General features: G+C 44.1%; 1 protein-coding gene and 1 non-coding gene across 3 annotated transcripts; both read left to right on the forward strand.

Moving 5' to 3' along the window:
• The first annotated feature begins 118,694 nt into the window (after positions 1-118,694).
• Positions 118,695-243,146, forward strand: SPRED2 (sprouty related EVH1 domain containing 2). 2 transcript variants are annotated; one of them, XR_003794906.1, is made up of 7 exons: positions 118,695-119,385; positions 206,224-206,401; positions 214,043-214,211; positions 216,755-216,819; positions 235,645-235,794; positions 238,253-239,387; positions 243,121-243,146. XR_003794906.1 is itself a non-coding variant. In XM_029231963.1 (6 exons), exons 1-6 carry the CDS (start codon positions 119,360-119,362, stop codon positions 238,916-238,918), a joined length of 1,254 nt encoding a protein of 417 aa, XP_029087796.1. In that variant the 5' UTR covers positions 118,695-119,359; the 3' UTR covers positions 238,919-241,463. The 2 variants fall into 2 exon arrangements, 1 of the variants encoding a protein (XP_029087796.1); XM_029231963.1 differs by lacking the exon at positions 243,121-243,146 and having other exon boundaries at positions 238,253-241,463.
• Positions 225,966-226,038, forward strand: TRNAG-GCC. The gene has a single exon. It is a non-coding gene; the product is annotated as a tRNA-Gly (tRNA).
• Positions 243,147-259,534: the final 16,388 nt, after the last annotated feature.

Below are 259,534 nucleotides of genomic sequence, written 5' to 3' on the forward strand. Positions count from 1 at the left end.
CATCTCTGTTTCCTGCCATGTTGTGAGAATCCCCGACCTGGGTGACCCTGCTCCTGACTAGCTCCCATCTTTTTCCTCCCCACTGGAGTCCTTGATCCCCCACCTGCAGGGCTAGTCCTGTCCCAGTATCCCAGTCAAAGCCTAAACTCAGACACAAGAAACTCAAGAGTCCAACATGGGGGACCCTCACCAGCACTCCTATTGCAGCTCTGACCTTGAACCTCAGCTCCTGGCCTATATTTTGTTTGCTCCTGCACCCTCTCTTAGTGATGTGAATTCTCCCTAGAATGAGGCCTTACCCAGATTTTTCCAGCCCAATGACTAGAATCCTGCTTTGAAACTCAGCCCAGCAACTAGAGGTTCTGGAGCATGCCAAACAGGCTCCAAAACTGATGACAGCACACAACAGACATCTGCCTGGACTCCCAGGTGCACTCCTCTGCTACATTTTATCCACCCGTCAAGACCCCCATGCTGTTTATTGTAAGTCACCATGAGGCCATGAGTTTTGCCTAAGGACACTTCTCACAAACAAGTATATTCAAGGTCAAACATCCTCAAGTCAAATCGGCAGCAAGAGTGATCAACTTTTAAGCCTACATTTCCTTCACTCCTCCCTGCTTTTTGTTTTAATAAATCATCAGGAACTTCAGATGTTATGATAAATTCAAAAAGATGCAAGTCAACATAACTCACCATTGATGAGTTATCTGCTATCAAAGAATGGGAGAATGCCCAGACCATTCCTGTTCCTAACATAAATTACATTGCGTTCTTAGGTCTGATGGGAAAGAAATAGGAGACAGGAGGGGAAAGGAGGGGAGGGGAAAGGAAGGGAGGGGACAGGAAGAGAGGAGAGGAAGGAGAGGAATAGGGTGCTGACTGGAGTTGGTGCAGATCAGCTGACATTGGGATGGGGTCAATATTTGCAAAATAAACACCATTCCTCACAAGAGTCATTTAACCGCATGTTAAACATCTCCTGGTCACTCAACAGTCAACACTGATTTAACACAGTCAGATGGTTCTGTTGATATTTGGCAGGGAGGAATAAAGAAATTTATTTCTTTGGGATGAATGATTACACATGGCTATTCTTTCCTTTCCATTCTCATTGCCACTAGCCTGGTCCAGACCCTTAACACTACCCACTCAAGGAGGGTTACAGCAGCCCCTAGATGGTGTCCTGGCTGTGTTCTCTCTCATTCTAACCCACCGTCCTCTCTCCTAGGACAATCTTCTAAAAGACAGCTGGGATTGAGTTACTGCTCTGCCAATAACCATCTGAGGCTCCAGTTCAAGGCCCTCAACAATAAGTTTCCAGGAGAAACAGTACGCAGGGGCTTCCGGGAAGATGGCAGAAGACGCGGAGATCACCTTGCTCCCCACAGATACACCAGAAACACATCTACACGTGGAACAACTCCTACAGAACACCTACTGAACGCTGGCAGAAGACCTCAGACCTCCCAAAAGGCAAGAAACCCCCCTCCACGTACCTGGGTAGGGCAAAAGAAAAAAGAATAAACAGAGACAAAAGGATAGGGACGGGGCCTGCACCAGTGGGAGGGAGCTGTGAAGGAGGAAACGTTTCCACACACTAGGAAGCCCCTTCGCGGGCGGAGACTGCGGGTGGCGGAGGGGGAAAGCTTCGGAGCCACGGAGGAGAGCACAGCAATAGGGGTGCGGAGGGCAAAGCGAAGAGATTCCCGCACAGAGGATCAGGGCCGACCGGCACTCACCAGCCCGAGAGGCTTGTCTGCTCAGCCGCCGGGGCGGGCGGGGCTGGGAGCTGAGACTCGGGCTTCAGTCAGAGCGCAGGGAGAGGACTGGGGTTGGCGGTGTGAACACAGCCTGCAGGGGGTTAGTGCACCATGGCTAGCCAGGAGGGAGTCCGGGAAAAGTCTGGACCTGCCGAAGAGGCAAGAGACTTTTTGTTTCCTGGTGCGCGAGGAGAGGGGATAAGAGCGCTGCTTAAAGGAGCTCCAGAGACGGGTGCGAGCCGCGGCTAACATGGCGGCATGAGACGCTAAGGCTGCTGCTGCCGCCACCAAGAAGCCTGTGTGCGAGCACAGGTCACTATCCACACCCACCTTCCAGGGAGCCTGTGCAGCCCGCCACTGCCAGGGTCCCGGGATCCAGGGACAACTCCCCCCGGGGAAACACACGGCGCGCCTCAGGCTGATGCAACGTCACGCCGGCCTCTGCCGCCGCAGGCCCACCCCGCACTCCGTGCCCCTCCCTCTCCCCGGACTGAGTGCGCCAGAGCCTCCGAATCAGCGGCTCCTTTAACCCCGTCCTGTCTGAGCAAAGAACAGACGCCCTCAGCGACCTACACGCAGAGGCGGGGCCAAATCCAAAGCTGAGCCCCTGGGAGCTGTGAGAACAAAGAAGAGAAAGGGAAATCTCTCCCAGCAGCCTCAGAAGCAGCGGATTAAATCTCCACAATCAACTTGATGGACCCTGCATCTGTGGAATACATGAATAAACAACGAATCATCCCAAATTGAGGAGGTGGACTTTGAGAGCAAGATTTATGATTTTTTCCCCTTTTCCTCTTTTTGTGAGTGTGTATGTGTATGCTTCTGTGTGAGATTTTGTCTGTATAGCTTTGCTTCCACCATTTGTCCCAGGGTTCTATCTGTCCGTTTTTTTTGTTGTTGTTTTTTTCAATTTTTTTCTCTTAATAATTTTTTTATTTTAATAACTTTATATTTTATTTTATTTTACTTTATCTTCTTTCTTTCTTTTTTTCCTTCCTTCCTTCCCTCCTTCCTTCCTCCCTCCCTCCCTTCCTCCTTTCTTTCTTTCTACTTCTACTAATTCTTTCTTTCTACTTTTTCTTCCTTTTATTCTGAGCCGTGTGGATGAAAGGCTCTTTGTGCTCCAGCCAGGAGTCAGTGCTGTGCCTCTGAGGTGGGAGAGCCAACTTCAGGACACTGGTCCACAAGAGACCTCCCAGCTCCACATAATATCAAACGGCGAAAATCTCCCAGAGGTCTCCATCTCAACACCAGCACCCAGCTTCACTCAACGACCAGCAAGCTACAGTGCTGGACACCCTATGCCAAACAACTAGCAAGACAGGAACACAACCCCACCCATTAGCAGAGAGGCTGCCTAAAATCATAATAAATCCACAGACACCCCAAAACACACCACCAGACGTGGACCTGCCCACCAGAAAGACAAGATCCAGCCTCATCCACCAGAGCACGGGCACTAGTCCCCTCCACCAGGAAGCCTACAGAACCCACTGAACCAACCTTAGCCACTGGTGACAGACACCAAAAACAACAGGAACTACGAACCTGCAGCCTGCAAAAAGGAGACCCCAAACACAGTAAGATAAGCAAAATGAGAAGACAGAAAAACACACAGCAGATGAAGGAGCAAGATAAAAACCCACCAGACCTAACAAATGAAGAGGAAATAGGCAGTCTACCTGAAAAAGAATTCAGAATAATGATAGTAAAGATGATCCAAAATCTTGGAAATAGAATAGACAAAATGCAAGAAACATTTAACAAGGACCTAGAAGAACTAAAGATGAAACAAACAACGATGAACAACACAATAAATGAAATTACAAATACTCTAGATGGGATCAATAGCAGAATAACTGAGGCAGAAGAACGGATAAGTGACCTGGAAGATAAAATAGTGGAAATAACTACTGCAGAGCAGAATAAAGAAAAAACAATGAAAAGAACTGAGGACAGTCTCAGAGACTTCTGGGACAACATTAAACGCACCAACATTCGAATTATAGGGGTTCCAGAAGAAGAAGAGAAAAAGAAAGGGACTGAGAAAATATTTGAAGAGATTATAGTTGAAAACTTCCCTAATATGGGGAAGGAAATAGTTAATCAAGTCCAGGAAGCACAGAGAGTCCCATACAGGATAAATCCAAGGAGAAATATGCCAAGACACATATTAATCACACTGTCAAAAATTAAATACAAAGAAAACGTATTAAAAGCAGCAAGGGAAAAACAACAAATAACACACAAGGGAAACCCCATAAGGTTAACAGCTGATCTTTCAGCAGAAACTCTGCAAGCCAGAAGGGACTGGCAGGACATATTTAAAGTGATGAAGGAGAAAAACCTGCAACCAAGATTACTGTACCCAGCAAGGATCTCATTCAGATCTGATGGAGAAATTAAAACCTTTACAGACAAGCAAAAGCTGAGAGAGTTCAGCACCACCAAACCAGCTTTACAACTGCTAAAGGAACTTCTCTAGGCAAGAAACACAAGAGAAGGAAAAGACCTACAATAACAAACCCAAAACAATTAAGAAAATGGGAATAGGAACATACATATCGATAATTACCTTAAATGTAAATGGAGTAAATGCTCCCACCAAAAGACACAGATTGGCTGAATTGATACAAAAACAAGACCCATATATATGCTGTCTACAAGAGACCCACTTCAGACCTAGAGACACATACAGACTGAAAGTGAGGGGATGGAAAAAGGTATTTCATGCAAATGGAAACCAAAAGAAAGCTGGAGTAGCAATTCTCATATCAGACAAAATAGACTTTAAAAGACTATTAGAAGAGACAAAGAAGGACACTACATAATGATCAAGGGATTGATCCAAGAAGAAGATATAACAATTGTAAATATTTATGCACCCAACATAGGAGCACCTCAATACATAAGGCAAATACTAACAGCCATAAAAGGGGAAATCGACACTAACACATTCATAGTAGGGGACTTTAACACCCCACTTTCACCAATGGACAGATCATCCAAAATGAAAATAAATAAGGAAACACAAGCTTTAAATGACATATTAAACAAGATGGACTTAATTGATATTTATAGGACATTCCATCCAAGAACAACGGAATACACATTTTTCTCAAGTGCTCATGGAATATTCTCCAGGATAGATCATATCTTGGGTCACAAATCAAGGCTTGGTAAATTTAAGAAAATTGAAATTGTATCAAGTATCTTTTCTGACCACAACGCTATGAGACTAGATACCAATTACAGGAAAAGATCTGTAAAAAATACAAACACATGGAGTATGTAAACAATACACTACTTAATAACGAAGTGATCACTGAAGAAATCAAAGAGGAAATAAAAAATACCTAGAAACAAATGACAACGGAGACACGATGACCCAAAGTCTATGGGATGCAGCAAAAACAGTTCTAAGAGGGAAGTTTATAGCAATACAATCCTACCATAAGAAACAGGAAACATCTCGAATAAACAACCTAAACTTGCACCTAAAGCAATTAGAGAAAGAAGAACAGAAAAAAACCAAAATTAGCAGAAGGAAAATCATAAAAATCAGATCAGAAATAAATGAAAAAGAAATGAAGGAAACGATAGCAAAGATCAATAAAACTAAAAGCTGGTTCTTTGAGAAGATAAACAAAATTGATAAACCATCAGCCAGACTCATCAAGAAAAAAAGGGAGAAGACTCAAATCAATAGAATTAGAAATGAAAAAGGAGAAGTAACAACTGACACTGCAGAAATACAAAATATCATGAGAGATTACTACAAGCAACTCTATGCCAATAAAATGGACAACCTGGAAGAAATGGACAAATTCTTAGAAATGCACAACCTGCCAAGACTGAATCAGGAAGAAATACAAAATATGAACAGACCAATCACAAGCACTGAAATTGAAACTGTGATTAAAAATCTTCCAACAAACAAAAGCCCAGGACCAGATGGCTTCACAGGCGAATTCTATCAAACATTTAGAGAAAAGCTAACACCTATCCTTCTCAGACTCTTCCAAAATATAGCAGAGGGAGGAATACTCCCAAACTCATTCTACAGGGCCACCATCGCCCTGATACCAAAACCAGACAAGGATGTCACAAAGAAAGAAAACTACAGGCCAATATCACTGATGAACATAGATGCAAAAATCCTCAACAAAATACTAGCAAACAGAATCCAACAGCACATTAAACAGATCATACACCATGATCAAGTGGGGTTTATTCCAGGAATGCAAGGATTCTTCAATATACACAAATCAATCAACGTGATACACCATATTAACAAACTGAAGGAGAAAAACCATATGATCATCTCAATAGATGCAGAGAAAGCTTTTGACAAAATTCAACACCCATTTATGATAAAAACCCTCCAGAAAGTAGGCATAGAGGGAACTTTCCTCAACATAATAAAGGCCACATATGACAAAGCCACAGCCAACATCATCCTCAATGGTGAAAAACTGAAAGCATTTCCACTAAGATCAGGAACAAGACAAGGTTGCCCACTCTCACCACTCTTATTCAACATAGTTTTGGAAGTTTTAGCCACAGCAATCAGAGAAGAAAAGGAAATAAAAGGAATCCAAAACGGAAAAGAAGAAGTAAAGCTGTCACTGTTTGCAGATGACATGATACTATACATAGAGAATCCTAAAGATGCTACCAGAAAACTACTAGTGCTAATCAAAGAATTTGGTAAAGTAGCAGGATACAAAATTAATGCACAGAAATCTCTGGCATTCCTATACTCTAATGATGAAAAATCTGAAAGTGAAATCAAGAAAACACTCCCATTTACCATTGCAACAAAAAGAACAAAATATCTAGCAATAAACCTACCTAAGGAGACAAAAGACCTGTATGCAGAAAATTATAAGACACTGATGAAAGAAATTAAAGATGATACAAATAGATGGAGAGATATACCATGTTCTTGGATTGGAAGAGTCAACATTGTGAAAATGACTCTACTACCCAAAGCAATCTACAGATTCAATGCAATCCGTATCAAACTACCACTGGCATTTTTCACAGAACTAAAACAAAACTTTCACAATTTGTATGGAAACACAAAAGACCCCGGATAGCCAAAACAATCTTGAGAACAAAAAACGGAGGTGGGGGAATCACGCTCCCTGACTTCACACTATACTACAAAGCTACAGTAATCAAGACAGTATGGCACTGGCACAAAAACAGAAAGATAGATCAATGGAACAGGATAGAATGCCCAGAGATAAACCCACGCACATATGGTCACCTTATCTTTGATAAAGGAGGCAGGAATGTACAGTGGAGAAAGAACAGCCTCTTCAATAAGTGGTGCTGGGAAAACTGGACAGGTACATGTAAAAGTATGAGATTAGATCACTCCCTAACACCATACACAAAAATAAGCTCAAAATGGATTAAAGACCTAAATGTAAGGCCAGAAACTATCAAACACTTAGAGGAAAACATAGGCAGAACACTCTATGACATAAATCACAGCAAGATCCTTTTTGACCCACCTCCTAGAGAAATGGAAATAAAAACAAATGGGACCTAATGAAACTTCAAAGCTTTTGCACAGCAAAGGAAACCATAAACAAGACGAAAAGACAACCCTCAGAATGGGAGAAAATATTTGCAAATGAAGCAACAGACAAAGGATTAATCTCCAAAATTTATAAGCAGCTCATGCAGCTCAATAACAAAAAAACAAACAACCCAATCCAAAAATGGGCAGAAGACCTAAATAGACATTTCTCCAAAGAAGATATACAGACTGCCAAAAAACACATGAAAGAATGCTCAACATCACTAATCATTAGAGAAATGCAAATCAAAACTACAATGAAATATCATCTCTCACCAGTCAGAATGGCCATCATCAAAAAATCTAGAAACAATAAATGCTGGAGAGGGTGTGGAGAAAAGGGAACCCTCTTGCACTGTTGATGGGAATGTAAATTGAGACAGCCACTGTGGAGAACAGTATAGAGGTTCCTTAAAAAACTAAAAATAGAACTACCATATGACCCAGCAATCCCACTACCTGGCATATACCCTGAGAAAACCATAATTCAAAAAGAGTCATGTACCAAAATGTTCATTGCAGCACTATTTACAATAGCCCGGAGATGGAAACAAGCTAAGTGTCATCATCGGATGAATGGATAAAGAAGATGTGGCACATATATACAATGGAATATTACTCAGCCATAAAAAGAAACAAAATTGAGCTATTTGTAATGAGGTGGATAGACCTAGAGTCTGTCATACAGAGTGAAGTAAGTCAGAAAGGGAAAGACAGATATCACATGCTAACACATATATATGAATTTAAGAAAAAAAAATGTCATGAAGAATCTAGGGGTAAGACAGGAATAAAGACACAGACCTACTAGAGAAGGGACTTGAGGATATGGGGAGGGGGAAGGGTAAGCTGTGACAAAGCGAGGGAGAGGCATAGACATATATACACCACCAAACGTAGGGTAGATAGCTAGTGGGAAGCAGCCGCATGGTACGGGGAGATCAGCTCGGTGCTATGTGACCACCTGAAGGGGTGGGATAGGGAGGGTGGGAGGGAGGGAGACGCAAGAGGGAAGAGATATGGGAACATATGTATAACTGATTCACTTTGTTATAAAGCAGAAACTAACACACCAGTGTAAGGCAATTATACTCCAATAAAGATTAAAAAAAAAAAAGATAGGATTCCAACCCATCTCACCCCGAACTACTCTCCTCCTCCAGCAACACCCAGCTCCCGCCACCTGGCTCTTTGCTCCTCAGGGGTCAGATCTGCACTATGCCTGATGGCTCTCCCAACCTCCTCCACCCCCCTCCCCATTTCACCCCACAAGCATTTTCTCCAATACATCTCATGAATGTCTAATCCCATCTTGGTGTCTGCTTTTCAGACAGTCGGAACTAATACAAATAGAGAGTGAGAAACAGAACAAAAACTTTCTGGACAAGTTTGTAAATCCATCCTAGACTGTGAAGAGTTTGTAAATTCATCTAGACTGTGAAAGCATAGTCCCAAATGAAATTCTTCCACAAGGCACTCCAAGATTCTCAATTTGCCCAGAATCTATCTAATTTTTCCCACTGATCACAACATTTCCCCAATTTACAGATGGGAATACTGAGCCTCAATACTGAGACAACTTAAATAAATTGTCTGAAGGTCATACGGATGTCAAGTGATGAAATCAGAGCTCTTGATTCAAAGTCCTAGTGGTCTTCCAACTACACTTTAGTTGAAATTCAGTGAAATTGAAATAAGTCATAAGTGTTTTATAAATGGTATATCACCATCTCATGGAAGGTGTTATAAATCATCACCATCATCATCACCCTCATTTCTCCAAGGATCTTTGCAATAAAGCAAAAGGTGGAGAAAATCTGTCACACTGAATGTGGAAGACAGCATAACGGTCCCCAAAGATGACCACATCCTAATCCCTGTAATTGTGTTAGAACCTATGCTTATGTAACCTTACATAGCAAGAGACTTTGCAGATGTGATAGTTAAGGGTCTGGATTATCTGGGTGGGCTCGGTGTAGTCACAAGGATCTTTATAAGAGGAAAGCAGGAGTATCAGAGTCAGAGAAGATGTGATGACAGAAGCAGAGGTCTGAGAATCAGAGAGCTTTGAAGATGCTATTCTGCCAGCTTTGAAGATGGAGGGAGGCTACAAGCCAATTCATGCTTGAATTCATGCCAATTCATTTCAAGCTTCTAGAAGCATGAAAAGGCTAGGAAACAGCTTCTTCCCTAGATCCTCCAGAAGGAACACAGCCCAGCTGACATCTTGATTTTAAAGTTCTGATCTCCAGAACTGTCAAAAGCTTGATTTTAGGACTTCTGACTTCCATAACCATAAGAGAAGAAATTTGTGTAGTGCTAAGCCACTAAGTTTGAGGTCATTTGCTACAGCAGCAATAGGAACCTAATACACTGAATACTGTAGACATCCACCACTGTAACACTCACCCAACACACACACACACACACACACACACACACACACACACACACACACATACACACACCACTGCAGACTGTACATATCATCACCTCCCCAAGCCCCAGGTCTTACTATAGCCTCTACCTGGATTTGGAGCCTCATGGTCCTTACAGGTGTCCACTCCATCCCCTCCCCCCAGAGCTGCCCAAGATAACCCTGAAGATCCCTTTCCAGTCCTCAGTTGTGTGGCTCTGATGCACTTATCAGTGGAGCTGTGCTGTTTATTAAGCAATTAAGAGAAAAAGTCCAGATTTCCAGTCAAGCCTGGAAATGCCACAGAGGGCTCTTGATATGTAAGATGTAAAGTGCATTATATCAAGACCTGGAAATAGAACAACTTCCTTAAAAGTAAGTATAAAAGTAAATGTGAACTTCCTCCAAGGAAGCTTGCAAGAAAGGCTTCTATAAAAGTAGACTACCCACGGGATCTTTCTGAGATGGCTATTTGGAAACCCCCGAAAGAAAATAAAGAAACGCATCCCTGGCCTCTTTTGAAACCACACCCCTGCCTTTGAGGAACCTGGGGACTTCAGGTACACCAAGACATGTCTGGTGGCATCTCTGGAACTTGATGAGGAGGGCAGAGACATCCCCACAGGATATCCTTTTACAATAACCATCTTTGAAAACTGTAGACATAATAGAAACTAAAGGACAGTGAAAAACTCCCAAGGATATTTCATAGGATCCAGTTCAAAGGCCTCAATGACAATATAGTAACTAATTTACAGGATCACTGGAGTTAATCGAAATAGTTGTGAGAAAATATTAGCCTCAGCAAAGTGTCCACTGTCCTCTTTCCAGTGCCCGGTTCCCACTGATCTCTGTGTGGGAAGTGCTGATAATTGTTAGCAAAAGGAGAAAATAGCTTCATGATAGCCCCGGCAATTTCTAGCTTGGGATCTGAACCCATAATTCTCCCCCCTGAGCAGGGGTCAGAGAATCTGTTGCTTTATGCAGTTTAACGAATGAATTTATAAACTGCCTGAGTGTAGGGTGCTTGACTTAATACCTTATTGGAAAATTAATGTTTCAACTCCTTATTACATCCTCAGTTGATGATCAGTTTTAAATCAGGAATATAGAGAACTGAGAGGGAGAATTGTGCAAACAGTGTTTATGCAGTCAGTGCTAACTGACAGTGCTAACTTGTAGATTTCAAGGATGCTTTCCTAAAGGAAAACAAAAATGTTTATGAAAGCTCTGGAAGAGAAATTATTTGATGGGCAAAGGTACAAGGTATTCAGACAAAGCATACTGCCCCATATTTAGAGCTTCATAGAGATTTGATATCCTCTTTTAAAAAAACTATAGGGAATTCCCCTTCAGTCCAGTGGTTAGGACTCTAGGACTCCGCACTCTCACTGCCGAGGGCCTGGGTTCAATCCCTGGTCAGGGAACTAAAGTCCCACAAGCTGTGTGGCTTGGCCAAAAAAATTAAAATTAATAAAAAACTTTTAAATAAAAAAATTAATTTAAAAACTATAGACCCCACAGACACAATATCAAAGATGAGAATTATAAAGGAGAAGACTTCTAGGCCATATGCAAGTTCATTTTAAGGTCAAAGATATTAAATAAAATTCAAATATACACCACAAGTGTATACTTGTATATACTTGCAACATATTTGACAAGCAATAGGTTAATGTCCTTAACATACATAGACCTGTTTACTCAATAAGAAAAAGAGGGACTTCCTGGTGGTGCAGTGGTTAAGAATCCCCCTGCCAGTGCAGGGGACATGGGTTTGAGCCCTGGTCCAGGAAGATCCCACATGCCGCAGAGCAACTAAGCCCGTGCACCACAACTACTGAGCCTGCGCTCTAGAGCCCACGCGCTGAAAAACTACTGAGCCCACATGCTGCAACCACTGAAGCCCATGAGCCTAGAGCCTGTGTTCCACAACAAGAGAAGCCACTGCAATGAGAGCCCTAGAGCCCGCGCACTGCAACGAAGAGTAGCACCCACTCGTCACAACTAGAGTAAGCCCGCGTGCAGCAACGAAGACCCAATGCAGCCAAAAAAAAATTTTTGTTTAAAGAAACAGCACCATAAAAGTAAAAGAGACAAAAGCAGGAAAATGAATGATAAATATATGAATACGTAAATAATAGTCAACTTTATTAATCAAGAAGTGCAAATTAAAGCAATAAGTTTTTCCTATCAGATAAGATTTTTTTAAATGGGCAGAGATTTTCTCACATATTACTGGTAAAAATATAATTTAACACAATGTTTCTGCAAAGAAATTCAGGAAGTACATTAAAACCCTTAAAATATGCATTTCTTTTGACTCAATAATCACTTCAAAAATTAGTAATCTCATAATTGTATGAGATATATTCATATATGAATATATTCTAAGGAAATCATCAGGGATGTAATCAAAGACATGGACATAATTTTTAATGGTGAAAATTTGGAAAGTGTCTAAATATTCAAAATTGGAAATTATTTAATAAATTATGATAAATCAAACAATGGAATACCAGGTAGCTACTTAAAGAAATGTGACAATTACTCTACTGATATAGAGTAATATTCATGACATATTGTTAGAGGAGAAAAGGAAGTACAAATAGGATAAACAGTATGAGTCCATTTTTGTGAGATAGATAGATATATAGATAGATGAATGAGGGGGTGGGTGGATGGATGGATAGATGAATGGAGGAGTGGATGGGTAAATGGATGGATGGAGGGTGGGTGGATGAGGGTGGGTGGAGGGGTGGGTGGGGGTGGATAGATGAACAGGTGAGCGGATGGATGAGGGAGTGGGTGGATGGATGGATGGATGGATGGAAGGTGGGTGGATGTGAGCTGGGTGGATGGGGCGGTAGAGGAATGAGGAAGTGGGTGGATAAATGGATGAATGGGGGTGGGGTGGATGGATGGATGGATGGTGTATGAATGAAGGACTGGGTGGATGGATGGATAGATGGGTGGGTGGATGGATGGATGAGTGGATGGGTGGACGGGTAGATGGGTAGATGGATGAATGGATGAGTGGATGGGTAAACAGGTGGATGGGTGGATGGATGGATGGATGGATGGGTAGAAATAACCAGGAGATGCTACATCTCTGTTAGGAGAGAATACCTCTTCTCCACTGCAGGTTTCCTTGAGGAGGGACTATCAGTAAAATCTCCTGGTCTCTCTCCATTCCCTTTAACTCATTCCATCTCCAGGGAAGAGGAGTGATTTATCAGGTTGGTAAGTCTGAGAAGAATAACAGAGGTCTACTTGGCCTGCTCTCCCTTCTTACTCCTGGGAGTGATCTGGCTGCAGTGAGCACACAGTCTCCACTGCCTGCTGAGCCAGGAGTCTCACCCAGTCCACTGCCATCTATACCTGGTTGGCTACATCTGTCCAATTCTGGGGTTCAGTTTGTAGCCCCATGTGGCTCTCACACTAAATTACATCTCCAACTTTTCATTTATCTGCAATAAATAAGACGTCCTGGTCTCTGTTTATACTCTTGGCCATATTTCTGACTGTTCTGGACCCAGGGGGGGAGGTAGAGTGGAATGTATTGGGTGTCCTCAGAACCCTGACATCACTCAGTCAGGGCTCTGGGTGAAAAGCAGTAAAACCTTATCCGATGAACTGAGGCAAAGAGGACTTTATTAAAAGAATAGGGCTTCCCTGGTGGCGCAGTGGTTGAGAGTCTGACTGCCAATGCAGGGGACGCGGGTTCAAGCCCTGGTCTGGGAGGATCCCACATGCCGCGGAGCAACTGGGCCCGTGAGCCACAACTACTGAGCCTGCGCGTCTGGAGCCTGTGCCCCGCAACAAGAGAGGCCGCGACAGTGAAAGGCCCGCGCACCGCAATGAAGAGTGGCCCCCGCTTGCTGCAACTAAGAGAAAGCCATCGCACAGAAACAAAGACCCAACACAGCCAAAAATAAATTAATTATTTTTTTAAAATGTCTTACTATAAATAAATAAATAAGTAAGTAAGTAAGTAAGTATCAGGGAGGGAGGAGAGGATTGTCTCTAGATTAGACAGAAGACCAGAGAACCAGGCTTAGGGGAGGTCAGAAGGTAGGCCGTTCAACAAGGGAGTCCCAGGAGGGAGTCTGGGCCAGCACACCACCTCTTCAATGACCATTCCAACTGTTCCTTCCACTCATGCATGGTCTGCTCAAAATTGAAAGTCTGAGGAAAGAATGTCCAAATGGTCAAAGGGTGCCTACCCAGCATCCATCCCCCACTTCTCCTTCCTAACCAAGCCCAGATTATCAAGGATCCGTTGCTTCTCTGCTCATTATTTAGGGAAAGTGGGTCCCACTCCAACCTTGACTCATCCCATTCCCCTCATCACAGTTCACGAGTAAGCAGGCCACCTGGGCTGGGCCAATCAGCAGACAACTTGGAATGCTAGGTGGAAACCCTTCTATCTCTGTCCCCCCGACATGGGCGGGAAAGCACATGGCTTTGGGGGTTGTTGGCTGACCTGAAACGCAGCGGACACCACAGAAGGCTAAACAGAGAGACAGACAGAGAATCACTCAATCCAACCCACCTGAAGCCAGATCAGATGCTAGGCAAGCCCAAGTGATCAGCATGCACTGATTATAAAGGCGGAAAATGAGTGGGACCAGATTTAGACAGCTCGGGCTTGGATCCTAGATCTGCCACTTTTTTTTTTTTTTTTTTTTTTTTTTTTTGCGGTACGCGGGCCTCTCACTGTTGTGGCCTCTCCCCGTTGCGGAGCACAGGCTCCGGACGCACAGGCTCAGCGCCCATGGCTCACGGGCCCAGCCGCTCCGCGGCATGCAGGATCCTCCCGGACCGGGGCACGAACCCACGTCCACCACATCGGCAGGCGGACTCTCAACCACTGCGCCACCAGGGAAGCCCTCTGCCACTTTTTAACTGGTCATCTGAGCAAACTTAGCCTTTCTGAACCTCAACTTTCTAACCTCTAAAGTCAGGATAATAACAGGACTTCCTCCCAGGGTTACAGGAGGATGAAATTAGATTATCTGTGTAAAACACTTGGCACTGCACCTGACTCAGAGTAACTGCTGGATACCTAAAGGAAATGGTAGGTATACCAGATGCCTCTTGTGTGCCACTTCAGATTTTCTTGGTCTCATCTGTCTCTTGGTCCACTCAGACCAGTCCCTACAGCACCAAACTCAGGTCCTCCTTCTCTGTTTTTGCACTGATGCTCTCACTCAGTGTTCATGCACGCATGACCCAGAAGTACAGGCAAGGTGATTTGCCCATAGAGCAAATGTCCCAACAGTGGGAGACGAAAGCCAGCAGATAAGTGCCTCCCCTCCCTTCTCCCAGACAAACGTCCCAGTATGGACTTCCTACACCCCAGTCCTCTCGAGCAGTCGGAGTGGCTCAAGCTCCCAGGTGCCCTTAGCAGTGGCCAGAGGCAACGCGCCTCCTTCTCTTGGCTGTCCCTACCCTGCTTCGGTCCCCAGTCCCTGGCTCCTGCTTCCTCTCAGGCTCTTGCTCTTGGCAGACCAGGCTGATCTTGGAATATCTCTGGGTGGCACATTTTTATGGTTGGTGTTTATTTTTCTCCCTCTCCCTTATCTCTATTTCCTAACTATTCTTACAATGAACACTTCCTACTCTCATGATTTTTTAAGTTCCTTTTTTCCCCCTAAGCTTATAGTCACATCTTCAAGGATAATTTTCCTTGGTTTTAAAAGTAATATGAAATTAGAGTCAGGAGGAAAGTGTGGGGATGTGACATTAAACATTGCCTGAAAAAAAAAAACATACCTAACACAGGGTCCTCCCAGGAAGCAGGGAGCAGAGAGCAGGAGAAAGGGGGCGTGGTTAGTCTTCCTAGATATTGCACAGCCAGCTCTGAGATGGGTTTGTCAGAAAAGGGGAGAATCCTGCAGAGAGAGAAGGGAGACAGGGCAGGGAGGGCATCAGCCTCCTTTGTTCTCCAGCATGGCTCCTAAGACCTTGCCTTCTGTCCTGCAAAGGCGCTAACTGGCTGGCAGGCCCAGGGAAGAGGCAGACTCAGAGGGGAGCCAGAGAAGGCGGGAGGGGTGAGAAACTAGGGGTGAGGGCACCTTGCAGAGCTGGAGAGAGCCATTTGCCTGTGGCTCAGGTGGGCATTGACAGAAGGCACTGAGTGACACAGCTCTGTATAAAGGGACAGGAACACAACTCAGGAGTCTCATAATTAAAAAGCAGGAGGCTCTGCAGAAGAATGCAGAAAACCCACCGCGACCATTTACACCACTAAGTGGAACCTTGGTTCCTGCTGTTTCACGGTCTGCCTGCTGCCTAAGGACCAAAGCCCTGGATCCCAGGCTGTGATCTGGGCTCTGGGCATCTACCCTTCCTTCCATGTCAGCCTGCGAGAAGCAGGACAGGGCCAGCCAAGTGCCATGCTGGGCTGGAGGTTCAGACAGCATGCGGGACCCGATGGGGAGTCTCAGAATTTGATAACAAGGTTACCTTCTGAGACAAGTAGGTAAGAGTCTCATAAATCAGCACAAAACAATGAAAGAGAGAAGCCACCTGAGCCCTGCCTCCTAAATCCAGTTAAGTCTCGGAAGTTGTAACCCACATGGACAATTTTTTTTAACTCCCACTAATTACCTTTTTCTTTATTGTGTTAAAAATACAGAACATAGGGCTTCCCTGGTGGCGCAGTGGTTGAGAGTCCGCCTGCCGATGCAGGGGACACGGGTTCGTGCCCCGGTCCGGGAGGATCCCACATGCCGCGGAGCGGCTGGGCCCGTGAGCCATGGCCGCTGAGCCTGCGCGTCCAGAGCCTGTGCTCCGCAACGGGAGAGGCCGCAACAGTGAGAGGCCCGCGTACCGCAAAAAATACAGAACATAAAATGTACCATCTTAGCCATTTTTAAGTGTGCAGTGCATTAGTGTTCACTATCTATACATAATGTCCTCGATAATCTATGTTGTAGCATGTGACAGAATTTCCTTCTTTTTAAGGCTGAATAATATTCCACTGTATATATAATGGGTGATTTTGCTGCAGCATTTTACTGGTGAGTGGTGAAAAGGAATGGAGTTGTGAAAATAAACCTGTATTGATACAACTCCTGCCTGGGAGAAAGAGACACTGCCTCTGGCTGGCTCAAATATCTGAGTGGGGTCTTTCATTTGCTCATTGATTTATTTATATATCAAGTATGTACCAAGACCTACCACATCCCAGGGTACTGAATGTGTGAGAGAACATCAAAATATTGAATGCCTACTAGCAGAGCCACCTTATGTATCCTTACAGTAAATTATCTTTTCTATTTAAGCTGGTTTGAGGAGGGTTCTATTATTTGCAACCAACAAAAAGGCTCTAATTAAGACGCAGCATTTTAATGGGGAGCATTTTAAGAGGGAGCCCTAAGAATCAAGAAAACCCTCAAATCAGTCATAGTGCAATCAGTATATTGAACAAGCAAGATGCCTGGATTACAGCAATAAAAACAACATCATTGTTGTCTCCCACCATCCCTTCAAGTTTTACTTAGAAAGGTATCACCCCCTTTCTCAGAGGAAAATGCCACCAGTATTTTTGCCCACTCATAGGTCAAAGACAATCCTAAGTCACTATAAATCCCAAATAAAGTCTCAACTCCGAAACAAGTATGCGGTCATTGTACTATTTGGGAAATACTTAAACTAAAAAAGTATTCATTTTTTCTCTGAAATTCAAATGTAACTGGGCATCCTGTATTTTATCTGACAGCCCAACCACAGGGCTGACTGAGCGTCTGCACAATATGGCAGCTGGCTTCCCCCAGAGCCAGTGACCCTAGAGAGAGAGCAAGGAGGAAGCCACAACTCCTTTTATGACCTAGTCTTGGAGGCCTCACACTTTTACTTCCACCATATTCTATACTCACTAGAAGCAAGTCACTAAGTCCAGCCCACACTCAAGCAGAGGGGAATTAAGCATCATCTCTCAGAGGGAGAAGCAGTGAAACATTTGTGAATGAGTTTTAAACCACAACAAGCCCACCTCTTCTTTCCTTTCCAGCCAGCCCCCTATCTAGTCCTTGAGACACACTCACACATCCTGTGCCCTATACAACCTTGGGGTATGGGGACAAATAGCCTCCCCTGGCCCCTTAGGTTTCCAGGTAGGTGTCCACACTCTACCTTGAGTTGGCACTGATCCTCTGTGTCTCCTCCATGGGAAGCACTTTTCAAAGTTCTCCCAGTGTCTCACATTGGGGGTTAGAAGGAAGCACCTCCCCCTCTTCCCAAAGAGGGAGCCTGGGGGCCCAGAACACAGTAACAGTCCTCTCCAAAGAAATCTCTTCACACAGTCTTGTTCTTTTCTTTCTCTCCTTTCTGACTGTTTTGTAAGGACATCCAATGGTCAAGAAGCAGGTTCCCAAGGACTTCCTTTAAAGACAATGCAGATTTATCTCCCACTCACTTTACCAGGAAAAGCCTCAATCTAACATCTTTCACATTAGTATATAAAAGGACTAATCCAGGATAAAGGAAGCATCCCAAATCAGGAAAAGGGATGGTGTATTCACAAATCACGTGGGCAAGATTAGCTCTTGGATTTAAGAAAATCTTTATATATTCACTCTGAATCATATGCAAAAAATTAATTTCAGATATGTTAAGCCAATAAAAAAGAAACAATTTAAAAACTAGAAAACCTTTAAATAAACATTTAACTGCTTTTGAAATAACAGAGAACCTTCTAAGCCTAAAGGCAATGGGAGGGGGGCACAGAGGAAAAGACAATAGTTTTAACAGTTCTTTTTAACTAAAACACTTAGTAGACAATGAGAACTTGCCACGAAATTGAACCTCAGAAAATCCTTTCCTAGTATCAGAGGTGGAAAAGACTCCAAGAAATCAATCTATGTGTTATATGACAGACCAAGAGATGTCTTCCTATAATATTCCATTCCATTCACTTTGAACTGAACCCAATATAACATGTTCTAAACTCTGAAGTGAGACTGCTGTTTTCCATCACATGAGTATCATATTTAAAATCGACACAGCCAGAGATCAGGCTATATTTTTGTTCCTTCATTTCACAAGAGCTATTATGAGCCCAGACTCTGCCTAGCACTGTTGCAGACCTACGGGACCCAACGATGAACCAGACCATGGTGCCCCCCATCCCTTGTATAGTTTACCTTCTTTGGAGGCAGAGGAACAATATATAAGTACATAAATTAACAAACATTTTCATATTGTGAGAAATTACATCATGATATGAGCTCATATTTTTACTACCCAGAATTATTTTCATTGAACTGTGTTCTCACCACTTAGCAGGGGAACCCACTGAAAGCTCTGGTTCTCAACCTTGGCTGCACTTTGGATTAATGTGGGAAGCTTTAAAAAATACTGCTGCCTGGGTCCCACTCCCAGAGATTCTGGTATAATTTGTGGTGCCACCTGGACATTGGGATTTTTTAAATCTCCCCAGGTGATTCCTATGTGCAGCCAGACTGAGAACCACGGAAAGGGGTATATAAAAGAAAGGACCACTAGATGTCACTGTACCCAAAGGTTTGAAGAGAAACAGCCCTCAAGTAGTCAATGACTACACTTTTCTGCCAGGTTTCAGGCCCAAGTAAGAGCCCAGTAAAAATTATTCTTCAATTTCTCTTTGGCCTGAATAAAACAAGTCACATAAAACCCAAGTATATTAGCTTCCTAGGGCTGTCATAATGAAATATCACAGACTGGGTGGCTGAAATAACAGAAATTTATTTTCTCACAATTCTGGAAGCTACAAGTCCAAGATCAAGGATTGGCAGGATTGGTTTCTTCTGAGGTGTCTCTCCTTGACTGACAGATGGCCACCTTCTTGCTGTTTCCTCACGTGGTCATCCTGTCTGTGTTGTCTATGTCCTAACCTCCTCTGCTTATAAGGACACCAGTCATATTCAATTAGGGCCTACCCATATGACCTCATTTTACTTTAATTACCTTTTTAAAAGCCCTATCTCCACATACACTCACATTCTGAGGTACAAGGGCTTAGGGCTTCGACATACAGATTTTGAGGGGACACAATTCAACCAATAACGGCAAGAAATCAAAACCAATCCAGTTGATAAGCAGCAAGGTCCTACTGTACAGCACAGGGAACTATATTCAATTTCTTGTAATAACCTATAATGGAAAAGAATATGAAAAAGAATATATATATGTATATATACATATATATATGTATAACTGAATCACTCTGCCGTACATCTGAAACTAACCCAACATTGTAAATCAACTATACGTCAATTAAAAAAAAAAAAAGGAATGGAATCCTAACAGAATAATAGGACACATGTTACATAGAAGAAGTATACATCTGAAGTAAATGGTAACCTCTGGACATTTATGTACACCAAATAACAGACAAAAACTTGTACATCAGTAATAACAGGGATTGAATAAACCACCAATGGAAACTTTGTGAGAATTAATGTAAAACTGATGTAAGTTTTTATCAAGAATTCTCAACGGTAATAAAGCTTATTTGCATTGGAAAAAAATAATCCAGTTGATTAACTGCAAAAGAATAGTTTCCCAGATATCCACAGTTCATAGATCTATCACATAGTAACTACGAAGAGAGAGTTGCATTCTTTTTGTCTCCTTTCCAAATGCCATGCCTATTATTCAATTTTAATTTAAAGTTTTCTAAATAGCCCATATACACTTAGCATTCAAGTATTCATTTGGTTATTTAACCCTATTTCTTGAACCAGGAACAAAGTTCTGTTGTGATCACTGTGGTAGTAAATCATGTTCCCATTATTATTTTTACAACGCAAGTGATGCCTGTTCACTGAAGAAACATCAGGAAATACAATACAAAAAAATTACTTAAAATCATCCAAACTCCCACTAAACAAAGCAGCACTTAGACCCTATCCATCAAGACTTTCCTTATTGCGTATATGTGTGTCCTCCAAAAATATGGTTTTGTGACCTGCTTTTCTTCACATAACAAAATATCCCAAGCACTTTTCCATGCCAATATTAATGCCATGAAGGCTTGAGACAAGGGGCTCTATCATCATTTTATGTACTTATTTAGATAAAAGTTATGCATGTACACAACGGAAATTTCAAACCAGAACGGAGGGTATAATGGAAAGGAAAACTTCCTTTCTCCCCTCCATTCCCACCCCCATCCCCCAAACTCTTCTTTCTAAGACAAGAGAGTAAACTAGGCCTGTTCTGGAACAGTATGATTTGCGGCTGTGGGAGAGCTGGCTGCAGAAGACAGGTGGTGTCAGGGTATCCAAAAGTCCTCCCACACACACACACACAGAGGAAGTAAAAAAACACCACAGCTGTATGTCAGGATGTTTGAAAACCTCACCACCAAGGTCACCCTTTACGAGCCTTCTGGAGACTCTGTTGGGCTGTTATGACGCTCACCCTGAAGTCATGATTCATCGGACAGTTAGCACGCCCCGCACACACGCTTTTCTGTCTGTGAAATCACTCCTGTCCATTGAACGCCCCCCAAGAGGAGGTTCGGAGGCTCGGAGGCCCTCCAATACGGGAGCCACGAGATGCATGTGGCTATTTACATTTAAATTAGTTAAAATGAGAAAGTCAGCAAAACCGTGAAGTCTGGCGCCCCCTTTCCTGTGCCCCCTCGGTGTCACTGAGCAGGACGTAACTCCAAGGCACAGAGGATAGGCCTAGCCATCCAGGGGCTCGGGGGAAAGAGCTGCAGAAGCCCAGGTCCCATCACAGAGCCTGCAGTCAGTTCAGCCAATCTGCCACATGTGCATTCGCTTTTGTGTGGAAGACGGACCATTTAGGAATCCAGAGCAGGTGAGCGAGGCTACCAAGAAGGGGCACCTGGGGCAGGAACGTCCACCTCCAAATCCCAAACCCGCTTCTCCTCCAAATCCTGACCCTCACACAGCTTTCAAGGACCTGATCACTGACCCCAACAAGCTCAGGACTTGCTTCCCCTCAGTCCCAAACCCTAGCTGGAGTCACATGCCCAGCCCAGGACTCAACAAGCCAGCCTGTCCGTGGAACTTCCATGGGCCCTAAAACCCCTAGGCACAAGCAGCCCAGGGAGGAAGCTGGCTTTATCAGGGAAGTCACACTGAAACCAAACTAAAATAGCTTCAGGTCACTCCACCACTACCATCACCACCAGCAAAACAGAAATTCACCCAAGTTTCTCCTGGCAGGAACGTGTTTAAATGTGCTGTCCCAAAATCCCGTGACAGTGATCCCCTCGCTGTTTCCGAAGCACCAACGCCGCGGCGAGCTCACTTGAACTTCATGCTGCCACATGCTGTAAGGAGCACATGGAGAAAACAAGTACCTTTCACAAAACCAAAAACAACTCAACACCTCCTCCCAGCAGCTCACACGCACATACGCACATGCACACGCTCCACGGAGCGTTTTCGCGGCAGGTGAAACTCACCCTGGGAAAAGTTCCACCGAGAAATTTTCTTCGGAGCTTCAGCACAAGCCAAGCGGGTTTCAGAGAAGCTGAGGAATCACAGAAGCAGGTTTTTGCCGTTTTCTGCTCTTCTGAGACAGGAAAGAAGGGGGCAGAGCACAACCATTAATTGAGAAGAACAGGATACGACAAAAACTGGTTAGAACCTACTAGGCCCAAGATAATGGAAGATTCGACTTCCTGTAGACCTTGAGCCTCATTATAGGCTCATTGTAATACATTAGCTAAACAACACGCCCACCAGCGCCATGACAGTTCCGAGGCTGACCATATAAGGTCGAAAAGTGGGCGGTGGCCCACTTCCTGGAAATCCCCTCCCCTTACCCAAGATGTTAGAATATTCCTCCTGCTTATTAGCATATGAAATTACCCAGCCCATAAAAACTAACAATCTGGTATTTCGGGACCACTCTCACTTTCTTTTTTTTTTTTTTGCGGTACGCGGGCCTCTCACTGTTGTGGCCTCTCCCGTTGCGGAGCACAGGCTCCGGATGCGCAGGCTCAGCGGCCATGGCTCACGGGCCCAGCCGCTCCGCGGCAAGTGGGATCTTCCCGTACCGGGGCACGAACCCATGTCCCCTGCATCAGCAGGCGGACTCTCAACCACTGTGCCACCAGGAAAGCCTGCTCTTCTTATTCTTGAAGACACATCCCAGAAGCTCTATGGTATGGGAAGCCTTCCCTGACACCCCTCATAGTGTACCAGGCAGGGCGCTAGGCCCTGGGGACGCAGAGAGGAGTAACGCACAGTTGCCGCCAGAGTCAGGGAGCCTGATGGTGGCGGCAGCCGACTAAACTGGCCAAGTACAGAGTGATCAGCTCAATAATCTGGGTGCGGCCAGTGGGCTGGGGGGTCACATGAGAGAATCACCTCCCCCTGCCTTGGGGGACTTCAAGGACGGCTTCCTGGAATAAACGGGCCCTGTAATAAGACCAGGAAGGCAGGCCAGATTTGGCCAGATAAAGACGGGTGCCACTAGCAGGGACTTCTTCAGTGTCCTCCTAGTCAGGTGTGTTCAGATGTTGCTGTCTCTCCACCATGCAAATCAAGGACCGCATGGCACGGCCATAGAAGCAGAACATGCCAAACACTTGGTGCATCTCACGCACAACAGGCTATATCAGACATGCTCATCCTGCCCATTCTGCCCCCACCCTTTTCCCAGGAAGGAGCCCCTCCCACGGGCCCTGTCCTCTGCACCCGCATTTCTAGTAGGAAGAAGGGGGAGGCATGAAGGGTCAACGTGTGGACCAGGGAGTGACCGGGCCAGGCTGAGCGTCCTCGAGGGCAGGCTGACGGCAGTCAGGAGAAACCACCGGCAGGAAGGACACCAGAGATGCAGTGTCCTGTGCCGACGCCCAGGCAGCCCCTGGACCCCGTGAGGCTGCCCCGGCATGCCTGCGTTCAAATCCCTGCCAGGAGCAGGAAGCTTCACCATGGCACCCCTCTGGATCGTTCTGCTCCTCTTCCCACCATGAGAAGAGAAAGAGATCCTCAGACAGTTTGTTCCTAGTAAATTGCCCCCCGTGGAAAGGCAAGCACTGAAACCATCGGCCAAAATTTGGTATTTTAATTATCCGCACTTTCCAGTTATTTATCCTCCACCCCCAGTGGTTTCCAAATCCGTTCTGCAATACACAGCAAAATACAACTCCGTCTCAGCATATTTTGCAGATCAGGTTTCTTGGGGCCCTTTCAATACAACAGCATTTGCCAATACATAGAGCAACTTTTCTTCCCGCGTATTTTCTCCCTGCTCTCCACCAGAGGGGGCCAGCAGGTCCTGTTTGGACAAGACTCTCCGCTCACCCTCATCCAAGCAGAGTAAAGGTGAAATTACAGACCTGGGACTGGTAAACTAAGCCGGCAGTTCCTGAACTTTCTGGCGCACAGCACTCTGTAGAGCACTAGGATTGGGGGCAACTTAATTCAAGGAATAAGTGGTGACCACTTGTTCTTGAAAAAAATGAGACCTGGGGAAAATAAAAAAAAGCTTTCTGTTCATTGCAGTCCATAATTCCATTGCACATATTTATTGAACATTTTTATTCTGAAAGGTACGATAAAATAATAAAACAATTCTACATGGTAATTATAAATTATGGTATTTTATCTTATTTTTTTTGCTGTACCACACACCATGCGAGATCTTAATTCCCCGACCAGGGATCAAACCCATGCCCCATGCAATGGGAGTGCGGAGTTTTAACCCATGGACCGCCAGGGAAGTCCCTAAACTATGGTATTTTAATGGGACATGGCAATCTTATTGTTTAAGTTATTTTTAAAATATTACGGAGTGTAAATGATAAGGTGACATTTTGTGTCACACAGGTGGTTCTTAATGCCACCCTGTGAGGCATTGTGAACACCCGGTTCAGGAGACCAGAAGGCCTAAGTATTTTTAGGCCAAGGAATTGTATAGACCAGTAGGAAGATTTACTTGGTGGCAGAGTGCTAAATAATCTGGAATAGGGCCTCGGAGACAGACCAGGTGGTGAAATCTTGCATCTTGCATCTTGCAGTGGTGGAGTTAAGAAAGGCAGACTTTGGTGACAACTGTGGGGAAGGAAGGACACATAGGTGAGATTTATGAAGGAGTCATTGACCAGATCCAGTTCCTGATTGAAGAGGTGGAAATGGGAAGGGATGGGAGCGAGCTAGGAGACAGACTGAAAACTGCTTAATGGTTTGAGACAGGAGTGGCAGGGGAATAACAATTCACTCTGAATTCAGCACCTCGATTAATCCCCATAGTTTAATCACAGCCTCAGTTACACACATTTGAAAAAGAGTAGAACATTCGTGTGTGAAATATTATATATCTGATCTACATCAAGGCTTGTTGCACGAGTCACAGACCCCTCGCAATAACTCTACAGCATCTTCTGGGCTCTTTGGCACAGAATATGAAGAATATAAAGTGTGATGGTAAAGAGACATCAGCAAAGGAATTGCCCCAGCGATCTTGTCCCATTGGAGCAGAAACAGGAACCTATCCCTAGGTGGTCTGGGGTGCAGTTGGGCTGGCACAGGTAGCCTTCAGATCCTGTGTCTTGGGTAGAGTTCATATCTTCTGACTTTTCCATCTCCCTCAAGTCCGAATTCCTTATGTGAAACAAACACTCCCACTCCACTGAGCTCTTGTGGCTCTACGTGCAATCAAGGGGGGTTAGAATGACGGGACTGTGAGCCAGCCATACGACTTTCCTCCTTCTCCAAAGCTGCCTGGCCGGGACACACTGACATAAGAACTCCCCTCTGAACAGGGCTTCCTGAGGCCGGCTGTGGGGACTTTTCTGAAGAAATCTGCAGTCAGCCATGAATAATCGCGATTGAGCAACAGGGTGAGCTCCAGACTCAGTCACATCTGAGTCCATCTCAGTTACTAAAACAAGTCTGCCTTTTGGCGTGGGAAGCTGCACCTGTGAGAAACCAGGAGGCCTTTGGGACAGCAACCTAGGCCAACAGAAGTCTCGGGATGAATCACAGCACAGGCCCCGAAGCGGAAGTACGCCTCGTCTGTCCCCACTCCCAAATGGATATGAGTGTATGTTAAGAACATAGATCATTAGGCACCGTAGCGGGTGCTGTGAAAGTCTGAGAGATGCACGCTCTCGGTGAGAGCTTTCATCTAGGAGAGGAGAGATGTGAGCCCAACCATCCTGTTGTCTCTCTAATTGTCTTATTCATCCTTTGACCTCTCACTTAGCCAACCACTGTGTGTGGCACACAGATGATGCTCCCAAAATGTTTGGTGATTATTACATGTAAAATGCAAGAGGCAGTTATGCAATTGCCATGCTTTGAGATCCATTTCCAACAGGGTTTCTCAACAGTGGTTCTATTGACCTGTTGGACCAGATCATTGCTTATTGTGACTGTCTATGCACTGGAGGCTCCTTAGATCTCATGACATGCCAGTGGTACCTCCCCTCTCAGCTGTGACAACTAAAAGTGTCTGCAGCCATTGCCAAATGTTGCCCCCAGTTGGGAATCCCACTACCCCATCGTTCTTCCAGGGCCCTGTGTTCTGGGATTTCTCTCCCCTGTTTCTATGAAAACTATGCTTCCTGAAATCTATCAGCTCAGCACTTTATTCTCTGTTTTTCAAAATACTGATCAATTAATATGACTGAATTCAAATTTAAATTGTTAATGAAAATAGATGTCAGTGGCTTCCTCACCCACACTCACCCCCACCGTCCTTCATTTGTCACTGGAACATCTCAATAGGAACCACTTGGAATCAGTCATATGACACATTGAGCATCTTACAACATAAATACCCAAGATGGCACAAGGAGACCACAACAAGGGGCCCCTGTAAAAAAGCTGCTACAATAAGCTCCTGAGCCCTTGAACTTCAGCTCCCCCAACCAGCCTGCTCCCACCTGCCAGAAACACAGAGCCCAGCACAATGTCCCAGACCACCTCGGAGAGATTCCCCTACTCCTCCCAAGACCTCAGAGCCATGACTTAAAATGGTGAGAATTTTAGCCTACGTCCAAATCTGGCCCTGAAGCCACTTTCCAGATTTTTGTGTGTCCCACGCCCCACCTCCTGTGGCAAGGGCCATCCTAGCAAGCGAATGGGGGGGTATGTGATCTCAAAGCCCAAAACCCTGATTTTCAGTCATTTCCATTGAGATCCATTTGATGACCCAGTGAGGATTACTGCAACATAACCCTATTCTTCTTCTAAAGGGATAGAGGAAAGGAGTGGAGAGGAAAACGAGTGACCCGGGTCTGCAGAAATGACACTCAGGAAAGCCAGTGGGCAGGTTCCCATCAAGCATTCTCTGCTTTTCTCCTCTCCCCGGAGTTGACTGTGACACGAAGACATCCCTCAGACCCTGCCCCAGTTACCGACAGTGAGTCAGCTCAGCCCAGTGACTCTAATTCAATGCTTCTTCACAAATTATAATTTTAGTACAATAGGGCACAGCTTTAAATAAGAGTTATGAGAAAGCCACCCACCTATGACACGCCAAAAGGCTTCTCATCTCCCAACTTTGGATGGACATTCTGTTAGTCATAGAGAGCCATCTGGGCCCAGTTCACTTGTCTCCCCACTTTTTGTATCTCTAGACATTTTACCAAACACACACTGAGTCAGAATAAGTGGGTTTAGCAATTAAAATCTGTGTGGAGGCCCCCTCGAGAAGCATTTGGTGGATTTGGAAATAAATATTCCTCCCTGGAAAATCAAACATTCATTGTAAAACCCTGAATGTAATATATGCATGAAGACAAGCCTGAGCTGAGATCTCACAACATCGTCTTTTTCTCCTTCAGCCAAGAACATAAAGGACTTCCATTCACCTGGAGGGAAAGCTGAGTGGCTTAGAGTAGAATTGTCTCTAAGTACAAGGATACTGCCAAAGGAAGCATCCATCTGCTTCTGAATAAACGCATTTCCATCAGGAAGCTTGTTCAGCCAAGGAGCAACCCCAGACACCGTCCCATCCCAATGAACCCAGGGTGTTAAAACAAAACAGGGAGTCAGTCAGTCTTAACACACCTGATTGCCAGTGGACGCACATGTTCAGTCTCTGAGGAGAACTCAGGGGTGGGATGTTTCTGTATTCTGAATGCCCCTGCAAGGCCAGAGGCAGGAAGAGGGAAGCTCTCTGCAGAACCTCCTCCCAGCACGAGATGCGGAAAAAAGCACCACCACCTACGAGCCTGCCATCATGCCTGGAAGATGTTCCTCCAGGACAGGTCACCTTTGTTGCGACAAGTAGGGAGCTCCTGTAGCTGCAGGATTGCTTTAAAAGGAGGTGGTTAGAGCCCTGCAAATAAGACCAAGGCTTCTCTGCCATTTACATGAGAATCCCGGGAGATGTCTCTTTTATAAAGTTCCTGGATTACAGACTGCACCTCCCACCCCCAGCAGCTGGTGCCAACATCCACCACCCGGGATCCGGGCAGATGCATCCACACACGCGTCCAGACGCATCGTTCCAGAGGCTGCCACAGCCTCCTAGAGGCCTTATAGCTCCTGTCTGAGTGTGAGGACTGACAGTCTTGGGTAGAACAGGGCCTGTAGCAAGGGCCTCTGCCACCACAAAGCCACATCACTTCACACACCAGTCTTGATGAGGGATCTCATTCTTCCATCTAGAGAAGAATGCCTGCTGCGCTGCTGGCTGGCGGTGGGTCAGGGCTGGGACTGGTTCCAGCTCTCAGCACTGTTTCCGTCAGGCCCTAGGAGATCAAAGTAACACTTATGTTCCCGTATGTCCCAGGTTGGTAAGACTCCAAGGCAGTGGTTCTTAACATTTTTAAGATCATAGACCCTTCTGACAAGCTAAAAAAAAGCCAAGGCCTCTTTCCCCAGAAAAATACACTTTTGCACAAAATTGACCAATACGGTTTCAGAGGGTTCAGAGAACTCCTGAACCACTAAAAACTTCTTCCATGGTCACTGAATTTAAAGCAAGAGGGCCTTCCCTGCTCATGACTAAGCACCTCACACCTGCCCAACTCCAGGTAGCCTCCATGAAACCATCACTTGCGTTGGGGTAAAGCAGCAGTATTGGCCAAGGGTTAGGCCTGCGTGGGGCAGGAACATTCTGGCTCGCTTACTTCCAGGTGTCCACAGTGGCTTATACCCGTGAGCAGCTGTGTATTTGCTGGTTTCTACATGCTAGGCCCCGAGCATGCTCTAAAGCATTTCATCCTTCAGCCTGTACAACAACCCTATAACGCAGGGTCATTGTTTCTGTTTTATAGGTGAGGACACTAAGGCTCAGAGGGGGAAAGTACCCTTCCCAGCAATATCCACCTGCTGCCAGGCAGGACTGCCAACACGCCTAGCACCCATGCAATAGCCCTAGGCACAGTCAGCCCGAGCAAATGCCTTTCTAGAAACTAGTAGGAACAGACTAAAAGCCCAAAGCACTTGGTGAAGGAGTTGCTACAAATGTTGGTTCCCTTTGTTTGCTTCGTTTTCATGTGCCTTTTTATTTCCTGTTTGAAGATGAAAATAAGCATGTAACTTTCAGGAGGTGTATGGCTATTAGCATAACTGACGCCATCGTGGGCCCATTCAGTTCCTCCTGTCCTTCTACTGACCCCACCTAGGGCTGTACTGTGTAGTAAATCTCTTCTCTGTCATCTAGGGCTTTGTAGTTAATAGATACTGTTTAATGATCATTAGGTCCAGGTGGCCTTTGTACTCTATTAGTCTCCAAACAATGGTGAAAACTTTTGCCGAGCTATTCCCAGCACCCACGAGACTAGTTACCCGTTCATAAATCTTGACTTAGGGATACACATCCCGTTTCCAAGCACACACCCCCATCCCCTAGGTTAACTATAACATTGTCCCCATGGCCCCTCGGAGGTGGAGAATGCAGCTGCGAACTCTTCTGGATCATTGTCAGCCCAACCCCACCCTGTAAGTCACCCTGTAATAAACTGATCCATTGGTTATATGGAGCTGCCTGCCTTGTTGTTCAGTCTCAAGATGCCTTCTCAGTTCACTGGGCACTTTTCATTCCCTCTGTCCTCCAACAGCAGACCCAGTCTGAATTTGTGATGGAACTACAGAAAACACCAACTTCAGGGAGCACACCTCCATCTCCTGATACAGATAAGATGTGGATCTGATGAACAACAACAAGAATTTAGATCGATATGGAAGTTGATCACTGATAGGCTATTACCTTGGCTATAGATAGTTAGAACCTAACATCTGCGGGATTTTTTAAATTGAAGTGTAGTTGATTTACAATATTATGTTAGTTTCAGGTGTACAGCAAAGTGATTCAGATATATATATATATTATATATATATACATTATATATATTACATATATACATTATATATATTATATATATATATATATATATATAATATATATAATGTTAAAATATCACTTACCAAGCAAGCTTGGTGAGGTTATTAAAGGAACAAACATTCAAGGAGTGACTCCTCTGTGCCTGGCCTTGTGCAAAGCCCTGGAGAGACAGAGATGAATAAGCCAAGTTCTGGTCCACACTGAACTCATCACCTGGCAGGGGAGGAGGGGAAGGCATAGGATTAACTGGAATAGCACCGTGATAACTGCTTTACCAGAGAAAGGATGGAAGTGCCAAGGGCCAAAGAGCAGGAAGTGAGTGATGCTGGGGAAAGGTGAGGCAAGGTCTCCAGGGTGCAGAGGGGCTACGTCAGGGCATCCTGGGCAGGGGCACAGGGCAAACTGAGACCCAGAGGGTGACCTGCTGGGAGCAAGGACTGGCTGCTGGGCAGGAATACCTGCAGGTTGTAAGCCAGAAAAGGAAGGCAGGGGCCAGATTATGAAGGTTTTTGTCATCTATGAGAGGTCATTAAGAGATTCTTTTTCGTGGAGGAAGAACTCCATCACATTTGCATTGTAGGAAGATGGCTGCTGCAGGAGCAACATGAAAGGTAGAATCTGCCTGGGAGGATCAGGAAGCAGAAAATGGGATAGAAAATTGCTGTGATCATTGAGTCAAGGATGAGGAGGTTGTATTTCAGTTCTAGATGGCCCTCACAAATGAACATTCATACAGAAAACCAGCAGGGTCTGATGACATTTTGGATGTTGATGGGTGAGGCAGAGAGCAGAAAAAAAAATGTCTCTGAGGTTTCTAAGTTGAGCAATTGGTAGATGGTGATTCTGTTCAGAGAGAAAGGAAACAGGAGAGGAAGAACTGGTTCTGGTGAGGAGACAGGAGGGTGAGTTACGTTTTAGACAGGTTGGTTTGAAAGTGACCAAGGAAGGGTTAGAGCAGGTAAACCGTCTGCAGGTCATAGCCTTAGAGGGTTGTAAGCATGAAGCATGAACAAAAAGAGACAAGAACTGAGGAGAGCTGGAACCTCAGGAATATGAATATTTAAAAGGAGTTCAAAGGAAGAAGAGCCAGCAAAGGAGACTTGAGTATTGAACAGCTAACTGCAGGTTGTGGACAAGACACCTTCCAAGAAGGAGAGTCAAGTATTGAAAGCTTCAAAGAGGAGAAGGATAAGACCTGAAAGGAAGTCCTTGGATCAGGCAGCTGGACGTTCCTGACTACTCCTCCATTACAGCAGAACCTCATGGGATTGGGAGTGAAGGCAGAACGTTTATACTATTCTTGAAAGAATGTTGGCCAAGGAGGGAAGGAAGGAGAGGTCACCCACAAAATAAAGCTTTTGCTTTTCTCTGGTGTGTGATCTAGTACACGGCAGGTCCTATGATGCCACCAAACTCACAGTTAACACGTGTTTGAGCAAGGTGGGAGAACGGGGCACATACACGGCTGGGCTGACGTCCAGAACTGAGGCTGGACGTCCAGCTGGGGTTGATGCTGATTGCTAGCACTGCCAAGTATTAGTAGTTAAAGACTTCAGTGGTCTGAAATGTGGGGTGAAGCTTAAATGGTAAATAGGAAGAGAAGCCCCATCAGCTAAGAAACAGGAAAACAAGAGTGAAAGTGGCAAAGGTACGATTATTGTTAATTTTGATAAGACCTAGTAGGAGGTTCTAGGAAGCAGGCATTTTCAGACACTACTGATCAGAATTTAAACTGGCACAATCTTATCAACAAGTAACCAAATAAACAAAAAACCTTAAAAGCTTATGTGATATTGTGAGCAGAAGCAAGAAGAACAACAATACTGCAGCCTGTGGAAAGAAAACCACATTCACAGAAAGATAGACAAAATGAAAAGACAGAGGACTATGTACCAGATGAAGGAACAAGATAAAACCCCAGAAAAACAACTAAATGAAGTGTGGATAGGCAACCTTCCAGAAAAAGAATGCAGAATAATGATAGTAAAGATGAACCAGGACCTTGGAAAAAGAATGGAGGCAAAGATTGAGAAGATGCAAGAAATGTTTAACAAAGACCTAGAAGAATTAAAGAACAAACACCTAGAAAAATTAAAGAACAAACAAACAGAGATGAGCAATAAAATAACTGAAATTAAAAATACACTAGAAGGGATCAATAGCAGAATAACTGAGGCAGAAGAACAGATAAGTGACCTGGAAGACAGTATGGTGGAATTCATTGCTGTGGAACAGACTAAAGAAAAAAGAATTGAAGACAACCTAGGAGAACTCTGGGACAACATTAAACACACCAACATTTGCATTATAAGGGTCCCAGAAGCAGAAGAGAGAGAGAAAGGACCCGAGAAAATATTTGAAGAGATTATGGTCGAAAACTTCCCGAACATGGGAAAGGAAATAGCCACGCAAGTCCAGGAAGCACAGAGAGTCCCAGGCAGGATAAACCCAGGGAGAAACACACCAAGACACATAGTAATCAAATTGACCAAAATTAAAGACAAAGGGACTTCCCCGGTGGTGCAGAGATTAAGAATCCGCCTACCAATGCAGGGGACACAGGTTCGAGCCCTGGTCTCAGAAGATCCCACATGCTGCAGAGCAACTAAGCCCATGTGCCACAATTACTGAGCCTGCACTCTAGAGCCCACGAGCCACAACTACTGAGCCCACGTGTCACAACTACTGAAGCCCACATGGCTAGAGCCAGTGCTCCGCAACAAGAGAAGCCACCACAATAAGAAGACTACGCACCACAACAAAGCCTGCACACCTGCTCGCTGCAACTAGAGAAAGCCCAGCACAGTAATGAAGACCTACCACAGCCAAAAATAAATTATTTAATTAATTAAATTTAAAAAATTAAAGACAAAGAAAAATTATTAAAAGCAACAAGGGAAAATGACAAATAACATACAAGGGAAATCCCATAAGGTTAACAGCTGATTTCTCAGCAGAAACTCTACAGGCCAGAAGGGAATGTCATGATGTATTTAAAGTGATGAAAAGGAAGAACCTACAACCAAGATTACTCTAGCTGGCAAAGATTTCATTCAGATTCGATGGAGGTATCAAAAGCTTTACAGACAAGCAAAAGCTAAGAGAATTCAGCACCATCAAACAAGCTCTACAACAAATGCTAAAGGAACTTCTCTAAGTGAGAAACACAAGAGAAGGAAAAGGACCTACAAAAAACCCCAAACAATTCAGAAAATGGTAATAGAAACATACATATTGATAATTTACTTAAATGTGAACGGATTAATGCTCCAACCAAAAGACATGAGCTGGCTGAATGGATACAAAAACAAGATCCATATATATGCTGTCTACTTCAGACCTAGGGACACATACAGACTGAAAGTGAGGGGATGGAAAAAGATATTCCATGCAAATGGAAATCAGAAGAAAGCTGGAGAAGCAATACTCATATCAGATAAAATAGACTTTAAAATAAAGAATGTTACAAGAGACAAGAAAGGATACTACATAATGATCAAGGGATCAATCCAAGAAGAAGATATAACAATTATAAATATATATGCACACAACATAGGAGTACCTCAATACATAAGGCAAATCCTAACAGCTATAAAAGAGGAAATTGAGAGTAACACAATAATAGTGGGGGACTTACACCAATGGACAGATGATACAGACAAAAAATTAGTAAGGAAACACAAGCTTTAAATGACACAATAGACCAGATAGATTTAATTGATATTATAGGACATTCCATCCAAAAAAAGCAGATTACACTTTCTTCTCAAGTGCACACAGAACATTCTCCAGGATAGATCACATCTTGGGTCACAAATCAAGCCTCAGTTAATTTAAGAAAATTAAAATCATATCAAGCATGTTTTCCAACCACAATGCTGAGATTAGAAATAAATTACAGAGAAAAAAAAGTAAAAAACACAACCACATGGAGGCTAAACAATACATTACTAAATAACTAAGAGATCACTGAAGAAATCAAAGAGGAAATTTAAAAATACCTAGAGAGAAATGACAACGAAAACACGATGATCCAAACCCTATGGGAGGCAGCAAAAGCAGTTCTAAGAGGGAAGTTTACAGCAATACGATCCTACCTCAAGAAACAAGAAAAATCTCACATAAACAATCTAACCTTATACCTAAAGGAACTAGAGAAAGAAGAACAAACAAAACCCAAAGTTAGTAGAAGGAAAGAAATCATAAAGATCTGAGCAGAAATAAATGAAATAGAAACAAAGAAAACAATAGCAAAGATCAATAAAACTAAAAGCTGGTTCTTTGAGAAGATAAACAAAATTGATAAACCATTAGCCAGACTCATCAAGAAAAGAGGGAGAGCGCTCAAATCAATAAAATTAGAAATGAAAAAGGAGAAGTTGCAACAGACACCACAGAAAAACAAAGCATCCTAAGAGACTACTACAAGAAACTCTACACCAATAAAATGGACAACCTGGAAGAAATGGATGAATTCTTAGAAAGGTATAAACTTCCAAGACTGAACAAGGAAGAAATAGAAAATATGCACAGACCAATCACAAGTAATGAAATTGAAACTGTGATTAAAAATCTTCCAACAAACAAAAGTCCAGGACCAGATCACTTCACAGGTGAATTCTCCCAAACATTTAGAGAAGAGTTAACACCCATCCTTCTCAAACTCTTCCAAAAAATTGCAGAGGAAGGAACACTGCCAAACTCATTCTACGAGGCCACCATCACCCTCATACCAAAACCAAACAGAGATACTACAAAAAAAGAAAATGACAGACCAATATCACTGATGAATATAGATACAAAATACTAGCAAACAGAATCCAACAACACATTAAAAGGATCATACACCATGATCAAGTGGGATTTGTCCCAGGGATGTAAGGAGTTTTCAATATACACAAATCAATTGATGTGGTACACCATATTAACAAATTGAAGAATAAAAACCATACAATCATCTCAATAGATGCAGAAAAAGCTTTGGACAAATTTCAATACCCGTTTATGATAAAAACTCTCCAGAAAGTGGGCATAGAGGGAACCTACCTCAATATAATAAAGGCCATATATGACAAACCCACAGCAACATCATTCTCAATGGTGAAAAACTGAAAGCATTTCCTCTAAGATCAGGAAGGATGTCCACTCTCGCCACTATTATTCAACACAGTTTTGGAAGTCCTAGCCATGGCAATCAGAGAAGAAAAAGAAATAAAAGGAATCCAAATCAGAAAGGAAGAAGTAAAACTGTCACTGTTTGCAGATGACATGATACTATACCTAGATAATCCTAAAGATGCCACCAGAAAACTACTAGAGCTAATCAATGAATTTGGTAAAGTTTCAAGATACAAAATTAATGCACAGAAATCTCTTGCATTCCTATACACTAACAACAAAAGATCAGAAAGAGAAATTAAGGAAACAATTCCATTCACCATTGCAACAAAAAGAATAAAATACCTAGGAATAAGCCTACCTAAGGAGGTAAAAGACCTGTATGCAGAAAACTATAAGACACTGATGAAAGACATCAAAGATGACACAAACAGATAGAGATATATACCATGTTTTTGGATTGGAAGAATCAATATTGTGAAAATGACTATACTACCCAAAGCAATCTACAGATTCAATGCAATCCCTATCACATTACCAATGGCATTTTTTACAGAACTAGAACAAAAAATCTTAAAATTTGTATGGAGACACAATAAACCCCGAATAGCCAAAGCAGTCTTGAGGGGAAAAAAAAGGAGCTGGAGGAATCCGACTCCCTGACTTCAGACTATACTACAAAGCTACAGTAATCAAGACAATATGGTACTGGCACAAAAACAGAGATATAGATCAGTGGAACAGGGTAGAAAGCCCAGAGATAAACCCACACACCTATGGTCAACTAATCTATGACAAAGGAGGCAAGGATATACAATGGAGAAAAGACAGTCTCTTCAATAAGTGGTGTTGGGAAAACTGGACAACTACATGTAAAAGAATGAAATTAGAACACTCCCTAGCACCATACACAAAAATAAACTCAAAATGGATTAGAGACGTAAGTGTAAGACCAGACACTATAAAACTCTTAGAGGAAAACATAGGAAGAACACTCTGACATAAATCACAGCAAGATCTTTTTTGATCCACCTCCTAGAGTAATGGAAATAAAAACAAAAATAAACAAATGGGACCTACTGAAACGTAAAAGCTTTTGCAAAGCAAAGGAAACTACAAACAAGATGAAAAGACTACCCTCACAGTGGGAGAAAATATTTGCCAATGAATCAATGGACAAAGGATTAATCTCTAAAATATATAAACAGCTCATGCAGCTCAATATTAAAAAAACAAACAACCCAATCCAAGAATGGGCAGAAGACCTAAATAGACATTTCTCCAAAGAAGACATACAGATGGCCAAGAAGCACATGGAAAGCTGCTCAACATCACTAATTATTAGAGAAATGCAAATCAAAGCTACAATGAGGTATCACCTCACACCAGTTAGAATGGGCATCATCAGAAAATCTACAGACAACAAATGCTGGAGAGGGTGTGGAGAAAAGGGAACCCTCTTGCACTGTTGGTGGGAATGTAAATTGATACAGCCACTATGGAGAACAGTATGGAGATTCCTTAAGAAACTTAAAGTAGAATTACCATATGACCCAGCAATCCCACTACTGGGCATATACCCAGAGAAAACCATAATTCAAAAAGACACATGCACCCCAATGTTCATTGCAGCACTATTTACAATAGCCAGGACATGGAACCAACCTAAATGGCCATTGACAAGCAAATGGATAAAGAAGAGGTGGTACATATATACAATGGATTATTACTCAGCCATAAAAAGGAACAGGGCTTTCCCTGGTGACACAGTGGTTAAGAATCAGCCTGCCAATGCAGCGGACACAGGTTCAAGCCCTGGTCCGGGAAGATTCCACATGCCGCAGAGCAGCTAAGCCTGTGTGCCTCAACTACTGAGCGTGCACTCTAGAGCCTGCAAGCTACAACTACTGAAGCCCACGCGCCAGAACCCGTGCTCCGCAACAAGAGAAGCCACCACAATGAGAAGCCTGTGCACCACCACGAAGAGTAGCCCCCTCTCGCCGGAGCTAGAGAAAGTCCGTGTGCAGCAACAAAGACCCAACGCAGCCAAAAATAAATTTTAAAAATAAATAAATTTATTTTTTTAAAAAAAGGAACGAAACTGGTTCATTTGTAGCGACGTGGATGAAACTAGAGACTGTCATACAGAGTGAAGTAAGTCAGAAAGAGAAAAACAAATATCATATATTAACGCATGCATGTGGAATCTAGAAAAATGGTACAGGTGAACCGGTTTGCAGGGCAGAAATAGAGACACAGATGTAGAGAATAAACGTATGGAAACCAAGGGGGAAAGGGAAGGGTGGGAGGGTGGGGTTGGGGGAGGGATGATTTGGGAGATTGGGATTGACATGTATACACTAATATGTATAAAATAGATAACCAGTAAGAACCTGCTGTATAAAAAATAAATAAATAAAATAAAATTTATAAAAGAATAAATAATTTAGAAATTGAGTTTTTTGTTAATAAAAATGTTTAAATGTGTAACATGTTTATTGAAGAGCTGGAATCTATCTTAGAATAGAATAAAAGAATTTTGTTCTTTTCCATCACTACCTTTAAATAAGTTCTATCAGCTTTTTCTTTTCATCATTACCACTAAACATTGCTTTTGTTCTGGGCACTGTGTCAGACATTTTATTCCCTATATTTCATTACATCCTGAAACATATGCTGTACTGGTTTTCTTTTCTTCGTTTTACAAATTAGGAATTATAAGATTCATAGTTACTAATCAATTTCATGAAGTTTTCTCAGCTAATAACTGTTGGGGTAGGGAGGGGAAAAAAAAGCTTATTTGATATTGTGATTTATAATAAAATGTATATATTTGGTCCTCGGTCAGTTCCTGGCACAGAGCTGCTAAAATCCTTGTAATTTCCTAAGTACTGAGACAGATCATGATGTCTTTTGTTATGTTAATGAGGTGACTTTTGGAAAGCCTCTAGGTTATCTAAGGACCCAGGCTGGTTACCTGGGGAACCAACCCTGTGATGAGAGGATTGGAGCTTTCAGTCCCACATTCTGACCTTCTGAGAGGGGAGAGAGGCTGGAGATTGAGTTCAATCACCAATGGCCAATGATCTAATCAGTCTTGACTAGGTAATGAGTCCTCCATAAAAACCCAAAAGGACAGGGTTCAGACCTTCTGAGTTGGTCATCTCCAAGGTATTGGGAGAGCATGGAAGCTCCAAGACCTTGCTCTATGCGTCTCTTCAATCTGGTTGTTCCTGAGTTATATCCTTTTATAATAAACTGGTAACCTAGTAAGTAAAATGTTTCTCTGAGTTCTGTGAATCACTCTAGCAAGTTAATTGAACCAAGGGAGGTGTTCATGGGAACCTGTGATTTACAGCCTGTAAATCAGAAGCACAGGTGACAACCTGGACTTGAGATTGGCATGTGAAGTGGGACCAGTCTTGTAACCTGTGAGATCTGAGTATCTCTGGGTAGATAGCGTCAGAATTGAGTTGAATTGTAGGACGCCCAGCTGGTGTTAGAGGATTGCTTGATGCTGGCAAAAATTCACACTTCTGAATCAGATTGGAGTGAGAATCATAGTTCTTGCACACACTTTCATCCAGCAATTCAACTTATCCTATAAAAGTCATAATGGAGATCTGCAAAGATTTATCTACAATAATGTTCACCATAGCTCTGTTTACAAAAAACTGGAAGTAATGTAAATTTCGTACAACAGGGAATTGGTAAAACACATCATCATATATCTCTCTATAGGATACAACATTATGCAACCATTTAAAATGTTGGGTAGATGACTATTTAACAACCCAGGAAAATGTTCCCAATATAATTAAATTTTAAAAAATAATTTACAAAAGGTAATGAGTACATTAAATGTGTGTGTGTATACACACATATACACTCACATGCACTCATATACACTCAGACAAAAGTCTAGAAGATTGTAACAAATTCAGACAAATGACTGCAGTATATGCACCAAAATAAGAACAGTAACAAAATTGCTGGCTGGTATAATTATGGGTAATTTTAATTTACTTTTTGCCTCTGTATTCTCTAGAATGTTTAAAATAAATATGTATACATATATGTGAATACATATGTAATTTACATATGTAAATTACATATGTATATGTAATTACTTTTGTAATTAAAAATACCCATTTATGTTTAATGTCATGAAAATACTTTAAAATAGCTTAATATAGCAAAATAGTCTTTTTAAGAATAAAAGTAATAGAATCAGACCATTAAAAATTCAAAAAGTATTAAAGCATATTAAGGAAACAATTAAGTGTTCCATTTCCCTAATTCCTCCAAATCCAATTCCCCACAGGAAATCGCAAATAACTTTGTTGTATCATTGTAGACTTTTTCTATCTAAATATACTTTTTAAAGTAATTGAAAACTTTTTTTTTATTGTAGCTAAAGTGGAAGACTAGGTCAGGGGTCAGCAAACATTTTTTGTAAAGGGCCGGGTAGTAAATATTTTCAGCTTTGTGAACCATCTCTGTTGCAACTATTCAGCTCCGTCACTGTAGTGTAAATAAAGCACTACAGCAGTAAATAATATAAAGCCGTAAACCAATAAGCATGGTTATTTTCTAATAAAACTTCATTTACAAACAAACAGTGGGCCAGACTTGGCTTATGGGCCGTAGTCTTCACACCCCTGGACTTAGGTGAACAAATAAACAAACCGAAAAATGTCAACTTCTTGAGCATGCTGGCCAAAGAATACAGCTTATTTGGTTCCTGTTTCCTCATTAATTCCAATGTCCGTGTTTCTGGGTTGCTATGTGGTACTTCTTCTTGTTCAATATCAGTAATAATCATGACCTTTTATACATTGCGTTACCTGCCTTCAACCTAGGGTCCACATGACAGGTTCCACCCCACCCGCTGCTCACATCCAGGCTACTGGGATAAGGGACCCACACCAACCTACTGGCATCAGCCACCTTGGTAACATTCACTGAGCACCTACCGTGTGCAGGGCACTGTGCTGCTATTGCAACCTCATAGTACCTGTCTTGTTCACCTTTATATTTGTAGTTCCTGGCACATACTGATCACTAAATTAGAGTTGAATAAATGAATGATGTATAAGCAAAGTTAAGTGTTCAACCCTCAAGTACTGTGGCTTGGAAGTGAAAAACCTACTGGCACATAGTAGGTACTCAATAGATATACATCTCCTTAGCATCTGTGTTTAACAAATTCTATAACAACAACCGCTAGTGCCACAGTCACAAGTGCTTTAGACACGTGTTCCTCAAAGTCCTATGTGAATCTGAATCAGTTGGGCTTTGTATTAAAATGCAGACTTTGATTCCAGGGGTCTGGGATGAGGCCCCAGACTCAGCCTCTCTAGCAAGCTCCCAGGGATCCCGATTCTACTGGTCCAAGTAGCAAGGTTACTTAAATAGGGGTTCATAAATAGGGGTTATTGGTCCAGGGAGTGAGACCATATGTAAAAAAGTATAGATAATGCAGATATAATAGGGGAATAACGGGGTTTTGTCCAAAGCCTGGAGTTCAGAGCAGTGCAAATGATGCCACTCAGAGAATTGAGTCAGGGATAGAGTCACGGGAAACGCGGCAACTTTGGGGTTGAAACTGGAAAGATAAATATCGCATTCACCAATTCTAAAACCGCATTTTTTCACATTGTAACATCACTAAATCAGTATGTGTCATACTTTCGCTGGTGGCCAGGTAGGTGGGTAATCATACCACAGTTTCACTTCCTGACACCACCAGGCACAATTAGGAAAGTGTCAGCATCAAAACTTGCAGATTAGGTGTCAGTAGCTTGGGAGAAAATTCCAGAGACAAGAGTGGAGCCCTCTTCAGACATGTGACATCTCGAAGGCACCTGATGGCAGAGAGGATGTTGCTGTGTGGAAAACCAGAATTAAAAAGTGGTCAGAGATTAAAATATTCTGCAATTAGATAGTGGCGATGGCGGCACAGCCTTGTGAGTACACTAAAAGCCACTGAAGTGTTCACTTGAAAAGGGGTGAATTTTACAGTGTGTGAATTAGAGCTCAATTTTTTTTTAAGTGGGGAAAAAGTTTGCAAAGATTGGAAATATTCTGGAGATGGATAGTGGTGATGGTGGCACAACAATACGAATGTACTTAATGTCACTGAATTGCACACTTATAAATGGTTTAAATGGTAAATTTTATGTTATATATATTACCACAATAAATTAAAAAGTGGAGGGAAAAAAATCCCACTGTATGGGCTTCCCTGGTGGCGCAGTGGTTGAGAGTCCGCCTGCCGATGCAGGGGACACGGGTTCGTGCCCCGGTCCGGGAAGGTCCCACATGCCGCGGAGCGGCTGGGCCCGTGAGTCATGGCCGCTGAGCCTGCGCGTCCGGAGCCTGTGCTCCGCAACGGAGAGGCCGCAACAGTGAGAGGCCCGCGTACCGCAAAAAAAAAAAAAAAAAATCCCACTGTAAGCCTCTTCCCCATCTACACACAAAACCATGTAATGACTCAACCTTCAATCAAGAGTTCTGTGCACACAGTCTGTGTGTGAGGATCCTTTTAATTACACGTGATTTAAGATTGAAAGGAGAAAGTTGTAAAATTAATAAAATATAAGATAATCATTACTAACCTCCCAAGATAGCAACTGGAGGGGTAGAGGTGGATGCCAATTTTCTGTTGTGGTGAAACTCTAAAATTCTGGGTTGACCACAGTTGCATGGACCAATAGAGCCCCTACCTGATACAGCGCCCCGAACTGGTGCTGGAGGCAGAGCATCCGGCCCTCAGAAGACTCCTTTTACCTCATCCCGAATGACCACAGCAGGGCTGCACACCAGAGCCTAAAGGCCGGGAGGACAGGGCAGTAAGTGTGACAGGGACAAAAAGCAGCCTTGCTGGGGCTTCCCTGGTGGCTCAGTGGTTAAGAATCCACCAGCCAATGCAGGAGACACGGGTTTGAGCCCTGGCCTGGGAAGATCCTACATGCCGCGGAGCAACTAAGCCCATGCGCCACAACTACTGAGCCTGCACTCTAGAGCCCGCGAGCCACAAGTACTGAGCCCACGTGCTACAACTACTGAAGCCCTCGCACCTACAGCCCGTGCTCTGTAACAAGAGAAGGAACTGCAATGAGAAGCCCGTGCACCACAATGAAGAGTAGCCCCCGCTCTCTGCAACTAGAGAGAGCCTGTGCACAACAAAGACCTGACGCAGCCAAAAGTAAGTAAGTAAGTAAATAAATAAATATATATATATATAAATATATAAATCAGGCTTGCAAAGGACTGGTCCCAGGTCTTCCTTCCAGAAGCAGAGGACCGACTCCCCATCTTTCCCTCTTCAAAGGGTCCTCACAGCCTGCCTCTGGAATGTCCTTACAGCCAAGTGGAGATGGGCTTCCCCTCCCCAGCATTAAAACAGCAGACTTCCCTGGTTCCAGCTTGTACATCCACCCACGGTGAGCTCCCTACCAAACTAAGAGCGAAGGTGAGAATGCACGATGCTTGCCAAGGAGACCGAGTCACTCAGCTCCCCAACACACCTGAAGATAAAAGCTTTTTTAATAAGTAACTTAACTTAGATGAGAGCTATCTGTTTGAAGTTATCTGTGGGTGATAAATCTTCTCTGGGGACTTTATATAGCTTGATGCTTTAAAACATGCTAAGTAGTAGGAAGGAGTGTTGCCAGGCCCCAGGGTCCACAAACAGCAGGTTAGCCTCTGCTTCGTAAGCTGCAAAAAGTTAATCTCCCAGGCATCAACCATGGGTTGAACTGCTAGCACCTCTCCAAGGAAAATCTTTCCAGGGAAGCTGCCGCAGAAATTCCTCTCAGTTGCGTAGATGACCAAGTTCAGGCCCTCCTGACTAGGTGGCATTTACAATTTTCATTTCTTATGTCCACTTATCTGGCTATACTTTGTTTGTTGATGCCGGACTGAGGTAGCCAGGCCTGTCAATTTGCCTGTCCTAACCATCATCTCCTTCTCAGAGGGTCGGTGTGATGCTCACTCCCCAAAATATGAGATTTTGACACAAAAACCCCAGAGAGTCACTGTTTCAAGTTTTATGTTTTTTCTTGTTGAATTTTTATTTCAGTTTAGGCTCATCATTCTCGTTTAGTAATTTTCAATATCTACTATATCAGCCCTCCCTCCCAGCTTTATGTCATCCAGATAATTGATCAACATACCTCTCCGTCCATGTCACCAATAAAAATGTTGACTGTCGTGGTTAACAAAGAAAAAGAAAGTTATAAAGAAGAGGCAAAAAAAAAAAAAAAAAAAGAAGAGGCAGACTGAATGCAAACAAGTTTTAGGAATACTTCAATCAATTTATTACACCTATACGATTCTTATGAATGTATGAGTTATCTATGATTTTTAAAAGGATGTCTAAGAGAGTTCTTCTAATAAGCATTAAAAAATCCTAAGTGGGGCTTTCCTGGTGGCGCAGTGGTTGAGAGTCCGCCTGCCGATGCAGGGGACATGGGTTCGTGCTCCAGTCCGGGAAGATCCCACATGCTGCGGAACGGCTGGGCCCGTGAGCCATGGCCGCTAAGCCTGCACGTCCGGAGCCTGTGCTCCGCAATGGGAGAGGCCACAACAGTGAGAGGCCCGCGTACCGCAAAAAAAAAAAAAAAAGCCTAAGTGATTTAAAAAAATGAGATCACTTAATTAGTATCTTTTTTTTCTTTTTATTGGTACAAAATAGTGGTGTGTCTTGTATTCAATTATGTCTTAGATTCAGTGAAATTCAGTAGGAGTTTGCCAGGCAGGATCACTGGGGAGAAGCACTAGAAGTAGAGAAGGAAGAAGTGCAAAGGCGTGGACCTAAAAGAATGACCTATCCAGGGAGCTGCAATCTGATGCAGAGGCAGCATGGTGGGAAGAGGTAGATGAGAGTGGAAATATAGGAGAGAATTTTAAAAGGCAGTAGATCCCATACCATGAAATGAGGACTTTATTCAGTAATGAAAAGGGAATTGGAAATTTTTGTGTAGGAGAGTAATGAGTTAAAATAGATATTTTCAAAAGATCACTAGGCTTCTGTGTGGGCAATGCTCAAATCTGCATGTAGACTATTACAGTGGTCCAGGACCTGGACTCCAGATGGAATGTGACTGGGATCCAAGTCCAGGCAGTGACAATGGAGACAGCAGCTCATTAGAATTGCCAGGAATAGGTGGTCAGTTAAAAGTAGGAAGTGAGAGCCAGACAGTCCTAGATGACCGAAGGTTTCCAGTTAAAGTTTAGAAACTGGATGCAGCCTTTAGCCAAGAGGGCATCCTGATTGGAAGTCAGTGAAGTCTCCCTCTTGAAACTGGACTTGGTCCTCTCTTGTCCTAAGACTTGAGAACCCACATTTACTTGGGGCCTGGGGGCAGCTGTGCGCTGATCACACCAGGTTGGGGTCACGATTAAAGACCTCAGTCAACTCTCTGAAGCTTCATTAACACTCTAAAAATTGTCCCAGTGGAAGGAGGGGTGTGAGCACCTTGTTTTTGCCCCTTAAACACAGCATGCTGGGTTTCTTAGAAATCTGCATTCAGGGTTGACTGACAGGTTGGAATTTGAGTCAAATATTTTAATGATCACTTGTTGCCTTTTTGCCATTCAGCCCTAAAGATTCTTTTCAGGTCAAATTTCCACCACTTCAAGATGAGCACCATCTTTCTTCAGGTCCAAAAGCAGCGCTCAGACTCACTGTGCTGACTCCGGAAGATGAACTGCGAGAGAGCAAAGGGTGTGGCTGCTTGCTGACACCCCCATTCCATCTTCCAGAAGAAGGCTCCTCTCACTCCCAAACCAAGCAATGGTGAGTTTAGAAGGTTCGAGAGGATTAGAGACAGAATGGCAGAGTCTGGATTTTGGAGTCTAAGAGACTAAGTCTCTGTTCTGCCATTTAACACCTGTGTGCCCTTGGGCCATCAATTTAATCTCTGAGCTTCAGTTTGTAAAATGAGGATAGGAATAATACGCATCCTACAAGGGTTCTTGTGAAGGCTAAACAAGATCACGCACAGAAACTGCTCAGCACAATGCCTGACAAGTCATAAACACAAAACAATGTGTAGTAAGATTACCATATCATTGAAAGTGGGCAGAGTTTGACAAGTTTCCCCATCTCTCCAACATCAAGTGCACCAGAAAGATATGAATTAAGCAGTGTTTTTTCAAACATTGGAGACAATCCCCCTACTTTTCTTTTGCAACCCTGATCACACAAACAGATATAGGACTGAAATAAAACAAGTTTTACCGAAAAATAATTACCTTTACTCCGTGCAACATGGCATGTACTCTGAGACTTTCACTTCTTCATTAGTCTATTTTGTTTCATTTATTTACTTGTGAAAGTTTTCAAACCTACAGAAAGTTGAAAACACTCCACGTTAAGCAGGGTTTCTTAACCTCAGCAAAAATGACAGTTGGGGTCAGATAATTCTTTGGGGTAGGGGGCTGTTCTGTGCATTGTAGGATGTTTAACAACATCCCTGGCCTCTAAACACTAGATACCATTAGCATCCCCTACACACACTCCCAGTTGTAACAACCAGAATTGTCTCCAGACATTGCCAAATGTCCCCTGGGGGGCAAAATCACTCCCATTGAGAATCAATGACCCAGACCTACCAACAGTTACCATTTTGCCATATTACATTATCTTTCTCTCAATACACGTTCATGCACACACAAACATATTTTTTGGTTGAACTCTTTGAAAGTAAATTACAGACATCATGACACTTAACACCTAAATAGTCAAGCATGCATCTCCTAAGAGTAAAGGCACGCCCTCACACATCCACAATCCCATACGGCACCTAAAAAAGTAACATTAACTTAATAATATCTTTTCTTTTCTCCTTCTTCTTCTATGTTGTTTGTAATCCACTAGATTGATTCCACGCTCCACTGATGGGTCATGACCTACAGTCTGAAGATTAAAGAAGAAGGATTAGAGAAGCAAATATATCTCCTCCCAAAGATCTTTAAAAACAGAAGCCCATCCTTGCCAGCAGGAGAGGCACCCCTTTAGTCACAGAGCTAAGCGCGTATTTACAGGGGTTTTACAAACACACTGCTGCTTTTCCTTCCCTGGCTGCTTCCACCTCGCAGAGCACACCCCCCATGGTGGCACTGGGAGCAGAGACCCAGCCAGCCCCACCCTGAAGGGGACCCAGGAGCTCTCCCAGGCGCCGGCGGTGTGTGCCTTGGGCTGTCGGCCCAGTGTTGGTAGGGCCTGCCAAGCTGGGCACACAGCAGCCTGACCACATCACAGGTCCGGGCTCCAGCTTAGGCTCAGGCAGGCTGCCTCCCGCCCCTTCCCTGTTTGCTAAGCTCCTTTCCTTTACCTGCACTGGCTCCAGGAAAGTGGTTACAAGTTGGTCCAGAGACTGCCAACTGGCAAGGGCTGAGACACATGAAAGTGTAAGTCACTGGTCCTCTTTGATTCCCCTGACCTTATAAATCTGGGCTTTGAATCTAGCATCAGGATCCAAAGAGCTGCAAAACTTAAAAACTAACACTACCAAATGCAGACGGAGAACTCGCCACAAGAGGCCTCTGCATAATTCCCCAGGAGGTCTGGAAAGATCAGTGAGGGGCAGGAGTGAAGGAAGGATTCTCACACAGGCCCCGGGTAGCACCTTCCACTATCCTGGCAAGGAGCCCCTTTGTGTTTGCTCTTGCTTGTATTTTTTTTATAAAGACTTGAAACCTGTGGGGGCCAGACTTCCTTGAAAGTCAGGAGTTTCTCCTTCTTGAAGATTAGAAGTGGGGATATTAGATCAGCTCTGGTATTGGAGGAGAAAGAAGAATTGACTGCAGCCTGAAAAGTCAGGGAGATGCTTTTACAGGAACTGACTGTTAAGTCTTAAAAGCAGTTGCTATGACAATAACCCATCACCCTTAATGAGACTCCAGAATATAGGTTATACATCCCCAAGCCAGGAGGGAGGTACTACTGGATGGGGAAAAAGATACACTTGGGGAAGTTCAATGATGGGACCACAAAGAAATGAATTAACCCAGAAACGAAGGCATTCCACCTCTGTGGCATCCCCTATGCTGCTCCAGTGAATCAGTACAAAAGTAAAGAAGACATTCCCAAAGCTGGGAACACAGCAAAGACAGTGATCAGAAGCAGCTATGGGTGGGAGTGCCACAAATACTCACTGATTGCAAACTGCTTTCACTGACTCTGATGCCCACAGTGTCTTCTGGGAGGCTATCACAATCCAAAATTATCTCTTTTTTTTCTTTTCTTTTTTTTTTTTTTTGCGATACCCAGGCCTCTCACTGTTGTGACCTCTCCCGTTGCGGAGCACAGGCTCCGGACGCGCAGGCTCAGCGGCCATGGCTCACGGGCCCAGCCGCTCCGCGGCATGTGGGATCCTCCCGGACCGGGGCACAAACCCGTGTCCCCTGCATCGGCAGGCGGACTCTCAACCACTGCGCCACCAGGGAAGCCCCAAAATTATCTCATTTTTTAGTTAGTTTTCTGTCTGTCTTCCCCACTAGATTATAGGAATGTGAGAGCCTTGTCTATTTCAGTCACCATCATATCCTCATTTCTGAGAATGATGCCCAGACATAATAACCAGTGCTCAAAAGATATTTGGTGAGTGAGTGAGTGAACACAGGCTCTCCTCAACTACAGCAAGTCAAGTACAATTCGCCCCATTTAACAGAGGAAGAAAGTAAAGCACAGAAATGTCGAGTTCACCCAGCTAATCAGTCTGGGCCATAAAACCAGAATTTCTGATTCCAATTCCCACACTGCCTAAAACCAATAGGGACATAAAAATCATGTTTATCACTTGCTCCTCTCATCCCCTTGGGTCCTACAGTTTGGCAGCACTCTCAGGACAGTCCCAGGGATGATGCTTTCATCAGCTTGAGTCTAAAATCCACAGGACACTTTCTCGAACTGTGGGGAAATTTCCTGAAGATGCCCATCCAGAAGCTTCCAGGTTGGCAACAATCTTTTACATTCAGAATAGTGGGGTTGCCTGCTGCTGGAGGAGATTAATTAGATAGGTACATAATTTTAAGAGGCCCAGAGGGATAAAGTGACTCAAACAAGGTTACAAGCAAGTTGGCCAGGGTGAACCACCTGGATGTGTAGTTAAGGCAAAAAAAAAACCAGGAAGGAAGGAAGGAAGGAGGGAAAGAAGGTAGGGAGGGAGAGAGGGAGGGAGGAAGGAGAGAAAGGATGGACCCCAAACAGAAGAAAAAACTACCCTGTGGTGTTTCAGGTATTTCAGATTAGTATAAGAGAAGAAGCAGTTAGGGACATTTAGGGACATGGGGACCTTCCCAGAGCTTCTCTCACTATTGGCCCAAGTGATCATTCCCCTACCTTCCCCCATCAGCTATGACTTCTTGTCAATGAATCCCACTCCATATCTCTTAAAAGCACTAAGGACTGTGCCGATTTATCATCACAGAACCCAAGTCTCAAATAGCACGAGGATGTTGTACGAGAGCAAGTGAAAACCAGAACTCAAGTCTGTTCCTTCCCTCAAAATCCCTAAATTGTGGCCAACACACACACGTGCACAAACGCACACTTTGCTCCCCCAGCTCTATTCCTACCACCACCACCAGCAACTCCCACAGCCCAGCCTAGAGCGTCACCCGCAGATGGGGCTCCCTGGGGATTAAACACAACCCAAGCTGAGTGGTTGAAACTTGCGTGGCTCTGGACACCCCCATCAGACAGAGAGGTGAAGAGGGCATCCTCTGTTGACGCCTTCTGTCCCCGGCCCTGGCTAGCAATTTACAAACAATATTTAATCTTCCCAACAATTCTGTAAAAATACCCTTTTAACAGATGATGAAATTAAGTCTCAGAAAGACAAAGTACTTTATTGAGAACGCAGCTAAAAATCTGATTGCTCTTTTCATTAAACCAAACTCCCAACTCATCATTCTCATTTATTTCAAACTGGAAATACATAGCTTTCTATTCTCCAAAATAAAACTATTTACTTTAGACTAGAAAGTGAAAACTTTTTACAGAGCAAATCACAGGTAATATTAAAATTGCAAATTAGGGTAAAAAGCTAAGGGCAAATGCTAAAATTTTTATCTCAATGTAAAGGGGACACAGACAAAAGACTGAGTACTTCAGCATACCCTCAGAAGGAGCCAGAATGTTATTCTTCATCAAATCTGGCACTGTCCCTGGCCCTCAGCAGAGGAAGAGCAGGCCAGTGTAGAATTAGGTCCTTCAAAGTTTATTAACTACAGCCTCCCCACTCTGGGCTGTGAGTCCACTGGGACAAAGCATGGCAGAAGGAATATGTGCTTTGCAAAGACTGACCCTTTTCATTACAAACTAGAGAGGATTAGGATTTTCCTCTGTACGAAAAGCATTCTTACCTTCTCATATGCTATTCTGAGTGGAAAAAGAACGAGGGCACAGGATAAGGACCAGCGTGCTAGAGTTGGATACAACTCAGGGAACATGCATGGGGTGGACTTGACCATCAAATGTTTCACTCATTAGGAGTAAAAAGTTACTGACCCATCACTTTGCTATACACCTGAAACTAATACAATATTGTAAATCAACTATAGCTCAATTAAAAAAAAAGTTACTGGCCATTGGTCCAAGCGCTCCCTAGTACATAAGGACAGGACCACAAAGAAGATTTTTCATCTATTAAAGAGACTTACTAAAAAAAAAAAAAAAAAAAGAGACTTACTGAGGGGTCAGCTGGGCTGAAAGATGGTCTCATCCTACTGAAATGCACCCAAACCTAATGCAGACACCAGAATGCATATATATAGTTATTACACATGGGCCCAGATCACCCATGTCAGCATGATCTCCATTATTCACTCTCTATGCTAACTATTTGGGAAGCCAGATCCTAACCTGCAGCTCCTTTTTTAATTTGCCGTGAGCCATCCACGTCACAAAGACCAGAAACACTGAAAATCTCTATGATCAGCGCCTTCTTTGTAGGAGATCCAGGTGTGAAACCAAATTGCAGGAGAAGATGACTTCGTGAACAAGCATCAGAGCAAAGGTGATGTGATGAATCAAAAGTTTAATGGCTCAGCCCGAGAAAAGCCTGATGTGGTTTGCTCGCTCACTCAGCACCGTCTTGCCATGGAGACTGGCAGTCCCTTTCCCTTCCATTCCTGCAGTGTTGTGAGGTCAGAAATACTCTAAGAGAGCTTAGCCAAATTTCTCTCCCCTGTTCAAAGCAAGGATGAGACACCACTGGCATTTCTCTTCCATGGCTGACCAGCCCTGCTTTGAGGACTACCCTTTCTTGAGATGCATCAGTTCATTTGATCAGGCTATAGGCAAGTCCTGTAGTTCTAGTAGCTTGTTTATCTTGCTCTCATCCAACATCCGTGGCTCCCACAGAAAGAGTTTAACTTCCTAAATTCAGGCTTCAGTTTAGCCCCCCAAGTACTGATAAGAATCTGAAGCAACTTTTGAAAAATGTCTCTGTGGCTTGATCTGTCCAGATAATCAAAGCAAAATTTCTGTAATTTACCCCCTTGACTAGGAAGTTTCAGTGCTGTATTAATTATGATACAAGCTTGGCGGCTTCAAAAGAGACTGAAAACAGTCATAGTTTAAACAAAACAGAATGTAATTTCCCTTTTACGTAACAGTCTGAACGTAAACAATCTAGGGCTAGCAACACAGCACCAAGGTTTGGGACCCAGGCTCCTTTTATTGGGTTGCTCTCCATCCAGAGACATACTCTTTATCTCCAAGTCTAGGATGTCTCATGGTAATGTCCATGCTTCTATCACTAGTGGCAGGATAGAGGCTGGGGAAGTTCAAGGTAAGCTCCCTCCCTTTAAAGGCATGACCAGGAAGGTGGACACGTCACTTCTGCTCACCCCGTGCACAGAACCTAGTCTGCATCCCAGCCGCAGGACAAATGGTACTGTAGTAGTCTTTAGCGGGGCAGGATTACACTCAGCTGAGAATTCCATTTCTATGTAAAAATGAGAGGATAGATATTATCTCTGCCCAGCTACCATCATTCCTCTTTCCTTTTGAAGTCAGATTATTCCACAGCTCTTTAATGAGAACAGTTGTAGATTTGTGTATAAAATTAGATTAGAAATATGCTGACTTATTGAGAGTATATATGTCACATGTATTCAAACATATTAACAAATCAAAACGTAACATTTGCATGATATCATTCTAAAGTTCAAGATCAGCAGTATTCCTCAGCTAATACATAGATGTGGGGAGCAAGTCTGCTTGAGAAATAACTTTATGTGGGAAAAAAGCTGTAAATAGGGTTGAAAAAGGAGTTTGAGTTTCCACTGGGGAGGGCCAAATGGAGAGACTAAGAAGAGAATGTTTTTCTCTCTTTTTGCTGGGTTTTAATTTTTATCTACATGTTCAGGTTGATAGAACTTAATTGTGTTTCTCTATAAATAACTAAGGGGTACATAGCATTGGGTTTTCTTAGACAAAATCTTCAGATAGTTTTGAGGGTTGGTTTTATGCTCAGCTGTCATGGACCAAAGCCTATATCCTGATTGCCCACTAACAAGGCAACTCTATTATACTTCCCTCCACTCTCCCCCTATTATCAATGAAATATCCTGTCCTGTTTTTAGCTGAAAGGAAAATCTCTGAGCTCTTGAAAAATAAAAGAAATGAAAATGAGATATAATTATGTATGGTTGCACCCATAACCATAGGGTTGGTGGGTATAAATGTTACAATATTTTATTGTTCAGCTTCTGATCCACCATATGAAACATTTTTTAAAAACTTTTAAGCACTTCTCCCCATCTCCATGGACTACATAATCATTCTAACCATTGTTTCCAATGGACAAGAGGATTTTTTTAAACAGCATCCAGAGAGAAGAGAGGGGTTTAATTAACACATGGTTGACTTTTCTTGGAGAAGAAGGGGCATTTATAGTGCCTACTTTAATATAAGCTCCAGCTCCTTATTCTTGCCTAGAACACCTCACTTAATAATTAGCTCAACTCTCTCTGTGGCTTCATACATGAATGCTCCACCTTTCGAAGTACATGAAACAGGGGTAGTAAAGTGTCTATGCAGTTTGAGGAAATTCAACTCCCCAATTTTATTCCCTGGGTCCAACTGGATTCCAGTAGCCTGAGATGTTCTTTCAACAAAAAATACTTGTCCCTCCCCCATGTAAAATCCATCCAATAAAAATGTTTAACCAAAGAACAGAGAAAACTGCTGCAGAAGGAAGGAAGGAAGGGAAGAAGGAAGGAAGGAAGGGAGGGAGGGAGGGAAGGAGGGAGGGAGGAAGGAAGGAACAAGGGAGGGAAGGAGGGAGGGAGGAGGGGGGAGGGAGGGAGGGGGGAGGGAGGAAGGGAGAGGGGAGGGGGGAGGGAGAAAATAAATGAGGTTTCCCATAAAAACCCAGATTGAAGGCTCTCCATGGGAGTACAAAGGTTACCCTCCCTCTCATAGTAGCTTCTGAAAATATGCTCCTCTCTTACAAATGGAAACTGTGTAGCCTTTCTTTCAAAAATTACCCCTCCATGAAATAGCACATGTGCCTGAAGTTGATCAACAAAAAAGATCATTTCTGGTTGGTCAGCCCATGTTTGAAGAAGCTGCAGACTGGAAAGACCCTGGAGGCTAAGGGGGGAACTTCTGTCTCCAAGGAAAAATGGAATTCAAGCCAGCGATTCTTGGCTCCATTTTAATAGCACATAGAAGCCTCAGAGTGTTGGGAGGGAAAAGAAAACAAACAGCTGAAAAATCAACTCTTTCTTTCTCCTTCCTTAGACTTTTTTAAGTTAAAAAAGAGAAAAAAATTCCCATGTTTTACAAAGTCTTTAGGTCTCCAAATATACCAATTAATAATTTTATAAGCAAATCAACTTGCTCGTCATAGAGTAATATATTCTTAAACTAATAATGACATTTTGGGAGCTGTAAAGATATATTTTTTTATGTCGTACACATTCAGATTTTCCCAAATTTTGCACATCTAGCAATACTGCACATTGTTTCTAGTTATGCAATATTCATTCAGTAAAAGTGTATTATTACATCTGAATCATAAATCAACTATACTTCAATTTAAAAATGTATTATTGCGTTTCTCCTATGTGCCAGGCACCATGCTAGAGTCTGAGGATAAAACAGTAATTAAATAAAGACACAGCCTCTACCCTCATAATGCTTGCAGTCAAACAGAAGAGATGGGTTTTAAGTAATAATTATACAAAGAATTCATTTTTTCTCCCATTGATCTTAAACCCCAAATCAATTTCAATCTACCTTCATGCAAACATGTCAGTGCCATGTAATGCTTTTATTATGGAAGTGGTGCCTCACATAGGCATGCAGACAGGGGAAGGTGTCATGAGTGTGCTCTAGCAGAAGCTGTCAATGTTGCTCTTATTTCCCCTCTCCCTTCATTCCAAGGCAACTGGCCAACTTCCAGCTGCAACCTGCATCTCTTTGTCTCAGGGCTTCTTCTGTCTGCTGGAGACTGCTCTACCAGTTCCTTAACACCCACCACCAGCAGCAGCCCTCAACTAACTACTGACAGGAGTTGGCGTATAAATACCCCAGCTCCCTCACCTCTTGAATAGCATATATAGGAGGTGTGTTTTCTACACTGGCCTCTAAAGTTCCTGAATGCAATTTAACTCCATTACACATTCTGCTAACTTGCTTGATAAAGTGCCCTCTCTTGGCTGCCTTCCCTTCCCATTTTACTTCCTCACTTTCCTATAGTTGTTTCCTAGAATCATCTCCTAAATAATTTACTTGCACTCAAATCCTTCCTTCAGGGTCTGACTCAAAGCCATTTCATAGAGTCTGCCCGATGTGTGCTCCATTATTAAACCAATCATCATTTAACAGCACCTACTGAGCCTCAATTATTTTTTTCTTATTTAATTTATTAATTTTCTATCTCTTTAAAGGAAGAAATATAGGAGAGTCTCCTATGTAGAGTGAGTTTTTTAAGTTCTCAAGGGCACTAAAGTACATAGCCTTCTTCCTCTGAGCCACCATGTTATAAAATTTGCTGTCATAGCCAAACAAAATCTCTTCTCTTTCCACTTACACCTATTTTCTGTTGTTTTGTACCCTGTTGACAGAGGCAGGGTCCCCCATATAAGGGAGAGAAGAATGGGAAAGGGGTGAAATAGGCCTTTGGGGTATCCCTTCCACAATAGAAAGAGGAAACTAAGTTCAAAAATACCATTTTAGGGCTTCCCTGGTGGCGCAGTGGTTGAGAGTCCGCCTGCCGATGCAGGGGACGCGGGTTCGTGCCCTGGTCCGGGAAGATCCCACATGCTGCGGAGCGGCTGGGCCCGTGAGCCATGGCCGCTGAGCCTGCACGTCCGGAGCCTGTGCTCTGCAACGGGAGAGGCCACACAGTTAGAGGCCTGCGTACCGCAAAAAAAAAAAAAACATTTTAGAAGGATACAGGAGCATACTACTTTTCATGAAGACCATGTGGAATCAGTGTTATTCATTCCTCTTTGGAACTCACAAGATCTAACCACACTTCTGTTGTTTGCCTCTACAAAGGGATATCTATCAAGAAGTCATCAAAGCTCTCAGTTGTTTAATTTAGGACGTTTAATTTAGCAAGGGTCAGAAACAATTCAATCAATTTAAGTCAAAGAGGGGGACGTGGGAAGGATGCAGGGGAATCTCACAGGACAACAAACCTGTGGAAGAACAGGGATACGGTTGGGACTTGGGGATGATAGAAACCAGCACCTTGGCTCCCTTGCAATGGATTCTGCTCCCTTTTCCTGCTCTCTGTAAACTGACTTTATGCTTCTCTCTCATTAAAGACTGGTTTTCTCCACATCAGGGCTCTCGGTTTTAGGCAACAAATGTCGTAAGGAGAAAGGGACTTTTGAAAGGGCATTGGTTGTTCTCAGGTTGATATTCATCCATGTGCACCTGCAGTCTTACTGGCCGCTCACAGCGACTTGCATTCTGACTGGTCACACCATCCGTTCAGGTGAGTCAGTGCCCCGCTGTACCACTTGTTAGGTATGTTGCAAACCCCTCCAGCTAAACTCACAAAATCACTGTGAGGGTGGAGAAACGGGCTTTAGGCTGAGCTTCCTAGAGCAACGCCCAGAACCCAGCTAAAGAACTGACCTGATAAGGGAGCCACCTCCAACTCCAGAGCCTCACTGCCTCTCTTACCCTCCCAGCCCCACCCATGCTAGCAAGATGGCAGCCACCCAGCCAAGCTGATTCCTCAATACATTTATCAAAACTCATCAAATTCTGCCCTTCAGAAATAGGGACACAGATGTAGAGAACAAACGCACAGACACCAAGGGGCGAAAGCGTGGGGGGTGTGTGTGGGATGAATTGGGAGATTGGGATTGACATGTATACACTGATATGTGTAAAATGGATGACTAATAAGAACCTGCTATATAAAAAAATAAATAAAATTTAAAAATTTTTTTTAAAAATTGTGCCCTTGACACTGGTGAATTTTGTGTTATGTAAACTCTACCTCAATAAAACTGACAAAAATAAAGAAAAACAAGGAAACAAAAGAATCCTGCTCACTTTTTCCTGCCCTTTCTGAAACCCTCCTGTTCCTGCCTGTGCCTTGTATGAAGTGTGGGGTATCCTTTTTTGAGTTGTGTTTTTTTTCTTCCAACTGTTGTTCCAATTGTTAATTTTTCTAGCTAAAACTACAAATTCTCTGAAGGGAGGGAGTTATTGAAAACTGACCTACGCCTGTTTGGTTCTTCTTGGTGAAAACAGTAGCCACTGAAGAAGTTGGAGGTGGGTGAGGATTAGCTACTTCCCCACACCCTCCCAGCCCTGTTACATTGATGGGAAACCTCAAGCCAAATGTGCCACATATGCAAACGTTTACTAAAAAACAGCTTATTAACAAGCAAACACAAAGCTGTTTATAAAGGCTGTTCTATAAGCCGCATGCAGTGTAAGCTCTCTACCCTTTGAAGTGCTTTGACCGCCACCTCATATGAAAGATTTATCTGAGACTCAGGACAACATTCCAGAAACAAGATTCTGTCCACACAGGTAGCATTCTCCTAAACCAGTGGCTGGATATGGGATCATTTAGGGATCCAGTGTCTGTTGCCTGCCCTAAGAGTGCAGGCTACAGGCCTTGCTAGATTCTTCTACCCTGTTTATCCAAGTGGCTTTGAAACATTTCAGCCCATCCGCACATCTCGAATATATTCAGTTTCATCAGACTGGGAGACCACTTTCATTATGCAAGCACTAACAACTATTTTCACCAATAAAACCCCTTTCTGACATTCACTGTGCTTACTAGCGAAGCATAAGGTATTGATCAAGATTGAATAGCGTTAGTGCTTGTAGCAGCTGCCTGAACTTCCTGAACAGAATGAAGCTGGTCCTGGACTGTGTGTTCTTGCTTAGAGCTGCTACCCGTGGAGATGGAGCTTAAACCAAATAGCACAAACTCAAGTTCCTCTGTCTATGCTGAACTTTTTGAAAGTAAATTATAGACATCTTTCCGAAAACATCCTGTCTTCTTTTAAACCCTTCATAAAATTTTTGACTTCTAATATATGTTTAGTAACTCTTAATAAGTATAAGCCAAACAAATTAAGAATGGAGGGTTTTTAAGATGGAAGGAAGGAAGGAAGGAAGAGAGGTAGGGAGGGAGGGAGGGAGGGAGGAAGGAAGGGTAGAGGGAGAGAGGAAGGAAAAAAGAATGGAGGAAGGCTTCTAGCCTCCAGACCCTCCTTGTCTTTGAAGGTGTAGACACTCATTCCTGGGCTATGCCTCAGCTCCCAGTGCCGCGGAGGCTTTGGGGACTGGCGGGGTTTTTTTTAAAACAGATCTAAAAATAAGGAAATGATGTGGTCTGTGAAAAGGTTAAGTCACCCTGTATAAATAAAACTGGGAAATTTCTGGGGTGAAAAATAATTCCCAAAGGTTAATCAGCGGCCTAAAATTAGTCAGATTAGCCCACGGAAGCAAGGCTTCTCTAGGTCGCTGAGTTTGCCGTCTCAAGGAAGCTCCAATGCCCCGCCCACTGCAGTCACCCTTTAAGGCCTTTCTTCGACAAGACCATTCCTAGTGGTCATGGTGTTGGAGCCACTCAGGGCCAAGCTCAAAGGCAGGAAGGAGAAGTGATTGGACAGGGAGCCAGGCAAATACCACCCTCCACCTGCCATTCTAAACATATCCAGAGTGTCTTTATGGCAGCATGGCACAGCTTTGGAATCCAAATCCTTGTCTGCCACTCCCTACGTCTACTGTTTTGGGCAAATTACTCAGTCTCTATGAACCTCAGATTCCTCATGTGTGAAAACAAAAGCAACAATAAAGAATAAGCAAACAGGGCTTCCCTGGTGACGCAGTGGTTGAGAGTCCGCCTGCCGATGCAGGGGACACGGGTTCGTGCCCCGGTCCGGGAAGATCCCACATGCCGCGGAGCGGCTGGGCCCGTGAGCCATGGCCGCTGAGCCTGCGCGTCCGGAGCCTGTGCTCCGCGACGGGAGGGGCCACGGCAGTGAGAGGCCCGCGTACGGCAAAAAAAAAAAAAAAAAAAAGAAAAGAAAAATACCGTGGACTCTGAATCATAATGCCTGATTTAAATTGTGACTCTGTGACTTATTAGTTGTGGGAACTTGGGTAGTTATTTAATATCTCTGTTTCAGTTTTCTTACTAATACATGGGATAATAATAGCAACTTCATAAGGCTATTGTGAGGATTGTATATAAGTGAATATACATAAAACACTTATCACAGTGCCTGGCACCCTGGCACATTAAAAATGCTATATTGGTGTTAGCTATCATAATCTCATAATCATATTGTATATTAATTATATAATAATGGCAACTGTTACTATTAATGTTGTTATTTTCATGTCACAGATTTATAGGATTTGGTGGCATATAGGCAATGAATTTGAGTAAAATTAAGAATTGTTCTGGTTAGTCTTCACAAAGGAAAGAGACTTAAATTTCATTCAGCCCAACCTAAGGCCCAGATAGCCTTATTGTCTTTTTTGCTAGACTGATTAGACTGGTAGAGCAGGGTCATGCTATAGAAGTATTTAGGATATGTCTTAATAAAAGACAGAATTTTGTCAAGACCCTGATGATGTCTATATAGGTAAGATTAAGAATTCTGGGTCAAGTTAGGCAAGCATATTGACTAACAAAGCCTCCACAAGAAGGTGAGATTTGAGCATGATTTGGAGGAGTAGTAAGCATTAGTCTTGAAAGTGTCTATAGGAAGAGTATCCTGGGGACAGGGAACAGCCAGTGAAAAGGTCCTGCCAGGCATTTTGGAAGAACAGCTGGATTAGAGTGAGGGAGGGTGATTACCGTGGGAGATGCAGACAGCGAGGCAAACGGGGCCAGCTCATGTGGGAGCCCATATGCGCCAGGGTGAAGACTTCAATTTTTACCCTGTGTGAGACGGGGACCCAAAGCAGAGTTTGGGGCAAAGGAGCGACATCTGACTTTGGGTTTGAAAGATCAGCCCAGTTCCTCTATTCCAAGTAGACTGTCGGTGCACACAAGGGTAGAGCAGGGAGACAAGTCAGGAAGCTGGTTCATATCCAGGTGAGAGATGATGCTCCTCTGAGCACGTTGGCTTCACATACTCAGACCAGTTTTCCCCCGATGACAGCTTCAAGTCTCACAGTTTACCGCCAGAGAGCAAAGGCCTCCTTCCCTTTAATTCTCCTTAATTCCCTTAAAAACACATAAGCAAAGCCCAGAGAAAGGTATACACCACTCTACACTCCACTTGCCATCCTTCCCCAGGCCCGGCACACACTTGGCACTCACTGAATGCATTCTGGAAAATAAATGAGTAGCACATAAACGTGCAAATCTGCTACTTGACTGATTTTGTGAGATGGGTCGTAAGGCACCGTTTGCACCCTCTTGCCTTGGCTACTTTATGACCAATGATCATATGTGCAAAGTGACCAGATGACTTTCATAAGGATGGCCAATGGCTATGAGAAGCATGTGGTCATACCCAAAGAACTGAATTCCAGCTTCGTTAACATCTCCTCTCACTGAGTTATTCTTTCCTAGACAAGTTTGAATCTTAGGCAATGTTATGACACCAACGAAAGTAGGAAGCCACTGTCAAATATCTTATCAACATCATTACTCAAAATAATAAGTGCAAAACCATCAAGTAAAGCATAGCAGAGAACAAGAGGGACATGGAGAAACGTGGAGCATTTAAATCAGACCTCGAAAACCAGCAGCCTAAGAATCTGACCTGACAACATGTATTGTTTGGCCTGCACAATAGTGACCCATGACTTGATTTTAATTTTTTAAATTAGTGGCTGATATGTAAAAGTTGAGATATTTCATATGAACTCAGATCTCCAATTTTTCATTAAAATGTTATACTGTGTGGCAATGTCGAGTAACATTTCCTTCGAGGCCCTGGCTTCCCTTTAGCAGGAGTTCCATCGCTCTCAGCACATGTTCTGCTTCTGAAATGTACAGTATCTCTCTAGTCTCTATTTTAAAAAATTGAACTTGCAATTTCTAATTTTAAGTGTATTTTCTGAGACACCATACAAAGCAAAATCCAGAATAGTGTTCTAGAACTAACATGGTAAAAAATCTCAAACCATGGAAATGCAAAACTTATGAGTAAGAACAGAGAAGTTTTAAATTTTAGAGCAAGGATGAAATAGCTAATGTGTTAATTTTGGCACATCTTTCACAAGTGGAACCTTCAGCCATGCTAAATCACAGAGATAAATTTAGAATCATTCAAAGCCAATAGGATTATTAGCTCCTACATAAGAAAAGCAGGACTAATAACCTCCTGCCTATGTAGAAATCGGTTCTCTGGCCTATGTCTGCTATTCTAAACTGTAGTTGCAAAATTCCTACTGTGGATACATCATAACTAGGAACTGGAGGTGGCCCAAACTATGAACCAAAAATTGGAAGAGATCACGCTAATTTGTGAAACCCCATACTGAACCGAAACCAAACATTATTTTTTCTAAATCGTGGACTCACCCAAAAAGATTTCTATGAAAACCAATAAAATCTTATTAAACTCATATGAACTATAATTGAACAAATGTTTTCTAAAACGATTGAACCAGAACTTTAGAATATTATCTAAACCAAACCAGCATTTTTTTCTGTTTGCGTCTCTTCTGATAACTATCTTTAAAGGCCTTCCTATTTTTTTCTGGTTATTGTGCATATCAAAAGCACAGGAAACATATTTCAATCAACTATTAACTCTTTTCAGTTCTGACAGGCACTGCTAGTTGCCAACCAAATATCCATTCCATCCTACTTCTCTAACAAAACCTTGATTTAGTCAAGAAGACAATATTCCAACTTCCTTTTCCTAGCTTCCCTTGGAACTAAGTGTGGCCACCTGTCTAAGTTTCAAACTATGAGATTTAAGCAGAATTTGAGTGGAACTTCCAGGAAACTTTTTTGCCATGGACCAATTCTATATTCTACCATCTTGAAATTCAAGTGTATGGCTAGAGCTCTAGTACCTTAAGACAAATTTTAGGATGGGAGCTATGCACTAAGGATGACAAAACAGAAATCAGGAGATAGAGCTATTGTTGATACCCTAAAGGTGCATCCCAGCTCCAGATTTCTTTCACATGAGAGCTCCATAAACTTTTGAGTATGAGTCATTGTTTTGAGGATTTACTGTTATATGTAGCTAGCTAAACCTTATCCTAACTTATAAAGAAATTATGCTAACATTACAGAAAACAACTCAGTACATCATTTTATTCAACAAACATTCACTGAATATCTACTCTGCATCAAGCATTGCATTAAGGATACTGATTTATATTTCCTGCTGTCATGGAACACAGAAGAAAGAAAACTTGGCTAGGCAACTACATCCCAGACCTAGCCCTACCATTGACTAATGAAGTCTTTGAACTTGGAGAAGCCACTTCACTTCTCTGAGCACCAGGGCCTTCATATGTAATATGATGAGGCCTGACTGTCTTTTCTAAGGTCATTTCCAGCTCTTCCATCACATGATTCAGTGGATGTCCATAGAAAACTGATTTTTTTCCTCACCATCCATAGAGCCCTACCCCACCCTTAGTCCCCAGAGGCCAGTAATATGGTCCTAACTGACCCTCTCCAACCACAGTTGATAAGACCAAATATAGACAATCAGATTATCCCTTCTTGGACTCTGAAAACCAGCAGCCTGTGTGAGCCAATGTTTGGGGAGTAGAGACACATGAGAAGTAGGGAAAGTTGCCTGCATAATGGAGCAAAAATACACAAAGGAGGAAAATCTAACAGTACCAAACTGGCAGCTCAATAGGGTGGAGATAGTCCGTAGTTGGATTTTCATTTGAACCACAACATTTAAAAATTTTGGATCATTTGTCAAGATTTTTAAAAGAAGAAATTTTGCATAAAGTTTTAAATTTCCAGCATCTCTGAATTGGTGAAAGATCTGACGACACTAGACTTTCTTTTTTGCATAGCCATGGGAGACTGGAGCAGGGTTGTCTAAACAAAATGAGTTATGTCAGTGCCCACCCCTCCCCATTATCTAGCACCAGTGCTCTGTATTCATTTCCCCTCCCTATAGGGCTCTTGTTGGTATTTGAGTTTGAGGCCCTACCCCAGGCAGTGTAGACACATGAGAAAGTGACAGGCTCAGCCATGATCGTCTAATTTCAGTGTCCCCTGTATAGTCCCAGCTCTGCTTTAGTAACTATCCTAGAATAGTTGTTAGATTCCAGAGTCAGTGGTGAGGAAAGCCAAGAAACAGCACGACTGACATCTTAGAACACCCAAAGGCTCAAGAATTGTCAGAATCAGGTACCTCTAGAAGTGGAAGGTTAAGGTAAGACTAATAAGAATACAGATTAAAAGCAGTTGAAGGAGACTTCCACTTAGGCCAAGATGGGGCAGCAGGGACCAGTTTTACTCCCTAACCAGACACAATTTATAAAATAGACAAAATATATGAAACAATTGTTCTCAAGACATTGGATATTAGGCAACAAAGTACAGCCATCCCTGAGAGACAGAAAATAAACATGAGCTCCATGATTGCCCCAGCTTACTATCTTGAGATAGTTTTTATTTCCACTCACAAATTTGCCAGAACACACATTTTTCTTTCATGCACACAGATCATTTACCAAAATAGTCCCTATTCCGGGCCATAAAACAAGTCTCAATAAATTTAAAAGGACTCAAGTCATACAAAGTATGTTCTGAGACCAAAAGGAAATTACAACAGAAATCAATAAGGAAAATATATCTCAAAACTCCCAAATGTTTGAAAACAAAATAACACACTTCTTAACTCATGAGTCAAGGAAGAAATCAAAAGAGTAATTAGAAAGTATTTGAACTGAAAGAAAATGAAAACACAATATATCAAAATTTGTGGGTACAGCTAAAGCAGAACTTAGGGGGAAATCTATAGCACTAAACACTTAAGTTAGGAAAAATAAAAAAGAAGAAAGTCTCAAATCAATGACCTCAGCTTCCTTCCAACTTAAGAAATCAGAAAAAGAAGAGCAAATGAAACCGAAAGTAGAGATAAAAGGAAATAAAACTAATAATACCAAAAACTTAAGGAAATAATACTAATTCTATACAGACTCTTCCAGAAAATTAAAGAGGAGGTAAGGAGTCCTATGAGGGCAGTATTCAATGATACCAAACCAGACAAAGGTATTGCATGAAAAGAAAACTACACATCAATACACCTCATGAACATAAATGCAAATTTCTGTTTTTTAAATTGAGGTATAACTGACATACGATATTATATTAGTTTCAGGTGTAAACATAGTGATTAGACATTTGTAGATGTAAATTTCTTAAAACAAATAACCAAGTAGGTATTATCCCAGGATTATAAGGTTGATTTAACATTTGAAAATCAATAAATTTAATTCACTATGTCAACAAATTAAAAAAGAAAAACCATGTGACATCTCAATAGATACAAAAAAGCATTTAAAAAAATCTAACTTTCCTAATAAAAACCTTCAACAAAGTAAGAACATTTGGGAACTTCTGTAACCTGATAAAGAATATCTAGGAAAACCTACAGCCAACATCATACTTAGTGGTGAAAGATTGATTGCTTTCCCCTTAACATCAGAATGAGGAAAGGATGTCTGCTCTCATCACATATATCCAATATTGAGCTGAAGGCTCTAGCCACTGCAATAGGCAAGACAAAGAAACAAAGGCATCCAGGTTGGAAAAGAAGAAGTAAAAGTGTCTTTATTCAGAGATGATGTGATTATCTATGTAGAAAATCCTATGCAACCTACAAAAAAAACTACTAGAATTAATAAATGAGTTTTGTAAAGTTTCAGTATATGAGTAATAATGTAAAAAAATCAAAGTACATTACTATATACCAGCAACAAATTATAGGAAATAGAATTTAAAATATTCAATACCACTTAAAAATATGAAATACTTAAGGATAAATCTGACAAAAGATATGTAAATCTTGTATAATGAAAACTAAAAAACACTGCAGAGAGAAATAAACAATATTTAAATATATATATAATAAAAGTACTGTTTTCTTGGGTTGGAATGCTCAATGTTGCTAAAATGTAAACTTTCCGCAATTTGATCTATAGATACAATACAACTTCAGCCAAAATCCCAGTGAGCTTTTTACATTATACATTATATTGTTAATTTTCACATTGACAAGCTGATTCTAGAATCCATTTGGAAATGAAAAGGACCTAAAATAGTCAATTCAACTTTGAAAAAGAAGAATAAAAGTAGAGGACTTACACTACCCAACTTCAAGACTTATTATAAAGCTACAATAATCAAGACAATGTGGTACTGAATTCAAGATAAACAAATAGAATAACGGGTTAGAATGGAGAATACAGAAATAAATCCTTGCAAAAGTGCAAAGGCAATTTGATGGGAAAGCATAGTCTTTTTGACAAATGGTGCTGCAATGATTGGATATCCATATACAAAAACAGAAGTTTGATCCATACCTCACACCATATTTGAAAAATTAACTCAAAATGGATCACAGACCTAAATTTAAAACCTAAAAGTATAAAACTTCTAGAAGAAAACAGGAGAAGGTCTTTATGACCTTAGATTAAGCAAAGATTTCTTAGGTACAACATCAAAAGATCAATGAATAAAAGAAAAAAATAGATAAATTGGATTTCATCAAAATTAAGAACATTTGTGGGCTTCCCTGGTGGCGCAGTGGTTGAGAGTCCGCCTGCCGATGCAGCGGACACGGGTTCGTGCCCCGGTCCGGGAAGATCCCATATGCCGCGGAGCGGCTGGGCCTGTGAGCCATGGCCGCTGAGCCTGAGCGTCCGGAGCCTGTGCTCCATGACGGGAGAGGCCACAACAGTGAGAGGCCCGCGTACCGCAAAAAAAAAAAAAAGAAAAACATTGTTAAGAGAATGAAAAGACAAGTTACAGACTGGGAATATATATATATATATGCAAGTCACATATTTGATAAAGGATTTGCATCCAAACTACGTAAAGAAATCTTAAACGGGCAAGAGATTTGAACAGACAGTTCACCCAAGAGGATATACACATGGCAAATAAGCATATGCAAAGGTGCTCAGCATCATTAGCCATTCAGAAATGCAAATTAAAACCAGAGTGAGATACCAGTACACACTTACTACAATGTCTAAAATTTAAATGACCAAATCATGTGTTGACAAGGATGTTGAGCGACTGGAATGTAACAGATACAGCCACTTTGGGAAACACTCCTAGGTGTCAACCCAAGAAAAATGAAAAACTATGTATACACAGCAACTTGCCTATGAATGTTCATAACAACTTTATTTGTAATAACCAAAACCTAGAAACAATCCAAATGTCCATCAACAAGTGAATGAACTGTGACCTATTGATACAATGAGATACCAGTTAGCAATAAAAGAAATGAACTATAGATACTCTCAACGACATGGATGAATCTCAGAATAATCATACTGAGTGGGAAAAAAAAGCCAGAACCTTTCCCCCAAAAGAGCACATAATGTATGATTACCTTGATATAAAATTTTAGAAAATGCAAACTGATCTATAGTGACAGACAGCAAATCAGTAGTTGCCTAGGGATAGAGAGGAAACTGTGGTGGTAGTTAACATGCTCATTATCTTGACTGTGGTGATGATTTCACAGGTGTGTACATTCATAGGTATATACATATTTATTAAATTGTACATTGTAGGGAATCCCTGACGGTCCAGTGGTTAGGACTCCTTTCTTTCACCACAGAGGGTGCAGGTTCAATTCCTGGTCGGGAAACTATGATCCCACTGAGCCACGCAGTGAGGCCAGAAACAAAAACAAAAGCAAAAACAAACAAACAAAAACCCAAATTGTACATTATAACTAAGTGCTATTTTTGTTACATCTATTATACCTCAATAAAGCTGTTTAAATATATATATATAATAGTTTGATCCTTAGGTTCCTTCCCCAACTCTGTACAGCTGGGCAACTGCTCTTCCATAATCCTGCCATTAGACTCGGGTTATTTTCTGGAGGAAGATAACAGAGGGTTTGTGGACTGGAGGACAGCAGGCACAGTTGATGGCAAGGGAATTAGGACAAAAACATGAAAGTCTACATACTGAATACTGAGACTCACAGCCCTCTAGCCCCACTTGGCTCCTGGAACCCTGGCAGTCGGGCCTATCTCCTCCAGGCAGAAGACTGGAAAACTCTTCTCTGGGCAATCTTATTGGCCCAAGAAGAAAGATTTAAACATTCTGACACTGGGGATTCCCTAAAGAAACAGCATAGCCAGATAACACTACCGTGAAGTCGGCAATCAACAAGTCCCACTCACGAGATAAGAGCTTCTAATTGGCTTTATAATATCTCACTCTTTAACATTAGCAGACAACTCGGATTAGAATTTAACTAGTATGAGAACATAAAGGGATAGAAAAGGTGCTTGAACAGGGAGCTGGGGAGCATTATTGGGAAAATAGCAAAATGATCATGTTCTTTAGGGAGGACTCCTTAGAAAATGTCCCAAATTTAAATTGCTCAAGAAGTAGCAATATAAGCCTATTATTAGGTTATGCAAAGATAAATATTAAAAGAACCAGCTGAAAAAATTGGAAGTGGTTGCCTCTTGGGAAGAGAAAATGGGGAGGGATGAAAAAATTGCAGTAGCAACAAGTCTAGGAGAATCAGGTGAGTCTTTAAATTATGTGCCCCTGTAACTTTTATAAAAACTGGGGGGTGGGGAGTGAAAGAAATTCAGTTAAAGCTGAGTAAAGCTCTTGGAAAGTCAATGGACAGGATGGCCACATGTCCCTGTTTGCAAAGACATGCAAGGTTTTCAGCTATTAAGAGGACTATCTCTTACCCTCCAAATATCTCAGTGTCTCTAATTTGATAATGGACGTGTTGGGCTGACACCTCCTGAACCCACTGATAGACATTAGCATCACCTTAACACGAGACAGGGTGGCTTCCTCCTGTGATGCCACAGGAAGTGCACAGCACCACCTGTGAAATATCCTTGCCTCCCCCCTAAAAAAGAAAAAGAACTCGAATCTAATCAAGTCTCAGATTTCTCAAAATTCACATTTGGGGACACATAATTCTTTCTTGTGTGTATAGGATGTTTAGCAGTTTCCCTAGCCTCTACCCACTCGATGCAAATAGCACTACCACAGAGTTGTGACAATCAATATGTCTCTACACACTAACAAATGGGGGTGGGAAGGTACAGCGATCTCCCCCAGGTGGGAACCACTGATCTACATCTAAGCACCAACTTCCAGGAAATGGGATGGAGAAATATGTTAAAGGGCACCAGCAGGATACAATCCGAATGCAGAATGTGGGAAATTCGAAAGGAGAGATGACCCAGTTTTTTCAACAAACATAAGGCCTGGGGAAAGTATGGAAGGGGAGACTGTTACAGTTCAAAAGCCCTTTTTAAAAAAATCAACAAATGCAATGTGTGGACCCTGTTTGGATCCTGATTTAAACAAGCTGCAAATAGACCTTTATGACACAATTGGAGAATACTGAATTCGGGCTACACATTTTGACGCTGAGATGTTCATTTTGCGGGTGTGATAATGGTACTGTGGTTATGTTATTTTTTAAAAGCTTTCTGTTACAGATACACACGGCTGTATTAATGGATCAAATGACATGATGTCTGGTTGCAAAGGGGGATGTAATGGATCAGATCAAACAAGAACATCAGACCATGAATGGTTACTGCAACTCACTGATGGGTACCTGGGCATTCATTATACTTGCCTCTCTACTTTTGTGTGTGTTTGAAACTTTCCATAATAAAAACTTAAATGAAAGAAAGTCCAAGAAATTAATAAAGCATGGCTTACTATAAGCACATGGACTGGGAGTCCAGAGCTTGGGGGGTTTTTTTGGTATTTTTCTTTTTGCGGTACACGGGCCTCTCACTGTTGTGGCCTCTCCCGTTGCGGAGTACAGGCTCCGGACGCGCAGGCTCAGCGGCCATGGCTCACGGTCCCAGCTGCTCCACAGCATGTGGGTTCTTCCCAAACTGGGGCATGAACCCACGTCCCCTGCATCGGCAGGCGGACTCTCAACCACTGCGCCACCAGGGAAGCCCCCAGAGCTTGGGGTTTTATTTCTGCTCCTCCACTAACCAATCTGGTCATTTTAGCAGGGGAGTCACTTCTCTGGCCTGTAGAGTCAGGGTCTTGAGTTTTAATACATTTGTGAGGTTTTCAATGATTCCACAACATGCCTTGAAAAGTTAGTTGAACAGTGTCCCTGAGGACCAGCAATTTCAAGTCTGAATTTGTGGTGGAGACGCTGGTGGTGTTCTGGCCCAGGGCTCCCAGATTCCCTCCATGGCCCCTCAACTAGTTTAGAAGTAGCAAGATCAGCTGTGCTAGAACATTCTGAATTAGAAAGTGCCTGCCGAAAAAAGCTTGCGTCAAATCCCTCTTTGAGAGGGCTGTGGCTGCAGTTTGAGTAACTTGTCAGGAAAGTGTGAATTACAAGTCAGTATTACAAAAGTGTTTATTTTCAGCCTTTCCAAAAAACAGTGAGAAAGAGAGAAGCATGCATAATAAAGCAGCCGGGCATCTGAGGCGAAAGTTTGCTTTTTCTTATCCTCTCCCTCCCAACCTCACCTCTCACCAAAGTCTACAGGTATCCCTTTCCTGTGATCCTGAATGCAGCGAACAGGAAGAGGGCAAGTGGAGAGAGGCAGGGAGGAAGGAGGTACCACCACTCACCGCCCGGGGCGGCGGGGGGCGGGGGTTGCAAAGGAACAACTCATGTCCTGTTTTCCCATCCCCCTGCCGAGCCCTCCTGCCACGAACGCAATGATTAATGTAGGACTGACTGCCAAACGCCACAAAGGAAACCCTTAGAGAGAGCTCCCTGAATTCAACACCCCTGAATACAGCATCCAAAACATCTCTACCCTTGCTTTGAAGAAGGCAGAAAACATGCCTTGCCACCATATGTAGAGCATCGCCCACGATGAAAGAAAGGAGGGAACTCACACCGGTTTCCTCCCCTGCACCCCTTCCCTGGGCCCCAACTGAAACCTCAGCTCCTTTCCCTCAACCTATCAGAAGGGCCCACCAATAGTTTTCGGCCTCCAGAGTGACCTTCCACCAACGCAAACCTGCCCAAGCCACTCATGCTCCTCTTTAAGATGTTTTCACATAGCTCATCTCTGTGGGCTTAAAATCCAGTAGAGGCAGTGAGTGCTAGTGATTTAAAAGCTCCCTCAGGGGCTTCCCTGGTGGCGCAGTGGTTGAGAGTCCGCCTGCCGATGCAGGGGACACGGGTTCGTGCCCCGGTCCGGGAAGATCCCACAAACCGCGGAGCGGCTGGGCCCGTGAGTCACGGCCGCTGAGCCTGCGCGTCCTGAGCCTGTGCTCCGCAACGGGAGAGGCCACAGCAGTGAGAGGCGCACGTACCGCAAAAAAATAATAATAATAATAAATAAAATAAAATAAAAGCTCCCTCAAATCGAAGGAGCCACAGGACTTCCCTGGATAAATCAGAGTGAGCTTCTTTATAATAGTCATATGCCAGGCCCAGGTGTAGAACAAAGGAATCTCGCCCAGATATGCGGCTCTTGGCTTTAAGCCTGGATTTAATGGCCTCTCCCTCTCTGTACGTTTCCAGTCTCCCCAGATGTCTTTGGTTACCACAGGGCAGCCTCCCTGCCCTGCAGAGAGTCCTGTGGGAAGGGAAGCCCCAGAGTGGGGGATGCAGCGGATGGAGCGGCTTCAGGAGGGATAGAGGGTTTATTCCAAAAGGCTTGTCCACCTGTATCATCAATCAAAGCAGCCCAGAGGCAGAGGCAAAGGAGGACCCTGAAGGGTAGAGAGAGCCCCAGGGAGCCAGCAGAAGATGAACCAGATCCATTCTGGAGGTGAAGCATGAGCACCTGAGGGAGTTTCACAAACACATGTTTAATTACACCAGTAGTACAGGAATAAATTCTCCTGAGAAAATACTTAAGCTATTTCAGATTAAGCTACTGCATTGGTTAGGATGTATTTAATTGTATCAGAATGCCTGCCTAACAGTGATTTAAGCAATAAAGACATTTAAATATCTCAGGTCACAAGAAGTTTGAAGAAGAATAACTGCTTGGAACAGTGAGACGTCAGGATGCTGGACTGAACTCTACCATTCTCCTGGCCTCTCCCTCATGGTCATAAGATGGTTGCCATAGCTCCGTGCATCACAATTTCAAACATCACCCTAAGACAGAAAGGAGGTGCAGAGGCAGAGCTCTTCATCCACTATACTCTCCTTGTTATTAGAGCAAGAAAAATACTTCTAGAAGAAAACAGTGGACTAGGTCGCATGGTTACTCCTAAAAAACATCACAGGCAAAGACAACCAGTCTAAGTGTACTTGGCTTAGATCAGCCATGCCTGGACCTACCTTCCCTGAGTACAGTGCTGCCCTTTGATACTTGAACAAAATTTGAATTGTTAGTGTGAAAGAATGGAAGAGGGTGGGAAATGGCTGCTATCAGGCAACCGCCGGTGTCTACCACAGCTAAAGTCCCCTTTGACTCTCACCCCCTTTGACTGCCTCCTCCCAACTCCCCAAAGCAAACCACTATTATCATTCCAGACCTTACACACATGTACATATACACATACACCACACACCATAATAGACAGTAGACTTGGAGCATTTAACAGACTTACAGCAGCGTGTGTGTGTGTGCGCGTGTGTGTGTACAAACACGCCATCCTACTCTAGGCATCTTTCTGCAATCTGCTTCATCATTCAACAATACGTCTCAGTGATCCATCCACGCCAATACTTATTAATCTCTTCCGTCCTTGCAACCGCTACATTGTGTTCCCTAGAGTGGACGTGTCACTGTTCACTTAGATACTTCCCTGTTGAGAGTCTCTTGGTTATTTTTAGAGCAGCTTCTACTTGCTTCTGTGCATACAGGCACTGGGTGTTCTCTATGTGGCCCTCCAGCTCCTTTCTCTGCTCTGTGTTCAAATTGCTGACTGCTATAAATACATAAGCTGGCTCTCTGGCATCTGGTTGGGGGAAACCTATGTGAGTGGCCCAAAATCAGAGGGTGCAAAAGAGAGGAGTGGGGTGTTTATTCCCCTCGGTCACTTCCTGCCAAGCTGCAGGTTGGCAGGGGCTATGTTCCTCTACCCGAGGCCACAGCTCCTGTCAAGGGACATGTCCTACAACTAAAGTTCTCAGGGGTCCCGGTGTCCGCTCTTGTCCCCTTGCTGCTTCTGGCCCCAGGTGGTAGCATTTCTCCCTTCTGTGAACCATCCCTCTCCAGGGGCTGTCTGTTTCCTGGATTCTGACTGATAGAGATCATTACATTCACTAAAAAGAGCAAAAACAATGAAGACCAGAACCTTTCAATACAAGGTCCATTTGACCCCAGTCTGCCTCACTGTTTCTCCCAACATCTCCCCTTTCCAGCTCCTGCTTTCATCTCCTCTCCATCACTGGGTCCAGCCCAGAAGACCCCCAGCCCTAGATCCGCCTGGCCCCTGGATGCCTACTCGGGATGCCACTCTCTTAGCACACTGGCTCCGCATCCTGACTGACCTGTCCTTCCTTGTGTGGGAACCCACGGAGGTCTTTAATTGGTTGTTGCCAAATGAGAGAAAATACTCTCGGTTCTCACAGCGCAGGACCAGGAAAATGCATGCAATGCCCAAGGGTGGGAACATCCCCTCCCCCTGCTGCCCCCTCCCCCGACTGCCCCCAGCCAGCCCCAGGGCCATGACAAGAAACCAAAGTCTCCCTCTCAGGGCTCTGGGCTCTCCAGTACTTCACCTCTTGCCTCCTCTTTTTTTTTCTTTACATCTTTATTGGAGTATAATTGCTTTACAATGGTGTGTTAGTTTCTGCTTTATAACAAAGTGAATCAGTTATACATATACATATGTTCCCATATCTCTTCCCTCTTGCGTCTCCCTCCCTCCCACCCTCCCTTAAATGCAACACCAAGTTCTCTACTTCAAACCCTAAGATGAATTTAACAACCAGTTAACAAGTTTCAACACAGCAGTTAAGAATATGGGCTGTGAAGGTAGATAAATCAATGTTCAAATTCCAACTCCACCACTCAACAGCTGAGAGGCCGCATGACAGTTCTTTAACTGCTCTGTGCCTGTTTTCTCACTGTAAAATTGAAATAACCATATTACTTACCTCGTAGGGTTGTTTTAAAGATCACATACGATCTATCTAAAAATATATCTGAAAGACCTCAACACAGAGCCTAGTCCAGAGAGAGCCCTCCATGCATGGAAATAGCTATGACTCCTCAACACTATATATGTTTGCTGTAGGAGGGAAAATAAGCCATGACCGTACCTTCAAGGAGCCTGCAATCTACTTGGGAAGACACAAAGAACATTCTCGTAATCATGAACAACACAGATGACTCTCTGTTCAAATGGCAAATCATCCGGTATAAGTTCCAGTGCAACAGTAGTCGGGTGATCCTTTCACATATCTGACTTTTCATATTGCCTGACAGATTCTTGAGGTTAAATGCCAAGCATTATTGTCCTTGGTATGCCCAGTGGTCGCACACAGTAGTCATTCAAACACAATTTGTCTAAATACCCAAGGAATACTTGGATAGCAGGTCAGAACAAGCACTTCTTTCTTTCTAAAGCGCTTTGAAAGTGAAGCATCATTTAATTCTCATAAACAACTTTGTGAGATTGTTACTATTATGATCACCTGCATTTTCCAAAATAAGGAAAGGAGGGCTCAAAAAAAGCTTAGCATCTTGTTCAAGTCACAAAGTGAGTTTATGCTGGAGCTGGTCTGGGACCCAAGGCCTTTGACCATAAACGTAGATCCTCTTCCTATAAGGACCACAGAAGTCCGTCATCTGAAGAGCTCTATCTTCTGTCAAGTGTCTTTTTCTGGCCTCTAGTGTGCTCTCTTTTTAAACTTTCTCTTTGTTCTCTCTAGCTGAGACAGCTGTCTCCAGTTTTTTCTTTTAGCTAAAGGGAATCCAATTCATTAGGATTTATTTTCAGGGAGGCAGAGAGTCTCCTGCTTATCCAAGCTTCTATCAGACATATAAATGTATAATATGTCATTAAACTCTGAAATATATGACATAGTCATAACCACACACAAGCTATTATAAAGTTCGTTACCTCCAGTGGGAGATATTCACCATGCTTACTGCTCTCTCTTTTTTGCAAGGCCAGAGAGAGTAAGCTCTCTGGTTAGGGGAAATCTTTTAGTTTGCCTAGGAATCCTCCTCAAAGCAGTTGTATTACTGATAAATTCTAGTTTATTTGCAATGCATTGAAAGGCAATGTTTAAAAAAAAAAAAAGAAACTTTTTTATCACAAAGAGCACTGCCTGCCCTTTGAGAAAAAAAAATCAAACAATACTGAAATGTGTAAAGTAAGAAGTGAAAATTCTCAAGAGAATGGGAACGTAAGCCACGGACTGAGAGAAAATATTTGCAAAAGCCCTCTAACAGAGGGCTGAAATCCAAAATATACAAAGAACTCTTACAACTCAACAATAAAAAAATGAGCAACCTGATTAAACACTGGGCCAAAGACCTGAACAGACACCTCGCCAAAGATTTATAGATGGAAAATAAGCATATGAAAGGATGCTCAATATCACATGTCATTAGAGAATCGCAGATTAAAACAGCGATGAGATATCACTACGTACCTGTTAGAATGGCCAAGTCCAAAATGCTAACAGCATCCAGGGATCTGAAGTAACCGTCATTCGTTGCTGGTGGGAATGCAAGATGGTACAGCCACTTCAGAAGACAGTTCAGCAGTTTCTCACAAAGTTATAGTCTTACCGTACAATCCTGCAGTTTCGCATTCCTTGGTATTTATCCAGATGAGTTGAAAACTTATGTCCACACAAAACCCTGTACACAGACGTTTATAGCAGTTTTATTCATAATTGCCACAATTGGAAGCAACCAAGATGTCCTTCAGCAGGTGAATGGATAAACTGTGGTACATCCAGACAATGGAATATTACTCAGTAATAAAAGGAAAGGAGCCATCAAGCCATGAAAAGACGTGGAGGAATTTAAATGCAAATTACTAAGTGAAAGAAGCCAATCGAAAAGGCTACATACTATGATTCCAACTATATGACATTCTGGAAAAGGCAAAACTATGGAGGTGGTAAAAAGATCAGTGGTTGCCAGGGGTTGTGGAGAGGGAAGGATGAGTAGAGAGAGCACAGAGGATTTTCAGTGCCGTGAAGATACTCTGTGTGATACTGTAATGCTGGATATATGTCATTATACACTTGTCAAAACCCATAGAATGTGCAACATTAAGAGTGAACCCTAACGTCAGCTATGGACTCTCTTGGAAATTTCTGGAATTTTTTAAAAAATATTTTTGGCCCATAGTTGGTTGAATCCATGGATGCAAAACCTGCAGATATGAAGGGCTAGCTGTAGCTGAGTAAACTATGATATATGGCTAACTAAGCACTGTATAGTGGACACTTTGGAGACTCCAAGTTAGTTAGAGTCAGATAGAACTGGATTTAAACCCCCATCTTGCTATTTAAACACATACTGAGCATTCTCCAAACCCTTAATTTTTCATCTGTACCATAAAAACCCAGAGGGTTGTTCTATAGATTAAATTAAAAGTGAGACTGCGTATGAGGTCCTCAGCAAAGTGCCTGGCACCTCGGTGCTCCGTCAGTCATGGTCCCTCCTCCAGGGTAAGACCCTTGTCCTGGTCATCATTGCTCTCCCCAGCAGCTTAACTCCACGCCTGGCACAAAGTAAGCAGTAAACTAAACGCTGGCTGGGACTTCCCTGGTGGTCCAGTGGTTAAGACTCCGAGCTTCCACTGAAGGGAGCATGAGTTCCATCCCTGGTCGGGGAACCAAGATCCTGCATACTGCATGGCGTGGCCAAAAGAAAGAAAAAGAAAAAAATAATAAATGCTGGCTGAGATGGACTGGAGTGGACTACTGTAACTTTTTAAAATCAGTATTTAGAGACAAGGTGTGGGGCTTGGGATTTCAAGGAAGACAATATTTAATAGAATGAGAGGCCGACACGAAGTTAGACGGTCCGGGGAAGTCGAGGTCAGGGAAGCGCTGCCCTGCACGATGTGGAGGGACCACCGCAGGTGACCTCAGGTCCTGCAGCACCTAAAGGGTGACTCCCAAGGGGCTGCCAGGAGCTCCCGGCCAGACCTCCCACCTGCCCCAGCAATGAGGTTTTCTCTGTGCAGCTCTGTCACGGCTCTCAGTTGACTCATTGAGAGAGAGCCTAAGCCTGGGCAGAGAAATGCAGAAACGTAAGTTCTGACAGGGGAAAAGGGGGATTCTCATGGCTCAACCCGTGGAATACTGCAGGAGCATTTTTCAAAACTAAAACAACTTTAGTTTTATATCACAAATATGTGCCCATCGCAGAGGAGAAATCATCCATAATCTCACCTGCCAGAGAAAACCCCTGTTATAACCATGGTCTTATTTTCTCATGGATCTTTCCCTATACCTGCATACATGTATCATACATGTATGATATGTAAAATATTACATGTGTATGTATGTGTTTTTCATATATGGTGTCCTTTTATCATATCAATAAACAATCATCCATGACATCATTTTTAATGGCAGAATAGAATGCCAATGTCTGGCTAAACCATACTTTAACCAATCATCGATTGTCAGACGTTTGGGTCATTTCCAAAATCTTGCTATTCTAAACAGTGCTGCCAGGAACTTAGAGCCGTGCAGTGAACTTCTGATCCTCTTTCACAGAGTGTGAGAGAGAACAACGGGCTATTTGGTAAATTGACCTCAACCCCAGAGCATCACCCCTCTCCCTACCCCCGGTGACACCCAGTCCTCTGGAGTCTGTCTGACCAAGGTCCACAGTCAGGACCTTGGATTCTAGAGGATTTGTCCTCCTCCCAGAAGGAGTGTCTGAGCCTTTTTGAACCCACGTAATTTGATGCAAGGGCCCTGAAATCAGGCCAGCTCTCGGCAAAATTGGGAAGGAGGTGAAGGTAGTCTTGGCTTCCTCTCAACTCCCTTCCCTAGTACTGTCCAGTCCTCCCAGGAGGCAGCTGCCCAGTGCTCCACACCCCTGGCCCCGTCTCAGCATCTGACACCCTAACTTCTGCAGCTGCGACAGTAGTCAGGCTATAAAGAGCCATACCTTCCAGTAATGTATAACCCACAAAAAGTTCCCTTTAACATCTTGAGTCAACCAACACGGTCTGAACTAAACACTGCCCGGAGGCACAGGTGGGTAAGACATTATCACTGCCCTGAGCTGGCTTATACTCTGTAGTAGTTTCCTAAGGCTGCCATAGCAAAGTGCCACAAACTGGGCGCTGTGGTGAGTACAAATTTAAGGAGTGTGTGATCTATGGGGGCTGGGGTGGGACGATAAATATAAGGCATGAGTACCTGAAAAGATAAATTACAAGACCAGAGTTGTCATGGGGCAGAAGAGATGCATCACCAAGTGAGTTGATCAGAAAAGTGCTGTTTTTGGAGAAGGTGACCTTTGGGAACCGGAGTGGACAGACCTCAGACAACTGGAGGAAATGGGGCTTAAAGGATGGGGACAACTTGGTGGCCAGAAGCAGGGACAGGGAGGGAGAATGAAAGGGGACAGACGGGTGAGTAAAACCACAGAGCAAAGGAATCTAGACGATTCTTTTCATTATTCTGCCCTGCCCCTTCCTCAAGTCAAAGCTAATTGGGAAGGAAAAGGAGATGTTTGCCAAGAGCAAAACCAAGGTTGAAGAGACAATCCCAGAGGATATTAGACACATGGTAATTTGAAACTGCTTTTCAAGCCAAGACATGCATAAAGGAATACAGATCACATATTAAAGAGGTCACCTTTCCTTCAGGTCTGAGGGATGATTGAGGATGATGACGCATGTGCCCACCACAGCTGCCAGCTCTGAAAACTTGGCACCAGAGGACACTGCATGACCACCAGTTCTCACTGCTGTGCTTGGATCACACAGCCTGGAACCTAGGAGTCACCAACTTTGGGCGTTGAAGATATTTCCATGAAGGCTTGGCAACAGAGACCTCATTTACGGTTCCTGTGCTGGGGGAGGATTTCTCCTTTGCCTGCCCTCACCTTCTCCCCAGTGAGGGAGCGGGCAGGCCAGATTGACACACTGGACGGATAGGAAGGTTCTGTGAAGAGGCTGGGCACGAAAAGCACTGAAGGCTCTCGAGCATGGTCAGAACTCATTCAAAAGACCTCACCTTGGCGGCTGTGTGCAGAGCTAAGAGCTCCCACTATCCTTCAGTCATCTCCGGATAAACATACAGTCTAAGTAAAAACAATGTCTGCTATGTAAACACAGCTTCAAGACCTACCCCCAGGTCCCAGCCAGATGGCTGTCTTCAGGCCTCTCCCAAACAGAAATTCCACAGCCACCTTTCTTGCCAGCTCTCTGGGTAAACTAGAGCTTTACAGCCAGGGTGATAGGAAGGCAAAGGCTGGATCCCAGTCCCAGGAAGTTCCAAACAGCTTTGCCATTTACTCAGCAAGAGCCGGAGGTTCAACAAACCCCCTTAGGCAGCCTACGGGTCTATGCGGAGATCGTGTCCTGGATTTCCCCACACTCTGCCAAAGGCCAGGCGAGGGTGGGAGGTATTGATGTCCATGGGGCAACCGTTGCCCACTAGGGCGTGGGAGCAGAAGGACACGTGCTTCTCCCACCCCCTCTTCCCCCACCCCCGGATGTTCCTGTGCTGCATCTTACAAAGCTTCTCAGGAAGCAGCCAATTCAATAACTCATCCCTTTGTTGGCTCTCCCACCTTCTCTGTTTCACTCTCAAATAGACAGCTCACATATAAACATTCCTACCAAGCTCTACTTTTGGAAGAACCCGGGCTAAGACACTCAGCAACCTCAAAAGATATCACCTGACTCCTGAAAACAGCTCCACAGGGCACAGCTGTGAGGGTTTCCTCCATCCTTGCTTACATTTGTCTCGAATGTGAACGTTTCTGTTGTAACCAGTCAGGCAATAACTCTGAGACAGGTTCTCAGCACATCCAGCCCAAAGAAGGAGGAGAAAATGATTCCTCTACCTACATGGGGAGGCATGGCAAGTGAATTCTTTTCACCAAGTCCTGTTTCATTTTGTCAATTCACTAGAACCCATCTTGTGGGAGGGCCACTACTGACTCACCATGTAAAAATGGGAAGAACAGTTTCATTAGAAGTGGGAAGTTTCACACACTTCTTACATACACACATCAGGACGCAAAGTGGGGAGACATGGTTTGCCTGATGTCTAAGTGTCCTCAACTCGATAGAGAGATTTTAACCAAATATAGCAAGGAGGCTTCCATTTGAGAATCTAGCTCCCTCTTCCAAAGCACATGATGGGAGAGAATAAGGAAGGGGGCTGGAGAAGTGGGGTAGAATAGAAGTGAGTTCAAATAAACCTGAGCGGAAAGAGCAGAATTCTCAAGAGAGGAGGGAAGGAAAACCTCATCTACACTTTCTGTTTAATGCCTGGGTCTGACCATAATGGCTTTCAAAGCAATAAAGGAAACAACTAGAAATGTATTATGTCATGGGGAGAAAAGGTTGAGTTTTGTCTGGGGTGTGAGAACAAAGATTACAAATAGTGAAGAAAACAAAAAAGAGTGGTGTTTAGTTTTTCACACTTGTCACAGATCAAAAATCACATTTTAATCTTAAAACTTTGTTGTGATTATAACATTATCATTTTTTTCTATATTAAAAAGAGTGGGGCTTCCCTGGTGGCGCAGTGGTTGAGAGTCCGCCTGCCGATGCAGGGGACACGGGTTCATGCCCTGGGAAGATCCCACATGCCACGGAGCGGCTGGGCCCGTGAGCCATGGCCGCCGAGCCTGCGCGTCCGGAGCCTGTGCTCCGCAACGGGAGAGGCCACAGCAGTGAGAGGCCCGCGTACCGCAAAAAAAAAAAAGGGTAAAGACTAGAACAAAACAATTGTTTCTGAGGTATTTGGAAGTGTGTGAATCAAAAGAAAATCTTTTTTCCCTGCCTTCACCCCTGCAACAGGGGCTGTAACATCTCCAGGGGCCTGGATATTCAGTCTCATAGCATCTTGGAGTCTGGCTAAAACCGTGGGCTATGCAAATCTCACTCCTAGGTATTTACCCAAATGAAATGTGTAAATACTTAGAAGTTTTTCCATTCACACGAAAACCTGTACACAAATGTTGATGCATCTTTATTTTTAACCCCCCCAAATTGGGCACCACCCAAGTATCCTTCAACTAATGATACATTAGTGGTACATCCATACGCTGTAACAGTACTCAACAAAAAAAAAAAAAGAAAAAAGGAACAAACAACAGATGTATGTAGCAGCAGAAGAAGGAGTCTCACGTGCACTTTGCTAAGTGAAAGGAGCCAGTCTCAAAGGGCTGTATGGTTCCATTTATTCTGGAAAAGGCAAAATAGACAGAAAACAGATTCCTGGATGCCCAGGGCTGCTGGTGAATGGATTGACTACAAAGGGGGTACCAGGGGATTTTTGAGGGTGATGGAACTGCTCTATACATTGATTGTGGTGGTGGTTTTACAACTGTATGCATTTGTCAAAGCTCATAAAATTGTATATCACTAAAAAGGGTAAATTTTACTGTATGTAAATTATACCCCAACTTAAAAAAAGGCATGAACTGTGGAGTCCCCAGCCTGGGAAAAACCTCAGCTCCACCACTTCCTTTTGTGTGACCTTGGACAAGTTACTTAGGCTTTCTGGTTCTCGGTTTCCTCATCTGTACACGAGGGTTCAATAGCTCCTGCTTCATGGGTTTGTTACAAGGATTCAGTGAATAAACACAGTGCCTGACACCCACTCAGCATCAGATCTCCGAATGACCATACAGCCAAGAATCACAGCGTGAAGTCCCTCCCCACTGGGTCCTGATAGCTCTCAGCCCTGTACCCTTCCACCCCAGGCCTCCCGCCACCTGCCCTCTGCCCAGCCTGGATTCCTGGGGAGATATTGACGCCATCCTTTGAGAACTCTGGGAAGCAATCTGGGTTGCATTAGAACTTGGTATTACTGAAACCTGGCTTTGAGTTCCAACCAACTGCCCAGGTGGTGCATCCATTACAGTAGGTAACAAGATGAATCCCCTCTAAAGAGGTTTTCATTGATTAGGATTGATTAGGATGAATCATTTATTAGGATGAAGTTCAGGGCTTGGACTGCACTGTGGGCAGGATTTGAGTGCTCATTCGTTCACTAACAGAGGCAATCACGCAACAAGGTTGCATCCAGCAGCTCTTCTGTGCTAGGGTCTGTGCCGGGGATGCTGGGTTACAAGGGAGAGTCACACCACTCCTTCCCAGCGTCCGCCCCTGTGTGTGCACAGGGTCAGCTACAAACACCTCACTCCTTGGGGTCCTGGCTTTCTCAACTGCCATTGTTAAGGCCAAACCCATTCCGGAACCTAATGGTGCTGGTGAAGAGGATGGGGTTGCTGACCTAAGGAAGAGAAGGAACTTAAAGGAATGTTTTTAATGGTAGTGGCTAATTTACAAGTTTCCTTTTCTTTTACTACTTTGAAAATACTTGTGATGGACTAGAGAGATACACAGCCCCTCAGATGGGGTAGAGAATTGAGGGGCAAGCACAAGAGGGCTTCAATTGATATTTATAATGCTTATTCCTTAAAATTTTTTTAAATGTCAATAGCCCTAAATGGTAAGTCAGGATGTTAGGAGTTCATACTCATGAATTACAATATACTCTGCACTTCTTCATATGTTTGAAATATTTCTTGTTAATATTTTTAAAGACATACTTCCTTCTTTTTTAGGTAACTGAAACTGTGGTGTGGGGCATTTTTTTTTTTTTTTCATAGAAAGGGTATTTCTGTGTTTACCTGAGTAATCAATCCTTCCTTGGAAATAATACCCTGATGCTGATTCTTTGTCTCTCTGTCTCTCTCTGTCTTTCTCCTCTCTGTCTCTCCGTCACTTTCTGTCTCTCTCCCCTCAGGATGTTCTACGGGATGCTGCCTATACAGGTCGGATGAACAAATTGATGACTTAAATCCTGACAGCCGGAAGTATTGGTACTTCAGTGCCTTTAAATGCTTCCTACCGACAGGTCAGCTGTACCTTCACACTCCCGGGCCCGTGGCCACAGCATACTGCAGATGAGGCAGCTTTGAGCTCTCTTTGCTCAAGGACAGGCTCAGGAGAGAAAAGGACTGCATTTCAAAGGAAGGGGCGAGGGAAAGCGTGGATCAGCCTCGCCTCAAAGGCTAAAAATAAGCCGGCTTTGTAGACCTCCAACTAGTTGGCAGGAAAGGGGGAGGGGGGAAGACAGGGTAGGATCTTTGCATCCTGTTAAGCTTGTGCTGGTCAGAAAGAGTTAAACTGGGAGCCTCCATCCTAGGCTCTCTCCCAAATCAACTTCTTATAACTAGAGCTCATCACTCATCTCCTGGATAATAAATGTGATTAGTAGAAACCAGGTGGTGTTCTGTCCATCTGTCCCACTGTTAAGAGGAAAGCCCAGTGGGCTGGAGATGCAAGGCAGCCTCCCTGTATCCTCAGTGCACCTGAGCCTGGGCACCTGCCATCTCCGGGCACAGTCTCATCCTTGTAAGGGGTTTGGGGGCTGATGAAAAAACAACCCCTTCTTTCCCTAGAGGGTTTCATAACAAAGGAGATAATGGGCAGGAACTGCTTCCAGGCTCCTTGAGGAAATCCAGGTCACGTTCCCGGCTTCTTGCGGTCAGAGGCAAGCTGCCCCTTTAGCCAAGTATGGATTTTTCTCTTCAGTGGGTTTCCTTTACTCCTGGACTGTAAACTCTCTCAGTGAGACAAGGACTCCTTACTGTAGGGGATGCTTCTCCTCCCCCACCCCTATCTGGGTGTTTGTAAACCTGTCCAATATTCTTTCCAAAGTGATGACTTCCTTTGCAAACAATGGTTAGAGGCATCCAGGAAGCCCAGTAGGTGGCCGGCACTGGCGAATGTCAAAGATACAGGCTTGACAAAGATTCTGTGCTTGACAAAACTTTAGTCAGGGGCTTCCCTGGTGGCTCAGTGGTTAAGAATCCGCCTGCCAATGCAGGGGACATGGGTTCCAACCCTGGTCTGGGAAGATCCCATGTGCCACAACTACTGAGCCTGTGCTCTAGAGCCCGCGAGCCACAACTACTGAGCCCATGTGCCACAACTACTGAAACCCACGCGCCTAGAGCCCGTGCTCCGCAACAAGAGAAGCCACCGCAATGAGAAGTCTGCGCACCGCAAGGAAGAGTAGCCCCTGCTCACCACAACTGGAGAAACCCCGCGTACAGCAACGAAGACCCAACACAGCCAAAAAAAAAAAAAAAAACTTTAGTCAGGATCCTGATCTGTGCACTTCCTTGTAAAATCCAGTTTGGGCAAGAACCCTGCTAAGTCAGTTTAACCAGAAGCCCCCCACCCTCGATATCTGATCAGTTTCATCGTCTTCCACCACCCCCGTGATGTCTGGTCACCCCGGTCTGTCTTCAGCAAGAATCCTGTGAGGTCAATTTAGCCAGAATCCCCCTTACCCTTGATGTTTCCTCTTAGTAATATTTCATCCCTGACCTCCATCCTCCTCCTTGGCTATAAATTCCCATTTGCCCATGCTGTATTCTGAGTTGAGCCCAATCTCTCTCCGCCACTATAAAATCCAGTTGCCGTGGTCCCTATAACTATCGTGATGGTCCTGAATAAAGTCTGCCTCACCATCTTTAACAAGCATCACTGAGTATTTTTTTTTCTTTAACAATCTCCTTCTGGATCCCTGGGCTGAGCATCTTTCCCAGGAATGGTAAGCAAGGAATGAGGTTCTGCTCCTTTGGATACACCAAGTAAGCAAACTACCTCCCTACAAACTAGTTCTTCTTCAGTGAGATGACCTGTGTGTCGAACCCCACACCATGACTGACTCTAGTAATTCATTCTTCAACATAGGAATCTCACTCAGCAAGGCTCAAAGCTGCCATATAGCCAATTTCCCTTTTCTCTGGTGAAAATGCCCCCCACACTGGTTTTAAAGGTATATCAAGAACCCCAGCCCCTTCAACCCAGGTGTTAATGCTAAATGTTTACCAGGACCTCATATGTTACAGAAACATGTCAACCTTTACATGGGGATAGCACTGAATACAGATGATCCTGTGCAACTTCTGAATGAGGTAAAAAGGCCCTCATTGCCTGGATGTGAACCCGAAAAACTGGCAGGTTCCTCCCCCTAAGTTTCTAAATGTACTTCTTTGACTTACTTCTAAGAAAGAATATGAACAGCTAACATCTTTTGAGGCTTTACTCTCTGCCAGGCCCTGTGCTCAGCCTTTAAAGAGATCATTTCATTTAATCCCTCCATGTACAGGCGTAGCTGGGGACTAAAGCTGTAATAGGGTCATGAAATGTTCCACAGCCCCTCAAGCTTCACCAGTAAGAGGTGGAGCTGGGATTCAAGCACCCATCTCTCTAGCTTTGAGTCCAGGTCTCTTAACCACAATTTCCAGAAAGGCACTTGTTGAGATGCAAGTGGTCCAGTGTGGCAAGTGCACAAGAATAGACATTGGAAGACGTGTGCTTGAACCTCTAGGTCGCCTCCGAACTTTTTGTATGATTGTGAGGAATAGTACAACCTCTCTGGGCCTCAGAGATGAAAAAAAGGAAATAATGGTATTAGGTCAGCCTCCTTCACAAGAGTGGTGGATGGGATGGGTTTTACTGCTAATCTCTAAAGGGAGACAGAAAGGAGATAGGGAAACACAGGAGGAAGTTATCAAGGTTCCTCAGGCTTGCGATGGAAGCTTTGTAGAAAGCATCCCAGAAAGCATCCCGCGTCCCCACTGGGCTCCTTTTCTGGATGGTATCTGGAAGACAGACCCCCCCAGCAGCCTTCCTCAGGTTCAGTAGACACAAAGGGAGTTTGGGGGAAAACAACAAACTTGAAATGGGCAACTTTAGGTGTCCGAGTCTCAGAGGCTTCATTTACATATCAAGGTAAGTCACAATGGGCCCCCTTTCTGGGTGCTGGAAGCATTAAAGAGGAAAGGACTTTTTAAGGCCTGGCAACATAGCCATTTTCATTGAAATAGTACAAACAGATAAACGTCTGAGACAGATCCTGAAGAGGCCCGATAACTGGCATCACATTTCTTTGATATTTGATCTATATCTTTAATTAATTTATTTATTTATTTATTTATTGGCTGTGTTGGGTCTTCGTTGCTGAGTACCAGCTTTCTCTAGTTGTGGCGAGTAGGGACTACTCTTTGTTGCGGTGCGTGGGCTTCTCATTGCGGTGGCTTCTCTTGTTGTGGAGCACAGGCTCTAGGCTCGCGGGCTTCATTAGTTGTGGCTCACGGGCTCAGTAGTTGCGGCTCGTGGGCTTTAGCGCGCAGGCTCAGTAGTTGTGGCACACAGGCTTAGTTGCTCCGCGGCATGTGGGATCTTCCTGGACCAGGGCTCAAACCCGTGTCCCCTACATAGGCAGGCGGATTCTTAACCACTGCGCCACCAGGGAAGTCCATATTTGATCTATATCTTTTTAAATATATGCAATGTTTTCGTTCTAGTCCCCTGCATGCCCATTTATTTTAATAAAAATATACTTTTAATTACTTAGTCAAATTACTTATCTTTCCCCCCTAAAACCTTGAGTAATAAATTAGAGTTAATTATTGAGCACAGTGCTAGAAAATTTTCAGACATCATCTCATTTAAGCCTGACAGTAACCCTAATGGGGAGGTGCTATTACCCCTCCCCCTGCACAGATGGGGAAACCGTTCTCCATTTCACCGCTGCCAGCACCATGCAGAGATGTTTAGCCTGTGGTTTCTCTCTCCTTGGTGTTAGGGATGAGTGCCCTCCCCTCATTAAGGTCATATGAAAGAGTCTTTATAATTGTCATCTTTGAAGTATAAAAGGATATATAGGAAATATTATGGTAATCATAATTTCCTCAAACTATCCACTTCTCTAAGACTAAGAAGCCCCTCCCACTTCTTCAAAAGACCTGAAACAGAAAATTGCCTCTTGTATTGCATTATTTCAGATAAAGATTCAGTTTAGTGTGGTGATTAAGCTGCTTGGACTTAAAGCATGGGCTTAGGAGTTACAAATCCCCACCAAGCCACTTCCCCCTTGTGTGCTCTTGGGCTAATCATTTACTCTCTGCTTCAGTTACTCACCCGTACATTGGGGATAATAATAGGACCCACCCATGGGTTGTTGGGAGGATTCAATGAGCTAATGCACATACAGCGTGTCACAAAGTAAGTGATCGATAAATGTGAAATGTTTTTCTTATTACAGAGATTTTGGATGGAGATTGCTTTCAGCAATGCCTTTTAGTCAACAATGCCTGAAACCACACTTCCAAGATTGGGAAATATATTGCCATTGATTTCAAATTCATCCTCAGATATCAGACTGGATCTGCTGACATTTGGCTCTGAAAATGAGATTCCTGAAGCAGCGTCTCGAATTATGAGCACAGGAGTGGCTGTGAGGGTAAAGTCTACTGACTCCTGCCACCCAACTAAATTTCTTTAGAAATCTGAAAGCCATTTACAGGGAAGGACGAATCCATAAGGGGATCAGTTAGTTAGCATGGGGTGATCCCTCTGAGACCATGTCAGCACTTGCAGATATAATGAGATCACAGCTGCCTTGCCTCAGGGGGCGGCCCTAATCACCGGCAGCCCAGGCTGAGCTGATGGTGTCTGCCCCCAGCTGCCCTCCAGCCCGTATTCTCATCTCTCTGCTGCACTGAGAACTCACAGAGACAGGGCCAGGCAGGCTTCAGATCTGCATACCCACCCTTGGCACACGGTACCCGTCATGTAAATCCTTTCAGAATGAATTCATGGGAGGCTGTCAAATTCTCTCCACTCTTCTCTAGGGTATATCTTTGTAACCAGGGCCAGGGCTATGGCCTGTACCTATGGGTCAAAACAAGAGCCTTACAGCCCTTGCAATCTTCTTTTCCCAGACCTGGTACATACGGCTGCCCTTCAGCTAAGTGTAACCTCAGAAAGAGTCAGGTCATTCAGGCACAATCTTTATATTCTTTATATTTTAATTGCATAAGTATCTTAGTCCCCTGGGTATCATCTTTCCCAAAGATTTCTGAAGCTGGACTACTTAGGCCAATGAAAGAGCTAATCTATTTTACGTTAATTCCGTTAGGTTTCTTGACCTAGTTTCTGAATTAGGAGAAAGATGGGGAAGGGGGCACCCTTCCACAGTCTTCTAAACCCCACCTAAGGAGAGGACTTGGGAGCTTTAGCTACTCTCCCACTCTCTCATTTGAGTGTGTGCTTGTCTCCCAACCCTGATCCTATATACAAAGATAGGAGAGAAGTAACATACTGGACAAACTTAATAAAAGCTTCCCTCCATGGACTTCATGGAGCCTGAATCCCCTACCCATAAAGAGATTAGTCTAGTGTCCTGACAAGGACCCTGGATTTATCATCATTGGCTCTGCCTCTTGCTGGCTGTGACATTTTGGATAATCATTTAACTTCCCTAGACTTCAATTCTTCATTTATAAAAGCAGGAGCAGCCTACGCTATTTTTATACTAAAAATACTAAAGACTAGATAGCCGTCTACAAATTCGAGGAACGATTAGTCTCCCTGGAAAATGCCTTCTTTCCCCACAACATGAGTTGGTGGAAGGTTCTGAGAACAAAGGTCCCTAGGGAAAGAGAGAAGTTGCCAGCAAGTCACACTCAGAACAAAAAAAGAGAGGCTGCAGAACTCCCCAGGTTATCTCCCAAAACCTTTGTGGAGACATGAGAATCTCTCTCTGAAAGTTGCCTTTCCCATGGGAATGAATAGAAGCAGCCATTGTCCTGAAGACACAGCAGTGGAAATCTTTGCCTTGAACCAGAAGCTCCTAATATATTAACTGAGGTAGGGACTGGCCCTTTTAGAGGGCAGAATACATCAAGACTTGCCTAAAGAACTAACCTGTGCTCTATAGTCCTAGGCTATTTTGGGTCTTAGAAACTATAAGTGCAATTAAAAAAAAAAAAATCAGTGCTCTCATTAATGGAAAGTCATTCCAGTTACTCAAAACTTCTCTCCACATATGTAGCCGTGGACGCTCCTGGAGTCTGGCTACAGCATTTGAGCCTTGTGCAGACACCAAACTACTTAGCCAGCAGACGAAACATAGGGAGCTCCAATCATCCAATCAAGAGACCATGAAAATATGGGCCATAACTCTCTGGCTCTGCCACTGCTCACCAAAGACAAAGTCTGGCCACCTTCTGACCTTGCTGACAGTAGCTTCAGGGAGTTGGGGTGGCCCAGGGTCCTCTTCCACTCCTCTTTCTCTTAGTTGTACCCTAAGATTGTGGTGCACAAATAGAGAACTTTTGTTTTCTTACAAGAAAGGTATCTGTTTTCCCCAAAGTCACCTGAGAAGTTTTTACCAGTTTAGCACCTCAGCCTCAGCCTTAATCCTGAAAACTTTCCATCTCCGGACTCTCTATGCCTTTGGCCACAAGCAGGCTCTCGAGGTCGCCCCTGTAAGCCCTGCCCCAGCCCTCTGGAGCTGTGAGAGTCAGAGGACAGAAGAGCAGGGTCTGCCCCGAATCCAAGCTCACCACGGGCCTGTCCTGTGGCCGGGGCATCTTGCGGTGACCTGGCGGGGCATGAGGAGGAGGTTGTGGTCTCCTCAGGAGTTGACGGTAGGATGCTCCAGGCCCCTCAGGCTCCATCCTGGCACCACTGGGTCTGAGAGGATCGATAGCTCAGCGCCAATTTCAGTAGACCAATTGGGAAGCTCTGCTGTAGACCCTCTGCCCTCTAACCCATGGTTTCCTCATCTGCAAAATGGGAGAGTAACAGCAACCACACTGAGTGGTTGACCCCATGAGATTATTATGGAGGCAAAGTGCCCAGTACAGTGCCTGACACACAGCAGGCATTCACCACTCCTGGTGCTTTTTCCTTGCCTCCACCTCCATGCTGAAGTCCACAGCTGAGGCTGGTAAAACCATCTGATTTTCCAACTCTTGAGTGGTATGATCTATCAGTAGCCTTGCAGAAAACTAGGATGAAGAGTACCTTTCAGCGTTGCTTCCTTTGTTTTTTTGGGGTTTTTTTGCCAGTGCTGGGTCTTCGTTGCTGCGCGCGGGCTTTCCCTAGTTGCAGCGAGTGGGGGCTACTCTTCGTTGCGGCGCATGGGCTTCTCATTGTGGTGGCTTCTCTTGTTGCAGAGCACGGGCTCTAGGCACGTGGGCTTCAGTAGTTGCAGCACATGGGCTCAGTAGTTGCGGCACTCGGGCTCTAGGGCGCTCGGGCTGTAGGACGCCCGGGCTTCAGTAGTTGTGGTGCATGGGCTTAGTTGCTCTGCAGAACGTGGGATCTTCCCAGACCAGGGATCGAGCCCATGTCCCCTGCATTGGCAGGTGGATTCTTAACCACTGCACCACCAGGGAAGTCCCTCAGCATTTCTTCTATTAAGAAAAAAAATTATCCGCTAACACAATACAGTAAGTCCCCTACATATGAACCTTCAAGTTGCAAACTTTCAAAGATGCAAACGTGCATTCACATGTCCAATCACGTAAGGTAGTTTGCGTGTCTGGTGTACATTGTCACGTGCGTGCATCCTCTACAAGTAGTTGTGCTTTCGTGTACTTTACTGTACAGTACTGCATAGAGTACAGTAGTACGGTATCTTTATTTCATGCCCAGGATGTCCAGAAGCCAGTGTAAAAGCAGCAGTGATGTAGCTGGTACTGCTAAGAAGTGCCAGGCTGCCTGGGACAACTTCAGTCTTCTAGCTAAGAAGACTCTGGTCTCGGGTGGGAAGGGTGCAAAATAAGTGAAGGGGATTAGGAGGTATAAACCTCCAGTTATAAAATAAAAAGTCACGGGAGTGTAATATACAGCATAAGAAATATGGTCGATAATATTGTAACAACTTTGTATGGGGACAGTTACTAGACTTATCATCGTGGTCATTCCATAATGTATGCAAACATAATATCACTATGCAGTACACCTGAAACTACAATAATATTGTATGTCAACTATATTTCAATAAAATAAAAAATAGGGAATTCCCTAGTGGTCCAGTGGTTAGGACTCCGCACTTCCACTGCAGGGGGCACAGGTTGGATCCCTGGTCGAACTAAGATCCCACATGCTGTGCAGCCAAATAAATAAATAAATATAGATTAAAAAATAACTTAAAAAACTGAACTCATAGAAACAAATAAACAAAAATCTCAAAGGAAACAAAAATAAAAAAAGAAGACTGGTCTCCACCGGCTGACACTTTTTTTTTTTAATACATTTATTTGTTTATTTTTGGCTGCACTGGGTCTTTGTTGCTGCGCGGGGTTGCGCGTGGGCTTTCTCTAGTCGCGGTCTCCGTTGCGGTGTGTGGGCTTCTCATTGCGGTGGCTTCTCTTGTTTCCGAGCACGGTCTCTAGGGCGCTGGCTTCAGTAGTTGTGGTGCACGGGCTTAGCTGCTCCGTGGCATGTAGGAATCTTCCCGGACCAGGGCTCGAACCCACGTTCCCTGCATTGGCAGGCGGATTCTTAAGCACTGCGCCACCAAGGAAACCCCCAGCTGATACTTTTTCAAGTGTCTTAAAGATCCCAGGCCCACCTGTCTGTCCTGCTCTGTCTCCCCCAGGTTACTGGTTATGGCTCATTTCCCACAACTCTCAAAGTGCCTCATGATGGTGGCCTTGTATCTCTGGAAGCAAGGGGCGGTAAGCCAAGGTAGATGAGGCCTGATCCAGGAGACACCCGCCATCCTTCTCAGACCTACCTTCCTGGCTCCCACGCCTTCATAACACTGAGGTCAATGCCTTCCAAGTTCTGGGGCCTAAGAACTGAGTTCCTCGTCAGGGCACTGGTACTGATGTGAGAGATGACTGATTAAGTGATTAACCGGGATGGTAGAAATACAAATGTGAGGCTAGTTATACATCTGCTAATTTTTCACGTGGTTATATGCCAAACGCTTGCAAAAAGTCTGGCCCATTCATGATCCATTTACAAACTGCTACAGAGACGATAAAAGCTGGATTTGAGCCTTAACAATAAAGTTAATTTTTTCAATACTTAAACTCCATTGGAAACATATGTTTGAAGAGGAATCATGTCAATAAAATAATCACTCCCTTAATGCTATGAAAGTTTTGTGTTCATTGTACTTCAGATCATTGCCACCTAACGCAATAGCACCATTGGTGTTCCTTTTAACTGACTTTATTGTTTTGGAACCGTTGAAAAGCATTTTAAAGCTTTTGATTATTTTTTTTAAGCACTGACTAGGCCAAGCTGGTCATGTGGAAATGTGCTCTATTTGGTGAGAAAGGGGAGGGGGAGAGGGCTGGAGGGAGCGAGCTCCTGAGCAAGCTGGGAATTGCCAGGCACTACAGCCTGGTACATCCTCCTTGGGCTGCCATAAGGAGGGACTGAGAAATAACTGGCAAAGCTCTGTAGGTTGAGGAATGTCTGTACGAAGCATGCGTGATATATATATAAAGAGAGAGAAAGGAGGAAACAGTAGAGATACCGATGTAGGTAGTCCAGATTGGTATAGAGATACGGGTACATATGAGCATTTGTAGAAAGATACTAGAGTGCTTCATAGTTTTCCAAATGCTTTTACACAACATTCCAGGAATAACTCTTAGTGAGCTTTTACTATGAGCGAGGTGTTAGGTCTACAAGGGGGACTCAGAGAAAGGCCCTCAAGCAGCTCACATTCTAGTTATTAATATGTAACATCACCTATATCTGTCCTATGAAATCCAAATGAAATGTTCACTGCTGTCAATATGATAACATCGATATCATATGTTTGTTTATTTGAATTTGGAGATCCACTTGAGAGGATATTTTATTCATCCCTAGTTAATGGAGTGACAACAGGGTGAGAAAATGGAGATGGGAAGGAGGTAGATTTGCAAGGTCATTTGGTCGAGACATTGCCCTAGAAAAATGCCCTGGCATCTTAAGGGATCCCAGCACATCCTCTCTTGGTGAGTCAGAAATTGGTTGTGGCTGGCACTGTCCACAAGTTTGTGTTCTGGCATGGTGGTGCCCACACCTTTACCTCTGCATAGTCTAATACCCCAGAGAGAAGTAGATGAATGCCATTCTCCAGACCAACCAGACCAGCTAGGAGCCATGTTAGGAAAAAAGTTTAAAAACAACAACAACAAAAAACGCTTCATGATGAGACCTGAAAATAGAACTTTTATCCTTGACAGCTATCCAGAGTAAGTGAGTTCCATGGCTGGAAGCCACCACACCATCTGTCTGATAAGTCATTCAGAAAAGTTCCCCGTCTTCAGGTCTTTAAAGATGAATGCCTCTAAGCCCGAATGACCTCAGCTGTGTGCAGAAGCCTGAAGTGCCTCACTTCTCTTCCCAGCCCTGATGCCTCTTCTGAAGTCATCCAAGGAATCATCCAATCATCCACTCAATTTCCTTATCTGGAAAAAGGATAAGTCATTCCAGTGCCTTTTGTTCCCACTTATCTCCCTAGGGAATTTGTGGTATCTGTGTACCTAGGAATCCTGTCTAAAGTGTCCAATGTTACAGAGACCAGCAAAATGCCTGGGTGACTGACTTTGGATTGATTGATATTTCAAGAATCTGAATAACTGGAGGATGTGGAAGTGGACGTCAGGTCTGGCCCTGTCTTTCGTGTTTCTGAAAACCTGGTGATATAAACAAGAGAGAAAATCGTGACTATATTCTTTCTAAAAGACACTCTTCTGAAGCATCACTACTATCTTCTGGGTCCTGGACCTATACACGGCATATTCTTTCTCACTTTTATATGGAAAAACATTTCTTTCCTTTGCTCTACCCACCGTGCCCAAGAAGAGAGACATGAGGTTGCCACTGAAACCAGTGCTGCTTGGAAGCCACCATATTGTAAACCAAGGCTTCCGAGTTATGAAGCCACAGGGTGTGTCAAGAGGCACCCGCCCATGCCTTCTTTACCACTTCAATGGAAAGAGAGCTTAGCCAGGATTAGAGGATTTAAAGCAACCAAAGAGAGTTAAAGCCAAAGAAGGACAGACTGGCATTGTCTTAGTGGTCTGCTTTCAGGCTCTATCTATTTATACTTCCTGTTTGATCAAACAATACTCAGGTTGACAGTGATTTGGACTTTATCTAGCATCCAAGTTACCTGGAGAGCTTATTAAAATTCGGATTACTGGGCCCACTCCAGTAATTTTGGATTCAGAAGGACAGAGGGGCCTCAAAATTTGCCTATTTCCTACAGATTTGAAGGAGATGCTAGTACTGCTGGTCCAGGGAATCACACTTGGAGAACCACTGGGTCGAAATGTACTTTCTTTTCTTTTTTTTTAAATAAATTTATATATTATTTTTGGCTGTGTTGGGTCTTCGTTGCTGCACACAGGCTTTCTCTAGTTGCGGCAAGCGGGGGCTACTCTTCGTTGCGGCGTGCGGGCTTCAGTAGTTGTGACGCTCAGGCTTCAGTAGTTGTGGCTCGCGGGCTCTAGAGCACAGTCTCAGTAGTTGTGGCGCACGGGCCTAGCTGCTCCGCGGCATGTGGGATCTTCCCGGACCAGGGCTCGAACCCATGTCCCCTGCATTGGCAGGCGGATTCTTAACCACTGCGCCACCAGGGAAGCCCAAAAGGTACTTTCTTCCAGGTGAAAAATCTTATGTTCTGTGTCTAATTAGTGTGACCAGGTGTCCTGGTCTTGTTGGGATGGAAAGGTTTCCTTGAATGCAGGACTTTTCAGTGCTAAAAGTGGGATGGTCCTGAGCAAATGAGGATGGTTGATCACCCTAAAAATAGAAGAGATGGTGACAATCTAATCTTTTCAAAGTTTGGGTTAATTCAGCAGGCTGACTAGTTAGTTAAGAATTTACTCAGTCTCAGAGGCCACATCTGGGAGTATGGGACAAATTAAAGAGAATAATTGTAGTTCTTTCCTCAAAGAATTTCCAAGTTAACACATTTTTATTGACTGCTTACTTGTATGCTAGGTATTTGGCAGGGAGGGTACGTTGGTGAATAAGACAGACATGGGACCTGCCCTCATGGACCTGACTATCTAATGGGGAAGACAGAGAACCTGGGTGAACAAAGGTGAAATGGAAATAATTCTCCTATTGAAGTGGAGTTATGAGGCTTAATTGACTTAATGTCTGGAGCTACAAGAGGGAACAGTATGTGACAATTCTTATAATCACATGACCGGAATCTTCTGAAAAGTCCTGATTTATGAGATCACATTTCCCAGTTTTTGCAGGAGGGAAAAAAAACGGCCATGAAGATAGAAGTCAGAAACTCAGGCTTAGTTCTGGCTAGGCTATTCACTTCTGTCTGACCTTGAAAGAGACTTTGATGTCTTTGTTCCTCAATTTCCACACAACATAAGAATCAGATGAAATATTATTATGGAAACACTTTCAGTATCAACAAACTGATTTACTTGGAAGGCAAGTTATTTGGAAAGGTATCACACAAATTCCCTACTGTAGCCAAAGTATTCAAATCAGAATAATTTTTGTGACCTGTGGTTCTTTTATGGAAACATTTTTTTAAAATATAGAGAGCCTAGGTGAGTATAAGGTTTTCACTTTAAAGGAAGGAGCTTCCATAATTTAGGATGACAGTTTTCTGAGGACATATGGAAAATTTTTCAAAGACTTGGAAATTTGCATCACTCTATTTGAATTCAAATTTCTAAAGCCAGAGATTCTAACAAATACCTAAGTAGCTTTAGGGAAAAAAATACACATCTATTGTTGTCTCTATTTTTTCATCTCAAAAAAAAGTCTTTTTTGTAAAGTTGAAAGCTATTTAAATCTATATTTCTGAGGCTTCCTTTTTTCTTCACTGGGTGTATGTATGTACAGGTATCCTAGGGGCCTAAGATGTATATCTGAATCATGTCATCCCCTGCTGTCAACAATTTAGTAGTTTCCCATGGCCCTTAGATTAAGGCTCAAATAACCCTAGGGTAACGATTGTCAACCCTGGCTGCTTTACCTGAAGGAACCTCAAAAGAAAGAAAGAAAAACCTGCATCTAATCCCTCCTCCAGCTGAATCAGAATCTTTGTGGGTAGAGCCTGGGTACTACATTTTGTAAAAGCCATGTGATCTGGCACTCGTTACCTCTCCAGTGGCCTCTGCCACTGCCCTCACCGCCCTGGCTCTGCCCAGCCTCACTGGCCGAGTCCTTGATACTAGACATAGTCCAGGGCATTTGCACATGCTGCCCCCCAACTCTTGGCTTAAGCATTCCTTCCCTGACCTCCCAGAACTATACCAAATTGCTCCAATGCACATTCTCCTAGCACCAGGCCCTGGCCTCCTTAGCCCATCTCACGGCTGCATTGTACACTTACTTATGAGATCCTTGGTTTCACGTCCACCTCCGCACTAGGCTATGAGTTCCTTGAGATCAGAGGCTGGTTGGTTACTGTTCGGTGTGTCTTTCCCAGTTCCAGTGAAGGGCTTGACAATAAGAGGTGCTCAGTACTTATATCAAATGTAGAAAATGAATGACAGGATGGAAGATAATCCAGTATTTTGTCACAGGTTTTAAGAGATTAAAACATACACTTTTTTTTTTTTTTTTTTTTTTGCGATACGCGGGCCTCTCACTGTTGTGGCCTCTCCCATTGCGGAGCACAGGCTCCGGACGTGCAGGCTCAGCGGCCATGGCTCACAGGCCCAGCCGCTCCGCGGCCTGTGGGATCCTCCCAGACCGGGGCACGAACCCACGTCCCCTGCATTGGCAGGCGGACTCTCAACCACTGCGTCACCAGGGAAGCCCCATACACATTTTTTTAAAGTCATGTGTAAATCTAAGGAAGTATAGTCATAAAACATTGAACCTCATTTAACCTTAGCTATAACTTCCCCAGCCAAGATTCAAAGATAAGCATCATTTGGAAAATAAAATTACAGAACTAATATAACGAGCCATATCCTGTTGAGAGTTATTTGGGGAGGTGCCTAGAAAAGGAGGGTTGTCTGCTGCCTTTTCAACGCCACGATGAGGATCCACAGTTTGAGGCCTCCCTTCCAGAGAGATATTTTCTGAAAGAAGAGTTAGGCCCCGTGGTAACTGCATGCAAAGCCTGGCTCTGCTTTCATCCTGCTTCCATTGGGGCCTCCCTGTTAGTCGGTCAGTTAGTTCATAAATAATATCCGCTCCTAAATCCAGAAATGCAAATCGACCGGACTTCGGTTCACATATTTGTAGCTTGAAACATCAGAGAGCTTGAGTCTGCCATAGCCACTCCTGTAAACCTCTGAAAAAAGCCACAGCTGGTCATCTTGAACAACTAAACTGAAATGCGCAGTAGGTAAAGTTAAGCCACAAAACAGAGAACTGGGTTCAGATCCTGCTTCTACCCCTAATTACCAGTGAGAGACCTTATGCAAGTTACTTAGCCTTTCTGCACCTATTTGTCCTTGTCCCTAAAAGGGCTTAATATTAATAGAACCATATCTCATGGGATGGTTTGTAGTTAAATGAATTAATACACATGACATTCTTAGAATAGTACCTGGCACATAGCTCCTAGGAGCTCAAACTGCCTCTGAGAATTCATGCTTGCCTTGAAAATGGGAATGTGAAGCGTGTATATATGTCTGCATCTAGTAGATCCAAAAATCACCTGCCGAAATTGTCAGAATGATGGGAAAACCTAAAAGTCAACTCAGCTTAGAGAGACCATGCCCACACGAACACCCATACCCTACATCTTGGGTCCCAGAAGGAGATACAGGGAACAGATCACATGCCCCAGGTAGCCACTGGTCCAAGGAGGATGAGAGACACATGAAACACAGTTGAATCCAACCTGGTGCTTGGATCCCAGAGCCAACAGCCAGCCTAGCTTAGTCAAGCCAACCTGTAGACCTATGAGCATGAGAATAAAGGCTTGTTGTTTTAAGCAACTGAGCTTCAGGATAATTAGTTAGACAGCATAACTGTGGCAGTAGCAAGCTGACAACACCACTTTATGTCATAGGAATCCAACTCTAGAAAAGGGGGAGGAAGGTAGAGGCTGACCCTTATGAGTTACATAAGAAGTGGGTGTCTGTTTTATCTGGTAAGCTATATTGATTCAGTCATTCATTTATTCCCTTATTCAAAAGATATCTAATGAGCCACCTACTATGTTTTAGATACTGGGGACAAAACAGTGAATAAAACAGATGGAAATTCCTGCTCCATGGAGCGTATATTCCAGTATGTGAGATGCATTTGCTACAGGCTTCCGTGAGCAGAGGAAATGGTTTTAGAGCATCTCCACTTCGGCGCAGCCAACTGATTTACATTTGTTTAGCTATTACAACACAGGCTTTTAGCCATTCATGCAACCCAACTTAGTTCCCTTCTCTACTTCTCTTTTTAAAGGAATGACTTGCCCTGAGTTCCTACTACTTGACAAGCACTAAAGCTACATTATTTTTAATCATGACAAAATATTTAGCGCACGGTTAACAGTACAGGTTTCCCCCACTATCCGAAAAGAGAGTGTTCCTGTGAAACTTTTCGTATGTCGAAACGGCGTAAAGCAAAGAAGCAATTACCTTACGACACATCTTGCTAATGGACGCACAAAATAAATTGAGATAAAATACAGATGCTCACAGACAGAGTTAAAAACTATGGCAGCTGGATGTTGAGAAGCTGAGTTTAGTTCCCAGGGAAGGAGCTTGGTTGTTTCACTGTTGCTGCTTGGGGTGCACTGCCTCCGTGATGGCTCGTGCAAAACCAATGCTGAAGGCCTTTTTTCACTTTCCGACTTCTTTTTGAAAAGTGAAAATCCTCTTCGGATGTCTTGCAGTTATAGAAAACAGGTACTAATGCAGGTCTTTCGTAAAAGCGAAGGGGCATAAAGCAAACTTTCAAAAAGTACGGGATACATGTATTCTCATTACCTACCTTAGGAAACAGGTGAGAAAGGTGAAGTAATTTGTCCATAGTCACACAGCTGGGAAAGACCTTGGATTTGAACCAGTTATGTATAGCTACAAAGCCCTGTTTTGATGACGCATATTGCCTCTCATAAGCCTGGCATTGCCCTGGAAGGTTTTAGATTAAAAGAAAATATTCTCTAATGTCTGATAACTTCGAGGTGTAATGAAAATGGTGGTTTCTGGAGATACCTCTATAACTTCATCTTCTCTTTCTAAATAAATTAGCTTCTTTTTTTCTGATTCATATTTCATGAGCACATGTGTTTTAAGCCAACTAGAAATTCTTCAAATTGCTACACATCTCAGAACTTATAATCCTAGTTAGACCTTCAAATTTCTGGTCCAAAATCTAATCCCAAAACTTACTCCAAAAAAAAAAAAAAGAAAAAGCAACAGAAAACAACTGTTTGCCCTGGAATAATAATCTTAGAAGTCAATATAAATAATCAAATATTAAAGGTGATGGCTCTACTGACCAAATTTGAACATTAAAAAACAGTGATAATAGAGGACTATAACATTGAACAAAACAAAAAAGGAATCTAGAATTCAGAGTTAAACATTTTAAAAGGTGGGATGGGACGCTATTTTTCAACAAATAAATGATAATAAATGTAGAAGGAAGGATGTAATCAGAAAATTACCATTTTGCAACCACTGATGTAATAATAAATGCTTTGAGCAAAATCACCAATAGTTGCTAAATCATTGGGTAAAAGATTTTGGGGGAACAGGATATTTCCTACTCTCAAAGTATTACCTCTCTTTTATTCCTCATTAATGACAAAGGGTAAAAAGTACCTTTACAATAGAGAAATCTGATGGACACCACCTGAACCAAGCAGTCAAAATTAGCATCACCAATAATGGGTAAATTGATGCATACCGCCTGATGACTTGCAGAGGGAAATCCCCAAAATGTCCCATGTTATATCCTTGCCAAAAAATGTTTATGCAGAGTGCCTGATCACAAGGAAACAATCTGGCAAGTCCAGGTTGGAGCCATTCAACAGGACAACTGGTCTGGACTCTTTCAAAATGTCAATGTTGTGAAAGACAAACAAGAACAACAGGTGAGGAGACTGTACTAAATGAAAGAAAACCAAAGAGACATGACAACCAAATGCAGAACAATGCAACACTTGATCCTTGACTGGATTGGGGGGTGGAGTGGGGAGGACTTTAAAAGACATTCCTGGAACAATTGGAAAACTTTGGACTGTATTTCAGATAATACTATTTCACTAATGTTAGATTTTGTGGATGTGATATTGAGATGGAGTTGTATAGGAAAATGTCTTTTCCCTTAGGAAATGCATGATGAAGTATCTGGGGTGAAGTATCAAGCTGTCTGCAATTTAATTTCCAAAGGTTCACCATGTACGTGTGTGTGTAGATAGTGAAGGGGTTCAGAGCAAGTCTCCCCAAAATGTACCACTTCGGCATGTGAATTATTTTGAGTTAACTTGAAGCTCAATTAACTTGAGCTTCAAGTTAATCTGCCTAAAGGAAGCCCAAAAGACTCAGGAAGAACTTTTTACCTACCCCTTAACTACTTAAAAGAATTTAGTTAGGGGGCCTGGCTCTGAGAGAGAGCTATTACCAGAGATAACTTTCATCTGAATGACCTATCTGTTTGGCAGGGCGGCCACCTAATTACCAAACATCTCCTCTTCTTATTGTCTTGTGACTTACCCTCACCTTTGAAGCCCCATTCCTTAGCTCAGGATGGCATATAAGCCTCACTGTCCCCCTTGCCCTTGGGTCTCAGATTCTTATGGGGGCCTCATATGTATGTAATTCAATTTGTTTCCCTCCAGTTAATCTTTCTTATGTTAATTTGATTATTAGACCAGCCAAAGCACCAAGAAGAGTAGAGGAAAAATTTTTCCTCCCCAACATTGGATGATAGATAGATAGAGAGATAGATAAAGAATAGGTAAGATAGAGAGATAGATAAAGAATAGGTAATCTCGGGCTTCCCTGGTGGCGCAGTGGTTGAGAGTCCGCCTGCCTATGCAGGGGACACGGGTTCGTGCCCCAGTCCGGGAAGGTCCCACATGCTGCGGAGCGGCTGGGCCCGTGAGCCATGGCCGCTGAGCCTGCGCATCCGGAGCCTGTGCTCTGCAACGGGAGAGGCCACAGCAGTGCGAGGCCCGCGTACAGCAAAAAAAAAAAAAAAAAAAAGAATAGGTAATCTCAAGCATGAAAAGAAAAAAGAGGACAGAAAAAGAAAGCAAATGTTAACAACTGTTAATCTAGGTGAAGAATCTAGCAATTTCATTGCTCTTTCTTTCAACTTTAAGTTTTTAAAAATTCAGAATAGAAATTGGGGGAATAAAAATAAAGATGTTGGAATAGAAGGTGTCTTCATTCCTCACCTTGCTTGCATTTGAACAAACGCCAAGGTCTGAAGCAGACCATCCGTGAAGATGTGGTCCTGTCTGAATCCCTGGGTCAGGTCAACTGTCCTCACCGCAAACCCACACTGAGTGTCTAGCATTTTTATTCGGCACCCTCAGGAGCTGACCATGGGGTGATGGCTCCCCTGCTCCTTCCTTGAGTCTGGGACATTATGATGACTGTTTGGAGCTGGCTTTGATAGACAAGAGGATATTCAGGCATTGCTGGGAAAGACCGTGAAGGGTGAGTCAGGAAAAGAAGATGAGGGGGCAGAGAGACGGGATGTTCGCAGCCAGGAAGCAACTCAGGGAATGTGTGGGAAATGTGGAGGAGGGGAGTCTGGGAAAGGGTAAAGGAGCAGGGGCTTATCTAAAAACGTTTTAATACAAACACAACATCAGAAGGCTTATTTGGTCTTGTTTATTTACCTACCACAGGTTCCCACTGTGAAGTAGGCAGGCACCACTTACCTGCATTTCCTCATCCTGCCAGCGAGCATAATTCCTTCCACATTCTTTCACCCAAGCCCTCCTTTCCTTGCAAGCAGCTGGTCTTCTTCAAGTTAATGTGCCCAAAGGAAGGAACAAAAAACTTTAGAGCTGGAATATGTGTGGAGGCAGATTGTAGGAGGGCAAGGGTAAAAACAGGAAGACCATGTTGGAATCTTTTACAGTCACCCCAGTGACAGATGATGGTGGCCTGGACCAGACGGTTACAGAGGAGGTGGTCTGAGGCAGTCGAATTCTGGATGCGTTTGCAGGCAGAAGTCAAGAGTGCTACATTGCTGCCTGGCCTACAAGCATCACTGGCCCCTCTAATGTTCCTATAGCATTCCCCATCTCTGTGGTTTATATTCTTCTTTAACAGGAGGGCTTGGTTCTCAGAGCCACAAGGCAAGTTGGAGTGTGGACCGATGAAGGCAAATCCGTCCTTGATCCTGGAAATAGGATTCAAAGGGCATGACCTTCTGATAAAGATTGGTCAGCAACATCAGAGGAAGTCGGGTCCAGCTCAACGCTCCACATTTTCCAGGAAGCCTTACTTTGCAATGTGATGCCTGCCTCCTATGAATCCAAAGGCAATCTCATCTATAGCAATAATATCCTAGCTGACATGAGTATAGCACTTTACCCATGTTTTACACCATTTGGAGAGGTCTTTCCTAATACCTAGACTAGATTATAATCCCTGATCTATTTTCCCCTGGTATCTTGTTCTTTCCCTATTATAATTCTCACTATATTTTATTGTAGATTTTTGTTTAATTATCTGTCTTTCTCACCAGATTGCAAACCTTTATGAGGAAAAGACAATGTTATACCTCTGGTGCCTAACACAGCACCTCGTTCATGAAAGGAATTTAGTACATCCCTACAACTGAATGAATAATCGGTCACCCTTTTAATTTTCAAAACAACTCTTCCAGGATGGGTGTTATTGTCTCCACTTCATTGATGAGGGGAAGGATCTGTTGGGAGATCATTGTAACAAAGCTAGTTAGTGGAAGAACTAACTGGTAGTGGTACCCAGGTCCCAGCTCTCTCCTTTATGCTCCACTTGGAACCTAGAAGAAACATCCATTCATTTAATCAGTCAACACACACTTTTTGATTATTCCCCACACATCAGGCTTTACTCAGGGAACATACACTCATTGGGGGACATACTAAAAGGAGTAAGATTTGTGTTCAGAGGCTGGAAACCAGAAGCAGGGAAATGAACATGCAAATACATAATCGCATTATAGGGTGGTGAGAACCATGGGAGCTCCTAAGAGGAATGTCTAAATCTGCCTGGGTGAGGGAAGGCTTAAATGGGTCCATTTGATCTGGGTTTTGAAAAAAAAAAAGTACTTTCCTAGGAACAGAGCAGGAAAGGTTATTAAAGGACAAGGCTCATGGCTGGCACCTCCAAAGCTGAGTAACCTCGTTTCCAGCTCTGTTACTGACTCTCACGTCCCACCCAAGTCCCAGAAGCTGGCTTCAGGAAATGGAGGAATCGGTCCCAGGACCAGAGGCTTGCTTACCTCAAAAACAGTCAACGCAACAGGAGACCCACAGTGCGGAGCCAGGTTGCGTTATACACATCCCTAGAGCTCACCTACCTGGGCCACCGTATACAGATCAAAATATCATCTATATGAATGGCATTCATTGGATTCAGGCAATGCTCAACTCTCACCATCGCACATGTGGCTCCCACATCTCATTTCAATCAATATATAAAATCTATTTTTGCTAGAGATAAGAGAACGATGTAGGTCATCTGACATGGAATAAAGTGAGGTACAACTTGCTGCGAGTAATCGAGCATTGGAGCAAGGGAAGACCACTGGTTTATTGGAACCGAGGAAAAGTTGCCTCCTAAGAATATAACAAACCAGCCAGGGCAGTCAACAGTCCTTCTGAGATGTGGTGCTGGAGGGCAGCCAAGAGAGGAAAGTTAATCTGTGAGCATTGTCATACTGTACTAGGAATTGGGGGGGGGGGCGGGGGACGCTATTACCATAAGCAGTTAATTGACAGGAATTTTTAAAATAGGAAAGCACAGTGATCATATTTACATTTTAGGAAGATAACAGACAGCAGTATGTTAGGGGAGCAAAGGACAGAGGCAGTGAGATTGTTTAGATTAATGAAGAAATACCAGTGAGAGATGATGAGACGTCTATCCAGGTAATGAGAATTAAGAGGAGGAAATGGATTCAGAAGCTATTTAGGAAATAGAGTCATCAAGACCTGATGACTAATTGCATGTCAGGGGTGAGAAAATAGGAGGAGAGGATGACTCCTAAGTTTCTGACTTGGGAAAGTATTTGGATGGTGGCTGGAAGAAGAGAAAGAGAGATAGGCATAGAGAAAGAGAATCCTTGTGTGTGTGTGTGTGTGTGTGTGTGTGTGTGTGTGTGTGTGTGTGTGAAAACAGAATTCAGATTTCTAACTGTTGAAGTGACTGTGGACCATAGGCATAGGTTTCCAGTAGGTAGTTGGATATGTGGTCTGCAATTTAGGAGAAAATACCTAGCAATTAGAAAATAGTAACTTGAGAGTGATCAGAGTTTAAATGGTAAGTAGGAGTGGATGAGGTAACCCAAGGAGACCACAGAGAGAGAGAAGGCTGAGGACCCAAACTTAGCGAACATCAACATTTATGGGGCAGTTAGAAGCAATTGCCCATGAAAAAGGCTGCTTTAAACTTTAAACACCACTGGAAGCCTTAGATGTTCTAGTTGGAATTGCATTTGGCTGCACGTAATAGAAACCTGACTTTCTCATCTAGAAGGCAGTCCAGGCAGGGCTTAATGAAGCCATCAAGACTCACGCTCCTTCCAGATCCTTTTGTCCTCATGGTCCTAAAATGGCTGCTCCACCTCAGGCATTAAGCCTGTGTTCCAAGCAGAAAGAAGGGGAAGGGCAAAGGGCAAGAGTCATTTGCGAAGCCTCCCCCTTTTTCTCAGAAAGATAATTGTTTTCTGAAAAGCCTTACCCATTAGGCTAAAAACTACAACTCATTGGCCAGGATTGGGGATACGAATATCTCACCCCATGGGTGCCTGGGGGAGATGAGGTGTTTTTGTTTTTTTAACTTTTTGTTTGGAAATAATTTCAAACTGATAGAAAATTTGCAAAAATAGTACAAAGGACTCCTGTATACCCTTCACCCCAAATTTCCAAATATTAACATTCACCACATTTACTTTATCATTTTCTCTGCCTCATGCATGTTTACTCCTACATACTTCAGGATATGCTTCCTTAAAGTAAGGGTCTTCTCTCACATAACCATAATACAATGATCGAAATCAGAATATTAAGATTGATACAATGCTATTATTTAATCTACAACTTTTGCCAATTGTCCCCCTTGTGTGCTTTATCACAAAGAAAAATATATTTTCTAGTCCAGGAACCAACCCACAACCACACATTGCATTTTGTTGTCATGTTGCTTTAGTTTACTTTAAACTAGAAAGTTCCTAAAACTCTCTTTATCTTTCATGTCATTGACATTTTTGAAGACCGCAGGCCAGTTACTTGTACAACATCCCTTATTTGGGTCTGTCTGATGTTTTTTCATGATTCTGGTTACATATTTGTGACCAGAATCCTATAGAAGTGACGTGGTGTCCTTCTCGGGGCATCATATCAGGGGGCACATAATCTTGATATTAACCGTGATCACTTGGTTAAGGTGGTAAGGTGGTATTGGCCAGATTTCCCTACTACAAAGTTACTATTTTCCCCTTTGAAATTAAATTAGTAAGAATGAGGGGGAGAGGCTTGGCGACTATATCACCGTCATGTTTCTCATCAAATTTTCACCTGTTAATTTTAGCATTCACTGATGCTCTTAACCTGAAAGAATAATAAGGTGATTGCAAAATAGTGATTTTCTAATTCTGTCATCCATTCTATAGTTTATTATTTTTCTTTTTACCCTATAGAAGAACTTTTCTTCTTCCTCCGTCTATTTTTCAGTCTGAACTCATGGATTCCCAGTCTATTCAATGAGTTAAAATCAACAACCCTCTTTACATTTTTTTTTTTTTTTTTTGCTGTACGCGGGCCTACTCACTGTTGTGGCCTCTCCCGTTGCGGAGCACAGGCTCTGGACGCGCAGGCTCAGCGGCCGTGGCTCACGGGCCTAGCCGCTCCGCAGCATGTGGGATCTTCCTGGACTGGGGCACGAACCCGTGTCCCGTGCAACGGCAGGCGGACTCTCAACCACTGCGCCACCAGGGAAGCCCCAAGAGGATGTTTTTAAAAGGGCACATTAACACCTTGATAAAATCAGGCTTCTGTTCGTAAAGAGCAAGAGGAGAGATGGAGATTGTGTGGGCAACCAGTTGTGTCTACCACACCTAGCCCCTCACCATCCAAGAGCTGGTGGATTGAATCCAGGCGGCCAACCTGGATTCTAACAAAACGACTTTGTTCTTGCTTTGTTCTAACAAAACAACTTTGTGCCCACATTCCAAAAAAGAGCCTCGAGGCCATGTAATTCCATCCATGCATTTCCTCACTGTCATCCTTTACCACCATCCAAAATGAGTACTCCTAGGGCCAGGGGCCTGTGTTGCACAACTCCAGGGTTGCCATACATATTGTAGACCATGAATGACTTACCAGAGCAGGGGCCGGCAAAGTTTTTCTGTAAAGGGCCAGATAGTAAATATTTTCAGCTTGTGTGTGCCATTCAGTCTTTGCTGCAACTACCCAACTCTGCCACTGAAGTGTGAAGGCAGCCACAGACAAGAGGTAAATGAATCGGCACGGCTGTGATCCAATAAAACTTTGTTTATAAATACTGACATTGAATTTCATATCAGTTTCATGCATTATTGGAAGTGCAATTTTTAAAATGTAGAAACCAGTTTTAGCTCGTGGGCTTTACAAAAATAAGCAGCTGGTTAGATATGACCATAGTTGTCCTCTCCCTGCCCTGCTCAGCCCAGAGTTGTCATATGCAGTGGCCCCGCCTCCAGCTGGGTCTCTTCTCCCTTACCCTAATCTCCAATCGGCCATCCCGCTCTGGGCTTTCTTTCCACCTTCTGCCCTCTCCTTTCTCAGGCCTTTTCCTCTATGCCCCAGAACCTCCATTCAATTGTAAATAAACTTCTTTTCACCTTTAACCTTTTAGCTCCTTCCTTGACTTAACAGCAAAGTGAATGTATTCCCTAAGGAACTTTCTTCCTTTGTTGAATTCTAGAAAGGATACTACTCATTTTCCCATGCCCATGGGCATGGGAAGTGGTGTTGGCACTCTCCATATTCCTCAATCCGACTTCTAAACCTTTATTCTTCCACCCTCTGGCAAAACCCCCTCCTCCTTTGAAGCTCTTATCATCTGACTCTTTGAACAATAGCTAACACACAGAGTGAGATCCTCACAACCTCTAGGAGATAGGTACCATTATTATCCCCTAAAGTCACACAGCAGGGCCAGGATTCTAATCCCAGCAGGCAGTGCTTACTACCAAGATGTTACATTGCCTTTTTTCTATGATCATGTACCATGTGGATAACCATCCTGCATCCTCGCCTCACTATCCATTATCAGTTTGGCACATGGGCAGAAATAGATGCATACAACTTGAGTCATTTGAAGAGGATTTAATAGAGGAACTATTTATAAAAGTGTAGGTCAGGGCTTCCCTGGTGGCGTAGTGGTTGAGAGTCCGCCTGCCCATGCGGGGGACGCGGGTTCGTGCCCCGGTCCAGGAAGATCCCACATGCCGCGGAGCGGCTGGGCCCCTGAGCCATGGCCGCTGGGCCTGCGCGTCCGGAGACTGTGCTCCGCAACGGGAGAGGCCACAACAGTGAGAGGCCCGCGTACCGCAAAAAAAAAAAAAAAAGTGTAGGTCAGTCTTCCTCAACCTTTGTTCATTATCATCCACCCTAAAGAGAAAAATTAAATCAATTTATTAATAACTTTACTAATTAAATTAACTTAATTAATAAAACTTCCAGTTCACCCCAACCCAATCCATTCTTCCGACTACAGAGGAAGTCTTCTTTCTAACTGGACTCTGTGGGTACCTCTGGGACAGGGAACTGAAAGGCTGGAGATGGGCAAGAGGAAGACCTTTTCAGCTTTTGTTTGCTGTACAATATTCATGTATCATCTAATTTTAAAACAAAATGTAATTTAAAAAATGGATCTAAAATGCAAATACGGTCATTCTTTCCCAGGCTCAAAACACTTCTGTAGCCCATCTGCCTCCAAGTTAAAATCCAAATTCGTTCACACAAGGGCCTCAGCATACTTCTTTAGCCACATCTGCACCACTTTCCACCTGAAACCCTGTGTCCAGACATGTGAGTTACTGAAAAGTAAATGCATTCCCTAAGCAAATTTCTTACTTGGCTGTCAGTTTGCTCATAATGCCATTTTGTATCAGGCATTTTTGTGTACTTGCAGTTTCTACATCCTAGCATGCAAAGCCTCTCCATTCCCTCTTCACTTCTTCCTGGTGAATTCTTCTTCACTCTTCAAGGTCCAGCTAAAATAACTTCTCTGCTCTCCCGTGGGAATAGCTGCCGACCTTCTCCTCCATGCCACGGCTCTGCAGCCGGTGATTAAGAGCACAGGCTCTGACATCAGACTTGTGTGGGTTCAGATCCTGGATTTGTCACATACCAGTTGGTGACTTTGGGCAAGTTATTTAACCTCAGTGCTTCAGTAATCCTTATTTGTAAAATGGAGATTAAAATATGTAGCTCCTCTCTTAGAAGGAGAGTATTCATTCACCAAATATTACCTATCTATTATACATCAAAACAGAAAAAAGTTCCTGCCACAGCAGAACTTATATTAGATTTTAGAGCAGGGGTTGGCAAACTATAGCCCTTGTGCCAAATGGAGCCACCTGTTTTGTAAACAAAATTTTATGGGAGCATAGCCACACCCATTCATTTATGTATTGTCTGTGGCCACTTCCATGCCATAGTGGTTGAGATCAGTGGTTGTGACATAGATCACAGGGCCTGCAGAGCCAAAACTATTTACCTTTAAGACAAAATTTATTGTTTAGAAAAAGGTTTTAGCCCCTGCTCTGGTGAGATTGAGTTCATATATGTAAAGTGTTTAAAATTTAAAAACATTGCCTGGCCCTTGGAAAGCTCTCAGTAGATGCCAGCATTATTAACATTATTGCATACTCTTATAATAACACTTAACACAGGTACTCAGTAAAATTTTTTGCTGAATAAATGAATAAACAAAGAGGTAAAGAGGAACAAGAAGTTGGGGCTGTGGAAGCTGCTGGAAGAGGATTTTTCAAGAAGGTGGAAGTGGTCAGCAGGGTTACGTGACAAATCAATATTGAAGGAAGATTGTCAAATTTAGCAATCAGATAAAGTGACCTAACCTCGGAGCAGCTTATGTGAAGTGGTGAGGACAAAAGCTAGGCTATGGTAGGTTTAGGAGGGAGTGGAAATGAGGAAGAACAAATAGGAAAGTAGAGATTATACAGCTATGGGACAGCAAGTACTGAGATAAAAATGAACACATTTAGTCAGAAATGACTAAACCTGAATTTTTAAAAATCCGCTAACCAAAAATATCAGGTTTGATATACTGGGGTATCTGATGGCTCTTCTGCTCAACTCTAAGCTGTCTGGTGTTGGGTAAAACATCAATGGTTAAAATTCGAGTCCAGAACTAGAAGACAGACTTCAGGCAGAATCTTCAAGTCTGGACCACTAAAAGATTTATGATGATGTTGGTGATAATAAAGTAATGTTGTTTCTTTTTTCTCTTTTAAACACAACTCTTATTATTATTATTGTTTTATTTATTATTTTTTTGGCTGCATTGCGTCTTTGTTGCTGTGTGCATGCTTTCTCTAGCTGCGGCGAGCAGGCGGGGACTACTCTTTGTTGCAGGGCGCGGGCTTCTCATTGCCGTGGCTTCTCTTGTTGCAGAGCACGGGGCTCTTTGCACGCGGGCTTCAGTGGTTGTAGCACGCAAGCTCAGTAGTTGCAGCACACAGGCCCTAGAGCATGTGGGTTTCAGTAGTTGTGGTGTGTGGGCTCAGTAGTTGTGGTGCCCAGGCTGTTTCTCTGCATCATGTGAGATCTTCCCAGACCAGGGATCAAACCCGTGTCCCCTGCATTGGCAGGCAGATTCTTAACCACCGTGTCACCAGGGAAGTCCAATGTTTGTTTCTTTTGTGATGTTAATCATTGTGTCATCTTAACCAGTGTAAAATGAGAATTTCAATGCAAACAGCGATGTAAATTTGCCTACAGAATATTTATTGTAATCGCAAAACAAAAACAGCACAGGCATTTTTGTTCATTCTATAAACATGTACTGAGTGCTTTGCATGCACTATGCATTCTGATAGATATAGATATGTGTTTAGAACTTAGTTAATTTGGTCATTGTTTTCCCTATCCCCTCCAGGAATTTATGATTTAGTTGGTGAAAAAGGCTAGTCCAAATAGGTTCAATATTTGTTATAAATGCTAAGGTACTAGTTTAGATGGGTTACAGCAGGGGCTCGAAAGAATAAAATCATTTATATGAAGCTATTTTGCCAGCTGTCAACTATTTGCCAACTATTTTTACATCTATACATATGTACATTAAGACTAAAGAGAATGATATCAACTCATAGCTGCTTTCTGGAAAACGTGTATGAGACATTGAGGATTCTGAACACATGCATATTATTACTGAGGTCTTTTTAAAGAGTCTACAAAAGAGTATGTTTAGTATGATCTTATTTTTATTAAAATATACACTATATTTTAATAAAATATATACTATACATAGAGGAAAAGTCTATAAAGATACACATTCAGAATATTATCAGGGGTTATACCTGGGAGGTGAGATTACTGGGATATTATTTTCCTTGCTATACTATTTTGCATTTTAAATTTGTCTTTTTTTTTTTTTTCCTCTGGCCACGCTGCCCAGCATGTGGGATCCTAGTTCCCTGAGGGATCAAACCCATGCAACGCCCCCCTCCCCCCGCCACACACACACAGCGGAAGCACAGAGTCTCAACCACTGGACCAACAGGGCAGTCCCAGGGCTTACTCTTATAATCACAAATAACAATGGAACAAAACCATTGAGTTTTAACCACATGTTACGAGCATACAACCTGTGTGCTTATAAGCTAGAGGTTTTTATGTTTTTTAGATTGTCAATGTTTGGTTGTTACATGAATAGCAACAAAAATTTCTTAGCCTACAAATGTAAGCAGATGACGTCTCAAAGAGATGTGTCTGGAAGTTAACTCTGTTGGTTAGTCCTCTTCTGCAAGTGGCAAACCAACCAGACACCTGCTGTTGAAACACTGGGATTTACTTAAAACAGGGACTTCTGTGCATACAACGAATGAATACAGTGTGAATCACTTAGTTTGACCGCAAGTTAACAAGACACTGGTAAAAAGTGGCTTAAACAATAAAGACGTACTATTTCGCATAACCTAAAGTCCAGAGGTAGGTGGGTTCCAAGTCTGGTCAACTCAGTAGCTCAGAAATTCCAGGATTCTCAGTCAGCTCTCCTTTGATTTTCTTGGCATTCTCCCCCTGGAAGTGCTGAACACCACTGTCTCAAACAAGAACTTCTGAGGGCAGGCCCATATCTCTCTTTTGTTCAGGGATTCAAATTTTTTCCAGTATTTCCCTAGCAGACATCTCCTTGCATTTTATTGGTCACCCTGTGACAGTTCAGTGTAAGGAAAAACAAGGAAAAAAACAATGCTCAGTCAAAAGAAAAAACCGTGACCACCCCTAAACCAAGAGCTAGAGAAAGGGATTACCATTATTGCCCTAGACCAGCAGTGTGCAGTAGAATTTAATGGGAGCCATAATGCAAGAAAAAAACATATAGCTCCCTGGGAGTTCCCTGATGGCCTAGTGGCTAGGATTCCAGGCTTTCACCTTTCACTGCCACAGCCTGGGTTCAATCCCTGGTCAGGGAACTAAGATCCCACAAGGCCCACGGCGTGGCCTACATGTATGTGTATATATATATATATATATATTTATATTTATATTTATATTTTTATATATATATAGCCGCCAGAGTAGTCTTTGGAAAGCCAAAAGCAAGTCTTCATTTTCTCCTTCATGAACGAGCTTCAACATCGATAAGCAACAGTGCGTCCTATCACCGTAACTAGAAATAAGCACCAAGGGTGCATCTGGTATTATTCCAACAAAGGCACGTTAGTTATGGAATTTGGACTTTGAGTTCCTGAGGTACGGCTCTGGATGTGACCCTGACTATCTGTGTCATCTTAACGGAGTCACTTGGCTTATCTGGTCCCCAGTTTCCTCATCTTAAAACAGGTGGTCCTTTAATGTCCTTTGAACTCTAGTACTCCATGATTTTATATTACTGTTCAACTGGGGACCTCCCCAGCCCATATCTGAAATCAGAAAGCTGGGCCAGCAACACACAAGAAGTCATCAGAAGGGCACTTTCTCTGATGCCATGGAGCAAAAGGCACTTTTAGAGGGAAAGAAAGAAGGCAAACCATGGTGACTTGTCATTTATTTACTCAGTAAGTATTACAGGGCACCCACTATGTGTCAGAGTGACTCTCTATTCAGTAAGAGAGACAAAGACGTGGTCTCTGCTCTCAGTGAGCTTGGGAGGGAATATAGATAGGCAGATATCAAATTACAAAAGGTGTAAAGAGCGTTAGGACAGAAGAGGGTACACATGGGAGGCGCACCTAGCCCAACTAAGGGGAGGGGAGAGAAGCCTCCCTGGAGCAAAGCAAGTGATACCCAACGGAGGGCTGGAAGAAGAGTACTTGGTTGCCCCTCCTGGCATCATGGGAAATTGCCTGGCCTACTGGGCATCTCATCCTACATTTTATCTTCTTCTCTTCTCTGACTTACTGTTTTTCTGGTCCTTTCTTCAATGCCTTTGCCCAGCTGTCTGTATATCTGGGATCTGGTGAGAGGACCACAGGGAAACTCTTGCAGCAAACTGAAAGTTTCTATTTCAGATCTTTCCACCACCATCATTTCCATAATCACCATAATCACCTCCACCACTATCACCACACCATCACTTCCACCCCATCATCGCTATTACCTTCACCACTACCACTCAACATCTCCACCATCATTTCCCCCATCAAAAGTACCACCTCTGCTACCATCAAAAAAGTACACAAGTAAGCCTTGCTTTAATTCCAAAATGATATATAAAATCTGAGTTAATACAATGAACAAATTAAGGGATGATTATTTGCTTTTCCAAATTATTCAATCTATAGCAATCTTAAATAGTTAAGTTTTCCTAGTGTTTTTTATATGTGCTTTGTTTTTTTCAGGCTCAGCGGCCATGGCTCACGGGCCCAGCCGCTCCGCGGCATGTGGGATCTTCCCGGACTGGGGCACGAACCCGCGTCCCCTGCATCGGCAGGCGGACTCTCAACCACTGCGCCACCAGGGAAGCCCTGTGCTTTGTTTTTTTTAACAAATATTTCAATTGCCTAGATCTCTTTAGGAATATACCTATTTTAAGAAGTAAGGCATACCAGAGACAGGATTTTCATGCTAAGAAAGAAGGGAAAGCATAATAAGTTTGAAATGTCTCTTTCTTCATTCACTAAATTATTGAGAAGAGTTTTATAGCACGAACAAATCTATTCAACATTAAGCAGTTTTAGTTACTTTGGCCGTAAATCAGTGACTGCAAAGGCAGAAGTTAATTCTATCAATAGTACTCCTATACATAAATAGTATACCTATATATAAATATAGAATACTTATATTAAAATATATGACATACGTATATGCTTAGAGCATATTTTCTAATATATTTATCAAATATTTGTATAAATAAATATATAGCACTTATATATGTGATCAATGTATATTATTACAAATATCCTTCTCTAATTGTGAAATTTGAAGTAGACTATAAAAATGGTTACAAATTCCTCTCATCCTTGTATGCACATCCCCTGCCATGTGACTCTGCTCCTCTTCTGGTCAAGAAGGAAAGTCTAATTCCCTGCTTCTTGACTTTTGACTCTGGGTTGGCTATGCGACTTCTCTGGCTAATGAGATAGTATAAACAAATGTGATGCAAGCAGAGGCTTGAAAAATGCATGTACTTTGGGGTTTGCCCTCTTGCTGATCTGGGAACCCTGCCACCACTGCCATGTGATCTAATCTGGGCAGGTCTACTGGAAGATAACAGATCACATGGAGCAGAGATGAGCTAGTCCAGCTCAGGCCAGACCAGTCAGCCTGCCAATCACCAGATACATAAGAGACCATCCTAGATCATCCAGCCCCAGCTGAGCTGGCCGAGGCCAGAACAGTCACCTGTTCTAAAGGCCACACACTCATGAGAGACAATAAAATGTTTATTGTTTTAAGCCACAAAATTTTGTGTTTTCTTTTGTGTGTTTTTTGGCCACACAGCATGTGGGATCTTAGTTCCTTGACCAAGGATCAGACCTGAGCCCCCTGCAGGTGAAGCACAGAGTCTTTACCACTGGACCACCAGGGAAGTCCCTTGTGGTGTTTGTTATAGAGCAAAAGCTAACTGATACAGGGACCATATCTTACTGAGTTTTGTTTTCCTCTTTTCCTTTTACGCATTCCAAAAAGCTTGGATAAAATGTTTGGTTGCCACAAACATATGATCTTTAATTTTCTTCCAATTCTAAAAGTTCATATTCTTATATTGTTAAGCATCCTTTCTCAGTTATGAGCTTTACAGAAGAAAGGGGCTGGGGAATAAAGGTAGTAAAAATGAGGCATGATATTAAGAGTGAGAAGGGAGCTGGAGATGTGAAATAAGGTGGTGACAGTGGGATGCTAAGGCCAAAAAGAGAGGTTGGTACAACTCATAAAATGTTGACTAACTTCCTGGGAGAAATTTGTTCTATTAAATCAGAATCTCTATGAAATTCCCTGGCACTGACCCCAGATGTCCCTATGTTAAATTGCAAACAGCAAACATACATTCTAAAATTCCCTTATGTTCCATTCCTTAGTTCCTCTCAATCTTTTTCACTGTCCTAAATATGGCTTTCTATTTTGGTAGTTAGAATTTTTTTGGCTATAAGTGACAGAAGCCCAACTTGATCTAAAAAGGCCAGATCATCCTCAAGCTTCAGGCAAGGTTGAATCCGGTTGCTCAACTGATGTCCTCAGGGAACTGTCCCTCCATCTCCAGCTCTAGGTTCTGCTTTCCTATGTTCTGGCCTCCCTGTATCCCTCAATCCCTGACCTATTTTGTGGGTCTCAGAGTTGAGTGGTAGCAACTGTCTACTGGTGATCAAGCCCTCCTCCTGTTACCCTGATCATGTCAGAGGCACTAAGATCCATCCAATTTCCCAAGTCAAAAACTTGGAAGTTATCCCAGACCTCTCCATTAGTCTCCATATCTAATAGATCATAAAGCCAAGTCATTTCCACCCCATCTGTGTCTTTGGAATTAGTTTTCCCTCTCCATGGCCAATGCCACTGTGCTTTGTCATGCATTGTTATTTCTGTTGTGGAAGAAGAAAATTTCTCCCTAACCAGTCTTTGCTTTGCTTCCTGCAAACCATCCTCCATGCCTGGAGTAATCTATTAATAATGTAAATCTGCGTCTAGCATTCCCTGCTTAAAATGGTTATGTAACTTATATAAGCTGCTCCATAAATTTAGGGTACAAACATGATCCCATTTGGGGAGTTTTCCAGTGGATCACTTGAACCTCACCTGCCCTGTTGGCAGAGATCTTAGGTTGAGTTCCCCAGAAATAGAGCCTGAGCTGGGGATAAGCGTTGTTATTTTAGAGGCCTCATTGCTTCCCTGCCACTGGGCTATGACTAAGCCCATTCTAAACCACCCTGTTTGGCCTAATTTATAATAGAGTCTTGGGGTAGGAGATCGAAGATTGGTGTCTTTCCTCCCAAGAGACCAGAGGCTTCTCATTTTAAATGCTGTGTACCTAGTGCCAAGCTCTGCCTACCTGGGGTCTCAGAGTGGGACCATGATCCAGTCATAAAGGATTCTTTTATGTCTGAGGTCAAAAACTCAAATGCCTACAGGAGCCAGAAGCCCGACAGACTCGGCAGCAACCACTCTGCTGCAATCAACTGTTACCAAGCAAGAATTTGGCACTCACCATCCCCACATCTTTGGAGTTTTTTCAGGAGGAGCTAAAAATCTTGATTTTTATGTGAAATATTCTGATTTCAAACTGTTACCTTGATTTCTTTAAAAAAGCAGGCAAAACAAAATTCATCTGGGGCCTTATCTGACCCAGGGGCTATCAGTTTGCAAACCCCCAAACAATGGATGCCCACTTACCTTAAATTTGCATAACTATAGGGGCCCCTGCAAAGAGCTGGGGCTGGACATAGCTCAGCTGTGAACCTGCTGCAAAAGGTTCCAAGACTTCAAGAGAGTCTAACCGCCTTTAGCATGGTCTCTGCTGCCTCCCTGACCTGCCCTTCTCCTCGCCTCTCTGTTACCCTGGCTCCCCACACTGTCACACCTTAGGGCCTTTGGGTCAGTTATCTACGCCCTCTCACCTTCCTTCAAGATCTGGCTCCAACACCCCTTCCTCTGGGCAGCCTTCCTTTCCCTGACCTCTGCTTTTTCTCCTGCTTACCGCATGTTTTAGAGCAGTTATGCCATTGTCCTAATGCTTTCTTTACAGGACTGTTGCCCCACCTGACTGAAACCCTAGAGGGCAGGAGGTTCATTGACCACTGTATCCCCATAGCCTCACAAAGCACCTGGCACTTTAAATGCAGGTTGGAGGAAAGGGCCTCCAGTTTGAAAAATAATGACCAGACCACTGCCTTTCACATGCCAGAAATACATTTATGAAGAACCAGTCATTTTATTTTGAGAAAAGAAGTTGAAACTTGGTGTTTAAGAGAAGGGGTAAAAAACCCCTCTGCATACTGTCATCTTTAGAATGACTCCATATTTGTGAAATACAGTTGGAAAGAATAAGTGTTTATACTTCCTCATCTTTGGACATAGCTGAAGCTTCTAAGAAGAGCTCTAGAACAAGAGAATGGCTAAACACCCGTTGCACTGCTTTTCTCCCAGACCTCAAATGTCCCCAGGGCTTTTACAGCCGGGGATGTTTGCTGCCTCGGAGGGGAAAGGGAACCAGCTCCTCCGAATGAAACAGCACTTCTACAGAGGCGAGGCCTGAGGGAGAGCGAGCAGCCACAGCCGAAAGGACCCTTTGCATAATCTACTCATAAATTGAGGCTGTAGAGTTGTAAACTGAAACTCCAGGGGCAAACCCTAAGCGGTTACGTTTTCTCAACGAGAAGGTTGCCCAATCCTGTCAATCACCTCTTGCTCTCTCTCTCTCCCGGATGCGAGCGCGCGCGCGCACACACACACACACACACACACGAGGTTCGGTGGACCGCTGCCTTGACCCTTGACTTTGAGCCTCTCTCCTACCTGAAGTAGGGATTTCAGGAAGCAGCGAGGTTTCATTCATAATACATGAACTCAAGGGAGGAGGGAGGGACAAGAGCCTTTCATCTCTGCTATTTAAAATCCCAGCCTTACAGCTGAAAGGGAAAATGACCCGGGAGCCAACGCCATCGGCGATGAAGTATTCACGATAACAGGACGCAGGAGCGCGTCAGCGGCGTGCCCGCCGGCTATATATACCGCGCCGATTATGCAATCGGGCTCCAGCCATTCATGCCCGGACTGGGACGCCGCGCGCCAAGGGTGGGGGTGGGGCATCATTCCCGGGTGCCGGGTCAGTTTCTAAGTTTGCATCATCCCCTTCATTACGAGAGAGCTTGGGTTTCCATTCCGGCCGGCGGGTCTGGGGTGAGGCAGCCAGGCTGCAAAGTCGCTTGGCACACCCTGGCACACACGACTGCTTATTTAAACAGAATAATAAAAGCACCCGGGCGCGGCCAAACTGAGCGCAGGGCTGGGCTCCCGGCAGGCCGGAAGGAACTGATAAAGCGGGAGCTAATGCTACCCGCTCCCTCCCGGGTCGGAAGTGTCCTCCGAGCGCCGGTCATTGAGAAATACCTAAGGGGCAGAATGGGGGTGAGGTGAGGACAGGCGGAACGCAGCTGCGCCCGCCTCGCGGGGCGGGGAGCGGGGGGCGCCGCGGCGGTAGGGGGACTCCTGCGGGCCGCGGCCGGGCAGCACAAACCTTAGGGCACAGTGGAGTCCTCCCCCAATCACCCCCTATCCCACGCCCCCACACACCCGGGAGGAGAAGGGAACTGATTATCACCAGCCCACCCCGGGGAGATCTACACTCCCCGCCCTACCGGACCCCGACGGGCGAGAAGTGGGAGGATGCAGAGCGGGGGCGAAGGACAAGAAAGAGCAGATTGCTGAAAAGGAGAAAATGTCCGCTTCTCCCCGCGCCCTTGCGGGGCGGGAGGGGGCGGGGGCCGCGGCCGGCTTCCGACTTAAAGGAGACCTGCGGGTCTACTGAGCATGCCCGTCCGGCGGTCGCCGAGGGTCGCTCCGGTTCCGGGCTCCAGGCTTTCCAGGCGGCTGGCGAGGAGGATTCGGGAGGGGGTGCTCCCGGGCCCCGGACTCCGGTTGAGAGGCGGGTAGGTGGGGGGTCCTGCTGGGGGCTCCGCTGGGTTAGCGTGAAGTTGTGAGCAGATCAATATTACTTTTGACGCTGTACGAGACACCTTTGGTTTGCTTTCCCTGCCCCTTGTTTCGCTGGTTGTGTGGGAGAGACCGGGATGCGGGTATTTAGCTCTTTCAGCAATGTCATTAAAGCCCTGAATCCGTGATAACCCCCTATTCTGGAAACAATCCAGTAGACTTTGCTAACACCCTGATAGATCAAAAAACATCTAAGTTATTCGCCCACTACCGCCATTTATTTTTGGAGTTGCCGGAGTCACAGTTAGCAATTGATGGGGGGGACCAAGAGGTGACCTGCTAGGAACATTTTCATCAAAAGGCCCCTTTTGGGTAATGAAGAAGGCAGAAGAGAATTGCAAGGTTTTCTTTAGAGGAACACAGAGGACCAGGAGCGGTGGGGGGAGCATTTGGTAATCCACAGGCTAGAGGGAAGAAATGGTTGCCATTAATCTCCTATTTGCAGAGTGCGTAACACAGTGCCTTCACTTTATAGCCATTTAATCCTCCCAACGACTCTATGTTGTGGGAATTATCCTGACACTACAGACACTGAACCCGAGGCTCAGAGAACTTAAGGACCTGCTGGAGTCTGGCAGCAGGACAACCAATTTGGGACCTGGTTACTCCTGGACCTTGGAATGTTTTCTTTTGCTCCTCCGGCTGCCTGGTCACTGGGTTGGGCCAGTCATTCACTGCTATTAGCAGGGAGCTGGATGAATGAGTTGTGATAACACAGAACCAGCTTGCCTACCTGCAGAAATTAATAATCACCTCACCTGCCACCTTGCCATTTGAGTACCCTGAAACTGGAGGGTGGTGCCGAAGAGATGCCCATGGGGTGGATAATTTTGACATGGACAAATGTCCATGTTCCTGGAAGTTCAGGAATGAATGAGTGGGAACTCTTTCAAACATTGTTGAGAAAAGCAACAACGGGCAAAGGTGAGAACTGGGTAGATGCCTTAGCCTTATGGGGATTTAGACAACAACGAGGTCTTGCTTTGTTCAGTGCTTTCTCATAGACCCTCAACGGCCTCAAAAACAGAAGGACAAGCGTGGCCTTGTTATCTTTGTTTTATAAAGAAACTGAAGAATTGCTAAAAGCCTCACTCAGGGTCTCAGGACTGCTAGGAGAAAACCAGAACCCAGGTGTTCCTCCCCTGTCTAGTGCCCTTTTCACCACCACACACCAGCACTCAGCATCAAGGGCGGGTGGAGCCCAGTCCATGTCCACCAAGATCACGGTTATCGTAAACACGAAGCCTAGGGTAAACCACTAGCTTTTCCTTGACTCAAGGTGAAATTCTGTCTTCGGAGTACTTGTGGCTGTCCAAATGCATGCATGTACACTTTAGGTATACTACATTTGAGGCATAATTTGTTCAGTGGTTGCTATTAAGTTAAAAATCTCTGTGTAGTGTCTTGGCATATTCAGGAGGATAGAAAAGTACTGCACTGGGAGATCAGGAAGGGGCAGAGACTGCATCTCTTGCTCCCTAGCAAGACCCCAGAAGGAAATATCCAATAGCTATGGAATTTGTGGGACCCACTGCAGAGTGACAACGTGAAGCCCCTTGTTCAAACACCATAAAGAATTTCAAGACTGCAACAGCAGAGCATCAAGCCAAGCAAAGATCCTGTTACAGTTGTTTAGGTTGCCTGCCCATTGCCTAGACAGTGCTGTTTTAGAAAGTGCAGACCCACCCAGGCCCAGGGCCCCAGGCCAAGGCGGGAAAAATAATTTAAAAACAAAGGGGAGGTGGAAGGGGAACAGGGCTCGAGGAGCTCTCCATCTCCCCATCTCACTGTGCCAAAGCCCAGGCAGCTGGCAACATCTGGGCCAGGAATTGTGGCGTTCAAGGGCCTGGGACAAGGGCCATCCTCCACCAACTTGAGAGAGATTTACTGAATAATTTAAAAAACATATTTGGGTTTACCTTTTAACCTGGGAACGTCTTTCATTTCTACTGAAATGCAAACGTTTCTGGGTTGTGTTGGATTTCTTTTTTTCAATGTACAAATAATGATTCCTTAAAATTGCCCATTCCCCTACTAAGAAAAAAAAAGATCATAAGATTCACGTGAAACTGAAAAGCCTCTGACATTCAGAATCTTGGCAAAGGCACCTGTGCCGCCCCCCACTCTCCTGCTCCAAGGTCGGGGATAGTTGATCTTCTGATCGCGAGTACCCCTCCGGCCCTCCTCGTCTCCCCCCCCCACCCCCGCCCCCCTAGTCCTCCGATTTTTAATCCAGGGGTTTCGAAGCAGGGAGGGAACCAACCGGGAGCCAGATGTGTGCGAGTCTGCGGCTGCCGCCTCCTCCCTCCTCTCGGGCATCTTAAAACCCGGAGCGCTAACGAAGGAGGATCCGGAGTTAGACGCGGCGCAACTAACTCCGCTCCGGGGCTCCTCCGGGAGTGGAAGCCAGGAGGGAGGGTGGGGGGTGGGGGAGAAAGGAAGCCGGGCATGCTCAGTAGACGGAACAAAGTTTTTTTTTTTTCCTCCTTTTTTTTTTTTTTTTTTTCGGTCGCAAGTAGGAAGCTTTTTGCACTCCACCACCTCTGGCCGCTGGGAAGACGTCATCGCTTCCGCCCTACTTCCTCCTCCTGTTGGCGGCGGTGAGAATCCAATATGGAGTAAATCGGCGGAGTCAAGAGATGGGGCTCGTACCGGGCGCCCTGCACCGCCTTCCAGGCGCACCTCCCCCGACCGCCGAGCGCTCCCCGGAACCGTGATTGGCCCGGTTCTCCGGGGGCAACCCCGGACCAAGCCCCCACCCGCGGCCCGCCCTCTCCTCCTGCTCTCAGCGGTCCCCGCCGCTCCACGGCGCTCTTGTTTTTCTCCTCCTCTCCCCCATCGCTGTCCCCTGCCCAAATCTCTCCTCTCCGCCCGCCCCCGAGCCCCCGGAGCCCCCCGCCCGCCTCGCCCCTCGGCGCTGCGGCGCTCACTCCCCCCCGAAGCTTGCCTGTGCACCCCTTCCCCCAGACCTCACCCCGCGCTCCGGTCGCCCTGCTTCCCCTTCTGCCTTCTGCGGCGTCCCCTTCATCTCTAGCAGCTCCCCCCAACCAAATCAGGCGATCTCCGGAGATGTGAAGAAGGGGGGTGAGCAGACAGGAAGATGAAGGGAGCAAAGCTGCCCGCCGCGGGACAGGCGTCTAGGTGAACAGGAAAATGACCGAAGAAACACACCCGGACGAGTAAGTTTGGCCGCGGGGTGGGACGAGGGTGCCCCGCAGGGGCAGCGTGGGGGCCGGGGCTGAGGACGCGGGCTGGGACTCTGGTTGGGTGAACTTGGCGTGGGGTGCAGCGACTCGCTGGCCGGTGGGGTTTCGGACGCGAAATTTCCTGCTTGTTGAAGTGAGGAGGGGGCGAAAACTGCTGCGGGCCAGCGGGGGCGCGCCTTGGGTCGGCGGGCTGGTGGCCGCTGCGGGGGCCAAGGGCGCGCGGGTGACCTCGGGGCGGTCCCCTTTCCCTGTCCGGGGACTCACAAACACCCCTCCCGCCGAGATCCTCGGCGGCGGGAGCGGAAGACCTGACACCCCCGCTCCGGCTTCCCGGGGTCGGTGGGTTTTTACACGGTGACTTTGTAGCTCTCCCAACCGCCGCTAGCCCCGCGGTCCCTTCGGGAGCCCACTGGGGCCGAGGCTCCGCCATGTCGTTTTCCTGAATCGCTCTCATTTGCATACCACATTTTCATTCATAAAAAACACGGCGGAGCACAGGGAGGACTGGGCGCGGGCTGCGCGGGGGTCTGCGTGCGCCCGGGTCCCCGCGCGGGCCGGCGTGCTGGAGCCGCCCAGGGGTCCCGCGGCGCGTGTGGGTGTGTGTGCACGCGCCGGCGGGCCCAGCACAGGCGTCCCGCGGGGTCTGGGCTGCTCGCTGGGCGGATCAGAGGTCGTGCGGCGGGGGCGGGCGGAAGCGTGCGGGGCAGCGCGCTGCGGACACGTGTGTGTATGTATCTGTGTGTGTGTTTATCTGTGCGTGTGCGCGTGCACACGTGTGCGTGCCCAGCCCGCGGGCCCGAGGGGAACAATGCTCGGGGCGCTTCGCTGGAGGGTCTCTCCGGCGGACCCGCCGCCTCCCGCGGGACCCGTGTCTTTCTCCAGCCCCGGGCCAAGGGTGCAGCTCCCTCCGGCTCCACGGTCGCCGAGTCCGGTTTGGCTTTCTCCCACCCGCGCCCGAGGCGTTTCCGATTGCGGATGCAATAGAATCAGGGCCGCCCGGCCCCGTGCCTGAGGTCGTCGGCTTCGGGTCCGAGCGGTCACCGCACGGCGGCGGCCGCCTCTGCTCAGTGGCTGTGCCCGCCGCCAGCCACTTTTTTTTTTTTTGTGAATAAGACGGTCTCCTTTATTGTCACATGATATCCCTCCCCTCCTCCCCTGCACATTCATAAATCCGGAGCCTGCCTCGGCTCCTTTCATTCAGAGCTGCCATTAGCCAAGGTAGCGGCGGCGCCGGCTGGGGCTCTTTGGCCGGGGCGCAGAGAGCGGGTCTGCAGCCGCCGGGACTTGCCTGGAGGGAGGCCCCGTGCGTGTGTGCAGGGGCGTGGGGGTTGTGGGTAGCCCCCAACCGAGGCCCCGGGTCTTTTGCCCCCGCGAGCATTGAGACTCGGGGCAGAGAGGGGAAGTGACTCAGGGCTGGCCGGCGTTGAGGGCTATGCAGCAGGTGACAGAATGCTGTGCTCTAAGAATCTACTCACTTTTTTTTTTTTTTTTAAATGCCCCTTTATCCTTTGGCGTCTGCTGTCACCAGGCTGGGCGGGAGGGGGTGTTGGGAGGGTTGGTGTTTGGGAAAGGGAATTGCCTTTCTGTGGGTCCCCAGGGAGCTTTGACTGCAGTAACTCCAGGTCTGCCGGACACGCGTCCGTAGCTGGTGAGGATCCCGCCTGGTGTGCGTGTCTGCTGCCCCACCACATCTACTGTTTTTTTTTATTTTAGACCTTTTGCTTTGCCTTCATAGACTGTATCTTGAAATCGTAAAATGTTGCCCTTCTAGGGCTGAAATATGGGGCAGGGGGAGGAATATGCTGCTGAGCCTTGCCCCTTTTTGGACCTGACTAATAAACAGGTATTTTTATGGGTCCTTGTTTGGCCCTGCACACACAGTTAGCGGTAGCAGCAGGGAGGGACGGTTGCCATGCTCTGGGCTTGTTGGAGATTGGTTCACCGCCCTAGATTGGGTTCCTTGGCTCCATCCCTTGGGGATACTGGCCTGGCCGCTCCCTTTTCAGGGCAGCAGGTCGGCTGTACATCCTACCCCATCTGGTATCCAAAGCAAAGGGATTTCATGTGGAATCACCAGCAAGAAATAAATCTCTCTCTTCCAGGCTTTCTGAGCAGTTCAGCATGGAACCGGCTGCCCCCACTGCTGTCAGAAGCCCAGTTGAGACAATGGATATTTGAGGACAGGTTCTGGTTTCAGTTAGAGAATCAGAAAGCTGTGGCACCTTAGCGCACTGCAGAAGTGGCCTTCTCGGGATTTCTTTTAATGTAATGACCTTGTCATGAGACAAGAAATGCCTGGTAAGAAAACGGGCTGTTCGGGCTGTAAACTGCCATTTGTGGACTCTGTCCATTATATTGTTCAACGTTCTTATGTAATGATCCCTCTGAAAAAAATTCCTTTTAAATGCTGGTGCCAGGAAGAAGGTTTCTCTCTGAGTTACAGAGCTAGCTGTGATTGCTTTTTTGGTTTTTTTTTGTTTTTGCTACCACTTTCTGGAAGCTCAGCTAAAATTTTTGCTTGATTATGGTAGCCATATTAGCTTAGGTTTTCACTAGATTTGTTTACTGCCTCCTCTATATTCATTACAGTCTCCTATTTTCTAATGGTTTTATGTTTGAGGTCCCTCAGATAATCTTTCAGAAGTAGACAAGGTGTGTTACTTATAAGGAAGTGACATCAAACCGGAGACTTGAGAGATATATTTGTGCCTTAGGTGAAATAGATTTTCCTGATAGTCCACATATATTTAAGGTTTTTATTACACAATACAGGTGTTTAAATACGTTACATTTAGCATCAGAATACAATAACTCAGTCTTGCAATGGGTAAAATCATGCTTAATTTTTTAAAAATAATAAGTTTTGTCTTTTAATGTTCTTTTCCATGTCAGTTTAAAACTCCTCCCTAGGGAATTCCCTGGCAGTCCAGTTGTTAGGACTCTGTACTTTCACTGATGTGGGCCGGGTTCAGTCTCTGGTGGGGGAACTAAGATCCTGCAAGCCGTGCAGCGTGGCCAAAAAAGAAAAGAAAAGAGAAAAATAAAAGTGCTCTCTAATAAATACATGCTCATAAATTCAGGAATGCTCTTTTCACTGATGGTCCTAAACAACAGCTTCCATATAGAAAATACCCTGATCCTTTTTTGATCCCACTCCAGATAGAAATGCATGTTAAGATTTACAACTCCACAGATCTGCTTTTTAATAATTGAAAAATTAACGAGCATCAATAAATTATTGAAAGTGGTCTTTTGTATACAGGGAGTGGAAGATGTTTTTTAAATCATATGTATTCCGTCTGTATTCTTAACTCATTTGATCATGGTTATAAATGATTTGGAAATTTGCAAACAAAATGAAGAAACCCTTCTCAAGCAGGAGACACCTGGCTGGCTACCATTCAGCTTTCTATTTTGTTCATGAACTCTTCTCTGCAACACACATCTTGCTGAGAATGGATTTGTAGCTCTGCCCTCGCACATATTTTCCCTAATGTTGGAAGATTTCCCATTTTTTTTAAAAAAAGGCTCTAATATTTTTGCTGAACCATTTCAAAGAAATTAGACATTAGAACTCTCATATCCAATTACTTGAGCTTACTTTCCAAAAGACGAGCATACTATCCCGTGAAACCACAATACCATGATCACACTTTACAAAACTAAGAATAATTCCCTGTTGTCTTTAACTCTTAGTCTCAACTGACTGAAAAATGTCTTTCTAACTGGTTATTTCAGCCAAGGGCTGAAGATCCCGCTTTAAATGCATTTGTAACGTATTCTTATGGCTCAAGGCTTAGCCATTTGGTCACTTTCTGATCTAAGGCAAGTTACTAATGTATCTCACTTTGCTTTTATCTGAGTGAATAAAATGGGAATAAATATTACTGATTTCGTGGAGTTGCCGTGGGAATTAAATGAGCCAGCCTGTGTAAAGCTTGCAGCCCACACTAGGAATAACAGGTGTCTGGTGTCGGCTCTGTGCTGGGCACTGAGATAGGTTTCTTACAGGCTCACTTTCAAATAACCGTGTGAAGGAGGTGTTACCCCATTTAACTGAGGCGGAAGCTGAAGAGAGCAAGTAACTTTTATAGCACTTTACTCATTTAGTCTTCTCAACAATTCTATGCAGTAGATGGTTTTATTACCTCCATTTATAGGTGCGGAAATCAAGGCCCAGAGAGGTTAAGTAACCCCAGCAGCCTGGCTCAGGAAGGACTGTGTTTCTAAAGCACCATGAGGTACTGTCTCAGAAGGGGAGCGGGTGGTCAGCCGTAGTCATTCTGACTTCAGAGCTCACACTGTTTCTGACAGTCACGCTGTCCCTAATTCTTCTGGATTGATGACAGTCTGTCATTGCCATAATTTTGTTCATTTCCCTTATCTTCCCTGAAAATGCTATGAAGCACATACTGAATTAAAGTGAATTTAAATAAACTTGGGCTTGAGCATTCTGTGATACACCTTAAGATAATGGGAGGAGTGTGAATTCAGAGTTGATTACTACTGGAATGTTTGCTCTACAGTCATTGAAATAAGAGTTGTGGTAATTAGACCCGTTACAAGTATTGATCCATTCTCTATGCATTAGCCTTAAAAAAAAGGGGGTGTGTTTCTACTCTACCTGAATAGAATCCTTAAATGTTGAAAACAGAGTTGACTATGCAGAATTGGAATCTTGGTCTCTTCCTTAGAAAATCTTGAAAGCAAAACAAAACAAAAAACTTGGAAAGACCTTAACAAGCTTATAAGCCAGGACATTGTCACTGTATAAAGACATTGTCATTGTATAAAGTTAAGTGCCTACTGCAAGGCTGTATGTCTTGTTAGGTGGTGGGCCTGGACTAACCTCCATCAGCTGGGTTTATTTCCACAGGGATCTTAATAAATGCTACCTTTTTCCCAGTCCCTTTAACCAAAAACATGTATAAATAGTGGATCAGTATCAGTACCGATACTATTCTGCTCAGCAGTCTCCTTGCTTGTGCTGTTTATTCCGGAGTCATCTTTCTTCCTTTCCTTCTCCAACAAGTGAAATTCTGCTTGTTCCTCCCGCCAACCAGCTCTGAGTCATTCCTCTTATGAGGTCCTCCTAGACTTTCCCCACCCCGACTCCCTAAGTCAAAACCGTGGGCTCTTTATAGAATTTTCCTCCCACACTGTATGACAGTTATCACCATTTAGAGTCGGACTTACACCCAGCTAGATTCTGTCCCAGAACATGAGCTTTTGGGATTTAGGGTTACCTCTTAACTGCCTAGTTTTCTAACTGTTGTCCCAATACCATTGGGCACATTGTGGTTGCTTTTAATAAAGATCTATTAAATTAAAAAATGGATTTGATTATTTTAAAATGCTGTTTTGCCCCTGCTGACTAATGCAATAATTATAGTTGTCCTATTTGGTTAACTTAGGTTGTGTATAAACCTCCTTCTCAGAAACTCCGTGTTCACCTGAAGCATGTCTTTGGCAATTGGGTGCAGAACCATCTGGTGGTGGTGATCTGTGATTGACAACTCAAAACCATGTTGATTCCAATCACTGTTGTGAGAACTGGGAAGTAGAACGCCTTAAACACAATAAGCCAGGGCCTGTGTTTCTGCCTCTGCAGGAGAATCTCGGCAGAAATCACAGTGTTAACAATTTGCAGTAGCTATAGGGTTCTGATGGAGTCTTAACACTTGAAGCTGGAGACAGCTGTGCTGATGACCTCCACTATGGGCAGAGTTCCTATATTATGGGGATGAACGCAAACACACAACCTAACAGCAAAATCCTCAGAAACTGAGCAAGATGATAACAGAGGCAGAGCAGGAAGTTTTTGTGTTCGGTTTTGGCTTGTTTTCTCTTAAGTAAATTGGGCTGATTTTTTTTTTTTTCAAAGACCCAGTCACATTGATAAACTCATGAACTATTCTTGTAAATGTTTCTTTTTGATCAATATTTAAGGCTAGAACACTGATGATTTTTTAAGGCATTGTCTAGGGCTTTTAGTCACTGGAGTAGAAGGAGTGTTTTGCATTGGTGCACTCCGTGCTCTGTGAAATGCGTTTTCTGTGTGCTTGCCCTAGTAGGCATAGAAGATTGTTACCACAGCTTGGTGTCCCCTGTCAGGGAAAGGAAGTCAGGCCTGGATCTTAGTAAAATATTCGATATTAACTGGCATAGGAGTTGACTAAATTAAGAACCAACTGTTTTGTAACTACTCATTTCTCAGGTAATCTTTTGTCAACAATATGTTCACAGGGAGCACATGATAGCAAATCCTGTTTATGTTATTTATGCTACTTTCAAAGGGTAGTTGAAAATTTACTTGAAAACAAAATTTCTATGTTGACTTGCACTAAGGAGAAATGGATTTTGACTTCACCCTGGCATTTAGCAGTTGTGAGTGAAGAGATTGAAACAACAGGGGCAGCTTCAAAATGTAGGGCTTTGGCTCCTCCTCTTTGTACTGAAATAACGACTTTTCAGATCTCGTTTCCATTCTTAGATTTATCCCCTGTGGTCATTCATAAACGCTTAAAACTTAATTAGGCTAAGCTTTTTATTTTTTAATTTTTTAAAAATTATTTTTGTCTGCGTTGGGTCTTCGTTGCTGCACGGGGGCTTTCTCTAGCTGCGGCGAGCGGGGGCCACTCTTCGTTGTGGTGCGCGGGCTTCTCATTGCGGTGGCTTCTCTTCTTGCAGAGCATGGGCTCTAGGCGTGTGGGCTTCAGTAGTTGTGGCTCGTGGGCTTCAGTAGTTGTGGCTCGTGGGCTCTAGAGTGCGGGCTTCAGTACCTGTGGCTCACGAGCTTAGTTGCTCCGTGGCATGTGGGATCCTCCCGGACCAGGGCTCGAACCCGTGTCCCCTGCATTGGCAGGCAGATTCTTAACCAGTATGCCACCAGAGAAGCCCCTCAGGCTAAGTTTTTTAAATTGTCTTTCCTAGTTCATCTTTGTGTTTCATTTTCATTGTTTATTCCTCTTATTTCTTTTTCTCATTGCTTTGGCTCGGCCTCCTGTATTGATTTTTCAGATAAGCACTGTTTGTTTTGTAATATTTGCATCCCACCCTAACTGAGAATGCACCCAGAAGCTTGGCCCGTCTGCCCTTCCCGGTGTGGGAATAATAGCTTATTGACCTGTATACCACATAGCCTGGCAGAGTGCTGAGCCCATAGTAGGCTTTCTGCAAACATTGATTGATTGGTTAACATAAATGTTCATTAATTGAAAAATAGTTTTACCTTATCTAAAAAATTAAATGACAATTCACATTGTACCCACATCCAAAAAGACTTTGAGTTTTATTGTTTGTTTGTTTTTGTTTTTTTCAGAACTACTGCGAGGGGCAGATTGTCATGATGGTAGTGGAAGAAACATGGGCTTTGGGGTCACACTCTGCCTCTTCCCGCTACAGACTCTTAACAGTCAGTGTACTTACCTATAGTAGCATATACTTGACTCTCTTGCCATCCCTGTCTGTGGTCTAGAAATCATATTACCAACAGCGTTCAAATCGTCTCTAAAACAAGAGACAATAGGCTTCGTGGAAATGAGTGAGGCTCAGAGTTCTCTTAGGAGTAAGCTGGCTTATGGCTTGTTTTGTCTACTTGCGTGCCATGTTGGTGTTCGCGTTTTATATTTCCAGCCAAGGAATAAAGTGGATGCCGGACCAGAGGTTTAATTTAATCACCAGCGTCCGAATAATTTTACTCATTTTTAGAGACCTTTGGAAGCTGGATAAGTGTGAATATAGTCTTAACATAGTCATTACATTTCTCTCCTTTGCTTAATAGTTTAAATCATATGTGGGATTTTTCTCACGCTCCAAATTCCAAAACGAGCCTGCTGTGCTAGGATGGTGTGCCCAGGCTCAGTGTTACTTCTGGCCCTGAAGGCTTAATGGTGGCCTTCTCACTAATCTGTGGGTGAACAGGTTTCAGATGAGGAGTTTGCTGTTTGCACACCAGCTTTGAGGCCCCTACCATCCGTTCTTAGATGTCTTTTATGCTAAGGAAAATGAGTAGATTTGCCAGATTCCAGGTGTCCATTTGGAGTGTAGTATTCTCTGAATCTGAAGAACTTGACTTTAGAGCATACTTGGATCCTAATTGCAAAGCCATGTATAAATTATTTATTGGCTAAAATAAATAGCAGTGGGGGTGAGGCTGGAGGAAAGGGAGAGACTGGCTGTGGAGTGCCATTCATTCACTTACTGCACCCAGGGTTCCAGACACCTTACCTGTCAGGCAGGAGCTGAGCTGTGACTCGGAAGCACCCTCTGCCCTTGGGGAGCTTACATTCTAGCATGCTAGGCACTTCCATGTGCCTTAGGGGTGTGAGGCCAGTGTGGTCTGGATCATGGACTGACCGGCTGCCAGAGGTGTTTCCTCTCTTCTTCCTCTTCCTCTGCAGGGTTCCCCCCTCGAGCTGCAAGCATTGGGATTCCCAGATTTGGGGTGGAGGGAAGTCTTCCTCCAGAGCATTAGAGGAGCGACATGCCCTTCCTAGAATCCCCTAACAAGTTCTTCGAGTCATTTTTAGGGGGAGTGTGTGTGCGCTTGTGTGTTGTGTGTACATAAACTCATGCACTCATACGTGGATGGACTGTGCCCAAGAGCCAGAAGGGGTCCACAGCTGCAGGCAAAGAAAAGATTCAGCCAGGTTAAGCATCTTGTCTGAGGTCACAGAGCAGGATTTGTTATTTTTACCCACAGTCTTTGACTTCAGATCCGTAGAACAACATGACGTGTCATGACTTCACAGAGCCTCAGTTTTTGCAAAGAAACTATCGCGTGTACAGCTTGATTGACATTACCATTGAGCGAATGAAGTTAGAACTCGTTTAGAATCCTGGAAATGCCTCGGAACTATGAGATGACATTTCTTCCTTGCATTCCTGTTCAGCTCTGTGGAGTAGGGGACCAATGCCCACTGAGGTGGCCTTTTCTGTACTGATACAAAGAGCAGTTCCACAGAGACCTCTTTTGGAAAGAGAACCGGCCACCTTGCCCTTGATGGAGTGTGTGTGAGCAGGACGGCAAACAAAGCACGCTATTCTCCTGGACCTGCTTTTTAGCCTAGCTGTTTTGAGAGGAGGATTAAACTTGAATGTGCATAGGAATCACCTGGGAATCTTCTAAAATGAGGATTCTGATTCAGTAAGGCCAGAGACTCTGCATTTTTAACAAACTTCCTGATGCTGCTGGTACTGCAGATCCAGGGACCTTTGAGTAGCAAGAGCCTGTCTGTGGCTGTGATGATGGTGAGCTCCCGGCTGCCAGGTTTGTGTCTTCAAAGGTGACCTCACATACTTGGCATTTGGAAGCTATTGAAGAAGCTCATTGGACAAGAAGGTGGTGCTTCCAGGCGGAGAGATATCATCAAGGGCCTGCCCTTCCCCATTCTTGGCAGGACCTCCAGCTTTGAGGTATAGCTTGATTTTAGATGTGAAGGTGCTGGAAGAAGTTTTTCTTCTTCTTATGGCTTAAAAATAGTTCTTGGTGCATGCCAGGTGGCCCAAGAGATCCATCACTAAAAGAGAAATAGGAAGTCCCAGTACTTTGTGTGTAATGTCTGTCAGCTGGCATTCTGCACCTTCCAGACAAATCAGTCTCCTATGGAAAGCCAGCCGCCCTGGGAAGCAGGCACACTCAGCCCTAGAAGAAATCACAGGAAGTAATTAAACTGAGAAGGTCAGAGAAAGAGGAAGTGGTTGTGTTGTTTCTGAAGCGAATAGCATTGTTGTTCCTGGGGATCAAGATGGTGATGTTTAAGTCTTCTGGAATGTGACTGCTTGGGGACTTGATTGTATTTAAATTGTAGCCCTTTTAGTTTATTCTTTTAGACAGCAATCTAGTTAGGAAATGAATTGCTTTTAGGTCTTATCAGGAATCCCCACGTGCCTAAGCAGAAGTCTTAGGCAGGGAGTTGCTTATAGTTTGGCAAATTGCACTTAAATGAAATGAATGTCAAGACTATTAGAGGTTAATTTTAGGTGTCTGGAGTTCTCCCTAATTCTCCTGATTAAACACTTTAACATAATAGTTTCCTTAATTGGAATAATGATAGAATATTAGCATGCATATTAAACCATTTACCCAAATTTGAATAGGGCTAAAATGCAAATGATCAATCACTTGTCAGCACTTACTCTTTAGAGATAATTCCTGGGGAGGGATGGGGAAGAGACCGGAATATGAATCGGAAAGTGGCTTTCTACCTGAGGCAGCATTGCTGGGAAAGCCAAGAATAGACCAGAGGACTGAAGTAAGACCCTTTGTTTCCCCCCAAAAGAGGTACTAAAGATACCAACGCCTGCGATAAGTAATAACTCCAACAAGAAGGTAGATGGAGTGAGAAATCTGAAATGAGCTGATCGTGGACGCTCGTTGGCCTATCATATTTTTCTTTCAGAGGAAGAGGTCCCTCCCCAGCATTTAGGTACCCCCCCCCCGAAGTTTTGAACTGATGCCACCACCCAGGAGTGGCCCAACATGTGACTGGGGACCCATAAGCACTTCAAGTGTTGTCTGTGAAGCGAATATGTGCATAACATCAGCCATGTACAGGTATTACTCTTTCAATGTATGTAGCTACATTTATAGAATAATCAAATACAACCTCAATAAAATACTACTGTACTGAGTTCACGGTGGATGTTTGTGATATCTTTCTCGATTCACAGTTATTTAAAAATACAGCTCTAATCCCTGGGGAGGAGGGCCGATCCCTGAATTTTCAGCCTTTGAATACTTACTCTTAGAAAGTTGGGAATCGCTGCTGTGACCCTCATTCTGGATGTAAGGACACGAGTGTGGTCATTCTGTAGGGGATGCGTATGCAAAGGGTGTGTTTATGCTCCGGGCCGTTGGGGGATTGGTTGGAAGGTCTGAAGGAAAGCAGAGGGCATTGGTTGGAGGTGGATGGGAGGAGTTGAAAACGAGTCAGGACATCCCCCCACAGAGACTTGGCACAAAGTTGGGTCTTCTCCTAAGAAGGGGGTCCTGGGGGAGTGTGTCTTCTGTCGTCCAGCTCTTCTCCCTTTCCCCTCCTGCATTTGCTGAACACCTGTGCTGGGCAGCACACAACTCTGTTGTGGAAGAGAGGATATACTCAACACTAGAAGCTCTTGAATGGATACCAAGTAGCAGAGAACATGGTACCACGTTGCCATGTACAGTAAGTTCTGGGAGTCAGGAAACTTAGGTTCCCATCACTTCTTTGCCACTAAGCTGCCCTGTGACCTTCGGCAAGATGCCGAGCTGCTTCTCTGGACTTGGCTTTCTCATCTCTAAAATAAAGGGATTGGATAGTAACATAATGTTGAAGAACTCTTGTAGCTCCAAGTATTGTAAGGAGAGTTCTTGTTTTAAGAAAACTTTTGTTCTTATTTATAAGTATAATATTCTTTTTAAAAATAGAGAGAAATACAAAGAAGAAATTCAAGTACTTCTTGCTGCAGTAGCCAGGGGAGAGTTCACTTTCGACCAGCTGGGACTTGAATTTTAGAGGACTCAGATAAGGATGGTGGCGGTGATGGTGTGGGAGAGTGGTGGGTCAGGCAGGTTGGAGAGGAGGCATCTTATGTCCAAAGGTTTCTTCCACAGACGAGGAAACTCCACCTCTGGGTTTGTGCTTGGGGAGCTCAGAGAAAGAGCTGGTCCAGTCGGGCGAGGCTAAATTTGAGTGGTTATTGCATGCCAGGTAACAAAATACGTATTTGAGCTTTTGTTTCTTAGGTGGAATGGAGCTGTATAAAGTTTTGAAGCAAAGAAATGATGAAATGATATGTTGGTAAATTCCAACTAGTTGCAGGCTAGGCTGGAGTTAGGGAGGCCACTAAGAACCTGTATCTGGGCAGGGCTTTCCTTCTGGCTCTAATGAAATGCAGTAGGCCCTGCTGTGGGAACCTTTGTTCCAAAGAGGTTGTCGTTACGTTTATTGGAAGATAGGGGGGGTTCTGAAATTCAAAACAAAATTAACCAGCTTACTTTGTAGATCAAACTTACAGGCTAGTAATAAACCAGGTGAGGGGTTTTGTTTTTTGTTTGCTTTTAGCATTGTTACTTCTGCAGGAACACAGCACCACTCAATTGAAATTGCCCTTGTGAAGTGGAGAATACATTGCCCTTTCTCAATGAAGTAAAATGGTTGCAACTTGACCATAAAATTATAAAACTGGAGAGTATCCTAGGACAATGCCAGCTCCCTTCTTTTACGGAAAAATTGCAATCCAGAGAGGTCGAGGGACGAACCCAGGGTCACACAGCTAGTTGGTGGCTTGGGATATATAAGCAAGCAGATGTCATCTGGCCTTGGTTCCAGTCCTATTTTGGGTGCTGTGTTAAACATTCATGACAATTGTTACCCTGAGCTGTTGAACCCTCCAGAGACAGGAAAAAGATGATGGAAACCCGTTCAATTTAGATAAACGTAGCCCGTGTTGATGAGGAACCATCAACATTGAACAGAGTGTCAGCCTCGGTCAGCCCCTGCACAAGCTGAGAATAGGTGAGCTGCCACACGCTGTTCCTGCGTGGCTCACCTTCGGGTGGCAGGTAGGGGTCCCCAGGGGTTGCTTCCTCATGTGTGTTTCAGGAACAGGAGGGTAGGGAGTGGAAGCAGAGAAGGGCTACCCTCAGCTCCCCATTCTGGGGGAGAAAAGATGAGCCCTTAGATGAGAAGTTGAAATACATGTGACCAAGGTTTTTGCACCTGGGCGCTAGCAAAAAAGTCTATGAAACGTTACCTACGCTTGTCTTTCCTCCCCAGCTCCAGTGCCTTCTCTTCTCTTCATGTGTTTGCTTTTGATGTTAACTGCCAAGGCGGTGTGGTCATAGACAGCAGGAAGTAATATTTGATATGCAGGTTTCGGGGGGTGGGGGAGGTGGGAGGTCGGTGGATGCCAGCCTGGGAAGGGTGGTGGTTTTGGCGCACTAGTGTGAGAACGCCGAACATTTCTAAGCCAACAGGTGCTGTTAGAGCAAAGAGAGGGAGGGAAGAGTTGACCAGCTGGTCATATAATGAATATTTTTTATGGTATCATTTTACTTTCATTTTTGTAAGGCCGCTGCCCCACAGGTTAACTCCAGATAAAGTTGGGATTATCCCGTGTACCAAACCACATAGCTACTAAGCGTGGCAGCTGTGTAGAAACCTAGGCTTGAGGAAGAATGAAAACAATCCCTGAACCAAGACACACTATCCCCAAGAGCCCACGGTCCAGCAGACAGGCTGGGAAGGCACACCTCACCTTCCTTCTCTTGGGGTTCTCCACCCCCGCTTCTAATCTCCATCAGCTGGGCATCCTTCTTACTCATAGAGCAAAGGATCCCTTATGAGCCTAAAGACTGCACTGTGGAGTTTCAGGTTCCACGTCCCAGTGCTTCTGGATCATCCAGATGGTCAAGGTGGTTTGGTTATAAATGGTTTACCTGCAGATCCCTCCTTTCACATTCCTCGTGTTCCGCATCTAGCAGTACAACAGTGACAAGGAGAATAGACAGCTGTGGTCCAGCCCCCACCCGTGGCATGCAGCCTGAACTAGAACTCCTCCCCTGATTGTCCTAATAAGGGCAATTTATCAGTATATCAAGAGGCCCCAGGTGGAGCATATCCGGGTTGGTTTGCCATGCTTTCCTAGGACACAACACCTGTCCATCATTCCACTCTCACCTTTCTCCTCCCTAGACCAACTGAATTAGAATTTCACCCTCACACCCTGTGTCAGTATTTCGAAAAATCTAGGAGATTCTACCGTATCTTAGACTAATCAGGGTTTCGAAGAGGGGAATACCACCAAACCTAGAGGGTTGTGACCAACCAAGATGGCACCACCCAAGGAGCATTACTCACTGTTTTTAAAGATCCCCCTGGGTTATGGGTGTTAACTAGACTTTATTGTGGTGGTCATTTTGCAGTATATACAAATAGAGAATCATGTTGTACACCTGAAACTAACGTTATATGTCAGTTGTAGCTCAAACAACAAAAAAATTCCCCTATCACTGCCCCTTAATTTATCCTGAGTCATCTGTCATACAGGAGGGGATTCAAAAGGTCACACACATCCATATTAGAGAAGGGGACTTGCTCTTTCCCTTCCCGCTTTTTCTTTGTGGTTCCATCTCATTAAAGTTAGTAACAAATAATTTTTTAGGGAGGAAGATACCAAATTGATGTTACATGTAAAGTGAGATCATAAGACACAATGCAAAATAAACTCTAATTGTTGATCCAAGAGGCCTTTTATTTAATAAAGAAACATTCTAAAGCACACCAGAAAATCACCTACAGCTGTCCAAAATACGACTTTTTTCTCCTCTGCATTGGTTCGTTTTTCTTTTTAATTTAATTTTTTTATACAGCAGGTTCTTATTCGTTATCCATTTTATACACATCAGTGTGTACATGTCAATCCCAATCTCCCAAATCATCACACCACCACTGCCAACCCCCGCTGCTTTCCCCCCTTGGTATCCATACGTCTGTTCTCTACATCTGTGTCTCAATTTCTGTCCTTCAAACCAGTTCACCTGTACCATTTTTCTAGGTTTCACATATATGCGTTAATATACGATATTTGTTTTTCTCTTTCTGACTTCACTCTGTATGACAGTCTCTAGATTCATCCACGTCTCTACAAAAGACCCAGTTTAGTTCCTAGATATGGCTGAGTAATATTCCATTGTATATATGTACCACATCTTTATCCATTCATCTGTCGATGGGCATTTAGGTTGCTTCCATGACCTGGCTATTGTAAATAGTGCTGCAATGAACATTGGGGTGCATGTGTCTTTTTGAATGATGGTTTTCTCTGGGTATATGCCCAGTAGAGGGATTGCTGGGTCATATGGTAATTCTATTTTTAGTTTTTTAAGGAACCTCCATACTGTTCTCCATAGTGGCTGTATCAATGTACATTCCCACCAACAGTGCAAGAGGGGTCTCCTTTCTCCACACCCTCTCCAGCATTTGTTGTCTGTAGATTTTCTGATGATGCCCATTCTAACTGGTGTGAGGAGATACCTCATTGTAGTTTTGATTTGCATTTCTCTAATAATTAGCGATGTTGAGCAGCTTTTCATGTGCTCCTTGGCCATCGGTATGTCTTCTTTGGAGAAATGTGTATTTAGCTCTTCTGCCCATTTTTGGATTGGGTTGTTTGTTTTTTTAATATTGAGCTGCATGAGCTGTTTATATATTTTGGAGATTAATCCTTTGTCTGTTGATTCATTTGCAAATATTTTCTCCCATTCTTAGGGTTGTCTTTCCGTCTTGTTTGTAGTTTCCTTTGCTTTGCAAAAGCTTTTACGTTTCAGTAGGTCCCATTTGTTTATTTTTGTTTTTATTTCCATTTCTCTAGGAGGTGAATCAAAAAAGATCTTGCTGTGATTTATGTCAGAGTGTTCTTCCTATGTTTTCCTCTAAGAGTTTTATAGTGTCTGGTCTGAAGTCTGAAGTCAGGGAGTCTGATTCCTCCAGCTCTGTTTTTTTCCCTCAAGACTGCTTTGGCTATTTGGGGTCTTTTGTGTCTCCATACAGATTTTAAGACTTTTTGTTCTAAGTTCTGTAAAAAATGCCATTGGTGATTTGATAGGGATTGCATTGAATCTGTAGATTGCTTTGGGTAGTATAGTCATTTTCAAAATATTGATTTTTCCAATCCAAGAACATGGTGTGTCTCTCCAACTGTTTGTATCATCTTTAATTTATTTCATCAGTGTCTTATAGTTTTCCACATACAGGTCTTTTGTCTCCCTAGGTAGGTTTATTCCTAGGTATTTTATTCTTTTTGTTGCAATGGTAAACGGGAGTGTTTCCTTAATTTCTCTTTCAGATTTTTCATCATTAGTGTATAGGAATGCAAGAGATTTCTGTGCATTAATTTTGTATCCTGCAGCTTTACCAAATTCATTGATTAGCTCTAGTAGTTTTCTACTAGTAGCATCTCTAGTAGTTTTTCTACTAGTAGCATCTTTAGGATTCTCTATGTATAGTATCATGTCCTCTGCAAACAGGGATAGTTTTTCTTCTTTTTCAATTTGGATTCCTTTTATTTCTTTTTCTTCTCTGATTGCTGTCACTAGGACTTCCAAAACTATGTTGAATAATAGTGGTGTGAGTGGACATCCTTGTCTTGTTCCTGATCTTAGAGGAAACGCTTTCAGTTTTTCACCATTGAGAATGATGTTTGCTGTGGGTTTGTCATATATGGCCTTTATTATGTTGAGGTAGGTTCTCTCTATGCCCACTTTCTGGAGACTTTTTATCATAAATGGGTGTTGAATTTTGTCAAAAGCTGTTTCTGCCTCTATTCAGATGATCATATGATTTTTATTCTTCGGTTAATATGGTGTATCACATTGATTGATTTGTGTATATTGAAGAAACCTTGCATCCCTGGGGTAAATCCCACTTGATCATGGTGTATGATCCTTTTAATGTGTTGCTAGATTCTGTTTGCTACTATTTTGTTGAGGATTTTTGCATCTATTTTCATCAGTGATATTGGCCTGTCATTTTCTTTTTTTGTAGTATCTCTGTTTGGTTTTGGTATCAGGGTGATGGTGGCCTCGTAGAATGAGTTTGGGAGTGTTCCTTCCTCTGCAATTTTTTGGAAGAGTTTAAGAAGGATGGGTGTTAGCTCTTCTCTAAATGTTTGGGAGAATTCACCTGTGAAGCGATCTGGTCCTGGACTTTTGTTGGAAGATTTTTAATCGCAGTTTCAATTTCATTACTTGTGATTTATCTGTTCATATTTTCTCTTTCTTCCTGGTTCAGTCTTGGAAGATTATACCTTTCTAAGAATTCATCCATTTCTTCCAGGTTGTCCATTTTATTGGCATAGAGTTTCTTGTAGTACTCTCTTAGGATGCTTTGTATTTCTGTGGTGTCCGTTGTAACTTCTCCTTTTTCATTTCTAATTTTATTGATTTTCGTCCTCTCCCTCTTTTTCTTGATGAATCTGGCTAATGGTTTATCAATTTTGTTTATCTCCTTAAAGAACCAGCTTTTAGTTTTATTGATCTTTGCTATTGTTTTCTTTGTTTCTATTTCATTTATTTCTGCTCTGATCTTTATGATTTCTTCCTTTCTACTAACTTTGGGTTTTGTTTGTTCTTCTTTCTCTAGTTGCTTTAGGTGTAAGGCTAGATTGTTTGAGATTTTTCTTGTTTCTTCAGGTAGGCTTGTATAGCTATAAAATTCCCTCTTAGAACTGCTTTTGCCGCATCCCATAGGTTTTGGATTGTCGTGTTTTCATTGTCATTTGTCTCTAGGTATTTTTTGATTTCCTCTTTGATTTCTACAGTGATCTCTTGGTTATTTAGTAACGTATTGCTTAGCCTCCATGTGTTTGTGTTTTTTACGTTTTTTCCCCTATAATTTATTTCTAATATCATAGCGTTGTGGTAGAAAACATGCTTGATATGATTTCAATTTTCTTAAATTTACTGAGGCTTGATTTGTGACCCAAGATGTGATCTATGCTGGAGAATGTTCCGTGTGCACTTGAGAAGAAAGTGTAACCTGCTGTTTTTGGATGGAATGTCCTATAAATATCAATTAAATCTATCTGGTCTATTGTGTCATTTAAAGCTTGTGTTTCCTTAGTAATTTTCTGTTTGGATGATCTCTCTATTGGTGTAAGTGAGGAGTTAAAGTCCCCCACTATATTGTGTTACTGTCGAATTCCTCTTTTATAGCTGTTAGCAATTGCCTAATGTATAGAGGTGCTCCTATGTTGGGAGCATATATATTTATAATTTTTATATCTTATTCTTGGATTGATCCCTTGATCATTATGTAGTGTCCTTCCTTGTCTCCTGTAACATTCTTTTTGTTTTGTTTTGTTTTGTTTTGTTTTTGTTTTGCGGTACACGGGCCTCTCACTGCTGTGGTCTCTCCCACCCGGAGCACAGGCTCCGGACGCGCAGGCCCAGCGGCCACGGCTCACGGGCCCAGCCGCTCCATGGCATGTGGGATCCTCCCGGACCGGGGCACGAACCCGCGTCCCCCACATCGGCAGGCAGACTCTAAACCACTGCGCCACCAGGGAAGCCCTCTTGTAACATTCTTTATCTTACAGTCTATTTTATCTGATATGAGTATTGCTACTCCAGATTTCTTTTGATTTCCATTTGCATGCAATATCTTTTTCCATCTCTTCACTTTCAGTCTGTATGTGTCCCTAGGTCTGAAGTGGGTCTCTTGTAGACAGCATATATATGGGTCTTGTTTTTGTATCCATTCAGCAAACCTGTGTCTTTTGGTTGGAGCATTTCATCCATTCACGTTTAAGGTAATTATTGATATGTATGTTCCTCTTACCATTTCCTTAAATGTTTCAGTTTTTTTTTTTTTTTTTTTTTTTTTTTTTTTTTTGCGGTACGCTCGTCTCTCACTGTTGTGGCCTCTCCCATTGCGGAGCACGGGCTCCGGACACTCAGGCTCAGTGGCCATGGTTCACGGGCCCAGTTGCTCCGCAGCACGTGGGATCCTCCCGGACCAGGGCACAAACCCGTGTCCCCTGCATCGGCAGGTGGACTCTCAACCACTGCGCCACCAGGGAAGCCCTCGGGTTTGTTTTTGTAGGTCCTTTTCTTTTGTGTTTCCCACTTGGAGAAGTTCCTTTAGCATTTGTTGTAGAGCTGGTTTGGTGGTGCTGAATTCTCTTAGCTTTTGCTTGTCTTTAAAGCTTTTGATTTCTCCATCGAATCTGATGGAGATCCTTGCTGAGTAGAGTAACCTTGGTTGTAGGTTCTTCCCTTTCATCACTTTAAATATATCATGCCGCTCCCTTCTGGCTTGTAGAGTTTCTGCTGAGAAATCAGCTGTTAACCTTATGGGAGTTCCCTTGTATGTTATTTGTCCTTTTTCCCTTGCTGATTTCAATAATTTTTCTTTGTCTTTAATTTTTATCAATTTGATTACTATGTGTCTTGGCGTGTTTCTCCTTGCGTTTATCCCGTATGGGACTCTCTGTGCCTCCTGGACTTGGGTGGCTATTTCCTTTTCCACGTTAGGGAAGTTTTCGACTATAATCTCTTCAGATATTTTCTCGGGTCCTTTCTCTCTCTCTTCTCCTTCTGGGACCCCTATAATGCGAATGTTGTTACGTTTAATGTTGTCCCAGAGGCTGTCTTCATTTCTTTTCACTCTTTTTTCTTTATTCTGCTCTGCAGTAGTTATTTCCACTATTTTATCTTCCAGGTCACTTATCCGTTCTTCTGCCTCAGTTATTCTGCTATTGATTCCTTGTAGTGTATTTTTCATTTCATTTATTGTATTGTTCATCTCTGTTCTTTAATTCTTCTAGGTCTTTGTTAAACATTTCTTGCATCTTCTTGATCTTTGCCTCTGTTCTTTTTCCAAGGTCCTGGATCATCTTCACTATCATTATTCTGAATTCTTTTTCTGGAAGGTTGCCTATCTCCACTTCATTTAGTTTTTTTGGTGGGTTTTATCTTGTTCCTTCATCTGGTACATAGCCCTCTGCCTTTTCATCTTGTCTGTCTTTCTGTGAATGTCCCAATACTCTGTCCAACTTCACACAGCCAACTGGTAGAACTGGGCTTCAAATCCATGTATCGGGACTAAGAACAGAAGGGTTGACTGCTAAGCTGCTAGTGTTGGAGGGTCTCCTGCAGAGGCGGGGGGTGGCTATGGCTCACCGTGGGTACAAGGATAGTGGCAGCAGAAGTTCTGGGTAGTATTCCTTGGCATGAGCCCTCCTGGTGTCCGCCATTAGCCCCACCAAAGAGCCTCACGACTGTTTTTATTAATTTTTTGAAAGGTTTGACTGAAACTTTAAAATACCTAATAATTTTTTTCAGAAGTTTTCCTTAGTGATGTAACACAGATGCTTTTGGGATACAAATTTAACTATTTTAATAAAGTAGTAAATATAAGAGTTTTTAAAATTTTGTCTCTTTTTGGGGGCGATTCGGGCCAGTTAGTTTACAGGAATCAAGAATAGTTCTTGAATTTGATTTTTTTTTTTTTGGCTGCGTTGGGTCTTCGTTACCGCGCACGGGCTTTCTCTAGTTATGGTGAGGGGGGGCTACTCTTCGTTGTGGTGCGCGGTCTTCTGACTGTGGTGGCTTGTCTTGTTAAGGAGCATGGGCTCTAGGTGCGTGGGCTTCAGTAGTTGTGGCTCACAGGCTCTAGAGCTCAGGCTCAGTAGTTGTGGCGCACGGGCTTAGTTGCTCCAGGACATGTGGAATCTTCCCGGACCAGGGATCGAACCCGTGTCCCCTGCATTGGCAGTTGGATTCCTAACCACGGCACCACCAGGGAAGTCCCTTGTATTTGATTTCTGACAAACCTTTGTTAATGTGGGACCAGCATCTGTTTGAATTTAAAGGAAAACAGCTATAGAATCATACGCTTTTACCTAGAAATGAAAATACATTGACTTAAAACCGATGTCTCTAACAAAAACTGATGCCAGATTTTAAGACTGTAGCTTGTCACCCAGAAGTGTGACACCACATGCAAATGAGGGAAAGGCTGAAAAAGCGTTTTAATATCTTAGGAGAAAATGTGAAGGGTGCACTTGAAAATGGGAGTCTTGCACAATAATATGAATGTACTTAACGCCACTGAACCATACACTTAAAAATGGTTAAAATGGTAAATCTTATGTTGTGTATATTTTGCTACAACTATAACAAATTTTTTTTTAAATGGGACCAAGTCAACTAAGGACTTCGTTAAGATCTCAAAGACTTCTTTGCAGGAAAATGGCAGCCTGAACACAACTGCCTGGGTCCACAGGCCTCAGACACCAAATCTCCTATTTCACATCTTCATTTGTAGATTTCCAGCTTCCTGTCAATCTACGCATAGTCCCCTTCGCTCCCCTCTTCTGCCCCTCCCTCCAAAAAAGCTCCCTCAGGAAGCTGGAGGCAAGATGGACCTTGAGATGAGGTCAGTGGTGCCCAAAGTTGTGTATCTCCTAAAGGTTCCTCCAGTTGACTGTGTGTGTTTCTTTCTAGACTAGTGTGTCTTGGCAAGGGGTTGGAACCTCTGAGAAAGCTTTAAAGGTCTAAACAGCTTCGTAGGAGAGCTAACAGCAGAGCTGGTCTTGGCTGTAGGTGGTGTGGGTGACGGGCCCTTCCCAGGCAGGGAGACCAGGGTTGAGGGCAGGCTGGCACAATAGTGACCAACAAAGCAGAGCCTCGATGGTGAAACCATATGGGATGATAATGCGAAAAAGTGTAAAAACCGAAGAAGTGTGTCGGCCCTTCCGCCTTTCCTCTGTTTGGAAATGGGAGGACTCATAACCTGGAAGGTGAAATTACGAATCACTTAATTTAATCAAACGCATGAGAATGAACGTGTGCTGAGGCCAATGCCTGTGAGAACAACAACTTGTCTTTTGAAAAGGTTAGGCCTTTTTTTTGTTTCTTTTCGTAAGACTTGCTGTTTCCCTCTTTAAGTCGTTTTACTAGTAGCCTGTTGGTGGAAATTGGATCGTTAGAGGTTCTGAGGTGGCACACACCTCGAGTGGGAAGATTAGCAACTTCTTCTATAGCTTTTGTGAATTTTTCAAAAAAACTACACACTCACTGTTGTCCGCAAGTACTCATTTTGGCTGTTGAAAATCTATACTCCTTCGTAAGCTGTTCATAGATTTGACACTTTCTGGCATTGGGAATACTCAAGTCAGCACGTTTGATACTTAATTTGGCAGTCTCCATGTCCAGTAGAAAAAGCAAATGCTGTCATGAACCACTGTGATAAGCTTTGGGGAAAGGGTTACTCGTGGTCGGGGGCACATTTGTTCATGTGAAAGCACCCCCCCCCCCCCAATCCCCCCCCCCCCTCAGGGATGGAAACACGGGATCTGCTGATCCTACCAATTCAGGGAGCTGGGAAGTATGCGCTGTTCTGCCACCCCGGATGGCCCTCCAGCTTCTTCTCTGACACTTCTGAGATAAGGAGCCCTCATGCCCGGGGTGACTCGGGTATGTGGCCCTGACTGTCAGCAAGTCCCTCTATGGAACTACTGTCCTCTGCGGTGGCGACAGCCGGTTCCCTGCCGTTCTGACCGCCCCGCCGATACAGGACGGCAGCTTCCGCTGCCCAGACGCCATCCCGGTCTCCTTATCAGTGTTCACGTTCAGCCGAGTCTCCTGTAAAATAGGGGTCCAGAACTGGAGGTGCTTTTCATAGATGCTGTGGATGGTGGCCTCTCCATGTAGTCTTGGGTAGCGGGGCGCTGGGGTCAGTGCAGGGGCACCAGGCTGTTTGCGTGGAAAATGCGTGCTGCCCATGCTGAGCCTGTACCCTTGATTTTCTGTGCTGCTTTCAGCTGCTCTGGGCTCTGTAGGAGTAGCTCTGTCTCCCTTTCAGAGGCATAAAGAAGGCTTTCCCGGTGCCAGCCTGAGTACTTGCTGGACATCGGTTATTGGCTCTTGCTGTGCTGGGCAGGCCGAGGAAGGGAGTTCCCTGCTGCTCCAAAAGCTGTCTGCACTTCTGAATGAAGGGCTCTAGTCTTTTGTATTCCCGGGGCGGTATTCGTTGGAAGCAGTGCGGAAGACCTGGTTGAGAAAAGGTGAGTGAGCTGCTTAGAGCACTGAAATCATAGTTTCTTGAAGCTGGTCCTGGGCCACCTCCTCAGCTGGGTAGTCTAGAGGGCTTGTTAAAATACGGATGTCAGCGGCCACCCAGACCTCCTGGATCAGCCTCTCTGGGCGTGTGGCCCAGAGAATCTGTATTTTTGAAAAGCTCCCCGAGTGATTCCTCTGCCTGAAAGCCAGAGTTGGAGATCTATTTCCTAAATTGTAATTACATCCTCGATGTTCGTTTTCTGAACCATCCAACTACTGAGTACTCAGGAATCTTAAAGGCCACCTTTGTGCCTTTACTCCAGCCACCCAGTGCTTTTAATACTTCCTGAGTGTGTGTCTACACAATCTGCATTTTATGAAGTCCATAAAGACGTATTTACCCCACAAGTCACCGGTGCTCCAAAGGTCAGCTGCCCTCCATTTGTATGAAAGGCGCTTAACTCAAAGTCAATTAACACCAAGACAGAAGCCGCTTAAAGCAAGGAAGTGCCCTGTTCAGGCCGCCACTCCATCCCTAACTTTTCTCCCCTGTTGTAGTTTAGTTTTACCAGTCCCTTCATGCTAGTTAACCTTGCTTAGCCTATGCGTGTGTGGCCCGGTGTAGCACACAGGTAAAGTGCCATTTGCCAGGCCATCATGGGAGAGTGATGTTTAAAAAAGCAAGTAATTGAAGTAACGATTCAACGGTGCCGTGTTAGCAGTTTTGCAACTGACTAAATCACCCTCCCCACTGCAGGCAGCGGGGATAATCCTAGGAATGCTGGGGAAGAAGGGCAGAGAGACCCAGTCTCCCTCAGTGTTGCTTTCAGAGCCTGCTGTTGGATAAGGCTTGCCTAGGTCTAGAGCTGTGATTTCCTTGTTTGCAAAGAGTAATTCCTCAAAGACTTGCTGGAGGATTAACTGAGATAACCTGGGTTGTGTGCTCAGCTCAGTGCCTGGTACGTGGAAAGCAATCAGGTGTAAGAGAGTATCTGCTACAGCTGATGGTGATGATTATAGCACACAAGTGGAAGGCCCTAAGAGAGGACGAGCAGTTACGGTTAGCAGTTGCAGTAGGCCGGTCTTCCATCGTGAACGTCGGGGGAGCAAGCAGCCTCAGGTCCTGCTGCACTGGGCAGGACCCCAACCACGTACCAGCCAGCCGGCCGGGCGCACTGCACTGAGACACACTCCTCCAGGGAAAGGTATGGGCCATAACTCCTTCTGGTTTTTACTGTACACCCTGTGCCTGACATCTTTCGCCTAACTTCTCATATGTGAAAGCCTCTTCCTTAAGAGCATAAAAGCTAGGTCCTCTTTTGGTTTGATTTGGGAACCATGTTGTGGCCTCTCCCGTTGCGGAGCACAGGCTCTGGACGCGGAGGCTCAGCGGCCATGGCTCACGGGCCCAGCTGCTCCGCGGCATGTGGGATCTTCCCGGACCCGGGGCACAAACCCGTGTCCCCTGCATCGGCAGGTGGACTCTCAACCACTGCGCCACCAGGGAAGCCTCTGGGAACCATTTTTGTCTGTCAAGGTTAAGAACCAGGATGGTGAGTACAACTAGCGATAAAAAGGAGGCTGCCTGAGAAGAAGGTATGATCAAATGCTAAGAGTGTGCTGAGGGCCTTCCCTGGTGGCGCAGTGGTTGAGAGTCCGCCTGCCGATGCAGGGGACACGGGTTTGTGCCCCGGTCCGGGAAGATCCCAGACGCCGCGGAGGGGCTGGGCCCGTGAGCCATGGCCGCTGAGCCTGCGCGTCCGGAGCCTGTGCTCCGCAACGGGAGAGGCCACAACAGTGAGAGGCCCGCATACCGCAAAAAAAAAAAAAAAAAATTACTCTTAAAGTCTTCATCAGGAAACGAAATTCTTGTTACCATAAGTGAGGCTGTCAAGGTGGCTTTATTCTTTTTTAAATAGTGTGCAACGTAAATTGCTAAGCGCCGCGTTCTTGTAGGGAGGTAGTAGGGCTTTTTAGTAAAGACCGTAGAATTTAGACCAGTGCTGTCCAATGCAAATACCACAGGAGCCACATAAGTAATTGAAAATGTTCTGGTAGCAGTGTTTTTCTTTTGTTTCTTTTTTAACTAAATAGAAACGGTGAGATTAATTTTAATATATTTTAATTCAACATATCTAAATCATCATTTCAATATGTAATTGATATTAAAAATTGTTAGATATTTTGCATTTTTGGTACTACGCCTTTGAAAGGCAGTGTGTACGTTACACTTGTAGGGCATCTCATTTGGACCAGCTGTGTTTCAGGTGTTCAGTAGCCCCAGGTGTCTCCTGTATTAGACAGTACCCCTCTAGACTAAGGTAGGCCTGGTGTCAACTCCTCTTTGCTGCTTATTAGCCATGTGACCAGGGATAAATCACCTGAACCATTCAAAACCTCACATGTAAAAGAGGGACCATAATATCTATTTTTCTGGGCTCTTGTAAGTATTAAGTCAGATGATGTATGTACATAAAACTTTGGGTCCACAAAGAGGTGCTCTGTAATTGGCATCTGTGATTTTGAGATATCCACTGTTAACTGTGTAGGGTTTGGATTAAAGGATGAGGGTTATGATGAAAGCCAGGATCAGGGCAATACTTACGGGCTGAAGAAAAACTCCAGAGGGACTTCCCTGGTGGCGCAGTGGTTAGGAATCTGCCTGCCAATGCAGGGGACATGGGTTCAATCCCTGGTCTGGGAAGATCCCACATCCTGCGGAGCAACTAAGCCCATGCACCACAACTACTGAGCCTGCGTGCCACAACTACTGAAGCCCGTGCGCAGAGAGCCTGTGCTGCGCAACAAGAGAAGCCACCGCAATGAGAAGCCCGCGCAGCACAATGAAGAGTAGCCCCCGCTTGCCGCAACTAGAGAAAGCCCGCAGACAGCAACGAAGACCCAACGCAGCCAGAAATTTAAAAAAAAAAAAGGAAAAGCCTATAATGTGAGCAATACAAGATAAAATGTTTAAAAAAAGAAGAAGAAGAACTCCAGAAAACCTGACAGATTCCTGGGACTGGAGACTGGGATTTTGTACACAAGCCTTGGAAGGGGACTTTGGGTCTAGCTGAGCAGTTTGCCTGGAGCTCACCAGAGAAGGTGATGTACAGGGAATTCCTATAGGAATCACTGTGGCATCATAAATACAGTCTCTGCCTCAGAGGCAGGGGAGCTGATTTCAGATTTGGACCCTGTCTCTTGTATTGTATATTTATCTTCCTAGACTTTGGCTTCCTCATCTGTCAGCTGGGACTAATTTTATGAGGCTTGTGAGGATTCATTTAGACCCAGCAGTGAAGGTGCTTGCTGCAGTGCCCATCATGTTTGAGCCAGGTGAATGTTTCTGGCATCTGGAAAGCAGTTTCAACTTAGAGCCTTGTTGAGGGGGCCTGAGGTGTAGACAGAAGGGACAGATCATGCCCCTCTGATAAGCAGCCTGAAAGATGGAACCAGCAAGAGAGGAGAGGGGCCCAAGAGACTGGATTTGCAAAGAACTCTCTCTCGAGCTGAAAACAGACTGATAAATCCTGTCTATGTCAAGTGAATGGCTGTGGGGCGTCTAGAGCCCCTCACCCATTTGGTTCGTTGAATACCAAGATTCTAGACTCTGCCAAGGATCTGTGACTGTGCAGGGTGCCAGAGGGGACTCTGGGAAAGAAATAGGAAAGAGGAGGAACAGAGGCCTGGCCTGGTGGCATATTTTAGAGTTACCCTCCACACGCAGGCTATGTCATAAACATTCTGATAACATTCTTTTTTTTCTGCCCTTTTAGTCCTCTGACTTCCTTTCCCAGCTTTTGATATTTTTATTGTTTCTTCTGGAGAGCAAAACTATCACTAGGGCGTCACACCCTTTTGTGTTAGTAGCAGTATTTTAAGACACTCCCAAGAGCCCCAAAGGAGAACTGTCCTCCAAATGGAGTTCTGGGAAGTTACCTGTGCTCCCCGTGGTGAAGCTTGAGCAGATACAGTGTCCTCACAGGTAAAAGGACAACGTGATCCAAATACAAGTTGATCTTTTGATTTAAGCAAACCAGATACCAAAATCTAGGTTTGCAGAGCACGTGAACTCGGGTGTACGTGACAGTCAGTGTACACAAAGACTCGGCACAAAATTGCTTGAAATGAGCAGCATCCCCCCAGCCTGGAGCAGAGGGAAACTTTGCAGGCCGTGCACCCACACCTTTGATTTACCAACTTTTCTCCTGCATCTGTGGCCAACAGAGCAACAGATTCGAGGCCACTCTCACTGAATCTTTACTTGATGAGGACAATTTAAATGTCTCTAAAGATTGTCATTTGATGGGTTTTCACTGCATAAGGTATTTCCCTTGAATTCAGGCATAGGCATTAATCACCCTCCCCGCCCCCCCCCCCCACATCAAGTTCTTGTTAAGTAAGTCACTGTGATTTGGGAGTTTTTCATTATTCACATTAGCTGTGAGGTCCGAGACACTCTCTCCCAGGACGTTTAGCCATGAATAAAGTTGCTGAATGCCCCCATTTGAGGAAGAGACTAAACTTTCTACTGCCCAAGTAGTGTCCAGTGACTTAGGGCAGAAGCCCGTGTGAGTGGAGGGCGCTGCCTCGCCTGCGGGTCTGAGCTCTCAGGAAAGGTGGATCTTATCTCTAGGGAAGTGGCGGCTCCCTTTATCTGGCAACTCTGGTGGAACAGGTTTGCTCCCAGCGAAGGAGAACTTGATGTTAACTATTTCTGGCCTGTCTCGAACCTGCAGCCAGGAGGGCTGGTTTGTCAAGCAGCCTGAAGTCTCTGTTGCCACCTGCCCCTGACCTCCTCCTTGAATGGAAAAGATCCTCCCCAGAGATAAACAGTCAGGACATCTCAGGCATGGTGCACAGAGAGTGTAGTGACCGACTTTATTTCTGCCACCACTTAGCCCCCTGTCACATTCTCTCTAAAAGCTCCTTGACACCTTTGAGACAAATGTGGGTCCCACCTCTCACCACTAGGCTCTTTGACTGGGGGGCAGGAGAGGGGGTGGGCACTGGTGTCGCTTTCTGTGTTTTTAACATTTTGTTTCATTATTCTTGACGGCTCTGGAGAGTGAATTCTAAGAAGGAGGTTGGAGGACTGGGAAGTGTGTGGGTGGAGGTTTGGGTGAAGAGGGTTAGGAAACGTGCTTTCTTGCTTTTTCTCTGGGGGGCATAGGCTGAGGGATTTACTGCCTCTGGGATGGTGTTTGCGGCCCTGGGCATTTTGCCCCGGCTCTGGAGGGCCCTGCCACCTCCGGGTGGTTGCTTCTCTAACCTGAGGGCTGCTGTCATCAGCTCCAAAGAGTGTCCACCAACAACATCTAGGCCAGAAGCACCGTTTAACAGATGAGGACACCAAGGCCCGAGGAGTGGAGCCCCAGGTGACACAGTTGGCTAGCAGGGAGGTCTGGTTGGCTTGGTGGTCGTCTTTCCCCACCGGGATCATTCAGATGAGTGCCAGGAAGAAAGGGGGTGTGTGTGGTGGTGGGGGGTGCTGCCCATTGCAGGCGGTCAGCTTTTTCCGCAGGATTAGTTTTGAGTTTAAAAGAGTGCCTGCAGGGAAGTGGGGGCAGTCCCTGGGCAAAAAGGCGCTGGGTCTTCTCAGACAGGAGTGCTCTGGGGAGAAGGGTGGATGAGTCTGAGGACTTGTGGAGGGGCTCAGATGTAGCTGCTTAAATTAGTTAAAAGTGAGAAATGTAATTACTCTACTTGCTCAGACCAAATGTCTGAACATTGTTATAAAATGAGGTGAAATCACAGAAAAGAAGATTGCCACGCAGCATTCCTCCCACAAAATGGCTTTTGTGTTCTCGGGAGCCCTGCGGTGCTGATCAATTGCTTGGGGGTTTTGAAGGCCTATTAAGTTCAGGTGTGTGTAATGGACTTTATTGGGGGGGTTTTCCTCCTGCTTATTTGGACAGTCATTCACAGTTACTTTGCACTTGTAACAAAGCTGTGATGAAGGGGAAAAAAAACCCTGTTAAACATTTTAACTCGGGAGTATTTGGAGTCAGAATAAAAGAAGTAAGCAAGAGGAAAAACAGGATTTATGGCACTGGCCCTTGTTAACTGCTGTTGGAGTGATAAAAGGAAAGATGAAAAGGATATTTCAGTAACTACCTGAAAAACAGCTTTCTCTGTCTACATTTTTATGTCGATTCTGTACTTTTCTCCACCAAGCTGAAAAGTGCTATAAGAAGGCAGTTTGAGTCCTGATTCTGCCATTTGTTAGTCAGGTGAACCTAGAGCAGTTACATAAACTCTAAGGCCCTTAGTTTTCTCTTCTGGAAAATGGGCTGATGTAGGGACACACCTGGCACAGAAGAAAGCATGTAGTAAATGTTAGTAAGCTGCTGTTGTCATCACCATTATTGTTTCTAATCATGTTTATAACACTGTGTCCATACTGCCCCGAAGATGGGAGAGAAGTGGGGAATGAAAGTGAGGTCTGCCCACGGGTGGTTTCCTGGGCCAGTTATTGGGCAGGGAGGGATTTATTTGACAGAAGGGAAAGGATGATGTCCAAGCTGGGGACCTGTGCATGGGATGACTGAGCCGTGCCTGCATCTGTAAGAAGCAGACATGCAGTTTTGTAGACCCAAACCTGTACCCTTTGCCTGCTCAGTGGCTTCCCCCAGATCTTGTGTCCCAGACTTGTCGGGGGCGGGGTGTTGACTCTCCAGCTCCCAGAGACCCCAGGTCCACTCTGTGCACAATATGGTTTAGTTCCAGGAGAGCAGGACGTTTGCCTGTTTTGTTCATTGCTGTGTTCAGTGCCTGATATAATAGGAGCGCAAGCAGTATCTGCCCGATGAGTGAATGGGGTCCAGTAGGAATAAGTATCTATGATAAATTTATATGTGTTCCTCAAGAAAACTGTCACTATTGAGACTGTTTAGCTGTCTAATAAAGAGAAGAGAGAAAGTTTTAGAACAACTTGGTTCGGTTAAAGACACGTTGTATATACTTGTGCTTACCTAGTTCCCATGTAGTTCATTAATATATTTAATATATGTGATTAACTTTGTGAGTATATGTGATTACAGATTTTAACTTTACGTGGTTGCCTGCCTACGCACAATCCTTAGAACAATTACGGGGAATATAATTAGCATGAACGTTCCTTTTTTGAAAACTGACTATGCTGCTGCTTCTGGAGTGAAGTGTTTAAATGTCCTATTCACCGGATTATTGCTGTCACCAGCACAGCACCAGCAAATGCCCTGAGGTCCAGGCCTCCTAGACCAGGGCTTTCATGTGGGTGTGAGTCACCTGGGGCGTCTTGCTAACTTGCAAGTTCCCATTCAGCAGGGCTGGGCCCAGGGGCTGAGAGCCTGCATTTCTGTTAAGTTTTCCTGATGCTGCTGGCTGCTCTGTGGACCACACTTTGAGTAGCAAGGCTTTAATTTGTCTTTAGTGTTTTGAGGTTTCTCTTTGTGTTCTAAAGATGACTAGTGGTCTTCCCTGGTGGCGCAGTGGTTGGGAGTCCGCCTGCCGACGCAGGGGACACGGGTTCGTGCCCTGGTCCGGGAAGATCCCACATGCCGCGGAGCGGCTGGGCCCCGTGAGCCATGGCCGCTGAGCCTGTACGTCCGGAGCCTATGCTCCGCAACGGTAGAGGCCACAACGGTGAGAGGCCCGTGTACAGCAAATGAAAAAAAAAAAAAAAAAAAAAAGATTAAAGATGACTAGTATATCATATTCTAAATGTTGACTTTTCTATACTTAATCCCTTCTGGAAATAGTTGTTTCCTTAGGAGGGCCATTGTTTGGTTTGCACATGGCCAACACAGTACTGCCAAGTGTAGCTGCTCCTCGAAAAAGCTTGGACATTTCAGGATTCACTGTGGACCTTGAGTGAAGTCTGATGCTTTATATTTGGCTTTTGGGAATGTATTTGGGATTTTGGATGTAAATCAAATGTTACTGGGTCCAGTGTTGGCTAAAAGTAAGAATTGTGCCGATGAATTCTTTGGCAGAAGTGTAAAATGTCCCAACGTGGTAGACTCGTTTCTAAGTTTGACTAAATGTGCTCATCATGGTCTAACCCTTTTTTTTTTTTTTTTTTTTTTTGCGGTACGCGGGCCTCTCACTGTTGTGGCCTCTCCCGTTGCGGAGCACAGGCTCCGGACGCGCAGGCTCAGTGGCCATGGCTCACGGGCCCAGCCGCTCCGCGGCATGTGGGATCTTCCCGGACCGGGGCACGAACCCGCGTCCCCTGCATCGGCAGGCCGACTCTCAACCACTGCACCACCAGGGAAGCAAGCCCGTCTAACCCTTTTTTGGTTAATACTGAAGCAAACCTTCTGCCGTCCTGCAAAGTAAAGACCTTGATTATGATTCTTTGTGTATCTGTACCATGCCTGTTGATTTAATAATTTTTGAATTGTCAGAATGTCTTCAGATGCAGCTGCTTTGCAGAATGACATTGCTGTAATTCAGGCAGTAACATAGGTGTGCGTTTAACACCTACGTTGTTTTAAGATGCTGTGATTGCATAGTGAACTCTGATGGGAATTACTATGTGTTTACTAAGGCTTCACCTCCTTAGGTGCTGGAACACCCCCCTTCTCCCCTTTCTCTCCAGGCCTGCCTGGGTGCCATCTAGTCCCACGGCTTTATGTACCATTCTGTGTGCAGATGACTCACAGGTTGATTTCTCCAGGCTGGCCATTCCCAGAACTCCAGATTTGTGTCAGTATCACCACACGGACATCTAATGTGCATCTAAATGTTAAGATGTTTTGGACATTAAATGTCCAAAACAGAACTTCCGATCTCCTAAAGGGGGGCAGCGCACTCACCTACCCTTCCCTGTCTTGACAAATGACACCACCATTCACTCAGTGGTCCAACTTTAAATCTGTGTAGGATGTACCACGGTCTGTTGATTTATATGTTCATGGTCGGTCTCCCTGTATGTAAGCAGGAACCACGTTTCTCTTTTCTCTAGTATACACTAGTGCCACCTAGAAAGTACCAGGACACAGTATAATCTTAAGTATTTGTTGAATAAATGAATGACTTTATCTGGAATGCAGAGAACTTTAGAGTTCTGCCAGCAGTTGGTATTTATTCACAACTGTTTGGACAAAAACTAAAATAACAAACATTATTCCTAAAGATTTTCTGCTTTGTTTTGTATCGTAAAGAGGCCATTTCTACTGTATGTCGGAAAGTGAGGTACTCTAGTTGTGTTCGAGTTTCTATGAAACCCAAGTGCCTTTAGAATTACCTAAGAAAAATGCACAGATACTTGTATGTTTTAATATTCTGATTGCTTTACCATTTATAATCTGAGTGGTCTAATTGTTAGCATTTATTTAATTAAATTATTGACCCACCACTTCTTGAGCTCTCACTACTTATAAAGTCTTTGTACTTGATGCTAGAAGGGAAAAAAATGGTACAAGACATGGTGACTGACCTTGTAATTCTGTTTGTAAACATTCAGTCCTTGATTTCTGGTTAGACGCAGTAAATTGAACAGGTGTATATATATCTCTGCTTCCTCCCCAAACTCTAATAAAATGACAGTAAGGAATGAAAGCAGAATGAACCCGGAAACCTCCCAGAGGGATAGCAACCATATTTTGCAAGATGGAGTGCTAGTGTGTGAATGTTGGCTTAGCAGAGAAAGCTGAAACCAAGCTGCCTGCTGCATGGGTGGTGCGAAGTTGGGGGTGGGATAGAAGGCAGTTTCTGGTACAGAATCCTAAAGGCTAGGGTTCCAGATGCAGTACTGAACCAAAAACTGGGAGTGAGAGAACATTCCATCAGAGCATGGGAGAAAGAAAGGGAACCCCATGAAATCCAGGAATCCAGCGCAGAACAGAAATGAAGGGAAGAAGCCACAGCCATGCAGCCACACATGTAGGCCCTGAGAACAGCCAGTCCACATGGGGGTGGTGTAGGATGGATGGTCTCAGAAGGGATGGCCTTTGGAGCAAATGCTTTTGATCGTATTGAAAAAATGCTTTTCAGCTCCGGCTCAGGTTGTAGATGAAATAATAATTGGTACACTGAAAAGTAAGCAAACATTTTAAAACAAGGCTGTTTTTTTTTTTTTTTTTTTTTTTTTTTTAAGAAAGCTAATGATAGATTGGATTGGTAGGAGGAGTGCAGGAAAGAGTGAAATGAAGGATGACTTTGGGCTTGAGCAACTGCTATTATTATTTTTATTTATTTTTTTCGCGGTACGCGGGTCTTTCACTGTTGTGGCCTCTCCCGTTGCGGAGCACAGGCTCCGGACACGCAGGCTCAGGGGCCATGGCTCACGGGCCCAGCCACTCCGCAGCATGCGGGATCCTCCCGGACCGGGGCACGAACCCGTGTCCCCTGCATCGGCAGGCGGACTCTCAACCACTGCGCCACCAGGGAAGCCCAACAAGGCTGTTTTTAATGCAGGAATAAAACAAGCTTATAAGAAAGATAGCCATCACATTTTATAAGATCCACTTTAAATATTTATCTAATCATACCAGTGTACCACCAAATTTTTTTTTAATTAATTTTATTTATTTTTGGCTGTGTTGGGTCTTCGTTGCTGCATGCGGGCTTTCTCTAGTTGTGGTGAGCAGGGGCTACTCTTCGTTGCATTGTACAGGCTTCTCATTGCAGTGGCTTCTCTTGCAGAGCACGGGCTCTACGGCGCACGGGCTTCAGTAGTTGTGGCTCACGGGCTCTAGAGCGCAGGCTCAGTAGTTGTGGCACACGGGCTTAGTTGCTCCGCGGTGTGTGGGATCTTCCTGGACCAGGGCTCGAACCCGTGTCCCTTGCATTGGCAGGCGGATTCTTAATGACTGCGCCACCAGGGAAACCCCACCAAATCTTGATTTAATTAAAATGTCATATAACTACTTCAGGAGGAGTGAGGAGTGGAATTGTGGAAGGTGATATAAGAGAGCTAAGCCTGAGGAAGCCAGTGGATAATCACTAAAATTGATGGCAGAAGGGTTGTGCATCAGTGGTTTCACTGGAGAAGTATTCGCACCTGCATATTCTCTACAAGGCTGCACATAGCCCTGTCAAGTGCTTTGGAGGAAATGACATGTCTAAAGAAGTCTAGCTAAGACTGCTGTCTTCAAGAAGTTTGCAATCTAATTAGAAAGGCCAGAGTCTGTGAATTAAATATAACTACATATCACCTTGTATTATGAGCAAAGGGCCAAAAACATTGTAGGAATTTGATGGGGGGAAAGGGGAGATTTATGTTGGTTTTTAGGCAGTTAAGAGAAGCTTTGCAGAAGAGAAAGGAATTCAATTTTGCCTTGATAAGATTGGTACAGTTTGGGTAAAAAGGAAAAGAAAGATGTCCTAAGCCACAACCCAACCCAGTTACCAAAGAGAAGAGTTAATAATGGCTTATTTGTTCAAGATGGTGGCACTGAGAGCTGGGTTTATCACTTGGCACTGCGGTTGGCTGATTTCCGGCAGGCCTGGGTCATCTTCAGGATTTTCATCAGTGTTGGGATAGGGATCTCAGAGGCCGGGCCATGTAAATCATATAAGCCTGGTGAATGGGGTGTCAGGATATAGTGTGCATCTGTTTCACTATCAGAATTTTTCTACTTCAGTATTTCATTCAAAACAAAAGCCAAGTGTTTTTCCTTTTTCCTTTTCTTACGGCCATGACTGAATTTTTCTTGCATGAACGGTTCTTGTGTTCTTATTTAAAAGAAGAATTTGGCATATGGCAGACCTCCTCAAGCTATCTTTAGTTGGTTGTGGGGTGTAAGTGATTAAGAAGGCAGCTGTACTTGCTACCAACACAGGCTTTTAAGGAGTGAACTGCTAAGCAGACAGGCCTGGTTAGAAGTTTAGAATAGCCTCTTGGGATCAAAGATCTAATTTTTCAAGCACAGTATCTGCAAGAGTCCCTCCCCTCAGGATTGAAGCCTGGAGGGCTGTTTATGCCCAGAAGCATTGGGGCTTATTTGTTTAAATGGCGGCCACTCTTGGCTCTGGAGAGGCAGCCAGGCTTCCCTTGGAGTAGACAGGAGGAGGCTGACTTCACTTTACTTTGTGTAGTTTGGCTTCAGTGCTCCTTTGGAATAAAACATTCTTTACTTCTCCGGTGTGTCCCAGGACAAATCCATCTCTGTCCTGTTGCTCAGTTACACTGTGGTGCTGGGTCCTTAAGTCTTCAAAGCTTGGAACTCCCTCTTGCCTTTCCTCCAAAAATTTGTTCTTGCACTCAGCAAATATTTACCAGTGTTCTGCCCTATCCAGGACTGTGTGGCTAACACAGAGATGAATCAGACATGGGGCCTGTCCATAAATGTCGTCAGTCCAGTCCAGGACATCTTGCAGTGGGGCAGGTGCCCAAGAGTAGGGCCACGTGCTGCAGGGATTTAGAAGGAGAAGGTGATTAGATGGCTGAGTTTCAGGTAAACCCGTCATGGAGAAGGTGCCATTTGGGTTGAGCCTTGCAGGACAGGCTTAGCCATGCAGAGAGGGAGGTGTTTTAGGCCGAAGTATTTAACAAGGATTCAGACTACAAAGCGAGAGGATGGATAGGGACCCTGAAGAAGAGTGATCAGTGCTTATTGAGGGCTCACTGTACCCCAGGCGCTTGGCTGAGGCATCAGTCTCGTTATCCCATGTAATCCTCATAGCAGCTTCTTTCCTGCTAACAAAACTAAGGCCTGGACCGCTTCAATAACTTGCCCAAGGGAGCTCAATAAGAGGTTAGAGTGGAAATGTGAACCCAAGACAGTCTGATTCCAAATCTCAAACTGTTGACCTCTTAAGACAGAGCAGGTATTGGCCACAACAAAAGACGTTTGAGGGGAAAAGTAGTTTGAAAGGTAAGGTTTAGAAAAAGTGGTTTGGGGCAGATGGAAAAAAGAACCTTGAATGAGCTAATCACTCTGTAAATCGCAGGGAGCAATGGAAGGTTTTTCACGGGGCGTGAGGGGACCACAGCAGGGCTTCCAACTGTAAGGCAAAGAGTTCGAGTTCATCACTAGGTGCCTGACACCCCTCATGCCTTTCAGTCCTCATAACAGCCCTATGCGATGGTGCTACCCACGCCCCTCATACCAACAGGGAGACTGAGCGAGAGTTTAGAGAGGCTAAGTGACCTGAGCCAAGTGGAACTGGGATTTGAGGTCAGAGGCAGAGAGATCAGGCCACTGCGGGAGCCCATGAGAGACGGTTGGTGATGCACGGACTGGAAGACAGGAAGCCCGGATGTGGGAGAATTGGGGGGCAGCTAAAGGGCGTGTGAGTCCAGTGGCAGAGGTTTCCGACTTCCGTCTGGCGGGGTGCAGGTGTTGGAGGGAGCCCTGGGGAGTGCGTGGGAGAGGGCGCTGGTCGGCTTCCTTTCACCCCCCAGGCTTGAAGGAAGGGTCGGGATGCGAGGTTCTGCCGCAAGTGGGGCGAGGGCTGCGCTAGGTGACGGACGAAATCCTCCGCAGAGGGGTTAAAGTTGGTGAGAGTAGAGCATGGGGAGGAGGGGGAGGGGCCGCAGACTGAGCAACGCTGGACACTTAGAGCCCAGGCCGGAGAAGAACCTGGGATGGAATGAGGGAAAGTCGAGCAACGGTACTTGGATGGGCGGCCGGTGGGCCGGACCCCTCTGGGAGAGCTGGTGATGGCGGGAAATTGCCAGATGTGGCCAGTCCTGCTGACCGGACAGCTCTGTACTCATTACACTTGTGGCTAGAGTCAAGCCCAACGAGAGCAGTCACGTTTTCCTCGTTTAGAAAATGAGTAAACATCGCGCGGATTGGCATAAACTTACCTAAAATGAGACATGGAAGTAGCATCATGTGAACATGTAGTGGTTAAAAAAAAAAAAATTCCTTTTTTTTTTTTACTTCATATAAAAGGAAAAAAGACTGCTGGCCAGTCTTGAATATCTACCTTCCACCTTCTTTGAGCCTCACCGTACTCAGAACTGGGCTTGATGTACCGGGATATTGAGATAATAAGCAAGACAGCTCAGGGCTCCTAGCAAGCCTGCTATCAGAAATGGACAGAAGTGACAGAGGAAGGAGCCCTGCCCCCATGCGGGTTCCGTAAACACTAGGGGAGTGTGCTTCTTTCTTCAAGTTCAAGTGGGTCTGGTGAATGTTTGTTGAATGTCCGTGAGACACGTTGATAAGAAGTCAGTCTTCAGATAGTGTGTGGTCTTCAGTCAGATTGGCTCAGAGGTGATCCTCAGTTTGGGGGTTTATTGAAGCTGCTTTGCAACAGGAGGTCCATTAAGCCCTGTTCGTGCCCATTCACAGCGGCTTCCTGACAGAAGCCTGTGCAGGGTGCCAGCAGCCACCTCCCATCCATGACCAGCCTCTAAAAGCAGCACACTTTGCCAGAACGCCTGTGAATTTTAAAAGCAGGGGTTCATCTGCGGAATCATCTTTCCGAGCCTAATGATGTGTAATTGCTTAGTTGTTGAACTGTGGTTGATCTATTTCTAGCAGATTAGCTACCTGAGAGGAAATGAGAATTTAAATTGTTCGCTGGACTTTAAAAAATTTACATCGGAGGAGACATCTGATCCACACCTGCATGTGACACGGGGAAAGCTTTTTGTTTTTTTCCCCAGGTAGCAGCCACTATTGACTCTGCCATTTTACAATTTTCTTGCCTTCTTGTACTTCTCACATACTCTACTGTCCTCACAGTAGCCTTGTGTGGTTTTAAACCCATTTTAGAGATGAGCCCAGGTTCAGAGGTAAGTAGCTTATCAAGATCATCCCCCAGGTGGCAAGTGCGGGAGCTGGGATCTGGAACCCAGACATCTCTGACTGCACCATGGCTTTCTGCTCCCATTATCACGAGTAGCCTGTCAGTGAGCAATAACAATTATTGAATGAATGAATAAATGAATGAATGACTTCTTCAAAAAGAATAGTCCATATGCTCCGCAGTACAAGAGGATATTTGAGATGATTGTTTGGAGAAGGGGACCACAGATCAGGAGACACCAAAAGATCTCTTTTCATATCTGGTAAATCCCTTTATTATGATTATTAAGAAGGAAAAAACTGTGATTATTCAACAAATAGGTATTGAGTAAAACCGCACTCTTCAGCTCTGGATTTGGGGTTGGAGACCCAGGTGGAAGGGCAGGCTGGGGAGAGGTGCACATTCCCCACATAGTGTGCTTGCCACGATAGGACTGCATTTCTGTGCAGGCGGCTAAGAGGTGGCTGGATGCTATATTCGGCATTTTTTTTTTCTTTTCTTTGCGGTACGCGGGCCTCTCACTGTTGTGGCCTCTCCCGTTGTGGAGCACAGGCTCCGGACGCGCAGGCTCAGCGGCCATGGCTCACGGGCGCAGCCGCTCCACGGCATGTGGGATCTTCCTGGACCGGGGCACGAACCCGTGTCCCCTGCATCGGCAGGCAGACTCTCAACCACTGCGCCACCAGGGAAGCCCTCGGCATATTTTGAATAACATAATGCTGCCTTGTTTTGATCTCTGTAGCAATAAATTTGTATAAGAACAATAGCTAGTTCTGTGATCTTTTGCCTTTTGCAAAGGAGAGATCTGTTTTAAACTCCTAACAAGCTCCTCCTTATATTTCCTGTTATTTAGTAGCAGGTAGAATCTCTTATTCTTTGGGTTCTGGAGCCAGAAGGGCCTGAGGGACCCCCAGCCTGCCCTTGTCATTGTACTGCCCTGTGCTTTCATCCCTCATCTTTTCCCCTCAACTCCTGACAATCCACTAAAACAACACTTACTTAGGAAGACTAGGACTGGCAAAGGAGGAGGATGGGGTGTCCCTGGCACGTTCTGCTTGATCCTGTTCATTGTCGAGTACTGCTTTTTTTTTTCTTTTTAATTAATTTTTATTGGAGTATAGTTGCTTTACAATGTTGTGTTAGTTTCTACCGCACAGCAAAATGAATCAGCCGTACATATACATACATCCCCTCCCTTTTGGACTTCCTTCCCATTCAGGTCACCACAGTGCATTAAGTGTACTTCCCTGTGCTGTACAGTAGGTTCTCTTTAGTTATCTATTTTATATATAGTATCAATAGTATACATGTGTCAATCCCAATCTCCCAATTCCTTCCACCCTCCCCTTCCCCCCTTGATATCCATACATTTGTCCTCTGCATCTGTGTCTCTATTTCTGCTTTGCACATAGGATCATCTATACCATTTTTCTAGATTCCACATATATGCGTTAATATGATATTTTTTTTCTCTTTTTGACTTACTTCACTCTGTATGAAAGTCTCTAGTTCCATCCATGTCTCTACAAATGACCCAATTTCATTCCTTTTTGTGGCTGAGTAATAGTCCATTGTACATATGTACCACATCTTCTTTATCCATTAGTCTGTCGATGGGCATTTAGGTTGCTACCATGTGCTGGCTATTGTAAATAGTGCTGCTGTGAACATTGGGGTGCATGTATCTTTTTGAATTACGGTTTTCTCTGGGTATATGCCTGAGTACTGCTTTTTAATGAGCTGATTCATTACTGAGAGTAGATCTCATGCAAATCTCCAGTTTGTATCCTGCAGATTTAATTTCTTAACAATTTCCTCATTTCAGCGTAACTCCATTGTACCATGGGTTTTATGATTTCCTTCGAATGTAGAGCCTCACCTCACATTTTATTTCAAAACTATGAAATAAATATTTAAAAGATGAAAACCTTAAAAAATAAACGAGAAGAACCCATAGGTAGATGTTTAACTCATCTCTATGAAAAGGATTGCCCACACATAGACGTACTGGAAGAAATTACAGAGGAAATCACTGATATCACTAATGTTTGTATGATAGCACAGATAATTTAACAGACAAAATTGCAAAAAAAAAGTTTGCCTCACTTGTGATATATAGAGTTAATATAAAACTCTGAAGAGTTCAGGAAATTACAAAAAGAGACACTAAGGAAACCAGGAGAAAAATAGACAACTTAATACTTTAAAAAATACCAAACTAACTGGTTAAAAGAGAACAGTGTAGTTGGCTAAACATGGAACAAAATAGTCAACCCCACGAATTATTAAAGAAATGCAGCAGAAACATAATAGTTTCACAGCAGTTATTCCCCCAATTAGTAAACTAATGCAAATGAAACAGTAGCATTTTTTTTCAACTGTTATTAATTATCAAATAGAAAAGTATTTTTTAATGCTGGTATGGCTTTAGTGAGGGGGCATTTTTCATATACTGCTGTTGGGAGTAGAATTTAGTGTACCCTTTCTGGAAAGCAATTCGGTGATATATATATATCAGTACATTTTTTTTTAAAGTTCATCTTTATCCAAAAGCCTTCTTCTAGAAAGTTAAAGATAATAATCAGGTGAAAACCCACTTATGGGCAGTGGTGTTTAAAGTTATGTGAGTTGAAAATGTCGATAAGAGAGCCTAGGAGAGTGGGTAAGCCACGTGGAACATCCGTATGACCAGATAGCATGCAGCCTCAGAAAGCAGTACTTTCAGGGAATTACTAATAATATGGAGAATACAGCATTGGGTGAAAACAGGATACGGAACTCTGTATCTACATATCAGGATCCAAATTTTGCCTGAAACATGCATAGCAAAATGACTGGAAGGAACTGCACCAGCCTGTTAAGTCCTGGTGTGGTCATCTCTGAGCTGTGGTGTTACAGGCATGACTCTTGTTTTCTTACTTATACTTTTATGTGTATATTAAGGTGACTAACCATTCTGGTTTGCCCGGCACTGCCCTAGTTGTAGCCCTGAAAGTCCTACCCTGGACAGTTGGTCACTCTAGTATATATGAGTACATATTGAGATGAGTTTGTGCCATTTGGCAGGAAGAGCCAAAGATAAAGGACAAGTGACAAGCTGATGGGGCCTGGGGAGGAATCAAGCAATAGAGTTTCTAGTGGTACAATTAATATGACTTATTTTAGAAAGTGTAGGAAAAAATAAATACCCAATAACTTAAATGGTGCTCACATGTGGCCAGTATTGGTCTACATGCATTTCATGGCTAACACTCTTTAATCAACCAACCCTATGAAAGAAGTACTGCTATCACATCCCCCTTTACAGAGGCATAGAGAGATTAATTTACCCAGGTGCCCCTAGCTCTTGACAAAGTCTGGATTTGAACTCAGGCAGTCTGGATCCAGAGTCTGGGCTGTAAACCACCACCTGCATCTCTACAGTTCCTCCACTCCAGCCACTTCCGTTGCTGCCCCTCTTGACAATTACATTATTACTGCCTATAGCAGGCTGCTGAGTTGGCCATGTTTGACTTAGTGCTGCTTCACTCCAGCCCCTGCCGTGGCCGGGACTGCCTTTGACATCCAACAGAGGAAACACCTTCCCCCCATCCGGAGCCCGAGGTGGGGATTTCCATAGTAGAGTCGCTGGCCTCTGGTGATAGAGTTCTTTCAGTTTTGCCGCATGATCTTGTGGCAGGGACTGGATCCAGGTGCAGCTTTGGTTATTTCTGGAAACACTTCTCCTTTTCTTTTATTTTGTTAAGATTGCCTTACCAGTCGTCCTCTCTGAAGGTGATTTTGGCTCTTCTCCCCAGACCATCAGACATTTCTGTAGGTGTTGGAATCTTTCATGATGGTTCTGGACTCTGCAAATTTCCAGATGAGTCCAAGCATGGGGAGGGGATGATGTGTATATCAAGGTATCCGTCCTCAGCTTTGTCCAGCTAAGACCCCTGTGATTGCAGGTTGCTTTATCGGCAGTGGTGATCTCTAGGTGGTGGATCACAGGTAGTATTTATTATTATTATTTTTTTGGCTGCATTGGGTCTTTGTTGCTGCATGCGGGCTTTCTCTAGTTGCAGCGAGTGGGGGCTACTCTTCGCTGCAGTGCGCAGGCTTCTCACTGCGGTGGCTTCTCTTGTTGCGGAGCACGGGCTCTAGGCGCGCCGGCGTCAGTAGTTGTAGCACGTGGGCTCGGCAGTTGAAGCATGCGGGCCCTAGAGTGCACGGGCTTCAGTAGTTGTGACGTGTGGGCTCTAGGGTGCACAGGCTTCAGTAGTTGTGGCGCACGGGCTCAGTAGTTGTGGGTTGTGGGCTCTAGAGCGCAGGCTCAGTAGTTGTGGCCCACAGGCTCAGTTTCTCCTCGGCATGTGGGATCCTCCCGGACCAGGGATCGAACCTGCGTGCCCTGCATTGGCAGGCGGATTCCCAACCACTGCGCCACCAGGGAAGTCCCATTCTTTTTGCTTACTTGCTTTAAACATTTCTTCAACAAACTTTCTTTACTTTCCAGATATTAAAAATGTACTTCAGGGTTTTTTTTAACTTACAATGAAGTTTTACTCCTGCAGAATTTCCAGCTCCTTCAAAATCTGTGCATGGCAAAGAGCTTCTTAACCCTCATTCAAGTTAGAGCAACTCCATTTCTGCACCAAAAAGAAATGCCTTCAGCCATTGTCTGAACTTGTACCTTGCTGAGAACTCTGCCAGAATTTCTTGTTAATTGTTTGTTTTGCCACATTAATGCAACAATGAGAGGGCACTGGCATTCCTCACCCCTGAGGTTGAAGCACAAAATCTACATTTCTTTTTAGGTGTTTGTTGGGGGGAGGGATTTTTTTTTTGCTTTCAAATCTTAGAAATCTGTTATTTGACAAATAACAAAAAGTTTTAGGTTCTTAACTTCTTTATGGGGACTGTGATGTTTAGGCGAAAACAAAGTTTTAATGTGGACCTCGTGTGTTATATTTTCAAAGAATCTGTGTGTTTCCTTATCCTCTTCCTTCCAAAAAGTTCAAAAGTATATATTCACCCTCCTTCCCCCTAACACACACTTTTTTAGGCGGTAAGAGGGATGTAATGTAGCAAAATTATTCTTAATTGTAAAAGTAGAGTGTCTTCAGGATTTTTAATGTTCAGGGGAAAGACTATGCTTCCCAAGGCAAGATGTTCCCTTTTGCGAGGGTGGGGGGGAAGACTAATATATCGTTGTATTGCTGCCTGTCTGGAAGGGGGATGAAGCATCTGCTGGGGTGAGAACAGGGGAGGGTTGCCAGGTGGATTCCTGACGCTGGGGCAGAACTGGGAATCCAAGGGCCTTTTCACCCTTCAGAGGGAAGAGGGGTGGGGGCCTGAGAAGTGAGAGCGAGGGGACAGGCTGGGCCAGTCGGGATTTCCAGGTGCCTCGTGCCTACAGCTCCCTGCACAGGGCCAGCATCCCTGCGGAGCTGTTAGAAATGCAGGATCCCGTGCGCCCCTCCGCAACCAGCGGCAGCTCCCCCAGATGGTTCGCCTTCACTGCCTATGGAGACTGGTTGAATTGGTGGCTTGTGTGGCTGCCCAGGACAGCAATTTACCTCTCAGCCTCCCAGCCAAGGAGACTGGGAGGAAGGTGTGTTGTGAGCTAGACTGAGGAAGATCATATAATTAAATTTATAATATAATAATGTATTCTAAATACATAATATTAAAAATATATAAATTTATAATATTGGACCACATGCTCAGAGTTTGGGTTTTGCTTTGGGTACCTAGGAAATGACCAAGAACACAACTGCAGAGAGAGAGAGAGAGAGAGAGAGAGAGAGAGAGGGGAGAGAGAGAGAGAGAGAGAGAGAGAGAGAGTGTGTGTGTGTGTGTGTGTGTGTGTGTGTGTGTTTGGGGAAGAATTGCTTTCTTACCACCCCCTCACCTCCCACTGGTTTTGATCCCTCGTCTGCGCTGGTAGAGCCTGTGGAGGGGACCAAGGGACTTCCTATGCCATTGATAACAGTCCCTAAGAGCACACAGTAAACCCCACAGTGAGCGGACCACGCCCTCCCAGCCATCCTCACCAAGAAAGACAGTGAAAGGCCTCATTATACTCTTTGGGCTCAAGAAATCTCCAGCAGTGGAGTCACAAGCCCATGGCATGGACCTTGGCTAATCTGAGCACCGCCCAGGATGGATGGGAGTGGAGACCTTAGCTGGGAGGCAGGCGCTGCTCGGGCAGGCAGGTGGGGCAGGCTACCCAAACGGCGCCCTGGGCTGGCATTACCTCACCCTTCTCCTTTGTCAGGCACTGATAATGTCTCTGGCCCTGCCCCTAATGGGAGACACACGATCCTTGCCTCGAGGGCTCAGATTCAGAGTTTCATAAGCTCTGGATTGACTCAGGTTAAACCTCTCCCCTCCAAACGTTGTACTGAAGTATGGGCCTAAACACAGCTCCTGGGTAAGGCTGGCTAATGCACTAAACATGGCCTTGATACGAGCCTCATTGCTAACTCAGGGTGGCTTTTAGATATTTGCTCTCCCTAGTTGTTCAGTGTTTATAAGTTCCCTTTTTTGCATAAACTTATATGTTTAGGTTAAATTTTGCATTTTTAGTTGATAGTCTAGACAGATCTGAATTGGAAACAGCTCTGCCTTCTGTGTTGCCTAGGGCTAATTACTTTAATATTTCTGATTTTGTTGAACCAAATGCTACAGTATCTTCACTCTGGAGTTTACATGTGCACAATTACTGAACCTTTCCTGCTTAAGTCCTGTTTACTTGAAATATAATTTGGAAGCATTTACCTGGTATGTTTGAAAGTTTTGTATTATTTTTCACTTACTAGTATCAGAATTGAGTATGTTTAGCTGTTGCTGTCCATTCAGTAAACTGAGACCCGAGTATGCTTGCCATTATTTTGTGCAAAAACTAATTGATCAGGGTTATAAATTATTAGATAAGAAACTCAGAAGCCTCTGTTGGAGTTCCCACTCCCTTTTCCATGGTCATAGCTGGGGAATGGTATCTGTATTCCTTATGCAGAAAGTACAACCAAGAGCCTCGGGCACAGACTAAGGAGGAGATTGTTCTGGTAGCCATTTGGAGCTTGTGTTGCCTGTGTTCTGTGGTGACAGCTGGGGGAACCAGCACTGACTGAGTTCCGAACACATAACCCACCCCACAGAAGCCCTTTAGGGTACTCCCTGCAAAATCACCCTGTCACAGTGCGAGAGCCCCCAGCCCCTACCTTGGGGTTTTAGATACTCAGACTGTTTGCTGAATTTGTATTCATAATCGAAGTATTCTTCTATAACAGTAAAACCAGCTTCAACTTAAACAACAAAAAAGTACCTGTTAAGGAGCCATACGTGGAGACTTCCCTGGTGGCGCAGTGGTTAAGAATCCGCCTGCCAAGGCAGAGGACACAGGTTCGAACCCTGGTCCAGGAAGATCCCACATGCCACGGAGCAGCTAAGCCCATGCGCCACAACTACTGAGCCTGTGCTCTAGAGCCCGCGAGCCACAACTACTGAGCCCATGTGCCACAACTACTAAGCCTGCTCTCCAGAGCCCGTGCTTCACAACAAGAGAAGCCCCTGCAATGAGAAGCCCACGCACCGCAACAAAGAGTAGCCCCCGCTCGCCACAATTAGAGAAAGCCAGTGTGCAGCAACGAAGAACCAATGCAGCCAAAAATAAATAAATTCATTAATTTAAGAAAATATTTTTTAAAAAAAGAGCCATACGTGGGAGATGTTTGCTGGGTGAGACGTGGCAGCGAAAGCGGGTCTTTCCAAAGGGACATTGTAAAGGATGCAAGGCCTGGGACTTCTGAAACAACAAAGTGCTCTAAACCCACAGAGTGACAGCTGAAGAGCCCAAACCTGAAACGTCCTTCCTCAGACACCCTGAGCCTTGATTTCTCTTCCTCTCTAAAATGGGAACCAGACTGTAAGGGTGGAGATATCTTCTTGACAAATCCATGATGACGTTGACCTTACTAGGCTGGTAGTGCTGTTCTGGGTCTTGGGTGATCAGAGGTGACCTTACATTCTTAAGAGGGAGCTACACAATAAGCAGGGCAACCAGTAAACAAGGAAGGTACAGATGGTCCCAATGCCAGGAGAGATGCGACTGAGAACAACTGGTCCAGCCCTCACCCCGTGATTAACCTGCTCAGTGATAGCTGCTATTGTTACTATGGTTACCGTTACTGCGAGGGAGGAGGTTCCTCGAAGATCTTCTAATACCAGAGGGTACACAAAGTTAATACCTGTGCTTTCTGGTACAATATCCCCGCCTTTCTTGGCCTCACCATCTCCCATGAGAACAATCAGTTGACAAATGCTGGAAAAATCAAATTTGCCTGAATGTCTAGAAAGGTATTTGGGATTTCCAATATTTTTCTTCATGAAGAATAAGAAAGTGGGTCTACATTGAAGGGGTGGTGGTGAACAGTGTTCCACTCTTCTGCTCCCTAGTCCCTACCTCATTCTGCTTCTTTGCTCAGAAGGAACTTAAGGGCTCATAAGCATTTTCCCTGAGAAGGTCTTCATGTCAAGGGAAATGAGAAATCATTTAAAGTTTCTAGGTGAGAACCCAAGGTTCTTGTCTTGAACCTACTTCCCAGTGGCAGTGATAGGGCATTAAATTACACATGGCTCCCCCTCTCCCCACCTCGGGCTCTACCCACCCCTGTGCCAGGCAGGGTAATGTGAAAGGTAATGCTGGCACTCCTGTTTTCCTATCCCTCTACCACGCTCCCCGTGGTCCTGGTAGCAGCCAGCAAGGTGGTGAGATTTCTGCCGCTGGGCCACCTGTGGAGCAACTGCCGAAGTCAACATGTGCAGCCTTGGTGTCTGGCCAGTAGGTTTCATAATGGTGGTTAATGGAAGTTCCTGTTCCGACGCCCTCAAACTCATGTGATTCTGTCTCCGGAGGACCTGGGCATCTCTTGCGCAAAAGCAAGATCTTTGGGGAATTTTAAAAAATTTTCCTTTTACCAGTTACTTGGCAAGGTCATAGGAGGCTTTGTAAGTGGCCGTTAGAGGTAGAGAGCAATATTCCTAGCGGCCATTTAGTAGAAATTTATAGAGATCTAATGTGTACCAAGTTTTGTTCTGGAAAGGTGGAAGGGAAGGGCACAGTAATGACTAAGCAGTGAACCCAGAGCCCTGGGACTCTTGGTCTAATTAAGGTGTGTGGAGGTGAGACAGATAAATTAAACCATACTATCAACCAGGACCAGAGAACTCAGTGGAAGGGGCATCTGAACGGGTTACCTGAGAGGATGGAGGCCCATTTCCTTGTCTTGAAGTCTTTGAGGGGAGGGGTGAGTTTCAGTGAGGGTGAGGCGAGGTGAGGCAAGGTGAGAAGGGTTCTTAGTGGTGGCAGCGCCCACTGCCCTCTGGGGTCGGTCTGAGGGAGGCGCATGGTAGGGGCCTGCCTCGTGGGTGTGAGCCAATGCCTTCACATGCGGCCTCGGCTTAGAAGGTCCCCACCACACGTGGTTTAATGCTCTGCTCTTGCTATTCTGAAATTCTTAATAATTTTTGAACAAAGCGCCCCACAAATTATTTTCCTTTTGCACGGGGCCCCGCAAATCACAGAGCCAGTCCTGCATGTATTGAGATAGGGCTGTAAAGATGGGTTGGACCAGGTTGTGTAAAGCTCTGTCTATCAAACAGGAGAAGATTTGGCTTTTCTTCTCGAAGCAGTGGGGAGCCATGGAAGGTGTGGTGACGGGGGTTGTAGGAGGAGAAGTGGAAAGGCTGGTGAGGCCAGGGAGGCTGGCAGTCTGTGGAGGAAGGCTGATCAGATCATGGAGGAACGGACGTAGCAGGAGCCAAGAGCTACCGGTCATGCACCTGGGGGAGATGGGCCGGCTTCGGGCCCTGGGGACAACGGCAGAGAGGGCTGGTGGCGATGCCTGAGCTTTCTAGCTGGGCTAAAGAGTCCACTGACCGGCAGGAATGTGGGAGGAAGGAGGCCCTGAGCAGTGGCAGCAAGGCAGATGTTTTGCAGGAGTGGGGCGAGGCCCTTTCCAGAAAGACCCGGAAATCTCTGGTGGGACAGCTTGTGGAAACACGCACTGCAGCTGCTCCGCTGCAGCAAATGACCTGCAGATCAAGGTTTTTGTCAGGATCGAGAGCTTCACTAGAACAAATATTCATCCAAAAATAAACTTCCCGTTCTTCCTGTTTTTATAACTTGCCTACTTCCTCCAAGTTTGAGGCTGGTCTCCAGTTCCGTGGGTTATTAATCTTCAGAGGATCAAGACCTCTATAGAAGTATTTCCTGTACATGTTTATCTACCAAGCCCTAAATTATATTTTCCAAATGATAAGAGAACTTTTCCATACTGATGTGTCAGGCTTTTCCTTTGAAGGATTTCGATTTAGGCGCCCCAGCCAGTAAGGCTGAAGCAGAATAGCTTATCCCAGCACACGGGAAGCCCTGTGATTGGGAGCTGCAGTGGGCTTTGATGGGTGTGCTCAGCCCACCTCCACCAGGCTAAAGGTGGTCTCTTTCTGACCGGAGCCCTAGGGAGACAAAGTGACAGCTGCAGAGGGCTCTACGTGAGGACATTTTAAACGCCCTACTGAATATCCACAGGGGAATAATAGCTCCAGAAATGTCTCCACCCGCCTTAAGAGTTCAAAATACCCTTCATAGGACCATAATTTGTTCTTACAACTTCCCGCTTCCTTTCGCACACAAGGTATACATGGTGCTCGTGACTGTGCACAAAGAAAAAGAGCCACGTTGAAGCTTGGGGCCGAGTTCAGACCCAGTAGACAAATAGATCAGCATGGCTCAGTAGGAGTGGGCACCTTACTCCTGGGCCCAGTGAGTCCACCTGCCTCTGGAAGACTTTTTTTGGTCTCCTACTTTTTGTGCTTCACCAATCCCAGGCTAGCATGCTGGTGGGTATATTTTATTTTTATTTTTTCAAAATAAGTTTATTTTATTATTTATTTATTTATTGTTTCTGGCTGTTGGGTCTTCATTGCTGCGCACGGGCTTTTCTCTGGTCGCGGCGAGTGGGGGCTACTCTTTGTTGCGGTGAGTGGGCTTCTCATTGCGGTGGCTTCTCTTGTTGCGGAGCACGGGCTCTAGGCGCGTGGGCTCAGTAGTTGTGGCTCATGGGCTCTAGAGCACAGGCTTCAGTAGTTGTGGCACATGGGCTCAGTAGTTGCGGCTCGCAGGTTCTAGAGCACAGGCTTCAGTAGTTGTGGCACACGGGCTCAGTAGTTGTGGCTCGCGGGTTCTAGAGAGCAGGCTCAGTAGTGTGGCACACGGGCTCAGCAGTAGTGGCTCGCGAGCTCTAGAGCGCAGGCTTCAGTAGTTGTGGCACACGGGCTTACTTGCTCCGCGGCATGTGGGATCTTCCCGGACCAGGGATCGAACCCGTGTCCCCTGCATTGGCAGGCGGATTCTTAACCACTGTGCCACCAGGGAAGCGCTTTTAAATATAAGTCTTCTTGTATGATTCTTACAGAGAGGTGGCGGGGACTGGGCTGTGTGGGTGGCGGCTTGTGCCTCAGCAGAGCCTGGAAGGCTGCCAGCTGCCTCTCTTGAGCCCTTCCGAGGTGGGGTTGGCATGTCATGTTCTGCACAGGGCACCACCCCTCGCCCTTGGTGATTCAGGTAACCAGATTGGGAATGGCCCACTGCTCTAGACCCGCACTGTCCAATACTTTAGCCACCTGGGCTGTTGTGCACTTGAAATGAGGCTAGTATGAACTGACATGGGCTGTAAGTGTAAAATACACTTTGGACTTTGAAGCCTTAGTACCAAGAAAAAGAATGTAAAATATCTCCTTAGTAATTCCTTCATCTTGATTAAAAATATTATCCAAGATATTTTAGATATACTGGATTATGTCAACTATATTATTCAATATTCTAATTAGTTTTGCCTGGGTTTTATTACTTTTTAATGTGACTACTAGAAAAACTTAAATTGCATGTGGGGCTCACGTTCCATTTCTGTAGGACAGTGCTGTGAGCTCAGCTGCCTGTTGTGGCTTCGAGGCGAATACAGGTCACAGAGGTCCCTCTGCCTGGTGGCCTGGCAGAGCGGTGACCCAGCCCTAACCATAGACTGCTCAGGGCAGTGGGTGGGACAGCCTACTTCCAGGCAGAGGGTTAATAACTGAATAAGCAGCAGCAGGAATTTTTAAAAATCCTTTCAAAAGTACCCCTCCTGGCTGAATTTTTTTTTCCCTTAGCCTCTTGCCCCCCCCTCCCCCCGCCCCGCACCGATTCAGAACTCTTCCCCTCAGTCAGCTTGGGACATGCAGGGTGGTGGTGTTCAGGGGGCTTATTGTTTTGCTTTATTCTCTTGTTTAGATTGTTCTCCTGCCCCAGGTCAGGCTCCAGTAGCTGCCAACTCAGGAACTCTCCGGATGGGCCTGGGAAGCCACTATTTGAGACCAGTCCCCAGGTCCGTCACCCCCCACCCCTCCACCGCCTTTGGAGTGGTTATGCAAGTGTAAACACATCTTGGGAAAACGCAAAGTGGATGTGAAGCTTCAGAAAGCCCTGCTTTGAGAAGTACAGAACCACAGCCTACCTCCTAATGTCAGGTTGGCCTTTCAGGAAAAAAGGGGGGAAATTCCAACTGGTGTTTGAAAACCCCAAGTAATTCCCTGTTACAAGGAGTTTCATGTTGACTTCAGAGGTCCAGGAAGAACCCGATGGATTGTATAGTTATCATTTGCCAAAGGATATGGCACAGTCAAATTTCTCTGCTTGGGCACCTACGCTGACCGGTGGGGTGGCGGCAGGGGAGATCTGTCATCAGGCAGCAGAACAGCACTGCATCAAGGCACTCCATAATTTTGACATCTTTTGTCCACATAGCTGTCTGTCGTATACTTAAGCTCTGCTGGAATAATTGACATAAGAAATCGCGTTTTTTTTAAGTTCTTGCTCTGTGCGATGTGCTTTATTACATGTACACTTAATTGGCATCACAAACTTTGAGATACCCCAGAGTAGGCGCCATTGTTTCTCCATTCTACAGATGGAGAAAATGCACTTTAGAAAGACGAAGTAAGTTGTCCGAGGACTCATAGCTGGAAGTCGATGGGGCGGGGAGTGCAGCTCGGACTGTGCGACTCCAGATCCTAGTGTTTAACCGTAGGGTGTCACTCGGCACTGCCAGACCAGCCCGTGGATGTATTGCTCCATTCTGCACAAGCATTAGTTTGTTATCGAAACGTTGACGGCACAGGCTGGGACAGGACACCAGGGGAGGGTTCAGTCCTGGGTTGCTGAACCATCCGAGCTAAGAATTGAATAGTGTGGGTGCTTCTGAGCTTTGCTGGGAGGACACCCTCTCACCTGGATTTTTTTTTTTTTTTTTTTTTGGCTGGGTTGGGTCTTCACTGCTGCACGCAGGCTTTCTCTACTTGTGGAGAGCAGGGGCTACTCTTCATTGCAGTGCGCGGGCTTCTCATTGCTGTGGCTTCTCTTGTTGTGGAGCACAGGACCTAGGCATGCAGGCTTCAGTAGTTGCAGCACGCGGTCTCAGTAGTTGTGGCTCACGGGCTCTAGAGCACAGACTCAGTAGTTGTGGTGCACAGGCTTAGTTGCTCCGTGGCATGTGGGATCTTCCCAGACCAGGGCTCGAACCCGGGTCCCCTGCATTGGCAGGTGGATTCTTAACCACTGCGCCACCAGGGAAGCCCTCACCTGGCTTTTGAAATGCTGTGTGCTACACAGCCTTCTCCCCATGTGTTTTTGTGGTGGAAGGTCCAGGGCCGACTTGCAAGGTGTTCCATTTGCATCACCAGGGTGCTCTGCTGCTGTTGTATTGGTGCAGAAAGGGCAGCTCCACCAGTGGCTGGCTCACCTGGTGAGGTTTGGAAGTGAGCCCAGGGGTTGAGAGCGGTATGCCCTGGAGTCCGACTGCTCTTTTGGTTCTGCCACCCAATGCGTTCATAGGGCAGGTTCTCCATTCTCTGGGTGGCAGTTTCCCCACCTGTAAAATGGGGATACTCATAGGCCCTGCCTCAGGTAACTGCTGTGAGATTTCAAGAGGACACAGAAGGCATAGTGTCCTTGGCACATGTTAGGTCAATGTCAACTAACATTTCATTATGATTATTATTAATGCCATTTAATGCTGCATGATGGATTATAGGCACATAAAAAATGTACCATAAGATATCATGTGGCTTGAATTTTTTGTTGTTTTAAGGCAAACAGTATCAGAGCATGTACCTTTGTATCTGAGTCCGTACACCTTGGTACTTGAGTGTATCTTTCAAAGCTGTGATCTCAGGCATCTCCATGCCCATCTCCATCTCCTAGCCATATGCTTGAAACATTTTCAGGAGCCTTTTTGGAACTCTTCAGAAGAAGAAAAGATGGTGATATTAAGTATTTCTATTGTAAAGATAGATTTTAAGTTTGGAAATGGCCTTAAGTTCATCAGAGCTAAGTCTAATGAATAAGTCGAGAATAAGCTTTGGTGATGGTTCCACTATAAGTTAAGAAATGGTACTTAACTAAAAAGTAAGGATTGATTTTTTTTTTTTAATTTTTAATGGCAGACTCATTTATTATAAGACTAGCCTTGGGCTTCCCTGGTGGCGCAGTGGTTAAGAATCCACCTGCCAATGCAGGGGACATGGGTTTGAGCCCTGGTCAGGGCAGATCCCACATGCCACGGAGCAACTAAGCCCGTGCACCACAACCACGAAGCCTGCGCTCTAGAGCCCGCAAGCTACAACTACTGAGCCCGTGAGCCACAACTACTGAAGCCCGCGTGCCTAGAGCCCGTGCTCTGCAACAAGAGAAGCCACCGCAATGAGAAGCCCACACACCGCAACGAAGAGTAGCCCCCGCTCGCCACAACTAGAGAAAGTCCACGCGCAGCAACAAAAACCCAATGCAGGGCTTCCCTGGTGGCGCAGTGGTTGAGAGTCCGCCTGCTGATGCAGGGGACATGGGTTCGTGCCCCGGTCCGGGAAGATCCCACATGCCTCAGAGCGGCTAGGCCCGTGGGCCACGGCCATGGCCACTGATCCTGCGCGTCCGGAGCCTGTGCTCCACAACAGTGAGAGGCCCGCGTACCGCTAAAAAAAAAAAAGAACCCAATGCAGCAAATAAATAAAATAAAATAAAAACACTAACCTTGAAGGCAGTTCCAGAAGAAGGGTTCCAGGCAGCTTTGACTTGGGACAGCATCTTTGGAACATTAACAGAGTCTCCTAGGACCAAAACTTTAAAGGCAGGGGCTTGATGGTAAGTGGGCAGTACTGAGACCTATAAGGTTGTGTTTTGGGAGAAAAAATGAGTCTTACGTACACCTGCTAGATTAAGTACCAGCTGAGCTGGCCTTTCATTTGCCACTTGTGTAGCTGCTGCTGAAGCTCATAGCAGGAGGTTTCCTGCATCCAAGGAGTAGAGGCCAAAATCTGGCTTTGGCCCTGGGTTGACTTGTGTTCCTGGTGTGTTTACCCCTTGTGATGTACAGAATTCAGATCTGAAGGTGGGAGTGTGTGTATGTCTAGCAAAGGGCCCTCAGCTTGCTGGCCTCCGCCAGGACTTTAAAGCTGGACGTTTGAGAAGGACTCCTCCCTCCTTCCGGATTCCACGGACTTCTGAGTGGCTGGAGAGTGGCACTCAGCTGGGGCTCACCAGGGGTGGAGGACAAACGCATGTCCCCATGGAATGATGGAAGAAAGTTCAAGGGTTTGGTGTCTAAAGATGCTCATGGTGACTAATAGGTTCATCCAGGAAGGCTGGGCCACCAGCAACCTTTGGATTATTTTCTATGGGTGGGTGTGAGAGGTGCCACGTTCAGTTTATCTTGGAGGACGTGGCTGTGGAATTTGTTGGGTCGAACTCCAGCTCTGCTCTCTATTGCCAGGTTGACTATGGTGTCATAGCATTGCCTGGGCCTCGTTTCTGTCCTGTGTAAAGTGAGAACACGGTAACACTTCAGGGTGGTGGTGAGGGGGTCAGAGGGGTTCCGTCTGTGAGGAGCTTTGACAGATGCAAGCTCTCCACCTCTCCCAGGGCCCTGAGAATGACCCCATAATTAACCCCATTGCCACAGAAATGTGGGCAGAGACCCACAGTTGTACATCAGAATATGCCACCTGTCACAGGAAAATTTCCCCACTCCCTCTGTGAGGTGAGGCTCATACTTCCAAGAGGAGAATTGCCACTTCCTCTCTGCTTTGAATAAGGTCAGCTGTTTGGGGTCCATTGCCCAGCAGCTCTAACCCATTAAGCTGCCTAAGACCCACCATCTCCGCTTAGAACAGGTGCTTTTCTGTGGTAAACACAGTGTGGCCTCAGCAGGATGCACATTGGCACTTAATTAATGCCCAGGTGAGTGAAGGTGGACAGTCCTGTGAACTTCAAGCCTTATGTTGATAACAGGTCATCTCTTGTTTGGATTTAAAGTAGGCCCAGCTTCTGGCTTTCATCTATTTGCCAAGTCCCTGATTGTACTGTATAGCTCTAGTGTCCTCCTTAATTGCACCAGTAATTCAGGGAAGCTTGGCCTGGACCCCAGACTTGGGGGCCCTGGACCGACAGCTGAGTAGACTAAGGAGGTTGCAGGTAGACTCGAGCAGAAGGTGTCTAGCTTCCACTGTCCTCTAACCTTACCCCTGACTTTTTCCTGAACCACGCTTTTAGGTTTCTGGAGCGCTGATTCTCAAACGTTGCTGTCCGTTAGAATTACCTGGAACTTTGAAAAATCTAGAAATCCAGACCATGCCCTCAAACAATTAGGTTAGGCCCCAATTTGAAAACACACACACACACACACACAGAACTCCCAGGTGATTCCAATGTGCAAGTTTGAGAACCAGTGTCTTACTTGGCAGGAATAAAAATCTTCTGGTGCAGTTACTTACTGAGTTGACTTGCTTTCGTGGGGTCACTAACTCTATCATCTGGGGCCAAGGTGTCTGTCGTGGGGGTTGAACTGCCTGTCCTCCTCAGTAGTGAGGTCTCAGCGGCATATAGCTATTAAAACAACGTGTTTTCTTATGAAACATTTTACATATTCTCAAAGGTGAAGAGGGCAGTATAGGACTTCCCTGGTGGCGCAGTGGTTAAGAATCTGCCTGCCAATGCAGGCGACACAGTTTCGAGCCCTGGTCCGGGAAGATCCCACATGCCTCAGAGCAACTAAGCCCATGTGCCACAACTACTGAGCCTGCGCTCTAGAGCCCGCGAGCCACAGCTACTGAAGCCCGTACGCCTAGAGCCCGTGCTCCACAACAAGAGAAACCACCGCAATGAGAAGCCGCGCTCTGCAAGTAAGAGTAGCTCCCGCTTGCCACAACTAGAGAAAGCCTATGTGCTCCAACAAAGACCCAGTGCAGCCAAAAATAAAAATAAATAAATTTATAAAAAAAAAAAAAAGAGGGCAGTGTAATGGAACCCATGTCCTCACCATTCAGCAGTCATTCACCACACTTTTTTGAAGAGATGGGGTGGGTTGTAGTATTTTAAAGCAAATCCCATGCATCATTTCATCCATAAATACTTCAGTATGTATCTCTAAGAAATGACTTAAAAAATATAACCACAATACCATCATCACACTTAAGAAAATTAACAGTAATTATGTAATCTCATCTAATAACAAATCCATGTTCAGTTTTTTCCTATTTGTTTTAGAAAATGCTTTTATACATTTGGTTTGTTCCAATTCGTGTCCAAACAAGTATAATTCATTTTTAATGTTTGGCTTTAACCCTGGGGTAATTAAGCCACCGTTGTGTACAAACACAGGTAATGATGCATGTGGACCTCTGCAAGGGGGTGTAAATGGCATTTGGTCTCCTCCGTACTTTTCTTAGCCCTTCTGGTGGGACCTTGACCTGTCACAGAGGAAATGCTCATCGAGGCCCCAGCCGCAGCCACTTCTGTGCTGCTCTGCTTCTGCCTGAAGGCATGTTCCCTTTGGTAAACTTAGAATAGAACCTTCAGGATGCTTGTGAAAAGAGAATTATGAGTCAGTTCCGTGGACAGCTTAGAATTTCCTGCTCCTGTGCTGGAGGCGGTGGCTGGGAAGGGCTAGGACTGCCTCTTGGGCCCTCTCTGGGCTCTGCTGAGGGGTTCTATTAGCTGTTTACTTCTGGGGGTTCACCTGGGACTGAGGCTCTGTTGCGGGGAGCAGCCTACAGCTCAGCCCTGCCTCCCCAGGGGTGCAGCTGGCTCTGGGTGCCTTCACCTCCAGCTGGACCTCTGAATTTAGGTTCAGATGATGACCAGCGACAGAGATGGTTACCTTATGCCCTTTGAGGCAGCACTAGACACCTCATAGTCATCGCTTTGGCACAGTGTCTATGAGATAGAATGCTGTTAGAATTTCTTAAAGGGGCAGATGCCTGGATGTCTCCTAGGATGGATGGGTGCTGAGGCTTTTGGGGGGTGAGAAGGAGAAGAGTGATAATTGAGTTATCATTAAATAATAATTGAATAATAATAATTCTGAGGGGTCAGAACTTAAATAATAATTGAATAATAATTCAATTATTATTAAATAATAATAACTGAATGCTGTCTCACTCCTACAAATGTCGATGGAGTGCCTACTCCATATGTATCAAACCACATCAAAATCTCCTTTTATATACTTCCAAAATATGATTTTTTTCTGAAGTCAAGATTTCAGATGGATTTGTAGTTGTAAGATTTTCTTCTTTTTAGCTCTGTACCATGATCAGGTAGTTACAGAGCAGTAAGTAAACATCTTAATATATAAAAGCAACTCTAATATATAAAGTTGTTCATCACAGGATTGTTTTCAATGGCAAAAGGTTTAGAAGAGCCTAAATGTTCACTAATGAGGGACTGGTTAAATAAACCATGGTGCATCCTTATAGTTGGATATTGTACAGATGTAAGGAGGGAATGAATTAGTTGTCTATGTTTCCATATGGAAAGATCTCCAAGGGATAAAAAGCAAGGTCCAGAACATGTGACTGACATGCTACCTTTTTTGTGAGAAGGGGGGAGAATAAATGTATTTGCATAAACCCCAGAAGGATACACAACTTTTAAAAGGTGGTTACTGCTGGCTTGTCGGGTGGGAGAAGAAACAGGACAGATGAGATATGTTGGGAGTATACCTTTTTATATTTTGGTTTATAAATCATGAATGTGTTACCTAAGCAGAACAATTAACTGAATTAAAAGGGATAAATACATCTATACTTACATTGTACAGATAAATTGATTACTTGTTATGCCCCAGCTAATCTGTTTTGCAAGCTTCTGACCGCTGATTACCTGTACTTAAACATGCCAGTTCTGTTGTGAAATGGACCAGTGAGGCTCTGGCCAGCCCAGGGAATGTGTGGCATGTTCTTCCCGTGATGCCTTGCTCAGTAGTAGATTATAAATATTGGTGCTATTCTGCAGCCCATAGGCTTTTTCCCTTCCTCATCCTGAGATCCAAAGTTGAACTGTAGGGGACAGGGAAGGTGGGCTGCCTGTGTCCTCCTGCACATTTAGCTGCTGTCTTCTGAGGAGGAGGCGTGGTGGGTGGAGCTGCGGAGGGTGGGCATGGCTTCCTTTCCCATTCTAGTCCCTCTGTGCAATCTTTTGCTTATGCATTGGCATCCTGTGTGCCATATTGTCTATGTTTATATTTATTTTCAGCTTCTCTTGAGTGGTAGCAAAATCCCTCTGAGCTGAACTGGTCCCACCCTAGTAGCATGGGATGTTCTGATGTTAAGACTTGCTCTTCACATCCGGCATATTCTCAGTATCAGGCAATTCCTCGGGGCTCACAGGAAACAAACAAATGAAGTCCATGGAACAGTTTTCTCCCCCTTGAGTGGGGAAAGAGGTGCAGAGAGAATCTTTGGGGAGACTTCAAACACAGAACATGAAGGAACAAGCCTTGTTTAAAAGCACTCTGAAAGATGAAATTCAAGGACACTGAGGGCCTATTCTTCTTCTTCTGCTCTGCCACAAATGTACCTTTTATATTTTATTCCAGTTTGTGCATTTGGGGCTTACTCTTTGGTTTTTCATCTATAAAATAGGTGGGACCCGCGTTCATTGTCCGTTCCCCCTCATTGTTCCCTCTTAGCCATCTGATACTTATTTTAATAAAACTTGAAGACTGTCGTTTTAAATGGCAACTAAGTGAAGAGAGTGAGTAAGCCCTCCTCTGTCCCTGTAGTAGATTATAAATATTTGGTTCCTGAGAAAGGGGGATGCTTGAAGCAAGTTGTATGTTCACCACCTATGCCTTCCCTACATAGAACTCAAGAAGCTTGTGCCTATGGCAGTGATCTGTAATCTTTATCTGATAGTTTGCAATGTATTGACTGGCAAGCCCTAACTCGGCTTCACTGGCCCATTTAAAAAATTTCTGATAGAACTTAAATGTTGATGGCAAAGTCAGAAACACTTTTCAGAATAATGAGTAACTTTGGCTACCCTTCTGATGATTTATTTAACCTGGTACCTGAGAATTCTAGTGCAGGTACATATTCTGGACACTGTCATCTACTTTTCTTGTTTTGGAATCATCTCTGATTGCTTTTCCGAAACCAGAAGTTAACAATGTGACAGAATTTAGGGATGATTTTGGTTTTAGCTAGGTAGGTAATTCTCAGTAAAGAACAATGGACTTAGTGTCAGAAGTTTTAGGCCCAGTTCTTTCTGGCTGCTACAACTGAATTTGAACAAGAAACTTGGCCGATGATCTTAGTTTTCTCATCTGTCAAATGTGGTTGGTGTAGAAGTAGATATTTCTAAGGTTCATTTTAGAATTCTAGGCTGCTCTTCTGGTTTTTAGTTAACAGTTAAGGCCCATAAGGTGCTAAACCTGTAAATCACTTATTTGCTGCTAGGGGGTGCTGAACTAAAAGACAGAACAAAAAAATCTGGCTAAGCCCTACATGCAATATCTTTTGTTTTTTTAAAATCAGAAATGAATAAATAGAAAAATGGGGAAATATTATTTCCCAGTTATTTTTTAATAGGATTCAGATAGTGGCAAAGAATACATTAAATTTAATCTAACCCACACATTTAAAAGGATGCGGATCTCATGCCAAAGCTTGAATTGACTTTTCCTTACAAACATTAGTCAACAATAGCAGTTAATCTCCACCCCCTATTTAAGCCGATAAAGGTTAACCTGCATCTGTTGAATGAATGGAAGAAACTCAATCTACCAAGGGTTTACCATTTGCCAGATGCTGAGCTACAAAAGTGAAAAAAAACTTTTCTTAAGAGTCTCAAGTCCAATGGCAAAGGTAACGTGCAAATCATAGCAAAATGCTGTCATTGTGGTACTGATAGCCATGAAGATGGAGAAGAGGGTGTGCTAGACTGTTCCCCTATCTCTAGTTTCTGTCTGTGATTAAAAGTCCTGTGAGATTGTAAGGCTCAGCACCTGCCTATAATACAACCATGGCTAATGTTGACATTAGCTGCTATTGTTGACTAATGTTGTTTGTAAGGAAAAGTCAGTTCCAGCTTCGGCATGAGATCCTCATCCTTTGTGTGTGTGTGTGTGTGTGTGTGTGTGTGTGTGTGTGTGTGAGAGAGAGAGAGAGAGAGAGAGAGGTTTATTGAAATATAAACATTTGAGAACATGTAAGACAGAAAATAACCACAACGTATATAGACACTTGCTGCAAGAGGACTTCTGAGGTATTTATCCACTGCCTAGGCTATCCATGTGCTATCACATTTTTTCCTGGTTAAATACAAGTAAGATGGGGAGGGGGAGGGGACAGAGCGACCCTGGCCAATGGTTGCCATGTGACCTCAGAGCTGCACTGTCAGGAGAGCTCCTCTTGGCCCAGGGCCCCATTCTGGGGGCACCTGCTGGCCCTCCCACCCTCGGACTTGCTATTGCCGTTGAGGGCAGCAAGGGCTTGCTGAGAGGGCAAGCTGGGCAAGCTGCGAGATCTGCATCCTTTTAAGCGTGTGGGTTAGTTTAAGCTGGCCTCTTAGATCCAGGGTCGGGAACATAGCTCTGCCCCAACAAGCCCTGAGTCTTGAACCAGCACTGCCCAGCTTTCCTTCCACTCCACTCTCTCCTCTGTCTGCTTTCATTACTGGGCAGTTTTCTCGTTTAGCTGTTATCAATACATTCTTTGTACAATTTTGGAGCTTCAAGGACTGAACTCATTTAAGCCCTGCGTTTTCTAGACAAGGAAATTGAGGCACAAAGAAGGGACTCTGCAGCCCGAGGTCACATAGCTAGCGGTGAAGCCAGGCCCAAGCTACTGCCTCCCAACAGAATAAATGTGCAGGATTTCTCACCCCAGCCATGTGTGCTGTATACGTAGGCAGATGGTTAAAGAGTGCTCTTGGGAGTTCTCAGAAGAGATTTCTGTTTCCACAGCTGAATACCTGCAGAGCCATCTGACAAATAGAGGTGACTACCATTGTCTTGCGTATGTTTTTAGTGACCAACAGCAATCAAGATGACTGGTAGACTCCTCTTCTGAAGACTGTCCCTGCAATTATGCAGCATTTGAGTGGCTTCGGGTCTAATTCTGGCCTGAAGTTAGGAAGACAACAGATTGGACTGAGCTAGGCTGATGGCAGATTTGGGTCTAGTATGCTCAGTCTGTGCCGTGATCCTCATGATAACGAGTGTACCTTGAGGATAAGCTGTCCAACCTTAAGCAGATTTCAAGCAAAGACCTCACTGTTCAGCCTGGTAGATGTTAATAAGTACGTAAAGAGTCGCCCCTTAGGCACTACCTATGTGTGTGTATGGGGACAGAGACAGAGAGAAAGAGTGTCTTTCCAGGTCTTGAGTCAACCTCACCCCTTGAACTTAAAGTTCCACCCCTAGATGTAGGTTTGGTTTCTGTCTGCAGCCCAGGTCTCTGAGGCCAGGCCCTGTTGCCCTGTTTGCTCTCCAGGCTGGCAGCGAAAAGTGATCTGCTGGACGCCTGGCCTGCAGCTCGGCCATAGACCCCAAACCCTGAATGCTCTTACCTATTCCTTGCTAATCAAGTCCATGCTTCCTTCTGTAATTTCCCAGGGTGACATTCCCATATTTCTGATGTATTTCAGACTCCTTCTTCCTCTTTTATCAGTCTTGTTTGTGTAACATCCTGTGCTGAAAAATTCAGACTATCTAGCCTAAATCGACCTAGTAGCTCACTCCTGTTTTCCTCCACACAGGCCAGGAACAAAATTTGCGGGTGCATTAATATAGCCATACAGAGTACCCCACACAAAATGGGCACCGGGTGAATGTGAGTTCCCGTTGCCTTTCCCTGAAGAAACCTGGCTGAATCCACAAGCCCAGCTCTGAAAGGTCCTTGTATCATAGGGACTATTATTAAAAAAAAAAAAAAAAAAAGATCTGCTTAGCACAGCTCATATGCATTTAATCATCGCAGGTCTTCTGGCCCTGGCCGAGCTGAACATCCCCAAATTAACCGTGAGCTTTGGAGAAAGCCTTACTTTACCCCTGTGCTAGACAGTTACACCTTAAGGAACACAGCTGAAAACTTGAGTTGGCTGCAAGTGCGATTTGTCACTCTGCGTGCCATCTCTGAAATCCTCTGCTTCCCTCCACTTTCTTGACCAGCTGTAGTCCAGCGCTCATCCTTCACTTTAGTATTTAACACAGGCGGTTTTCTATTGGATTGACATCGCAAAGATGTTGATGTATGCCGGGAAGGCAAGTGACCACCAGAAAAACTGGGTGTCTAAGTACCCCTCAGATTTCATCTCTGTCAGATCAGCTGGCTAAGACTTTTTTTTTTTTTTTTGATAAGAGAACTAACTGAAGGCAGTTAGAATAGTTTCTTTTGTTCAAGTTTCCTCTCACAGAGACCAGTCCCAGGAGTCCCTTCACCTGCATTATCCATTAATACTGTGGGTTTATTTTCCCCAAATAAACAAGCGTTCCTGCCAAAGAAAATAGGCAGCACGATTGGATGCGGGGATGAGTTTTGGGACCTGCCTTTGAGGCGTGTTCTTCATTTTTCTGGGTTGGCCCCCAGTCTCCTTACAGGACTCCTGATGGCTGGGGCAGTGTTGCAGCAGCCGTTGTTTCTGAAGGCCGCTTGTGCTGTATGAATCCTGCCCATGGCTGTCCAGCCCTCTTGAAAGCACCCTTCATTTCTTTTTGCTCAGTTTCCTAAATGCCTCTTCCAGATCATCTTTCACCTCTTGCTTGAGGCTCTGGGGACACATGTGGTTTTGACATAATGCACAGATGTGACTTGGGGGAGGGAAATTACAGCTGTGGAATCACATCAGCTGTGGTCACTGGACTCTGAAATAGGGGAGGTCAGGAAGGAGGGGAGGCGGAAAGACCAACAGGCAACCTCAGGCTCTGTAGATTTCTCCACCCACCATGAGACAGCACTGTGGTGTGTGTTTTGCATTGTAAGGAAAGCATGAGCTACACAGCTCATGTGGACCAAATCACCAGAAATAATGCTTGTGTATCTGATTCTAAATTGAGATATTAAAATAAGGGAGCAACGACCAAAACTTCTATAGGGAAAAGACCTGGTTCTTTATCCACCCAGACGTTAATCACCAGGGGTCGAAAAACTTTTTCTGTAAAGGCCTGGATAGTAAATATTTTCACCTTTGGGGACCATATGGTTTCTGTCACGACTGCTCAATTCTGCGTTCGTAGCTCTAAAATGGCCACAAGACGATAGGCCACAGACCAGTGTGGTGGCTGGCCGTGATTTGCCCACCTCTCACAGTCTAAATTCATAAAACTTGCAAACCTCCTCATGGTTGTTGTTTGCATAAATTAATGAGTGCTCTGTAGGTGGCCAGGCCCTATACTAAGTACTTACTGTGAATGATCACATTTATCCCATTCAGAACAATTCTCTGAGGTTATTAATAGTATTATACCCATTTTACAGACAAAGAAGCAAAGGCTTAGAGAACTTACATAACATAGCTAAGGGCCAGGCTGGATTTTGAACCAAGATAGCTTAACTCCAGGCTCAAGCTCTTTACCACTACACGGCACAGCCTACGGTACCTACGTCATTGGCATTCACATTTGCTTTTATGCTTTTAGATCTTGACATTAACCAGTATTTGGACTTTAGCCACCCTCCCCCCCCCAAAATACATGCAAAGAGATAGTTGCTGAAAACTCTTGTATAAATTAATACATGGCAAGAATGAAAATAATAAGAGTCCTTTAGCGAGTTATAAGAAATTGGAAGCCATGTTCTGCTGTGCTTCCCAGGGAGTTCTGCTTCTTAACACCCAAGGATTAGTGCTGGGAGATGAATATTTAAAGGCCTAAGGAATTCAGAAGCCAGAGACCTCCAGGCTGATTTTCACGTTCCAAGACCCAGTGCTCTGAGGCTGGCCAGGTGGAGCTGGGCCCGGGCAGCTCTTCTGGATGGCCTCAGCCAGGGCCTACCCGCTCTTAACAGAAACACCGACACCAGCATGAGCTGTTAACCTGCTGTGCCCAGGTGCAAGGGTCCTCGACTGGCACTGATGGTGGCGAGGCCATTGGAGCGTGGTCAGGGCAGACTGCTGGTGGCCATCAGTGTGCAAGTCAGCCCAATAGAAATCTCCATTACAAATGGCAGAAACCGAGTCTGCATGTCTTTTGTTCTTATAGTAAGTGAGGCGTGTTCTGAAGAAAACTTAGAGTAAAAGATCAGGAAAAAAAAGCATTCCGTAACCCATTACCTACAGCAGTAGTTCCGAAAGTGCTTTCTTCAGCTCATAGGGATGGTAATGGGTGAGGGGTTGCTGTGGCCAGATGAGCTTGTGAAATGCAACACTAAACAAACGGCATTCTCAAGGATGGAGTATGTTGTTTTCCCAAAATGTTTGTTCAGGGGGTTTTGGTTTTGCTTTGTTTTTGGAGCCTCTTATAAAATTGTTTGCAAGGAACACCCTTTGAGAAACCCTAACCCAGAGGCTTTCCTAACGTTTACATTTTGGTAAATGTCCTTATGGTCTAAGATTTTTTTTTTTTTTTTAAATGAGCAAGGAAGCAGCAGCAAAACTATGGTGGCTATTAAATCCACAAAAATCTTTTTTTTCCTTTGTTTTTGTAACAGGCATTGTGTATTTTCTTGTTTCTGTGTTTATTTTGAAACTTGCAACTTTTTTGTAAGTGAGAAATGAATAGTGTGAAGGACTCCTCTATATCCAATTCCCCATTTGTTAACATTTTACCGTATTTGCCATATTCTCATTCCTTTTCTCTGTGCGTATGTACATTATTATTGCTATTACTCTTGTATTTTTAAAAAAATATTTATTTATTTGGTTGCGGCAGGTCTTCGTTGCAGCTCGCAGCCTCCTTAGTTGCGGCTCACTGGCTTCTTAGTTGTGGCATGCGAACTCCTGGTTGTGGCATGTGGGATCTAGTTCCCTGACCAGGGATTGAACCCGGGGCCCCCCTGCATTGGGAGTACAGAGTCTTAAGCACTGCACCACCAGGGAAGTCCCTACTCTTGTATTTTTAATTAGTGAAATATGAGTTATACAGTTCTTTAATGAAGTATGGATTTATTTCTTAAATACAGAAACTCAAATTAGGCTAGAAGTTCATTAATTCCTCCCATTTCTACCTGTTGCATTAAGGTCAGTTATACTTCGCAAGTGTGTGGAAGGTTATTTTTAAATTTCAAGGGGACATTTTGATAAGCCTGTAGCTTATAGTCCGATTGAGGAAAGAATCTGTCAAAACCAAGGAAGGCTTCAGTTCCGGCCCACACAGTCCTGAACAGTCTGGATTCGTGAGGGTCACTTGATGTGGTGTGAGGACATCACAACCGTTTGCAGCCAGTTTGCAGCCCTCTTTGCCCAGTCCTTTGAGGCTGGTTGGCTGGTGGCTGAGGTGGGAGTCTCGACCTGACACTTCCTCCTCTCCTTCGGTGTCAGCCCTGAAGGGAGCAGTCCCGAGGCCCTAGGCTTTCATAGGACCTCTGTATTTCCAGTGCCCTGTGATGACTTGTCACACTTGGAGAACATACCTACCAACACAGATGGCTTTTTAAACATCTAGTTTCAACAATGATTTCCTTTAACATACATTGGAGCTTCCATATATGGGGTTTCTCTTGGCCATAAAATCAAAGCTGTCTTCCTCCTTCAGGTGGTTTAATCCAATTTGAGCATAAAGCGAGTCGTGCAAACGCCCTGCCACCTCCTGGTGAGGTTTGTTGGTGTGAGAGGACTTGGATGGGACTTCTGTAATCTCTCATGGAACCTTTCCAAAACCATATAAGGAAGCTGGAAAGAGTTACCCATCCCTCATAATGTCAGCATTGAGCTCACGAGTGAAGTCCTCAAAGAAAGCCTGTGGAACAACCACCAGACAGTCTTGGGAGGAGAGGGCACCAGGCATTGATGGGTCCAGGGGCTGGGTGCACCCTCACGGTGGCCTCAGGACACGTGTATCGTACCTTCCAGCTGGCACTCCCCCACACCCCCAGGGCCGCTTGGTTGCCCTGTGTGAATGATGCCCCCATTCACACATATGGTGAGTTCTCACCTAACTAGAAAATTGCCTTGTGTCGGTACGATTAGCCCATAGGACTGAATTTTTTTTAAAAAATATTTTGTTGTGAAAACTGTCGAAGCTACTCAAACGAAGAGGGAATAATATAGCCAGTTCCCATATACTCACTACACAGATGCAACAGTTATCAAGATTTTGTCACATTTCTTTAAACTTCCCCTTTTGGGGGCAAAAATATTTCATAACAAATCCCAGATATTATAGCATTTCATCCCTCGCATACTTTTTCTTAAAAGTAGACATTTTATAAACCCAATGCCACTATCCCACCTAACAGAATTATTCCAGGGACAAAATTTTGATGTGTATTTTTTTTTTTTAAACAAAGCTCTTGCAACTAGGTAACCTTACAACATAAGAACCAACATGCTGATTTCACTGATAGTTTAAAAGAGATGGGAGGGTCCTTGCTTTCAACTCTGAACAAAATTATTTGGGGATGGGGGTGGGTAAACAACTTGCACTTGTGGTTGTATAGACTGTAATCTGGGGTATTGAGCCGTGCCATTTGCTCCCTGTGCATTTCACAGTATCATCAATGACTGATCATCATAACTTACAGGAATTTTTTTTAAACAACATTTTAATTGGAAAAAGCATCTGTCAGCTGTCAGACTTCGAGCTTCCACTTTTGAGAAGCAGGATGTTGAATGTGAGTAATGACACAACAGGCCTATAAAATGCGGACTAACCCTCAGATGACTCATCCAGTGCGATGCAGTATATTTGTCAAGGAGACTGAATCATATATGGGGGAAACCACTTCTCAAGCAGCCAGCTGGTTCTCAGGTCCGCAAGAGCCGATCCATTTTTCTCAGAAGCTCTATAGTAGTAATAATGCTAATACCCAGCACTTGGGCTCTACAATGTAGAGGAAATGGCATCGCCCGCCAGGTATGTCCTTACTGTTTATATGAACTTCATTTTCTTGTGGTTCTCCTCTGCCTAACCTTTCTGGTGTTTGCTTTTAACATTTTTTAAGGGAGGGGAAAAATTATTCTAATTGTGCAGAACTGAAGCGCGCGCGCGCGTGTGTGTGTGTGTGTGTGTGTGCACCCACGTGCGAGGACAGATAGGTAACCTCTGGTCTTTTGATTGACACAGAGCTCTTGTCCACTCATGTTCCTTTCTGGAAACAGATTTCTCCTTAGATGTTCAGATAGAAGTGGTGTTAGCCCATCCCTTTTATTAAGCCCTCAGTTTAAAAGATGCTGCCTAGGGAACAGCAGAGGTGGTATACCTTTTTGGGGGGAGTGGGGTAGCTTAAAACTTTAAAAAAAAATGAATAAGCAGAGATGAACTAAGGAGGTGGCCTAATGGTAACTATTTTATTTATTATGTTGGATTTTTTTTTCAATATTGTGCTTTTTCCTACCCCTCCAAGATGGATGAGTTAATGCCAGAAAGCTTTATTCCCCTTCTAAGTGAATATTTTTTTGCAAATCATAATTTGCTCATACTGAATTCATGCATTAACTTTTTCTAGGTGGGAGAAAGGGTGGTGGAGATTTGGTAACAACATTTAATTATAGCTTTCACATGATCTGAAGGATTGTTCTGCATAATTGGGAGGCTGTGTCGCCTGTCTGACCCTCTCTTCACTCACTAAATTTAAACAATGCCTGGCTAGTTAAGGCACATATCTTGTTTATTTGAGTGTATTAAACATTCCTCCAAGTGTTGACAGTCCGTTCAGCGTCTCCTCATGTTTTTTAAAAATACTTTTTGTATCCTACTTGTTAGGGACAGATGCTATAGTTAGTTTATAGCAGTGCTATTTATGCTTTTCTGGTCTGTCTGTCCAAAATGGCTGGGTCAGGACCTGTAACACAATTGCCCACAAATTTGCCTAAGATTTAGCATTTGTGGAGCAGCCCTGTGTGTGGTGGTAAATTTTGTTATCACTCAGAGAGCATTAAACAGATCTGAGGTTACCAAGCTGGAAAAACAGGCAGTCTTTTTTTCTCTTCCCCTTTCTTGTAAAGCCCATAATAATGACTTGTTTTCCTTGAGGTATGTGTATTCTAAACTGTCAGTAAATGTATTAAATTTATTTATTAAAATGCATTCAGCAGTTCCGATGATATGGTGAGCCAGCATGAAATGAGTTTGTTTAGTGTGTTTCTGTTTGTTTTGTAGATTAAGGGGTACACTATTTTTAGAATGGCCAATTTGTTTTTGGAGACAGGACCATCTCCAAATTTCATTAATTTTGCATTCTATAAATGAAAGCCACCTGTTAGGCTGTAACATGCTAATTATGGTAGAGGACAATAATGTGGAAGAACAGTATTTGAAATATGTGGGAGTTTCGCTAAGAATTTTCCTGCCCACATCTGTACTGCTTATTTTTATATGTGTGTGTGTACACACGCATATATAGTGAATATTTAATAATAGCACTTGGCGATATTAAAAAAATACTTCAGATTCAAAGTGAGAGTCCTCTTCATTCCTTCTCATTAACATTTTTTTTTTTAAGTCATTTAAGGAAAGCTACTTTAGAAATGTAGCTTGAACTAAAGCCTGAATTTTGCCATCTTACAGTGAACAGGGGTCTCTTGGAGCTTTGGTGGATGCCACACTCAGCCCAGGGCTCATTTTGTCAAAAGTCATCAGAAAAATAATGTGACTAAATAATGTGAATTAAGGGGAGATGAGCTAATTTGCCCTGATTTCGCTAAAATCTTAGGGTTTTTTTAACATCTTTTTAAAATTTTTTTTACATCTTTATTGGAGTATAATTGCTTTACAATGGTGTGTTACTTTCTGCTTTATAACAAAGTGAATCAATTATACATATACATATATCCCCATATCTCTTCCCTCTTGCGTCTCCCTCCCTCCCACCCTCCCTATCCCACCCCTCCAGGTGGTCACAAAGCACCGAGCTGATCTCCCTGTGCTATGCGGCTGCTTCCCACTAGCTATCTATTTTACATTTGGTAGTGTATATATGTCCATGCCTTTCTCTCGCTTTGTCACAGCTTACCCTTCGCCCTCCCCATATCATCAAGTCCGTTCTCTAGTAGGTCTGTGTCTTTATTCCTGTCTTACCCCTAAAATCTTAGGTTTTGATATCTTTTTTTCCCTTGAGGCCTACAGAAAGTATTACAGGCAGGTATATAAAAACATTTCATTTAAAGTTCTTGATTTATTGGCGTTTTTCTATGTCTGTGAAAAGGCCTTGGTCTCCTGTGATTGGTGCAGTTGAGACTAACTCAGGTCCTGTCCGCATTATTTCAGGGCAGCGTGATTTCTTTCGGCTTTGGTTACTTTTCACCCTCAGGGCATATTGATCTCTGTAGTCACCCCTGGGGTTGTGGCAGCCTTTGGGAGCCCCTTGGATGTTAAGCCCCAAGAGCCTCAGTCCAGAGTGACCACGTGGTTTTCAGATTCCTTCTTTTCCTTTGGAGGGAGAGGGGATACAGAGCGCAGTTGGTACCGTGGGTTTCCCATCATTCAACTTGGAAGCGATTGATAGATATTGAGTGAGACGCTGCCCTTGTTCAGAGCTCTGCGCTGGGTAGTGTCAAATTTTAAAATGCTGTGATCCGGGCCCAGCCCTGTCCTTGCTTTCATTCCCTCTTCGGCGGGGATCCATCATTATAGGCAACAGTTTCCTCCTGGGTTTTTCATTCATGGATTAGCTGGAGCCACTGATTGTTCTTTGTAGAAGCAACTTTTAGCTCTTCCCTTCTGGTTCTTCAGAATCTATCATTTCTTGGATGGCTCTCATATCAAAGAAAGAACTGCCTTACTCAAAAATTCATTTGATAGTTTTGGTGGCCGTGTCTTCTGAGCCAAGTAGACCGACAACCTGGGACAAAGGATTTTTTCCCCCTTCTTCCTTGCGGGGAGTGGCAGTCAGGGAGGGTGAATTCTGAAAGCTTAGAGCGTCGTGGATATTTTAGTGGCACAGATTAGTAAACACCAAGGACAGTCTTTGTCAATCTTTGAGTTTTGAAGACCCCTCCCCTTTTTAGCATCGGCTAAAATTATATTCTAATGACTCAAAGCTATAATGAATTCAGTAATCCTTTCCAAATACCATAGGTTATCTATCAACATTTAAAAATACTTATTTGTAGAGAGACCTGTTCAGTGAGTTTGCAGTCTGTTCTTCTGTACTTGATGGATGATTTATGGATGCGTGGTTGTAACTGTAGCCCCCGGGGGAGAGCTGGACCTGTCCGTTGCCTGTTGTCCTTTGCCCACTGTTCTGCTGTTACACTGTCCTCCCCGCATCCGGGGTTTATGGCCACTCTGCCTACACAGTGGGTGGGATTAATAGCACTTATAGATAAATCTTGTATCGTTATCTGGGAATATCAACTTTCTCATGTGGCTCAGAAAAGCCAGAGACAGGTACAGAACAGCCTTAGGGCATCAACCCCTGCTCTTAAGGACATGTGAACGGGGTGAATGATCACTCTTATCAAACCAGTATGGACTCTTATTAGTCCTGAGCATTCTTCCAGGTATAAGTTTACTGACAACCTGTTTGCATTGTCATCTATGCCCAGATTGTCTTAGGACAGATAAGGGACAGTTAATGGAAGCCATGCCCATTCATAGTTGGATTCTTAATCACCAGCATTTCTTCATGACTGATAATCACCAAAGAGCAAGCAAACGCCTTGGTGCCAGGATGGCACTTCAGCCCTCTTAGAAAGCTGCTGGCTTGCAGGACAGGCTGCCTTCCTTGAGCACCCTCTTGAGTGCAGCTCGGGGAGTTTGCTGCACTGTCTTCACAGAGCTCTGTGCAAGGAACCACAGCCAGATACTATCTCTTTCCAGATTTCAACCCAGGAGATGACTTTTCATTTTCAGTGTTAATTCATAGAGTTGTAAAGATTTTCAGATTGGGAACGTACAAGTTGGGTTTGGCTTTTTTGTGGTTTTCTTTTAAACACTCATTCCTTGTGCCCATCCAGTGGAAGAGATGGGTTGCCTGCCATTGCTCCGGCCCCACGGGGCCTGCTGTTTGACTGGGCCTCTTGAATTCCATCAAATGGAGTATAGACAGCATGTGTCATAGAGGCTGCTTGGGAAGAGTGAGGAGCAGAATTAGTGTCTGTGGGTGGGCATGTGTTCTCATCACATTGCCAGAGAACTGCAGTGTGCAAAATCTGGCAGGAGCTCATTCCCAAGAAAAAGAAAACAGCCCCTTTTTCTGCTTTGAAAACTACTAAAAAAAACAAAAACAAAAAACACTAGCCCCCGTGTTGAAGAAATGGAACCATTAGAAAATCCTTGTGAGTGAGTATGTGTGTGTATGTGTGTGTGTGTGTATGTGTGTTTTAAATAATTTTAAAAACTGAGGCTGGTATAGAAGAAATAAAAAGGTACTAATCATAAAAAATATTTTTAAGAGGGAAGAGATATGGGGACATATGTATATGTATAACTGATTCACTTTGTTATAAAGCAGCAACTAACACACCATTGTAAAGCCATTATACCCCAATAAAGATGTGAATAAATAAATATTTTTAGAGATTCTGTCACCTATAACTATATTAGTGATAAGTGACAGAATCTTTTATAGTTACCGTGAGAAGGTCTTGCAGTTTGTTAATCATTCCTCACAGTATAGAAGAATATTTCTTAAATCAAAGCGTGGTTATAATGTATGTAGTTTGCACAATGGACATATGCTACATTCATCATTAGAGTTTTGTGGTTTTTTTAAAATAGAGGTAATGTTTACCTAAGGACAATAGAAATGTTCTTTAGCCAAAGTCCCAAATTTATGAATTTGGGGTCCTTCTTGAGTATACCTATTTCAAGTGGCCCCTTTTTATTTCTCAAATTAATTGACTGTGTGTGTGTGGCAAAAAACATAGCATAAAATTTACCATCTTAACCATTTTTAAGTGTCCAGTGTATTAGTGTTAACTACATGTACGTTATTGTACAGCACATCTCTGAAACCTTTTCATCTTGAAAAACTGAAACTATACCCATTAAACAACTCCCATATCCCCCTACCCCAGCTCTTCACAACCACCATTCTACTTTCTGTTTCTATGAGTTTGACTACTTTAGATAATGGAATTTAAAAGTGGAATCATGCAGTGTTTTTCTTTTTGAACTGGCTTATTTCACTTAGCATAATGTCCTTAAAGTTCATCCATGTTGTAACATATGACAGGATTTCTTCCTTTTCTTAAAGCTGAAAAAGATTCTGTTGTATGTATTTTCTTTATTCATCATCCCCTGATGGACATTTAGGTAATTTCCACCTCTTGGCTATTGTGAGTAATACTTCAGTGAACAGTGGATGTGAAATTAATTGCCTTTTGAAATAGGAGTTGACCTTCAATAAATGTGAGGGTTAATTCCCTATATGCAAACACACGAGAAAAAGTGCCATCGTGTCACATCACTCTGTGTTTATCTAGCCTTTTCAGTTTACACAAGAGTTTTTCATATACCGAGTTTCTCACTGTGGGAATTTGCTGGGTATGGAGCAATTTTCAGTCCAGGTTGCTTCCTTCAGGGATTGTGACTTCCCTAGGGGTGGGCTTAGTCCTGAGAGGCTGCTGGAGCACACTGGTGAATGAGCTGGGCTCTGAGTAGTTCCTCTTGATCAGGCATTAGGACAGAAGCCCTTTCATCCTTTCTTCCTGATACTAGATGGCAGCCTGCAGCCACAGCACGGCTTCATGGTAGTGTAATTGCATCTGTTGGGCCACACAGACTGCCACCTTGCCTGTAAAGCTCGCTGCTAGAAGTTGGCCCTCGCTGCTGGATTGACTTCCCTCAGGCAGTGGTCTTTAGCTACCGCTGAATGCATGACCAAAAGCTTGGTCGGGCTCCCTGGAGCAAGCATGTTGGTGGTAGCCAGGAGAGTCCATATTCAGAAGCTTATTAGCCTCCGAGGCTCTCGATTATCCGTGAAGATCATGAGTCTTTAAATCAAATGGCTATTAGTCTTCCTAATTATCTCTCATGTTCCTTGGAAGTTCTTTCTGAGATCAGACTAGAATACTCTCCTACAAATTAAACAACATTTTAAGAAGATGGTGTGAAACTGTGAGCCAGCTTGGTAGCTAGTTGGCCTACACATTCTCCTTACCCCCCAGTTCTTTTATGGCAGGAACGAAACTGAATGGAAGCACGTGTACCAAGAGGATGGCTCTGTTTTGTAATATCTCAGAAGGAAATTGCCCTCGTAGGTTAAATCCTGCCCCTCTATGTATAAATCAAGAACTAGTCGAGTCGCTGCTGCGTGTTGATCCTGTGAGCCTTGCCTTGTGGCTGCCTTTCTAACGGCTCACCAGCAGTCATTGCCATCATAAAAGAAAAGAACAGGGTTTCCCTGGTGGCGCAGTGGTTAAGAATCCGCCTGCCAATTCAGGGGACACGGGTTCGATCCCTGGTCCGGGAAGATCCCACATGCTGCGGAACAACTAAGCCCGTGCGCCACAACTACTGAGCCTGCGCTCTAGGGCCCGCGAGCCACAACTAGTGAGCCCGTGTACTGCAACTACTGAAGCCCACGCGCCTACAGCGCGTGCTCCACAACAGGAGAAGCCACTGCAGTGAGAAGCCCGTGCACTGCAACGAAGAGTAGCCCCCGCTCGCCGCAACTAGAGAGAAAGCCCATGTGCAGCAACAAAGACCCAATGCAGCCAAAAATAAAATAAATAAATAAATTTATTTTTAAAAAAAAAAGAACAGTTTCCCCAGGGACGCTTGTTTGGCATTCCTAAAGCGCTGGTATGGTACCATTGTCACACTGCATTTAAACCAGTCATTGTGAGTTTGGGTACCTTACGTGCTTTCTGTTTGGTTTGTCTGCTGCTTGCATAGATGTAAAGATTTCTCAGCCTTATTAGCAGGCGATCATCAGGCTGGCTCTTTTCTGCCCTCTTCAAGATCCAGTAGTGCCAAATTCCAGGGACCCAAAATGCAGCCTAAATGAGGAGTTTAAGAGCTTCTCCTTGCTTGCCCTTTCTCCTGCACCCCACACCCAGGGAGGAAAACTCATGGCAAAACCCAGCCAGAGCCGAGTGGAACTGGCTGTTCCACCAGAGGAGGGAAACAGGCTTCTGTTGAGATCGTCAGCGGGCAGTCAAAACCATTTGGGAATAGGCCTGTGATTCAGGTATTTTAGGAATTGATTAGGCTTCCATGGACCGAATTGGGAATCCTACTGCTCACCCGTTTAGGTTGTTCTGTGGGGAAATCACGTTCTCGTTTCAAACAACTGATTTACAAGTAAACTTTTTTTTTTTTTAAGATGTTGGGGGTAGGAGTTTATTAATTAATTAATTTATTTTTGTTGTGTTGGGTCTTCGTTTCTGCACGCAGGCTTTCTCTAGTTGCAGCGAGCAGGGGCCACTCTTCATCACGGTGCGCGGGCCTCCCACTATCGCGGCCTCTCTTGTTGCGGAGCACAGGCTCCAGACGCGCAGGCTCAGTAGTTGTGGCTCACGGGCCTAGTTGCTCCGCGGCATGTGGGATCCTTCCAGACCAGGGCGCGAACCCGTGTCCCCTGCATTAGCAGGCAGATTCTCAACCACTGCGCCACCAGGGAAGCCCCGACAAGAAAACTTTGACCAGAGCTCATTTGTGACATTGAAGCAGCCTGGACCCAATGGGAAACCTGAAGTACACAGTTTCTTTATCAAAGGCCTATGAGTAAATGTCTCTCCCCATTTTTAAGTTAAGCAATGGCTTCATTACTTTTTCTTAACATTTTCCCTCTTTCTCTCTGAAAGTAGTGAAGATTGGTACTGGAGTGGCTGTCTTGAGTCAAATGATAAAGCTTATAGGATGAACTGTTTGGGAGAAAAGAGACAATTTCTCTTCTCTTTTTTGCCTGAATTTGCTCCATAAGTATGTCTTGGCGATTTTCTTCCATTGTGGCTAAGGAGAATCTCGCATTTGTGGATGTGTAATCCCAGCCGGATGGCTAGGTTGTACCTATTTTGTTCAAAGGAACTTATTAAAACACAACTTTCATCATTTTCTTGCTTTTTTCATAGTACTTTGATAGCCCAGCTTTGCTCCTGGGAGCTTTATAATTGCATAATACCACTTGCACTGAGGGAGCCTATCTGTTAGTTTGTCGTGGTTTCAGGTCTTTGTGGTTTCAGAGTTTTTCTTCAATTCGAAAGATGTTTTCGGTTGCATTTCACTGCTGAAAGTTTTCTGATATGCTTTTGTAGAATATTTGCTAAGTCCTCTGGCATGACTTTACGGCCATGTGGTTTTTTTTTTTAACACAAAGTTATAAAGAGGCCAAAGTTGAAAAGGGACCTCAAAGGTCATTGGGCCCCCTCCCTCATTTTATACATGAACAAACTGGGGCTCAGTGGGCCTGGGGTGTCTCAGCCAGGAGTGAGAAGGAGTTGTGCCACAGAGGTCAAGTCTGCTGACATAGGGCACTAGCTACACCCTGTGGATCCAAAAATGAGGATTTGCCTCCGTTGGTGTGAAACTTTAACCAAACTGAGGAGGACTTCCCAGCCCCACCCCCAGCTCTGCCATTTTTGCGCGGCTATGTTAGTGATACTTGCTCTTTGATTCCTTTGACAATCAGTTGTCCATCCAGTACATTTTAAGAGACCCATGAAAATAACCTCTCTTATATCCTCTGGATGACCTAGCTGAGATATGAGACCTTGGCCACAATTCTGGACCCCTTTAAAACAAAGCGTGGGGAGTCTGGGAGAGTTGTTTGGAGATTGGATCTTAGTTCTTTATCTGTCCCTAATGCCAGTGACCTTGAACAAGTCCCTTCTCCAGTCTGGATTTTTTTTTTTAAGAAGATGTTGGGGGTAGGAGTTTATTAATTTATTTATTTATTTTTGCTGTTTTGAGTCTTCGTTTCTGTGCGAGGGCTTTCTCTAGTTGTGGCAAGCGGGGGCCACTCTTCATCGCGGTGCGCGGGCCTCTCAACTATCGCGGCGCGCGGGCCTCTCGCTATCGCGGCCTCCCTTGTTGCGGAGCGCAGGCTCAATAGTTGTGGCTCACGGGCCTAGTTGCTCCGCAGCATGTGGGATCCTCCCAGACCAGAGCTCGAACCTGTGTCCCCTGCATTAGCAGGCAGATTCTCAACCACTGCACCACCAGGGAAGCCCTCCAGTCTGGATTTTAATTCTTCCATCTGAGTGAGGGGTCTGGAGTAGATAGTTTCTACGATTCTTTCTAGCTTAAAAAGTGAGTAACTAACTTGTGTGGCTCTTCACTAGTGATAATTGAAGACCTAAGCTCTCCGTGCAGGCCTTCTAGTCTCTACCTGGGAAAGGAAGAGGTCCAGAATTCTTCAGGGAGAACAAATGCTTCACATGTGCTTTATTTGTTTAAGCTTTTCATCTCTGATGAGGGAGGTGGCAGAATCCTAGAAGAAAAGGAATTAAATGAATTGGTAATTCTTGCCTCCTGAAAGGGTGTCCGTGTCCAGTGGATCATAATCCAGTCAGCCTGTCGCTAACAGGACATGCTGACCTTCCTCCCTGTGGGCGAAATTATCACCTCCTTTTGAGAACAGGTCTTATTAAAGACTGGCTTGTAAAGGATTTTATAGCTTTAAAATTTGGTATTAACATAGGTTGATAAAGTAGTTTCCTAACCTTTTGACTATGGTTTGCTTTGGAGTGGAGGGTGGTAGATGACAGGTAAAAAAATGGAAAATGTGTCCTGGATCACGTGAGGAGAAGTAACCAGATTTTTCAGTACCTTTGTCAGCATCTTCTAGGTTTAGTGTTGATCTCCATTTAGAATCTAGCACTAAATTTTCTCTTTCTCCTTATATCTTCAAGTGTTCAGAAAAGTTGAAAGAAGTATACAGTCAACACCCACCAGCTCCAGCCTGCAAACTAGCATCTTACTTCGACTGCTTTATCACCCACATAATCTATCCATCCATCCCTCGGTCCATCCGAGACACCCTGTTATTTTTTTATGCATTTCAAAGTAAGTTACAGATATGGTGTGCTTCTCCTGGATCAATTCAGCATGTGATCATTAATCACTCTCTTCCTTTTTGTTTTCTCTAATTTGTTAGAAAGCGAAGATTTCTGAGAAAGTCAGGCGCAGAAGTTCAAGGGCTGCAATTTAAAGACCTGAATTGGAGATTATTAACTTTAAACAACTCCCTTTGCCGTTTGTGTTTTGAAGTACCAATTTTTCTATTACATGTGTACTTTAATGTGGTGAGAGTTAATTTTGTTTAGTAGTCTCACATTTCCATTAGCTGGCCTTTGGGGGTTTAAATGTGGATCGTAAATACCATTTTTGGAAAGGTGTGTAAAACAGAGGGAAAGTCAAAGAAAATTAATTGCTTTTGGAGAAAAACATAGGAGAAGAAAGGGTTCTTTAGCTGTGGGTTATTTTGTTTGTTTCAAGTTGGTAATCCTTTGATCTTGATTAATTATGAACCCCACTGAACTCTGGGCTCAGCAAAGCAGCAGACAATAAAAGCAAAATCATAAACCTAGATGCAGACTTTGGCCTCTCGCCTACCAGGACTCCTGTCCCCACTTCGCACTGTGTGATCACTCTGAAACTCACCGTTTAGGACAGAACCATTTCAGTCTGTAAGAAGCAGATTCATTCTATCTTGGTTTGAATAAGATAAATTTCATTTTTTAAAGTGGCTTATTCATGTCAAAGTTGTTCGTGTTTTGATGATTTTTGAGAATAACTCAGAAATCTCCCATCAATTGCCTTTAATGTTAGTGAACTGTTGTGATAAAATCTTACTATGATTTCCTAAAATGTTTTAGGTGATCTTAAAATATCCATGTTAACCATGTTAGAGAATCTGTGTATAAGGCTATGGTAGAATTCACATTAAAATAAAACACAGATACATGGATATATTTATTTGTTATTTCAGTAACTGTCTACAGCAAATATGGTTCCTGGATGTACAGGTAAAAGGAACGAGGAGTGGAGGCAGGATGCAGACACGTCTAGGTGGGTCTGGCAGCCTTGCCTGGTGAAGGAGATTTGCCTTGAAAGGAAGAGTCTAAAATGGAATTATCCCCCTTGTGCTAACATAATCCTCATCTGAGGCAGTGCAGAGAATCATTTGATGCTGGGTTTTTAAAAAATCTTTTCCAAAAATTTTTTTAACTTTGTTGAATTCAGTGGGATTGTAAATTTAAAATTTTTTTTAATTGTATTATATTTACTTCCAAATCGAAGGATTTTTGTTTGTGGTGGAGGGTCGTGTGAGTTAATTTTCTGGAGCCAGTGTTTTAAAACTCAAAGATAATTTTTTTAATTAATTAATTAATTTATTTATTATTTGTGGCTGCGTTGGGTCTTTTGTTGCTGAGCGGGGGCTACTCTTCTTTGTGGCGCACAGGCTTCTTATTGCGGTGGCTTCTCTTGTTGCGGAGCACGGGCTCTAGGTGCGCAGCCTTCAGTTGTGGCTTGCGGGCTCAGTAGTTGTGGCTCGCGGGCTCTAGGGCGCAGGCTCAGTAGTTGTGGCGCACGGGCTTAGTTGCTCCACAGCGTGTGGGATCTTCCCAGATTAGGGTTCTAACCCGTGTCCCCTGCATTGGCAGATGGATTCTTAACCACTGCACCACCCGGGAAGCCCCTAAAACTCAAAAATAATTTAAAATGCATTCCAGAGCCTCCTATTAAGGTAATTATCCACTGTAGAGATACTTGACAAATAAGGATACAGAGGTCCGGAGTGGTCTGTCAACCAGGAAACCCACCTAGGATTTAAGGGGCCCGTATGCCCAGGAATCTCCAATTCCCTGGATCCACAGGGTGGGGAAATTAGAATTTCTGCTATTAGTAGAGATTAGAGCAAGTAATCTTCAGATTTCAAGAAAAAATGATTCCTTTCTTCACCAATTGTACAATAAGCTACCATGCCTGTCCTGCCCTATCTCTCCAGGCTTGACCTCAGCCGGGTCTTGCTTCTCCCAGCTGGGTCCGTTACTCACCTCAAGAGATTGTTGCTCGGGAAAGTTATATTGACACAGGGAGAGTTGCCAAAGAGCCATTAAAAAAATCTGTCTTAGACACAACTTATAAAATTGCCTTTGGGTGCTAAGATTTACTTCAGCCAACACTTTATTGCCCAGGTTTAACACTGCCCGGTGTTATGGTTTTAGGTTGTACATTAGCATAACAGCTCTAATGCCTTTATCTTTATTGTGCCCCAGTTATAAGTGATCCATCATTGTGGATATTATATATTTATCAATAGTATTCTTGTGGTTTCTGAATTTAAATGTAGGTAGGAAAGGGTTTTTTGTTGAAGAAAGAAAAGAACTATAGCTCCATCCTTAAGACATTGGATATATTAAATAAGTAAAATCAAAAGGTTTTGGTTAAACGATTTTTCCAAAAGGGGAAAAAAAGAAATCGAGAGCAACAGAAGTATAATCTAGCTGAATCACTCTTTTCCTGTGGAGGATTTATGCTTGTTCAAACTACAGGTGAGGAAAGCTTAGAGGTTAAATTTTAAATTGTGGGTTTTTTATTATTTTTGGGGGGTGGGGCGCTGCATTGGGTCTTCGTTGCTGTGCGCAGGCTTTCTCTAGTTGCGGCGAGCGGGGGCTACTCTTCATTGCGGTGCATGGGCGGCTTCTCATTGCAGTGCATGGGCTTCTCATTGCGGTGGCTTCTCTTGTGGCGGAGCATGGGCTCTACGCGTGCGGGCTTCAGTAGTGCACGTGAGCTCAGTAGTTGTGGCACATGGGCTTAGTTGCTCCACGACATGTGGGATCTTCCCGGACCAGGGCTCGAACCCGTGTCCCCTGCATTGGCAGGCAGATTCTTAACCACTGCACCACCAGGGAAGCCCTAAATTGTGTTTTAAAGACAGTACAGTGGAGTGATTCTAATATAACTTTGTAAACCTTGCTGAGAAGGAAACCCCAAAACCAGTGTTTTGTAAGGTAACCTCCAGCGTACCTGGGCGCTGCCGTGGGTATCACCACCTCCCGTTCAGCGTGTGAAGGTTTGCCCTTGGAATTGGGGCTGTCACTGAGGTGAGGGATCGGGGGCCACGAGAAGCTCTGACTTGCCTCGCCAGCTGTAGGTTTTTCTAGCTCACCAGAGTGCTCCCTGGTCAGGGTTTCCAGGCTGTGGGGATGTCAGAGGACCCCTAACTGCCTCTGGTATTTCCTCAACTATTTCCTCACAGGCCTCTTAAGCATCTGTCAAGCTTACATGTTTAACTTCCAGCCCTGATCTTTATTCCTTTGTGTCTTGGCTTCATTTCCTTTTCTTGGCCATTAAGGGTCACAGGACCCATGAACAGCAAGTACCCTTCACTTGGGACAGCTGGCAGGGTGTCCATTCCCATGGACGTCTGCAGGGTGTGTGTTTCAGCTCCACGTGCCAGAGAATGATTTTCGGTGTACATGCTACTCTGGCTCTTGTGGCCTGAAAGTGTGAGGTAGCACTTGGAGATTGGAAAATGCACATTGTAATGTAAAGGAAAGTATCGTACATAATATTATAAACAAGGTAGGGGCATCTATTTTGAATCATGGAAACAGTAGCTCATAAAAACGAGTTTGCAGTGGTTATTCTAAAGGAGAGTTTTTGTATTAAAGTTTAAGTAGGAAAATAAAAGTACTAGAGGCCCATGTCTAATAAACTTCAACTTCCTAGGATTGGTTCTAAGGAATTATTTATAAGTTATTAAATTTAAGAATCATTCCTATTTCAAATATCAGTCATGCTGGCAATGTCCTTCGTAGTAATGGAGAAAACAACCCCTTTTAATACATGCACTATAAAATAGTGTGGGGGTGAGTAGGTCTATTTATATGCTTCAGGGTAGCTAGGTAGCCTGAACAGCAAAGATGCTGGGCTTATATGGGGCATGTGAGGATGAGAATAAGCACGCCCCATGCCTCCCCCTCTGGCTCAGGGTGGAACTTGGACAGGGAGGGCTCTAGTGACCTTGCAGGAGAGCAGAACTTGCTAGCTGTGATGCAGGATTAAAGTGGGGATTCCTAGGGAATTCCCTGGTGGTCCAGTGGTTAGGACTCTGCGCTTTCACTGCCAAGGGCCCGAGTTCAGTCCCTGGTCGGGGAACTAAGATCCCACAAGCCGTGTGGCATGGCCAGAAATAATAGTAAAGTGGGGATTCCTAAAACATTTTCTAGTTATCTTCACTCCCAGATTCTGAGCCCAGCACATAGTAAAGGAGGAAAACCTATTCACACTCCACAGTATAAGCAGGAACCCCTGCTTTCCGCCCAGTTAGTTTCTGGATGAAGGTTACATCCCCAGTCATTGCAAGGCAAGCACCCACCACCTTCCAGGCACCATGTTATATATTGGGGTTCCATTCCGAAAACTCATTACATGCCATTTTAAAACTGCATAAATTGATCACAAAGATAAAACCCATAAAAGCTCTGCTGTATCGTCTGGGGGAATGACTCTGCATGGGCAAGATGAGCTGCAGCGTCTCAGAAATGCAGGGACACTATGAAGATTGGATGAAGAGCCTGCTTTCTTCTCTGGGTGAATCTGGTCCCTGGCAGAGGGCCTTGGTGCCATGCATTCAAAGTTATGGTGTCAGTCCCTGTTCGAGGTACATGGATTCTCTTACTAGCAGATATGGGGGTAGGGCTGTTTCCAAGACAACTCTCCATCAAGTGTACTTCATGGCTGATTTCATGGATGTTAAGTTAACTGTGGGGAAGCCTTTTTCTTGAGTGGTCTTAGCCCACTTCTTAGCTCCCCCGACTCTGATATCATGCAAGCCAGTTCTGTTTAAGAAGCAAACACTTAATGTTCAGAAAAGTCCTTCTCTGCTTCGTAGTGGCTGCTCATTAGCATTTGAGAGGAGAGCCAGGTGCCTTCACCAGAACTGGCTCCTGTGGGGTCTCGCACGTCTAGATGCTTTTCTTACCACTGTTGCCTGTAATGGCCTAACCATACAAACAATACACATTTTGTTTGACAGTAAGCGGGCAGAGCTAGTGTTCTACCTGTAGGGGCTTGTACAGAGCGGAAAACCACATTTCCACCATGCATAAAACTCCATTATGTACAGCTTTCCCTTCCAAACTTTATAAAGTTTGGATTATATAAATTTCTAAAACCAGCGCAGCCTATGTCAAAAAAAATTCTTAAGTAGTTGATACCTACTAAAACTCAAGAAACCACCACCCTTTTAAATAGAATATGACCAGTCTCTTTGGCTTCTCAACTCATTTGATCCTGCCGAAATATTTTGTTGATCCTTTTTAAAAAGATGACAAGACACATATATTTCACACACATACGTTTTACACATACATGTAATACTTTATATACACGTAACAATTCGATTAAATCAAAGAGCTTTTTGAAATCTATAGGCTCAAGGAAGACTGGGGGTGGGCCGGGCGTGTGATTAGAGTGAAGAGTGGTCCTCGTCCCCCTGGAGGACGTGGTGTTATATTTGGCTCAGCTGGCCGCACGTGGTTGTGCTGGGACCAAAAGGGAGCCTGAGAGGCGGCGATCTGGACTAATCCCTCTCAAGGTCTGGTGAAGTGGAGAAGGATGGAAAAGAGGCCTGGGAGGAAGTGAATGTAATGTTTAGCATAATGGAGAGATAAAGGAGCCCTGTGATCAGATAAGGGCTGGCTGGGTGGGGGCGGGGGGAGTTTTTATGGCGGATGTCAAAGTTCCCGGCTCTACCTCTGAAGCCAGTGGGAGAGCCAGAGGAGCAGAGCGCCAGTTGCCACATGGCAGACGGACTGCTTCTCTACAGGTGTGCCTGAAATGTAGGCTCAGACCTGTTCTTTATAAATCTGCCTTGCATTAATCATTGCTGGAGGTCCGTTTCGGATGCTCTCCTGCTGTCCAAGGCCCGACAAGCCTCCCTGCCACCCCGTTCTCCGACGGCTAAAAAAGGCAGGCAGTCAGGAAACCCAGTCCTCAGGGGCCAGAAAGGCTTGTCTTTAAAGGACCTGCTTTTGTAATTAAAGTCAGCCTTTCAGCAAAAATAATTATGATGGCTACAGTTGACCAAGCTTCTTTGTATCAGGCACTGGATCTCAGTTACTGCCTTTAACCCTCAGGACATCCCAGCACGGGTACGCTGCTTCTTCGTGTTTTGCAAATGAGGAAACTGAAGCTCAAAAAGAGGCTTCTTCAGCTGCTGAGAAGGTCAAGGCAGTGCTGACCTGTCTGGCTTTGAACATTCTTTACAGACACAATGCTGCCTCATCACTGTTTCCTACAATCCCTTTGTTTACTTCTGTAACGTGGCCCAGACAGGGCCTGCTTTGAATCTGGGGAGAACAGCTTAGAGCAGAAATGCCTGAGATGCAAAACTACTTGTGCCACCTTGGAATCAGCACCCCAAAACAAAAATCTAGCTTTAAAATTGTTCTTTCTCTCCCTCCCCATCCTGCCATGGGATGTCACCGACCTCTGTTGCGTGTTGAGTGATTGCAGGACAGCAAGTCCTGTTTTTACAAATAAGGCTGCATGTGGGGAGTGCAAAGCTTTGTCCTTCAAGGAACCACGTTTGGCCAGATCCCCAGCCCAATTTGAAAAAGCCAGTTTTACTCAAAATGCATATAAAGAATATAGTGGTGTTCAGGTGGTGGTCAAACACCATTTGTAATGACATTGACTCTTAGGGTCAGTTTAACTCAAGTTCAGACACTAGGGAGGGCTCCATTCAGTTTGTGTTTGGACCCACGCCTGGAACTTCACCAGGTCCTAATCAGTTACACCAGTTGAACAGTTGAAACTTTCAGAAGCATGAGGTGATTGTTGTTGTTGACAGTAGCGTTTGGGGGAATTTTCTAAAGCGTACCCGCAGCATTTTTCTTGTGCACATGAAGAAACGCATCTGCTTTAGCCTCTCCTGCTTCATCCCGCACCCCACAGACAAACCCCGCATCTGGCTTAAGCATGTTGCTTAATTCTTTCCAGAAAGAGGGAGGGAGGGAGGGTGGGAAGGGAGTTTCTTCCTTCTTTATACCTTTTTGGTAGTAGAGTTCATTGTCCTTTTCTGTTCTGGGCGGGGTGAGTGCCTGAATAACGTAAATACACCACGGATAGGAAGCAGTTGGCATGCGGCCATGCAGCTGGATCATGCAGACACCCGTCGCAGCTTTTAGTGCAACACTTTATCCCCCTGCCTTGTTTTCAATAGTCACTTGCCTCAGTTAATGCTGGCTATTGGGGTTGCTGCCAGAGGAGATGGGGGGCTTCTTTTCCCCACCCTCAACACCAGGTCCTAATCAGTTACACCAGTATTAACAGTTGAACTGGTGTTCAGCTGTTAAACTGGTGTGACCATAGAGAAGCGCACCACAGAGAAATCTGTGCCCTCGGGAATGGGCATGGAAGGAATCAGGGCAGGAAAAGAGGATGCTGCAGACCACAGTCAAAGGCCAAAATTAACAGCCCCTGTAGTCTGGAAGCCAGGGGCTGGGGTATTTGTTTGAATCTCTAATAAATGGAAATAAGTTTATGGCACCAACATAAGTAATGCAAACTTCCCTTTTTCGTGTTTACTTAATCCCTTCAAAGGAAGGGAGAAAAGCACACAGCCGCAACAAATAAAAGTAAAAGCATGTTTTAGCAAGAGGCGTGTAGAGTTTCAGTTATTCACCTTGGCCATTTCCTGTTGGGATGAACCCACAGTACATTCACAGACGATTTGAGAAAGCTGTGTTTCATACTAGAGAATTACACATCCCGGGAACCCTTAGTTTTTCTAGAATAAATGGGGAATGTGGGGGAAGTATATTCTCAAATTGTGTGTATGTAACTAAACAAATATTATAAAATGTTCTTAATCTCTCTGATCTAAAGGAATATGCGTGTTGAATCCTGAGGTGAATGGATTAATGATAGAAACCACGTGACTTTTTAAATTCAATTTTCCTATTAATGAAAAGGAAATCTTTAGCCTATCCCAGTTAAGCCGTGTGGCTCATAAGCAAATGAGTATTGAACACTATATTTTCTCAGAGATTTTCTTAGCTACAAATAATTTTTTAAAACCTGTTTACAAATATTGTCTATTTAACCCATTCATTCCTCGACCTACTACATGAAAGACATCACTCTAGGTTCTAAGGATATAGCAGGAAACAAAAAGGGCAAAGTCCCTGCTCTCATGGAGTTTACATTCTGGTTGGGAAAAGTGGGCAAACAGGGCAGATGTTGCTTTAGTAGCATGTAGAGAGACAAAGCACGGTGAGAAGATGTAAGAGGGGTGGAGGGTGCTGCTTTATATAAAGTGGACGGAGAAAACTTCTCTAATGAAATAATCCTGGACAGAGACCCGAATGAATTAAGGAAATGAGCCTAGTTGGTGTGTGGAAAGAAGAGTGGGAAATGGGGCTTGAAGAGGAGGAAATAACGAGTGCAAAGGCCCTGAGGTAGGGTGCTTAATGCAGAGGACCATCAAGGCCGATGGGACTGAAGTGGGATGAGCAAGGAGGAGAGTAAGATATGCACTAGATTTTGACTCTTACTCGGAGTGATATAAGAAGCTTTTGGAGAGTTTGAATAGAATGTCGTAATCTGACTTACCTTTCGACTTTCTTAGAAAGTTGGGCAGGTATGGGAAGTAAGGAGGCCAGTTAGGAGGCTGTTGCAGTCGTCAGAGAAGTGTTCTGGATATATTTCAAAGCAAGAGCCAGTTGGGAATCACGAGTTCAGTCTTAAACGTGTTAACTGAGGTGCCTACTAGATGCCAAAGCAGAGAAATCCCATAGGCAGTTGGTTTTACTGATCTGAAGCTTAGGGAAGAGGTCTGGGTATGGAAATGTGAATTGGGGCACTGTTAGCACATGGAAAATATTTAAGTGGAGTCGTTGGCCCTGGCTTAGATCATGGATCGTTTAGGCACAGCTAAAGGAGGGGAGGCAGCAAATACTGGTACCAAGTAGTAGGCGTGCTAGTGGGCACCGGTGCAAGGTCTCTTCTGAGTGTGTCTGTTTTCTCAGTGAAATTAAAGCATGCTCATCCATCATCTGAGAGGGAGGGGGCAGGAGGACATATGAAACAGTCTTCTTGGGGATGGGATGCTGGGTAAACCCACTTGAGTTTAGTGCTTTGGACTTCAGAAGTAGACCTACGAGCATAGTAGAGTGGGGTCTTTCCCTCTGACCATGTGCAGCAGCCTGAGTGAGGGCATGGAGTTAAGTAGATGGTAGGGTTTCACCAGGGTTTGGAGTTTCACTGGGCAACTTCAGTAAGGAGAGAGAAGGCAAACATGTTTAGGTTTTCTGCCAGAGTATCATGATAGACCGTGGAACTTAAGTTGGGTTGAGAACATGAGGGTGCGGAGAACAAGGCACAATAGATTGTTGGCCCTGGGGAGCTGAAGAATTATTGGAATCTAGAGAGTGTGAGCTGCACCGTAGGGAGATGGTGGCTGGAGAGCGGGATGCTTAAGACTGACAAGGTCAAGAGAGTGACCTAGGCCTGGGTGGCTGAGACAAGGACACTGAAGGAGAAGAGTTCCAGAAACTGAGAGGTCAAAGAACTGGAAGGATCCTCTGGGTGAATGATGAAACTACGAAGAATCACGCCAGGGGTCATGGTGAAGAGATGAAGGGGCAGTAAGCGCACGTGCTAACCTCTTCAAGGAATGAGGAGAGGTGACCAGAGGTCTGAGGAAGGGGGCACGGTCAGACTTGTGAGCTTCAGAGGAACTGGAGAGAGTGCCGATAGCCTGCGGTAGAGGTGGCTACCCAACCCCCCATCTAGGCTGAGTGGGGGAAGGGTGCAGGAGAGAGAAGGCAGCCACACGAGTGGGCCATGTGACTCAGCCAGAGAGCGTTTTCATTTAGGTTAAGAAAGTGAAAGGAACTTACAAGACGTACCTGGAGTAGTCAAATTCATAGAGACCGGGAGTAAGATGGGGAGTTAGTGTTGAAGGGTACAACGCTTCAGTTTGGGAAGATGAAAAAAGTTCTGGAAATGGATGGTTGATGTTCTGGTGATGGTTGCAGAGCAATGGGAATGTACTTGATGCCACAGAATGGTACACTTAAAATGGCTAAAATAAATGTTCCATTATGTGTATTTTACCCCAATAAAAACAAGTGTGAAAGGAAGGGTTTAGGAAGTAAAGGGGGATGTTGGCCCTTGAGTCCCAGGGGCACAGTGGGAGGGGAGCTGGGTCACAGTAGTGGGTGAGCTGCAGGGGGTGGTAGGGAACCTGGGTAGCTTTGCCTTTGCGGGTGAGTGAGGTGAAGCATGTGGGGCAGAGGGACAGTCTGAGTGGTGTTTGGCAGATCGCAGGCTAGGCTCTGAGCACTGGGCCTGGGGTGCATAGAAAGAGAGGGTTCTATGTTACTCTGCATCTTTGTTTCCCTAGAATCTGGTACAGTGCCTGGCATGTAGAAGATGGGGATGTATGTTTGAAGGATTAAAAAAAGCAATGTTGTTCCAAGAAAGAAAACAGCAAGTGAGAATTTAATGGCCTTGCCGAAAATCCAAATAAGTTTCGGAAAAGTGATGAAGAATGAAAAGAAGCTAGAGTTGGTCTCTGGAGGAGAAAGAGGATTTTTGGCCAATGTGCAAAGGAACTTATTGCGAAATCAAAGCTTAGACTGGAAAAAATAAAATCATAAACAGAAGGCTACACATGTGTAAAGGGTATTTGAACTGAAATATAAATGATCGCACGGTGAATTTGTGATTTAGGAGTGGGCTATCGTCTACTTAACGCTAAATCAGAATTATCCTTGTAAAATGTTAAGCCTTGGTCATTCATTATAAACCAAGTTTTAAGGGTTGAAACCATAATGTCCTCTTAAGTTAATAGACTCGTCTTTCCGAACTTATAGATACCAAACCTTAGATAGAAGTTCATTCGTTTTATTATTAATATGTCCACCTAGAAACTGGAGAATGTTATGCTTGCATACATCCTCAAAGATTCACAAATATTTTTTAATGACTGGGTGTCTTTTTTTTTTTTAACATACTTTTATATTGAGTTTAAGAGTTTGGGTTTTTCCCTGAACATTGATACAGGCTATCTTTTAAGGTTGCTGCCAGGCGTAGATTTTCTTTTGATGAGTCCCAAAAATGCTGGCTGTGGTCCCCTTGCACTGTGAAACGTGTCCTCCAGCTCCAGACCATTGTCATGCCCCATTCTTCTTGTTGTTGTCGTTTTAGTGACAGCTATATTGTGCGCGTCAAGGCTGTGGTTATGACCAGAGATGACTCCAGCGGGGGATGGTTCCCACAGGAAGGAGGCGGGATCAGTCGCGTGGGGGTCTGTAAGGTCATGCACCCCGAAGGCAATGGACGAAGCGGCTTTCTCATCCATGGTGAACGACAGAAAGACAAACTGGTAATGGCAGACGTGCAACGCGTGGGTTAAATTAGCAACGACTGATTTCTTGACATTAAATCATAGCCCTTTTCCTGTAGGTATATTTTTCCTTCTTTCTCTGACTTCAGACTCTTGCAAAAGCTTCCAAAGTTAGAACTCACGGGGCTGGCGCCAAATTGCAAAACCTAACCTTGGCTTTTCAGTGAAGTCACTTTTTACTACACACCGTATAACTCAGATGCTTAGAAGCCGTGCATTTGGCTGTCTTATTTGCGTCTTGATTAATTAAGCTGTCTTTCTGTCACTGTAACAAGATGTTCAAAATGAAAGTATGCTCTTTATTATGAATCACATCGTAGTGAGCTGTAAAGTCAGAGTTTTTTTAAACATTGAGTTTATTCATGGAGCATGCCATCAAGATTTGGATGGTGAGAGATAGAATGCAAAGAGGAAGTGTCATCTGACGTTACTTCTAAATAAATGTTTATCTCAACAATACTGCAGCTTCTATTTCATAAGCTAATGAATAAAACACGTTTGGGAAAAGAAAGTAACAAAAAGCAGCGGCATTACACTCCTGTAATAATTCTACATGCTTAAAAATAGGCACTTTGGAGAGTAATCATTATCTCACAAAGATGGGGGCGTTGATAGTTTATAACATAGTTTCATGGAGGGACTGGATGTCCAGTTCTATGTTATGAAGGAATCTATGATACGAAGGAAAATTGTCTATTTTTAATTGGTGGCCTTGATCTGGGAGAACATGCTCCTATCTGTATTCGATCCTGGAATGTATACTCCAAAGCCAACCATTGATTCAAAATGTGCAGGATCTCAACAGAGAAAATACAAAGACACCACAGGAATAAGTCAGTGGTACATTGGAGACCCTTGACAGCGGCATGTGTTGAGTTTTATGTGCTGAGTATACAAACTTAATCTTCTTCTGCAACCACTTCTTAATGTTTATAAAGGTTACAAAATAAGGCAGAACAATTTCTAAATGTTATATATGGATTAACAGAAATGGTATTTTCACACTTGATTCATTTCTGAAAATGAAATGAATGAAAATTTAAAGGGAGAATATAGCTCATTTTAAGAAACATGGCCATTCAAGAAATTCCTTACATAACAGTCAAATAATTAAAACATTCTTGTGTATAAGATATTCACAATAAAGGCAATGTAACCACACTAACAAGGAAAAGTAAAATAACTACCTTTTAGCCAGCATTTACCTAAGGGCTGAGTACAATGCTAGCCCTTTAGTTAAGATGTATCATTGTATCCTTACAGTAGCCTGTATAGCTATAACTGAAGAAACTAAGATTCAGAAAGACTCCTTGTTCTGGATGACCCATCTTGGGGGCCGGGAACCAGTATTTGATACCCTGTCACTCTGACCCCAAACTGAGCCAAAGTCGCATGTGCATAGCCACCTCTAGCCCTTTGATATAGTTTTTTTTCCCTTTGTGCGTATTTTTATTTTTACCTAGCTGTAATCAGAGCTCGTAAACAGTTTTATATCTGTGTGTGTGGTGTGGTTTTGTTTTGTTTTATTTTTTGGGGCCACATGGCATGTGGGATCTTAGTTCCCCAACCAGGGATCGAACCCTTGCCCCCTGCAGTGGAAGTGTGCAGTCTTAACCACTGGACCACCAGGGAAGTCCCTAAAGTTTTATATCTCATAAGATATTCTCATAAGAAATTTTTCATGTTGCTGGTATCAGGTTGATTTTCCATTGTGTATTTGAGGATCTCCTTAGTGTCAAATGTTAAGATTCCTTCCCTTCCCACTACCGCCAGTATTATCTACCTGCATTTTCCACACTTATTATTTACTTGGAATAATCTGAGGGGTCAAATTTTTATGACTTTCGATACTTGTACAAAGAGCTGCTACCAGCATATATGAGAATTTTCTTTAACACACTGAGGGTCACATATTTTAAATCTTTACCAATTTGATTAGAGTAACAGTGGTATCTTGTTGACTAATAATGAGATCAAATGTTTTTCTGTTTGTTAAACAGTCTTAACTGTGAATTATCTGTCAGTGTCCTTTGTGTGTTTACCTTTTGGGGCCTGATTTTTCTCCTTGATGCGTATGCCCTCTGAGTATAATAAAGATACTCATCTTCATCTACATATTTGCAGATAATTTTATAATCCATTGCTTGCCTTTTTTATTTTAGTTGGGGTTCTTTTCCTACAAAAATTTAGCTAGAAAAATTTTTTTCACTTTTTCCCTTTTTATTTTTATTGTTACTACTTTTGTGTTAGCAAATTATTGTACCTGGTTACATCTTTTTAGGTCTGTTTTTTCCTGGTATTTCTGTGGTTTGTCATAGAATATGTCAACTTGAAATAGCCTTTAGATTGTCTAATTCAACCCTTTCATTTTATAGATACATTCGTAAACTTGTACCACCGACTTGACCATAGTAATTGTGAGCTTCTACAATTTTGTTTGAGGCCCTTTATGTAAATAACCTCAGTTAAATTCCTACAACATTCTGAAGGAGGAGGATACTATTGATATTATCTACACTTTGTAATGGGGAACCTCAATTCTCCAAGAAGTGATCCATTTCCTCAGTCTGGGGCACATAGTCATTAGCAGAGCCAGCACTGGGAACCATTCCATTGTGAAGCCAAAACCTGGCCCCTTCATACCAGCTCTGCATGGGAATAGGACAGTCCTGGCTGTGGACCAGCTTCTGTTGTGTGTTGCTATTGCACAAGGATCGTGTGCCTCATCCCCTCCCCTGTCATGTTTCTCCATCACCCTCTCCCTCTTCTTGTCCCCCTTACATTCTGTGACTCTACACTTCTGGACTTTTATGTATTATATCCACTAGTAGTTAAATCACACACCCATACACCCAGATGTGCTTCTGCATCTTTCCATCCCTCACTGTGCCTGTTTCACACTCTGGTAAATCCTGGATTCCTAACACACAACCCCCCACACACTTATGGCAATATGGTGACTCCTCCTTTGGCCTTCAAGCTTACGTAATGCAGCATTTCTGCCCACTGGAGGGTATGAATCCTCCTGGAAGCTGTGCAAATGGGGTGGGGTTGTTGAAGGACACCCCTCCCCCTCAGTGGTGAAATGGTGAGGAGAGGGTGGAGATCATTTTGGGAATACAGAGAACGGATGGTATCAGAGTTCTCAGTATTCCAACTGGGACAACCAGCCTTTTCTGATAGAAACTGTTGTCAATAGTTTTTCCAATGTAGTGCAGTTCTAGAATTCAGCACATTGGTTTTTGTTGTTGTTACTTCTGTGTTGACGCCTGTGAACTTAACTTCCATTGTTTCTACGGGAAAAGTCTGTGTTCCAAATATCCATTCACAAAGTCGTTATTTGGATAATTTTTTGTGAGTCGGAGACAATCAAGTTCTCCTGAGAAATTATATGTAAACTAAAAATTTCTGAGTTGAATCTTATTTTAGATGGATTAGAGGATTTTACTTCTGAAATGAATCCTGTGAGAAACTACCTTATGAAGGTGAATCACAAAACCTAAAAGGTTGCATTCCAGTGCAGGTCTGTGAGCGCTCCCACACACATTTGGTGGGAGTTACAGCCGGCAAAGCTCTTTGAAAGGCAATTTGGCAGGATATGAATTTAAAATGTGTATTCCTTTTTACTTGGCAGTTCCACATCTAAACCCTATCCTATGGAAATAGACTGCAGAGCTTTATGGATAGCTACAGTTATCGGAGAGTTTTGGTCTCAGAATCCCTTTACCCTCTAAAAATGTATTGAGGACCCCAAAACGCTTTGATCTTGTAGCTTATAGCTACTAATATTTACCATACTAGAAATTAAAACAAATTGTTAAAAAATCTTAATTAAACAGTAGTGTTAGCATAAATGACATTCTTTACAGGCAAGAATAGGCAAATAACTATATAACTATTTTCCAGAAAAAAAATAATTAGAAGAATAGCATTGCTTTGCATTTTTGCAGATCTCTTTATTATCTGACTTAATAGAAAATAGCTGGATTCTAATGTCTACTCTTGCTTTCAATCTGTGGCCGTATGTTTTGGTTGAAGTACATGAAGAAAATCCAGCCTCACACAGATATGTAGTTGGAAAACAGAGAAACATTTTAATAGCCTTTTCAGACCATCGTAGATATACTTCTTTGATGCTCCACCAAAACTCGGCTTGTAGTAGTTTCTTAAATGTGGACTCTGAAACCGTATCAATGACCTTTTTATACTCTATTACATTAAAATCCACTGGTTTATCTTTCCCTTTGCATGGATCTTTTACTCATTCCTGATTTTATAACGTCATGCATTGGTCATTTGGAAAATAATGGTTTACTGACTTAAACAGATCTTCCAAATGTTGATACATTTAATTCTACAATATCAAAAATCACATTTCTTAATATCACCACTGATCTCATTAGAAAAGTCTTAAGTATTGGGAAGCTGTCCAAAATTCTAATTTTCACTTGAAAGTTGAAATTTCATTATTGGCAACAAATATCTCCTCGTTTTCCTTGAGGTGACAGGCTCGCTGTGTTCATCTTCAAGAAAATGTCTGCCAAGTACCCAAGTCTGAATAACCGTAGTTCACCTGTAGGCTGTTCTTTCAAGTAAACCTGGTGATCCATGAGGAAAGTAGTTAGTTCAACTCACAACTGCAGCAATTACACACGTTTTTCCTGGAGACAATCGTCATTCTTCCCCATGCAGTAGAAGTAAGAAGGCTATGAGAGATACTCTTCCCTTTTCTAATTACACATTTGTGCAACGCCAGAGTTTCTTCCCATACTTCAGCCAAAGCAACGTATTACAGCAGATCAAATGCAGAAGCAGATATGAGAATCCAATTATGTGTACTTCCCATTTCATCACACGAGATGAAAGATGTGTATTCACAGGTCAAGATGTAATAATTTTTAACTGCTTCATCAAGTACTATCCTACGTAAGACTGGCCTTTTTTACTTTGACCATGTGACAGTGGTGAATCTGGTGACTTTGGTACTGTTTGGTGCCACTGCCTGGCCTTGATTCATGCCTCAGCACAGCAGTTTTACCCACCGTTCCTTTTGCACCATTAGCAGAACTGGCAACACAATGAAAAAGCCAAAGTATCTTAATATATGAAAATAGTTTTGCCATCCCAGACCCCGTGAAAGGACCTGGGGGTGCAGAGGGAAGGCTCCCAAGAGACCAAACTTTGAGAACATGTTCAAGGATGTTCATTCCAGCATTAGACAGTGTAAAAGCAACCAATTAGAAATGACTTAAATGCCCATTAGTGTGGAGAATGGCTGAATAATTTTAATATATCCGTACTGAGGAATATTATTTATGCAGCCACTAAACAGAATCCTTTTTACCTTCCTGTATCTCCAAGACACGTTTTTGGGAAAAAGGCAAGTTAAAGACCAATTTATAGGCTTGGCTACATTTAAACAGACTCACACACACAAACTTACATGCGTATGTAAAGAGGCTGCAGGAAGGGAACTGGAGTTGTGTCTACCATACCGACAGTGGGCAGTTCTGGAGAAGGGAGAGGCGTTGAGGGTAGGGACGGTGAGATGGGCAAGAATGGAACCTTCGTGGACTCACCTAAATTACTTAAATCTTCTACAATATGGATTTCTTGTATCGATTTTTTTGAAACCTCCAACAAGAATATATAATCACTTTTTTTCTCCCCACGCATCTGATTTAAAAAGCTATTTTTAAAAGCCTTTCTCAACTTTTAAGTCAATGCCTAAACTTCACTTTAGAAGATTGATACCTATTATGCCAAAACTTCACTAGAGGGGTTATACCTGTTAGGAAGATGAAAGCATTTGAACGTTTTCGTTTTTGTCATTAAACTTAGATAGGTAATGATGTAATTTTGTTTAAGAGAACAAAGAAATGGTATCTGGCCTCCTCCCCCTCACATAATTTAGGTGGCTGAACTTTACTTTTCTAAGAACTTATTGCACTTCTCTAGGAAGATGTACCTTTGGAATAATCTTCAACACAGAAAATGTCAACCAAAGACTAATTTTTTTCACCCAAAAAATAGGGAAAAAAACCAGAAGTCTTTGTTTTTACAAAAAAGTTTATTTTGAGACTTTGCATTGAGACTATTAAATTCTAAAATAGATAACATTTGTTAGTTAAAGCCTTGGTTATTTGGATATCCCCAATTTGGAATGGGGCTGGGCTGACATTTAATCATTGTGCTATTCTTAGGGGAAAATGGCCATAGTAAGCAATTTAATCATAAATAGAACTGTGCGAGGGGACTGTTGTCTGCATTCAATACAATGGAATAAAGTTAACTGCTTGGGACTGCTATTTGATATGCCAATTTGACTATTATTCTCATCTATTAAGTTAGGGAACATTTATTAGGCAATGTTTAATTTCTGTTTGCCTAGATGTATTCTTGAAAGTTGTACTCATTTAAAGATATTCTCTCTAATTGGAATTTTTATTAATTTAGGCAGGCCTTTATTCTTTCACTTAGTTAAAAATTAATAAGATCTCATTTTGTTAAATGTAGAACTTTGCCAGAACAAGGTCAAAGCTAATAGAACTTAGCAAAATCATTTTGATGTATATATAATGGAACCATAGAAATAAATATTGTCAATATTTTGGAGCTTTCTATGAATAAAGACTGGAGTTTACATTCACGTGATTACAATGCCTCTTTTATTCTATAGTCTTAAACTCTGGTATCTCTACCCGCAATAGCACTCTACACACAGAGGGAGTTATTTTATAAAACATCTTGATCTTTTACAGTCTAGTTAGGGGAACAAAACTAATGCATACGAAACTGGTAGAGAATAATATGAAACCAAGTACTAAATTGTGAAGGTGACAAAAACGGAAGTAAATAAAAGAGTAAAACATAATGCGATATACTGGGAAGCGTGTGTGACCCTGTTAGTTTTCTTACTGTTTGGTGTTTTCAAAGCATGTTCATGTGTACGTTCATTGATAACGTTGGTGTTGCTTCCGCTTTAGAGATAAAAAGGTCAAAGGTCTAAGAGAATCTGCTCATAGTCATAGCTTAGTAAAAAGGCCGTTCTGAGACGAGATTGCTAGAAATTTGGAGATTGTTCTAATAATCCAGATAAAACGTTAGTAGAGACCTAGATCACGGTAGTAGCAATTGAAACAGGGTTGATACAAAAGATGTGGAAGGAAAAATGAAATGGACTTGGTGAATAATAATACGGGGGATAGAGAAACCGAAGAGGCAAAAGAAAACCACAGAGATTTGAGCCAGAGAGAATGAAAAGAGAGGGGTTGGCATTGCTAGATAAGGGGAAGTTACTAGGGGCAGAATTTTCAGAGCAAGTTAGTTATTTTCTCAGCTTGTTGAATTTGAGGTCACTGAGAGACACGCATTAGGACAGGAGAAGGAAGATTGAGATCCACCAAGGGAGGACCACCAAGGATACGGGGTAGCAAGGAGTGCATGGTCAACAGAGGCAGACAAAGCCTTCCTCCAAGAAGCCTTCAAAGATACGTGAAGGCAGAGGGGAGGGTTTTCATTAGTTGCCAACAAGGACGATGGTTCCTAGTTAGATTTTTGTAACCAGACAAATTCATGACGATTTAACAAGTAACCCGCCTGTGTGTTTCAATCCTTCAGGTGGTATTGGAATGCTATGTGAGAAAGGACTTGGTCTACACCAAAGCCAACCCAACCTTTCATCACTGGAAGGTCGACAATAGGAAGTTTGGACTTACTTTCCAAAGCCCTGCTGATGCTCGAGCCTTTGACAGGGGAGTGAGGAAAGCAATCGAAGACCTTATAGAAGGTATTGAATTTATTACTGCATTCTCAGTGGGACTATGGGAGGTTTCCAGGTTCTTTTTAATCTGAATTGTCTGCCATCATATATTTGTGGATTATTTGCAGGAAGGTTGGGGGCCAGGTCAGTAGAGGCCAAAACTTTAGGAACATCCAAGGAGAAAAGAACTTTAAGTGACAGTGCAGGGGAAAAGGAGATGGGTTTCAGAGTAACGAGTGATTCCAATTGGTTTTTAGACTCTGCTCTGAAAAGACAAGTTCTAGACTTCCATGTGAATGACTTTTTGATGTGTTTTACCTTTCCCTGACTATTGAGAAACAGCTTTGGTCAGATTTGGTCCAGAGGTGGAGAATAGATTCTAATGGGCCCAGAAATCTCCATGCCTTCCCACTGTTGTGTAAGGAGAGCCCAGGGGGTACGTCTGCTACTGAAAAGGCAGAGGGATCTGTGACTCCTTAGTCCATGGGTGAGCAGCTGCTAAACACTGTGTTGCATTTAATCGTGGCCTGGAAGGCTCTTGGGCAGTGAGTTCTCGTGGGCTTTTCTAGAATCCACAGAGTCCAAACACACAAATTCTCCACTTTGACACGTTCAGTTATCAAATCCAAGGGTTCAAGGTTCCATAGCCAGGACCCTGTGAACAAAGGAATATTAAGCAAGGCACAGTAAAGCCAAATTCAGAATTTGGGGAGATTAATCACAAAAGAATATATGTTTTATTTGTATATGAAAAACTATGTTCTGAAGTTATTTTCTTCATTGCGGATTTGGGGGAAGAGAGAAAAGCAAATCTCTTAACATCAGCAGGGAGACAATTCTGGCTGGAACACGAATCAGGGAACTGCAGTCCCAGGGTGGCCAAAATGAGTAACAGCCAGTGTTCACATCATAGATCTGACACAAGTGGCAAATGTTTAAAATCTTGCTATTAAACATAGCTTTTAAATGTTTAGAAGAGAAAGTATCCTGTATCATTGGTAGAAGCAGTATGTTCATGTACTTAGTCACTGAAGCTACACACAAAATTTGATTCTTTTGTAATTTTTTTCTCATCATAGATCTGACACAAGTGGCAAATGTTTAAAATCTTGTTATTAAACATAGCTTTTAAATGTTTAGAAGAGAAAGTATCCTGTATCATTGGTAGAAGCAGTATGTTCATGTACTTAGTCACTGAAGCTACACACAAAATTTGATTCTTTCGTAATTTTTTTCTCTGTATACACTCTACCTAACTCTGTTCTATCGAACTTGCCTTAAACGTTGATTGACTAGAGTAATTCAAATAGTAGAGAAAAATCCTCAGAGATCAATAGGAATTGCACACAGGGTATTGTGGGACTTGTTTTTCCTCCTGTGATCCCTCATTGGAAATGTAAATGTTTCTCATTCCTTTCTGAGCAAGTCTTTTGATTTCAGTTTCATGTAATAGCAAAATATTTTCCAAATGTACATTTTGTAAGACCTAACGAAGAAAAGGAGAAGAAGATAGAGACTAAATTTCCCTTTTGGTGGATCTATCACTTGTGCAAATTTTTTTTTTGCGGTACACGGGCCTCTCACTGCTGTGGCCTCTCCCGTTGCGGAGCGCAGGCTCAGCGGCCGTGGCTCACGGGCCCAGCCGCTCCGCGGCATGTGGGATCTTCCCGAACCGGGGCACGAACCCGTGTCCCCTGCATCGGCAGGCGGACTCTCAACCACTGCGCCACTAGGGAAGCCCTACTTATGCAAATTTAAGTATGTTTTTCCTTTTGGCCATTAACAATGTCAGTTGATTTGATCCACACATTACGGAGTGGTATTAGGAAAGAAAAGGGGAAGTTAGAGTGATTTGCCTACCAGAATGAAGAAAGCTTTGAACAGATAAACCAGTTGAACCCTAAATGACCATTTTTTTCCCTGATGGAATAAACTGGGTTTTCTGACATGAGCCTAAATGAACCTAAATGTTGGCCTGCAAAAACGAAGAAAACTCATCGATACCCTAGTATTGCAAGAGAAAACCTCTTTGCCCAGGTATCAGCTTAGAAGGTGGCTCCCACAATCTGGGGTTTAGAGTACAGTGTCTGAATTTCAGCACAGGAAGCAATCATACTAGCTCTTCAGTCAAATCCCCTCGTGAGTAAATGAACAGCCCTGACCTCTAAGTCCAGTTATGCAGTGAGATTGTGGCCCGTCCAACCTGGAGTTCTCCATCCATTGCTTTTCCCACTACACAGTGGGGGCATGGGGGGGTCACTGGTGGAGGCCGGTCATGATGCATGGCCTCTGTGGTGCCTCTCTGTGTACTTGGTCTCCAGTGGCCAGTGAGGGAGTTCGAGGGATTGATTTGGGAACAACAGTAGGCAAAGTTCATTTAGGGAACATGCTGGCTAAAATCAATTAAGAAGGGTAAATTTAAAGCATTTAATTCCCAGGTAACATATTTCTGCTGGTGATTCACATGTGAAAGGAATAGGATGTGGTTTATTTAAATATCCTTTTCTAAATGATTGGCTTTGACTTACCCTCTTTAGAAACACCTTTTTGTGACTTTTGTGTCTTTTTAGGCTCAACAACATCATCTTCCACCATCCATAATGAGGCTGAGCTTGGCGATGATGACGTTTTTACAGTAAGTTCCCACTGTTCTTTGCTTTCCGGATGAGTTGGTGAATAATCAGAGAGAGGTTCTGTTTAGGGGCATGAGAGACACTTGGCAATTTGGTATTTGCTGTGGCTGTTGGGATGCTGTCAGGGAGATCTCTGCCTTGTCATACTTTTGCTGCCCTGGGTTTTCCCTGGTCCCTCATGTTGCCGTGATGCTACAAGGCACATAGTATCAGCTCTCCTAGAGCTGTCCAGGGCGCTCTCCCAGTCTTCCTTCACACTTAAGGTGACTAGCCATCCTGGTTTGCCTGGGACTGTCCTAGTTTTAGCTCTGGAAGTCCCTAGTCCAGCAAAATACATACTTCAGTCCCAGGCAAACTGGGACAACTGGTCACCCTACTCTCAGAGTTTTGCATTAACAACCAGCTCCCCCAACCTCCCTTGCGCGGTGGGTGCGGGGCAGGGGAGTAGCCTTCCTGATGAGTAATTAAACATCTGATAAGAGTCCTGAAGGCGGAGTTGAGGTTAGAGCCAAGTGTGCTAAGGCAGGAAATGGCTTGGATATTTTGACACAGCTTGAGTTAATGGGATGTAACTGGAGACAAAATGATTTCTCAGCTTGCCCCTTCACTAAAATTCTGTGTTTTTAGAAGTTAATTAAACAAACAGTTCAGTGTGCACCTGCTGTGTGCTTGGTGCCATCAGGAGCTGTAGGGCAGCATTTCAAAGTCTCAGCCTTGACCCACAGGAAGAAATACATTTAAATTGTAACCTAGGACACACATCCATAGACATCCGAAACCAGATCATATTTCATGCCCTGCGTTGTGACTTTTTTCTCTTTTTATTTTCTTCCGCTTTTTATTATGAAACTTTTCAAGCATACAGGAAAATTTAAAGAATAGTACAGTGAACACCTGTAAACTCTACACCTAGAGTCAACAGTTGTAACATTTTGCCCCATTTGCTTTATCTGTGCATGTGTGTGAACTTACACGCGCGCACACACATAATTTTTCTGCTGATCCAATAGAAAGTAAGTCGCCTCTAAATACCTGAGCATGCATTGTGTAAAAATAAGGTGCTCTCCTATATAACACCATTACTGGACCTAAGAAAATTAATAGGAATTTCATAATATCATCTAATAGTTCCCTGATAATTCCTCAGTTGTCCCAAGAGTATCTTTTATAAGCTGTGTTTTTATTTAATATTTTAAATGTTAGTTGCAACCCTTTAAACTTGATTCCCGACCCATTCATCCTGCAACTAGTAATTTGAAAAACACTACTTTGGGAAGACAGAGGTGTGTGAACCCAGCTCAAGCCCTCATGGAGGTAACTGGGTGGTCTGGACAGCAATGAGATGGGCCTGTGAGAAGCTTAGAAGCCAGCACAGACTGTAAAGTGCTCTGGCCCAAGGTCCTTTACAAGGAGGGTTGTGGGGGTCAGAGAAGACCCCTGGGAGCTGAGGCTGGACCAGACCTCGGTGGCATTGGAACAGGGTTTGGGAACGGGCTTCGAGGCGGGGAGCGAAGGTGGCAGCAGGGATGCATGTACTGAGTTGCCTGAGCATTGCAGACCCTGACCTGACATGAGTAGAGAGTGCTTGGGATGGGGGCAACGGTGTGGGGGGGGATATGTCAGGAAATGAACTCAGTTGTGCCTCCGCACAGCGGCTGGTGTAATGTGGCTCTGAGCAGGCTTCCTATAGCGCTCCAAGCAGATCCTCTCGACAGTTGGCATGTTGCTTACATCTGTTCCTTTGTCACGTTTTGAGAGACAAACAACAGCAGGCGGGTTAAAAGGTGGCTTCCTGTGCTCCAGAGCAAAACTGTCATTCGCAGCTGCTTCCCAGCTACCTGCCAGAAGTGATTTATGGAAGCAGGAGAGGGCAAGAGGGAACAGGCTGATGATGGAAGCCAGCATCCCTCCTGGTTTTGTCCTTTAATCCACAGGGAATCAATGTGCTGCTCTAGGGTAAGGCCGAATGCCTGGAAGGAAGTATAGAAACAGCTCCGCTGCTTCCAGACACTCGGAAACTCGCTGCAGGAGGATTGCGACTTAATTGCATTCCCTGTGGGCCCTGATGTATATGATCCTTGCCTTCATTCCACTTGTTTACAAACAGAAGCCTATTAATAATACTACCTCCCTTCCCCAAGACAAGCCCAGTCATTAAGCCATTGACTATTAGCAACATCCCATGTAAGGATGGGAGTGTCGTCAGGGGCTAATGCGCCAGGTTTCCTGTTTGTTCACGAGCTCCCTGTCGTGAGACGTTTTGTCCTAAGAAATCAGGGAGATTTCTGAAAGCTGCAGCCATGGAAGAGAGCAGCTGCGTTAACTCCTGTGTAGCCTATAGCTTCCCAAGGTTTGTTGCGTTCTAAAACTTATATTGGTAAGACAGATGTTTAGAACTTGGAACTCATTTATTATAGAAAGAGTATAAATGGTGATAGACCCTCTTACAACTTTTGACGAGCCAGAATGAGAATTTTCTAAGAGAACAGTGTATGTGGGAGAAAACCTTTAGAGGCATAACTTGAGGAACCAGGAGGAGGTCTTTTGTTTCTGCTGCTGGAACCAGGGGTTTCCCTCTGTTTCAGGGGATTCCTTGGGACCGGGAGGAAAATAGGACACTGGACAACATATGGATGCACGTTCCACGTTGGGGGATGAAGTGGAGGAAGGGGCACCCCCATATCCACCATGGAGAAGTTGTTGGGCTTGGGTGCTCGCCAAGCATGGGCTGTCTCATACTTTCCTGACTCTCGGCGCCTAAACCAGCCTGTCCCCCTGACTTCTCAGGATGGTAATTAGCATCCAGCTTAGCATGTGTGCACGCGTGTGCAGACACATACACACATACTCTGCCCATGCGTCTTGCCAGTCGCCAACACATTGCCTCTGCAGTCATCCCACGCCTCTCCTGCCACCATCCTGGTGTGTGTCCACATCTTTCCTGATGGAGCCGCCACCAGAGACTCCAGATTAGCCACTGCTCTGATTTTCTGAGCCTTGGGCTAGTTATCCATCTATGTGTCTTAGTATTTCTCCCTGAACCAATTATGATTGTTCTCTCTTCTTTCAAATCCCGTAGTACTCTTGTTTATTTCTCTCTTGCTACTTGAAAGCCTGCCGCTTTTTTTGGTTTTCGTATTTTATCTGCTGAATGAATGACTCTTCATCTAATTAGAAGCAGTCCTCATTATAGTCTCTACAACCTTATAAAGCTTTGCTGTATAGGTGCTCAATAAATGGGTGCTCTGAACCCCAATATAGTACGTAACAATCATAGGGTTTCATATTTTACTCATTGGCTTTATTGCTATCCTGGGGGACCATCTAAAGGTGGGTGAGTTTGAGGGATTCTCAGTAGCTTCATGTCATATTTTTCTCGCTGTGTTTTCCGACGCATCTACAACTAGGAGACGAGCTCCAAGCATCATCACCCACTCTAAGCCTTTGGCTGTTCATGTTCCTTGTTGCCTTCCACCCCGCACCGTCTCCTCTGCTCTCTGGGAGACCTCAGATACCGTGATCCATCCAGGTGCACGCAAATCCCTAGGTGGCCAGGGTGTGCCCGGCATTAAATATGGATGTGGGAGGGAATTCCAGTGCCTGAGCCATTTGGTACAAATTTGTAAGATGAGTAATGGAGAGGGTATAAAGCAACGACAACAAAGGCTAGTGTTCTGTGGCGGGCATTTGGGGGCCCTGGTGAGAGTCAGCCCGCTCTCATCCGTGCCTCTGGCAGACAGCTTTTCATTTCTCTCCCCAGAGCCGGAGAGCCTTGAGAGGGACAGAATGGAAGGACCCTCGAGAGTCTTATCCCTCTGTTGTGCTTTTGTCTTGTGGGGGAGACACGTGCTCTGGCGTGTCTTGTGGAGGAGGCCCATGTGCCCTTGAGAGATGGACAGTGTAGCTCCGCGGAGAGGCCGAGCTGCTTTGCTCCCCAGCCTAAGACTGACGTTCTCCTGGAGCCCTACAGTTGAAGACTCTGGGCCCAGAGGGTTTGGGGCCCACAAGGAAGGGGGGTCATCGGGGATGGGGAGGCAGTGAGTAAAGGGACTATATAGAGCTAGAGAGGCTCTGGGTTTTATAGTCATTTAATGAACAATTTTCCAAGTTCCTATCTTGTAGGATTGGATCCATTGAAACCTGGTGCTTTATTTACTGCTGCAGAGCTCTAAAATCATTTACAAATGTTATTAGCATCTTCGTAGCTAGACAAGGAGAATTTTAATACGATCTTGGGAGAATGCAGCTGCAGGGTACACGTACTTCCAGAGCAGGCTCGTCGAGAATCTGTGGTCAAGTGCTGTCGGTGCTTCAGCTGTCATTGTGCTGAGTGGCTGGATTCTGTCTCTAAAGCTGGGGGATTAGGGAAATATTTGCTTTATAGAAAGATACTTGGGGTGTAGAAAATAGCTAAGTCTTCATCTTCCATAATAAGAAGGCCTTAAATAATATCCAAAGCTGCAAATCAGGAAAGAGTAGCATTAACAAGATGCTGTTAAAAAGATGGAGAGAGAAATACAAGGAGAAAGAGCCACAAGAATTGAAGGTTTATTTCTCTGGGGAGTGAGAAGCTGAGATGGGGAGGGGCGAGATCACTACTTGAGATATTAAATGATATACACGTATTGATTTTTTTTTTTTTAAGAAAGAAAAAAATAAGAGGGCATTCGCTCAAAAAGGCGGGGAGGGGGGTGGTCAAGGGAGGAGGAAGAATCCAGCAATCCTGATTTCCCGCATCTGGGGGTTTAAAGAGATTGAAGAGACTCAACAGAGGTTGAGTTGTGTGGCTCGGTGCTCTTCTTCCGGCTGTTTTTTTCTGCCTTGTGTTAGGAAGCAGTGTGTCCACTGTGGAAATAATGGCACATTAAAGGTAGGAGACCTGACAGAAGAGTTAGCTGGAAATGTTTGGCTTGCAAGGAGGTGAGAATACCTGTAGACGTGCCAACTCCTCAGAATTCTAGGTCTTGGAATTGGAAGGGATTTTTTCATATCAGCTGAGCCAGCCTCCTTCCTTCTGGCAAACAAAGTAGGATTTGCCTCATTTTATAGACACAAGTCGTGAAGTCAGATGGGCAACTTGCCTAAGATGACACAGCCAGTTCATAGTGGAGGAGCAACGAACACCATCTCCTCGCTCATCCCGTTCACCACTGCCGTTTTGCTCTACATTTGTGGAATAATTATATTTATGGTATTTCAGCTGCTCTATTTTTTATATGTCAGTCTTATGCAAGAGTTATGTTTTAGGTTCTCCTGGACCCAAGTTGGAAGGGGGAGAAGAGATAAGAGGATAAATATGTAACCAGTGCCCCGTGTGGCCCATTCATGTGACAGACTTGAAGCCTGAGTGTGTGTCATAGCCTAGAAGTCCCCAGAGTAGCAATAGGAAGGCCGGCCCTATATGAGGTTTTTTTTCTTTTTTTCTTTTTTATTTATTTGGCTCTGCCGGGTCTTAGTTGCGGCACGCAGGATCTTTTAGTTGCGGCGTGTGGGATCTTTAGTTGCGGCATGTGGGATCTTTAGTTGCGGCATGCGAACTCTCAGTTGCGACATGTGGGATCTGGTTCCCTGACCAGGGATCGAACCCGGGCCCCCTGCATTGGGAGTGCAGAGTCTTAGCCACTGGACCACTAGGGAAGTCCCTATAAGGTTTTGATTTATTTTCCCACCTCCAAGGTTTATTCTCCCACCTCAGTATTGCTTCTGGATTTGGGCAGCACTTCTCAATAGGGATTCCTAATGAACCCCTCACACTTTACAGCATCCATCCTATGTAACGAGTTAACTTCTCTCTCGTGCACCTAGAATAGCACTAACTGTGTACCGTCATTTGCAGAATCGAGAAGTCATTCATAGCATTTTGTGTGGGTCGGAATTCTCTCCTAGAACCCAGTTAAGAAAGGCTGGTTGGGATATATGTATCCATATAGCTGATTCACTTTGTTATAAAGCAGAAACTAACACACCATTGTAAAGCAATTATACTCCAATAAAGATGTTAACCAGCCTTTCTTTTTTTTTTCTTTTTTTGTTTACGTTGTGGTGTTTCATCCTCCTTTAATTGTTTAGGGAGGCAGTCCTCCTTCACGTAGGAAAAATGTCTTTTACAGCATTGTCAGATTTTAGCCATGTTTTTGCCCAGACTGGAAAACGTGGTTCTTCCTCGTGCCCTATGCTTGAACCCTTGATATCCTGTTCCTCACAAGCTGCATTTGATTACTTTCTGGTTATTCAGAGCAGTTGCTCCTAATGACATCTCCAACCCCTCCCGTCCACTTCAGGTATTTTCTAAAGCGTGGCTAGAACATGTGGTTGAAACCAAAGTATGAAGCAGCAGTTTGTCTTGTCCTAGGTGAGCTTTTGAGTCTTTGCAAGTCGTGGTTATTTTCATTCTTGATTAAGTAGAAAAAAATGAATTTGTGGAATTCTGTAAATATCAAGCTTTCACTTATAGAAGCAGAAGACTGCAGCATACCACAAAATTTTCCTTTTCTTGAAGAGTTTTTTCCACCTAATCCATCCCCAACACACATTAAAACTGAAGGCAAATCTACCAGTTTTGTAATAAATGGGGTTCGTTTACTGATTTTCTAAGAAAGGGGATGTTTTTAAAAGGTAAAGCGGCATATGACTCCTGTTTGTGCAGAGTTTGGGAGTTGTGGGGAGGCCAGGAGTCTAAACTTGGTTCTGCCATTAATTAGCTGTGATCATTGATCCTTTTGGACTCAAAACCTTCCCAGGGTGAAATATTTCCTTTGAGTTTGTTTGCTGGCCCAAGGGGAGGAGAAGGAAAGGCACTGTGTCGTGGAGCTATCCCTGGCACTGTGCCCTGCACTTTCATGTACGTTACTGTATTTGGTCCTCACAACTGACCATGAGGTACTTATTGACACTTCCATTTCTGCAGATAAAGTCCCCAAGGCTCAGAGAGGTGAAGCAACTTGTGCTCAGTTCCATACACTGTTCACCTAGAATGCAAACCCCAAATCTGCTTGCTGCCTTTCAGAGAACTTTAAGAAAAGGAAATATTTATTCAATAAGTTTCAATAGATTTCGCATATGAAATATACCAGATTCTCATCATTGCCAAAGAGCCGCCTAAATAATGGACTTTTCAACTAGTACATTGGCTTAAAACCTCAACTGACTTCTTCAGTGGCACTATGGGGTTCTCTTGTGCCTGCCTGAGAGCCCCAGTCTCATTTTAGAAGATCAGTTGATCGAAAATGTTTCTGTTGGGCTTCCCTGGTGGCACAGTGGTTGAGAGTCCGCCTGCCGATGCAGGGGACATGGGTTCGTGCCCCGGTCCGGGAAGATCCCACATGCCGCGGAGCGGCTGGGCCCGTGAGCCATGGCCGCTGAGCCTGCGCATCCGGAGCCTGTGCTCCGTAACAGGAGAGGCCACAACAGTGAGAGGCCCGCGTACCGCAAAAAAAAAAAAAAAATGTTTCTGTTGTCTTTACCCTTGGAATTAAGGGATTGGGATAGAGTGGTGCAGGAACAGAATAAGTAAAAGAGAAAATAGGTTGAAAATGTAAATTACCTCTACAGAGTTTGACTAGTGGAACCAATCTATGGCGGTTTGTTAAGAAAAGCAAAAATGTTTTGGGGGAAGGACAGCTATGCTTTGTGGATGACACCAGGGAGCGGCGTCCCATTAATGCTGCTGGCTGAGACCCAGCACTGCATGGGGTGGCATGGAAGTTCTCAGAAGATGGGTGGGAGCTGCTTTATCTTCTGAATGCCAGTAATTATCAAGCTCACATTGCACAGTAAGAGGAGGATCTTTTTATTCAACACGTAATACCTACAGTGGCTAAATTAAAGCAATTAAATGTCTAAGGTTCAAACAAAAGCTTTGAGATGCTCTCAATTTCAGGAAGCCCAAAGGCATTTTGGTAGTCCACCAACTTGTGTCTTTCTTCACTTACACATGTATCATCTCATCTTTTTAAGCTGTGGATAGTAATATACTACTATTTCCATTTTATTAATTCATGCAGAGTACATGTTCAAGGTTACCTGAAACCCGCTTCCTGATCACAGCCCTGCCAGTGAAGCTAAGCTGTGGGTTTATCAGAGTCCTTTCCTTTCATGTCAAAATTTCACCTAATTTCAAAATTTAGAAACATAAAACTGTTTTTCCTATAAATTTATTTATTTTTATTTTTGGCTGCGTTGGGTCCTCGTTGCTGTGTGCGGGCTTTCTCTAGTTGTGGCGAGCGGGGGCTACCTTCGTTGCAGCGTGCTGGCTTCTCTTGTTGCGGAGCATGGGCTCTAGAGTACGCAGGCTTCAGTAGTTGTGGCGCGCAGGCTTAGTTGCTCCACGGCGTGTAGGATCTTCCCGGACCAGGGCTCGAACCCGTGTTCCCTGCATTGGCAGATGGATTCTTAACCACTGCGCCACCAGGGAAGCCCCAAAACTTGTGTTTTTTTTTTAATGTGTGGGAATTTTGGTTTTGTTGTTGTTTTTCACTGTAGAAGAATGCCCACTTTATCTATTCTCCGGGTCCTGGACAGAATAATGTCTTAGAGTCTAGGACAGAGTCATCTCCTTTCCCCCCACCAGCAGCCTCTTAGACCCACACTGCCTGCTAGCTGGAGCCGTAAAAGATTTCCTGCTCTGCTTGCCTCTTTGAAAGAGGACACCTGGAACCAATGTAGGCCCTGCGGACAGGTGAGCCAGTGCAACCTGTTGACAGAATGGGGGACAAGTTCCTGTTTACCAAAGGGAAAAGGATTAGCCATAGGCCTGCCAGTCTAACAGCTACTGAGGGGAAAGGCTTGCTTTGCTGAAGAGTTAGAAACGACAACTCAGCGCCAAACCACTGGAGCCGGCAGTCTCCTGACGCCCAGAACAGTTTACTGTCTTCTGAGAGGCAGAAGATGCCCAGACTTCCATGAGATCAGTCTCATCTCCCAGCCCGAGGCTGAGGAGAATGCTATATACTTATATATAAATGCACATGTGCATACATGCTTTTTTAAAAAATAAAATGGAAGCCCCTGCAATAGGAAAAATATTGAATATTGCTTTGGTTGTATCAGTGGCCGAAATCTATTTTGGTGGTAGATTGCAGTAAAAATAATACAAATTGGGGTCATAACTACTAGCTAGCTGTCTTTAAAAATTCAAAACATCGGGAATTCCCTGGCAGTCCAGTGATTAGGACTCTGCACTGCCACTGCAGGGGGCCCAGGTTCAATCCCTGGTCAGGGAACTAAGATCCTGCACAGGGCGCAGGGTGCAGCCAAGAAAAAAAAATTCCGCAGCATCTACAAGACAGGGCAGAATTCTACTTTTGTCAGTCTGAATCCTGCAGCTTTTTTTCCTATGTGGTGATGACTTCTTATTTTATTTATTTTTTATTGAGGTATAGTTGGCATACATCCTGTGGCTCTCGAATCAACTAAGCAATAGTCTTAGACTCCTCTGTAATGTTCTGAGGAGGAAGCCAGAACGATTACACAGAAAACTTTTAGAACTCAAACAGACCTTGGAGATCATCCAGGGCGACTCCCTGTTTTACACATGAGGACACTGTGGTTAACACCTGGCCCAAGACATGTGGCCTAGCCTGGCCTAGAGTCGAGGTTTCCCAGTTCCCTCCGAGGAGTGCTGTTTTTGCTTAACGTTTCTGTATGATTCCTGGATGGCGCAGATTAGCTCCTTAAAGAGTTCCTTCACTTTGTTTTCTATGCCTTATTCAAAACACATAGTCCTGTCACTCCCCAGAAATGGCTGCTCGGATCAGGCTTGGCTCTACAAGCTGCGTGTTCACATCGGCTCGCGTGCTCCTGGGGATACAGAGAGGATCAAGCAGCTGTACTTGTTTGCTTGCCTCTCTGGAGGTGGCATCCGTCCCATTTGCTCCATCCCCAAGAGGGAGAAGAAAATTAATGGTTGGTTGCCAGCCTCCCAGTGTTTTCCCTACCAGTGTGGACTTGATCAGGCTGGTCGTGTCTCTATTTTATTAAGGTTGGAGGGGCCCACTCTTTCATGTTAGTGCCCTCTGACTCTTGCTTCCACCTCCTTTCCCTTTCTTTTCTCAGCCTCCTGTGCTTCCTTATTAAACTCTTGTCTCAGATTACTGCCTTTAGGACCAGGCCATGCAAAGCTTATTACTCAAAATACGTGTTTTAATATAACCACAGAAAAATTTGAAAATGTAGTCAAAGGTATACCCCTTAAAAGGGGGACCAAATTTAGGTGGTTAAGAAACGTAACTCCCATACATAAAATAAAATAGATAAGCAGCAAGGACGTACTGTATAGCACAAGGAACCATATTTAATATCTTGTAATAACCTATAATGGAAAATAATCTGAAAAAATGTATGTGTCTGAATCACTTTGCTGTACACCTGAAACTAACACAATATTGTAAATCAACTGTACTTCAATTTTTTTTTTTAAAGAACTCCCATGTTATAGATATTGTTCCAAAGTATAGAAAAAGGTAGAACACTGCCTAGCTCAGCTGACAGGACCAGTGTAACCCTGCTGCAAAAATTAGCAAGATGGGGCTTCCCTGGTGGCGCAGTGGTTGAGAGTCCGCCTGCCAATGCAGGGGACACGGGTTCGTGCCCCGATCCGGGAAGATCCCACATGCCGCAGAGCGGCTGGGCCCGTGAGCCATGGCCACTGAGCCTGTGCGTCCGGAGCCTGTGCTCCGCAATGGGAGAGGCCACAACAGTGAGAGGCCCGCGTACCACACACACACACACACACACACACACAAAAAAAAAATTAGCAAGATGAGCTCAAGTAGAGGAAAAACAGGAGCCAAACTCACTTATGAATCTAGACGTAAAGTTTTAAAGTAAAATATTACCAAATCACATCAAATATTTATAAAACAAATGTAATGAAAGACCAGTAGAGCAGATCGTATCCCAGGCATGCAAAGATGGTTTATATTCGCAAAGTTTAAGTGTTTGATTCATGCATTAATGAAACAAAGGTGAGAGACTGTAGTCATCTCAATAGACACAGAAAAACCATCTGGTTACATCCAACATCTTTTGGTGAAAACTCTTAGCAATCTAGAATCCAAGGAAACTTTTGGAACTTTATAAATTTATTTATTTATTTTTGGCTGCTTTGGGTCTCTGTTGCCGCACACGGGCTTTCTCTAGTTGCGGTGAGCAGGGGCTACTCTTCGTTGCAGTGCGCGTGCTTCTCACTGCGGTGGCTTCTCTTGTTGCGGAGCATGGGCTCTAGGAGCATGGGCTTCAGTAGTTGTGGCATGAGGGTTCAGTAGTTGCGGCTCGCAGGCTCTAGAGCGCAGGCTTAGTAGTTGTGGTGCACGGGCTTAGTTGCTCCACGGCATGTGGGATCTTCCTGGACCAGGGCTTGAACCCGTGTCCCCTGCATTGGCAGGGGGATTCTTAACCACTGTGCCATCAGGAAAGTCCAAAACTTTGGGAACTTTATAATCACTCCAGTTATCTGGAAACATTATATATAAAACAGAGAATCATTAGAAGTCCCACCAAAGTTAGGTTCAAGACAAACAGAGACGTTCTGTTTTTCCATATCATGCTGGAAACCCTGGCAAAATGTAGTAAGGCAAGAAAAAGAAGGTACAAATATTGGAAAGGAGACCAGACTATCTTTTGTGGGTGACAGGATTTGCTTAGAAAAGTCCAGAGAATCACTGGATAAAGCATTTGAATTTTTAGGAGTTAAGCAAGGGGACCCGATCACAGGATCAGTAACTTTTCTATATAATCAGTAGTGACTGTTTAGAAAATGGAAATGCTTAATCTCATTTCGTTTTTTGCAGTAACCCTGAGGACAATTTTTGCTCCATTTTGCAGATGTGAAAACTGGAGTTAGAGGTCACCTTGACCAAAATCAGACAACTTATAATTAGCAGAGAATTGATTCAAATCTAGTCTGCCTGGGCTGAGACCCTGTTTTTTAGCATTATAACATTGCATCGCATTTCTGTTGTTCAGTGCCTCATGTTAGGTTACAGCCTTCTTAACTGGACATCTTTTTAACAGAGCATTGACATTGAGCTGGAGTCGAACGCAAACCCAGAGGCAAGTTTTTTTGGTGGGTACATTTGCAGGTGACAGTGGTTGTGCGCACTGCTTCAGGTCACACGGGACCTCCTACAAGTGGGTGGCGCCGCAGTGGTAGTGTCTGGCCTTGTTCACAGTGGGTGGCATCAAAGGCTGGCACTGCCTGCTCTGACTCAGGAAGCCTGCCGCTGAAGCCACCCCAGTAAGGAGCCTGAGGTCCCCAAGCACAGAGGACCTCTGCTTTTGTTCTTCTTGAGCTCAAACCTGCAGCACTTCCGAGATTCCCTTGCCCCACCACCAAGGCGAGCTGAAAACGCAGCCAGTCTTTCCAGGTTGAAGGTGGAGCTCTCCGATTGGTAGGTTGGTGGGTGTCATTAGCTTGTGCACACAAGTAACAGAGACATGTTCTAGAATCTTGCTTGTTGATGTGAGGATGTGCACAGCCTAGTGGCTGCTTTTCTCCACGAGCAGAGAAGGGGGCACCAGTCCAGAGGTACGTGTGATGAAAGGTTTTTCCTCTCGCCTCTCTTGGAGATACCCTGATAGTACATTCCTTCTGTTGGTAGGTCACTTGAGCCTCTTGACAAGATTTATCTGATAGCAGAGATGGGAAGCCTCAGCTTCCAATGGAACCTCTCCTGCGTGCTCTAAGCCCAGAGCAGGCTGGCGGCAGGAGGCTGTGGGCCGGGCTGGGACCTCCCCGCAGGAGGCGGTAAACTGGGGGCACTCCTCAGCCTTCTGGCTTCACCGCTCCTCTGTACAGATTTGTTGTCAGAGTAGGAGAATTCGAAAGGCCTTTCTCAGTCTCACGTTCTCTGAATTGTCAGAAAATTGTCCAGGAACTTTGCACTTTACAGTGGGAAGAGGCTGGCCGGGGCTGGGGAGGAAAGATGGGAGCATTAGAAGGGAGAGTCTGATTGGCTGAGGAGTACTAGGAAATACCGGGTGTGCCTCATTTCTCAGAATGACTTTCCCTACATTGTTAACCTGGACACAGGTCACAGAAAACAGGGTGGATTCAGGTGACTAACACCAGGTGAGGGATGTGTTAACTGAGTTTCCAAGAACTAAATGGCAAGTGCATATTACAGTGTTCAGTACGAGGGTAGCTTCTAACCTAAGACGTGCCTGGCACACGGGTGTTGGATAAGAGTTTAACCCTTGAGATTTGAATCATACTGAAGGGCCCTTATCTACTGATTCAGAAAGTATTTATTGAGATCGTTAGAAACCTTTGTATTCTTAACATCTTTATTGGGGTATAATTGCTTTACAATGGTGTGTTACTTTCTGCTTTATAACAAAGTGAATCAGTTATACATATATATATGTTCCCATATCTCTTCCCTCTTGTGTCTCCCTCCCTCCCACCCTCCCTATCCCACCCCTCCAGGCTGTCACAAAGCACCGAGCTGATCTCCCTGTGCTATGCGGCTGCTTCCCACTAGCTATCTACCTTACGCTTGGTAGTGTATATATGTCCATGCCTCTCTCTCGCTTTGTCACACCTTCCCCTTACCCCTCCCCATATCCTCAAGTCCATTCTCTAGTAGGTCTAGTAGGACACAGTCTTTCTTCCTGTCATACCCTTAGGTTCTTCATGACAGTATTTTTTTTTCTTAAATTCCATATATTTGTGTTAGCATACGGTATTTGTCTCTCTCCTTCTGACTTACTTCACTCTGTATGACAGACTCTAGGTCTATCCACTTCATTACAAATATCTCAATTTCGTTTCTTTTTATGCCTGAGTAATATTCCATTGTATATATGTGCCACATCTTCTTTATCCATTCATCCGATGATGGACACTTAGGTTGTTGCCATCTCCGGGCTATTGTAAATAGTGCTGCAATGAACATTGGGGTGCATGTGTCTTTTTGAATTATGGTTTTCTCAGGGTATATGCCCAGTAGTGGGATTGCTGGGTCATATGGTAGTTCTATTTGTAGTTTTTTAAGGAACCTCCATACTGTTCTCCATAGTAGCTGTACCGATTCACATTCCCACCAACAGTGCAAGAGGGTTCCCTTTTCTCCACACCCTCTCCAGCATTTACTGTTTCTAGATTTTTTGATGATGGCCATTCTGACCAGTGTGAGATGATATCTCATTGTAGTTTTGATTTGCATTTCTCTAATGATTAGTGATGTTGAGCATTCTTTCATGTGTTTGTTGGCCATCTGTATATCTTCTTTGGAGAAATGTCTATTTAGGTCTTCTGCCCATTTTTGGATTGGGTTGTTTGTTTTTCTGTTATTGAGCTGCATGAGCTGCTTATAAATTTTGGAGATTAATCCTTTGTCAGGTGCTTCATTTGCAAATATTTTCTCCCATTCTGAGGGTTGTCTTTTGGTCTTCTTTACGCTTTCCTTTGCTGTGCAAAAGCTTTGAAGTTTCATTAGGTCCCATTTGTTTATTTTTGTTTTTATTTCCATTACTCTAGGTGGTGGGTCAGAAAGGATCTTGCTGTGGTTTATGTCATAGACTGTTCTGCCTATGTTTTCCTCTAAGAGTTTGATAGTTTCTGGCCTTACATTTAGGTCTTTAATCCATTTTGAGCTTATTTTTGTGTATGGTGTTAGGGAGTGATCTAATCTCATACTTTTACATGTACCTGTCCGGTTTTCCCAGCCCTGCTTATTGAAGAGGCTGTCCTTTCTCCACTGTACATTCCTGCCTCCTTTATCAAAGATAAGGTGACCATATGTGCGTGGGTTTATCTCTGGGCTTTCTATCCTGTTCCATTGATCTATCTTTCTGTTTTTGTGCCAGCACCATACTGTCTTGATTACTGTAGCTTTTAAGTATAGCCTGAAGTCAGGGAGCCTGATTCCTTCAGCTCCGTTTTTCTTTCTCAAGATTGCTTTGGCTATTTGGGGTCTTTTGTGTTTCCATACAAATTGTGAAATTTTTTGTTCTAGTTCTGTGAAAAATGCCAGTGGTAGTTTGATAGGGATTGCATTGAATCTGTAGATTGCTTTGGGTAGTAGAGTCATTTTCACAATGTTGATTCTTCCAATCCAAGAACATGGTATATCTCTCCATCTATTTGTATCATCTTTAATTTGTTTCATCAGTGTCTTATAATTTTCTGCATACAGGTCTTTTGCCTCCTTAGGTAGGTTTATTCCTAGATATTTTATTCTTTTTGTTGCAGTGGTAAATGGGAGTGTTTTCTTGATTTCACTTTCAGATTTTTCATCATTAGTGTATAGGAATGCCAGAGATTTCTGTGCATTAATTTTGTATCCTGCTACTTTACCAAATTCATTGTTTAGCTCTAGTAGTTTTCTGGTAGCATCTTTAGGATTCTCTATGTATAGTATCATGTCATCTGCAAACAGTGACAGCTTTACTTCTTCTTTTCCGTTTTGGATTCCTTTTATTTCCTTTTCTTCTCTGATTGCTGTGGCTAAAACTTCCAAAACTATGTTGAATAAGAGTGGTGAGAGTGGGCAACCTTGTCTTGTTCCTGATCTTAGTGGAAATGCTTTCAGTTTTTCACCATTGAGGACGATGTTGGCTGTGGGTTTGTCATATAGGGCCTTTATTATGTTGGGGAAAGTTCCCTCTATGCCTATTTCTGGAGGGTTTTTATCATAAATGGGTGTTGAATTTTGTTGAAAGCTTTCTCTGCATCTATTGAGATGATCATATGGTTTTTCTCCTTCAATTTGTTAATATGGTGTATCACGTTGATTGATTTGTGTATATTGAAGAATCCTTGCATTCCTGGAATAAACCCCACTTGGTCATGGTGTATGATCCTTTTAATGTGCTGTTGGATTCTGTTTGCTAGTATTCTGTTGAGGATTTTTGCATCTATGTTCATCAATGATATTGGCCTGTAGTTTTCTTTATTTGTGACATACTTTTCTGGTTTTGGTATCAGGGTGATGGTGGCCTCATAGAATGAGTTTGGGAGTGTTCCTCCCTCTGCTATATTTTGGAAGAGTTTGAGAAGTATAGGTGTTAGCTCTTCTCTAAATGTTTCATAGAATTCGCCTGTGAAGCAGTCTGGTCCTGGGCTTTTGTTTGTTGGAAGATTTTTAATCACAGTTTCAATTTCAGTGCTTGTGATTGGTCTGTTCATATTTTCTATTTCTTCCTGATTCAGTCTTGGCAGGTTGTGCATTTCTAAGAATTTGTCCATTTCTTCCAGGTTGTCCATTTTATTTTGAAACCTTTGTATTCTGAGACACCATCCCTTTTTCTCCTGAGTTTGTATGAGTCAGGGCACACTGTCTTACTTGGAATAGTTGTACTCGTATTAATCTCACCAAGATTAACACAGAGCAGGCACTGGTGTGGGCTCTCCTGGGTTTGCAAAGCAGCGATGTGGTGCGTTGAGATCCCACCGTGCTTGGGGGGCAGGGTCTGCATTTCTGTCCAGCTCTGCCAGTGGTTGCCTGCCACTGGTCGGCAGGATCCCGAATTTCTCCGAGTCTCTGTTTTCCTGTGTGTGATGTGGAGACAATATTTTGCCTGCAGTGGTGTTCACATGTAGCCAGGGCCTGACACATCATAAGCCTTCACATAATGTGAGACTGTTAAGGGTTGTTTGCTTTGTCGTGCTGTCAACTTACAACCACCGGTGTGTTAAAAGAGGGAGGCAGGATCTCCAAAGACATAAGGAAAGGGTGGGTGAGACTTGGAGGACAGACCAGAGTTTGGAAGAAAGTAAAAATTCTTGTATATCAGTCTGGTCTCTTTCAGTTGCTGGGATTTGAGGGGTAAATAGCAACTCTTTCCTGTCTGAGTTCTGAACCAGTTGAGAAAAAAAGATAGGAGCCCTTTCTTTACTGATGAGGTTAGTGCTGGCTTACACCTGTGGGAAGTGGACATTCCAGGAATGGACCCCAGGATTAGACAGACCTGCCCCACCAGGCACACGTGCGCTGGGTCTCCACACCCTCCCCGCAGTGGGGTGGGCCCTCGACCTCCAAGTAGACCGCACAGTCCCAAGAATGGTTGCCAGCACATGCAATTTGCCAGTTGGGTGGCTCCCAAGAGGTAGAGGAGGAAAGTAGCAGGCTCTGGACACCCTGTTCCATTCCACCTGCTGCAGAGGAGTGAGGCGAGAGAGAGGCCAGGAATGTTATGCAGGTGGAAGGCTGCCACAGAGAAGGAATCGGGAATGGGGGAAAAGTGCACCCAAGGGACGAACCCAACGCATTCTGGGTTAAATTATCAAAGGGAGTTGGCTCTTGTCTTTGGGACATCTTAGGGTGGACAGGATTCAGGCTTGGCTTGATGTAGAAGCTCAAGTGGTGTCTGCGGGGGCCTTCTTCCCTTGGTTTTGCCTCACTTCATCCTCATACAGTTTCTTTCCCTGCCGCCTCACCAGGATTCCAGGCTAACAGGACCCTTAGCTCTTAACTTCAGAGATAGAGACAGACAGCATCTTTTCTGACCTCTCCATCAGAAATCTCTCCGTATTGCCTCAGGGAGGACTGTGTGGGTGTCCATATCTGAATTAGTCACTGGATTGTGGGACTGGAAACAGCATCAGCCCTGCATCACATGAACCAAACCGAATCAAAGAAAAATCCAGGAGGCTTGGGTTTCCCAAGGCATGCTGCACGTGTCCACCAGGTTTTAAAAATTAACGTCAGTTGTGCAGCATAATGGAAATACGGGTGTCTTTTCTTTTTCCTGGATACTTATACTCCCATTTTTCTAAGCATTTATTACTTTATAAATGGGGGGGAATAACTTTTATAAGTCTATTTGTTTCAACCTTACCTTGCTCTTTGGAGGATCTATGACACGAACGGAAAATAAAAGGAGATAAATAAATAAGCAAATACGATAAGGGGAATATAAAAGTGAGAAGCAACAGCAAAGGAGGAGTTCCTAGATATTTACCAGAAATAGGACACCTAGATATCAAGGAAAATCTTTGCATTTATTTATTTGCGAAAAAAAAAAGGGGCGGGTGGGGTCCATCACTCTAAGGAAGTAGAGGTGTAGTGAGAATTCTGAGGGGCCCTGGTTTTAAAGGCAGTTGTCAGCTGTACTTGACAAAAGTCTTTATGAGCATGTGGCTCCTGGGCCCCAGGGATGTGGAGAGTGACCATCACCTGGGGTCACCGGGGAGCATGAAGCACTTAGGTGGTGGGCATACAGGGAGGCGAGAGGGCCTGTGGTCTGTCCACAGCCACAGTCCATTCTGATAGCTGATCACCTTCCTAAGACACCATCATGCAGGCTCCAATCTGAACTCGTCGCCTCTACTGAGAAAACAGCTCTGCTCTCCCTCTCCAGAGATGGTGACCCCCAGGCTTGCCTCCGAGCCAAAGATTACAAAATTTCTTCCTGGAAAGCCAGTACCTATGATACCCCTGAGGTATCCTTCATCTCTGAGACGTCCCCAGGCTGGGATTAGCCCCACAAAGGAACATATGTGTTTGATTCTTGCTTGTTTGCATCTCCTCTGCTTACCCGAGGACCTCGCAGCCAGGGCCACAAACAGGTGACCATTCTTGATCCAGCTGGAGCACACCAGCAGGAGGCCTGGTGCTGTGAGCCCTTCCCCAAAGCCGGTCACTGCTCCCACAGTTTGAGAAAACAAACCCAGCTTTCCAGGGTCTGTGGCTGGGTTTCTCTGCCTGCCGTGTTTAAACAACCTGGCCCTTCAGGGGTCCTCCGGCCTCCCATAGCCAGGATAAACTCAAGATTCTGGGGAATCCAGCGAGACGCCACCAGTGTGCGTAGATGGTGTGTTAGGTTTTTGTGCGGGTTTGGTTTTTGTTTTTTTAATTAACTCACGGCTATCTCCTTCTACCCAGACAGCTACAGACAGTTCTTCTAATTCGTCTCAGAAGAGGGAACAACCTCCTCGCACAGTCTCCTCCCCCACGTCCTGTGAGCACCGGAGGATTTATACCCTGGGCCATCTCCATGACCCATACCCCACGGACCACTATCACCTCGAACAGGTGAGCGGCGGTCTCGTTCCTGGGGGGTCATGGGGTGGGCGGCTCCTGATCCCAGAACAGCCTCCTTCCCCTGGCGTTCAGCCACACGCCAGAGCCTAGGCCTCTTCTCTTCTCCTACTTAGTACCTCCGCCCCCATATTGGAGGTGGTGCGGGCGACTCACCCTCAACGCAGAGTCTTCTGTGCGCCGGGCACCTCGCCAAGCCCTTCATGTGCTTTATCTCCTTTTATCCTCACAAATCACCCACAAGCAGGTCCTCCGCATCCCCAGTTGAGAGATGGGGACGCTCGAGGCTTAGGGAGACAGAGTCCCTGCCGGAACAAGATGCACACGCAGGTCTCCGCTCACGCAGGGCACTATGCTACCTCCTGCTAGCATACTGTGCGTTAGCATACGCTAACACTATGCGTTCCTGTGTCCAAAGGGCCTCCCGGCTTTGTGTGAAAGCACAGAACTGCGATTGGGACCACAGAATACTGTACACTTGGCTTGAGCGCCCTGGCATCGCGGGCTGCAGGCCCAGGCTTGCTTGGGGAGCTGTAGCTGGAATTCAGTAATTCAACAAATATTTACCAAGCGGCCGTTTTTCAGAGCAGGTTCTCAAACTGTGGGGTGTGGACTGGTGCCCACGTGGGTGATGTGGCCACCAGTCTGCTTTGAAAAGAGAAAAAGCACGAGGCACTGAGGTTTTATAACATAGATTGATATGACTTTTTTTCAAAATCCATTTTACTGTGTGTGCTTCCTAATATTTTTGGCATTAAAAGTTCTTTTTTAAAATCACATTATGGGAGCAATAGATGGGAATTGACTTTTTGATTCTCCTTACTTTGCAAAATAAATTATTAGCAAAGTCTGTGTCAGCTCCCAAGATTTGTTTTGAAATAATGAAGGATTGTGATTTTCCAAAGTTGGGGAAACTCTGACATGAAGAATCTGGCAGGAATTAGGGCAAATCAGAGCCTGTGAGACGTGGCCCTTGCCTTCACAGAGCTCACAGTCTGGTGGGAAGTGATGAGTAAAGCTAATCACCATGTGATAAATTCTAGGACAATATTATAATGACATTATTGGCAACAGGTACCAATCACATCCTGTGTGACCGGCCCTATGCTGACACCACACAGATTCTTTCTCTTCATTCTTTCAGTAGCCCTATGCAGTTTGATCGTCAGGGAAACCAAGTCTGAGGCTTAGCGACTTGCTGGTAAATTTCATGGCCCGAATTCCACTCCAGTGGGTTTGCTCAGAGCCATGCTCCTCATCCCTTAAAAAGCCTTCATGCTCGGGGCTTCCCTGGTGGCGCAGTGGTTGGTTGAGAGTCCGCCTGCCGATGCAGGGGACACGGGTTCGTGCCCTGGTCCGGGAAGATCCCACATGCCGTGGAGCGGCTGGGCCCGTGAGTCATGGCCACTGGGCCTGCGTGTCCGGAGCCTGTGCTCTGCAGCGGGAGAGGCCCGCGTACAAAAAAGCCTTCATGCTCAAAGGGCGTCGAAGGTGGAAAATCTCGTTGTTTGCCACAACTGGGATGCCCTGTGCAAGGCAGGCTTACCTGCATCAACTCAATAACTATGTATTCAGCACCTGCTCCTCTGGACAAGGCACTGATGCAAACTGTAACAGGACAACCTGCAGAGATGACTATTCCTCCCTAAGGGATGCAGGTTGGGTTTGAAGGCTAGAGGGTGTGGCCCTGCGTTGGGCCATCCCAGGCTCAGATTCCAGCTCTGCTGCTCACCACCTGTGAGATCCTGGCAGGATTCAAACACAGTTGGCCTCTGGAGCCTGTACTCTTACCCTTTGCATATCTCAACATCTTATCTTCCCAGCCAGATTACAAGGTACTTCTGAGCCTCATAGTTTGCTGTTTTGCACATGACCCACAGTGACACATGCGTTTTATATCATGGCCCAGTAGGCACATGTTATGTACACAAAGATAACAAGGGTACTTACCTTGTAATATGCAGTGCACTCCAGTGTTCTGCTGTTTCTCTGAACAAAAAAGAAACCAGTCTTAAAAAAGAGAGCATGCTGTACAAAAAAAAACAGGTGAAACTAAGCTGTTAGAAATCACTGTTCCTTACCTTAGGGGTGGGGGTCACAGAAGGGAGGTTGAGGATATTCTAGGGAGGCCTCAAGTTCTGCTTTCTGATCTGGGCATGTCCAGCTTCTGAAAATTCACTTTACTCTTACGCTGTGTATACTTCCCCCCCCATATATGGTAATACTGCAACAGAAAGGGGGGGAAATGCTGGTCTCCACCCATTAAATTGACTTCCTGACCCAGGAAGGGATTGGGACTCACAATTTGAAATACATCTTTGACCCACAAGCTGTTCAGTAATTACAGGATGGGTCAGTTCCTTAAAGCAATGCCTTTGCCAAGGTGAAAGATGCATATCGGAGGTTTGTTTTGCCACTGCTATGAAGTAACGCCTCCTTTTTCCTGGGGCAGCCGATGCCAAGGCCCTACCGCCAGGTGAGCTTCCCGGACGACGACGAGGAGATCGTGCGCATCAACCCCCGGGAGAAGATCTGGATGACGGGCTACGAGGATTACCGGCACGCGCCGGTGAGGGGCAAATACCTGGACCCCTCGGAGGACGCGGACTCCTACGTGCGCTTCGCCAAGGGCGAGGTCCCCAAGCACGACTACAACTACCCCTACGTGGACTCCTCAGACTTTGGCCTCGGCGAGGACCCTAAAGGGCGCGGAGGCAGCGTGATCAAGACCCAGCCCTCCCGGGGCAAGTCCCGGCGGCGGAAAGAGGAGGGGGAGCGCTCTCGGTGCGAGTACTGCCGCGACATGTTCAACCACGAGGAGAACCGGAGGGGCCACTGTCAGGATGCGCCCGACTCCGTGAGAACTTGCATCCGCCGGGTGAGCTGTATGTGGTGTGCGGACAGCATGCTCTATCACTGTATGTCAGACCCCGAGGGGGACTATACAGACCCGTGCTCGTGCGATACTAGCGACGAGAAGTTTTGCCTCCGGTGGATGGCCCTTATCGCCTTGTCTTTCTTGGCCCCCTGTATGTGCTGTTACCTGCCCCTGCGGGCCTGCTACCACTGCGGAGTGATGTGCAGGTGCTGCGGCGGGAAGCACAAAGCAGCTGTGTGACTCGGTTTCCCTCCCCACCGCCCTCCATCCACAGCCCCAAGGGGACTTGTCTCCTCCATCCTCTCATCTCTGCCCGCTCCTGGGTACCCAAGGTGCCGTACTCTGCACCCCTGCATCAGTCTCACCCACGTGTGCGCACACAGTGTTCTAAGGCAAGGAGCCGCCGCCCAGACCCTCGTGTATTATTAACAATCTGTAATCAAGCTAACCGTCTCATCATACAGGTGTTGATTTCATGTCCTTCCTGCCCACCTCTTCCAGTTCCAAGGCGCCTTCAGTGGGAACTGCTGATTTTTTGGTGGGTTTTGTCGTTGGTTTTTCCAGGAGCTTCGAAGACCATCTTTCTCTTGGTTGAGCTTGCCTGTGGCTGACGAGTTTGCTTCCTCAGGTTCCTGTGGAAATGGAATGTCAGAATGATGAAACCCTGCCAGATGTATTTTAACCTGCAGTCAGTTATTATGTGTAGGAGGTGAGCTAGTTAACAAACTTCTACCACAAAACGAGATCGCTTTAACTTTTCTAAAGCCAAACTTCCCATGTAAGCTGCAGTTTCTACCTTGAGCCCATCATCTTCTGTCTCCACACCCCTCCCCCCCAAAAAGTCGGTCAGTTACTCACTGATGCAAAACATTCTCTCGTAAAATGACTGAGAACTGAGCCTTAACTTCAGATTAACTTGCGAGAATCAGGAAAATTCTTTAAACTGCATCGCATCCTCTCAGACCAGGGCTAGAAAGGGGATTCCAGGTTTCTCCGAGCCTCCCTGGTTACCCCAAAGGAGAACTTTTTAAAATTATGTCACCGCCACTTGTAAAAATTTAGCAATATCAGAAGAAACCGCTAATGAAGTAAGAAATTTTGCTCATTGTTTTGCAAACCAAATAGTCTCTTCAAACCTCCTGAACACGGTCCAGTTGAGAAACGCTAAAGGTTGTAAATAAAACTTATGGGAGCTTTTTTCCCCCCAGTGGCTATTTTCTATTAACTGGGGGAAATTTTAAATGTCATCAATTTGAAGAGTGGTGGGTTGCATTTTGTTCATGGGTTTGTGTTTTTGTTTTCATTTTGGACTCAATTTCACGTCACCAAATCCTTCGTTTACACTTGGGAAAAAACAAGGCCATATGTAAAAACCCTTCCGATGCCTAAGTGTCTTTCTCCTGCAAACCCAAACTTGCCACTTTGGGTGCACGGATGGTTAGGTCAGCAGGCTGGGTCCACCTGTCGCCTTGCCACGTAGGAGGCTTCTAATTAGCTGGAAAAGAGTATTTTTCTAATATATTGCAAGGAATAGCCAAATGTTATTGCAGAAAAGTGAAGAGTGGTTACCTGTACCTAGCACAGTACAATCAGAACGCCGTGGAGACCATAGGGGACAGGCTTGTCAGCGCTGGCTCTTCCCACCATGATCTTCCTGTGATTATTGCCAGCTGAGTGCATGGCCTCATTCCTCTCTCGCCACTCCCCCCATCCCTTCTCAATTGCAAACAGGACATCAGTCTCCAAGGAAAGGGACTTTTTTTTCTAGTCTGCCAATCATATTGGGAAAGTGCTAGCCACACTTACCTTCCTGGGAATGTTTTCAGCTCACCTGAGAGCCCTTTGCATTTCTTTATCAGATCACCGATGTAAATACCCAGTGTGCTTATGAGTTTGTTGGTAGACGTTTTCGTTTGTCGAAGTGACTGGTTTGGGTCTTCCAGTTTGGGAAAGGAGCAGAGAGCTGTTAATCTGGTGATGCAAGAAAAGAGCCACTTCCCAGCCTGGAGAACATCTAGAAACCTTCAGCCAGCCTCCAAATGCTGTCGAAAGACCATCTTCTCCCCCGTCCTGAGGCATTTTCTCAGGGTCTTTCTCAAGGTCTCCTCTCTACAAAGCACAACACTAATGTATGTTTTGTTAGACCTCAGTTCAAGCGTCCCTATTTATTTCAGTAAGAATACACCTATCCCAGCCGCTTTTGTTTGCCCTGTTTATTCATTATCTGTTTCTATCTTCCTTTACCCCTTGTCCTTTTCCACCCCTTTGAAGAGTTAACGCTAGTGACTCTTACTCCGCGTATCCTTTTTGGTTTGTGTAGAAGGTACAAGGACAGCCATGGGGACATTTATGTAAATACGTCTCTCTCTAATTGCCACACTGCAGCCGAACCGTGTGTAGTATTTTCCCAGTCAGCTTTGCCATACTGATGTCAACCACCTAAGAGAAATTATTCAGATTTTATTTTTGTATCTGTGGTAACAAAACATTAACCAAAAGAGTTTGTTTGGAAGCTTTCCCCGAACCTCCCCCCACCCCCCCAAAAAAACCCACCAAGCTATTTGCTCACATTAACAAATTAAAGTGCCTGAAGCATAATTCATTCTTTACCTGTATACTAAAAACCCCGTTGTATTGATTTTTTTATAATAAGCCTTTTTACCTCTGTGTAAAAAATATATATACAAGTGTATGATGTACATTTTAGTTCTTAACTTTTTTTTATGGTTTCTAATATGTATGACCAATGTAGCCATTGCTTTAAAATGTACCATGTAAATATAAACACATCCTATCAGATCGCTGGCTTTGGGATGTTTGTCTGGAGACAGGGTGGCGTTCGAGCCTCTGCGGACGTGGGAGCTCTCGCACACAGGATGGGAAGGGGTTTCCTTTCGAGGAGGATGTGTGGACACCGGTCTGTTTTTGAGGCCCTTCCCGCCTCTGGTTATGTCATTCATATTCCCCGGGGGAGACTGCAGCTCCTTGGGCTCAGATGCCTCAAGTGAAAAGAATGCTGTATCACCGCCCAGGGAACACCCCCTCTTCCTCGGCCTGGCTTCCCCCATGCGTGCTCCACAGAGGGAGCCGCTGTGCTTCCTCCGGGTTGTTTCCCACTGATTCCTGCTGAACCTTAAGAGAGTGTGTGTGGAGTTTGGAAGATAGTTTCTCACAGAACACAATTGTTAAAACTCCAAGATCCTTGGTCTCCTCAGAGCGGCTGGATTTTAGTGATATTTGGCCCACTTTCAGTTCCAAATGGGATCTTTGGATACTCAAATGTTACAGTGACAATCCCTTGAAGGAAATAAAGTGTGGAGTCCTTTAAGGGTCACAGAAGAAAATTTCAGCTTCTTCTCTAGAGAACCAAGTAGGGGCCTTAAAAAGAGATGTGCAGAGGGGTCCCTTCATATTAGTCTTGACTCTTGCCAAAAGGGGTGACTTTTCCAAACCACTGGCAAAGGTGAAAAGCAACAGGAGATGCTGGGAATTAGAAAGTGAATGGAGAGAAACAAGCCGTGAAGATTGGTAATTAAGAGATGATTAGAGAACTTCATAAGAGCTCTTTCATTAGACTGGGAGGGGCACAAACCAGGTTAATAGGGGGTAAAGAGTCAACATGGAGTCAATAAAAACATCAAACGTAAAACATGTTTTCAAGAAGTTTGATGGTAAATAGAGGGATTGCTCTGAAGGAGAATTGGTGAAGTAGAAGAATAATATTTGCTGAGACAGTATACATTCATTCACTGATTATGACAATCCTGAATAAATGGCTCTGATTTTTAAAAAAAAGAGAACTTGGAAGGCATGTCCAGAGCTTCAGGGGGCCCAAGATCTGACCTCACGACACCCTCCAAGGCACATCCCTCCTGTCATCCCTATTTGAAGTTGAGGAACTGAGGCTTAGAAAGGGTAAGTAACTAAGGTAACCTGTGGTCTCATGAGGCAAGGACCAAACCAGATGACTGACTGCAGAGCCCAGGTCCTTGCCAGGCCTCACTGATAGCTCTGTCCACCCGCTCCCTGTTTGTGGGTTTGAAAAGTGGGCACCAGGAAGAGCCTTGCCCAGTCCGGGCTGCTACAGGATTCATTTGTCATCTGGTGCCCTGTGTGCTTAGCCAGGAGCTGGGCTCTACATCCGTCATCTCCTTCAACCCTCTTCGGAGTACAGGGTTCATCTCCACTTCACAGGTGAGGAAGCAGGGGTAGAGAAACACGTTACTAGTCATTAGATAGTTGCTAGCCATTAGCCCTTGGGCAAGTGATGTCACCCTTCTGAGCCTCAGTTTCCCTGGGTGTAACAAGTGGGATAATACCCACCCTCAGCATGTCATGAGGCTCAATGATTACAATTCACACTATCGTTACAGTGCAATACTCAGGAGGTGCTTCAAAATGCTCCTTCCTTCCTCAATTCCTCCTCTATTCTGGGACCCTAGGAAACACCAAGAACTGGAAAGGACAGCATCTTTTGAAGTACAGGAGGCCGAAGCCATTGTGGATATTTTGTGAGTATGTAGACCTACAAAATGTGTGTTGGGATTTCTTTTTCTGAACCTCTCTGCAATTCTAAATTAGGTTTTTCTTCGTTGCTGGCCCTCCCAGATCCCTTCACAGCCCTCGAAGTCTGCGGAAGGGCACAGGGCTGGCTGATTCCTTAGGAGCCAGTGCACACAACCTGCCTTACAGAGCTGCCTTCCTCAACCTCCAGCCCCGCTTCTGTGGCCTTTGGGGTGTGAGTCAGTGGCCTCATCTCCTGGGCCTCTGTTTCTCCCTGCTGCACTCCCGTTGCTAGTTACGACTCACCCTTAACGGTGGGCACCCCCCAGAAAATCAGGAGATCTTCCCAGGGGACAAAGTGTTGTCACAAGAGTTCTGTTTCCCAGGGATTCAGGGTGGTTTGTTATTTGAGCGTGGCTTTCAAACAGGCTGCCACAGTGCCATCCATGTGAACGAGGGGCCAGAGCTTGTAAAAGTTAGCCGGCTGCTTGCAGGCACTCTGATTGCAGGCCTGTTGGGCTTTCTGATTTGTGGGGTTAGCTGGTTAGAAATAGCACACTTCGTCTGTTTGTTTAGGCCCGAACCAGATGGGTGGAATGAAGGGAGAGGACCCTGGTGACATCTTGCACCACCAGGTACCAGTTGTGACCTTGCAAATCAGGGCCCTACCATCTCCTCAGCTAGAGCAGCCACCTGTGTTAGTGGTTCCTTCCAGGCAAGCTGACCCCCTAAAGGGCAGTGTTGGGGCCAGGGCGGAGGTGGGGTAGAGGGTGGAGAGTAGGAGGAGACAGGCTCTGTAAATTTATAAAGGAAGAATAAAGCCAGTTACGTGATAGTCATGCCTTGTACCCTTTTCCTCTCATTGTGTCTTGCCCTCTTATTTTTTTCCCCAGTTTTGGGGGAGGGCTCTGATTATTAGAAAAGTAATATACATAGTCATAAAAATGTAATACACCACAGAAGTTTAAAAAGGTGTGTCTCCTTGTACTAGTTTGCTAGGACTGTTCACATCTTCTCTCTCTGTGTATCTCTGTGTCCAAATTTCCCCTGTTTATAAGGATATCAGTCATACTGGATTAAGGTCCACTCTAATGGCTAATTTTAACTTGATTATCTCTGTAAAGACCTATCCCCAAATAAGTTCACATTCTGAGGAAAGAGATTAGGACTCCATATGAATTTGGCAGAGACACAATTCAACCCATAACACTCCTCTGTCCCACCCAAAGTAAGCACTGTGTGTCCTTCCAGATTTTTCTATACATTTATACACAGATGTGTGTATGTGTATACATTTGTGTATGTGTGCATGTGTTTCTTTTCTCTTTGGAGAGGAAAAAAATACAGCTATGCATCTACCTATACTGCTCTGAAACCTGTTTTTTTTTTTGTTTTTACTTAAAAATACATCTTCAGCCATTCTATGCATTTTGATTGGAGAATTTAGTCCATTTCCATTTAAAGTAATTATACACACACACACACACACACACACACATTGCCATTTTGTTAATTATTTTCTGACTGTGCTGTAGTTTCTCTGTTCCTTTCTTCTTCTCTTGCTCTCTTCCTTTGTGATTTGATAATTTTCTTTAGTCGTATGCATAGATTACTTTCTCTTTTGTATATCTACCATGGGTTTTGCTTTGTGATTACCATGAGGCTTACATATAACAACTTATAACAGTCTATTTTAAGTTGATTACATTATGTTCTAAAGGTCTACATTTTTAATCTCCCCCCACTTCATTTTCTGTTTTTCCTGTCATACTTTACTCCTTATCTTTACATACTTTACTGTATCCCTTAACTAATTATTGTAGTTATAGTTATTTTTACTGCTTTTGTCTTTTAACCTTCATGCTAGCTTTATAAGTGATTAATCCACCACCTTTACAACATTCGATTATTCTAAGTTTTACCATATATATATATACCTTTACCATTGAGATTTATAGTTTCATATGTTTTTCTGTTACTAATTAGTGCCCTTTCTTTTCAACTTAAAGAAGTCCCTTTAACATTTCTTGTAGTGCTGGTTTAGTGATGATGAACTCCTTTAGCTTTTGCTTGTCTGAAAAACTTTCTCTCTCCTTCAACTCTGAAGGACAACTTTTCTGGGCATAGAGTATTCTTGGTTGGCAGTTTTTTTCTTTTAGCACTTTGAATATATCTTGCCATTGCCTCTGGCCTGCAAAGTTTCTGCTGAAAATCAGCCGATAGTCTTATAGTAGTTCCCTTGTATGTAACAAGTTGTTTTCCTCTTACAGCTTTTAAGATTCTCTTCTTGTCTTTAACTTTTGACATTTTAATTATAATGTGTCTCTATAGAGCCATCTTATGTACTGCCTATAAGAAGCTCACTTCTGATGTAAGGACACACAGAGACCAAAAGTGAAATAATGGAAAAAAAGCAGTTCTAAGAGGGAAGTTTATAGTGATAAATGCTTACATCAAGAAACAACTTAAATAGACAACCTAACTTTATACTTCAAGAAACTACAAAGAGAAGAACAAATGAAGCCCAAAGTTAGTAGAAGGAAGGACACAACTAAGATCAGAGTGGAAATAAATGAAACAAAGACTTAAAAGGCAATAGACAAGATCAAGAAAACTAAAATCTGGTTCTTTAAAATGATAAACAAAATTGCCAAACCTTTAGCTAGACTCACCAAGAAACAGAGGACTCAAATAAAATCAGAAATGAAAGAGGAGACATTACAACTGATACCACAGAAATACGAAGGATCTTAAGAGACTACCGTGAACAATTATACACCAAAAACTTGGATAACCTAGAAAAAAATGGATAAATTTCTAGAAACATACAACCTATCAAGATGGAATCAGGAATTCCCTGGTGGTCCAGTGGTTAGGACTCGGCACTTTCGGTGCCATGGCCTGGCTTCAATCCCTAGTCAGTGAACTAAGATCCCACAAGCCATGCTGTGTGGCCAAAAAAAAAAAAATGAAAGAAAAATTAATACCAATCCTTCTCCAGTTCTTCCAAAAAATAAATAAAGAGGAGGAAACACAAACTCATTTTACAAGACCAGCAGTACTCTAATACAAAACCAGACAAGGACACCACAAGAAAAGAAAATTCCAGGCCAATAAGCCTGATAACCATAGGTGCAAAAATTTTCTACAAAATATTAGCAAACCAAATTCAATAATAATTACAAGAATCATACACCATGATCAAGTGGGATTTATTCCAGAGATGGAAGAACAGTTCTGAATCTTCAAATCAATCAATGTGATACACCACATTAACAAAATGAAGAACAAAAATCATTATAATCTCTATGGATGATACAGAAAAAGCTTTTGATACAATTCAACATCCGTTTAGATTTTTTTAAAAATCTCATTACAGTAGGTTTAAAAGGATAGTACCTCACATAATAAAGGCCATATATGACAAGCCCACAGCTAATATCATACTCAAGGATGAAAAGCTGAAAGGTTTTCCTCTAAAATCAGGAACAAGACAAGGATGCCCACTCTCACCATATGTTTTAATCAACATAGTATTGGAAGCCCTAGGGAGAGTAACTAGGTGAGAAAAAAGAAAAGGCATCCAAATCAGAAGGGAAGAAGTAAGACAGTATCTATTTGCAGATGACATGATATTATATATGTAGAAAACCCTTTATAAAGACTCCACCAAAAAAAAAAAAAAAACTTAAACTAATAAATTCAGTAAAGTTGCAGGATACAAAATCAATATACAAATGGCGGATGCATTTCTAGACATTAATAATGAATTATTAGGAAGACAAGAAAATAATCCCATTTACAATCACACCAAAAAGAATAAAATGCCTAGGAATAAAATTTATCCAAGTAGGTGAAAGACCTATACACTAAAAACTATAAGACACTGATGAAATGAAGAAGATGCAAATAAATGGAAAGATATTCTGTGTTCATGGGTTGGAAGAATTAATATTGGTAAAATGTCCATACTACCCAGAGCAATCTACAGATCCAATAAATCTCTGTCAAAATTCCAGTGGCATTTTTCACAGAAATGGAACAAGCAATCCTAAATTTGTATAGAACCACAAAAGACTCTGATTAGGTAAAGCAATTTTGAGAAAGAAGAACAAAACTGGAGGCTCCCTGATTTCAAACTGTATTACAATGTTATAGTAACAAAACCAGCATGGCTTCAGTATAACGTCAGACACATAGATCAATGCAACAGAATAGAGAACCCAAAAATAGTTCCGCACATACACGGTCAATGTATTTACAGAAAAGGAGCCAAGAATGTACAATGGGGAAAGAATAGTCTCTTTAACAAATAGTGGTGGGAAAACTGGATAGCCACATGCTAAAGCTGGACCACTATCACACCATACACAAACGTCAAAATGTACTAAAAACTTGAATGTGAGACATGAAACCATAAAAGTCCTAGAAGAAAACATCAGTGAAAAGTTCTTTGACATTGGTCTTGGTGGTGATTTTTTGGATTTGACACCGAAAGCAAAGGCAACAAAAGCAAAATTAAATAAGTGGGACTACATCAAACTAAAAATCTTCTGCACTGCAAAGGAAACCATCGACAAAATGAACAGGAAACCTATGGAATGGGAGAATATACTTGCAAAGCATATATCTGAAAAGGGGTTAATATCCAAAATATATAAAGAACTCATACAACTCAATAGCAAAACCACAAACAATCTGATTAAAAAATGGGGAGAGGAAATGAATAGACATTTTTCCAAAGAAGACATACAGATGGCCAACAGGTACATGAAAAAGTGCCCAACATCACTAGTCATCAGGGATTGCAAATCAAAACCACAATGAGATATCACCTCACCCCCGTTAGAATGACTATCAATCAGACAAGAAATAACAAGTCTTGGCAAGGATGTGGAGAAAAGGGAACCCTCGTGCACTGTTGGGGGAAATGTAAATTGATGCAGCCACTATGGAAAACAGTATGGTGGAGGTTCCTCATAAAATTAAAAATAGAACATACGATCCAGCAATTCCACTTCTGGGTGTTTATCCAAAGGAAATGAAAACACTAACTCAAAAAGACAAATGCACCCCAACGTTCATTCTAGCATTATTTACAGTAGCCAAGACACACACACTGGAATATTACTCGATATTATAAAAAAGAAAGCTTGCCATTTGTGACAACATGGATGAACCTTGAGGGTATCATGCTAAGCGAAATAAGTCGGAGAAAGATGAATACTGTATAATTTCACTTCTATGTGGATTCTGAAAGGAAGAAAAATGAACTCATAAATACAGAGAACATATTGGTGGTTGCTAGAGGGAGGGAGCGTGGGGTGGGTGAAGTGGGTGAGGGGGGTCAAAAGGTACAAACTTCCAATTATAAAATAAAGTAAGTCCTGGGAATAATGTACAGCATGGTGACTATAGTTAATAATCTATATTATATATTTGAAAGTTGCTAAGAAAGTAAATCTTAGAAGTTCTCATCACAAGAAAAAAAAAATTTTAACTGTGTGTTGATGGACTTACTGTAGTGATCCTTTCACAGTATATACAAATACTGAATCAGCATGTTCAGTACACCTGAAACTAGTATAATGTTATGTCAATTATGTCTCAATTTTTTAAAAGCTATGAGAATACAGTTTTCTTTCATTTAGTCAGACATTAAAGAGACTTGCAAAATATAAGCCAGTGACTCTCTTCTCACTATTTTTTTTATTTGGAAAGCAGTTGTTTTTCATTAAAAATGTTATTTATGTTAACATGCAAAGGGCTTATTATTTAAAATAAAATTTTAATAAATGTTTTAAAATTTCTCAGTTTTAGTTTCTAATGCAGTCATATCAATAACTGTACCCTACTCAGACTGAAGCTCTTTGGGGTCCTCAATAATTTTTGAGTATAAAGGGATTCTGAGAACAAAATGTTTGTGGCCTCTTCCTCTCTTTGGTCAACAGGCTGTTTCTTACTCAATTCTGCCCTTTTTCTCTTCAAATGCAGTTTTAACTCTGCCTTTTCTCTTCTGGGCACTTTATATTATCTTCTTATTTTCACCAGCTCTCTTTGTATCTCTTCTTATATCTCAGACTGTTTTGTTCCTTCTAAGTTCCTTCTTCGGCCAGTTCCATTGAGACGATATCTTCTTGCATCTCTCAGAGGACACAGCGCAGCTCTTATCTAAGATCAGCCTCTGTTTCTTGTAGAAAAATCAACAACAGTCATGTTCAGAGAGATCTGCTATTTCCAAGTCTTGAGGACAGCTTTTCTCTCCTTCAGGCTCTACTGTCTTTTCATTGGCCCCTTGTTGGTACTTTTCTTTTTTTTTTTTTTTTTAAAGAAGATGTTGGGGGTAGGAGTTTATTGATTTATTTATTTTTGCTGTGTTGGGTCTTCGTTTCTGTGCGTGGGCTTTCTCTAGTTGTGGCAAGCGGGGGCCACTCTTCATCGCAGTGCGCAGGCCTCTCACTATCGCGGCCTCTCTTGTTGCGGAGCACAGGCTCCAGACGCGCAGGCTCAGTGGTTGTGGCTCACGGGCCTAGGTGCTCCGCGGCATGTGGGGTCTTCCCGGACCAGGGCTCGAACCCGTGTCCCCTGCATTGGCAGGCAGATTCTCAACCACTGCGCCACCAGGGAAACCCGGTACTTTTCCATCACGTGGAGAAGTACCCCTCTATCCAGGCTCAGTCTTGCCCATCAGATGAGGTAAACGCAGGGTCCTTAGCCTCCCACTTGGGTGCTGGCAGCTTCCTCTCGGGGATAGGAGCCTGCCTGGCTCAGACGCTTATGCTGGTGGGCATTGTCTGGGGCGTCTCTGAGCCAGCCTGGGGTGGTTGTCCTGCTCAGCTTTTGGGATCTCTGATTAGGCTGGAAAACCAAATGTAGTTTGCAGACCTCTGAGCAGCCACTCCCAGCACCTTCCCCTTTTTTACCACTGTTGATGGCACTTTCTCTAGCAACTAAACCTCTAAAGATGGTGCACACCTTCAGCCATCCTTCTCTCTCACACGCTGTGTTGCATGCTGGGATCTGTACTCTTTGTCATTTAGAGAGAGGCAGAAAAGGAGGATGAAACTACTCTCTGTCTGACCTCGAAGATAATTCCTGCCTGCCCAGGTGGAAGATCATCACCAACGAAGGAACTGAGTAAAACGAAACTATTTCCTTTCTTCTTGGGGACTGTCTGTCCCATTCTGGCTCAGAGGGGGCAACACAAATGGTGCAAAATCCAAGAATGTTCTTCTGAATGCATCCCAGTGGACAACGTGGTTAGTGAAAAATCTGCCTGGAGTTTGGCTCCCAGCCTCCTCTTTGGTCATAGGGTTGTTGCCAGGTTTCACATTTGTGTGGGACTTTCTGGGAATCTTAGGGAGATGCTGCAAGGGGTATCATGTGTGTCTGGTCTGCTTCTGCACTCACCTTGAGGGGGGGTGTCTTTGGGAGTAATATTTGTGGCTTGATGCAAAAACCATCTCGCGTTTTTGTCTTCTTTTGTCAAGCCTGGGTAATAACTACCTCCGTCTCATGCTCGCCATGCTCCATTAGTAACTATGGTTGCCTTTTGAGCGTCTTCCAAAAAAGCCTTTCCTTGCCAAAAGAGACAAAACTGATCATGTCTGCCCAGCCTGAAAGCTGACATTGTAGGCCATCACAAAACCAGCCTGTGCAGCGTGCAGTGGAGGAGAAACACGGGACCCGCAGCTGTGGTCCTTTTCTGAGTCTCCCCTCTGAGGCCAGGAAGTTGTGGTGTGGTTCCTCCATGCTGCTTTTGAATGAACGTCTTTGCTTCCTTGCTGGCTTGATGCGACAAGCAGAAGCCACTTTGAAGATGCCTCGCCCCAATGGGGCCCAGATATTTGCATAGTGGCCTTTCATCCCATGAGCAGTGTGCACCTCTGCAAATATTTTAGGCCTCCCTGCGTGCTTGTGGGCCCCTAAGTGCCATTCACCAGCTTTTAAGTTTGTTCTGCAGGCAGTGAGTCACCGAGAGGGAGGCCTGACTCAGAGCACAGCGGGCCCCGGCTGTCTGCCTCCGCCACCTCCTACCGCTGCAGACTTGGCGGGGAAGGAAGCAGTGGGTTTTACAGCTGGTGTTTTTGGTTTGGAAAAAAGAGAGAGAGAGAAAAGAATTTCTTTTAAAAAATACCTTGCACATGTAAAATGACACTAAATGTAAGTATATATGCAGTATTTTGGGACAAGAGAAACGGCGTGGATTGCATGATTCATCACTCCTCTTGATGACAGCAAAGGAGGTTTGCACTCAGCCTCTGGTATTTTGGAAGTTTGTTCCAAATGCTCTGAAAAGAGAGAGAGGAGGACCAGCTTCCTCGACCCTTCCTCAGAAAGAGGGTCGGGTCTGAGCTAGATTAGGGCAGCTCAGGTTTGCTTCTGTTCCTCTCATCTGACTGAAGATTCTCATTTTTTCTATCAAAACCTGGGTCAGCTGCTTCTTCATGGGTGCAGGGGGCCCAGGGTGTGGGGACGGGAGAAAGCCATACTTTCCCGAGTCTGACTTGAGCCTAGAAATATATGTTGACAGGGCCAGATGGGAGCGTCCTGCCCTTGCTGCCTCTCAGCAGGTGCACTGGGCTCCCCAGAGACGGGCCGAGCATCGCCAAGGTTGGGCGGCCAGTGGCTGGGAACACGCAGTCTTTCTAGGATTCGGCCTTTGCGAGTTACCAAAACATGGTGTGCTGCTCTGAGGCTGACACATACCTTGGCAGGGGCGTTGGGACTCCCGCCCAGAGCTGGGAGTCCCCGAGGTCAGGCTGGCCTCCAGGCTGCAGTTTGGAGGAGGGGCCTCACGGTGGGTGGGGTGACCTCTGTGGATGGACGCACCGCCTGGGAGCACCGTGGCCACAAGAAACAGGCTGACCCCGGGAGCAAGGGCACAGTTAGGGCACCCGGGGAGAGTCTGGCAGCAGCACGCCCAGGCACCCCACATCCCCGCCCTCACATTCACCACGAGAAGGGAGGACCTCCTCTCTCCCTCCGTCACAGGCTCACTGCAAGTTCACTGTCGGGATTAAGCAGCCCTCAGCATAAAAGCGGATCATCGTACCTCTGAAATTCAGAACTTCACTTTTCCAAATCTGTGTTACACTCAAGTTTGGCGAAACAGAGTGCTTAGTCCAAAAAAATTTTAAATTAGCTCTATTGTTCTGTTTCTTGCATTGGGAGGCAGTTTCAAGAGTATTTGCCTTATCGAGAGACCTTAATAGACATTTCTCCAAAGAAGACATACAGATGGCCAGTAGGCACATGAAAAGATGCTCAACATCACTAATTATTAGACAAATGCAAATCAAAACTACAATGAGGCATCACCTCACACCAGTCAGAATGGCCATCATTAAAAAGTCTACAAATAACAAATGCTAGAGCAGGTGTAGAGAAAAGGGAACCCTCCTACACTGTTGGTGGGAATGTAAGTTGGTAAAGCCATTATGGAGAACAGTATGGAGTTTCCTCAGAAAACTGAAAATAGAACCTGCCATATGATACAGCAATCCCACTCCTGGGCATATACCTGGACAAAACTATAATTCGAAAAGATACCTACGTCCCTGTGTTCATAGCAGCACTATTCACAGTAGCCAAAACATGGAACCTAAATGTCCATTAACAGATAGATGAATGGATAAAGAAGATGTGGTACATGCATACAATGGAATACTACTTAGCCATAAAAAAAGAATGGAATAATGCCATTTGCAGCAACATGGATGCAACTAGAGATTATCACACTAAGTGAAGTGAGTCAGAAAGGGAAAGACAAATACCATATGATATCACTAATACGTGGAATCTAAAATATGGCACAAATGAACCTATCTACAAAACAGAAACAGACTCACAGACATAGAGATCAGATCAGACTTATGGTTGCCAAGGGGTTGGGGGGAGGGAGAGAGATGGACTGGGAAATTGAGGTTAGTAGATGCAAACTATTACATTTAGAATGGATGAACAACAAGGTCCTACTCTATAGCACAGAGAACTATATCCAATCTCCTGGGATAAACCATAATGGAAAAGAATATTAAAAACAAAGAATATATATATGTGTGAGTCACTACAGCAGAAATTAGCACAACATAATAAATCAATTATACTTCAATTTAAAAATTATTAAGACTGAAAGCATTTCTGTCATAAAATATGACATTATCTTCATTACACTTATTGTCATGTAAAAAGCAACCTGAAATTGTATTAAGCCTTGAAAATGTGCTAGTGCACCACAATCAGAAATAAACACAATCCATACTGAAGGCATAAAATTGACCGACACTAATAAATTTCAATTAATATAGAAAAAAAATATTTGCCTAATAATAATTTTCTAAGGTTCAGCTCTGCGTTTGTTGTGTGGGGTTTTCTGTACGTGTGTTTTATTTGGCAATAAGATGGTTAAGACTACCTGGGCTCTTTGGTGGGGCTAATGGCAGACTCTGGGAGGGCTCACACCAAGGAATACTTCCCAGAACTTCTGCTGCCACCATCCTTGTCCCTTGGTGAGCCACAGTTGCCCCTGCCTCTGCAGGAGACCCTCCAATACTAGCAGTGATATCAACTTGTGAAAAGGCCTGGCCAGTTGTCATGCAGAAAGTCTCTATTCTGTACTGATCTATTTTCCCATGGCGTGAAATTGTCTATGCGCTGGCTTTCTTATAAACTGGAAGATACACCAGAAATACATTTACACGTGGAACAACTCCTACAGAACACCTACTGAAAGCTGGCAGAAGACCTCAGACCTCCCAAAAGGCAAGAAGCCCCTCCACGTACCTGGGTAGGGCAAAAGAAAAAAGAATAAACAGAGACAAAAAGATAGGGACGGGACCTGCACCAGAGGGGGGGAGCTGTGAAGGAGGAAAGGTTTCCACACACTAGGAAGCCCTTTTGCTGGCGGAGACTGCGGGTGGCGGAGGGGGAAGCTTTGGAGCTGCGGAGGAGAGCGCAGCAACAGGGGTGCGGAGGGCAAAGCGGAAAGATTCCTGCACAGAGGATCGGTGCCGACCGGCACTCACCAGCCCGAGAGGCTTGTGTGCTCACCGGCCGGGGCGGGCGGGACTGGGAGCTGAGGCTCAGGCTTCGGTCAGAGCGCAGGGAGAGGACTGGGGTTGGCGGCATGAACACAGCCTGCAGGGGGTTAGTGCACCACGGCTAGCCGGGAGGGAGTCCAGGGAAAAGTCTGGACCTGCCGAAGAGGCAAGAGACTTTTTCTTCCTTCTTTGTTTCCTGGTGCACGAGGAGAGGGGATTAGGGGCGCTGCTTAAAGGAGCTCCAGAGACGGGTGCGAGCCGCGGCTAAAAGCGCGGACCCCAGAGACGGGCATGAGATGCTAAGGCTGCTGCTGCCGCCACCAAGAAGCCTGTGTGCGAGCACAGGTCACTATCCACACCCCCCTTCCAGGGAGCCTGTGCAGGCCGCCACTGCCAGGGTCCCGGGATCCAGGGACAACTTCCCTGGGAGAATGCACAGCGCGCCTCAGGCTGGTGCAACATCGCCTCAGGCTGGTGCAACATCGCCTCAGGCTGGTGCAACGTCACACTGGCCTCTGCTGCTGCAGGCCCGCCCCGCACTCCGTGCCCCTCCCTCCCCCAGCCTGAGTGAGCCAGAGCCCCCGAAGCAGCTGCTCCTCTAACCCCCTGTCCTGTCTGAGCAAAGAACAGACGCCTTCTGGTGACCTACACGCAGAGGCGGGGCCAAATCCAAAGCTGAGCCCCCGGGAGCTGTGAGAACAAAGAAGAGAAAGGGAAATCTCCCCCAGCAGCCTCAGGAGCAGCGAATTAAAGCTCCACAATCAACTTGATGGACCCTGCATCTGTGGAATACATGAATAGACAACCAATCATCCCAAATTGAGGAGGTGGACTTTGAGAGCAAGATTTATGATTTTTTCCCTTTTTCCTCTTTTTGTGAGTGTGTATGTGTATGCTCCTGTGTGAGATTTTATATGTATAGCTTTGCTTCCACCATTTCTCCTAGGGTTCTATCTGTCCGTTTTTTTTAATAATTATTTTTTATTTTAATAAATTTATTATATTTTATTTTACTTTATCTTCTTTCCTTCCTTCCTTCCCTCCTTCCTTCCTTCCTCCCTCCCTTCTTTGCTTCTTTCTTTATTTCTTCTTCTACTAATTCCTTCTTTCTACTTTTTCTCCCTTTTATTCTGAGCTGTGTGGATGAAAGGCCCTTGGTGCTGCAGCCAGGAGTCAGTGCTATGCCTCTGAGGTGGAAGAGCCAACTTCAGGACACTGGTCCACAAGAGACGTCCCAGCTCCACATAATATCAAATGGCGAAAATCTCCCAGAGATCTCCATCTCAACACCAGCACCCAGCTTCACTCAACGACCAGCAAGCCACAGTGCTGGACACCCTATGCCAAACAACTAGCAAGACAGGAACACAACGCCACCCATTATTAGGAGAGAGGCTGCCTAAAATCATAATAAGTCCACAGACACCCCAAAACACACCACCAGACGTGGACCTGCCCACCAGAAAGACAAGATCCAGCCTCATCCACCAGAACACAGGCACTAGTCCCCTCCACCAGGAAGCCTACAAAACCCACTGAACCAACCTTAGCCACTGGGGACAGACACCAAAAACAAGGGGAACTACGAACCTGCAGCCCACAGAAAGGAGACCCCAAACACAGAAAGATAAGCAAAATGAGAAGACAGAAACACACAGCAGATGAAGGAGCATGATAAAAACCCACCAGAACTAACAAATGAAGAGGAAATAGGCAGTCTACCTGAAAAATAATTCAAAATAATGATAGTAAAGATGATCCAAAATCTTGGAAATAGAATAGACAAAATGCAAGAAACATTTAACAAGGACCTAGAAGAACTAAAGATGAAACAAACAACGATGAACAACACAATAAATGAAATTAAAAATACCCCAGCAGGGACCAATAGCAGAATAACTGAGACAGAAGAACGGATAAGTGACCTGGAAGATAAAATAGTGGATATAACTACTGCAGAGCAGAATAAAGAAAAAAGAATGAAAAGAACTAAGGACAGTCTCAGAGACCTCTGGGACAACATTAAACACACCAACATTCAAATTATGGGGGTTCCAGAAGAAGAAGAGCAAAAGAAAGGGACTGAGAAAATATTTGAAGAGATTATAGTTGAAAACTTCCCTACTATGGGAAAGGAAATAGTTAATCAAGTCCACGAAGCACAGAGAGTCCCAAACAGGATAAATATAAGGAGCAATATGCCAAGACACATATTAATCACACTGTCAAAAATTAAATACAAAGAAAACATATTAAAAGCAGCAAGGGAAAAACAACAAATAGCACACAAGGGAATCCCCATAAGGTTAACAGCTGATCTTTCAGCAGAAACTCTGCAAGCCAGAAGGGACTGGCAGGACATATTTAAAGTGATGAAGGAGAAAAACCTGCAACCAAGATTACTCTACCCAGCAAGGATCTCATTCAGATTTGATGGAGAAATTAAAACCTTTACAGACAAGCAAAAGCCGAGAGAGTTCAGCACCACCAAACCAGCTTAACACCAAATGCTAAAGGAACTTCTCTAGGCAAGAAAAACAAGAGAAGGAAAAGACCTACAATAACGAACCCAAAACAATTAAGAAAATGGGAATAGGAACATACATATCGATAATTACCTTAAATATAAATGGACTAAATGCTCCCACCAAAAGACACAGATTGGCTGAATTGATACAAAAACAAGACTCATACATATGCTGTCTACAAGAGAACCACTTCAGACCTAGAGACACATACAGACTGAAAGTAAGGAGATGGAAAAAGATACTTCATGCAAATGGAAACCAAAAGAAAGCTGGAGTAACAATTCTCATATCAGACAAAATAGACTTTAAAAGACTATTAGAAGAGACAAAGAAGGACACTACATAATGATCAAGGGATCGATCCAAGAAGAAAATATAACAATTGTAAATATTTATGCACCCAACATAGGAACACCTCAATACATAAGGCACATACTAAGAGGCATAAAAGGGGAAATCGACAGTAACATATTCATAGTAGGGGACTTTAACACCCCACTTTCCCCAAAGGACAGATCATCCAAAATAAAAATAAATAAGTAAACACAAGCGTTAAATAATACATTAAACAAGATAGATTTAATTGATATTTGTAGAACATTCCATCGAAAAACAACAGAATACCCATCCTTCTCAAGTGCTCATGGAATATTCTCCAGGATAGATCATATCTTGGGTCACAATTCAAGCCTTGGTAAATTTAAGAAAATTGAAATTGTATCAAGTATCTTTTCTGACAACAACGCTATGTGACTAAATATCAATTACAGGAAAAGATCTGTAAAAAATAAAAACACATGGAGGCTAAACAATACACTACTTAATAACGAAGTGATCACTGAAAAAATCAAAGAGGAAATAAAAAAATACCTAGAAACAAATGAAAATGCAGACAAGACGACCCAAAACCTATGGGATGCAGCAAAAGCAGTTCTAACAGGGAAGCTTATAGCAATAAAACCCTGCCTTAAGAAACTGGAAACATCTCCAATAAACAACCTAACCTTGCACCTAAAGCAATTAGAGAAAGAAGAACAAAAAAGCACCAAAGTTAGAAGAAGGAAATAAATAATAAAAATCAAATCAGAAATAAATGAAAAACAAATGAAGGAAATGATAGAAAAGATCAATAAAACTAAAAGCTGGTTCTTCGAGAAGATAAACTAAATTGATAAACTATTAGCCAGACTCATCAAGAAAAAAAGTGGGAAGACTCAAAGCAATAGAAGTAGAAATGAAAAAGGAAAACTAACAACTGACACTGCAGAAATACAAAAGATCATGAGAGATTACTACAAGCAGCTCTAGGCCAAGAAAATGGATAACCTGGAAGAAATGGACAAATTCTTAGAAATGCACAACATGCCAAAACTAAATCAAGAAGAAAGAGAAAATATGAACAGACCAATCACAAGCAATGAAATTGAAACTGTGATTAAATATCTTCCAACAAACAATAGCCCAGGACCAGATGGCTTCACAGGAGAATTCTATCAAACATTTAGAGAAGAGCTATCACCTATCCTTCTCAAACTCTTCCAAAATATAGCAGAGGGAGGAAAACTCCAAAACTCATTCTACGAGGCCACCATCACCTTGATACCAAAACCAGACAAGGATGTCACAAATAAAGAAAACTACAGGCAAATATCACTGATGAACATAGATGCAAATATCCTCAACAAAATACAAGCAAACAAAATCGAACAGCACATTAAACGGATCATACACCATGATCAAGTGGGGTTTATTCCAGGAATGTAAGGACTCTTCAATAGACGCAAATCAATCAATGTGATACACCATATTAACAAATTGAAGGAGAAAAACCATATGATCATCTCAATAGATGCAGGGAAAGCTTTCGACAAAATTCAACACCCATTTATGATAAAAACCCTGCAGAAAGTAGGCATAGACGGAACTTTCCTCAACCTAATGAAGGCCATATATGACAAACCCACAGACAACATCATCCTCAATGGTGAAAAACTGAAAGCATTTCCACTAAGATCAGGAACAAGACAAGGTTGCCCACTCCCAACAGTCTTATTCAACATAGTTTTGGGAGTTTTAGCCACAGCAATCAGAGAAGAAAAGGAAATAAAAGGAATCCAAATCGGAAAAGAAGTAAAGCTGTCACTGTTTGCAGATGACATGATACATAGAGAATCCTAGAGATACTACTAGAAAACTACTAGAGCTAATCAATGAATTTGGTAAAGTAGGAGGATGCAAAATTAATGAACAGAAATCTCTGGCATTCCTATACACTCATGATGAAAAATCTGAAAGTGAAATCCAGAAAATACTCCCATTTACCATTGCAACAAAAAGAATAAAAGATCTAGGAATAAACCTACCTAAGGAGACAAAAGACCTGGATGCATAAAATTAAAAGATACTGATGAAACAAATTAAAGATGATACAAATAGATGGAGAGATATACCATGTTCTTGGATTGGAAGAGTCAACACTGTGAAAATGACACTACTACCCAAAGCAATCTCCAGATACAATGCAATCCCTATCAAACTACCACTGGCATTTTTCACAGGACTAGAAAAAACCATTTCACAATTTGTATGGAAACTCAACATACCCCGAATAGGCAAAGCAATCTGGAGAACGAAAAAAAGAGCTGGAGGAATCAGGCTCCCTATCTCAGACAATACTACAAAGCTACAGTAAACAAGACAGTATGGTACTGGCACAAAAACAGAAAGATAGATCGATGGAACAGGATAGAAAGCCCACAGATAAACTCACACACACATGGTCA

Source organism: Monodon monoceros, unplaced genomic scaffold, assembly GCF_005190385.1.
Source record: "Monodon monoceros isolate NGI ecotype Baffin Bay Population unplaced genomic scaffold, NGI_Narwhal_1 Super_Scaffold_19, whole genome shotgun sequence".
Lineage (NCBI taxonomy): Eukaryota > Metazoa > Chordata > Mammalia > Artiodactyla > Monodontidae > Monodon > Monodon monoceros.

Bases quoted from the DNA above. Each gene is read 5' to 3' on its own strand.
- SPRED2 (XM_029231963.1), top strand. From the start codon at position 119,360: ATGACCGAAGAAACACACCCGGACGA. The intron at 119,386-206,223 runs GTAAGTTTGGCC...TTGTCGTTTTAG, and splicing joins GAAGAAACACACCCGGACGA to TGACAGCTATATTGTGCGCG. The intron at 206,402-214,042 runs GTAATGGCAGAC...TCAATCCTTCAG, and splicing joins AACGACAGAAAGACAAACTG to GTGGTATTGGAATGCTATGT.